The 243793-nt window shown below is 43.5% G+C and overlaps 1 protein-coding gene across 1 annotated transcript; it reads right to left on the reverse strand.

The window, feature by feature from the left end:
- Positions 1-96152: 96152 nt before the first annotated feature.
- AIPL1 (AIP like 1 HSP90 co-chaperone) lies at positions 96153-238920 on the reverse strand. Its single transcript, XM_088449457.1, has 6 exons — positions 238816-238920; positions 193726-193905; positions 123542-123730; positions 115533-115709; positions 107138-107279; positions 96153-96686 (listed from the first exon to the last, which is right to left on the reverse strand). The coding sequence occupies exons 1-6, from the start codon at positions 238909-238911 to the stop codon at positions 96484-96486; spliced, it is 987 nt and encodes a 328-aa protein (XP_088305583.1). The 5' UTR covers positions 238912-238920; the 3' UTR covers positions 96153-96483.
- Between the last annotated feature and the right edge of the window lie 4873 nt (positions 238921-243793).

Genomic DNA, 243793 nt, shown 5'->3' on the forward strand with positions numbered 1-243793 from the left:
AATTTTTATAAATAATGTCCCTAATTTCTTTATGACACGAATTGTATGTACAGATGAATGAAATATCTCTATTAGAAGGATTTGTTTGTTTTGGAACTGAATACCAAGCATTTGGATGATTTGCTCATATATCATATATTGCATGTTTTTAATCCTTTTTTATAAAATTGCAGCAATAAATAGCCATTTCCTATACAACCAAGATGCTTAGAGTCATATAATGATATGTGCATTATATTAATTGGTATTTTTATTACATTGTGTGTTAGGAGATTTGCCCTATTGTGATCCTACACCCATATTTGATCCATCGTCTGAGTTCAACATCTACCTTACTAATTCAGTTCAATATAGTTTATGGTTACTAGTTTCATTCATCTATTGTGTATTTTTCTGTATTAGGAGGCTGACACCCTCCATTTGAACCAGCTGCTCAATGACAGCGCCAAACTGATCTTTCTTTATTTTATACTGTGCCTCATGGGAAAGTACAGGAGATCTACCTATGTTAGGGTCTGGGACTATGTTAAAGTAACCCATTATTATCAACTGACCCTGTTTGATTGTATTGCCAATCCCGGAAACCACAGAATGAGAGAGACCTGATGAGAATTTGGCACATAGAGAGAGACTACAGTGACTTCCATACCATCAAGGTTGCCATCTAGGAGGAGGTAGTCATCAGTCTTGTCTTATATTTTGTGGGCTAATTTAAATGTAACAGAGGTGTGAAATAATAAAGCTACACAATGTCATTAAAAGGAGCCATTAACATAATACACTACAAGTTAATGGACACCTTTCAAAAATTGGAGAGCTAAAGATAATAAATGAGTCTCTTGGAGGGCGACAAATTTAGCTTTAAGGCGATGAAAGGTAGCTAAAGCCAATCTCCGTTTATTTGGGGAGTTGAGTCCCGTGGGTATTTAATGAAAAATAGTTAGCTATGGTATATGGTGGAGAGGGCTACAGGGAGAATAACTGCTAACAATTACAACTGTGAGAATAGTTTGGAGCATATCATGACTCGAGATGAGGATAAGGAGTAGTGAAACCTAAAACACAGGGAGGGGATGGGAAAGACTACCGAGAACAATAGGCAAAAAAAATTGGAAGAACTGAAATAATCCAAGTACTGGGGCTACAGTGTTTGTCGTTGGGGTAGGAAATTGGCAAAACAGAAAAAATGGTAAGTGCTCCACCAGGGGAAACCACCCATGCTGCAATCAAAATGTATAGGTAGCAGTAATAGTAAAATGTTAAGGTGAGGCATTTCAGCTCCAGACCCCAGGGCATGCAAGTTAGAAAAACATCCAGCTGTAGCAAAATTACAGGAATTATAAAGTCGCAGTAACTAAGTATAAAACATAGAAAAATAATAATGATAATAGACCAGAGTGACATGAAGTGCCTATGTGAAAACTATACAGTGTGCTCTGAGCAATAAAACCTATGAGACACCTAGAGCTGCAGATAAACCAAAAAGAATAACAATAGATATGTTGAGAAAAATGAAACTAGATATAAGCTCATGATACAAAATACAACATACACAATAGTAAACAAAAACAATAGAAACCAGGTACTCATGAAATAACATATGAAACGTGTAATAACATGTTTAATAGCAATTGATCTAGAGACTGCAGGAGACACACCAAAAACTATATGAGAGGAATATATATATAAAATACAAGCTCACAAGTAACATTCTCACGTAACTTGGGACCAATCCTAGGGCCAGAACTGCAGACTTGCATAGTAATGTCACATTCAACCAGGAACTTGGGGCCTGATTCAGAGCCGGACGCAAGTGGCCGTTCGTTCGTTCGGCGTACGAGCGAAAAAATGGAAATTCAAGTGCTTGCTCGTATGTTCGCTCACAGCTAATCATCCATACCATAGTCTCCCAACCCCTCCTCTAGCTAGCGATCGTTCAAAATAGCGACCGTCCGTCTCCTCTTTGGTTGCAAGGGACTCTCGCACAAGTCAAATCCGGAAGTGGGCCTGTCATTTTTCGATTGCCTGCTATTTCATTTTGTAAACATACTTGAATCGATTAATAGCAATCAGTATATTCATTAGCTTAATTGGTATTCACATCTTTGCAATCCGTTTTTTTTTACAATGTCAATAAACTTTATTATTGTTCGTGTGTGTCATTCCTTCCGCAGAATACGTATGTTTGTACCAAGGGGATGGATTTTCAAATGTTAAAGTTTGTTTGAATGCTACTATTGTTTTGCGTTAGTTTATATGCAGATTTCTCATCTTTATTAATAATATTTAAATTAGCTTACGCATGTCACTGCATCAAGCCTATCATAACTCACATTATATTTGTGAGGGTGTAGGTCACATGACTCATACAATAACCAATACAATGCTTTCTGTTAATTTTCAAAGTACATTAGCCAATCAAATTTTTTCTGGGACTTTTATTAAAACTGTTCTGTGTGGAAAAAATCATTGCCATCATGAGAGCCGCAGCATTTTGTCGCAGAGAACTCCTGGTCCTCACAGATGTGATGGACCGGAGAATAACTTCGCATCCGGCCCCCATCACTGACCGCCGCAAGCGGCAAGCCTATGCGGAGGTGCGGCGCCGGCTGCATACCTTGGGCTACCGCCGCAATATCGGCCAGCTCGAAAGGCGCTGGTCAGATCTCCACCGCAGATCCCCACGCCTTTTGGCCAATTTAAGTCAGCAAATTAGCGAAAGTAAGTGTATTTTTTTAACATTTTAAATGTATGCATACCTGCGTGTGCATGTTTTCCGTCTAGCCCTGTTTCTTTATTTATGACATAGCTGCGTGTGCATGTTTTCCGTCTAGCCCTGTTTCTTTATTTATGACATGCCTGCGTGTGCATGTTTTCCGTATTGCGCTTTTTTTTTTTTTTTTGGTTGTGTAAATTTTTAAAAAATCCCAAAATAAAATTAATATTAAAAATTTTTAACCATCATTTAGGGGCTGAGCGCAGACTACGACGTCTACTACGTCAACGACGTCGGCCTCGTCCCCTATCCCCCACTCCCATCCAAACCTCCTCTCCCCAACCTTCCCCAAATTCCCCCTCCACCCCAGACCGGCCAGACCGTGATGCCCCTCCCTCTCATAATATTCCCATCCCTCAAAATTCACCCTCCCCTCCACCCCCCCTCTCTTTTCATCACCACCCCTCCACCCCCCTCTCTTTTAATCACCCTCCCCTCCACCCACCCCTCTCTTTTCCTCACCCTCCACATCAAGCCAAATCACCCCTCCTCCATCCGACCAGCACTGGCCCACCTCTGAGGAGGATGATGTCGGGGCTCCAGGCCCAGTCATCATTATGACCGGTATGTTTCCCTTTTAAACTATGGTTGCTTTGGCATTATTTTGTTTTTGGTTGATGTTGTCCTTTTGCCTGTGCATTTCCAATTTGTTAAGTATTTCTAATGTTTTGGATATATATCTTTGCCAAACAATGTCTAGGATGTTTTCCCCTTACACATATCACACATGTCCAAACACTCATACTTGTGTCTTTCTTGTTTACGGTACCAACAAATGTAGTATTTTTGCATACTTCTCCCTTTTTTTTGTTGTATTTTTATGTGTAATTTTTTACGTTTTTATTTATACAATCTTTGCGTTTGCCATTACTTTGTTTCTGATTTTTTTTCAATTTTTTTTTAAATATAGTATGATTTTTAAGTTGTTTGGTAACATATAAATTAAGGTATCATTTTAGTAATCCACACATTTTTTTAACCCACAGAGGACCAGAGGTGGAAGCAAGAATTGCAGGATGGCTTGCACAGGTTGAGGGGCCATGTCGTAGGCATGCTCGTGGTCCTGGATCACATATTGGCGCTCCTGCGCCACTAATTTTTTTATTTTTTCGCCCTAAAACTGTTAAAAAAAATTAAATATATTTTGATTTATTAAAGTCTCATTCCTTGTCTGTAAACATTAGATTGTTTAACCTTACATAAGTCTACTATTGGAGCATGTTTTTTTAAGTAATGTAAATTAGATTGTAGAAAGCTCAAGTAAGTATGTAAGCTGGCACATTAAACACCTAACAATACCAATAGGTTTGTAGAATTACCAGCAATTTTTTTGTTTTTTTTTTGGTGGGTAATGTAAATATTAAATCAAACCTGCTTAGGCCTAGATTAGAAATCATACTGATTCACCATAATACCTTTGGTGTTTGTTTTTAGCCACAAAGCAGGGTAAAATACTTTACAATTTAACACATTACAGGATTAGCCATTAAGCAAGTTTGCCTTTTTTGGACCAGGTTACACTTGCTTGTAATTTACCAAGGAAATGTTTTTTTAACGTTAACCAAAAATGTATTCCACACAAATAATAAACACAAAGTGAATTGTCACAATCAATTCACACAGTGAAAACACACTCAAAAATACAACCAACACCAAAAATAACAAAATAAATACAACAATCAAGAACTGTTTGAAGAAGTAGCATGCCAACATGATTCCACAAATGAGGCGAAGAAATCATTGTTCCAGAAGTTATATCCAATGTGGCCACATAAAGTAAATTTTTTGGATCAGGTAGTAGGCATCGTTTTTTCGGTTCATTTTATGGAATAAAAGACAAAAAAAAAAAAGCACAAATTAAAATTGGCCATTAAAATCTTACATGTCTACATTGTGTCAATTAACTAATTTTTTAACAATAATTACCTAAAAAATCTGGCCACCACATCATCGCGTATGGCTCCCCCACATACTGACCTCCGACCAACCTCAGGGGGGCCATCCTCAGGCAAGGCATCCTCTGGCTGCATTGGGACACCACTCCTTATGGTGATGTTGTGAAATATCCCACACAGAACCACAATTTTCTAACCCATATCCGGCAAATACATGAGGTCGCCACCAGAGCGGTGGAGGCATCTGAATCGGCCTTTTAAAATGCCAATACAGCACTCCACCACCTGCCTGGTGGCTGTAAGTGTGGAATTATACTCACTTTGTGGCCCTGGTGTGGGAGCCAAATAAGGAGTGAGCAGCCAGGGCGTGCAAGGGTAACCACTGTCTCCTGTGAAAAAACAAAAACAAACATCAGGACCATTGTGTAACAAGCTTTGCATTGGTTGCAACAGAAGGTGTCAACTTACCCAGAAGCCACACATCACCAGCTTGTAGGTTGTCTAATTTGTGCCAAATCCCTGATTGCTGGATGACGAAGGAATCATGTGCACTGCTGGGGAATTTTGCATTCAGGGACAGGATCTGGAGGGAGGCATCACATACCACCATTAAATTCAGTGAATGAAAGTGCTTGTGGTTCCTAAAACTAGCCTCCAGCCTTGCTGGAGGCTGAAGTGGTATGTGAGTGCCATCCACAACCCCTATGATGTGTGGGAAGCCAGCTATTTGGCAAAAATTGGCCTTCACCACACTAAGGGAACCCATATCCAATGGCATTTTAATAAAATGATGGAGGTGTTTAAAAATGGCCTCCATCACTGCCCTCAGGACCCTTGAAAAGGAGGATTGGGAGATTCCGGCAACTATTCCCACAGTGGTTTGAAAGGATCCTGAGGCACAGAAATGTAACACCGACATTAATTACGTAAGTGGTGGTATTGCTGTAGGACTGTCAATTTGCCGTTCAAGATCACTCTCTATTAATGAGACAGTGTCTAGGATGATTTGGAGAGGAAGATGGTATCATCTTAATACCTCATCATCTGGCATTCCAAAAAGGGTGACACGTGTTCTATATATCTGGGGCCTTGCACGCCTACGAGGCCTATGCCTGGGACAAAGTTGAGGTTGGTCGGGTTCTGGAACCATGGCCAATATAATACGACCAACATCAACCTGAAATGGTAAGCCAGGTAGTTATTGTTTTAGACAAATGTGTAAAGAAAAATATACTTATCTTTTCTAAGAAATCCAAAGATGCTTATAGGCCGGGGACTTGTCATGAGTCGAACAACCTACATTTCAAAAGTAGAAAATATTTTTAGCTTTATTTTTTAAAACTTGGATTGTAAACACATTTTTGGGGGGAAAAAAATAGAGGAGGGAGCACACATTATTTCGGAAATTCGCACGCTACATTTAGTGGTAAAACATGATTTTACAATGAAAAAATCAAAACACATTAGTGCTCTAAATAGTACGCAATTTTGACAGTTAAATAAGGAGACATTAGTGCACTAAATAGTATGCAATTTTGACAGTTAAATAAGGAGACATTAGTGCGCTAAATAGTACGCAATTTTGACAGTTAAATAAGGAGACATTAGTGCGCTAAATAATACGCAATTTTGACAGTTAAATAAGGAGACATTAGTGCGCTAAATAGTATGCAATTTTTACAGTTAAATAAGGAGACATTAGTGCGCTAAATAGTATGCAATTTTTACAGTTAAATAAGGAGACATTAGTGTGCTAAATAGTACATTCATTTTAAATTAAAAACTACTCAAACATTATTTTGCAAAAGAGTACGCTCTATTTAGTGGTAAGACATGATTGGTCCAAGAAAAAAAACAAGATTACTTAGCGAAACATATGCGAAGACCAACACATCGAAATTGTAACTTCATGAAACTAAAAACACTTACCAAAAACAGACAAATATCCCAAAGTACAAAAACTTCAATGGGGCAATGCCAAAATAACTGTAAAAATAAAATATAAAAAAATAAGTACAAACATTTGTAAACTATTTACTATTATTTTTTACGGTGGTTTTTAAAAAGACTTACTCAAAAAATCCAAAAAAAAAGCTAAACAATAAAAAAAAGCGAACGGAAATTAAATAAGTAAGAAAACAAACAAAACGATCACAAGTGAAAAATCCGCCTAAAACTCCAAATAACGCCAAAAATCAACTCCTACGCCAAACCTCCAACATTCATAACACGCCACCTCGAGTCACACCAAGCCATAAATAGTCTTTATTTTCCCGCTCAAATTAAGGACGGACAATAGGAGCGCACAATCAATGATGCGGCCGAATAATGCTGACACATGTATAAAAACATCACTGAAACCCCAATCGGTCTGCTGTAGTGAGACCTGAAAGTCAAAAATGGCTACAGAGCAGCAAAGCACTGGCCAAGAGGCGCCAGGTAAGTATTTGTCTTTTTTGGACTAAAGGATTATGTTTAACAATAATTTTGGTAATGTTTGACATTATAATTTTTACAATCTTTTTTAAAAAAGGAGTGGAGGATGCCATGGAAGAGGCTGCTGGGCCTAGTAGGCCAACTAAACAAAAAAAAAAAGCCAGCCACAATTCACAATAAAGGAGATGGTGGTTTTGGTGCAAATGTGCAATGACAACCTGCCACAGGCACCAAGGAATATGGGTGCAAGCTAGAAATGGAAAATGTGGGATGACATAGCCAGTGCTGTCAATAGGGTGGGTGAGTTTGTTCGTTCAACCCGGGAGGTCAAACGCCGGTACGTAAAAACTACATTTGAAAAAAATTGTTTACAGGTCCAAATACTGCAGGAATAATGCCAACTTTATAACCCACAGAAGGAGCGACTTCAAATATCGACTTAAGCAAAAACTGGCTGATAGGGCTAGGCATGCAGGGGGGACAGGTGGGGGTCCCACCCCTGTGTCACTGGAGCTCACCGATTTGGAGGAAATGGCCCAGGGGTGTGTGCAGGATGAGGAGGTGTTTGGTGTGTCGAACATAGACACCGACATGCCAGACTTTGCGGCTCCTCATGTTGGCCAAGGTAAATGTTGTAATGTTAACAACTCAGAAATGTGTTTGGGACAATATCTAGATTCTAATGTTACTCTTTTCTCTTTTTTATCACAGAGACACAGGCGGATGAGTCTGCTCCAGAGGGGAGCTTTGGCCGCAGAATTTCTGCTGGCTCTGCAGGGGAGGAAGCAGTAGATCCGGCTGGGGACCCTGTGGCAGAGTCCAGGGCATTCCCCCTCGCAGGCAGTGGACCTCCTCACTGATCTCAATATTAAAACGGATCAGCACACCGAGATTCTGCTGAGGCTGGACACCAGTCTGCTACGGGTGGCGGACGCCCTGGAGCAAAGTGCTGCGGCCAACGTGACCATTGCTAAGGCCCTGGCAGAAAATACTGGGGCAATCGTCCGAATAGCAAATGCCCTGGAGCAGCTCGTTCGCCAGCAGATGTTGGAGCCAGCCTCCCTTCCTGCCGGAACATCAGGACCCTCCACCTCGGGCACAACAACAGCCATCCCTCCAAATGTGCCTAGCCCTATGCCTAGTCCAGAGGACACAACATCTGCCTCTGGCCAGGCCAGCAGAAGGACATCCCGGACCCGTTCAGGCTCCCTCCCTACCCCGGCCAAACGGGCCAAAAGGCGATGACAGCACTGGCTAATTTTCCCACAATCCTTCTCTGTGTTTGCCCCATATTCCTTAATGCCCAAAACCTCCCTCTCCTTTCTTGTGAATTGTTTTTAAAATTTGTTTGTTTGTGTTTTTCAAATGCCACTTTTTTTGTTTGTGTGTTTCTAAAATATTTTGTTTATTGTTTTTACGTTATCCAGATTTTATTTACGGAAAAAAAAAAAAAATGTGAGGATAAAAAAAATACTGTTTAAAATCTGCACAATGCTATTGGTAATTTTTTTAAAAACTGGTTAAAAGGTAATCCCGCAAACAAAATAACAAACAATACAACGGAAATCTAAACATTATTTTGGCAAAAAAAAGCCAAGGGTTAAAAACAATTTATGAGTTTTAATTAACACTTAGCAAAAAACAAAAGGACGATTGTTTTCTTTGCCCCTAAAATATGAAGAAAAAGAACAAACATGCGTACAATATTGTTGCCCTAAAAAATTCAAAAAACAAATGTGGCAAAAACACGCAATTTTTAAATAATTTTGTAAGCTAATTGATTGTATAACCCAGAAATGAGCAGCTGAGTAGTTCAACGGCGTACGGTTTTTTGCTACAAAAAAAATGCAATTTGCTAAACACCTTACAAGCATTTTAAAAATTCAACACTGATTGTTTTGGTGGCATCAATTGATAAATCGGAAGAGCATCGATTTGCCTCGGGAAGGACGAAGAGACCATCGTCATTGCGGTAGAGTATACCAGACCACAAGCTGAGCGAGAAGTTTTAATGGAAAGGGGAACAGTCAGTGACGTATCACTTTTTCCGTTCTCATTGACCGTTCGCATCAGATAATTTATGTACGCCCCAAAAATGCCTCGACACGCCTGCGTTTTCCCATCTCCACCCCCTTCATGGACAGTTCTGTCAATCACATTTGACATGTCACTTCCTGTTCGCTATTTGACGAACGACTGGAAAAATTATCGCAATCTGCCGTACGCACATGCGCACTGTTACACCGACGCATGCGTGGTTTAACAACATCGGATGACTACGAGCGTATGACCGCTTACAAGCGGCTCTGAATGAGGGCCTTAAATCCATCATAGACATACGATATCACATACGATGAGGAGTCATAAGTAATGAAAAGTTTAACAGGAAAGCCCCATCGTTATGGAATGTTGTTATCACATAAAGCAGTAGTGATAGGATGGTAAGATCTCCTCTTGGATAACATAGCAACAGACAGGTCCAGGTAGATCTGTAAGCCTCCCAAGGTATTAGTGACCTCCACCTGTCACACAGCTCTCAGAATGTTCTCTTTAATGAGGAAAAAGTGAACACACATCAGAGTGTCGCAAGGATAATTAGTGGGACCAATTCTAGATTTGGGTAGACGATGAATACAATCAATTAACAGGTCATGATCATATGCAGATGGTAACAGTTTACAGTATATAGTAGAGTAGAAACACAATCCGATAGTTTGGCATTGGAGACCATCTAGACCTATATTCTAAATCGCCCAATTTATCCTTCATCACCACCATTGCTGTATGTATATCTGGATGCTCCATCAGAAGTAGAGGAGATTAGTTCCTTCATTTATTTTTTCAAGTGGTCCATATGACCACCCAGGCCTGTGATTTGGTATGGAGTAACTGCATAGAAGACTCCACACCTGCCAGTATAAAAGCTCTAAAGGCTGTAAACATCTGGAACATGGAGTGAACCAGGTAAATGGCACTCTGGTCAATCAGAGATAGAGTGACTTAGCAAAGTTGGATCACTACATGGGGGAAGGAAGGATTTTCAGAAGAAACACAACGTACTGTAGATTGGAAAACAGTGGCCAGCGGCAGCAATGATGTTTGGTAACAGATTTCTAGACCATAATGGAGGCAGGCTGCGGTAATAGTAACAGGAAGCCCAAAAACAGTAATTCCAACTAGAGCAGGACACCATAGCAGGTTTCAATCAGGCAGCCAGTCACCAGCCAGATAATCCCAGATATGATCCAGTCCTGACATCTATGAAAAAACTGAAGCAGGAGTTAATTAAGAGTGCTGAGAAATACTCATCCATTCAACAATTTGAATGATTAATCAAAAACCAATTAAAACCAATTAGCAATCTCGATACAATTGTAATATCATCCCTGAATGGGAGTTAGTAAACTAGGCAAAGTATTGTTTAACCTTTTTGTCTAATAATCCAGTTTAGGCCATTTTAACCTCAGTCTATTTGCTTATTTTTATATGTAGATAATATGATAATCAGTTTGTATTTAGCAAACTTATTATGCCACTCATTCAGTGGTAAAGGTGCCTCTAAAACTTCGACACACTAGGCCACTGCCTAGGTTCAACTAGTGGTAGCGCCAGACCTGGTTACAAGTTGTCCTGTAGTCTGTACCCACCCTTATAAACATAAAAATGAGCAGTCAATAAAAACTAATGTAAGGTGTTCTGACCCAAGATATCAAAGCATTGGTATCATCAGAAATGTAGAAATGCTTTGCTTGAGAAGAAAAACAAAATTGTCCTAAGAATGATAATACTGTAATAACAACAGAAACATTTTGTACCTTTAATTTCTCCAGAGAGGAAAAAGACAAAAAAGAAAGAAAGAAAAAAAAGAAAACATTATTGACAATTAAGTGTGTGAGAAGCACAGGGGACTCGGACATCATTCCGTCTGCATCAGACGTTGTTAAGACATTATTCTTCAAATCAATATGACTGGCAAGCGCATCGCAGAGTTTCCTTGCAGAGAAAAATCACTCATTTGAAATGTCAGTGCGCACCACTTGCAGGTTTTAATTTGTTTAGATTTCAGAGCTTGTTTGGAAGTTGTATACAATGATAATTGCAATCAGCCCTTCGTTCCCATAGAGATAGTAACACAATTAAAATGGCAGGCGACGCAAGCCGCACAGCGCACAAATGAACCTGTTTGTTGCTGTTTCCAATTACCTGCTGATGCAAACGATGAAGAGCTTGGGCTTCAATAGAAGTTAAATAGTAAATTAACTTTAAAGAATGCTCTGGAACCATCCAATGCAGTCTCAGAGATTATGCATCAAGTTCTGATTTTCTGAAATAACAGCAATCAACCCAATGTACTAAATGAGAAGACATTGTACTTTCTAGCTTCGCTATATTTATCCTTAATCTTTTTTTTTATACTTTGACTACATATTTTACATATTAAAAGTTCCAATTAAATCTGATGAATAGGAAGATTTCAGACAGCAATGATCAGTGTTTTGTACTCCGTGCGCGCACATACTGTAGTGTTCCTTCCACATCCATCCCAATGTAGATTCAGACGCAATGAGGCTGATGCTCAGTCACACACACAGTGGCTGAAGTTGCGGGCAGTTATGGAAGCCATACTTACTACAGTATCTTATTTTAATGCGAGAATTCCTAAGTCTCATGTGGGGGTTTGTGCATCTGCAAGCGGAAACCAGGGCCGCCCACTGATTTTACTACGCCAGGTGCCGCAATCATCATCATTAGTATTGGCACATACACCAGCCCCATGCTACGTGCAGGATATCCATCAGAAACCAGCTTCCCTTCCCCGAACGTACAACTCAGAATGGCACGAGCTTTATACACACTCCCATGACACTCACACAAGACACAGGTTCCACGCTAGTTGCTCACATTGTTGCTGCCCAAAACTGCCAATTTCACAGAAAGACAGATGCGGCCGAGGACGGACATATGCAAAACTGCATAAACATGCATATGCACATGCGCTGTGCTGTTTGAACCTATGTACAGAGATCCGACTCAGAATCAGCCTCAATGTGTACTTACACCTCCTTACGCAGAGAGAGGCTGGAAGGGCATGTAATCTAAGTACATGTTTATGCAAATGCATCCCAAGCCTCATAAACCATTTGGCTGATTTACAGGACTTAAAGGTGGGGGGGTCATCAAACAGTTGAGAGCTGGGTAATAAAATAAAGACCTAATTCATACATGTTGGCGGCTGCAGTCCTTAACGTGTTAGTTATCCAGCCATCCCGAGGTGATGTAGAGGGGAATGTTTTAAAACTGACTACAAGATGGCTGTGCCTATGTGTCTATGTCACTTACAGCCAAAATTGTTACTATATGTACATTGTGCTACAGTGCCATCTGGGTATCCTGAAGAGCTGCGTGTGATTATCTATAGGTCTTCCTTGCATTCCTCAACAGTCAAAGTCTTCTTTTAACTCCACAAACATCATTAGATGCTAAGATCAAACATGTTGGTTGTATAATGTTTGTTATCTGCCCCTGTACAGTATGGTTATATCCTGAGTACACATACACACCATGCTCCCTGTTTATCAGTATTACTGGGGATGCTACAGCCTAGTGTGTTTTCGACACCCTGTCCCTGCAGATGACAGCTCAGGCACATTGGTTCCTTTCAAGAGGATACGCACTGTTGAGGATGACGGAAAGTGACTGGCAGCTGTTTCTGATTGACTCAGTGCGTATTAATCCCTCCCACCGATGCTATCACTATATTAGTGGGGCTGTAGTGATCTATTCATATTATTATTTGATATTTGCAATTGGCGAAAAGGACATTCCCTATTGTTTTATAATGCAGGGAACAAATTTATATGCTTAATTGAACTTCATCAGCATATTTATTTCCTGTTTACATCTGTATTTAATTGTATTTTATATAGTAAATATGACTTGAGGTAAATAATTTACTAAGTGGCAGGTTTGCTGTTCCAGCAAAATTGCAGGATTTTCCTGGCGGGATTGAATCCTGCCAATTTACAAAGGTAAGATTGAGGAAATCCCACAGAAACAAGACTTTAGAACTGGAAACACCATTAAAAGTTCTCCCACTAAATAAATAGAAAACACAAAATTACTAAGCAAAGGGTTTTCAAACCCACCCTTATCTAACTGCAATACTGTCTAAAAAAAATTACCTACCTGCAAGTTGTTGGAAAGCGTTGTGCTGATCCCTATAATCTCTGTAGTCTTCTATTTAAATGCAAAATTTGCAAAAACAATGAAAAGTATGGCACAGGGTCCCCTCACCAAATGATAACCAGCCTTGGGCCTTCAATCTTAGGCTGGTAGTGAAAGAATTGTAGGACAAACAGAAATTTCCACTACCAGCATTAAGTTTTACAAGCCAGAATTTAGCAGGAAGGGGCACTCAGCATGGGGCTCCCCCTCCCCCCCTCCCTGCTATGAATGAGAGTGGAGTCCTCTGATTAATCAGTTCATGGGAGCAGTGTTTACTAGTGATCGGTCCTTTGCAATGGGCTCCCTGTGAGATATGTTCTGTGTTATGTGTTACATGTTTTTTTATTGCTAAGTTCGAGGATGCTTATTCTTGAACAAAGAGGATTTAGCAATTTAGGGCCTTATTTATTTGATAAAACTCTTTGTGTATGATAATGGTGCTGCAGCCAGCCAGCTCCCAACTGTCATCTGTTTGAAATATGACAGTTGGGAGCTGATTGGCTGGAGCACCATTATTCATACGCAATGAGTTTTATCACTTGTTGTAAGTGATAAAACTCATTGATAAAATCAGACAACTTAGTGTGTGCCCTTAGTGTGTCTATCAGCCCTTAAAATTGGTCATGACAGGGCTAGCTGAGACCTGTAGAGTACCAGTAAGAATATTAAATGTATTATTTAATATACTTTATTAACTCCACACCCATCTCCAAAGATGTGTGTTGAATAGTCGTAGTGGTATCAGCCAAGGGCCAGGTGTCTCTAAGGGGGGCATGCATTTGTTTTGCAGATTTCACTTTATAATGTACACTGTGTGTCCACCTTACTTTAGTGCCATCAGCCCTGGCTGGTATGAGGGTATTCCTATATGATTCTGTGATTAAAAAGTAAAAACATTTCTATACGGTTTATTAATTCATCTGTTTCTTCTGCTTTAAGTAAACAAATCTTATTTTTGGTTCTATTCCGTAAGAAATGATGCATTAGATTCTTGCACAAGGTCTCAGAAACCTCGGAACATGTTATCAGGAGAAATGCCTGTACTCAAGGCCTGTACTTCGATGTTCCCAAAACAATCAGCGTTCATGATGTGAAACCACAGCAGAATTTGTGAATACACCGTCTGGGACATTATTTTGTTTTTGCTCTTAATTTACCAAGTATTGTTTAGTTCCTAAATCACAACCCTTGAAGAAAGGAATGTTAAACAATTCTATGAGAATGTACTTATGAAATTTGTTTATCTGAAAAGTAATGTGATTGGCTAAAATGTGTACCATACCCCTTTTATGTTTTCAATAAATATAGCTGGTTTCTGAAGGAGCCCTTAGAAGCAGTTCAGCGCAACAAAACTCACAATCGTGTTAAGTGCCTTATCTGCTCTCCAGTCGACTGTCTTACTGTTGTCTTTGTTTTCAGATCCTCAAGAACATTGAAGGTGGTTGATAAAGGTGCTGGGACACCCCAGTACCCCGTCATTTTCTGGGTGTTTGTCCGGGATAGCCAACAATTTCTACAACTGGCAGAACAGACCTCAAAGTGCCCAGAAATAAGATGAATAAACTCTGTACAGTGGGTTAGTTACAGTGTGCATTTGCACCTTCTTACCCTTTTCAGCTCTTCCAAGAGGTGTCCAGTTGTTGAGATTAAGCAGGTATCCTAAGAACCCACTGTTTTTGAGGACATAAAAGTGTTATTTTGTTATAAACTGTTCTAAATGTACATGTAGTATTGTGTTGCAACAACCTAGTGGTATAAAGGCATGTCACATAATTGCAGTAACTAATGTCTGTAGGACTACATACGTATTTGATCCATTGCATAGACAATGTATAACTAAGTAGTCATTTGAATAAGGATATTTTACTGCAAAAGGTGGGGCAAGAGTGGTCTAATTGTCTGGCTATCTGGCAAGCTAATCATTACAAACCATTTTATGATTTTATATGTCCATATGTTAAATTCTGTTTGCCTAAACCAAAACAGTTTGATTGAATTCTTGTATTATGGTTTTCAAGATAGCAAAAAAGAAAGATATGTTCTGATGAATTTATAACTATGTGCATAGGCATTGTTATTGTTATCATCTATGTACTGGTGTTATTTTATTTTTTAAGAACAGGCATACAAGGTATAAAACACTTTGCGTAATATAAGCCATCAGGAATAACTACATATATTATAATTGCAGATTCAGATTATTGTAAATCACATTATATATATATATATATATATATGTCCATATACATAATACTGTTTTCCAGAATGTACTAAGAAACCATTGATGAATATTCTGTATAATGGGTGTTAAATGCATAAGATCAACTGACAGTATATGAGGCAATTGTGATTTGTCTGGGAAGTGTATTTATAACTATACTTTTTGTTAGATTATTGTGGTGTTTAAAAACTGGGCTGAAGGGATAAAAAGATGTTGTATAAATGAGTCTGTATGATTTCTTAGATTTGACTGATACACCATTTTCATGTACAAGTTGTTTGGGACGTTTATTGATAACAACTGATAATTCAGAGATACTGATTTTTCAAGGTAGTTTGCCCATAATGGCAAAACCAGGTGTGTATTCATCCTCATTGACAAATCCTAGAAATAATGCTCATATTATCTTAGGGACACATTTTCCTGATCCAAATTATCTTGATCCTTATATTGGTTGTCCATGGGCAGTGTTATATTATTGCCAGGGATTGGTGACATTGCCTTTTAATACTATTAATGTTATAACCTGTCCTAACAGTGAACAAGGGCTTCTGCTACACTTGAGGGTTTTACAGTCGTTAGATGTTTTACAGGTGATACATCATTATTAATATCATGGTTTCATCCACTACTTAAGGGATGAGGGTAGAAGGGGTCTGCCCATATTGTTCTATAGGAGGGCTGCTTAGAAACAGTTTGCAAGGCAAAGCATCACAGGGCAACCCAATGAGTCTCCCCTTCCATAAAGGTATCATAATCTCTAGTCAGAATTGTGACCAGTAACTCAGAAATGGGGGCACATTACAGTAAGGATCCCCCTCTCCTGGCATCACCCCTAGAGATTATGAAGGAAATGAAAGGTAGGGAAGCCACTTAAGGAATACATAGAGTATTCAAGAACTCAGGAATTCCACTTAGAGGATGCTTAGATGTGAAGGAATGGAAATTGTCTTGAAGCACACATAAAGCATGGATAAAGAAACATAATAAGGAACAACAAGATGAAGGTTTTGAAGGTAAAAATCCACAGCATCAGAGGTTGTTCAAGACAACATTTCTGAATGGTTTGTCTAAAATCTACAGGCAACAATTATATCAGACCTGGCCTGAAGCAGGAACTATGATGGTACAAGCCCTTATAACGGTTTTGGAAGGTATTGAAGATAGAAAAACAGAAAAACAATGTACAGCTAAAGAACAGAAAGCTATTCCAAAGGTAACAGTGTATATAGCGCAAGAAGCCCTGAACAATCCATTAGGGGCTATACCAAAAATAAATAACAGACAATACAGCCAGAGAGTACAACTTACTTCTGAACAAATGAGATCACAGGGCAAGCAAAAAGGACACATGAAAAGGGACTGCCCTAAACACAAGACTTGGCAGGAAAACAGAGACAAGGAGGAAGATACTGAATAGGAAGCAGGCAATCCAGTGTGCCTCCCACTCTCTACTCCAGAAGAAACTGATATCACCAAAGGTATTGTTACTCTGATCCTACATTCTGGAGAAGAGTACAATTTTTACATTGATACACAGTTTTAAGAGAAAAGGAGGTACCTGCTAACCTATTAACCCCTTCAACCCTTACAGCCACAGGTTTAACAGGATCCCCAACCCCTTTAAAGGAAAGTACTCTAACAAAGGTAAAGATTGGAAATGAGCATATTGAAGTCCCAATAAGGTTTCTTACTTCACCCACTTGTCCATATAATCTGTTGGGAGCAGATGTCCTGTTCAAATTGCAAGCTAACATCAAGTATACACCAAATGGAGTCATCATGACAGCCGGAGGAGACCAAAGACATAAAACACAAATTGAGACTGCAGTATGTTTCCTCGAAGCAGAAGAACAAAGAGAAGAGCCTGCTTTAGCATGGCTTCAGCAAGTCCCAACACAGATCTGGTCTAAAAGGAAGAATGATGTGGGACTATTGACTGTCAGCCCAGTAGTGCTGAGGCTTAAACCAGGTACTCAACCTATCAGCATCAAACAATACCCACTGGATACAAGACAGGCAGCTGCAATTGACTTACAGATTCAACAATATAAAGATTGGGAGTATTAAAAGAATGCAGATTCCCATGGAGTACCTCAAAGATTTCCGATTAAGATAAGGGCCATCCTCGGAGATACACAGGAACATTTTAGGATGGTTCATGACCTCAGAGAAGTCAACAAAAGGTTGGTGATCAACACACCTATTGTTCCAAACCCACACAGCCTACTCAATATTATACCATCAACAGCTGAGTGGGTTACTGTAATTGATTTGGCAAATGCACTTTTCTCCCTACCTATTACTGAAAAAAGTCAACAGATATTGGCGTTCACACATAATGGACGTCAGTATTGCTGGACAAGTCCATCAGAATTCTCAGAAGCCATGAGCTTGATATTGTAAGGATGGAGACCTAAGTGGACAACCACACAGTTGATTCAATATGTTGATGACCTTTTGCTGGCCACAGAAACTGAAGATCAGTGTAAAGAAGAAACATTATATTTATTATCCTTTCTGGCTCTACAGAATTGCAGAGTATCCAGAGACAAATTGCAAGCAATACAAAAGAGAGTTTTGGGACACTGTTTTGCTCAAGGTACAAGACATCTTACAACCAGCAGAACTGAGGCCATACAAAAAGCACCTATTCCAAAGACTATAAATCAGATAAGAGCTTTCTTGGGACTTATAGGATATTGCAGAGAATGGCTCTGTTCTGCCTCTCTACTTATGCAACCTTTGTATGATGCCCTCAAGAAGAAACAATAGAATGAACCTATCAATCCACAGGAAGTTCAAGAGACTGTCCGGGTACTTAAACATGCTATTACAAACACACCAGCATTGGGACTACCAGACTACAGTAAGCCTTTTAATCTCTTCTGCCATGAAATGAAAGGACATGCCTTAGGAGTTCTCACTCAGAAACATGGAACAAAGCAAAGACCAGTGGCATATTACTCTGCCCAGCTTGATCCCATTGTTCAGGAAACTCCATTCTGTATCAAAGCAGTAGCAGCAGCAGCAATTTTAAAGGATAGTCTTGGATATAGTCCTCGATCATCCACTTGTTAATCAAATACCACATTCAGTAACAGAAATTCTCAATCAAGCCAAAACAAAACACTTGTCAGCAGCAAGATTGACTAAATATGAAGTGGCAATACTCAGCTCTTCACATGTGACCATCAAGATATCTACTGTTCTCAATCCAGCCATTCTCCTCCCTATTGATTAAAAAAAGAGGGGAGTGCACAGGAAAATTTTAATGAATCATCAGACAAGGATATCACATACCGAAGTATATCTCCTAAAAGAGTAACCCAACAGGATGAGGCTGAAGATGTAGATACTGAATATTTATCTGAGGATGAAGAAAATGTACACACAAATTTTTTTCCTCATAATTGTCTGGAACTTATGGAGACTGAGATGAGTGCACTATTTAACATCACAGAAGACTGTCTGCCCAATGCTGACCTTACCTTGTTAGTGGATGGGTCAAGATACTATGTGGATGGTTCACCCAGAAAAGGATATGCTGTTACCTCTCACCATGAAATACTACTTCAGGAAGCCCTACCAGCACAAGAAGCTGAACTAAAAACCGTAACAACGGCCTGTGTTATGGCTAAAGGACAAACAGCAAACATCTATACAGACTCAAGATACGCGTGGGGAGTTTCTTATGACTACGGACCAATCTGGAAGAGTAGGAACTTCTTGGGTTCCAATGGAAAACCCATCAAACATGCAACTCTAATTAGACATTTGGTTTCTGCTTTACAGTTACCTACTAAAGTGGCCATAAACAAAATTCAAGCCCATACCAAGGAGTCAAAGGTAACACTTTTACAGATGCAGCAGCAAAGGAGGCAGCCCTGAGGGAGTTACCTGTCTGTCTGGCTAGTTGGAAATACTACAGAACAATCCCCACAAGAAGAACAAAAAGAGCATCAGGATACTTTCCAGACTCTACGCAAGTTCCAAGAACAAGCTACACAAGCAGAATATAAGACTTGGATTAAAATGGTGGTGTGTAGGGAGCAAATTGTGTTTACCAACAGCCCTATACCCAGCTATGTTGTCACTTATGCATGGTCCCACTCATCTAGTCAAAGAACCTATGACCAATACAGTACACAAGCATTGGATAACACCAGGATTTAACATGGCAGCTACAACATACACTGCAGCTTGCTGGATATGTGGACTTTATAATCCAGGACAAAAGGTCAAGGTACCTGAAAAACACACTCCAAAAGCATACTACCCATTTCAAAGACTACAAATAGACTATATCCAGTTACCGAAATGTGGAACATATGAGTATCTGTTAGTGGTTACGGACATATTTAGCCAGAAGCTTGGCCAGTAGCCAAAGCAACAGCTAAAACAACAGCAAGGAAATTGATCTCAGAAGTGATATGCAGATCTGGAGTACAAGAAGTCATAGAGTCAGAAAGGGGTGCTCATTTTACAGGTGCAATTATGCAACCTGTCATGAAAGAAACAGGGAAAACCTGGTTAGAATGTCTACCATTAGCGTTATTTTCTGTTAGAGTTACACCAATTACCCCTCATAAGCAATTACAGTATAATCATGGTAATTTAACTAATTACATGTGTGTTTTATCACATATTCTAACTAAAATGCATGTTCAGGTTTTTTCTTCACTTACAGATCCAGAGTCTCTTGCAGGAGCTCATATTTTACATCCTGGAGACTTTGTATATTTGAAAAGACATGTAAGAAAAACTTTGGAACCCAGATATGATGGTCCTTATCAAATACTGTTGACCACGCCTACTGCTGTGAAGTTGGAAGGAAGAGACACCTGGGTACACGCATCACATTGCAAAAAATTTACTGTGTCCATTGAAGAAGTAAAATGAAGTCATATATTCTTTTCATGTTGTGTGATGTCCAGATATCTATTAAATATGCCTGGACACCTGGGGAGCTTTTCCAGCGATTAGAACAAAAAGATGCAAAAAGTGAGAATGAAGGAGTATTAACGTTTAAAGGGAGTGAAAAGATTTGTTTGTATAGAACCTTATCAGCCTGTATTTAAGGAATGTATTACTAAATATTCGATCTATCCCTTTGCATATCTACATCTCAAGGGATGGTATGTAATCAGCATCCTACATTTTATGAACCTTGTAAGTTGGATCATCCAACAAGTGCCTGTAATTGGGCCTTGCATAATACTGAAAAATATTTGTTCATCGAACTAGGGGCCTGATTCAGACCCGCTCGCAAATTGCGGCCGCTCGCTGGCAAAAAGGGGCCGGATATTTAAATTAAGTGCTCGCACTGCATCTCATAAGGACGCCCTCTATGTTTTAGCGAGCCCTGACAATAAGTGTATAAAGATGCCCCTTTGCCACTCACAACACTCATCATCTCCAGTATTTGAAGGATTAATCGGTAACATCGAGAGCACTTACGGAACATAAGAAATGGTTTAGATACGCATGCACTCTCCTCACATTTTACTAAAGTACATAACTGTTCAACAAACAACATTAAAAAATGTTATGGCCTGAAACAAGTTAAAAATAAGATGAGATCGAGAGATATGTAATTTGGCAAAAACTGAGATGAAACTTGTACACTCATGTCAAACATTGTTACCGAAGGGATTAAACAGCGATTTTGAATTGAAGTGGTTTATGTGATTTGTACTTTACCTCTCATTTTATATCATGTATCCTTTATCAACATTGTTTTTAATTCAGTTTTTTATTGTTATTTGTGTTTTTGTAGCTTGATATATATTCATACCATGTAATTTATAAGAACTCTTCCGGTTGGGACTCATGTTTACATCACCATGGTTACAATAACAGGAACTGAACCATCTCCCAGGTTACATTACCAAATAGGAAACAGCAGAGCGACGTCTAGCTTTAGTATCCTTGATGATGGGAGTAACAGGAAGTGACCTAGACGGGAACACACACACCCCCGGATCTATTGGTTAAGTGCGGTATTTAAACGATACACCGGCAACACCACAGCACACCTTGAAAAAGATCCTGGACCGGGATCAAAATGCGTTGGTGAACTGGAGGTCGGTTCATGACACTGGAGCGCTTTTGAACTATAGGAGGCAACATACCTGTAAGTGCTATTGTCCGGACCCTTTTCATTTTGGCACCAGGTTTTTACTTCTTATCCATCAGACGCTCTCTGGAACTTTGGCCCTCATTCAGAGCCGTACGCTCTGAGCAGAGCGCACGCTCTGCATGAGGGCCGGGCTCCATTTTCATGGAGCGTCCTCCTGGACGCTCGTATAGCTGTGGGTCACCACCCACAGGCTATACGAGCGTGCATTTTGATGGCCGCGATGGTCGTGACCATCGCGACCATCGAAATTGCGAGCCGGAGCCTGCGGTTGAGGTTTTCAACCACAAGCTCCGGAGTGATTTTGGCTCTATCAGAGCCAAAATCACTCCCACTGACATCACTAGTGATGTCAGTGGGCCGGCTTCTGACGGGAGGCGTTCCCGTGGGAACGCCCCCGTCAGGGAGGCACGCCCCCGGCACGCCCACCAAAGGGGGCGTGCTGTCAATCAACATTGACAGCACGCCCCCTTCGATCAGACACAACGAGCGAAGGAAAGTCCTTCGCTCGTCGTGTCTGGCGCATGCGCACGACGGAGCTCCCTCCGTCGTGCGCATGCTCAGTGCAGACCATCGACCCACTTGCGAGCGGACAGCCGCTCGCGAGTGGGTCTGAATCAGGCCCTTTGTTTGCTGCTATGTTTTATATGCCTTGTTTTGTATGGTATTAAATTCACTTTTTATACTGGAACTCACTGATTGGAGCCTTTCCTTGTTTATATATACCTACTCTGGGAGTACCTTGACATATATAAGTGACGGGATATCCCATAAAGAAACCTTTATGAGAGTGCCTACACTTTAGTCCTTGTAAGGGTACGCCCTATATTGCATTTCCCTTGCGATGAAAACGCCTGTGTGCACCTACATGTAAAAGATACCATTATATACGGAGACCTTATGCCAATATTGTGAGTGGGGTACTATACCTTCCTACAGTGCATGCATATATGTTGGTGAAATATACCTTTATGGACAATTGATAACTTCTGGCTGTGTAAGTGAGGTGTGTCCTCCTGCATGTTGTGGTGGGTACAGATATTATTCACACTGTTGTGTGAATAATAGGGTGTAAATTGAGGGTGTAAATTGAGTATTAGACATACTACACTATCAACATTTTCTGTTTCCTTTCTATACATACGGAGAATAACTGAAAGAAGAAACAGAGAAAGAAAGGAAAATCTCATTTACTACATCCAAATTTAAGTATTTTTTGTATGAAGCGCCTTTATCCACTTTCTATTATTCATGTTTATCACTGTCAAGACCCAACTACTGGCATAAACCTTGCAAACATACCACTGGCCTCTCCTGGCATACAAGGAGTACATACAGTATGTTACCCTTCCATAGCTGGTTGCTTCTGGAGATTGTCCAGCTCTGTAACCTGTTGAAAATATGCCTTTTGAGGAAAAAAGGGGGGAATCTGATGCACACTCTAAGTACTAAGAATAATAAATATAAAAAATATATAATAAACTATCAATTAACATGTTGTAATATAGAGGTTCTTGATACATGTTTGGCTAAAGATGTTTGCTCACCTACCACTTCACAGTGACCTCATCAGGTGGGTCCCTAACATCCCTAATACTGACACATTGTATAAATGTATCTAGGACTTACCTATAATAGTGCCCATTACATGTATGTACTGCAATGCAAGGACCATTACTAATTAAAACCACCTGGGGCAGGTAGGAGCAGTGGCATAACTATGGAGGGTGCAGGGGGTGCGGTTGCTATGGGGCCCGGCAGCTTAAGGGGCCCGCCGGCCCAGCGATCGCACCCCCTGTACCCTCCATATGCCGGGCGCCCGCTGAGATTGTGTTACCAGCGAACGCCCAGCTCCTATTCAAACCCCTGATGGCAGCCGGAGGACGGAGCTCCCTCCATCTTCCGGGTCCCGCAGTGCACTATGGGAATGATGTCATGATGTCACTCCCATAGTGCCGAGGAGCAGACGCCGGGGACGGAGCTCAGGAGTGAGCTCCGTCTTCCGAGTCCCACAGAGCACTATGGGAGTGGTGTAATGACGTCACTCCTATAGTGCCGAGGAGCGGACGCCAGGGATGGATGGCAGCAGCACTGGAGCAGGGATAAGGTAAGTGGTTTTTGTGTGTGTGTGCGCGCGTGCGGGGGTAGGGGGGCAGGCAGCTACTGGGATCTCACTACTGGGGGCAGCTACAGGGGGCTCACTACTGGGGGCAGCTACTGGGATCTCGCTACTGGGGGCAGCTACAGGGGGCTCACTACTGGAGGCAGCTACAGGGGGGGTCACTACTGGGGGCAGCTACAGGGGGTCACTACTGTGGGCATTACAGGGGGCTCACTACTGGGGCAGCTACAGGGGGGGTCACTACTGGGGGCAGCTACAGGAGCTCACTACTGGGGGCAGCTACAGGGGGCAGACTACTGGGGGCATTATAGGGGCTCACTACTGGGGCATTACAGGGGGTCACTACTGGGGGCATTACAGGGGGCTCACTACTGGGGGCAGCTACAAGGGGCCCACTACTGGGGGCATTGCAGGGGGCTCACTACTGGGGGCAACTACAAGGGGCTCACTACTGGGGGCATTACAGGGGGCTCATTACTGGGGGCAACTACAGGGAGCTTACTACTGGGGGCACTGTGTAAGGGGCACCATTACAGTGGGCATTGCATAAGGGGTACCATTACAGTGGGCATTTAATGTTTTAGGGGAACTACTGTGGTTATTGTGTAAGACCTAAGTTAGGGGGGCCCCTTAAAAATGTTGCTATGGGGCCCAAAAAGTTCTAGTTACGCCCCTGGGTAGGAGGCATGCTAGCCCAGGAGAAGGGGTCTCACACCTTCAAGTGTACCTTAAATACACATATATGGGAAAAATTAATAAGGTTGTGCAGCCCACCCACCCCCCTTTTTTTGGAAAATATGCCTTTTCTCAAATGCATTTTAAGCCGTTGTTTGAAGGTGGTTGGAATCATTCTATCTCTAAATTAGCCCCTGTAAAGCTATCATCTATTTCATAAATGTAAGGTTTATTGTTACAAAAACATCATCGTATATTTAAAACATTTTAATGTTTTTTAAAATAAAATATTTTTTATTATTGTTACATTTACTTTTCAGCTCCTTACAAAACAATATCTATGTACTGAGGGTTTTTTTTAGATGTATTTACATGGACAGATACCCCCATAGACACACATGTCTACAATGATGTACAACCAATAGAAAAGACAAGCTTGCACAAAAATACACAAGAACTTACACAGTTTTTATTTTTACAGTCTAAAATCTGATATTTACATAAATATCTGATGTCTGATGATTTGCACAGGTGCAGATCTGGTCCTGTGATAATGGTCTCAGTGCCCCAGAAGCCGCAGCATTATTGACATGCTGCTGGTATTTGGGTGCGAGGATGAGGCAGTGATGTGTTGGGCTTGTTTTCTGGGTGTGCCGAAGCCGGGAAGCAGTCGGGAAGCCGATGGACGTAATCCCGACACCTGTCTAATGACAGGTGTCGGCTTCCTGACTGTCTAATCCGGACAAGGCACTAATGACAGGTGTCAAAATCCTGACGCCTGTCATTAGACCTACGCCGGGAGCCCGACACCCGGCTTACTGATCAAAGGTAAGCCGGGCTCGGACAGCCGCGGGGGGGGGAGGGTTAGGTTAAGGGAAGGTTAGGTTAGGCACTCCACCCTGGAGGTTAGGGTTAGGCTAGGGGAAGGGGGTTAGGGTTAGGCACCCCCGGGGGAGGTTAGGGTTAGGCACCCCTCGGAGGACTTAGGTTTAGGCTGCAGGGAAGGGGGGTAGTTTTAGGCACATAGGGGGGATTAGGGTTAGGCCCTTGGGGGGGAGGTAAGGGTTAGGCACCCCTAAGGGAGGGTTAGGGTTAGGGGTAGAATAAGGTTAGTGAATACTTACCTTTTGGCGATCTGGATTTTCACCCGTCGGGCTGCCGCTGTCGGGATTTGAACCGCCGGCCATGTGGTTCATAGTGAATCCCTGAAGCCAGTAGCTGTTTCTTTGGACGCAGCTTCACTGGCCCCTGCAGTATGATTTCGCCAGACATACCGAGTAATCTGAGGGTTACTCAGATATTCGATGTTCACGTAGTTGATCCGATGCTGCATTTTCTGATGCAGCAGTGGATCAAAGAAGACGGCAAGTGGAGCCTTTTTACTTAAGAGGCCACCTGTGACTTTTACATAGTTTTGCACAGCCGCTGCATACAAAGACGCAGCAGCGCAAAATTAGCATACATCTCTGAACCAGGTCCTAAATCACGTCTGCTATGTTGTAAATCTCTGACAGTAAGCTGAAAACATTTAACTACGTTTAGGATGCTCAGAATAAGTACATACATTTATATGATTGATACCCTTTTAACAGAACACATTCGGTTACAATATTAAAAGAAGTTAAATGATGTCAGATGTTCATTTTCTTCTGTTTATGAGTAATAGTTACAGGCTGAATGTAGTTGTTGCTGCAATTTAAACTTACATTTTCCACAGAGCAATTTAAATACATTAAGAAAAAAAAACTATTCATAGTAATTGTTTGGGGATTTGCTAAAACACTAATGTAGCAATTATCAAAAGACAAACTTTTTTGTAACAAACATTAACTTTTTAGCTTTCTACCAGTAAATATATTATGTGATATATTTTTTAAGAATCACATTAATAAGGCTGAAAATAACTGTAGAGTGTTCACTGCTCTCTGTTAACTTCATATTCATTTGATTTAATTGGAACTATTAATAAGTAAATGTGTATGCAAAGTATAAAAAGATTACTGATGTAAATAATCAAACTAGCAAGTCTTCTCACTTGGTATTGTATATTGAAGGGGGTTTTTTGCAGTTATTTCAGAAAATTAGAGTATGATGCATAATCTCTGAGATTGCCTTGAATGGATCTAAAGTAGTCATTAAAATGTATTTTCTATTTATCTTCAATTCAAACACAAGCTCCTCATCACTTGCAACAGATGGTAATTGGAAACACTGACCAACAGATTCATTTGTGTTGCCTGGCATTTTATACCGCTATAGGAGATTCTGATTGAGATGAGCTGTGTACAGTATACAACTTCCACATCAGTGTGGTCTAGCAGCAATGGGTATGCTGGCACTTGTAGTTCTACAAGTGGCAGCATACCCAATCAGTTTATGGGCGTTTTGGGGCCTGTAATGCAACATATAAAATGCTACTTATTTTTACATGACATCATCACCTAACAAGGGTGCTGGGGGAGCCCTATCACTACATGCCCACAACACACCCTCACTGTACTTAGCCTATGTGTGAAAACCTAGATGCTGCCCAATTATAACCACTCAGACAGCTGAAAAACTCATAACTACTCAAAGTTATATATATACTATACTAGCTGGAGTACCCGGCATTGCCCTGGATTTTAAGAATGTTTGTTTACACATCATCCTCCAACAAACCTCTCCTTAGGCAGGCCTCACGAAAAGTGTGACAAACTTCCCCATCCACGGTCCTAAGGTCTTCGAAGGAAGTAGGACCTGTAACGGTGTAAAGCAAACTTCGGAGATAGAAGCATTAAAAATTTGTCGGATGTACAGTGTAAACACGGCCAAGAGCTTCTGTTGCTCTGATACCAGGATGACTATGTACTTCCTGGTTGCTGGATCGCACTATGAAATGCACAGCAACTACTTCCAGTTCCTTGTGCAGCTGTTTCTGGCATTCAGGCTCTCCACGGTGTATAAAATTCATCCAATCGGTTTTACCCTTCAAGGGCTGACAAAGGAATGAACCGGAAGTAGCCCCTGTGCGTTTCATACTGCGGTCCAGCAACCAAGGAGGTAGACAAAAAAGTTTGGTCGCCACTGTTGACACCATCTAGTTGTGTAAGCTCATGCATGGGCAAGTATAAATAAAAATTAGTGCTACAGAGCTGCGTTTTTGCATCCCAGTAAAGTTGGCATTTTTATGGGTCTGATTCTAAATCAGATGGATCTCTCCTCATGGATGCAGATAGCAATTTTTACCATATTCAGACTCATAATAAGTCTGGCTTAATATCAATAGTGGTTATAAATTCATACAGCATTTAAAATGTACTGTAAACTCCACGCGAGAGCCATAGTAAATGATGTACAGAGACTTAGATTATATGCTACAGAATAAAGGCCCTCATTCAGAGCCGTACACTCTGAGCAGAGCGCACGTTCTGCATGAGGGCCGGGCTCCATTTTCATGGAGCGTCCTCCTGGACGCTCGTATAGCTGAGGGTCACCACCCACAGGCTATACGAGCGTGCATTTTGATGGCCGCGATGGTCGTGACCATCGCGACCATCGAAATTGCGAGCCGGAGCCTGCGGTTGAGGTTTTCAACCGCAAGCTCCGGAGTGATTTTGGCTCTATCAGAGCCAAAATCACTCCCACTGTGCTGGCTTCTGACGGGAGGCGTTCCCGTGGGAACGCCCCCGTCAGGGAGGCACGCCCCCAGCACGCCCACCAAAGGGGGCGTGCTGTCAATCAACATTGACAGCACGCCCCCTTTGATCGGACACAACGAGCGAAGGAAAGTCCTTCGCTCGTCGTGTCTGGCGCATGCGCACGACGGAGCTCCCTCCGTCGTGCGCATGCTCAGTGCAGACCATCGACCCACTTGCGAGCGGACAGCCGCTCGCGAGTGGGTCTGAATCAGGCCCAAAATTCCATAATTCCTTAGTATGTAGCAAAATGCATGTTATAAAATCAAATTCTGAAATTAAATAAAAATAACATTTTAATATTTTTATTATTGACCTTGCAGATGGCCCAAGAAGAATGGTGTCCAAATCTGCATCTAACTATAAACCAAACAGGACAATGCTTTTATTCTTCTTTGGTGTTTTAGGTGTAGAACCATGAGAGATCTTGGCTTGTAAGCTGTGGCTTGTAAACTGTGGATTTGTATAGAAAGACAGAAGGAAACATTTTTGCTTTTATATAGTAGATAGTAGAGATAGAAAAGAAAAAATAGTAGATAAGCTAAATCTTTTTCTAATTCCGTACCTGACCTGTAGAGGGTGAATGCTATGCAAAAATTTAGTTTTTTAATGAATTAAAAAAGAACAGTAATTAATTTCGATTTCAAATTTTTTAGTTGCCTCCGCCATGTTTTAATACGCTCGTATGTAAAATTTCACGATCTTGGCTTGTAAACTGTGGATTTGTATAGAAAAGCAGAAGGACAGAAGGACAAATTTTCACTTTTATATAGTAGATACTTGCATCTGATGCATATGCAGCCGGCAAAACGGACTTGTTTCAATCCTGCATCATGACCTAAAACTCCAGGCACCTTCACCAATTTGCCATGATGACTAGCATTTCTAGTATGTGGCACCATCATGATATGTTTTAAACATATTTTCTTGCAGATGCATTTAACAAACTGAAAACAGGAGTGATACTAGTGTTCTAATTCCATCATGTGTTCGTGCTGTGAGCTGCTATTGTAAGGATGTTCCATAATCATCCCTACAGAGGTTGCCAAAAAGGAAAATAATTAACACCCCTGCTTAGCAGGAATAGATTACCTGAAGAAGTCGCAACTTGGAGTGGTGAAATGCGTTCCTTTTTCAAAATACTGTACAGACATTCACAAAAGACACTTTCTAGCAGAGACTGACTAATACCCCAACACCCTTGCGGGTAGTGCATAAGGCACTTAGATTCAAAGATATCTCTGTGAACTACTGAACATTCAGCTGCACACTGAAATGACAAAGACTAAGGAATAGATGTACTAAGCCTTGGGGAGAGATAAAGTGGAGAGAGAAAAAGTACCAACCAATCAGTTCCTAGCTGCCACTTTACAGACTGGGTGTGAAAAATGACAGTTAGGAGCTAATTGGTTGGTACTTTATCTACATCCTCTTTATCTTTCCAGAAATTTGTTAAAGGATGTCCAGCATATACAGCCATTTACAAAATGAGTATTGTTTTTATGAGCACAGTTTATTTTTATTGCTTGCCATGACCAATACTGTAGTTGATTGACTCTGTTGCAGTACGGCACCATCTGTACTTCAGATTTATAATGGAGGCACACATACTGTACTCATATGAACTTTAGATAACGAATACAGGTTCAGTCTATCAGAAAGAAGTGCTTATCATTGAATGATGCTAGAAGTTTCTGTTTACAGTGTATGGGCCCGAGGGCCTCATTCAGAGATTGGCGCAGTGTGATATTTACGCAGTTGAGCGATGTTTACTACTGCATGATAGGTCCAGGAATCTGGCTTTGAGGAGAGTAGCTAGAGTAGACCCTATGTTACAGTACGACCAATGTTGCTTTGTTGTTGGAGCATTTACAATCTCCACCACAAATGCACAGACCACAGAGCCTAGAAGTGGGCATCTCACCGCTCGTACACTTCACTGTATAGTAGAGCACAAAGGGAAGGCTGATATTAGCATTGGCATATTCCCACAACTGCTATTGCAAGAATGGCTGTGATCGCGGCTGCATTACCAGACATCTCTGAATCAGGCCCTGAGTTGGGAGAACAGCAGGAAAAAAAAACAAGTAACTTGCACCTGGACAAACCATGTTACACTGCAGAGGGTGAGAATAATGTTAATTTATGTATTTATCTTTGCATGCAGGGTAAATGATAACTACATTTGCATGTAGCCCACAAATGCTGGAGAGCTTTTTTTTCATACTGCCCCTCTTATATCTAAATATCATTTTACGTCTGTCTCACCGGTAGTTCAATATGGTTATACTAGGGTGCAAAGGTACTTTAATTTTTTGCTTTGCTCCCTACTGAGAATCAGCCACAATGTGTTTCTGAACATTCTGCAGAAACAAATAAACTTTTTATTTCAGCTTATATATTGTGTATATTCATGTCAATGCATAATATGTCTATCTAAGATACTGCTTATTTAGTGAACCATTGACAACATTAGATTACTCATTTAGATTAAACACACTACAGAATTACATTCACTAGATTACAATTAATTATTTTTTTCACTAAACTCAGCAAAAATATTAACACAAAATGTAATACCTCTCCCGAGCGCAACCTGATATGGCAGCCTTTAGTGAGTACACAGGGGCACCTTATACCCCAAATGGAAAATCCTTGACACAATATAATACGTGTGACCACCAAGTGGCGCTATACCAATAAAGAGAAGTTTTTAGTTACTTTTTCTCTGTTGATCCCCCGTAGAGTCATATGCCCAACGGTACCTCAATATATAAAAATAGAAGGTACGCAATAGTATAATATCGTTTGAAATACAATACATTTATTCATATAAAACACAAAAACACACACTGTATAGGCTCTATGTGGCCATCCACGGTAATAGTATACAAAGGTCAATACTGTGGGTGTGGAGTAGCTGTCCACAATTTTATAATAATAAAAAAAGGGGAAAAAAAAGGCTCCTTTGCCCTGCGTACCAGATAGTAGATGAAAGTATGCGTTGAGTTTGCACTGCCGACAATCCGGATATAGTCTGACAGTGTCTCACCAGCGGCTACCGGTACTGAGGTTCTCGAATCCTTCCCTGGAATAGATGTGCTCTGCTGTCCTTAACGCATTTCAAGCCCACCTGGCTCTTCCTCAGAAGGATGCAGAGTCCCACTCATAGGGGCCTTATATACCCCTGTAATTGTCAATTAATTCCCTCCTAAAAAACGGAAGTAGTCAAAACCGGAAGTGACGCGGCTTGCCACTTATGGTTTTGCGGCTCCCGCATTAGACATGGACGCATGAAAGTCAGAGATATCACAATGAAGAGTGAAGACCAGATCATGTTGGTGATTGCATGCATTAAAAGGTGAGGAGGTGCACTAAACAAGCCCAAAAGATTTTGTGATGAATAGAAGTGTAGAGGCATAGGGGTCAGTGGAAACATCTATCGGAATATTGAAGTCACCTAAGATAAGGGAGGGAAGGTCAGAAGAGAGGAAGTGTAGGAGAAGACCTTGGGATGATACATTACGGGTACATGAGGGTTAATGGGGTGAAAGGAGTGGATTGACTGGGAGATTTCTATGGGTATAGATTGGAAGAAACAGCAAGAGGAGAGAGACCCCACACCACCACCTTGACAACTCCTGGGATGAGGGGTATAAGAGATACAGTATAGAGGCCTCCTGAGGGGTGAGCAGATGGAGAAGTGGTGTCAAATTGAGAGATTTACTATTCAGTGATAGCTATGAGGCTCAAGGAGTGTGAGGTAAAAAAGTCATGGGGGGGACAGGCTTGAAACAGACAGTCTAGGCATTCCAGGGGGCACAGGAGAGAGTGGCAGTTTGGAGGGGGAGAAGTGAATACATTTTCAGGGTTGCAGGAGTATGGCAGTGAGATGGAATTGAAGCGGGTAGATTGGGAGAGCATTGGGATGGGCAGGAGGCTGAGCAAAGAGGGTAAACTGCCAGTGGAGGGTTAGGAGGAGGTTCAGCGAGAGGAGTTATGAGGTGTTAAGAGGTGTCAAGAAGAGAAAGGAGGTTGTCAAGCCTAGTGTGGGAGAGGGCACATGGTGGGGGGTAAGGAGATGTGATTAAAAGTTAATGAATAAGTGGGGTAGAGTAGGAGAACCAAAGGAAAGAAAGGGAGACAAAGGCAGAAGGAGGAATAGCAGACTAGGGGAGAAGGTAGAGGCAGAATCCGTGAATCGAGTTGTCCAACATGTTGGATTTTGCCATCTAATCAGAGCTATAGATTGCTAGTGTAAGGTACTGATCAGCCTAATTTGCAGACCGTTTCACCAATAGAACAACTTTCTTTACAGGTGACTAGTAAATTACGACCCTTTGAGATGATGTATGGACACTTTCATGATTTGCAGATCCGATTTTTGGATGAAAAATATCTGCAAATCCCTAAAACATATCATCAATGTATGGACACATATTGGTGGATTAGAGAATCATTAAATCGGGGAAAAAACACAGAATCGGTTAATCTTTTTTGTGATTGCTGATGTAAGGGCCCTTTAAGACAGCAAGGTTCTGTATGGATGATTGGGAAAGGTAACAAATGTTAAATAGTATAGAGAAGTAAAGTAGTAAAATTGGAGTATATTACAAAATAATAATAATAATACAATTATGTACATGCGCTTATCTAGATTACTGTGAATGTAATCTCTTCTCTTCATCTCTTTCTTGTCTTCTCTCTTCTTGTCTCCAGTGCAGCTATGAAAGTGTTGCAGGGAAACCAGCCTAGAATCTGGCAGGGGAGAATGGTCGAAGATGTGGTGCATCCACTGGTGGCATCTACCAAAGGAAAATGTGCGGGCATGGGTAGTGGCAGATGGGGCGACTGACAACAGGTACCAGTGTGCCAGCAGGTTGTGAGACAGTGGCAGATGGGTACATGGAAGGGGAGTGTGTCAGCAATTAGGGGTACTGTGGCACATGAGTTATGTGGCAGCAGGGAGTTGGGTATCTGACTGCAGGTAGTCAGTGCATGGCAGATGCATTGAGGAGGGAGTGTAGCTAATAGGATATATATGGAAGTAAAGAAAGGGTCATATTAGACCCACAGTTTATTAATGCAATACATACCAGTATCCCATAATATATTAACCCTTTACACACACATACCATTCACTACAGTATAATATTCCTTTACACAAGTGCATACTAATATCCATATATTAACTAACACGCACACTGTATAATGATTTGTAGTATGCTGTGAGGAACTCTTCTGTCTGCTTCCTAGATGTGAAATAGTGGTAAAATCTTGGGAGAAAGACTAGCCACAAGAAAGAGCAACACTGCCAGGGCCATGTAGCCTGTCCTTCAGGTTGAAACACCAGTAGCAGAAGCAATGCATGGTTTAATTTAGACTTGCTCAGCCAGTTGGTTATAGCAACAGCATGAGAAGTCAAATACAAACCAGGTGCAGAATCTATACACTACTCCCTAGGGAAAGGGGCAAAGCCCTCAGGCAGTGGGGCCTACTAGGGATTTTCCAGATATCTCAATGACCCAGTTGGACCTTGGATGTATGTATACTGACATAAAATACTGCTCTTTGTAGTAAAACGTCTCTTGATACATGTGACTCAACTCACACACTTAAGTAAACAAAATCTTCATATTTACAGTCAGAGGGTTACATTGAAATGAGGCCTATTATTTATGTGTTCACATGTTGAGTTGCTTAAAAAATCCTACATATATTGTTTGTAATGGTTTTTATGCAACTGGCAATTATAAACACCATGACTGATCACAGTACTAGTCATTAGAATGGAAAAAACAGTCAAATACCATAACAAGCCATTTAAGCATTGTCAAGCAACATTTTAGAGTTTATTTTGAACATCTTTTGTTTTAACTGCAAGCTGCAAAATAAAACCTTGAACCATGCATTCTAGGTTCACCATGCAAGGGCACGTGTATTCAACAGTAAATCAAATTAAAGCAGCCCTCTAATATCCCCATCATGCCGTGAACAAGTTCAAGACCCTTCCACCAGTGATCGATGGAATTTCGAACTGGTGTCAATAATTCAAGAGTACATGCCCAGCTAAAAAAGTGGAATTAAACAATAAAGTTTATGAAAGCATGGATTGCATCAAAACTATTACAATTGTTGGTTTGGAGCATACAGTACCCTGTACTATTTTTATAATTTGTATACTGCAAAACTACAACAAGCTGTAGTTCATTAGCAAGAATTCCATTTCAAATAATCTAAAAACAGAATAGTGTTTCCTGTTATATAACATCTTAGCCTTTTTATTGCATAATAATATAGAAGTATAATATCTTTTATCTGTGGGATACCGGTCAGATAGAGCAAACTCACTCAAAATATTTCCCTTTCGTTTTCACGTATATCAGCTGAAAATCTAAAATCTTTTTTCGTTTTCAACGTATATCAGCTGAAGTTCTAAAATCTTTATGGAAGAAAAAAAGTGCTGCTCTTTCTGAATAATTGACCTTATATCCAAAGCAGTTATTCAACTGTTAGAAGTCCTAGCACAGACAGGCTATAGAAGAATAGATGATGTACAGTCGACAGAGACCTTTTATGGGATTTCTATCCCAAGAGGTCAAAATTAATGGTATTATTCTCCAAATACCTCAACTTCAGTCTTTCAGCGGTTAATCACTGGGTTACAGCAGGTCTTGTGAAACATGCTGTGGCGGATGGTTTAACAATAGGTTGTGCAGAAAAATAACTTAGCTTTCATTTCCTGCCACAAGTTGTAATGAGACATCCTTCTCATTAGAACATGCTCAAACTTAGTGGGCATTCCGGTGATACATTTTCAAATGTGTCAGCAAGAGATTCTCATCCTAGATGATAAAGTGAAACCTTTTCAAAAGTAACTGTTCCATATTTAACATAATGATATAAAGGGAGTCACTGTATATTGTAGCAATTCTATGTATTTAACAGTGTGGTTGTCGATCTGGGCTTTTAGTGGTTAGTGCCGAATTAAGTATTGGGTAAAGCTTAGATGATTCATAATCACGCTTGTCCGTGTCTCTTGTGGTGCTGATACGATTCACTGAGAGTCCTGTAGGGGAACTAGGAATGTGTCATAGATTGGCATTATGACCATTCATTCCATTAAAATTTTACGAAATATATATATTTAGACGCTGAGCGTCTTTTCATGCAACTTTTCCCCTTAAAATGCATCTTACTCACAAAGCAGTGCAAATAGAACGCACACACATTCTGTGTGTGACTGCGGTTATATCTGATTGCAAAATGCTATGTTACATTGTCAGTGGGCATGATACTATAACATAGCATTTTGCACACAGAATATAGGCATGCACATATTATTTTAATCATCATAACCTGCTTGTATATGCTATTCGAACATGGCTTAAGGGAAAAAGTTGCATGAAAAGACGCTAAGCACCACTGAGTCACGCCGCTGCATAGTACTGGACTGTTTAACGTGCAAGGAGGCTAGATACATGTGGAAACATCTGTACACACACACACACAAACATATATATATATATATATATATACATATATAACTGCTCTAATATATGGAAATGTTGTAAAGTCTTTCTGCTGCCTGTGATTATGTAAATGCCGAAAGTGATGTGCTTGGCTGAACACCGACTAGACTGCTCATGGAATGCATTACCACCCACCGTGGACAGCAAACTGACCGACCATGGGTGCTTAATGATTGTGACCAGTGGCATCTGGCCAGAACTGTCCGTGGTAACAGACAGGAAAAATGTTTACCAGACATCAATCCAATCAAGCATTTATGGGATGTGGTGAAGAGGTCCAATCGCACCCAAGATCCTGCACCTACATATATCAGGGGGCTGTGGGACGCTATCCAGACATCATGGTTCAATATCTTTCTGCCCTTTTCTGATCTAGAGGTGGTCCAACATGATGCTAGGCATCTATACCATGACTTTTGCCGCTTGTATACATTGTTTTATATATATAAAACATAAGCCACTTCCCTATACAATGCCTCCCTTACTTCTGCTCTGGACTCTGTTGCTCCGGTGTTCACTACTCACACTCGCAGATCTACTCCTCAACCCTAGCATTCCAAATGCACCAGATACCTGCAAAAGTATTCTCAAACTGCCGAGCGACAGTGCAGAAGATCACGCTCTAAGGCAGATTTTCTCCATTTCAAATTTATGCTCTCATTGAATAGTGCTGCGCTCTCACACTCTAAACAGTCATACTTCAAGAACCTCATCTCCTCTCAGCACTCTAATCCCCAGCATCTCTTCACCACTTTCAACTCCCTCCTTCGCCCACCCCCTCCTCGTCTCCCCTCCTTGCTCACTGCCCTTGACTTTGCTACCTACTTTACATCTAAAATTGATTCCACACGTCAGGACATCATATCCAACCAGTCCCCCAGCTCTCCACCTCCTCCTTTCCCAGATCACCCCTCCCCATCAACTTTTCCAACTCTTACATCCTTCTCCCCTGTATCTGGAGAGGAAGTCATAGCCCTCATCCGGTCCTCCCCCCCTTCCACCTCCCCCCTTGATTCTATCCCCTTCCGCCTCCTCCGCTTCCTCTCTCTCTCTGCCTGCTCCCATCTTGCCCACCTCATTAACCTCTCCCTCTCATCAGGCACTGTTCCTTCTGCATTCAAGCATGCCCTTGTCTCCCCCATTCTTAAAAAATCTACCCTTGATCCTAACCTTCTTTCTAACTACCGACCCATCTCTCTCCTCCCCTTTGCCTCCAAACTCCTTGAGCGGATTGTCTACAACCGCCTTACCGCTTTTCTTTCCTCCCACTCCCTCCTTGACCCTTTTCAGTCTGGCTTCCGTTCTCTCCACTCCACTAAAACTGCCCTCACGAAAGTCAGCAATGACCTCCTTGCTGCCAAATCCCAAGGCCACTACTCTCTTCTCATTCTCCTTGATATCTCTGCTGCTTTTGACACTGTGGACCATCCTCTCCTGCTGCAAATCCTTCACTCTCTTGGTCTACAGGAAACTGCCCTCTCCTGGCTGTCATACTACCTCTCTGACCGATCTTTCTCAGTTTCCTCTCATGACTCCTCTTCCCCCCCACAACCTCTTACAGTAGGTGTTCCCCAAGGTTCTGTTCTGGGTCCTCTCCTATTCTCCCTCTATACTTCCTCTCTACGTGAACTCATCAGCTCTTTTGACCTCCATTATCATCTCTATGCTGATGATACTCAAATCTATCTTTCCTCCCCTGATCTCTCCCCCTCTCTTCTGACTAGTATCTCCAACTGTCTCTCTGCTATCTCTTCCTGGATGTCCCAGCGATTTCTTAAACTTAGTATGTCTAAGACAGAGCTGATCATCTTCCCACCCTCCCACATCACCTCACTTCCCACTATTTATTTATCAATTGATGGAATGACTATCTCATCTAGTCCCAAGGTGCGCTGTCTTGGAGTTATCCTGGACTCATCCCTCTCCTTCAAACCACATATCCAGAACCTTTCACAGTCCTGTCATTTCCATCTCAAAATTATTTCTAATATCCGACCCTATCTCACCCAGGATGCTACTAAAACACTCATACACTCACTGGTCATCTCCAGTTTGGACAACTGTAACCTCCTCCTATCTGGCCTCCCCAAATCCCATCTCTCTCCTCTCCAGTCTATCCTTAATGCTGCTGCATGGCTTATCTTCCTCTCCAAATGCTCTATATCTGCCTCCCCTCTCCTACAAGCCCTCCACTGGCTCCCCTTCCCTTTTAGAACCCAATTTAAGGTTCTCACGCTCACTCACAAAGCCCTCACCTAATCATCTCCCATGTACATCTCTGATCTCATCTCCCTTCACGCTCCTCTCCGCTCTCTTCGTTCAACTAATGCACGCCGCCTTTCATGCCAGCTGAATACTTCCTCCCACTCCCGCCTCCAAGATTTTGCCCGCACTGCTTCCCACCTCTGGAACTCTCTCCCACTCGCCATCAGACTCTCCACCTCTTTGCAATCCTTCAAACGGGCTCTCAAGACCCACTACTTCATCAAAGCCTTCAAGCTATCAATCTAACTACCTGCTACATGCTCCTTCCTCCCCATCTACCCCATCTGTGTCAAACCAGTTTGTCTTCCTCCACCTTTTTAGAATGTAAGCTCTCACGAGCAGGGCCATCTACCCTCTTGTGCTTCTCCTTACTTTGGTGTCATTTACTTCTTACTCACCACTAGGGCACCTAACACTTGGTTGCTTATGCTCTCTTGCTTATCTGGGTGATATGGTCGCTAATGTAGCAATATATATTATCCATGTCCTGTATTGTATTGTTCTGTAAGTCACTTGTTTACAATTTGTTTATGCATTTTGTAAGGAACTGCAGAACACTTGTGGCACCATATAAATAAATGATAATGATAATAATAATAATAATAATAATAATATATAATTTATATATATGATAAAGAATGAAAAAACGTCACTCAGGTTTGGATGCAATAAACAAATGATGTTATTGTGCAAATAGCAACGTTTCAAGTCAGTGTGATTCTTTTTCAAGCTCAACTTGAGCTTGACAAAGAATCAGACTGATTCAAAATGTTGCTGTTTGCACATTAAACACATTGGGGTAGATGTATGAAAGCGGCACGTTAAGTGCCGCTATAATGCTTCCTGCTTCGCCTCTTTACCGAGGCGCAGCAGGAAGCACTACCGATGATATGTAAGAACATCTCATCGGCCGGAGAAGGGGAGCGTTAACTCCTCCCTCCAGCGCTACCCGCTAGAGACAGCAGCGCATCAGCCTTGTGCTGATGTGCTGTGTCTCTGTCCCGGCCGGCTCCACTGAGCATGCGCGGGATCTCGCAAGTATCGCGAGATCCCCGCGTGCAGCCCTGGAGCCGGTAGCAGCCCCAGCAGGGACAGTGCTGTCCCTGCTGTGGGGACAGGCTAGCGCCAGGCTGTAGCTTTCGATGACGACAGCTTGAGCCAGCCAAATGGTCATGCGGTATGGCCGTTGGTACATGGCCCTGCCGCTCAGCGCTGCTATCTTGTAGATAGCAGCGCCGATAATGACAGGGGCGCATAGCGCCCCTGTCATTTACCGCCCAGACCCCCAATCATACATCGGGGAGAAGCGGTATCAGCGCACATACCGCTTCTGGGCTTCATACATCTACCCCACTGGTTTATAACTTCCAATCCTGAGCGCCATAATTTGGTCTCCTAGACTTTAATTATTTATTTTGGGTGAGTGACTGTATTTTTCTGGGAATTTATATATCTCAAAAACATGGAGGCCAGCAAAGACACAATCCCAGATAGTGCTGGTCCAGTGCATTTAAGGGTGTCAGTTGGTTTTCTTCGCAATGTGTACAGAAATTTAGAACAACATCTAGCATAAAGAAATGAAGACCATGCATGGTTCAATAACAGCTAGGATAAAGCTAGGATAAAAATCATTAAAACCTTGAATGGCCCTGAAAATCAGTAGTCAGAGACAAAATGACAAAATAATTAGTAGCACTTTTAGAAGACAAAATGTAATTAATGTGTACAGATTCCTGGAATGTGTATGATCACAGAGTTGAAGTTTTATTTATTTTAGGTGCAGCTTTGTTAATGCTCCTCACCATGCCCCAGTGAGTAAAGAAAAAAAAGTCAAAGGTGGCATTTGTTATGTGGTTAGGTTGCCCAACTAAGCCAATGAAGCATAATAGTTCAGACTAAGATATAACTTTACAAATGTTTACGTGTAACCATAAATGAAAACACAAATGATAAAAGTTACTGCATTCATACAACAATCAATGTCTATTTTATTGTTATACTGATTACTTAAACTGGAAACAGGAGGCATAGTAACAAATGCTGTTTTATAAATGCAGCAATTCCCTCATCATGTGGAAAACATGTAAAATTGTAAAATATGTTACAGATGGAGCAGCGTTTTTATGCAGTGAATTTCACTTCAATGCACAGAAGGCTTCATTAACAGCAGAGGCGTCACACCAGGTGGTGACACCTGCTGCGGCACCTCATAACACCCTGCGCAAGGAGACATGGCCTCGTGTCTCCAAGGCCACATCACTGGGGGCTTGTCCAGCGTTCTGGGAGCTGCTGGGAAGCCTCCAGCCTCTCCGGCCACAGGTAATGGATGACGTGTGAATGCTACGCAGGTGTCACCCCCTCGGATGGTATCACCTAGTGCGGCATGCACCCCCCCTTCACCACCCTAGTGACACCAATGATTAACAATATGCCATTGTAGTACAATATTAGCATACAATAGTAACAGGGGTATTTTATGGGATTTTCTAACGGGGGGACTGTCCATGGCGGATTTGGCATCTGGATTTAAAGAGGCAATAATACTAAATACCAAGTGTATTTTGTATTAAATATTTTGACCCTTAAAATCTAGTGGCCTAAACCACCGGAGACATGTTGGCTTTAAAAAGCTCCACTTAGAAAATTTACTAACAAGTAGTTGAACTTGAAGTTATGTTTTATACGTTCATACGCTTTTCTGTGCACATTTACAGGTCGAGCCACAAAAATGCAGAGCTAAGGTTAGATTGGTTTTATGGGACAGGTCCAAGGACCATTAGGTGGGCATGTATTGTGAAATGCACTAGGCAGACAAGTAGGTACAATTGTGTAAATAAGAAATATCATGCTTGCTATTGTATTGTTAATAAATTACACTTAATGGTAGAAATTCAATAATTAACAATGAGCTGTGGAGTACCTCTGGAATGGTCGTGGGAATGCACATCGCAACCAATGCTTTGCTCATTTTCTTCACATCCCTTCAAGGTGCACAGGAAAATGATCAAAGGTTCCTTACCATAGTAAATGTGGTATTGTGAGACATTGCAGCATCTGGTGGAACACTGCTATTCGATTACATTCCCCTTAATGAGTGTAACAGAAGTTAGTTAACTTTTTTTTTGGGGGGGGGGGAGATTTGGGTAAGGGGAGGGGGGTTGATAAAGCATTTTAAGATTTAGCTATCCTGAATAAATAACTGAGAATGTGACATTGATAAAGGTATGTAATCAGATTAATGTGTATACTTTCCCCATGTATCATTGTAAGATTTAAGCGCTTCTGGTAAAATAATAGATTTATCAATGTTTCAGATTTTTTCCAAGTCAACAAGACCCCGGTTCATTAAGCTTATGTAAAACAATACCTTCTTGTTCCTTCAAACAGATGCAAGAGAAATAGCAATAAACAAAACAATAAAACCCTCTGCAGGAGAATGGACATAGGGCTAAGAAAGGAAAGCTTAAATGTGGGATTCTCATTTAATCATTGTAGACCATGGTCTAAATGTAATAGTCTGCAATTTGTGGTCACCGCCATGATTCCTGCACAATAGCTGGCAGATTTAAAGTGGCAATTGGTTTAAGCGGCTATTTTGCAGGAATTGCGATGGTGCCCGCAAATTGAGGGCTATTACATTTAGGCCCATGTGTGTACAATACAGTCTTAGTAACGAAACATAATTTGCACAAACTCACGGAACTAAAGGTAGGGCGAATACAATATGTTGTATATTAAATGGTGGGAGCTTGTAAAATGGCAAGAAGTTGTCCACAAAGCAGACTTCCCCTTTAAATGAATAATTCAATTATAATAACATATTCTAAGTCTAACTATGACATGACAAAAATCCTGGACTTATTGAGAAACATATAAAATTCTTCCATCTACATTATGAAGACATGGATTAAAGGATAAATGATCCACATTACTGAAAATGCATAATTGTCACTGAGAGTTGTGTTTTCCAGTAACAAAGTAATAGCTTCCAATCATTGTGCACATTTAATTATTCTTGAAATATTTACAGCTGTTTTATTTATCTTTTATTGTGTTACAATTCACTTTAATCCTCATGAAGTCACAGTATTACTGGAAAATACAGTAGAGTTACAGTCAGGAAGAGATATAGACAGTGGGGACTGTAATGTTATACTGATTCCCAGGGGTTGATATTCAGAGACCAAATGGAGTTACAAAACCTACACTATACTGTAATTAGAGAAAAGAGCTAAATACATACAGACAAAGCAAAAATATAAAATGACAGCTCAGCAATACAAGACTCAATGTTCATGACTAAGCAGTTTATTGAACAAAACCAGCTTTTATTGCTTTTATTGCTTTTTTGTTTACTTTCTTGATTTGGGAATCCTTAGAATAAAGTTTGTATTCAGTGAAACTAGTGTCTTCTCATTTTTACCTAAAGTTAATTTGAATATTTTGACTTGAATATACATTTAATCAGATAAAATGTTTAAATATATCTGGAATGCATTCTTATGGAAGATGAAATTGTAACGTATTGTCCTTATGGGGAGATACATTATAATCTACAACACAATGAGGCGCCCATTTACTAACGAGTTTTATGACCAAAACGAGTGATAAATTTCACTGTGAATGATAAATAGTGCTCCAGCCAATCATCTCCCAACTGTCATTTTTCTTACAGTTGACAGTTGGGAGCTGATTGGCTGGAGCACCATTTATCATTCACAGTGACATTTATCACTCGTTTTGGTCATAAAACTCGTGTTGTACCCCCAAGTTTGTTCCCAAATAGGGGTCCCCCAATTTTTTTTTTTATTAAATAGATAGGACTGTCCCCACAGCTTAGGGACACAATGTTATATACAGCCCCATTCACATAGACAGGGGTACTGAACTCTGAGTGACCCCACTGTCCCTGAACCCCAACTGGGCATGTGCAGCCTAAGGGAAGTATTTGTCCTCTGTCCAGTAACCCCTTTTGTGCGGAAAAATGCAAAATTGATTGGCCCCCCAGGTTGTAAGGCAGAGGGACCTGTGGGTGGGTTGCCACTGGGTCCCCTGGGCCAATGATTCATGCCGGACCGACAGGGAGGAGAGAAATGGAGAGTTTATAAAATAACAATCCCCTGGAGGGAGGAGGAGTTGTCCTGATGGGAAGTAGCTGGGCAATAGGAGCTGCCATGTAGCATGTAATAAAAAAATAGACCAGCAGGAGGGTGTGGCTAGGGGCACAGGGAGCTGGCCCAGTGTAGTGTACCGGTTGCGTAAAGCCGGCACAAGTAGCCCTGCTAGTGCCTGTCCCACCTGTTGCTGCTGGGCACCTGGAGAGTGCTGCTGGTGTTGGCTGGATCCCTGGAGCTGTGGAGCTGCCCCGTCAGTGCCCGCTGCCGGCCATGGAGGGTTGTCCCCACTGATTACCTCATCGCCGGAGGGAAGACCCTGGCCAGTGGAGCCTGCCTGCTGTGTTGCCTGCAGGGACAGATGTTTGCCAGACCAGGATGGGGCAATGTGCAGGAGGGGCTGGAGGTCCACGGCTGTGGCACAGTGAGGAACTGCTGCAGTGTATTGAATCCCGGCTGTGGTGGCTGTCGCGAGGACCCGGTGCTGGATGCCTGCTGTGATGAGGAGGGACCCTGGAAAAGAATGCCCAGTGACCGCGGAGGATGGCCAGGAAAGATGCACCGGGACCAGTGGAGCCCTGAGAGAATACTATGCTGCCGCGATTTATGGCCTGTAGGCCACATGCAACTAGAGGGCAGCTGACGCGAGGACCCAAGAATCCCCCTGTGAGGACCAGGGGCTGCTAAGTCTGTACTGACAGACCTGTGGATCAGGGTGCCTAGGAGTGGGAGCTGATCCCCCGCGCTGCATCTCTATGGAGGAATTGGCTGTTGTTTGTTAAAAGGGGTGATGCTGGCACACCTGTTGCCACCAGACCCCTGGAGAGTGCTGCCATTGGACCCAGGGGAAGGGCTGCTGCCCGGAGGCCACTGAAGCAGCCGCAATGGTGCCCGGCTGCATCTGACTGCCGTCAGAAGGAGGCCTGTAGCCGCCGCTGCTGGAAACCTGCCAGGAGAGCTGTTGCCGACCGGACCACGAGGACCCCAAGAGGACCGCTGAGCAGCTGACATTCGCGCTGCTGAGGAGTGCCTGCCAGGGACCTGCAGCAGGGGAGGATTGACCTGCGGATTGACCTTTCTCCTTCCTGGAAGTCTCACCAGTGGGCCTGGGTTGCTCTCCTGGACTTACCATATAACCACCTGATGTGTCATTGGAGAAAACTAGGGTGCCGCCCGGTGCGGTGCATAGCATCCCGGGCTGTACTGGAGATCGGAGGAGGCACAAGCACCACTGCTAGGGGTGAGAACCTATGGGGTTAGGTAGTTAGGCCCCTCTGCCAGGTGCCACTCTTTTACCCCCTTCATATGTAGTTTGGGGAGGGGTAGTAAAAGTTTCCCCTGGGGCCAGTGGTGCACTTAGTTAGTAAAAACATGCTCTTAGGGGTAAGGTTTAATTTGTATTGCCCCACTGTAGCTTATAGTCACTTTAACAAGGGTTTTGTACATTAAATGAGTGGGTAAAGGAAGGATGTCCAGAGAGTCCCCTACTATGTGTAGTTAAACTTGCTAGGGGTTAAACTTTGAATCTCTACAACTTGATGCCTGTGCTATGCTTGGTTTAGATTTATATGCAATTGTTTTTCCTTAGACATTCATAAATGCAGTTCAGGCCCAACTCTTAGCAATGTTGTTCTTGTGTGGACGTCCTGCCTGCTAGTTTAAATTAATGTGATAGAAATGTGTGCCATGTTAAATGCTGATGTCTTGCAAATATACTATCTGCTCACATGCTTAGCTGATGTATGGTTTTGTGTTATGCTGATCACTTACTGTTCACATTATCAATAACGCATTGAAATGGTAGTTTGCAGCCTGCCGTTGCATACACTGTGGGGGGTCATTCAGACCCGCTCGCGAGCGCTGGACGCTCGCAAGCGGGTCGATGGTGCCGAATTGCGAGGGAGCTCCGTCGTGCGCATGCGCGAGACCCGAATAACGGTGGCCAAGCCGTCATTATGGGTCTCGCACCAAAGGGGGCGTGCTGTCGATGGTGAGTGACAGCACGCCCCCTTTGGTGGGCGTGCCGGGGGTGTGGCTGCCAGACGGAGGCGTTCCCATGGGAACGTCTACCATCTGAGTCCGGCCCCACTGACATCACTAGTGATGTCAGTGGGAGTGATTTTGGCTCTGATAGAGCCAAAATCACTCCAGGGCTTGCGGTCACCGAGACACTACCGCAGGGTCTCATCGCAAGCCCGATGGTCGCGATGGTCTTGACCATCGCGACCATCATCATGGACGCTCGCTATAGCTGTGGGTAGTAACCCACAGCTATGCGAGTGTCCATGAGGCCACTCCAAGTTGAGGGAGGAGGGCCCTGATTCAGAGCGAGCGCTCTGGTCAGAGCGTCCGGCTCTGAATCAGGCCCTGTGTTCCCTTGACCTTAGGCAAAAACAATTAGATATTTGCAAACTAGTTTGTTTCTTGTATGTTGTATGAAGACTTATAGTTTGTTACGGGGTAATTCATGTGACAACCTCAGCTGGCGGAAAGCTATTTAGGGCACTGTTAGTAGGTTTACAGAGAGACTGCTACTACGCTATTTGCTACAGAGACTCTAGATCTATATGCCGCTTTATTATTGCTACTGCCCGTATATTTTTCAGAACTGTTTCTACACAGAGAATACAATATAATTCCTCGTCACTATGTTGTGCCTCTCTCAGCTTGTCGCACCAGACTGTACCTAGCTTTATATTGCAGTAGCATCAGGTACGATTGGTTTGTTTGCTTCTTGCCAGCTGGGGTTGCACACGCGTGCTTGAAGGGGGCTTAACCTGTTTATGGTTTATTGACTGCTTTTGTAACTAACTGGTGTTGTTTGAAAGGTATGTTGCAAATCCCTGATATGGTTGAAATAGTGACATCTGAATTTATATTCTAAATGTATGTGATTTAACTTGGTTACAATAAAATTGAGTTGTACCCTCCTCGTTGTACCTTCATCATTGTGTCTGTTTAAAACAGGGAAACACATTGCTTGCCCCTCTGATCAAATCCGAACCTGGTCCCTTGTCTAATAAACGGGACATTACAAAAAGTGGCGTCACGAACAGAACAGCTTTTTTTACATCAAGACACATTTGCCACATTGTCGTATATCCACACTGGCAATTTTGTAACAAGCGGATTGCTAGAACTGTTATTCTAGGAGTTTATTACATTTTTTACTCATTTTACCATTTTTTTAAATAAAACATTTTTATTTTATTGTGCTCTCACACCCATTTTTATATATTTTTTTATTTTTATGTTTATATTTATTTTTATTCTTGTCCCCTTCCCCCACACTTTCCCACCTCTCCCTTTTCCCATTTTTCCTATCATTTGCCTCTCCCATGTTGTCTATGTCGGTACGTCTGTCCTGCTGTATTCATAAGAGTTAATAAACTCATTTAAAGGTCAAAAAATTAAATTTAATTAAAAATGATGAATTCTGTTCATTGAACTATTTTTATCAATATCGTATTGAATTCTTAATTAGTGGAAAATTATACATACCTCGTAGGGGGCATGAAAGATAGTCACATCATCGTATTTTGTGTGCATAAATAATATATATAATATAACCATACCACATCGCAGGGTATTTGTAAGATAGTCACATCACTGTATTTTATTTGCACAAAATATATACTATAACTATATCACATCATATACAAAAAGGTGAGCGCTAGATTGTTTTATCTTTGCACTATAAATCTGAAAATGGGGGTGGTGATCCCTTAAATTTAGCAGCTCCTGGACAAATGCCCCAGTAAATGAACCAAAGCGCAACGCATCTCAACTATAACACAATGACACATGCATAGCTCTGTGGGCGGGACTGTCTCTGTCCCACCGCCTTTGTTTCTGTCTAACAGGATGCCTGGAACGGCACCCTGCAGCAGGTATTGCTTTGGCAGTGCAGCCCGCAGAGTCATTTTGATGCTACAGGCAGCCATGCCATGTGTCCTTTTGACGCTCAAGTAACCCTGCCATATATACAGCTGCCCAAAGCATCTGGAAGACACTCCAGGCACTGCTGCAATTCCAGCTGCTGGTGGCCCTGCTCCCTATGCGCGACATCAAGACATCATGTGCAAGGAGGCAAGGCGCTGATAAGCCCTGTTACAGACATTGTGCCCTTATACACTGTGGCTTCAGTCACGCCAAATCGGCCTTCTTTGCATGGCAGGTCCCGTATGACTCATCCATGCCGAGTGTCTTTCTTGCACAAAATGTGCATCTTATTCACATAACTAAAACTACTGGGAGCAACAAAACTACTAATTTTCATTGTCCTTCATCTGCAACTTTGTACGTGTTTAAAAGGGGGAGATGTTATAAACCTTGGAGAGAAATAAAGTGGAGAGAGGTAAAGTACCAACTTATCACTGGAGCAATTCAGCATTGTTCCGGTGCTGGGACAGCTGTTCCGAAAAGCACCACTTCTGCAGCAGCGTTATGTACCTGTCCACATCGCTGGCTTCTGCGTATGTGTGACCTGGTTTCACGCATGCACAAAGCCACTGGGGAAGCAATGAGGAGGACTCCGGAGGGATCCCCAAAGCTCCTTCCAATAGGGCTCCGACAACTAGCACCATCTGAAGATGGCGTTTGTTCTCTTAGGCAAACTCCGAAAGCTTTAAGATGCACTAGGCTGGATACATCGCCCCTTAATTCCTGTGCAGATAAAGTTGCAGCCCAGCATCCCTAGTCCACTTTGAGTGGTGTTTCACTGCACTTGCGATGCAAATAAGATGCAAAACGTAAAGAAAAAGACAGTAGGGCCACTCCTCTCAGAGCGGCACAGTCACGCAGGGCATCTCGCCCCGTATGGCGTATAGATGCTAGGTATAAGAACACATCTGTACAGTATATTAATTATAGTCATAATATCATGTACATAAATACTGTAATAGATGTAATAGATGTTTTTCTCAGTCTGAAGAACACTAGAAACTCGTACATTTAAAAAGAAAGAAATGAGACATCTCACAAAATGTTCAGTAATTTGGTCATGCCGAGCAAGGATAAATGCATCATATCAGTCACGTAAATGAGCTTTTAGAGATAATTTACCATTCATTCCTTTGTGCTGTTAACTTTGTGTGTTTATAGTAAAGGACACAAAAGATAAATGTAGAACATGAGGGCACATTGTACATTTCAAATGACAGCGATACTTACTACCCATTTCAAAACGAATGCATCTTATTCTGCTTTTAAATGGTACTAGATCCCCTGCTGAACTTTGCAAATAGCAAGAAATAAATGAAAAAGCATCACAAGCTTTGACAAAAAATATAAAAAATAAAAAACAAAACTAAACAGATTATATATATATATATATATATATATATATATATATATATGTCAGCATCTTGAGTAGGTGACCCCCCTATGGTCACTCACCTGCAACTTCCCCCATCCTCATGGCACCCCAGTACTCTCAACACCCTGCGCCACCCCAGGAGGGTCAGAGATGAGAGAGTGGGAGACATGAGGAGAGATGTGAGAGAGATGGAGGGTGGAGAGATGAGAGAGAGAGAGCGAGAAGTGAAGAGGGGGAAGTAGAGTCAGTAATGAGAAAGAGATGGGAAGGGCAGAAATTATATTATATATATTATATTTATTATATGTAAACAGTGATTCTGGCATTCACTATGTTTAAAGGATTTACAATCTGCTCCGGTGCCTAACGTTTAGGGTACAAGGAGTCCCAAGTAAATAGCAGCATACAAAAGGTGGCACTCCGCTAAATAAGTCTCTGAGTGCCGCCTTATGTATGCTGCTATTATTTTTATTATAATTTCTTTCTCTGTTTACCTCACAAGTGGCCCTTGGTCCCACAAAGGAGCTGATCATTACCTTTGTGGTGCAGCATTAGATAACATTATCAGTGTACTTGTATGAAGTGTTCAGGCAGCAGGAAGTTAAGCTATGACTGACCTAAGCCGACCGGTGAGAAGGCATCAGCATCCAATCATTATATAGAGGCTACTGGTGTACCCCCCTATATCACATCAGAATCACTAAGAAGAGGACCAAAATGGAGACAATTTATGGCTACAGTATGTGGGCACTGTGGGAACCTTGTGAAGGCTGAATAAGACCGCCATGTCTTTTGTATGTTTATGGTGAAAGTATGAATAAACTCAGAGAGGCCACATAATCATGACACATTTGTGTAATCCGAGAATTTAAATGCACAAAAAATATGAAACTACAGTGGGCAGGTGAGGATGACAGGACCAAGGGGCCTATTTGTGAAGTAGAAAAAAGCCCTGTTTAACTGAACATTCTGTCGGGCTTTTTACTGCTTCATTCTACTCAGGGTTACCATGGAGGTTGATTATTTCCCTAGCGGCGGCCCAGCTCCCTGTCAGGATCACTTCCCCATACAGTAGTATGGGAAGAGCAATTCATTTAAGAACAGAAAGCTCAGCTAGCTGTTCCACTGCTGTGTACAGATTTGCCATCTCAGGATAAAGTAATATGTACTTCAAAATGAAAATAGCTGTGAAGTTGAATACTTCCCTGCTTTCTGCCCATCACCTGGCACTTACTCCGTCCCCTTTCTTCACCCGTGTCCTTTGCAGCAGGTCTGACGTGACCTACAGTACCAGTCTCAGACGCTGGGGCATGTGCACGTCAGATGCCGACGATGGGGGGAAAGGACCTGCTCACAGATGACGGCGCATGCACAGACAAGAACTTCTTTTTGGCTCCACGGTAAATCAGAGGACCGCAGCAGAAGACACAAAGCCCTTTTTTAGATTGCTTTGCTCCAAAGGTCAGTTATCATGGATTGCTACTTCACACAGCTATATATCACATCAAACTGATGCGTAATATATATAGTGAAAAGTAACAAACAAGTGTAACACCATACGGTGTTGTTTAGGGATCTCTCACCATATAGTTGATCTTGCTACTTCTTCTTTTGTAGGCCACAGCAGAGAGACAGATGGTCCCCAATTAATCCTTAAACTTTACACAACTTAGTCAGGAATTTTGAATACAATTTTATGAAACACCATAAGCAGGGGCGTTTCAAGAGAGGAGGGTACCCTTGTGCAGCTTCCGTCTGGGGCCCCCTCCTCTCTCAGTCTCCGGCGGCCGGCAGCGCTGCAGCGATAGACTAGTCTGTGCCCAGAGTCTACAGCGCATGTGCAGGTCACCAGGAAAACTGCACGACAGCCATTTTCCCGGTGTTATCCCTACTGCACATGCACAAAACGCCGGGAAAATGGCAGCAGCATCCATTTTCCAGGCATTTTTACAGCGGTGACACCGGTGCCGACGTAGGGCTCCGGAGTGGTAAGTATTAAAAATATGGGTGCAGGGTGTGCAGTGTGGGGACCGCACACCCTGCACCCATTATAAATACGACCCATACCATAAACTTTATTTAGCAGGAACGTTTCCACAATCGACTCCACTGGGCCACACTCTCCACAAATAAAAATATATTTTTATACAATGCACATATTTCTATTTAGTTACATTTGCAACATTGCAATTCAACTCTCTATATATGTAAATATAGTTTACCTTTTTCTCAATTTGTGAGAGCGATGAGAATATGCAGTGACCCTATAGTAGCTGAGCAGGAGATAGATTTGATGATAAACAAGTTTGAGGAGAGAGGATACGTGAAGGGACCTATGCTTAAAGCTAAAGAACGGGCTATGCGGATCTCCCGTCAGCAGTTGTTGAAGCAGACAGATAGGGTTAATGGTAAAAGAAGAATACCATGGGTTAATCATTTTAGTCCTATGAGTGGTGTAGTCAGACAGACGGTGAAGCAACTATGGATTGTACAGTCCAATGCTAGTTTAAATTTACATGGTATGGATATTATTCCATGTTATTTCTGCCCGCCAAGCATAATCTGTCGACATTCAAATACATAATTCTCTATCATATCCCTGCTGTCTTATGTAGAGGGGACTGGTCGTTAAAGCTGTTGAGCTGTGAGGTTCACTGGATTCTGAGCTTAGGGACCCTGGAGCTTATTCAGACCCAGTCGTTAGCTCTACGAGCTCGCAACCGGGTCGATGTTGCTCCAGTGTGCATGCGCACGATGGAGCTGGCTCCATCGTGCGCATGCGCGAGACCTGGCAAACGATGGGTGATCCTTCGTTAAGGGTCTCGTAGCAAACGGGGCGAGATGTCGATGTTGAGTGACAGCTCGCTCCATTTGCTTGATCGGGCCGGGATCGTGCCCGGCCAAATGGAGGCGTTCCTGTCGGAATGCTTGCCGTTTGGTGGCGGTCCCACTGACATCTTCAGTGATGTCAGTGGGGAGCTTCCTGCTGAAACAGAGCAGGAAGCTCCCTGGGGCTTAAGGTTGACGAGACCCTACCTTAGGGTCTTGTCGTAAGCCCCGATAGTCGTGATGGTCAAGACCATCGCGACCATCACCCTTAGCGGTCGTTAGAGCTGTGGGTGTTAACCCACAGCCTAACGACCGACATGGAGTGGCCATTCAGGATGCAAGCGGCCGCCCTGTTTCAGAACGACCGCTTGCATCCTACGACCGCCTCTGAATGAGGCCCCCCATCCATTAGAGGGTTAAATGAACATGCTGGGTTACACTGTTTCTTATGATGTTTTTTCACGGCAGTGCCATTTTATATAAATGTGATAGCTGCTATGCAAAGCATTTAGGTTGTTTGTAGATGTTTAATGGTAATTGTAATATTGTATTTCTCTCTCTCTGTTATGTAAATTGTGATTCTTAGTATCCATGACAATGCAATACAGCCTGACTGTCAAGAGCAGTACGATGACGTCATTTGTAGGCGTCCTCGTCGGGACCGGGAGTCTGGCTGTCCACGTGGGTGATGGTGATGGTTTATAAGGTCAGAGTTTTTTATATGTTTTATGTACTGATGACGAGACAATAAAGTCTCGAAACGTTGATACATTACTGCCTGTGTCGGTGTATGTTTGTCCGAATGCCTCCTTCTGTGCATTGTATATATATATATATATATATATATATATATATATATATATAAATATATACAAGCACCAGTCAAAAGTTTGGACACACCTTCTCATTCAATGGTTTTTGTTTATTTAAATTATTTTCTACATAGTAGATTAATACTGAAGACATCAAAGCTATGAAAGAACACATATGGAATTATGTTGTAAATAAAAAAGTGTTAAACAAATCAAAACATGCTTTATATTTTAGATTCCTCAAAGTAGCCCCTTATTGCTTGGATGACAGCTTTGCACACTCTTGGCATTCTCTGAATCAGCTTCATGAGGTAGTCTCCTGGAATGGTTTTCCAACAATCTTGAAGGAGTTCACAGAGGTGCTGAGCACTTGTTGGCTGCTTTTCCTTCACTCTGCTGTCCAACTCATCCCAAACCAGCTCAATTGGGTTTAGGTCTGGTGATTGTGGAGGCCAGGTCATCTGACGCAGCACTCCATCACTTTCCTTCTTGGACAAGTAGCCCTTACATAGCCTGGAGGTGTGTTTGGGGTCATTGTCTTGTTGAAAAACAAATGATGGTCCCAGTAAGCGTAAACCAGATGGGATGGCATGGCGCTGCAGAATGCTGTGGTAGCCATGCTGGTTAAGTGTGCCTTGAATTTTGAATAAATCACCAACAGTGTCACCAGCAAAGCACCCCCACAACATTACACCTCCTCCTCCATGCTTCACAGTGGGAACCACACATGCAGAAACCATCCGCTCACCTTCTCTGCGTCTCACAAAGCCACAGCGGTTGGAACCAAAAATCTAAAATTTGGACTCAACAGACCAAAGTACAGATTTCCACTGGTCTAATGTCCATTCCTTGTGTTTCTTGGCCCAAACAATTCTCTTCTTCTTGTTGTTCATACTCAGAGGTGGCTTCTTCGCAGCAATACGACCATGAAGGCCTGATTCACGCAGTCTCCTCTGAACAGTTGATTTTGAGATTTGTCTGCTACTTGAACTCTGTGAAGACTTTGTGGTCTCTAATCTGAGGTGCTGTTAAGTAGCGGTATCTGAGACTGGTAACTCTAATGAACTTATTCTCAGCAGCAGAGGTAACTCTTGGTCTTCCTTTCCTGGGGTGGTCCTCATGAGAGCCAGTTTCATCATAGCGTTTGATGGACTGTCATTTCTCTTTACTGAGTTGAGTGTTTGGTGCCATAATATGGATTACAACAGTAGTCAAATAGTGGTGTCCACTGTGTACTAACCCTACCTCTACACAACACAATGGATGGTCTCAAACACATTAAGAAGGGAAGTAATTCCACAGATTGACTCTTGACAAGGCACACCTGTTAATTCAAAACCATTCCAGGAGACTACCTCATGAAGCTGATTGAGAGAATGCCAAGAGTGTGCAAAGCTGTCTTCAAAGCAAAAGGGGGCTACTTTGAGGAATCTAAAATATAAAACATTTTGATTTAACACTTTTTTGTTTACAACATAATTCCATATATGTTCTTTCATAGTTTTGATGTCTTCAGTATTAATCTACTATGTTGAAAATAATTTAAATAAACAAAAACCATTGAATGAGAAGGTGTGTCCAAACTTTGACTGGTACTATATATATATATATATATATATATATATATATATATATATATATATATATGTATATTCCATAGACAAAAAAACCTTACGGTTTCACGTCTCATTAAGGCTTTTTAGACATGATCTGAATTTTCACAAAACCTACTGAATTTCTGCCACTCAAACTCAAAAAAGCAATGAAATTCCGATCATTAAGGCTGAGGCCTTAATGAACATGTTCCTTGCGCAATACAGATATGGAATGCCATCACATCCTGTGGTTAACTGCAGATTCAGCACTCTCACAGAGTGAGATTGCTGTCACTCACAAAATGGTGAAGCTGCTAATTCACAGAATTGTGTGCTCATTCAGTACTAAGGAGCTTATTCAGAGCCGCTCGCACGATGTGCATGCAAATTGCGTACGCAGTGCAATCGCACAGCAATGCATTAGCACGCCCAGAGCAATCACATAGTATATGCAGACACCCACCAGGCTGTCTTAAGATGCCCATTTGTGCACATCATGTCCAGGAAGTGTATGCAACCATCGGTACATCGGGTAACATCGGATGTGATCGCAACGTTTAAGGTTGACCATACCCTGCCGCAAGCACTGTGAGCACTTGAGTGTAAAAACAAGCCAGGTGACGTGTACAATGATGCTGTCTCATAATTATGCACACCTCTAAAATGCCGTTGAGATGCTCAGGCATGCCTGCGTTTGCACCTCCACTCCCCTTTAATGGCCAGCCCGTTACCAGCTACAAACGGCTTCCCCTGTCACTCACTCTGCTGGGCTGACTATGCACAGCGAGTGAATGCATTGTGATCTTCCACTTAGGTGTGCAAATGCACACTGCGATGCATACACATGCGCACAATGCATACCATCGGCAGCAGCGAGCGTTTGCATCTTAGCGAGCGGGTCTGAATGAGCTCCTAAGTTCCCCTCCTTTCCTCAGTAGTGTACGCAGGAATTATTGATGAACTGAAGACTGCAGCAAGGGCTGATACCAGTTCCAATAACATTCGAAAGAGTTTTTAATTGCAATTTTGCATCAGAATACTCCTGAGGTGTTTTGATCGAGAATCCCTTTTTGATTCCTTGAGACTGTAACAAAATGTTTGTTATGAAGAATTAGTTACAATTTGCCTACAAGTTCAAGTAATGCAATGTGGGCACTGACTGCAAAGTCTACGGAGTACACTAAGCCAAACAGGGAGATTATGGGCCTGATTCACTACGAATTGCAACTGCGATCACGGCTGTGATCATGCACACAGTCTCACTGCGATGATTGTGATCACTATGCCATCACAGCACTACATTGGGATGCCCACCTTACCTTACACACACCCGTAATGTTTAGCAAGACTGCGAAACCATCGGTAGCAGTGGATAATTTATGCATGCCCCTGTAACATCATTTCGAATGCTCTGGCATGCCTGCGTTTCGCCGACCACCTCCCACAAATAGCACTTCCTGTCAATCACTCTGCAATGGGTCTGCGTTGTCACTACAATCGCAGTCCCGATTGTAGTGGCCGGTTCGCGCACGTGCACTGCAATGCATATGAATGCACAGAAGGCAACAATCGACCGATTGCGTAATTGCAGTTGTGATCATAGTGAATCAGGCCCTATGTCCTCAAATCTACTCTCAATCTCTCTCTCTCTCTCAGTGAGCGCTGACTGTTATCTGCTGTCAAGATAAAATGATCCCACAGCTTCTTTCTTAAACTTCTTTTTAGAGAGACTTCTGCAGCTAAAGTGTCTATGGTTCATTTGGCCTCTCAGCAGTATATAACAGTGTATGACCATGCACCTTATATTATTAGCAGATAAGAGATTGCATTATTAACTCACTGATCGCCCAGTTGGGCTATGGCAGACATTAGTACTGGGTGTAGCTTGGGCTGTCTTTGAGGGGCCGTTTAGTCAGTTACAACAAGTAACAGTAAATCTGGCAGCTCTATCTCCTCTGCTAATGTCACTGATATCCCTGCTGAGGGGTAACAGGTAGCCAGCTTTACCTCAGCAATAATCAGCAGATAGAAGATGTGATGCTGTGCTCACCTCATTACCTCCGGTGTTGCCTCATGAGGAGGAGCACTGCCTCTGATCTCCTCCTTAGGTCCGTATTCAATTTGAGGCGAAAAGTCCGTATCCGTGATACTTTTTCGCCGATGACGTCACTATCACCTGTTTTGACTTTACCCCGTATTCAATTTGAAAGACTTTCCGCCTAGGCAGAAAGTCAATGCAATGTAATAGGCGAAAAATTTTCACCTATGAATAGCAGGCGGAAAAGAGTGCATAATTGGGGTTTTGGGGTGCAACATTTCGGGAACCCCCCTGCAGCCTTCAGACAGTCCCCCAAAGGTAAACTGTGTCAAAAAAAAATTAAAAAACACTTAAGGAAACCCCAAAATTTGACTTTGAAAAAGGGGGCAAAAAAATAAATTGGGGGGGACAATGTTAAAAACTAACAAAATAGCCTCCAGAGTGTCCCCCAAGTATGCCCCAGGAGTTTTTAAAATTGTAGGTGCATGCGGCAGGTGGATCTTTCACGATATATTTAACTTGAAATTAGCAACTTTTAAATATGCTACCCCCCATTTTCAAAGTACCCCAAATTTGATGGGAATACTTATTTTGTCCAAAAAAATTAGCTAAATACTATTCTCCACCACTTAACCAAAAACACAAAATGGCACCTATTGGCCCCGTTTAAAAAGCCCAAATACCTTCAGCAGGGCTATTCGGGGGTACCCATAGTGATCCCCCATGTCTGTGCATCTTTTGGGGGGTGTCAGGCTGATTTCCCAAAATATGACAGCACTTTCCACCTGTTTCAGTTTCGTCGGGTGCCGTTTTCGCCTACTTTCAAATTGAATACGGGGATACGCGGGGACGCGCGCGATTCTTTTCCGCCTACAAAACAGGTGAAGTAGGCAGAAAGTCCGGGAAGCGAAAAAGTATACCCGGGCGAATCTAATTGAACACGGCTCTTAGTAAGCTATTCCATAGAGGGCAAGCAGCAAAAACAAGGTAAGCAGCAGTGCTCTCCTAGCTACAGAATTCAGGCTGACACCTGCAATGCGACTCTCCCCTTCACCGCTGCTGCCTGTCAGCTGAATCACCCACAGCACCTCCATTTCCATGGAGCCCGTCTTCACAGTGCCTGCCTCCTGCGCTCTTTCAAATGACACTTGCCTTACACTGGTCATGTGACCTGCTCCTGACTCCTTTGGCAGTTACAGAGGTTGCTGGGACTTGTGGTCTGCCTGTGTAATGACATGCTGTGTAGCGCAATGCACAGTGTCAGCCAAAATACTTTGCATAGTGGGGTATTACTCAAGAAACGCATACCTACAGGAATGGACCCCCAAGAAGGGCTGACAAACTGTCACAAGGACAAGGATAGCAGATAAAGCAACTAAAGCATGACTTATATACAACAGGACAGGATAATAGGATACACAAGACAGACTTAACAGGCTTGGCCAATACCGAAGACAAGCAATACTGGGCCTGATGTGGGCACAAATGCCATCGCAGCTACAATATCTCACGGATCGCAATTTTGAAAATATGCTAAAGACCCACTCACCAACCAGTGCTTGGAGACGGCCATTAAAAGCATCTCACATCTGCCGCTCATGCACAAAACTGGAAAACATCAAACGCAGATCAGGCGGCCATCAGTCTTCTGAGTAGTTCTAAGCTGTTGCAGACATAGCGGGTCCTCAGACACGCATAGGGCGCTCCTGCTATGAGCAAGAGTACAGTGGCAAATTTATGGACGTCCAGAAAACAGTGATTAAAAGGTCCAACACGCCTGCGTTTTTCTTACCACCCCAAGTTACCTATGCCAAACGCTGACTCTACTTGTCACTCACTTTGCGAATGAATCCTCTGTCTGAGCATAATTGCAATGGCTAACAGTCGCTCAGTCTGCGTAAATAATGGCATTGCATCCACATCTGAATCCAGCCCATGGTCCCATGACTAATGAGACTAGATTAGACTAAGAAGGTACAAAGGGCCCGATTCAGACCTGCTCGCTAGGTTGCGTTCGCACGCAGCCAGCCGATGTTTGCAATCTGCGCATGTCGCAGTGCGTGTGCGCAAACTAGTCCATGCATTCGGGAAGCGATCGCTCGCTGTGGTTAGACAGCTCGCTAGAATGAGTGACAGGAAATGCCGTTTGTGGGTGGTGACAGGGGTTGGTCGATGGAAATGGGGGTGTGGCGGTGCGAACGCAGGCTTGCCTGAACGTCTTAACGCTGTTTAAGAGGTGTAGCGTCATAGTACACGTCAGTGCTTGCAGTAGGGTATGGTCAGCCGCGCGTGTTTTGTGATCGCTTCCGATGGTACTCGATGTTACCGATGGTTGCATACACATCCTGGAGATGATATGCATAAGTGGGCGTCTTAAGACAGGTTGGTAGGCGTTTGCATACACAGAGCGATTGCACGCTAAGACATAACGGGCATACTATTGTCTTGCAGTGCAATCGCGGATTTGCATACTTTTGCTGCGTGTGAATGCATCTAGCGAGCGGGTCTGAATCGAGCCCAAAGGCCACAGACAGGGTTAGCTGCTGGCACTTTGATAGAAAATCTGGACAGACTGCTGACGTTGATCAGCATACATTTTTTTCAAGTGCAGAGTAGAGAATATTATGGTGGCTGGAGAAACTGTCAACTATGGGAACTGCTGTTACTTTGAAGTCACTACTGTAAGTAAACATTAGGATTGCTTTTTAGTTTGGTATAAATGTGTTGGCATTTCTCAATTTCTCACAGAGAAATAACTGCCCTTTTTTTCCACAAGAACTTGTAAATTGAAGGTTGTGGGTTATCATCTTCAACTTGGTTAGCCAATCCATAAGCATTTTCAAACATGTCTGCAAAAGATTAGGGGGTATATTTACTAAAGTGCGGAGTTTTAGAAATGGAGATGTTGCCCATAACAACCAAATTCTACTTATCATTATCCAGCACCTAGATAATAGCTAGAATCTGATTGGTTGCTATGGGTATTAACTCTTCTAAAATCCTGCACTTAATTATACCTCTAGGAATCTAATTAATTAATTAACTGTTCTGAATTCAGTGATAAAATATTTCAACTTAATGGAAGAAAAGAAAAACTTTAAGCATTCCCTGGAATTCTCTCAACAATCTCTTCACCTCCTTCTGACACAGAGCTTTTTATTTTATGCCCAAGCACAGGTAGTAATCACCAGAGGCGTCACTAGGGTTGGTGTCACCAAGTGCTGTAATGCACGGTGACACCCCCACCAATAAAAAAAATTTGGGACCAAGGTGCGCAGCTCCGTGAACTCTTCCCCCTTACCAGTCCAGCAGTGACACTGTGCTCCTCCCAGAATGCCAGGCGCACCAGGCGAGCATGATGATGCCACGCCCAATATTCTGGGTAGCACTGCTTAAAGTGGTCCTAGAGACGGGGTGGAACGACCCCCCCTCCCCTTCCTCAGCAATTTATTATTTATTATTTATTTATTACCAGTTATTTATATAGCACATACATATTCCGCAGCACTTTACAGGGAATATTTGGCCATTCACATCAGTCCCTGCCCCAGTGGAGTTTACACTCTATATTCCCTATCACATGCGCACACACACACACTAGGGTTAATTTGTGTTGGGAGCCAATTAACCTATCAGTATATTTTTGGAGTGTGGGAGGAAACCGGAGTACCAACGCAAGCACAGGGAGAATATACAAACTCCGCACAGGTAGGGCTGTGGTGGGAATCGAACGCATGACCTCAGTGTTGTGAGGCAGTAACGCTAACCATTACACCGTCTGTGCTGCCCAATTTATCAATGAAAGGACAGCATGCGACTAAGGCGTGTGGCGCAAAAAAGGGGCGTGATCTCGAAAGAAAGGGAAATGGTCATACAATACTATCCCAACTTCAAATTACACCACACAGTAGCACAATCTTATCCACATTACACCACACATAGTGCCCCTGAATCACACTACACCGTAAAGTAGAGTCCCTTATTTATGTTCTGACACACAGTAGTGCCCATTTTACACAATGACTACATTATTGACCCTTATACACAATGCACACAGTAGTGCCCCTTATACAATGCCCACAGTAGTAGTGCCCCTTATTCAATGCCACCTATAGCAGTGCCCCTTATGCAATTCCCCCAGTAGTAGTGGCCATTATGCAATGCCCCCTGTAGCTGTGCCCATTATGCAGTTCCCCCTTTAGTAGTGCCCCTTTATGCAATGCCCCCTGTATTATAGTCCTTTATGCTATGCCTCCTGTATTAAAGCCCATTTGGGGTCGGCAGGGGTGCGGTAGTGCCGGGGAAGGTGGTGCGGATGGGGTGCAGCCCGCAGGTGTGTGTGCTGCTCTCTTTGGTGTCACCACCTTGAAGGATGACACCCGGTGCGGCCGCACCCCCCTTGTGACGGCACTGGTAATCACTTATGGGGGGCTAACAAGATTTGACTTTTCTCCAAGATACAGTTAGATTTAAAAGAGGGTGTACTTTCTTTTTCACGTGTCCACAAATTGAGAAATGTAATTTTCTGTGTCACTCATAAGACATAACAGATTATTACAAAAAGAGATCAAGTTACTTTATCATTAATTATTCAAAAACACATACTGTAGGTCAGTATGAAGAAGCCATGTGCGATAAAGTAAGTACACCCCACAATTCAGTATCTTGTGGAACCAGCTTTTGCAAGAACCGCTTAATGTAATCAATTTCTGTATGAGCTGATCAGTCTGCATTGTATATGGGGAATTTAATTCCACTCCATCATACTGCATTGCTCCAGTTCATTGATATTGGAGGGCATTCATTTATTCATGCTCATCGCAGCATCTCATTGTGGTTGAGGCTCTGATTATGACTTAACAGCTCCAAAATGTTGATTCTTTTAATTTACCACTGAAGATTTGCTGATGGACTATTGACTTGTTGATTCAGGTCCTGCGTATGCGCAGTTTCCCGATAATCGGAAAACTGCACGGGATCCCTCATCATTGTCCTAACATGAATCAGGCCCAGCACCATCGTTTAACAAAGTTTATATCACCTTTTCAGTAAGTTTACTAGTTTGCTTCAAGTTTTCACATTAACTTTTGTGAATGCCAGAAAGGGGCTGATTTGATAATGCACACAAGTGGCTGTAGTTGTGTGCAGCCACGGAAGCCAGATTTGCTACCTTATGCTAATGGTAGATTCTGTTCAACTAATGTGGGGAATCATGCATGTGCAAGCTGGAAGCCATGCCGCTCATTAATTATACACCAACAGCCGCACCCGTCATAATTAGTATCTGCACTTGCCCCAGTCCCATGCTAGGTGCAAGAGAACCATCAGAAACGGGCTTAACTTACCCTTATGCACAACTCAGAATAGCACAGAGCTTTGGATTTACACCCATTACACACAAAAGTCAGTGTGGTTCCATGTGATAGCTTTGCTATAGCCCAGTCTCCACCATGAAACACCCTATTTCACGGAAAGACAGATCCGGCCAAGTTGCGTCCGAATCAGAATAGGATGGGCATATTCAGAAATACGTAGGAATGCATATGTGCATGCAAAAACTCTCCATTTGCGCCCATGAAAAGACATCTGTGCAACCCAAAAATGTGCGCATATATGACACACAGTGTGGTACTTAGGGACTTCTCGCGTACACTAAAGGGGGTGTGGCCTCATGCCCACCCTAATGTGTGACTGTGTGACATTTTTGGGGAAAGAACGTGTGTCACACCACTATTCCGATCACACTGGGCGCTTGCTCAGCACTCTGGGAGCTGCTGGACATCCCCCAACCTCTCACAGTAAAACAGAAGTGTGTATGTGCACGTCACTCATCAACGCTGATGAGTGACACAATCAAGAAAGTGACACCAAAATAGCCAAGCAGCTCTGCTATTTTGGTGTCACCTCATCAAATGGTGTCACTCAGTATGGCCCGCACCCCCTGCCCCCCCCCCCTAGTGATGCCACTGGTGGGAGCAAAGAAAAAAAGTGTAAGTAAAGGCCCCCATACAGTACATCGGCAATGTATTGGGTCAATTCACCGATCCCCAGATTCCAGGGTTTGAGGCATCGGTGAAATCCAACATGTTGGATTTCCCGATTTGCCGATCCCAACCCAAATACAATCAGGATCAATAAATTGGGGATTTTTAACATGAAGAAATTCACTGAGATGGATTGGTTCCAGTCCGATCATGGGATCGGTGAAACGGCCGCCTGATGTTTGGGGCCCTTAACACCTTGGCAATACCATGGTGCACTGCAGGTGGGGCAGGGTGCGCAGTTACTTGTTCTGTTTTGCTTTACTCCCACCTCAGAATCAGGCCCATTATCTCTGGCTATTAACAGTTTCATTAAAGTCTCTGGGCTAAATGTAATAGGGTGAGAGTTTAGAAAATGTGAGAGTTTTCTCTCACTTTTTAAACTCAGGAAATGTAATAGAGTCTGAGAAAAAAGCAACAGAGCAAACTTGCATGTATATCAAACTAAAAAACTCTCACGGTTTAAACTCTCATCCAGATTTGTTTCCAATTTGAAGATAAAACTCAACCAATGTGAGAGAGTACAGCCAAACTCTCACATTTTCTAATCTCTTACCCTATTACATTTGGTCCTTGTTTTTTAATTTGTGAATTCCAAAACTTTAAGAAGATTGAACTCTAGGAATATCAAACTGATGTTTAGTTTGGTCACAATGGCCTCTGACCCAGTGACGCAAGCAGGCCACAGCCTCGAACAGAGCTGCTGCGCATGCGTGACATCTGCTTAAACTGTCATACAGAGAGCTCTGCTCGTCACAGTTCTCTGTGCTTTGCAAAGTTCAGGAGATGGCCAAAGGGGAGCTGTTCCTGCCCCAGAGCGGTGGGCACCCGGATGCACTGTTATCAGTCAGTGGAGGCCTCTAGCCCTAGGTGCAGCTACTTTAGTATGTGTGTGCACATTTACATATTTGTATATGTACGTACATATATAGAGAGATTTTATATATACTATATATATATATATATATATAGAGAGAGAGAGAGAGAGAGAGAGAGAGAGAGCACGTCTGTAACCTCCCCCCCCCCCCCACCACTGTCTTTGCCCTTGCCAGCCACCTTTATACCTATTATATTTTAAACATGCTGTAACCTGGATTTTATCTTTTTATCTAGTAGCTTTGACCCATATTCAAAGTTTCTCAACTAGTGTAATATATTGGTCCTGCCCTTATGTTTGAATTCATCTCTTGCCATCTGTAACCTGTGATGAATCCCTCTTCTTGTCTCACTCTACGTTGCTTTTATGAAAGATTTTCTTCTTCAATAATGTCACCTAAGTCTCACAAATCCCTTTGTTCCTTGCACTCACCCTGTTTTAAGAACATGGGTGGCAGAAAAATAGATGAAAAGCACAACTGACACACTTAGCCCATGTAGAACATTATACCTTTCATAAAGTGATTGATTCTTACTTTTATTCCAGTATATGTCACATAAAAATATAGATTTCCCCCTGTTTAGATTTGTAGATTCCGGCAACCTATTAAAAAATTATTATAGCTCACCTACAGAAAGGAATCATATCCTAATCCTCTAACAAAATTGTAATAAATGAAGTTTTTGTTCTGCCAAAGCAACACCTCAGAAGTGCTGAATTGGTGAATGAGAATACTGCTTCCTTTAGGTGTCATTTCCAGATACTGTATGTGCAAAACAGATTTTATAAAAATGCAGATTTAGAGCCTGGACAAACCAAGTGGCAATTCAAGGGGTGCAAAGTAAAATGTTATTTTTGCAAGCAGGGAAATTTAATATTTTAAATGTTATTTTCACACAAGAAAACATTAGATCTGTTAACTCAACCACTAATTTTGATTGGTAGAGGGCTGAGTCTTGGTATAGTTTCTATAGAAACAAACCAAGCAGCTATGTTCAACAATGTTCCTGCTCTACCAGGTACAGTAACTGAACCTCTACTAGCATAGCAATGTATAACTCATTGACATTGGGACCCACTGGGGATTTCCGATGTACCCCTGTGGGCCAGTCTGACCATACTCCTACCCCTAGTCATAAGTAGGCACTCGCCCTTACATCATGAGTGCATCTTTACCTCCTCTTCCCATAACATGTCTCCCTCTGACCTCTACTGTGGCAACCAGAACTCCCCCTTTTTTTCTGCAGGGGTCTCATACTTGCTTCAAGGTCTTTCTACTAATGCAGTATGGGAATGACTCTCCCTTCTAACAGATATTTCCAATAATGTTGCTGCCTTAGCTGCAGAGAACAGCTCTTCCCCTCTCTTAAAGTGATATGGGAATACTCCTAGGGGCCCTTGCTCATTCAGGTTTTTGCCTCCATAGGGGACTTCTTGGTAGACATGGGGCTTCCCCACTACTCTCCTCATTATGAGGTGGCAGTGCCCATTCCAAATAAATACTCCTGGTGGATTAGCCGCTGCCCGGTGCCCCTCCTTCTCTCCATGGATTCTGGGCCATAGCATCCCCATGCGTGTACCCAATCTCTGGTCCTGGCACTTTTGGATGATGCCTATAGACAACACATGTCCGCAATGATGACGAACCCACATGCATTATCTGGTGAGTGTCGCCTCTCTGCTTAGGCGGCTGCTCACATCGCTCACTCCTCCTGAATAAGGCCTGTAGTTACATTCCAGCGCTAGCCCTTGTTGTGACTGCCTACATCTCTAGGGGAAATGGAGCTTAATAGGGAGTGCCTCTGGGTATTACTTGGCCTTCTTAATACAGGTACATGGCCTTCTTATTATAAGCTAATTATTATTAGGTACACTTGGACCACTCTAAAGCAAAGTTTCAGAAACACAAAAGTGTCATATGTAGTAAAAATAATTCCAATGTCTTCACATTCATGCATAATTTAAGTCCTAATTGAGGGTAAACCGAGGCGTATAATAGGCTAAAAACAGATTCTATTATAATTGAAGACATGGTTCAAAAGTGATAGGAGGTTGGACTTGTTGGATGGTATTATTACACTTTTGCACAGTGCACCTATTCAAATATTTCATCTTCACCCGACACCAAGGAGCACATAGCATTTACTAATGTGCGGGTGTTGCCCACAGCAATCAATCAGCATTACATTGCAATAAATACTCCTGTTTCTGGTTTATATAATTCTGCACAACTTTGAATGATTTTATATGTAATGGTTTAAATAAATTGTATCTTTTTTTAAAATGCTGGTTTCAGATAAATATTGGTGCATTAGTGATAGTTTATCCTGCTAGGCAGCATCTGTACTGTAAAAGAAGTAATTGTTACCTTCAGAAGTGTTTCACTTGCTGTGGTCCAGATATTTATTATAGATATAACATTACCTAAAATGTAAAATGTAAAAGGAATAGCTACAGTAACCATACCATGCAAAGCAGTACAGACTTAAGGAGGAACTCGATACATTATACCAACAGCAGTTTCATGACACTATCCAGAGGCGTATCTATAACGGGTGCAGTGTGCGCGGGGCACACGAGCCTCCAGGTCCAGGGGGCCCCGCACCACACACCCTGCACCCATATTATTTTAAACTTACCTGTCCGTGGTCCCGCTTCGGGTGTCAGCGTTGCTCAGAACACCGGAAAATGGCCGCCGCAGCCATTTTCCCGGCATTCTGCGCATGTGCAGTAGTGCCCGGAGTCTACTAATGCTCCGGTGGCTGGTCAGCTGCGTCAGTCAGCTGCCGGCCATTGGGGAGAGAGGAGGGGGCCCGGCACAGGGAGTGCACACGGGCCCCCTCCTCTCTTAAGACGCCGCTGACAGTATCTAAACCTTACCCTGGAAAACTTGGAACTGTTAATAGCATCAATTACTGTCAGTGGAGCGAAAATAAATAAACTTCATATGTAAGGGACAATCATATCTGTATATGTGGCTTAACTCTTGTAAACAATATATGAAATCCAACAGGAGCAACCACTTGCAGAACAATACCGTATATATCACCATGTGTTACAGGACCATGTGGATCAAAGGTAATTCCTGCCCTTTTCCTACTCATTTTCCCCACTATACACTTGAAAACGTATTTTCTGATGACAATCAAAAAAGAATCAATCTATTGCAAGAAAAGTAATATAAAGACTTGTGGGGTTTTCAATTTTCATAGAAGACTGAAAATATTGAAAGCGCATAAATAAGTTTTTTTTTTTCTCATATTGGAAAATATCTCTTGAAATGTGTTTTCACACAATTTGTGTCTTTCAAATGTTTATCCTGCACTTACCACTGTGTCATTGGTGTGATAGCAAAGATGCACATCCTTAAAACCAATGACTAATACATTTTCATGTTACTATATTCAACAGTAGCAATACAAGTGGTACAGTAAGTGAATGTGGAAAATGCTCTGTACCTGCTAAAGTTTTGCCCTAAAATGTGACCTGATCATCATAAACAGTGAATACATCAAATAAAAATAAAAACATATTGGCTTGTCCTTTTTAAATCTGTAGATTCAAATTTCACTGATTTGTTAGAATTTATAAGATTATCAGATCTATTATGACAAATTCAGGTAGATTCTCCAGTCAGAGATAAAAATCTGTTTGATGCTAAGGTCCTTCTCTAAATTTTGGTTGTCACCATCAGAATTTGGTCTTCACAAGACAGTTATAATAATCATGTCTTGTCTTGTTCAAAACAGATCTATGAAGACTTCAGAAAAAGATTTGATGATGCCTACTGTATGTAACTGGATAAAGCTGCAAAACCATTAGACTAATTGTTAGTCTATCTAATCCAGGGTAGACAAATGGGAATGATTTTAAAACATTTGGAATTTTGCTGTTCGATCTTAAAGATATACTTTTGGCCACAACATTGCACCTAGCAAGTATGTGTGTCTTAAGGTGCATACAACTCAAAACACTGTGTAAGTACACAGCCACATCAAGATACTCTATAAGCATATCTTGAGGCAGCTACAGTGACAATACTCCAGTCATCACTATTTATTGTTGACGAGTAAGGCTGATTTTAATTAAAAAGGATAAATACAGTAAGCAATAAATAAATGAATAATTGAAACACCCACCTCCAACGAAAGAAACACAGTAACCACCACCAATACTGTACCTATATACTGGGCTGGTTGCTTTTTCTACTGCACAAGCGCAGTGAAATAAATCTGCCTTTAATGCCTGTTAATTGGACTTATTTTTGACTGCTTTCCCAAAACATTCAATGGACTCCTCAATATTGGGGACTCCCGAAAAATCCTGAGAAAGTAGGCCACCTTCCTGCATCCTGTATACTTCCTAGTGAAATTGGTGGGATGGAAGGCACAACATGATTCTCAATGTCAGCATAATCTTGGGGTGGGGGATTAATGAAGCGAAGTGCCCTGCCACACCCCTTACAATATCATCCTGCATCATCCTTCTGGAAGATATCCCAAACTTTTGCCTATAATCCAGTTCAAGAAAAAGTTGCCTGAGCTTTTCTACAGATACTCCTTTATCCTTAGGTGAAGCTAGAAGCCCTGGCAGGGCTAGTGAAATGAGCGCCATAAGAGAGGAATGCAGAAGTGGGGTGGTGCCAAAAGCTAGTAGCCAAGTGATGTTGGAAGAGTGATGTTAAAAGTATCCCTTTGCTCAGTGGAATTGTCTGTGTTCACTTTCTGAGGAGGTTAGATGGAGCCATAGAGGCAGCAGCTGAGAAGCCTGACACAACTAAAGATAAGTTTTTAAGGGGGCAATATGAGAGCTATGGAAGGACAGTGAGAGAGCTAAGTAGTGGGCAGTGAGAGAGCTACAGTGTAGATGGGAAGTGACAGAGCTATGGACAGGGCAATGAGAGAGCTATGGAGGTGGGTGGCAATGAGATAGACATGGAGGCGGCAGTGAGAGAGATATGGAAGAGGCTGTGAGAGATATATGGAGGAGCATGGGAGGGGGGCAGTGAGAGAGCTATTTACAGGGCAATGAGAGAGCTATGTGGGTGACAATGAGATAGTCATGGAGGGATCAGTGACAAAGACATGGTGGGGGCAGTGAGAGAGATATGGAAGAGGCTGTGAAAGATATATGGAGGAGCAGTGGGAGGAGGCAGTGACAGAGCTATGGAGAGGGCAATGAGAGAGCCATGGAGGGATCAGTGAGAAGATGTGGAGGGGCAGTGAGATAGATGTGGACAAGGCTGTGAGAGAGATATGTAGGAGCAGTGAGCGAGCTATGGAGGGAGCAATGAGAGAGCTACTGTATGAAAGGGGCAGTGAGTAAGCTATAGAAGTGCTGTGAGAGACATATGGAGGGGGCAGTAAGAAAGATATGTAGAGGCAGCAAAAGAGCTGTGGAGGGACAATCAAAGAGCTATGGAGGGGGCAGTGAGGGAGTTAAGACGGCAGCAATAAAAGATACGGAGGGGGCAATGGTTGGGATATGGATGGAGCATTGAAAGAGATGTTGAAGGGAAAATGAGAGTGAGAGGTAACGGGTTCTGAGCTGACTCTTTACCCCTGGTGAAAGAAAGCCTAGCTATGCCCCTGCTTTAATTGTGCTAATATTCACCCTAACTTAGACACCCCAAGATGATGAACATCAGTAAAAGATGTAGACTTAGGATTTGACAGTAAACACAGCAAAATGAAGATACACTTGATGCTGTAAGTGAAGAATTATTATATGCAAACTCCACCCAAAGAACTGACTCAGCCTATTCATACATATATGAAATGTAATACCTGCGATATTGCTCTAAATAAATGACTGATTGACCCTTAGTGTCTGTCCATAGGTCTGCATTTAATATGCAGAAGAAAACTCAATACCAAACATGTTCCAAAAATAATTCCAACTTGTGCAATAAACTAGGATTCCCTGACCATATCTATATTGCGTAGGATCCCATGCAGCCTGGAAATATATTAAACAAACAGAGAAGCCAATTCCTAAACCTGCCCACAATCACTTATATGGTATAGAGCCATTTAGATAGTGTCAATTCTATAATGAAATCCATTGAAATGTGGAACCAGTGTTTATTAATTATAGGCAATGACAAAAAGGTCCAACTGACATGCCTTAACAAATTCTTAAACATCTGCCCACCAGATAGTATGGGACAAGATCTAAATAGATCATCTAAACTATAAATTACCCATCACCAAGCACCGGCTGGTACAGAAGGACCCGCTGTCATTTCTAACACCAACGTGATATAAAGCTGACAATAAAATTACAAAATGTGATCAAAATGTAAATTTTTGTTGGCTCAATGCACTTTGCTTCATATAACACAAGTAACACACTACAGTTTAGTATGTAGACTGGTTTTGCATTGTGTAATAGATTGCAGTTAGACATGTGCTAGTCCCCAGTGGGTTGATTGGCTAATGATTTGCTATATTGAAACAAAAACTAAAATACATTTTAAGGGCATAAAAACAGGTTATAATGTAAATATTCTGAGGCATTTAGCGTTTTTCTGTAAAGGTTTTTTTGTAGAATTTTATTCAAAAAATTACACTTTAATAGACAATTTTGTTCAATTGCCAGGGAATGTACATCTGTGATACACTAACATTCCTTGCACTATGCCAAATTGTATAGCACATCTACAGTATAATTGCTACAGTGGCAATGGTCACAGCACTGTATCTCAATTCTTTTAAAAAAGACATCTAAGGTTTTAACAAAATTGCAAGTAATGGAAAGTAATCATAACTTTATACATATTTGTGGTTACTCATTATACTGCATGAAAACACTAGTTTATATTCTAAATGTCACAGTAAATGATTGCGTGGTACAGTTTTCTATATATCTGACCGCTTTGGTCATGACATCGTATACATTTTGGTCATGACTCCCGAGTGTACTAAGTGAAGTGGAATTGCCAGTTTTATCTACAGCTGACAAGTGTAGATGTCTTTCGCAATTCAGGGCTGCTAGCCCAAGCAACACTAAATGCGGATTCATATCTCTCCCTGTCTTAATCGCATGACCATAATCTTCCAGGAGACCGACCTTCTATGTCAACTCAATTTCAAGATTTAGCCATGATCAACAGCCTCGGTTTAATGACCCACTTCAACATCACACATTGTTTTTTTCCACACATACAGAAACATGGTAATGCTGTAAAAAAAATGTATACCTGTCAAAAAATATTTTACAGCAGGTGAAAATATCTCCCTTGGGTGGTTGTTATCTCTCTGATAGTCCTCATTCATCCTAGAAGACAGCTAACCTTTCGGATGAAATCTATCATGTACAAATAATTTATTGTCTGTGACTTCCCACGGTATCTCTCACCATTTGAGGCAATGACCTGGTTACTTATAAATCTGTACTGTACTAGGCAAGCTGCTATAACTTATAGGCAATGTAAAGCAGGTTTTCATGCTATCTTCAATAAAAGTAAATAAAGAAATGACAATGAATATCAGAATAATTACCAAAGGTCACCTCTCTTTGCAGTGTACACAATAAATGTTACCACAAGCAGCAGCCATTTTTAAGTTAACTTAATTTTCTTGGGATTCTCTTAACCATTTTAAATATACAGTTCAGTGTATATTTTTCCACAGCCACTATAGATGAGGGAAAACAAAGTATGTGCTTTTGTCCGATTCCAATAGTAAATAAATTAGTACCACCACTAGAATTTGATATAAGTATACTAGTGCAGCAAACATGATTTATGTTGTGTATCTTGACCATTATGGTAGAATATAAAAAAATATACATGAAATCCATAGGGGCAATGGAAAAAGATGTGTACTACTATTGAAATGTAAAACGAAATATATAGCATGCGCACCATAGTAAAAAAAATAATAGGTGTAATGGGGAAAATGTAAATATTTAAACTGCATGATATGGCTAATCTCTGAGTATATTGGGCTGCTGTCCAACACATACAGGACATCCTGTCGTCTAAGTCCACCATGTCAAAGTACTCACCAATCAGGTCACCAAGATCTGTTGCAGCTGTCACTTTGCACTGACAGGTGCTGCTTTGAGAAGTCACTGTACACATATTTAGCACTGTGGTTGGTATTTCAGTTGTAATTAATGTACTTCCCTGAGAACAGTAATTGTTATCTCTGTGCAATAGATCAACATGGCAAAGGCTTGCTCAGACACGAGTTGGAAGAATTAATTAAAATAATGTGCTTTTCATGCATTTATTAACATGTAAAAAGAGCAAAAACCAGAGAATACGTGTTAACAAGCCCTAATAGATACTGTGTGGCATCTGTTACTAAATGTGTTACTGATAAGTTGAACACACTGTACAATGAGCTTTGTTAACCACAGCAAAGCACCTTAGTGCTGTCATTGGTCACAATATTATGTTCAACCTACCTATAGAGATCTCCATCAAATTAAATTTTACTGTAGCACTGTAACCAATCAGAGCACTAAACTCAGTGAGTGACAGGCTCTACTGTGTAACATATATTTCATAGTACGAGTGTATATCACTCTTTGAGTTACCAAACAGTGAGTTGTGATGACAGGAGGAAGGAGAGTCTTTGGTCCATATGGTCTACTCCATGTACAATAGTTTCCTGGGAACAGTTTCTAGAAACTGGTACTGCTGCCTGGAAACAAGGACATCTGGTAACCCCATCATACTTCATACATTAGAGATAAGCGCAGGTCCCCGTGCTTTGGTTTTAGTTTTGGATTTGTATAAAAATCGATAACAATCTAATAAAAAACAATAAAAATCTATAAAAACAGCTAAAATGTTCGATTCCAAAACCCAAGTTTGGTTTTTAAATCCAAGTTATGAAATGGCAACAGATCTGAACCTGGACTCGGTTTGAACCAGGTCACAAAAGTGAATCCGAACCTTGACCCGGTTTTATTCGGAACCCATAAATTGGGGTGTGTTCTGATTTCAGAAATCCGAACCCGCACATCTATACTATACATATGTTCCATAGGGTTCCATGTACAATTGCCACTGTTTCATTTATGATTACAAGACAAGTCTACTTTTGGAGAAGTCATAAATTTTAACTATTGCCAAATCTAATAAATAGATGAATTCTGCCTCTCTGGAGACCTAGGAAAAGCCATGGATATATTCCCGCTCCATGTACTAAAATGCTCACAACATGGATCACATCTTGGGGTGCTGCAGATTTAGGCAACAGGAGGACTCACAGGAAAGGGACACACTCTACTTGCTAGATGTAGGGGGTAGGTACATTTAGCAAAACCTTGTCCAAAATTCAACTTGTCTTTTAATGGGTTCATCCTGGTAATTATAGATGCTTGAATTTGTTTCAAATTGATTTTCAGACCAGTGCATCAAATTGGCTCAAAAGTTGGAAAATGTGTTTAGACAGACTGGAAAGGTTGAGCAAAAATCCAGGAGGTTGAACATGTTCAGACATCTTCAAGCTTAATGGCTACATTGTGTTGTATTTCCTATGGAAGCAGCGATTTCAAACACAGCAATGTTTTCTGTCTGAATTAAAAAAAATACAAAAATAATGTAAATTACAATTGTACCATGAAATAGATCAACGTCCCCAAACTGACCAAATGTATTAAAATTCAAGCTAGCACAATAAATTGGGAACATCTAGTAATTAATCATCCTTTCAGACTAGTTAAAAGAAAGCAGCTGGAAGTCTGCAGGAGCTCTGCATTAGAAAAAGCAAACATGTATTATGTGTTGAATTCCAGTCCGTGTAAATACAAACAGAAATCTTCCAGAGAATTGGCCCCACTTTCTATTTGGTTAATCCACATTCTATCTGCGATCTAAGGCCCTGATTCAGAGCCGCTCGTAAGCGTCCGCTCGTTCGTTCTGACCGATGTTCGCACATCTGCTCATGCGTACGGATTGTAATACGCATGCGCGAACCAGTCAGTGCGGCCGAAAATCGTTTGTTCGCTATATAGCGAATGCCTGCTATTTTGAGTGACAGAAGGAGGCGTATGTGGGTGGTAACAGGGGAAGGAGCTTGAAAACGGGGAGTGGAATTAAGAACGCAGACGTGCTTAAAGGTCAAAACGGGCGTTTTATGGGTGTGCATAATTAAAACAGCAGCGTCATTAACCACGTCACCTGGTTGTTTTATAGTCAGAACTGCTCACAATATAGTGGTAGGAAAAACCAACCACAAGAATAGCGAGCAGTTCATACGCTGTTCGATGTACTCGATTAATCTAATAAATAGCGGACATGACGTATGGTGCGTGCGGCCAGGGGGCGTATTTTTCAAAATTACAACCGCAAGTTTTGCTCGCTCGTTCAGACTTAGAGGGGTGAACAGACCGCAATGAGCGAACGGTTCATTTGAATAGCCACCCCTTGTTTTTGAATGAACGACCGCAAATAGCGAGCGGCTCTGAATCAGGCCCTAAATCTCAAGCTGCATCCCATAATAGTTGAAATGTGTTTGGGGCTCATGGACCACTGGGTTTAGAGGGGCCCCCACTACACACTCTGAACCCATATAGTATATTCACATCTCCAGAGTCCGGCATCAGTGCAGCAGAAATCACAGTGCTGCTGCAGCCATTTTATCAGAGATTTGCGCATGCGCAGTAGATAAATCCCTGGGAACATGACTTGGAAGGCTGCACACAGGTCCTCTCCCCTCTATTAAAATGCCCCTGATGCATCCAGTTTAAAAACAGTAGTATAGTATTTGCACCAGATATATGTCAGATGTACCAAGTGTGTGCTTACAACTCACAATAGATTACAGAATGCCTTCACAGTGTTAGTGGGGTCAGCAGCTAATAGGGACAAATGTTCCCTTTTGCAGCGCGCGGTGCTGAATAGTATTTATTTTTTTTACATTTTAGGGAGGGGGCATGACCACACCTCCCAGGTTTGGCCTCGCTCTCCAGTACACCAGGGACCTTGTCAGCTCTTAACGGCTCCTCCCGCAAGTGGTATTCTTCATAAAAGACATTTCTACAGTCTCAGAGTTACAATTCCATGAAAATGACCTTACTCATACCCAGGGCTTAAAGTGGTACTGGAGAGGTGGTGGAACTCATCTCCCCCGCCGCCTTCTCTCCCCCCCCCCCCCCCCGAGGAAGCATTGGGGCCTATCGCAGTGTGAAATACATTTTAGATGCTTTATTAGCACCTCTGCCATCAGCTGAGACTACAATGTTAAGTCAGTTAACAAGAAAAAATAATGTTCTATATAATCCGTGTCATTTTTCTGCCGTGAGTTTTTTTATGGGGTCCCTGAAATGAGGGATCTCTGAAGAAATTGGCAGACAGTGAGTGGCTTTCTGTCTGTGGGACTGTGAGTGGCTTTCTGTCTGTGGGACTTCTGTGCAGGGACTTGGTGGAGGTGGAACTAGTTCCACCTACCAGGAGAGGTGATGGAACTCAGGGCCTGATTCAGAGCCGGACGGTTGTTCAGAAAAAGGGGCCGGCTATATAAATTGAGCGCTCGCTCTTTGCGGTCTGTTGACGCCTCTATGTCTGAGCGAGCGAACGAAACATGCGCTCGCTATTTTGTAAAGACGCCCCCTGGCCGTTCGCATCATACGTCATCTCCGCTAATTATTAGATTAATCGAGTACATCGAAAGGCGTCTGAACTGCGCGCAGTGCTTGTGGTAGGTTTTACTTCCTGCAATCACTGCGAGCAGTTCAGGCTAAAAGACAACCAAGTGACGTGGTCGATGACGCTGCTTTGTTAATTATGCACACCCATTAAACGCCAATTTTGACCGTTTGGCACGCCTGCGTTCGGATCTCCACTCCCCGTTTTCAAGCACCTTCCCCTGTTACCACCCACAAACGCCCCATTCTGTAACTCAAATTAGCAGGCCCTCGCTGTTTTGCGAGTGCACGATTTCTGACCGCAATGACTGGTTGGTGCATGCGCATTACGACCCATACGCATGCGCAGATGTGCGAACATCGCTCGGAGCGAACGAGCAGCCGCTTACGAGCGGCTCTGAATCAGGCCCTCAGTTCCACCCCGTTCCTGCCCACTTTAACCCATACTCATACCTCCCAACCTTCTCGCTTTTTACCAGGACAGTCCCACAGACCCGCAATTAGGATGTGTGGCCCAATATAGGGGGAAGTGTTGCAGGTGTCTCCAAGACTTGCAGCAAAAATAGTTTGTTTTTTCTAAACAATTCCTCTTTTACGGTGGCCTTGATGAGATCTCCAATCGAGGAAGGGACGGGTTGACTTACTGTAATCAGATTATGCTTGCCGCCACTGCCCATTTTCACTCCATGTCTCTAGGCATAGAGCGACTCAAGACAACAATACCTACAAAACTATATATGGATATAAACATAAACATTTTGGTTGCATATATGCACTGTATGAAATTGTGCTTCTTACCCAGAGAAAATGCATGTTTGAGCCCCTTAGTTTCTGTTATAAGCATAGCTGCATGTGTACATAACAACTAAAAATATGTTGTCAGCCCACAAAAAGTACAAGATGGAATTGTCCTTGGGCCCTCCCACCAGTTAACAGGACATGCACACTTTAACAAACCAATAATTTCAGCACCAGGGTCTACCACACGACTGTGGCTGAAATGATTGCTTCGTTTGGGCCCCCACAAAACAAGCAGGCAATTAATCTGTCCCTGCACAAACTGGCTCTACGGAGGCAAGATGTCATCCTCATGCTCCTCATCCACCGATTCCTCACCCTCTTCAGTGTTGTGTACATCCTCATCCTCACAGAGTATTAATTTGTCCCCGCTGGAATCCACCACCACAGGTCCCTCTGTACGTTCTGGAGGCTGGTCTCCCTGTAAGAATTGGTAATTCATTTTGATGAACATCATCTTCTCCACATTTTGTGGAAGCAACCTCCTACGCCTTTCGCTGACAAGGTTCCCGGCTGCACTAAACACTCTTTCAGCGTACACACTGGAGGGGGGGCAACTCAGGTAAAATAGAGCCAGTTTGTACAGGGGCCTCCAAATTGCCTCTTTTTCCTGCCAGTACAGGTACGGACTGTCTGACATGCCTACTTGGATGCTGTCACCAATGTAATCCTCCACCATTCTGTCAGTGGTGACAGTATCATATGCAGTGACAGTAGACATGTCAGAAATTGTTGGCAGGTCCTTCAGTCCGGACCAGATGTCCAAACCGGCCCTTGACTTATGACACAGGTGCACGCTTGACTTATGACACAGAAAAATATATATTTTTAATTTTTTTGTGCACTTTGGGGGTTACAGCACCCTTCAACAAACCAGCAGGCAATAGAGTTATGACACAGGCGCACGCTTGCCACTGCTACTTTGTTGATGCACGTGCGGCTACAGCGCACACAAGTCACAAACACAGAAAAAAATAAATTGTATTTTTTATTCAGGCACTTTGGGGGTTACGCCACCCTTCAACAGACAAGCCAGCCGGCCCTTTACTTATGACATAGGCGCACGCTTGGCTCTGCTACTTTGTTGATGCACGTGTGGCAACAGCGCACACAAGTCACAAACACAAAAAAAAAAATTTGTATTTTTTATTCAGGCACTTTGGGGGTTACACCACCCTTCAACAGATGAGCCAGCCAGCCCTTGACTTATGACATAGGCGCATGCTTGGCACTGCTACTTTGTTGATGCACGTGCGGCTACAGTGCACACAAACAGAAAAAAAAGAATAGGTTTTTTTTGCACTTGGGGGAGCACCCCTGATGGACAGAGCACCCCCTGGACAACACTACAGCACCCCTTTAGGACTGCAGCCTTTATGGGACACTGCACAACACAGCCCAGACAGCCCCTATCGACAACAGCAGCACAACACAGCCCAGCCAGTCCCTATGACAACAGCACAACACAGCCCAGCCAACCCCTATGGACTTTGGAGTGGACACAACCCCTATGGACAACAGCAGCACAACTCCCACCCTCCCTCTTCAGTGTCCACAGCCGGAGTGAAAAATGGGGCTGACGCGGGGACCTTTTATAGAATCCAAAACCCGCGAGATCCGACAGCGGGATGATGATGTTTTGCCTCGATTTCAGGTCCAAGTCAGGCGGGAAACCCCAAGCCTGACTCGGTTCCCGCCTCGGAACGGGGGGGTTCGGATTTCAGAAATCCGAACCCGCTCATCCCTAGTTAGTATACAAACAGGGGGTGCTGTGAGTCTGTAATGGACTGATCACTCAAATACTGCAATAACTTATACAAATCAGACTTGATTACCTACTATAAAAAATAGGGTTTTCTGTCACACAGCTGAGAATCTGACCCTGCACGATGATGTGTTCTGCCAGAGAAATTTGCATGCTACAACTGAGGGGGCAATTATGCCCAAACGGAGGTCTTCATTATCAGCAAACATAGGGAAGATCCTCAGAAAAGGGTTAGTGGTCATTTAATAAACCCTCAACAAGCAAAAGCATGGTAGTATAGTATTTTTGTTTACTTATGCCTTAAGGGGTAAAAAAGAAAACAACTTCTCTGCTTCAAAACCACGAAACCAGTAATGCAAAAGGTTGTTTTTTTCCTTTTGAATAATTTCACAATTCTGTTTAGACAGCAATAACATATTACAGAAATCTACCACGGCAAAACGCTACAAAACCTGAGAAAGCCGAAGTGATTATGTTGTTGTTTCCTATCACATACAACCTGTGTTTTACTGCCCTCTGCTGGCTGATTCCATGCTCAGTAGACATTGCTGTGCATGCAAAAACTGTACATAGGTTCTTGTTTATTTTTAGCAAAAAGACAGGTTACAAATATTTTTGGGAACAAGAACTAAAGCCCTCATTCTATAATCTACTAAAACCCAAAAGTTTAATAGTTGTGGTTTATCAGGGCTTTCCTTTTTAATACCAATGAGGAGTGTTTTACATTAGAATAGCAGGAATTACCCTTTTAGTTTTTGCTCATTGCAGCCAATAACCATCTGATCCATCTGTGATCATCTGTATATAGCCATCAAATTACCGACATGAATGTTATGTCAGAACGCACAACTGGTTCAGTGAAAATGAAACATACCTATATATGAGAACAGATCTTTGAGGCATATTTATGAAGCTCAAAAGGGCCTTTTCCGACATTTTTGCATATAACATTATAAACTATTTATAATGCTGCTCTTTGTTTTCTTTTGATTTTATAGGTTTTTTTTTTAGAATGACTGTCTTCTTCTGTTGCTGTTAATACACAAGAAAGATCATTTAAAATATACATTTACGTTTATTTAAAAGTCTATTTACAATTGGTGGCGATAATTAACTTTATGTATCACTGCATTTCACAGTGATGTATAATTAATTACCACCACAATTAATTATGCCACAAACTCTTCTGGTTGGTGAATGATCACTGCTATTTTAACGCCATGCAAGTGTTTTGTTACTTAACATGGTGGGAATAAAATGGAGCCCATTGTCAAATAAATCTGAAGCCATCTCAGGATGATGAGCCTGATTCGGAGTTGCATGCTAATGCCATCGCAGCTGCAAATTTGTATGCTGCTGCTACATGTAAATATGCAAATGTCTCAGTCCCCGGGAGATGTATTGAGACGCCTACCTAAGGCTTTGCAGATTCAAGCATCTGCATAAAATGTTTCAGTATCTGCTTACAGAATGGCCGTGGGAATTAAGACGTCTGAGCCATATTTCTTCTGTACGGGATCGCAGCTGCATGGAGAGAAACGTCCCCCAAATGATACCTACAAGCCTGCGCTTTTTGCCGCCACACCCCCAAATGCTCCCTGACTATAAATCATGTGAAAAAATGTTGCTGCGAGCGACTAAGGTCCATGACGCGTGCGAATTGTGACTTAGACGTATGCACAATTTACTGATAATCGCTCAGCTCCGTAAGCATGGGAATAGTGTACAACTCTGAATCAGGCCCGATATGAGCAGGCAGCAAAATTATATATTTTTGCCAATTGTGAAATTGAGTTATGTGATGGTCAGAGAGCAGATACAGGAGAGATCAGTGATTATGAGAAGCTGAGATACGTCCTTTGTCCTGCTAAATTGCAGGAGAAAGTGCTTATCTCAGCTTCATAAACTCATTTTAATTATGTAAATCAGCCATATTCACACAAAATATGATTCCAAAGAGGGGAATGTGGACCTTACATTGAAATGCCCTATTACATACTGTAACTTCTATCGTAGCTGTTAACATGGTAGCAGCTGCGATAGCTCTAATACAGTAATGCAGCAGAAGCCATCATGCCTCCTGCATGCATTACTGATCTGAGCTGCATCCTTGGCATCGGATCATCTGCTATCCCTCTACAGATGGGTAAAAGAGGCCAGGTAATCTCCGTCACCCGACGAAGATCCTGGTCTCTTCACTCCCCCCCAATATATCTCCTGACAGTCTGCTTCTGGGCTGCGTGCAACATGGCCAGAGGCGCCAAGAGCCCCACCAGGCCCGGATAAAAGGGGTGTGGCCTAATCATGGGAGGCATGGTCACACCCCCTTAGGAGGAAAAAATTATAAAGATAATAAAGATAAGATTTTTGCAGATCCCACCCCCTCTCAGCGCCCCTGAACATTGCAGACCCATACACATGCGCAGTATTGGTCTGGTGCATGAGCTGATTCCCGACCATTGGGAATCTGTGATTAGCAGTGCACTAGCATGCACTGCTGAATCACCCCCACTGTTACCTAGAGCTTTAAACATCAGCACAAATGATTCACACTGACATTTTTTCAGATGTGTATAATTATGCTCAGTGCTTAAAGTGGTCCTAGAGAAGTGGTGGAACTCACTGCCCCCCTCATGTTTTTTTACAATAAAGGAAAAAAACGTGCCGTAGTGCCCCTTATACAATGCCCACAGCAGTGGTGCCCCTTATGCAGTGCCCCCAGTAGTGGTAGTGCCCCTTATGCAGAGCCCACAGTAGTGGTAGTGCCCCTTATGCAGTGCCCCCCTAATGCAGTACCCCCAGGAGTGGTGCCCTTTATGCAGTGCACCCTATGCAATGTCCCCATTAGTAATCCCCCTGTAATAGTGCCCCCAATAGTAGTGCCCCTAATGCAGTGTCCTCAGCAGTGGTGCCCTTTATGCAGTGCCCCCAGTATTGGTAGTGCCCCTTATGCAGTGCCCACAGTGATAGTGCCCTTTATGCAGAGCCCACAGTAGTGGTAGTGCCCCTTATGCAGTGCCCCCAGGAGTGGTGCCCTTTATGCAGTGCACCCTATGCAATGCCCCCATTAGTAATCCCCCAGTAATAGTGACCCCAATAGTAGTGCCCTTTATGCAGTGTCCTCAGCAGTGGTGCCCCTTATGCAGTGCCCCCAGTAGTGGTAATGCCCCTTATGCAGTGCCCACAGTGGTGGTGCCCCTTATGCAGAGCCCACAGTAGTGGTGCCCCTTATGCAGAGCCCCCCTTATGCAGTGCCCCAGGAGTGGTGCTGCTTATGCAATGCCCCCATTAGTAATCCTCCTGTAATAGTGCCCACAATAGTAGTGCCCCTAGTAGTAATGCCCCCAGTAGTAGTGCTCCCAGTTGTAGTGAACCCTGAGTAATGCCCCCAGTAGTAATGTCCCCTAAGTAATGCCCCCAGTAGTAGTGTCCCCCCAAGTAATGCCCCAGGTAGTAGTGCCCCCTGAGTAATGCCCCCAGTAGTAGTGGCCTGAGTAATGCCTCCAGTAGTAGTGCCCCCAGTAGTAGTGGCCCCTGAGTAATGCCACCAATAGCAGTACCCCCTGAGTAATGTCCCCAATAGTAGTGCCCCCCATAGTAATGCCCCCAGTTGTAGTGCCCCAGTAGTAGTGCCCCCTCAGTAATACTCCCAGTAGTAATGCCCCCTGAGTAGTGTCCCCAGTAGTAATGCCCCTATAGTGAAGCCGCTAGCTTACACAACAAAAAAAAATCTAATACTTACCTTAAGCCTAGCTCCCGTGTCTCCTGCCGTCTCGCTGCTCCTCTGTGAACTATGGGAGAGACGTCATAACGTCTCTCCCATAGTGCACTCTGGGAGCCAGTTGTCGGAGCTCAGCAGTGAGCTCCAGCCTCCGGCACCACTGTGGTCCACCTGGCTATTCCGCTGAACTATGGGAGAGACGTAATGATGTCTCTCCCATAGTGTTTTTGGGGGTAGCCGGAAGCAGGAGCTCAGGAGTGAGCTCCAGCCTCCGGCTGCTGGAGCTGCAGGGAAGGAGCCGAGCGCCCGCTAGTAACAAAATCTCAGAGGGCGCCCGGCAAATGGAGCCTCCCTGCAGCGCCGGGGTTAGGTGGGCCGGCGGAGGCGGAACTGGTTCAGTCTCCAAATAGAAGTGACGTAACGCAGTTCTGCCTCGTTCCGGCCCATTTTATCCCCTGATTATGCTTCTAAACTAAGATTATGTGACATGCAGCACTGCAGTTATTCATAAACTACTAATTCCTAGTGTACTGTTATGCTTCAAAGGCAGTGAACATGCCATTGGATTGTCTGTCCTTTTTCTAAATTATTAGGCTCCCTGTTAGTCAATAAACACATCAAAGTTAATTTCATTTGTGTTTGTAAATAAAATTTACTGGGTTGTTGTTTTATAATAGATTTCCCTGATTAATATTTAAAAAGTGACAAGTTCACATTGATATACAAGTCAATGAGAACAAAGGTGAAGTTCATATAGATTTTAAAGTCAACATTCAGATTTGTTGGCTAAGCAGTCTGGAACCCTGAGTGCTTACAATTTTAATAGGTTAAAAAAAACAATAATCTAATAACATAAACTTGTAGCTGTACCCTGTGACTTAATAAATACTGCTGTCTAAAATTGCATTAACCTACCTGATTTAAAGGATCACTGCACTGGGAATCAATACAATAAGTTCCGTGGTATAATTATCTTTTTCAACAACCAAGAAAACAACTAAGAAAATATCCGGTGACTTCTTTTATTCTGTAGCCTAAATAAATAATGTTGTCATGTCATACATACCATGCCATCTATATGTTCTTCATAAATTGAAAATTAAATTAATATTGAAATGAGTGCTGCTGAGATTATGTCTATAATTATTATTTTTTTATTTAAATGACCCATACTAACTACAATCATAGATTAGATTCATTATCTATTACAGTATATCTAACCTAACCAATAGCATAAAAGATTCTCTTTGATTGCACCTTTTCCTTACACTGTAAGTGGATGTACCTTATGATATTCATTTATCTAAAAACTTACAGATGTGTCCTCATACATCTAGCCTCCTTGTGCGTTAAACAGCCCTTCTAGTCGTGTCATGCCGTGCACTACAAGTCACAGCCACTCACACTGTAACATAGCATTTTGCAATCAGATACACCCGCAGTCGCTTTGCGAATTAGACACATTTTAAGGGAAAAAGTCACATGAAAAAAAGCTCAGCAGGTAAATGGCTGGGGAGGCACTGGCTAGTATCAGAGCCAGATTTACAGATACATATATGAACCTGAGGGTACATGTGGGCATTATACAAAGGTGCAGCAGTATATAGTGCTGGAAATTTGGTGTGTTTTGATCAGTGATGTGCAGAAAAGGTAGACAGGGTAGGCAGTGCCTCACCTGCCATATATGTTTACTCCAGAGTTTTGACTATAAAAATGATTAGAATAATACAAAGAAGATATTTATAATAAACTCTGGAGTATATCTAAGTATCACAGGAGAGGCTCTGCCTCACCTGCCTCACCTAACCGCACATCACTGATCATCTATACTATATTTCTCTCAGGTGACATAAAATACATCATAAGCTGAACATGTGTGTGCATGGGTGACCTAATGTGCATGGTGCACACCCACCGCTGTCACTGTCAAAGTCATTAACAAAAAAAACTCCTCTACCTCCTCTTCACACCCTCACCAGAATAACTGTATTCCTCTCTCACCCCCATTTACAGCACACACAGTAATCAATTAGGTTCCACACATCAAGAAATTATGTGATAGCAGGGTTGGTGTAGGAACAGCGACTACAAGGATGACATTGAGAGAGGAGAAGATAAGAGGAGAAAGAGAAAGAGAAACTACCCAGGCACTGCAGGACACAATAGCTGGTTTCAAATCAAAATCATCTGGCAAATGAGAAATCCTTGTCCATGGTGCTGGATAACTGTTCCACAGCTCCTCCTAGCGGCCATTTGTACAGTATGTTTTACTGTACAACAAACAATTAATAATATTTTTACTTAAATAGTAAGAAGACTACCTAAGGCTGATAAATATTTAGCAGAATATTGATCATTATCCACCTTACAAGTGTACATAAAACTGGATTCTACTGTATGTACCACTTACCCATATGTTGTGTAAAAAAAATGCCATACTTCCTTATGAGTCCATTTAAAGTGTCAAACTTGCATTTATTTCTTTATGATCCATTTATTTATGGCTACGCTATGTGTTTTTTATAGGACAAAAGGTGCTGGTATTCAGTAAACAAGGTGTTCACCTAAAGTTACAAGTTGATAAAAGATTTATGGTACTGCAGCTTCCATACTCTGAACAAGTATTCAGATGTCTATTTTAGTAATTTCTCAAATTATCCCACTGATTTAGCCCTGTTTGTGGAACTAGTTATAAGGAATAAAAAATCTACACAAAAAAAAAAACAGCGCTGCCTCAGTATATCATTAAGTACCAACAGAAAAAGACACTGTCTACAGCTACAAGTATGTAACCAGCTAATGCTATGTAGAAAGTGTTGGGTCACAGTGAAAATCAATTTACCTTTTACAAAATATTGATTGACATTGTGTTGTTTACATGCTTGAGTGATCATCACCAATCATTCAAACTGTCTGTTCAACATACTGTGTAGGTAGTGACAAAATACAGAAACACCAATGTGATCAGTAAATTCAATATCATCCAATGTAGTGACCCGGCAGCAGTTATTTTCCATTAAGCTGTCCTCCCATAAGTAATGTTTAAACCCCATATTCAACCATTTAAGAATCTTTCCCATAATGAGAATGATTTTAATAAATCACGCGGATGACAGCTGTTTCTCACAGTGCTCCTCTCCCAGTGTACATCGTCATGATGGCTGCTTGAAATGGTTATAGATATATTTCTCCATGTACTGTATCTCCTATGGCTGGCTAACTGCCAAGTAGGTAGGTTTATTTAATAAAAATAATAAAATCATCCATTTTACTTGGGGCATACTTGCCTACCCTCCTGAAATGGTTGGGAGCCTCCCGAAAATTGAGTGTCGTTCCCCACCCGCCGGAAGAGGGGGCAAGTCTCCTGGCCGCGCAGCCCGCCTGCACCCCCCCACATGCGTCCGCTCCCCCCGCCGTTGTCACCACTTAACTGGTCAAAGTGGCTGGGTTGGGGGGAGCTGATGACGCGATTCGCGCTGGCCCCGCCCCCGGTTACACAACGTCAACAATATATGCGTTGTGAAGCGGGGGCAGGGCCGCGATGACATGGCCACTCCCCCTGTTCTGCCCCCAAAACGTGTCATGCCCCCTTAAGTGGATTGGACAGAAATATTACATCTATGTGGGAAAATAAAAATTATATGAGCATATTTATTGCAGTTTTACCACTAATCTGGTTGGTCATCTTTAGAATTAAAATATATCACCAGTGCTATAACAGCACTAAATACCACCCAATGCAAACCCACCCCCTTAGTTATTACATCATGCAGAGAGGGCAGGGCCACAGCACCTGTAAGTGCAGCACTGATTGGTGCGTCCTGGGGACGCTCTAATCAGTGGCACAGACTGCAAGGTGTCTGCCAGCCAGGAGCGTCTAAAGGACACTCTGGCAGCGCAGCAGCAGTGATCCCAGCTACAGGGTGACATTCCAGGCATCCTGCCAGCCAGAAGCAAGGGCTGTGGGGCCGCAGTGGTGCCGCCCACAGAGCTCTGCGCTCTGTGAGGTGACATGGGTCAAATGCCCCTAGATATGTGCTAGCGGTAATACCCTTTGGTACTATATCTTTAAATTTAACAGCAATGTGTCCATTCACTTCGAGTTTTATGAGACTTCAACTGATTGAGCTATTTCAGCGACTGAGGACCTGATTCAGAGATGTATGCTAACCCAATGATTAGCGCATATCTCCGATGTTTGGGAGTCTGCACTTGCACAGGACCCGTTCAGTGTTTGTTTAGGGGGCAGGGATGACCTACAGGGAAACAGAGGTGTGTTACTCTCGTTTTCTGGGAGTACTGAGGCCAGGGTCTGTGTCCATGGACGCAGACTTCTTGGCCTCATAAGCAGCCAGGAGCTGGCCAGCCTGTGGAAGCTGAGGCTTACTCATCTCGTTGATGTTGGGAACATTGCGACCATCGGTCGCTATGGCAATCCCATGCTGCAACCTCAGTCGCAGCGCTGGGATTGCAGATGCTGACAGGAGGCGCCGCCTGCAGCATTAGCATTTTAGATGGACGGTATTGCGGCTGCGCAATACAGGTCCTGAATTCATTAAAGCTTTTGTTCTAGCAATAACCTCAAAGTCACTGAAAGGGAGTTCACAACCGACAATAACGTGTTATAAATTGTTGTTGTTAACTTTTTTGCTGCCTTTTCATTAAAAAATAAGAAAAATATAATTGCCCCCGCCTTCCCACAAAAAAGCAAAATATCCACACAACATGTGATTTTAGATGGGCCTGTAGGTTGTTTGTTGTCATCAAATGCTATGGGGGCACTCCTTTGCATGTGTTTGGACAGTTCTGTAGAGACAGGGCTTGGTAACTCATCTTAGGGATACAGTGGAATTTTTGGCAATACTGATCACCTATTAACATTTGTTACACTTGACTTACACACTAAAGCTGGGTACACACTAGGGGTGTGCACCGGCCACTTTTCGTGTTTTGTGTTTTGGTTTTGGATCTGGATCTTTCTTCGTGTTTTGGATCTGGATTGGTTTTGCCAAAACCACCCTTCCGTGTTTTGGGTTCTGGGTTTTGTGTTTTGGATCTGGATTTTTTCTTAAAAAATAAAAAAAAATGCTAAAATCACATAAAATGGGCCTTTTTTTGTTCCTACGCTATTAATAACCCCAATAACATTAATTTCCACTCATTTCCACTCTATTCTGAACACCTCACACCTCACAATATTGTTTTTAGGCCAAAAGGTTGCACCGAGGTAGCTGGATGACTATGCTAAGCGACACAAGTGGGCGGCACAAACACGTGGCCCATCTAGGAGTGGCACTGCAGTGGCAGACAGGAAGCCAATCAGCGTTATGGTGCCCATTTGCATGTAGCACGAACCCGGGAGATCCGTGCTACATGCATCTGTGTGATTGGCACAGAGCAATGACAGGTCCGTGAGACCCGTCTGTGCTGCTGTGGTAAAAAAAAAAAAAAAAAACCTGTGTAAAAAAAGAAAAAAATGGCGTGCACCCCCCCAAAAAAGAGGAACCAGCCCCGGGCATTAGTAACCCAGTGCTGGGTGTGCTTAAATACAGGGGACAAACGACGTAGGGGTCCCCTGTACTTAAGCACAACCAGCACCGGGCTAGTCAGAACCAGCACTGGTTGCCAAAATACGGGGGACAAACGACGTAGGGGTCCCCCGTATTCTGCGCAACCAGCTCTGGGCTCTGATCCGGTCCTGGTTCTGGAAATACAGGGGAAAAAAATTAGTAGGGTTCCCCTGTATGTTCCAGAACCAGCACTGGACTTTTTCTAGCGGGGGGCTGATGCCACAGCCAGGGGAGCCCTTTCACCGGGCCCCCCAGCCGCAGCATCAGCCCTGACCGCTAGTCAGCCCAGGCCGGGGATCCCTGGAGAGCTGGGGACCCCCCCAATAAAGGGGTCACCCTCTCCAGGGCACCCCAGGCCCAGGCTGATAGCCCAGGGCTATCCCCGCCACCCCTGGTGGCGGTGGGTGGCAGGTTGATTGTGTGGTGTGGTGTAAATAAAGAATATCAAACATTGTCTTTACAAGTAGAACTGCAAGTCCCAGCTAGCCTGCCCCGAATGCTGGTACTTGGAGAACCACAAGTACCAGCATGCAGGGCATTAAGGGCCCACTAGTACCTGTAGTTCACCTGTAAAAAAAATGTTTAAAAAAACACAGGACACACACACCGTGACAGTATAAGTTTATTAAACATACATACACACACACACACACATGTACACATACTCACCTATGTAACCTGTAGCATCGGTCCACTTGTCCGGTAAAGTATCAATAGGGGACCTGTGAAAAAAAACATACTCACCATCTCCTATGCGAGGTTCTGTCCTCTTCGTTCCAAAGTAGGCATCCCCGGACTTGGCAAAAAAAAAAAACGAAAACGCGATCCACGAACTTAGTACCGTTCTATAGAATGGTACTTCCCGAATGAGAGCTTAGCGGCGGGGTATCACCATGGAAACCCCGCTGCTAAGCGTTCATTGGCTGAGAGAGGTCATCTCCCGTCTCTCAGCCAATGAACGGCTCCCTCCATTGTAGTCAATGGTGGGAACCGCAGGGTAAACTTTAATAACCTTGCGGCTCCAGGGATCCCCGGCCTGGGCTGACTAGCGGTCAGGGCTGATGCTGCGGCTGGGCTCCCCTGGCTGTGGCATCAGCCCCCCGCTAGAAAAAGTCCAGTGCTGGTTCTGGAACATACAGGGGAACCCTACTAATTTTTTTCCCCTGTATTTCCAGAACCAGGACCGGATCAGAGCCCAGAGCTGGTTGCGCAGAATACGGGGGACCCCTACGTCGTTTGTCCCCCGTATTTTGGCAACCAGCACTGGTTCTGACTAGCCCGGTGCTGGTTGTGCTTAAGTACAGGGGACCCCTACGTCGTTTGTCCCCTGTATTTAAGCACACCCAGCACTGGGTCACTAGTGCCCGGGGCTGGTTGCTCTTTTTTGGGGGGGCACGCCATTTTTTTCTTTTTTTACACAGGTTTTTTTTTTTTTTTTTTTACCACAGCAGCACAGACGGGTCTCACGGACCCGTCAGTGCTCTGTGTCAATGACACAGATGCAAGTAGCACGGATCTCCTGGTCCGTGCGTGCATCTGTGTCATTGAAATACACAGTAGCACAGACGGGTCTCACTGACCCATCTGTGCTCTGTGTCACTGTCAATCACACAGATGCATGTAGCACGGATCTCACGAGTCCGTGCTACATGCAAATGAGCACCATAATGCTGATTGGCTGAGAGCCGTGACAGACGGCTCTGTCAGCCAATCAGCACTTTGCCCATTAAAGGCAAAGGCATTTTTTTTTAAATGGTCGCTCGAGGCAAAACCTCGAGATCCGACAGCAGATCTCGAGGTTTTGCCTCGGGAGAGGGATCCAGGGCAGACAGGGAGATCCGAGCTTGGGCTCGGATCGCCCCGGATTCCCGAAGTTCGGGTGGGTTCGGTTCTCAGGGAACCGAACCCGCTCATCCCTGGTACACACTGACAGATATATTGGCCGGTCAATTGACGTAGTTCACAGACATATCGCATTGGCTGTGCTGCACAGCCAATGGACAGATATATCTGCAGACATATCTGTCCATCGGCCAATGTGTACGGGCGTTCTGCAGACCGCACATACACATTAAGCAGCGGCAAACACCGGACAAACACCCCCGACCTGCCCCCCGGCCAGCTGGACCCGCCCCCTCCTACACACTGAACACAGATGATGGTTGTTCAGTGTGTACGAAAAACCATCATCTGCAGATGTATCTGCTTAGTGTGTACCCAGCTATACTGTCCCTTTGGGACACCATCTGAACTGTAGGGAGGTTTATTTATACTGGCACACTGGCACACAGCTTGGTTCATGATTATTATCTACACAGGATGTTACCAGCCCTCAATTATTAGTAGACTTTTAAATATCCAGTACATGGAGTGCTCTCTATTGTTTTTTGGTTCTGTGGGGCTGGACTCCTCTCAATGTATTAGCAGCTAGGGTACTACATGTGATTTTGGTACTTATTGAGCGCTGTCATCACAGTATTTAGCTGTAGCCATTCTAGGCCATGGGCTACTTACCGCTAAAGTTACCAGGAGAAGGATTCATCGTATCCGTCCCCGGTACTGGCCAATCATGCATGCATGCATGGTATACTGACCATGCATGCACAGTAGCGCAGACAGCAAATGAATGAGAAAGTAAAGTGATCACACCAGCCATAACTTTGCACGTCGCAGGTACCTTTTAGAGTCCCTGTCCCCGGATATGGTTTATGATACATTCCGGTGATCTATAATTCCTTATTGCTGCGATTAGAGGCGATAAGATATTATAATTAACGGGTCTAAAATACCTGGTGATTAATAAATATGCACCAACATCTCTTACAAATAAAATGCTGTCTGGGACAGCTCATTTAAAATGTTTAAACATGTTGTCATTTTAAAATACTTTAAAATAAATTAGCAAGCAAGCAGCTTTACTATTCCGTCCTTGCAATTATGGTAATGCAGCAGGAGGTGTCATGCCTCCTGCATGCATTACTTATCCGAGCTGCGCATCGGATAATCTGCGATAACATCGGCTGGCTAAGTGACCCACGGGGTCATGCAAGCTGGCTTCCGCAGATACAAGAAAGAGGCCAGGAAATCTCCGTCAGCCGATGGAGATCCTGGCCTCTTTCTCCCCCTAATGGCGGCGACACACCTCCATTTTGGAAAGTGGAGGCCGTCGCCGCCCCCTCCTGCCCACAAACGGTAGCAAACTGTCAATCACTGACAGTCTACTACTGCTCTGCGTGTGATCAGGCAGGACCCACATGTACTGCTGAAAAAGGTCCTTAGTCAGTGAATAAAAGCTCTCTATGGGCAAAAAAATGTGAAAGCTTCATAACATTAAAGAGATTATCAGTATTAATTTAACACAGAATATAAAAAATATTAAATCTTTCTTGATGATAGTTCTTTAAAAAAAAAAAAACGTCATTCTTTTGTCTATTCCAGGAAAATAAATGTTCTACATTTTAAGTATACTGAGCCTAAGCATTGGCTCAAACTGATCCATGCTAATTTGGTTCTGCACTCTTGATTTTGTGTCTAAAAACTTTAGTCATAATAAGCAATTATTATCTGCTCATTTGCACTTAGGAGTGAGAAGGGTTTAATTTGCAGCTTGACCGATTTGCCCTTACCTGTGATTATTACACCACTTATACACTTGTCATGTACAATAATCACTCATGTCTCAGTTATTTCATTTTCAAATGTAACCAAATTTGTCTCTCATCAAATAGTTTTAATGGAACAGTTATTACTTGGAAAGAATACTCATTTGTTACAGAAGTGGAATTTTGAACTTTAATAATTTTTGAATGAATCATCTTCTATTATTAGGAAGATCATCCAATTATTCAGCAGCAAAAAAACGTGTTCAATATCATAAAAAATTCTATATAAGGAAATGTTTACCCCGATGATACTGCATTTATTATTATTATTATTATTATTATTATTATTATTATTACTACTATTATTATTACAGGCTGATTCTCCCATATCCAAATATTCCGAACTATGGAATATTCCGAAATACGGAATTATTTTAGCAAGACTGAGATAGTGAAAATTTGCTTTTTGATGGTTCAATGTACACAAACTTTGTTTATTGCACAAAATTATTAAAAATATTGTATAAAATTACCTTCAGGCTTTATGTATAAGGAGTATATGAAACATAAATGAATTTCATGTATGCAGACAAACTTTGTTTGAGCCACAAAACAATTGTAAATATTGTATAAAATGACCTGCAGGCTGTGTGTATAAGGTGTATATAACACATAAATGCATTCTGTGTTTAGATTTGGGTCCCATTCCTAAGTTATTTCATTATGGTATGCAATTATTCCAAAATACGAAATATTCCGATATCCAAAATACCCCTAATCCCAAGCATTTTGGATATGGGAGACGCAACCTGTAGTATTATTATTATTATTTATTAATATACTTTATTTATAGGCCATACGGAGGGCAAAATAAAAAGACAGTACAGGGTAAAACTGTACAGTATAATACAGGTAGCAAATAACACAAGTAACAAATAACACTACAACTCTCAACACAGCCACTGATGAAAGGGATACATTGGAAATATTCAGCATATATATATTTCCAATGTATCCCTTTCATCAGTGGCTGTGTTGAGAGTTGTGCCGAAACCTGTAGCTATTAGTGTGGGCACAGATAATGAGTCTAGATCATCCAAAGAAACAAAAACAATGTGGAGTGGAGTCCCAGAGAGCAGAGAGCCCAAGGAGGAGGTGTAGAATGTAGCTGGTGTGCAATAGAAGTAGATAATGAGAACAGGAGGGAGGAGGGCCCTGCTCATGGAGCTTACAGTCTAAAGGGCAGAGAGCAACGTTTCTAGTGTGAGCTAAGATCAAATTTGCAAACCAGAGTATACAATACAGGATTGTAATACCTTGGGACATATACAATTGGGAGCAATGTTTTCCCAGCAAAAAATCACGCTGACCCTGCACCCAATTGTGGAATACCGCGGGTATGCGCACTGCCAATATCTGCGATATTAAATTTTAAAAAATACACGCAGGGTTTTTAGCACTGAAAACCCCACAGTGTGAGAAAAAAAAAAAAACTTATCGTTCCAGTGGGCTCCACGGCTCCTGATCATCTACTCTCCATGTTTGCACTGGGGAGGGGGCTGCTGGGAGACGTAGTTCTGGGGGTGCTCAGACAAACATGGGGGTCACACTCACACACAGTCACTCACACATACTACACACACTCACACAACATACTTACACACACAGCTGCTGCAGAAGACCGGGTCCGGATGCTGGAGGGAGAAGGCACCACTTTGGAGTATTGACTGACTCATTAAGCTAATTGGAAACTTTCAATTGCTTAATTAGTCATTAGGAAGGGTGCCACTGGGGTCCCAGAGAATTTCCGGACCATTTTACATAAATATATGGATTTTAGGAAAAATTGGTCATGCTCTGGAGGTGCTCAAACAAAAACTTCCCTGCGCTCAAAAAAATTAAAAACCCTGCACCTAATTGAAGAGCAAAAATCCTGCACCTGAATAGTCATTAGATGCAGGTGGTTCCCGGGGTATAGCCCCAAATATAAGACTGTAGATTATAAAGTCCTTTCTTATAAGGAAACAGTTCAGTAAGCAGTCAATAATTGTCAGATTCTCAGGGTGAAATAGAAGTATTTTTACCAGTCCATATAGGCGCCCTCAGGTTTTAGGAAGATGTCCTCGCAAATACTGTGTATTGTCCGGGAGTCCTGGACTGGATATGATCACCAAAATTGTAAAGCTGGCAGCATAAAGTGCAGTGCAGGGGAATCGGTCCTGGTAGCCACCAATATAGTGTATCCTAGCTTAACGCGTTGCACTGAGTAGCTCTCAGCTTCTTCAGAAGCAGATATCAGATATTGGTGGCTACCAGGACCTAAAGGACTTTATAATCTGCAGTCTTATATTTGGGGCTATACCCCGGGAACCACCTGCATCTAATGACTATTCATTACTTTTGCTGCTAACTCTACAAATGGAATTATATGATATTTAATTACATATGTATGGTTTATCTATATATGTTTTAACCATTAAATCATAATATTGTTGATTCTTTTAAGCCACATGTATATTATTATTTTACTGATAGCGCTGTATTAGATTTTTTTGTATGTTTTTTCCTTTTTTATAAGAAGGTTCACACTCTTCACTTATAGCTGCTTGAACAATAGTGATAAGCGCCAACACAGGTTATCTTTAAGATATATTTTCTCATTCTGAAGGAAACCAAATCTCTTATTCATGCACTTGTCATTTTCCACCATAACTATTGCAATGCGTCTCTGGTTCTCCTCTATTTCACCTCTCCCCTCTTAAATTTATCCTCAGTGCTGCTTCTCATCTCATTTTCCTATCTATCCACTCTTTTTAATTTTCTGTTCTGGCACTGCCTTCCTGTCCTTTAATAATCCAGTTCATGCTCCTCACCCTCACTTTCAAAGCAATCAATCACTCTTCTCCTTCTACATCTCCACCCTCCTGTCAGGCCACACTCCCTTTCAACCTTTCCGCTCTTCCTCTGACTATCACCTTTCCTCAGTGGTTATTTCCACCTCTCAGTCCCACATCCAAGATTATTCCTGTGCTGCTTCCATCGTTTGGATTTCACTCGTCTGCTCTATCAAATCTCTACTAGCCTACAGAGCTTCAAACATGCTCTGAAAACACACATATTTATCAAAGCATACAGACCCCCTCAGAATTCTAAGTGACACCCCTACCTCCTTATCTCTATCAATTACCTCCAAGATTTCTCTCACTCCCCTAGACTCTAAACTCATAAGAAAGTTCCTCCACCCTCTAGTTCTCACCCAGCACTATCCATGTCTCCAGTATGCCCCCCCTCTTCCTCAAACAGCTGCACTTATCCTGTCTGTCTGCCACCACTGGGCACTGACTGCTATTATATTATCTGTCATTCAGTAGTTGAGAGAACGCAATTGTTGGGTCATGGGGGGCTGCGGGGTTGGAGCAGTCGCGGGGGGTAGCAACGGCTGAAAAATACAGTGATAAGGCTACGAAGGGGATTCACAGGGACAGAGATTTATCGCAAGCACTGTCCCTGATTTATTTTTAATAAATCCTTGTGATATTGCCTGAATTCGCAATATCACACTACAATCTGCATTTTAATGCGGATTGTAATAAATAGAGCCCTTTGTGGTACAATATAAATAAACAATAACCCTGAAGGCAGAAAGATTCATCAGCAAATACTTTCCCATGTACTAATTTCCCAAGAATTATGGTTGTACATACAATGTAAATATGTCTAGTATTACAGCTTATGCACTATGCTTTAGTGCAGGGGTCTTCAACCTTGGCCCTCCAGCTGCTGTGGAACTACACATCCCAGCATGCACTGCCATAGTTTTAGCATGCTGTTATATCAAAAAGGTGGCAGTGCATGCTGGGATGTGTAGTTCCACAGCAGCTGGAGGGCCAAGGTTGAAGACCCCTGGGTTAGTGCTATACGCCTTCCCCTAGACTAATATTTGTCAACCAGCCCCTGACCGAGGCTAGACTGAGTATATACCACTGCTGTTTCCCATCAAGCCACAGCTTCTGGCAGCCAAATTCCATGACTGCCACGAGAAAATAAGGACTGTTCGCAGAGTGTGGCCATTCCTTGTACATTAGGCTACCAATTTGTGTCATCATGCAATGGGGGTTTGGGCCACCTCCAATTATACCATACAGTCCCCCAGACCACTTACCTTATTGGGGATCTGGGAGAATGATCTACTCTCCAAGTAGTCTGAAAGTACTCCTGAAAATTCAGAGGTCTCCCAGACATTCCAGAAGAGCAGGCTAGTACCATGTACAATGTGCTCCTAAGAAACTTCCTGTGATATCATAAATCTGTAGGAAGTGTTATCTGGTAAACTCCCAGTTTATTACACATGCTCTAATCAGAATCAAATGTTCTCGATATCATCAAACTGTAGAAAGCCCCACAGTATAAACTCCCAAAATATTAGACAGGCTTATAGCTGACTTAGGGCTTGATTCAGATCCGCAAGCAATGATGATATTTACGCAGTTTGAGCGATTGTTAGCTGTTGTACATACTGTACGTGCAATTGTTTTGTGATCAACAAAGAGTAATCACTTGCAAAGTGAGTGACAGGTAGTAAGCATGTGAGGGAGGTAACAGGGGGTGGTTAGAAAAACACAGGCATGTCTGGACCATTTAAACACTGTTTTCATGGTATACATACTGTAAATTAGCTACTACATCCTTGCTCGCCGCAAGAGAGCCCTCTGTGTGTCTGGAGACCAGCTGTGTCTGTGCACCTTAGACTTACTCAGCATAGGTGAAATTAAGGGGTGGCCCGGGGGTTCACCGGACTACCCATTAGGCAGACTGCCAGAAGTTTAATCCAAATACCTTCCACGGCATTCTCTGTGGCCTGTCCGGTAAGGACTGGGAGGACTAACACTACTTGTTAGAACCTTCCGAACTCCACCTCCCATGCTGCTTCTGTCAATTCAACAAGCTTTCATGGTGTACTCATGCAACATGACATTCCTGCATGTGAAGAAGCACAGAGGAGACTCAGGAGAGGACTGGGAGTGGCACTTCACGAGGAGAAGCAGTGCAGCAAGCAGCAGCCGGAGGAAGTAAGTGTGCACTGCGCTGCACTGGGCTGGCAGCTGGGAAGACAGAGGATGATGCTGAGAGTCATGGGGAGTCATGGGGATTGGCACAAAAGGGGGAGGCTGCTGATTGACAAACAGAGGGAGGCTGACTGAATGGCACAAAAGGGGGAGGCCAGCTGATTGGCACAGGGGGAAGCCGACTGATTGACACAGGGGGAGTCAGGCTGATTGACACAGTGGAGTCCGGCTGATTGACACAGGGGGAGGCCAGCTGATTGACACATGGGAGGGAGGCCGGCTGATTGACACATGGGGGAGGCCGGCTGATTGATACACAGATGGAGGTGGCAGGTTGACATATGGGGGAAGGCGGCAGGTTGACACATGGGGGGAGGCCGGCTGATTGATACACAGATGGAGGTGGCAGGTTGACACACTGGGGAAGCCGGCAGGTTGACACATGGGGGAGGCCGGCTGGTTGACACATGGGGGCGGCTGATTTGCACAAGGGGGAGGCCAGCTGAATGGCACAGGAGGAGGCTGGTTGATTTACACATGGGGGAGGCTGAAGGTCAGAGGTTGAGAGGGAGGCTGAGGGACATTGGGGAGGGACTGAGGCTGTGAGACACAGGAGACTGGATAGACAGTGCAGGGGCAAGAAGCTGGAGAGAAGGGGCAAGAGGCTGTAAAGAAAGGAAGCTGGAGAGACACAAGGAGCAGGAGGCTGGAGGGGACATAGGGGGCAGTAGGTGACACGGGGCACAAGTCTGGTTGAACCTCTGTTGTATGATAATGACATTGGTTACATTCTTACACAAACAGGCATCTTCTGGACCATGCGATCTCCTACATGAATATTGGATACCAATTGAAGACACCTTCTGCCCAGAGAGGATCAGATTCTTCAGAGGTTCCACGTTGCAGTGAACCACCATATAGGTAAGGTGTATTTGGAACCGAATATAGAGGAATGCTCCCATAGTGATGAGAAATGGGTGGAGTGTCATGATGACAGCCCTCATGACCACTCCTATTTTTTAGGGCACGCATACAGTATCTCTAACAATTTTTTTCTACTTGCACCACTGAAGGTAACATAAGTTCTGGCAAGGGGTTGGAACTTGAACCACCCATTAATAAATGTCTAGTTTCATCTATGCTCAGAAGGCTGATGACTGCCGGATGTGCATTAGATATTTTCTATGTTTACGGTTTTGTGCGTGAGCAGCGGATGTGAGAGGCCTTTAGTGGGTGTCTCTAAGCACGGGATGGCAAGTGAGTCATTAGCATATTTTCACAATTTCACAGCTGCGATGGCTTTTGTATGCAGAGCTGAAACAGGCCCTTAAAACATCCCACACAACAACCAATAAGGATTTTTCAAAGGAAGCATAGCAGGAAGAAGGGCACAGTTTACATCACATTTTTTATATTCTTTATATTTTGGTATTTATGTTAATAACATTACATTAGATTTATATTTTATCCATGTTTAACACATGTTGGTAGATTTTTCAAGCAGTGCAAGACATTTACATACAATGGTATTTAATATGTTTATATACTGTAATAAGTATCCTGGGATATCAAGGGCTGCTTGAGTATCAAAAAATTAACAGTTCCAAAAAGAAAAACAAACTGGCCAACTGTTCTTGCATAGGTGAAATAAATGTTTTCTAGTTACTATATTCATATAATTTCAAAGTCCGGATGGCAGACTATTCTCAGTGCAGAAATTAGTTTATTTGCCAATTACATTCTTAGGAGAAAGCCGATATAGTTGATCCCCCTATGGAAAGAGATTCCTGTATTTCAGTTTATCCTCCTCTTCCTTATCTTGCATCCTTGTCTCCAGCATCCTAATTTCTTTCTTGACTTGACGTTTCATAGTTGGGTCCATTTCCATCACTTTCTCAAAATCTTTCTTTGCTTCTGTTTCATTCCAGACTTCAGCATTGGCTTTACCCCGAAGGTAATAGGCCTTCACCAAACCTGGGGTGGTGACAGTCAGCAAATTACATTACATAAAAAAACTTTAGTCAATTATTTTAAGAATACTTTCATTTATTCTTCATTAACTTAATTTCTTACATTAATTATTGAAGCACTTTTACAGTATCAAAGATATTTTGCTGATTAAAACATTTCTTAAAAAATATACATGTATACAGGGTTAACCCATACTTCCTCATTGTTTATAATGAAACTACCCTATCATGATCCAGTTAGACTATGAGTATAAAATAAAAAAAGCAACATTCAATGTGCCAACTCTTGCCACGGGATGCGGCCATAATACCGACAGTCGGGATGCCGGCGTTTAGAATCCCGGCGCCGGCATCCCGATTGTCAGCATCTCAACAGTATGTAAGGGTTAGGCACTAGGGGGAGGGTTAGGGGTTAGGGTTAGCCACTTGGGAAGGGTTAGGGGTTAGGGTTAGGCACTAGGGAGAGAGTTAGGCACTAGGGGGAGGGTTAGGGTCTAGGGTTAGGCACTTGGGGAAGGGTTAGGGTTAGGCACTAGGGGGAGGGTTAGGGGTTAGGGTTAGGCACTTGGGGAAGGGTTAGGGGTTAGGGTTAGGCACTAGCAGGAGGGTTAGAATTAGGCACTAAGGGGGAGGGTTAGGTTCAGGGTGTGGGGGGGAGGTTAGGTTTAGGCACTAGGGGGGAGGTTAGCTTTAGGCAGCAGGGAAAGAGGTTTAGGGGTAGGTAGAGGGGTAGGGGGAAGGTTAGCACACTGACCTGATGGGATGCTGGTATCGAGATTCTGGCCACTAGGATCCGAGCATCCCGTACTGAACATATCCCCTATTTCCAACTGTATGTAGAAGTACTTTGCACTTTTACATAGGAGGAGGACAAGAGACCACTGAGGACAACTCATGGCTCCCTTCAATAGAAATAGAACACATGTAGTTTCCTGCACACAGCACATATAAACACAAAGGAGGTCCTTTTAAAGCACTGGGTCTGATTCAGAGCCGGACGCTATTTGCGGTCGTTCGTTCAGAAAAAAGGGGTGGCTATTCAAATGAACCGTTCGCTCTTTGCGGTCTGTTCACGCCTCTATGTCTGAACGAGCGAACAAAACTTGCGGTCGTAATTTTGAAATAAACGCCCCCTGGCCGCTCGCATCATACGTCATGTCCGCTATTTATTAGATTAATCGAGTACATCGAACGGCGTCTGAACTGCTCGCTATTCTTGTGGTTGGTTTTTCCTACCGCAATGTTGCGAGCAGTTCTGACTTAAAAAAAAAACAAGTGACGTGGGCAATGACGCTGCTGTATTAATTATGCACACCCTTAAAATGCCCGTTTTGACCTTTAGGCACGCCTGCGTTCTGATCTCCACTCCCCGTTTTCAAGCACCTTCCCCTGTTACCAACCACATACTCCTCACTCTGTCACTCAAAATAGCAGGCATTCGCTATTTAGCGAGCACACGATTTTCGGCCGCACTGACTGGTTCGCGTATGCGTATTACAATCCGTACACATGCGCAGATGTGCAAACATTGTTCGGAATGAGCGAACGCCCGCTTACGAGCGGCTCTGAATGAGACTCACTATTCCACTTTTAGGCAATGGACAAATATATAACCGGTTTTATTTCATGCAAATATTAGTTTTGCTTCTTTATATGCTTGTAAATGTTTGCTTACTTACATTGCTACCTCTCCGCAGTAGTGGAAATAAGGTGACATGGGCCGGTATGGCATACTATTAAGAAATTAGTAGCCGGTACGCTGTACCGCCTGACCATCTTACAACCGCCGTTAGCTGCATGCCTCTATCGCTGAGTAACAGCGCTTGGCGGTGAGATGGACCCTGGCGCACGGGACGGCTCATGAGTTACCGGATGGGATGAACCCCATGGCTGGGCTGGCCCGTGAGTGACTGTGGGCAGCCCAGCAGCTCCCAGAGCACTGGGCATGCCCCACAGTGGCAAGAAACAAAGGCATGTCACGCAGACACGTGACACTTGTCCATGCCCATTTTGCATGCATGTGCATTCACTGAGCGCACAGAGTACTATTAAGAGATTTATTTTACTTGCACCACTGCCTCTCTTGCTACTTTTCTGTTATCATATTTATCATGCTACAGACAGCGTGCCTCATTTAGAGTTATACATCTCACTTGGAAGCATACATTTTGTTTGATTTAATAATTGCACATGTGCTACAAAACAATGTAGAACTGGGGGCTTTGTGTGAGTTAGGTCAGAGGCTCAATCTGTTGCAAATGAAGTACAGTAAGGGCATGGACACATATGTTTAGCATACATCCTAGAGATGCCGCCTACTATAGAAAGACCTTGCCTCCAGGTATGCCTGCTTCCAAAATATTCTTAGACTACCACTGCGGGTATCACTGTTATAAATGTGCAGTGACGTGCGGTAAGGTAAATGGCTGGGGAGGCACTAGCTAGTATCAGAGCCAGATTTACAGATACATATATGAATCCGAGGGTTCATGTGGGCATTATACAAAGGTGCAGCAGTATATAGTGCTGGAAATTTCCTGAGTTTTGATCAGGGATGTGCAGAAAAGGTAGACAGGGGAGGCAGTGCCTCACCTGCCATACACTTTATACTCCAGAGTTTTGACTATAAAAATTATTAGAATAATACAAAGAAGATATTTATAATATCTTCTTTACATTTTCATTTTCCTAATAATTTTTATAGTAAACCTGTGGAGTATACCTAAGTATGACAGGAAAGGCTCTGCCTCATCTGCCTCACCTGACCGCACGTCACTGCTGTAGTGGGACCAGCCCAAGTTGGTTCAGCCTGCTGCTGATTGCGACATTTCATCGGAACTCACTCTTGCTTCAAGTAGGTGATCAGTATGGCTAATCAACAGTTAAAATGTCGACCAGCAGAAGGTGGCCATTTATATATTGAACCCAGTATGCTGGCATGCTAGTACAGTGCTTTGCAGCATCTTGATCGCCTTGGCTTTAAACTTGTAAAGCAGCTGGCATATCGGGTTCAACATACTGCTATCCCCCTTCTGCTTGTCACCATTTTAACTGTCGATAAGATAACCACATCCTTCAAGTTGCTTATGATAACTGGAATGTCCAGAACACAGCTGCATTCTTACCTTGTATTTTGAGTTACACGTACTTTACCTTACTGTACGATGCAAACAACACACAATACAGATGCAAGAGCACAATTTTACAGCTAGAATTTGAAAATGTACATTTGGATCACAAATGTTTGCACAATTCTGAATGAGGCCTATTACATGTAAAGCAGGGAGGGGATGAAGATTCAGCAAGCACTGTAATAATTTGAAGATGACTGAGTTTCTTTTGTGAGAGAAAAATGTAGATACAGTAATTAAATGGATAACATGTTGTACATGAAGGTGTTTCCTTTAAAAGTATTTCCTTTGCTATTGTATATATAATTTAGTATGACCTACTAAATGAATTTTTTTCTGGAGCAGATTTAATATTAATCCCGCCTGAGTGACAATTATTATTTTTATCTGAAGAAAGGGAGAAAAACCTTTGAGTCATTCAGAGAACCATTTGTTTCAATATAAAGAGCTACAGTACAGTACATCAAATTAATTACACTTGGAGATTTAGAGAGTGCTTCTCATAGGCTGTTATGTACACTGCATGATTTCAAGATGTGATATATGAAATATTGGATCTGTAAATTGGGCAATTTTCTTTGAATCTGTGTCCTTCAAATCCTCTGGCTTTCAAGTAGCGTTAATCTCCCAGCTCAGGAGCTAATCTTTGGTTGTAATACACTTACAGCTTTACAATTACCAGTGGAACAAGGAACAAAAAAGCTTTGTGAAAATGTTGTTTTATTAATATATATAGAATTATATATGTATATACTGTATATATACAGAAAAATAATAATACCCAGCAAAGAAAATAGACGGCTTTTTTTAATAATCTATGCAAAGATGCCCTTATAAGTAAAACTTTATTGGCAGAAGTTCACTATAAAAAAAGTGATGCTAAACTACCTGTCCCCCAACTATCAAAATGACTAGGATTGGTTCCCAGAATACACGTATTTTCCTGGATCTGCTTTTCCTGGCTCAGTGTCCCCAAGAGAGATTTTCCCCAGTTTGAGTGGAGGAGTGGCTTGGTGAGTAGAGGCTACAGTCTTTTTACAATTCAAGTTGCTATCCTTGAAGCATCGTAACACCATGTTGTGGGTATAGCTGCACTTCCCTGTCAAGCCCCTGACATACCTGCAAATTGGTCTGGGCCCAGGTACTTTATAGCCATCAAACTCCTTCTTGATGTCCCTGCCTATGCTCACAGCCTAGAAAGTTGACAGCATAGCTAATTATCTGCATCAAAAACTATGTAAGCAGAGACTTGAAACTCCAGAGCTGTGAGCCCTGCAGTATCATGCATATGCCATGTTATGTGATGATGACAACTGAGTCACAGTCACTGGAACTCTGCCACAGAAGATTTGGTCACCTTGGATATAACAGTGTTCAAAAGCTGCAGAATGGTATGGCCACAGGAATGTCAGTGACTAGTGACTGACGCAGAGAAACCCGTATGTAAAAGTTGTATATTAGGTAAACAAATTCATAAGCCATTTTCCAAATCAGCAAGTAGAGGTACCAAAATACTTGATATAGTGGATTCAGATGTGTGTGAAATAAAGTAGCAAAGAAGATTGCAGACCACAAGAGACTTGTTGAGAATCAAACCAGTCACAGACACTGATATTTGATAATGGAGGAGAATACCTAAACAGAGAGGTGGGACAAGTCTTGAGAAATATGAAATAGAAATTCAATTGTCCATTGCCTCTTCTCCTAAGCAAAACATATACTTGTGGAGAAAGAAAGGTTTTCACAGCAGTTTATCTCAAAAACTGTTCTCATACATTTGTGCTAAAGGATATAACACTGCGTGGTCAAAGAGAAAACCAAGTGTGAAATAAATCAGCACTTATTGCTTATGTGCATGTACCAAAGAAAAGTAGAAGGAAGCTGGTTTCAAGATCAGTAAAGTGCAACATGCTTGGCTATTGCCATGAAAGCAATGGCTACATATTATGGAATTCAAGTACCAAATAGCTTGTCAGGTCTAGAGATGTCATAGTCAAAGAATCAGCACAATTTATATAAAAATTGGAGGTTGATGTGCAAAATAAGTGCGTGTCACTGGCCATGTAAGCAGCTGAAGATACAAATGAATCAGACACTATCAGTGTGGACGTTCAGTCACAGAAAATATCTTCTGCTAGATCAAATATTGGTAAGCCACCTAAAAAGGTATGATGAGGAATTAGCAAACATTGCATTCAGTAAGCCTAGGACATCCGCTGGTGTGTGCAAATCCTCAAGTCAGTACACACATATTTTCAACAGCTATTACATACACTGAGACGGTGCAGTTTTGGGGACCACCATTAGAATTGTTGGGTTGGGCATAAGGAGGGAGTTTTACCATGAAGAGGGGGTGGGGGTGGTATGAAGAAGGGGTGTGACCTATAGATGCTGCATTTGCCACACTGCTGAAGTAGGCTTTGCCACACTAGGTTGCCTTCCCAAACAGTCACCCACTGCATAGCTGAGAAGATGGCAGAGAATGCTGCATGGTCATTCTATTTGTGTTTAAAACAGGCCAGAAAGGATCCTTTGCCTGTCTCTCCGCAGCTGGGTATATCGAGGTAGTGTGTGGCTGCAGGCAAACAACCGCTCTAAAAACATTAAAGTACAACCTGCCTGGGGGTCAGATAATATTCTGATTGATGGTACAGCCCAGCTCTGCTAAGGGTTATCACCTAATTCATACCCCTCTCATATAAGACCTCTGGCTGGTGCTAGGAACACCTGCTCAAACTTTCATACAACTGCATACACAAAGTTTAATTTATGAAGAGTAAAATGGTCAAATGACAGCACATAATCCTATTTAATTGTGCTACTGTACTGTATGTGCCTCGATTTGAGCAAATGCTTCTAGAATTCAGCCTGAGCACACAGAGTATGTTGGCATATCAATGAGGTTATGGAATGTCGCACCAGGTGATGGGAGTAGTTGGGTGGATTGAATAAGTTCCATACAAAGTGAGGAGCATTTACCAATGTTTAGAGAGCAGCAAACGTAATAAAACTGCATTTTACAGAAAGAGATTATTAATAAAGGGGTGCGGATGGTACATTTTATCAAGCATTTCTCTTTTTTACCTTGCTGTGTGGTAGGCACACAGCAAGATTCCAGGTGGTGCTAGGGGAGTGGTTGCAGAAACGCAGGCGCGCCTGTCTGTTTGCCCACCGTTGCATGTGCGTGCATAAATTAGCCACTGCCTACGCAGAATGAGGACTCGCTGTGTGCAACGAGATTTGCAGTTTCTGCGACGGGTAAGAGCTGCTGTAATTGTGCGTGACGGGCTGATGTGCTTTGATGTTACCGATGTATACGCAGGACTGCGAGGTATTACTGATGTGAGAAAGCAGCAGTGGGCGTCTCTGTGCTGGCTGAGATGTGGTAGGCATTAGCTTATTTTTGCAGCTGCACTGCGTGCGATTACAGAGCTGCGATCGCAATTGTCACCCAGTTCATTTACACTTTGATGGAGAAATATTTGTGGTGAATGAGGTTCACTGTAATTCATGTAGGGAGCTAGGCCTACAGGAATATGAAGAAATATAAATGGCAATATAAAATGTTGCAATAGGAGAGAATGAAGGGAGAAATGGAGAACACAATGGAAGAAATCTGGAAAAAAGTGATCTCATTGTTACAACTTATAAACTCCTGTCGGATTCAAACATTTGATCCGAGTACCAAACAGTCAAATTGTTGTTGCTTTGACAACAAACCCATGTACGGCCAAACCTGCCAGAGATAAAGCCATGGGCCAAGCAGCCAGATCAGACTGTATATAGCCATGTTTGGACAAAATGCGTTGCATAATTACAGAAAATAGCAACATACTGCAGAAGGGGATCATAACTCCAATCAGTGATTTTATAAATAATAAAAATAGTTTACATGCCTTAAGCAGATCTATTTTTACAACACAATCTGTCAATATTAATATGCATTTTTTCCCCTTAAAATTGAATTTTGTATGTGGCTACTGTACTTCTTTGATTCAACTTCAGCCTTGTATGCTAGTAGTGAGAGCTAAGATACAAATGATATGAACTCGGACACACAGCAATATAACACATTGTTTTGCGTTCTTAAAAGAGAAACAAGAGGTCATGCAGCCGTTCGGATCAGCCACTGGCCACCATGTTCTGCTGTGTCAGGTTTTGTTTGGGTGTTTAGGATCAAATTTTCCGGAGAGATCTAATTAATTGAAATTGGCTATACAGGAAAAACTGCAGTGAGAGAGACAGAGTACCCTGGAAGGGCACATTGCTCCCGCTACAAAGGTGAAAAAAATACACAGTACAAATATGAGGCTGCAAAGAATTAGAAGTGAGAAATGCTAGCACTAAATGTGTAGAATCCTGCCCTGGATTATGGTCTGAAACCAAGCCAAGTGGAAATACAAACAGTGCCAGCCTCTGACCTTTGCAAGGAAATTAAAGAGAAAGAGCACACACACCGCTCTTCCCTCATCTACAGTCATTGTGCAGCATCTCTCTCTATAATCTTATCTTTACACTGGCTACGATCCAAGAACAGTGGCAAATAACAGACAGCATTGATGGTTAGCACACTGTTTTCTAGCTAACACATGTTATTTTCTACTGTTACATATGGCACAAAGTAATAATAATGTTTAAAGAAATGGATGTTTTCTCTATATTTATTTTTAGATGTTTACAACCCCTTAAGGTTGTTGTTGTTGTTGTTGTTGTTGTTGTTGTTGTTGTTGTTGTTGTTGTTTTTATGCTGAGAGATCTATTTGCTAAGCCCAGCTTGGATAAAGATACATGACTAACAGCTATTAATGATTCTCTTTATTTATAGTATATCACAGTGTTATATGTTTATGGTGAATTAGCCGGCTGAGCTCGGTGGTTCTATGTAGGTCATGGATCTGCAACGTACCGTACATCTTTATGGACAACAGATTTTTTTTCATGCAATATGGAGTTTATTATTTCGTGTTTTTCATCAGTTTCACATGGATCTCCTTAAACAATCAACGTGGAACCTCAGAGGCGACTGCCACAATATTAAAATAAAAACATGGGACATCTATAGGATGATCCTGAGTCAGGCATTGGCGAATAGCGCAGATTTGAGCTTACTGTTCATGCATCAAAGAGAAAAATCAGCGACTGCGCATGCGCCAATTCAGACTTGAACACGCGGACGTAATTTGCTGGTGCATATGGATTGATCTGTCGGTGGACCAAATTATCCATGTAATGTATGTTTCTGGGCAGTAACTGGGTGACCACCATGCACTCGCAAGGAACTGACCCGTCTCATGGGAGTGTCATGGTCAACTTCAGTGCTGTTTCGCAGTGTGCGAGCGGACATCTGCTTCATATGGTTGTTTTGCACCCAGGATGGGGCTGGTATAAATCCCTCCCAGTGCTCAAAGTGTACCGGTATACAATGGTATGGCACTTCCTTCGAGCACTGAGCCCTGCTGTGCCGCCAGCTGCTCGCCATCAGCAGCAAAGAGGTTTGTTCTTGCAAAATATTCCAAGCACAAACTGAAAACCATGGAGAGAACAGTGCCGCCAACATTTCTAATCTGGGGCTGACGTGAGTCAATTGGAACTCATGAACAGGCAGCCAATCAGGAGTGGCCACAGTGGCGGCTCCTGATTGGCTGCCGGTCCACAAGCACCAATTGGCTCGTGGAGAGACCCAGATTAGAAATGACGGTGGCGCTGTGCACTGTCTTTCCCTGGATACCAGTTTGTTCTTGCAATATTTTGTATCAAAATACTTACACAGTGGTTGCCCCATGTTGGCTCCCTTTTTTTGTGATGTATTTGCATTGCTGCCAATAGTCCTGTTTATTCAGAAACAGTCCAGGTCTGTGCCAGGTGAATGGGGCATGGTCTACTGAAAAATGGCCCTTGTTAGAGGTAGGTGAATCATTCCAATGCACAACTTATAATTTTTAATAGGATCTTAATGGGCCATGGAGGTCACGTATGGTCTCTACTTATCAAGCCAATTGCCCGTTATCACCACCTCATTTTGGCTCTAATTTCCAATCTAATTTCTGTCCACACTCCCTCCAGCCTCCTTCACACTTAGAGGTCTGTGTACTGAGCCTTGAAGAGAGATAATGTGGATGGAGATAAAGTACCAACCAATCAGCTCCTAACTGTCATTTTTCAAACAGCCTGTAAAGTGACATGAGCTGATGGGTTGGTACTTTATCTCCGTCCACTGTATCTCTCTCCAAGGCTTAGTACATAGACCCCTTACTCTGTTGCTGCCTCACCTTCTTACCTCCTCTCATGCCTGCCTCCAAGACATCTCCCACTCCACTCCCTGCACTGAAACTCATCAAATCTTCTACAGTGGACTATTGGAGAAATTGCAGATAGCAACCAATCAGCTTATACATATCAATTTATAGAATGTACTTGATAAATGATAGCTAGAAGCTGAGTGGTTGCTTTAGCCAAGTTCTCCACCTGTCCTTATTATTCTTCCACTTCCCTAAGTCAGACTTTCTGGCAGTCTTGCCAGCTTTTCCTAAAGTCTTCCAACCCTACTATTAAATCTTCGCTTTTCTCTCCTCCCTTGACCTGGTGCTCTGTACTGTAAGCTCTCCCCTACAGGCCCCTCCTTATTCATGATCGATCTCCAACACTACCCATGCCACCGGTGCTCTTTGTCTTTTGTCTCCTAGTAATTAAGTGACCCTGACATTGAATGCTGGTACAGGCTCAATAAATGCTGAATTGAATTCGGCTCCCTGTCACTTATATCTGCTTGCCCATAAAGATACATACAGGGGTGTATTAACAGAGGAGGGGGCCCATGTGCAGTCTTCATCTGGGCCCCCTCCTCTTTAGCCAGATTTACAGATACATAAACTGTATGTACCCGAGGGTTCATGTGGGCATTATACAAATGTGCAGCAGTATATAGTGCTGGAAATTTGGTGTGTTTTGATCAGGGATGTGTGGAAAAGGTAGACAGGGGAGGCAGTGCCTCACCTGCCATACACTTTTTACTCCATAGTTTTGACTATAGTGTAGTTTCTATAGAAGCGGACTAAGCACCCATGTTCAGCAGTGGTCCTGCTCCACCAATTAATTGCCCTAGAGGAGAGAGTGGGCCCTCAGGGAGCACGGCCCATCAGGGATTTTTCCTGTACCCCTGTGGGCCAGTCCCACCCTGATAATAGATACTACTGCCTTCCACTGATAACATTAACATACCCTAGGAATCATCCCAAGACAGTATTTTCAGTGTATACAGTACATGTGTCTTTGGGAGAGAGTGGACTGCTTTCTGCTAATTGGAGGTATACACCAGTCTCATTACCTGGGTGGTGCTGGATTAGGTCGGTTGTGTGTTCCAGAACTTCATAATACTCCTCCATGCGAAGCAGGCACTGGCAGTAGTTCAGAATCAAAGTATTGATCATCTTTTCCAGTTTCATCCAAGGCACCTCCCAGGGCTTCTCCTGAAAGTAGAAACCAGTATGTCAGGGAAGCTGTAATGATTATAAATCAGGACTTGTCAGAGCTTTCTCTGTACTACTATAAATTTCATCCTTTTGGCACCTAATGATAACTTGTGAAGTATTTTGTAAGAGTTTGTGACCTCCTGAGGCATTTTAAGATCAGCAAAGCTAAATCAATACCTTGCAACTGCTTGCCAAGCTAGTAGCTCTTATCTGTCCTCATGAATGTACAATATGTGCAGTATATAAGTTTTCTGCAAACTTAGGGCTTGATTCAGAGCTAATGCTGTGATTGCATCTTTATGTTAATGCCGCAGCCAATGGGATTTGTACAGACATACCCACCAGATGTGGCTCTAATCTGCCGCTTTGCATAAAAAGTTGTATCATTGGACGCACTATCGGACATTTCAGAAGCCCTATGGTTGCTGAATATCCGTCTGAAAATGGCAAACATGCACACCTGAGTCTGATTAGTCAACCCCCAGTTACCTCCCAGGAATGCCTTGCCTCTCTCTGTGGTGTGACTCAGATTCATGCCTAGTTCAAAAAACATTGGACAACTGCACAAACATCAGCACTGCATCCACCTCTGAAACAGTTCCTTCGTTTCTATTGTATATAGGTCTCCTATTCAATTGGGGTATCTGTTTCTTTTTAACTTAATTTCTTTTGAAACAATCATTTGGCTTACAAGCCCATGTCAGTAATCCAGGCATACATTATGTCATATTGGCCAGATCCACAGAATGTCGGTGGATCGGAATGATAATCAAGTGGTAAAGGACTCAGATGACTGAGGAGTGTTGAAATAAAAATAAATAAATAAATCAATCTAATTTTATCTTTATACATTATGGGGCTCATGCTGCATCAGACTCAAACTCAATGTAGTTTGAGTCTAATACTGCTTTTCCAACTGTAAGTCCTGGATCAGACCCGAGATTTGGAGCACTGGGCCTGATTCAGACCCGCTCGCGAGCGCTGAGTGCTCGCAAGCGGGTTAATGTTGGCCCAGTGCGCATGCACACGACGGACCCGGCTCCATCGTGCGCATGTGCGAGACCCAGATAGCGATGGCCATCCCGCCGCTATGGGTCTCGTACCAAAGGGTGTGTCCTGTCGATGGTGAGTGACAGCACGCCCCCTTCGGTGGGCGTGTCGGGGGCGTGGCTGCCCAGACGGAGGCGTTCCTATGGGAACGCCTACCATCTGGGGCCGGCCCCACTGAAATCACAAGTGATGTCAGTGGGAGTGCCTTCGGCTCTGATAGAGCCGAAAGCACTCCAGGGCTTGCGGCAATGAGACCCTACCACAAGGGTCTCGTCACAAGCCCGATGGTCGCGATGGTCTTGGTCACAGCTATGCGAGCGGCCAGGAGGCCGCTCTAAAATTAAGAAGGATGGCCCTGATTCAGAGCGAGTGCTCAGTCAGAGCGTCCGGCTCTGAATCAGGGCCACAGTTCCAAAATGGGCCAGACCCAGGACAAACCCCTCTTTTACTGTGGCACCAATCCAGATTATTACCGGATCATCACCATTCACACTGCACATGGGTGCAGTGGAACACTTCTCCCTGTGTTTGGAGATGACATCATCTCCAAGCGCTGAGAAACCCGGAAGTCCCCATGCTGTAAACTGGATACTGCGAGAAAGCAGGGTATATAAATGAGTGTTTGCAATTTGAATACCAACTACATCCCAAAATTAACTTGGGAATTTGTAGCCAATATTTTTGAACATGAGGGCACGACCACCAAATATGCAGCAGGGTTCCTCTCTGTCTGCACAGTCTCCAACAAAGGTCAGAAGGATACTGTATATTGAATGTAAGCAAGCAGGAACTAAATACCATCGATAATATAGTTTATAAGAATTTTCCTTAATTCATACTGAGATTGAACTTTTAGCAATTTTCGGTCCAAATATCCACTCCTCGGGAGTCAGAGTCTCAACTACATCACTGTCCCAGGCCACTTCATGGGCTTCCTTCTGAGGCTGGTTATAGGAAAGAAGTATCTGATATATTGTGGATATAAGACTCTAGTGGAATGGTGATGTTGGCAGAGTGACTCTATGGGCGTCTTCTCAGTAACCGTAAATTATTTTTTAAGAGTATGATAAAAGTGGCGGATTTGAAGGAATTGGTAAAATATTGTATGAGGAAGTGAGAATTGAGATTGAAGATCTGCAAATTCTGGGAAAGTATGCAGGGGAGCAACATCGAATGGAAAAAGGATATTGTATTTAGTCCAGTGATGAAATGAACAATGATTCGTACTAGGAGCAAAGTCTGGATTGTTCCACAGTGGGGTTAGGAGCGGGTGGGAGGAATGGAGATGGTATAGATGAGAGTAGAGGTCCCATGTAGAGAGTGTATAGCGTATAGTAGGTAGTATTGTGATAGTAGATTGTCGATTACGGGGAGAACACCAGAGGAGACTGTTGGGGGGGAGTATACCAAGAGAACATGAGCTTCAATAGCCGTCCATACTTTTTGATTAGGGGGAGCATGCCAAAGAACACATGGTGTTAGCTGGGTTGCTCGGTAGTATTTGATGAGGTCGGGGGCACCCAGTTGCGATGCTTTTGCAATAAGCACATTTTAACCCTGAGCCGTTTACCCGCCCAAATAAAATGTGAGATCTCTATTTGAAGATTTCTTAGAACCTTCATAGGGATATGGATCGGAAGTGTCTGCCATAAGTATAATAGTCTAGGTAATATGTTCATTTTGACCGCAGCCATACAACCTGTCCAATAAATAAATTGTTTATTCCAGGTGGAAAGGTCAAATTTAATGGAAGAGAATAATCTCGGAAAGTTATCTGCATAGAGAGTGGGGTATGATTTGGTAAGATAGACTCCCAGGTATTTGAGCCTATCATACTGCCATCTAAAGGGGAAAGTGGAGTGTAATAAGCAATGTTCAGCAGGGGGAACCTGGAGATCCAAAATTTCTGTTTTATCTGAGTTGATTTTATAATTGGAAAGCTGACTATATGTAGCAATTTCAGAAAAAAAATTCGGAAGGGAGGAATGGGGGTCGATCAAGGTCAAGAACACGTTGTACGCATACAGAGCAATTTTATGCTCTAAGTCACCAACAGAAATACCGGAGACACTATTGCTGAGTCTGATCTTGGCAGCTAGAAGTTCCATCACTAAAGCAAATAGTAGCGGGGAGAGGAGGCACCCCTTATGTGTACCATTACAGATAGGGAAGGAATCGGAAGAAAGGCCATTTACTAGGATGGAGCCTGATGGATTATGATAAAGCGAGAATAATCATTTGATAAAGTTCCTTTGAATTCCATATTGATAAGGTCTGCTGGATGAATGGCCATGCCACTCTATCAAAAGCCTTTTCCGCATAGAGAGCCACCACCAGGGTCGATATGGATCTGACCTGAGCAAGATGAATAAGATTTTATTAGTTGTCTCGTGTTGTCAGAGGCCTGCCTGTTTGGAATAAGGCCCACTTGGTCTGGGTGAAACAAGTGAGGCAATATAGGAGCTAATCTATTAGGTAATATTTTAGTAAATAGTTTTAAATTGATGTTAAAAAGTTAAATTGGCCTATAATTCTTCATCTATAGGGGGTCACGATCTGGTTTTGGGATAACTACTATGTTGGCCCTGGTGATGGCTGCATCGAGTGACTCGCACTCTAGAAGTGAATTAAAGAGTAATTTGAGTATAGGAATTAAAGGCTCTGTGATTTTTTTTATAATAGAGTGCAGAAAACCCATCCAGACCAGGAGCAGCTGATCTACGAAGTTGTTTTATAGCTGCTGTGATTTCTTCATCAGAGATGGAGGTATTAAGCTAGATCAGATGTGACGCGGTCAACTTAGGCAGATAACAGGACACTAAGTATTGACGGATCTCAGCGAGATTGGAAGTAAGATTATATAGAGATGTATAATAATCTCGGATCTGATTGGCCATCGAGATCCTAACTCTTTATGCAATGCTGTGATAAAAGAGTACATTTTGAAAGCATGATCTCAAGGGGATTTCACCCCTAGCATATCACCTTCAAATTACATATCAGTCTAGAGGTGCAAATTCTGTCCAACTAAATATAAGCCCCAATAGGCAAGGTAATATTGGTGAACTACACCATGCAGTTCAGAGACACCAGTGCAGCACTCAGAGAATTGAGAGGTTTCATTCTCATGAATATTGCTTTAGCCCACAAAATATGGTTACAACCAACTAAGCAACATAATTAGTTCTAATTACTGTAGTTCTATTAAATGCTTACACTACTTAATATTGGTTCAGCAACAAAACCGTTCCTCATATGTGTAATGTGTAAATATCAATCATTTTACTAACTTAATAAATTACTGCAATAGGTTTTAGGGGTTACCAAAATTAATATGTGTATATCATTCATTGAAAGATGGGAAAATGTGTTTTACTCAAAATTCTATGTATACCCATTATGTATGTTCTACATACTGTATATGAATCAAAAATGTGTTCTGCATATTAGATTCTGTGATGCATTCCAGTGGAAAACAGGGATAACCAGGATAAACTAAGTAGAGTGGTGAACATTGACACCACTGCATATACACACCTTATTACCAGGCCTCATAAAATAAAATTTTAGAGAGGGCCTAGTGATTTCAGTCCGCCCTCTCAAATACCCAATTTTGCTCTTCTGAGGGGTAGGTACATGTTAATACCCCTTTTATGCCAAAGTCCTGGGTGTCACCCGGGATTTGGAACACATTTCCAACCTGGATCAGACCCAGGACAGACCCCTATGCCCGGGTTGGCACCGTTCACACCGGAGTCGGGGGAGCACTGACCCGCCTCTTCCAGTGCAGGTGAGCAGCGCTTCTTCCCCTCCCTCCCTGACCCTTTTACCTCACTCTGCAGTTGTCCAGAAACAGGGAGGGCGTGTGGGTTGCACTGCTCCGTGCTTCTCAGCCCAACCCTGGTTGATGTGGACGCTTGGAGATGATGACATCTCCAAGCGCCACTGAAGCCGGCCAATCAGGTGACATGACTCGGGTCATTATGACCCGGATTGTGCCATTAACACAGCAGGAAAACAGGGGAATGACCCGTTTTCAACCATCAATGTCCTTAGATGGAAACATTGACTCCTGAGACTAGGATGCCATTTACAGCAGTCTTTTATGTGCTCACTAGTCAAATTTTTCCTCAAGATGAAGGAAAACATTGACAGAGCACAAGAAGGGTGAGGGAGGGTGCAGATTACCCAGACCTCTGTAGGGTCCCTGGAGTGTAGGGGAGGCTTGATGACACCCCCTGCAATGCTGCAATCAAGGCCCCCAATGTTTTGCGGCAGCACGGACCTTAGTAATGCATACAAGGGGGGTGTAGCCTTGACTATGCCCTCCCACAACACCTGGACCTGCCGAAAGTCTCAATGGCCAGGAAATTGATGTCAGTATAAAATATAAAGGCACAAAACATCAACCTCCCACCATCGAAAGTAAAACAGATGCGGAACATTTCCAGAACAGCATGCAGCATAGCAAAAGCCTGCTTCACCCATCATCATGAGAAAGTTTGTTTGTTCTATAGTAGCTGCCATCTTGACCCGAAAAGTCTTATGTAGTCAAACTCTAGTAGACACAAAAGTGCACAGTGGTCTCAAAATAATGTCACAAAAATATAAAGAATTCATTTTTAAATCCTCTCAATACATCCATTTGTAAAAGACCCTCATTGGTTTTAAAAGTATTGTGTCAATACCCTGAATATAGATATAGAATATGGGAAAAACTCATATTTAACTGCCTACGCAAACCATATAAGCATGGTATATCGAATCTTCAGGTATTTTTTATTACCTCCATTTCTCCTTGCTATCAGAGCAACTTATCAAATGCCGGAAGAGTACTTCTAGGCAGGAATCGGTGATCTCTGCAGTGTGATGAGTAATATACTATCTATCAGCCATGCACTGTGGTTACAGGGTAAATATCATGTAGTCATATAGTCTGGAGAAGAAATTTAGGAAAGTAAAGACTATGAGAAACCAGGCAATGCTAATTGAAAATACACTACATGATTCTGTGAATAGAAATAGGGGGGATGGGTCTGCGCTACTAGGTTCTGCAATTTCTAACATTTAATAAATCACCTGATATCAGCAAATGACACAGTTTGGTAATACTGCCACCATGTAAGCATAAACATAGAGTAAATGATGCAGGGCCTGATTCATTAAGGATCGCTATTGCTAAACTATCCGCAGACGGCAGATTGTTGCATACTGTGCATGCGTATTTATGGCAGCGCGCATGTGCACGAGGGCACCACTGCGATCGCACTGCGATCAAACAGACCACAGAGAGCCATCAGAGAGTGATTGACAGGCAGTGAGCATTTGGGGTGGTGATAGGGTAGTGGTCGGAGAAACACAGGTGTGTCTGTCCGTTTGACTGCCGTTGCCTGGGCGTGCATAAATTAGCCATTGCGATTGCATACGCAGCTTTAGAGCCCACTTCGTGCAACGAGGTTAGAAATTTGTAAGTAAGGGCAATGCTGCTGTAATTCTGCGTGAGGGGCCGATGGTACTCGATGTTACCAATGTTTATGGAGGTTTGTAAGGTGTTACGGATGTGAGATAGCAGTAGTGGGAGGCAGTAGGCGTCTCTATGCTGGCACTGCAACGGCATTGCGATTACATTTATTAGCATATTTTCGCAGCAGACCTGCGTGCGATTACGGAGCAGTGATCGCAATAGCGATCTTTAATGAATCAAGCCCACAGTGCAGTATTGAATGATTAACCCTTATAAACCAACTGATTCTGATAGTCTTCTAATGCTGGGTACAAACCTGGCCGAGCGGCTGTCCTGCCTACCCAGTGGTCAATTTGGTAAGCTATACACACTTACAAGTCAATATTTCTGGCCAGATATCACAACTGGATGGCATGTAAATTTTGCTGCCCAGTGTATGGGTAGGTTGGTCGGTGGGTCGCCTGTACACAAAGGCAGCAGGGGCGTATTTATAATGGGTGTAGGGTGTGCAGTGAACATGGGTCTCTGGGTACAGGGGGACCACACTGCACACCCTGCACCCATACATTTTTTTCATACTTACCCATGTCCCACAGAGTAGAGCTGCTGAAAATGCCTGAAAAATGGCCACCACGCCCATTTTCCTGGGGTCTTGCACATGCGCGTTAGACTCCGGGCCCATTCTAGTGCCTGAAGTCTACTGCTGCTGTCAGTTCGCTGACAGCAGCCTGAGAGAGAGGAGGGGGCCCATGTTCACTCACCGTCCAGGGCTCCTTCCTCTTAATACATGCCTGACAGGCAGATGTACAGATATATCTGCTGCATGGCCAGTATGTCTTTGAACACGGTCATTCACAGACATATCGTTTGTATACACTGGCTGATGCACTTAGCGATTTGTAATTCGACAGCTGTAGCAATGACATTTTTAACAGTGCTGTGTTCTAAGAGTGGGAGTGAGGCTGGGTTTGGAGGCAGTTTCCAGTGTATTATTTGAGTTACCGCACACCTATTCAGATTGTCTACCTTGGTCAGAATATTTTTTAGCAGGGGCGTATCTACCCCTTGGCCAGGATGGCACTCACCAGGGGCGCAGGCTGAAGGGGGGCGCCACCCAACACAAGTTGTTGCAGTCTCTGACACCGTCCACCAGGATCACAACTTTTGAGTGACACACACTAACAGTGTGACAGACAGAGACTGGGCAGCTAAGTGTGCTGTTTGTGACGACTGGGGGCAGGACTTGTGTACACCGCTCATCTCAGCAGGCAGGGGCACCCTGGGACAGGGCAGCTACTAACGTCAGTCTGTGTGCCCTTCCCCCTAGGCAGAGTGAAGATGGGTACTTTTTTTATATATATTCATCTTTATTATACGTTTTTAATTATATAAATACAGCTTATAATGGGGGGGGAGGCTGCCAGTCCCTTTCTTTGCCAGGGGTGCTCGGAAACCCGAGATACACCCATGTTTTTTAGACAGATGACTGCTTCTCTGTACTTGTTGATTGCATCTTCATAGCATCCCAGCTTGAACAGTTCCCTTCCCCATTTCGGACAGGGACAGCTTTCAGCTTTCATCAGTCCTCAGTTGTAGGAATGACATATCGCAAAGTGTGTACCCAGTTTAATTGTAAAGCATGCCACCCAGTGCTTTAATCTAAGAGTGGGAGTAAGGCTGGGGTTGGAAGCAGTTTCCAGTGTAATGTCTGAGTTACACCTACTTAGATAGTCTACCTTGGTCTGAATATTTTTTAGGCAGATGACTGCTTCTCTATACTTGTTGGTTGCATCTTCATAGCGTCCCAGCTTGAACAGCCTGTTCCCTTCCCCATGTAGGACAGGGACAGCTTTCAGCTTTTCATCATTACTCAGTGCCCAGGTCTCTCGTTTATACGTGCTGGGAGATTCCACCTGTCAGTGAGACAAAAGAGGAATGACTTCTGTGGACATTAGACAATCAAGTGGAAAGAGAATGGAGTTAAATCATAAAACCACATTATTAGATATAACAAACAGACCTGCATATCAGCAGATTGTCATACAAATCTGATTATTTATATATAATATATATTATATATTAATATATATAATATATATATATATATTAGTACCTCTAATATTTAGTCTATATAAGTATCTAAAAAAGTCTCTTTGCATTATAATTAACCTTACCATTTGGAGGAATATACAGTATGATAATAAATACATCAGTAGAAAAATCTGATTGTAACCAGGTGCAACATGATTCATGCATTGCAAAATTGTGTGCTCAGGATCAAAGCAGTTTCACATACCTTCATATCATCATTATTTGCCTATTATTAATAGTGTATTTTTATTTTATTTATAAAGATTTCTCAGGCTTACCGCTGTTTATCAAAATCAAAGTTTGTTCTTCAGATAAACTTTATCCATTTCAACCATTTTAAAATGCATTGATTTGTTGTTAATGCCACTTTACTAAGCAATGTATTTCCTGGAAAAATGTTTATCTACTCAAACCCATTACTTTCCATGAGGATAGTATCATCAATGAAAACAACAATGCATCCATTACTTTCTATCAGGAAACTACTGTCATTGAAGTCAATGAAGCCATTACTTTTTATTGAGACACTAATACTGCATTCATTGGGAAACGACTTGAAACCAATGCACATAGCAATTATCAGCATTGCAAAAACTGTAAATTGTGCAGACCCAGGTGTTTTGGTTTTGGTTCTAAATCATCTTCGTGATTTGGTTTTGGAAAAACCACCCTCAACTGTTTTGGTTCAGTTCTGGATTTTTTAAAAAATTTATAAAAACAGCTAAAATCATGTAACTTGGACCTGTTCTTGTTCCTTTAGCATTATTAACATCAATAACAGTCATGTCTAGTAATTCCCATAATTTCTGACCACTTCACAGCACCTGTATACATATATATATATATATATATAATATATATACATATATAGTAGTGGACAATGCCCCGGCACTCGTCAGAGTGAAAGAATAATAAATGCGAAGGTGCCCTCCAGGGGATAAGCAGCCCAAATTACAAGTAATAAATGGCGGCACTCAACATTTTGAAAAAAAGCAAACTCCGTTTAATCCAATATGGATTAAACGGAGTTTGAATTTTTTCAAGACGTTGAATGCCGCCATTTATCACTTGTATATATATATTATATATATATATATATATATATATATATATATATATAGCAAATTGCTGAGCAATATCAGTGCTTTGATGTGTTATACTATTTCTGAACCTTTATTAAGATGGCATTAGAGTTAAATAGTAAGAGAGGTATATTTGCTTAGTGATTGTTTATATTATAGTGGCATGAGACATATATATTAGCAGTGAGCGGGTTCGGATTTCTGAAATCCGAACCCCCCCGAGCCCCCCCGATCCGAGTCCAATCCGAGTCAGGCTTGACTTTTCCCGCCTGACTCAGATCTGAAATCGAGGCAAAACGTCATCATCCCGCCTTCCGTGTCTCGCGGGTTTTGGATTCTATATAAGGTACCCGCGTCGGCGCCATTTTCTCACTCAGCTGTGGACAGTGCAGAGGGAGGGTGGGAGTTAGGACTGGCTGGGCTGTGTAGTGTAGTGTAGTGTAGTGTAGTGCAGTGTAGTGTTGTGCTGTGCTGTGTTGTGCTGTCCTGCTGTTGTCCAAAGGGGCTGTGTCCACTCCTCCAAAGTCCATAGGGGCTGGCTGGACTGTGTTGTGCAGTCAGTTGTCCATAAGGACTGTGTCCACTCCAAAGTCCTGTGCAGTGTCCCAGTCCTAAAGGGGTGCTGTAAAGTTGTCCAGGGGGTGCTCTGTCCATCAGGGGTGCTCCCCCCAAGTGCAAAAAAAATAAATATTTTTTCTGTGCTTGTGAATTGTGTGCGCAGTAGCCGCACGTGCATCAACAAAGTAGCGCCAAGCGTGCGCCTGTGTCATAAGTAAAGGCCCGGCTGGCTTGACCGTTAAAAGGTGCTGTAACCCCCAAAGTGCACTCCAAACAAAATAAAAAAATATTTTCTGTGTTTGAGAATTGTGTGCACTGTGGCTTCACGTGCATCAACAAAGGAGCAGTGCCAAGCGTGCGCCTGTGTCCCATAAGTAAAGGGCCGGCTGGCTTGTCCGTTAAAGGGTGCTGTAACCCCCAAAGGGCACTCCAAACAAAATAAAAAAATATATATTTTTGTGTTTGTGAATTGTGTGCGCAGTAGCCGCACGTGCATCAACAAAGTAGTGCCAAGCGTGCGCCTGTGTCATAAGTAAAGGGCCGGCTGGCTTGACCGTTAAAGGATGGTGTAACCCTCAAATTGCGCTCAACAAAAAATAAAAATGTATCCTTTTTTTTCTGTCTTTGTGAATTGTGTGGGCTGTAGCTGCACCTGCATCCTTAAAGCAGCAGCAACAAGCGTGTGTCTGTCTGTTAAAGGGTGGTGCAACCCCCAAGTGGGCTCCAACCAAAATAAAATAATCTTCTTTTTTTCTGTGTTTGTGTGTGAAATGTATGCGCAGTAGCTGCACCTGCATCCTCAAAGCAGCAGCGACAACCGTGCATCTGTCTGTTAAAGGGTGGTGTAACCCTCAAAGTGCGCTCCACAAAGAATAAAAAATTCTTCTTTTTTTTCTGTCTTTGTGAATTGTGTGGGCTATAGCCGCACCTGCATCCTCAAAGCAGCAGCGCCAAGCGTGCGCCTATGTCCCATAAGTAAAGAGCCGGCTGGCTCATTTCTTAAAGGGTGGTGTAACCCACAAAGTGCACTAGTCTCCAACAAAAATAAAAAATTATTTTCTGTGTTTGTGTGCGCCTTAGCCGCACGTATATATCAATATAACATAAATGGAGGACCAAACTTTCTCCGATAAAAATAAAATAGGGAAAGATCAAGAACCACTTCCTCCTAGTGCTGAAGCTGCTGCCACTAGTCATGACATAGACGATAACATGCCGAACAACGTCGTCTGCCAAGGCCGATGCCCAATGTCATAGTAGAGGGCACATACAATCCCAAATGACAAAGTTCTGGAAAATGACTTAAAAAAAAACATTTAAATCATCTGAGGAGAAACTTAAACTTGCCAATATGCCATTTACGACACGGAGTGGCAAAGAACAGCTAAGGTCTTTCCCTAAGTTCACGACTAGTGGTTCAGCTTCACATGATGATGGAAGCCCTCCTCCCGCTAAAAAAATCAAATGAGTTAAGCTGGCAAAAGCACAGCGAAGAACTGTGCGTTCTAAGAAGATATCACAAATCCCCAAGGAGAGTACAAGTGTGGTGGCGGTTGCGATGCCTGACCTTCACAGTACTGGACGGGAAGAGGTGGCTCTTTCCACCATTTGCACGTCCCCTGCAAGTGCTGAAAGGAGCACCCACAGTCCACTTGCTGATATGCAAATTGAAGATGTCACTGTTGAAGTACAACAGGATGAGGATACTGGTGTAACTGGCGCTGAGGAGGAAGTTGGCGAGGAGGATTCTGATGGTGATGTGGTTTGTTTAAATCAGGCTCCAGGTGAGACATTTGTTGTGCGTGGGATGAAAAAGCCCATCACGGTCATGCCTGGGCAGAAGACCAAACATTCCACCTCTTTGGTCTGGCAATATTTCTATCCAAATCCGGACAACTGTCTTGCCATATGTACCATATGTAAAGGTGAAATAAGTAGGGGTAGGGACGTTAACCACCAAGGAACATCCTCCCTTATACGGCACCTGCAGCGCATTCATAAAAAGTTACTGTCAAGTTCAGAAACTTTGGCTAAGACCATAAGCAGTCCAGGGACACCTAAATCCCGTTGTCCTGTTGTATCCAAGCTCCTGCAAACTACACCGTCAACTCCCTCCTTGTCAATTTCCTCCTTAGTCAGGATCGGAAGTAGTCCTGCAGGCCATGTCACTGGCATGACTGACTCTCCTATCCGGGATTCCTCCGGAGGATCCTGCATTGCTTCGCCTACTGCTGCCGCTGCTGCTGTTGCTGCTGCTGGGAGTCATTCATCATCCCAGAGAGGAAGTAGGAACACCACTACTTTTACTAAACAATTGACCCTCCAACAGTCCTTAGCGAGGAGGATGAAGTACGACAGCAGAAACGTATAACTGAGGCCTTGACTGCTATGTTGGTGTTAGATGTGAATCCGGTATCCGCCATTAGTGCAGTGGGATTTAGAAAATTAATGGAGGTAGTGTGTCCCCGGTTCCAAATCCCGTCTAGATTCCACTTCACTAGGCAGGCGCTACCGAGACTGTACAGAAACGTCAGAAAAAGTGTCCTCAGTGTCCTGAAAAATGCGGTTGTACCCAATGGCCACTTAACCACGGACATGTGGACAAGTGGAACAGGGCAGACTAAGGACTATATGACTGTGACAGCCCACTGGGTAGATGTATCACCTGCCGCAACAACAGCAGCGTCACCAGTAGCAGCATCTCAGAAATGCCAGCTCGTTCCAAGGCAGGCTACGCTGTGTATCACCGGTTTCAGTAAAAGTCACACCGCCGAAAACCTCTTAGAGAAACTGAGGGAAATCATCACCCAGTGGCTTACCCCACTTAGACTCTCCTGGGGATTTGTGATATCTGACAACGCCACCAATATTGTGCGGGCATTACATCTGGGCAAATTCCAGCACGTCCCATGTTTTGCTCACACAATAAACTTGGTGGTGCAGAATTTTCTGAAAAACGACAGGGGTATGCAGGAGACGCTTTGGGTGGCCTGAAAAATTTCTGCCCACTTTCGCCATTCAGTGACTGCATGCCGAAGACTGGAGTGCCAGCAAACACTCTTGAACCTGCCCCACCATCACCTGAAGCAAGAGGTTGTGACGCGGTGGAACTCAACCCTCTATATGCTTCAGAGGATGGAGGAGCAGCAAAAGGCCATTCAAGCCTATACATCCACCTATGACATAGGCAAAGGAGAGGGTATGCACCTGACTCAAGCGCAGTGGAGAATGATTTCCGTGTTGTGCAAGGTACGTGAAGTCAGTTCAGACACTGCCAGCTTGAGTCAGGTCATTCCCCTCATCAGGCTTTTGCAGAAGCAGCTGGAGAAAGTGAAGGAGGAGCTAAGACAGAGGAATTCTGCTCGGCATGTGGGACTTGTGGATAAAGCCCTTCATTCGCTTTGCCAGGATTCAAGGGTGGTCAATCTGTTGAAATCAGACCACTACATTTTGGCCACCATGCGTGCTCAATCCTAGGTTTAAAGCCTATGTGGTGTCTCTCTTTCCGGCCGACAAAAGCCTGCAGAGGTGCAAAGACCTGCTGGTGAAAACACTGTCAGCTGAAGCGGAATGTGACACATCAACAGCTCCTTCTTCATTTTCTTCCGCAACTGGGGCTGCCAGGAAACAACGTAGGTATCCTAAGCAACCCGCTGGCGATGATGCAGGGCAGGCAGGACCAAGTTTGGACATCTGGTCCGGACTGAAAGACCTGGCAACAATTTCTGACATGTCTACTGTCACTGCATATGATACTGTCACCATTGACAGAATGGTGGAGGATTACATCGGTGACAGCATCCAAGTAGGCATGTCAGACAGTCCGTACCTGTACTGGCAGGAAAAAGAGGCAATTTGGAGGCCCCTGTACAAACTGGCTCTATTTTACCTGAGTTGTTTCCCCTCCAGTGTGTACTCCGAAAGAGTGTTTAGTGCAGCCGGGAACCTTGTCAGCGAAAGGCGTAGGAGGTTGCTTCCACAAAATGTGGAGAAGATGATGTTCATAAAAATGAATTATCAACTCTTCCAGGGAGACCAGCCTCCAGAACGTACAGAGGGACCTGTGGTGGTGGATTCCAGCGGGGACGAATTAATACTCTGTGAGGATGAGGATGTACACAACACTGAAGAGGGTGAGGAATCGGTGGATGAGGAGGATGAAGACGACATCTTGCCTCTGTAGAGCCAGTTTGTGCAGGGACAGATTAATTGCCAGCTTGTTTTGTGGGGGCCCAAACGAACCAATCATTTCAGCCACAGTCGTGTGGCAGACCCTGGCGCTGAAATGATTGGTTTGTTAAGGTGTGCATGTCCTGTTTATACAACATAAGGGTGGGTGGGAGGGCCCAAGGACAATTCCATCTTGCACCTCATTTTTTTCTTTGCATTATGTACTGTTTGGGGTCTAGTTTTTCAAACTGCCATCCTGTCTGCCACTGCAGTGTCACTCCTAGATGGGCCACGTGTTTGTGCCGCCCACTCGTATCTCTTAGCATAGTCATCCAGCGACCTCGGTGCAACCTTTTGGACATGAAAACACTATTGTGTGGTGTGAGGTGTTCAGAATAGACTGGAAATGAGTGGAAATTAAGTTTATTGAGGTTAGTAATAGCATAGGAGCAGAAAAACCCACAAATTCTGTGATTTTAGCTGTTTTTATGCTTTTTAAAAAAAAAATACAGATCCAAAACACAAAACCCAGAACCCAAAACACGGAAGGGTGGTTTTGGCAAAACCAATCCAGATCCAAAGCACGAAGAAAGATCCAGATCCAAAACCAAAACACAAAACACGAAAAGTGGCCGGTGCACACCCCTAATATATATGTGTTTATATGCTTTTTGAAATACTGTATGCACTGTACAAATAAATTGGCATATTATTTTTTATATAATATATTGGCTGGAAAGTCTTTTATTCACCCTATTAGTGCTGTGGATAATACTTCCTTCCCAGCGCCTGGTAATATATCTCTTTGTAATAATGATCACCAGACATTAACTTTTATGTGGGTAGACCATTTGAAAGAGGAAACTTACTTCTTTCAAATGAGGGTGCCCCCATCTTTAAAAGTCTCTCAACCCCCACACCACCACCACAATTTTCATTTATTTATTTATTTTTTTCAAAAGTTACGTCAGCATATGTGTGACTGTGTGTATGCCAACATCACTTCCCTTTTTTGCCCGGTGGTTATGACTGGTGGGGGATAGGTAAGTTACTTTTTTTTTTTATGCCCCTCGCTGCAGAGGACGAGTGGAGCTCGTCCTTCGCAGTCTTATTGTATATACGATGGACTGCAACCAAGGGGTAATATAATTCCACTGAGCTGTGACAGGACTGTCCAAACTATATAATGATTTGTATATCCTATATATAATGATTAATGTTATAATCTGCAGGGCAATACAGAATCTCTGTTAATGAGAGTCTATCGGCAGAGGTGTAATCTGCACACAGAGCCATAACATAGCAGCAGCACACCCTGTGCTGGCCCGGCCCCAAAAACTGTGATATCATGACATCATACTTAAGGGGCGAGGCCACTGGCTCTGAGGAGTAGAGTACAGACTGCAGCGGCACAGACTGCAGGGTTCCTCCATGGAGCATCCCTTGGACGTTCCAGGGCGGCTTTGCAGTAGAGCTACTGGATGCAGGATGTCATTCCAGGCACCGTGTGGGGCAATGACAGTGATGTCCCCAGGGCTCTGGGTCCTGTGAGAAGGCACCACTCGTACACTCCTATTTACAGCATTGTTTGCGCATATAAAGTGAAGTCCATTCCAGCGAAAACATTCAGATTCTGAACAAAATTAATGTATTGGCTATTTACATGGGAAGAATAAAGACATAAGGCTTATACACAGAATACACATAAATCAGCAAAGAGAAAACAGCCAATGGTCATTGAAACCCATAGCATGCAAATTTCAACCTCCAAACTGCATAACCTTAGTATAAATAATACATTAAATCAGGTGTTATTTTGGGTACAGAGATTACATTAATTTTACCTTTAATAGTTCAATGACAAATATAAGAGGCTGAGGCTCTTTCTGTAGCTCATCCAGGTCTTCGTAACCCAAAGTATGGTAGGCAAACATGTTTGCCAGCCCACAAGTGTGCATATGCCAGTCTGTGGGGTCCTTTCCTTCTGCAATAAGTCGCAGGCTTTTGGAGACCAGTGGGTATAAACCAGTGTGCTGCAGGGAAATACACAGTGTGATAAAGTTTAAGAAAAATTAGACAGCAAAATTAAAAAATGTATACCTAGAAAAAAAATACATGCAGTGTTATATTTACAGACGGATGGTGGGTATAACAAATCATTATATCATGTGCCCATGCACATGAAATCCCATTGACAGTAATTTGGAGATGGTATGTTCCCTACATACAGGTAGTTTAGTTGGCTTCTGACTAAAAATTAACCGTAGTGTATAGGTGTGTCCATGTGGTAGGGAATATATATTGTTAGTTCCCCTGGGGCAGGGACTGATGTGAATGACTAATTATTCTTTGTGAAGTGCTGCGCAATATGTGTGACAGACTTAGGAAAGGACTGGCCGCTGGGATAAGTCAAGATGGAGTGAAAAGGGAGGGGGGAGCCGCGGGACATAGCGGGTGGGCGGAGGGTGAAAACAGCAGAGAGGGGTGGGACCAGCCAGGTGGTGCGGAGACTGAGGTAACCCGGCATATGCTGAGTTCGTTATATTAGCAGCAACATAACTGAATAAGCACTGAGTTTTTTCAAATAACTTTCTGTGTTTCATTGCTGCTAAAAAGCAATGAGCATTGTCTTCAGATATATGCAATATCCACCCCCTTTTTGCTTATGTTATTATGTTATTATTACAGTATGTCATTGGCTAAATTCAATACCAGACTTAAGTGCGATCAATTTATATATATATATATATATATATATATATACACATACACACACACATACATATTTATACACACACATATGTATATATATATATATATATATATATATGTATATATATTACACACATACACACACATTTGGATAGATATATAATTATACCTATCTATAATATATATATATAGTATCGAATACACTTTGGGATGGATGGAATTATTATATTTATAAATTGAAAATATAGAAACTGCAGCGTGAAATTCACTCTCAGAGTCACAGCAGTTTTTGGTGCGCTCGGCTCTTCCTTTAGTCACACTCACATCACCCCAAGCCCAGGGTCACGCAGCCTGCTTTTCTGTTGTCACACCCAGTACACGCCTACCTTCCGGAGCCTGGTAAAGAGAGAGAGATTCTCACTAGACTATTAGCTCTGCAGCGGCGCGGCGTAGTGATGGAAAATCTAGTTCATTTTGGTGATTAGGTCATTATGATCTAGTTCACTTAAAAGATTAGTTCAAAAGATCAGTTAATTTAGGTCATTACATCACTGGCTCTGATACACTGCTGATAGAAGTGATTGGAAACAGATGTAATCTATTTATACATACGTTCCGCATTTCTACTAGATAAGTCTTGATCCAATGATCAGATATGTTTAATGTCTGATCTTTTAATATTTAAAAAAAACAATCACTTATACAGCAAACTAGTAGTGACATGTTTAGCTCTGCGATGTTAATTATTTTTGAGAAAGACCCAAATTAAGAATATTGTGACGTGTCATTTTTTCTTGCTTTTAAAACAGTAATTGGAAAGAAAAAACAGTAATTGGAAAAAACCTATACCTTAACCCCATATTATTTTTTAATTGCACCCATTAATGTCACTGAATGCACACCTGGGCTAGATTAAAAATGGGGTGGATGGGACTACAGCTCCAGGCCTCTACAAAAACATAGGCCCATCATTACAGCATTACGATACCCAGCTTCCTCGCTGACACACAGTTTGCTATAAATCATAAGTATTCTAATAACATTTCTGTTTTCCTCTCAAAAATATAAATGTTTTCTATTTTTCAGTATTTATGGAGATAATGGGTCTGATAGTGTAGGGCTTGTGCATGCCTGCTTCTGTCATTTATCTAGCACTGTCTATAAAATGACAGAAGCTGATTGGTTGCTACTTTTCCATTTGATCTCTCTTGAAGGTTTGATACATCTTCCCCTATGTCTTGTGGAATAAACAAAATGACAGTATATAGCATGCAGCACTCAGCACTGTGCCTTGAGCTGATGGGCAGTGTATCATGTGACTTGTGAGCTACATGATCCACTCACTGGCCTAAACGAACTACTGACCTATATGCCAGAAGAATAATGACTCATGAGCTCTACAGAATCCTCACAATGTCTGAGCACAGCAGTGCCACCTGTGGTTGTTTAGTAGTACTGACTCATGATGAATGTCTGATAGAGCTGATGTGGAGTGTATCATGTGACTGACCTAATCAAACTAGTGAACTAGATGCCAGGAGAATGACTCATAAGTCATCATGACAATCAGCTAGTTCAATCAGCTGCACATAGCCCTCACAATGTCTGAGTACAGCAGTGCCACCTGTGGTCATTTAGCAGTACTGACTCATGCCTAATGGAGCTGCTGAGCTCTCTCTGTCACTGTGTATAAGTCTTCCCACTTGTTTTAGCTCCTGATGAACTGATCTTTGTCAGAGCTGTGAACTGAGTGAACTAGTTCATTTTGAAGATCAGTTAATTTTTAACTGATCATTCGTGAACAACCCATCACTAGTGCGGTGGCTAAGTGATCTCACACAGAGACAAGCTGACAACACAACAACACTTAGTCATGACTGAGACCGCCCCCCTCCCCAAGCGAACTGCAGCCCGTCTCCCGCAGAGGGGTAATAAAGGTGATTATTTTTTTATTAATAAAAGGGTGGAAAAAAAACAGCAAAATGACTACTGGAGTACTGTAGGCTCCCCACTCGGCGACCCTGATCAGGATATATGCATGGGCCAAACTTGTACACAAAATGTAATTTAATGTAAACACTTTGCTACATCCGATGTCTAATGATACAGCACATTCATTTTTAAAAATGAATTAGCTTTTCTATTCTACTCACTCATCTGTGCTGCAAAGTTCTCCTAAATGTCAATAACAATTAAATATTACAGTAGCTTTTAAATGGAATGTAGTCACCATCCCATTGCAGACAGCAGTAAGAATCCCGGCTCCAAAATTCTGACGGTAAGTATTAGGTTTAGGGTTAGGCACTAAGGGGGAGGGCTAGAGTTAGGCTGTGGGAGGGGAGGGTTAGGGTTAGACTGGGGGGTAGTGTTAGGCTGCAAGAGGGAAGGCATAGGGTTAGACTGTGGTAAAGGTGGGTTAGGGGAAGGGTCAGAATACTTACATGCGTCAGGATTTTCACCCTCGGGATTGTGCTGTTGGGATTTTGAACGCCAGCAGTATCAGCTCCAGGATCGCGTACACGGTATGTAGTCAGAATTTTGGCACCATCATTCTGACCGCTGGCATCCTGATGGTAAGTATTGGGGTTACGGGGAGTGTTAGGGGTTAGGTACTAGGGGAAGGGTTAGGGTTAGGCAGTGTGGGGGGTTTATGGTTAGGCTGTGGAGGGGGAGGTTAGGTTCAGGCTGCGGGGGGGGTTAGGTTTCGGCTGTGGGGAGGGAGGGTTAGGTCTAGGGGTAGGTGTGGGGTTAGCCTACTTACCGACAGGTGTCGGCATCCTAAACCTGTCTGGATGTTGGCGTTGGGATTCTGACCGACGGGATCCTGAGCGCCAAACATCCTGTACCCAACCTGCATACACAAACCTTTTAAACATGCCTGTCCTTTTCCACTATATCTTTCAAGAGAGCAAATAAAATGCAATTATGAATGTTTCTGTCTATTTCTTACATAGTTAATGATAAAAGTATTTATATTGATGCATAATCATTTAATTTTGGCCATATTTAAACATTTAAACCATGTTTCTTTCTCCCAGCAATAACTTCAATTAAATAAGATTCAGATATTCACACCATTAAATGTCACTGTGTCTCTGAAGGCAGAAATATTGCAAGCGCTCACTGATAGAAGGCATAATTACATCTCCTGTCAAAGTGAAGGGAAGATAATATTGCAGATTCTCTAGCAAGCACAAAGGAAATTATTATAAGGTGTCTGCCATATGCAAACTTCAATCAGTGAAGACTAACAAAAGAGAAATTATCTTAAAGCCTGTACATGTGAATGAGATATCATTGCAGTTGGACTTAATTGACTTGGGGAGTATTTATAAATTATTAGTGAATTTCAAATATGGCTTTTAATTAATTTCACTGCATACTACCACCTGCCTACAGGTTCATCCCTACAGTGATTTATAAAGTCTAAAACTGGCCATCCACTATACAATTTTCTGTCAGATATCTGTCCAATCTGACTGGTTGGAATGAAAACCTGGTAATGTATGGGAGCAAATGACAATTGTCCATTTGCTCACAAACACTGGAAAATAGCCAAAAATGGTTGTTCAGACAAATTGGTTAAAACACACAAATTTAACCGATTTGAACAATATTTTATTGTCCTTATTTTAGTGTTTAAAACCATATGATCGACTCATTTGCTTCCATACATTACCAGGTTTTCATTCCAACCTGCCAGATTGGACAGATATCAGACAGAAAATTGTATAGTGGATAGGCTGCCTTAAAGTGCTAAGAATCATGCATAAAATAAAACATATAAAGTCAGTTTTGGACAATCAATTATGAATACAATAATTAGGGGTGTGCACCGGCCACTTTTTCGTGTTTTGTGTTTTGGTTTTGGATCTGGATCTTTCTTCGTGTTTTGTATCTGGATTGGTTTTGCCAAAACCACCCTTCCGTGTTTTGGGTTCTGGGTTTTGTGTTTTGGATCTGTATTTTTTTGAAAAAAAGCATAAAAACAGCTAAAATCACAGAATTTGTAGGTTTTTCTGCTCCTATGCTATTATTAACCTCAATAACCTTAATTTCCACTCATTTCCAGTCTATTCTGAACACCTCACACCTCACAATAGTGTTTTTATGTCCAAAAGGTTGCACCGAGGTAGCTGGATGACTATGCTAAGCGACACGAGTGGGCGGCACAAACACGTGACCCATCTAGGCGTGAAACTGCAGTGGCAGACAGGATGGCAGTTTGAAAAACTAGGCCCCAAACTGTACATAATGCAAAGAAAAAAAAAGAGGTGCAAGATGGAATTGTCCTTGGGCCCTCCCACCCACCCTTATGTTGTATAAACAGGACATGCACACTTTAACAAACCAATCATTTCAGCGCCAGGGTCTGCCACACAACTGTGGCTGAAATGATTGGTTCGTTTGGGCCCCCACAAAACAAGCTGGCAATTAATCTGTCCCTGCACAAACTGGCTCTACGGAGGCAAGATGTCATCCTCATCCTCCTCATCCACCAATTCCTCACCCTCTTCAGTGTGTACATCCTCATCCTCACAGAGTATTAACTCATCCCTGCTGGAACCACAGGTCCCTCTGTACGTTCTGGAGGCTGGTCTTCCTGGAAGAGTTGATAATTCATTTTATGAACATCATCTTCTCCACATTTTGTGGAAGCAACCTCCTACGCCTTTCGCTGACAAGGTTCCCGGCTGCACTAAACACTCTTTCGGAGTACACACTGGAGGGGGGGCAACTCAGGTAAAATAGAGCCAGTTTGTACAGGGACCTCCAAATTGCTTCTTTTTCCTGCCAGTACAGGTACGGACTGTCTGACATGCCTACTTGGATGCTGTCACCGATGTAATCCTTTAACAGACAGACGCACGCTTGTCGCTGCTGCTTTAAGGATGCAGGTGTGGCTACAGCCCACACATTTCACAAAGACAGAAAAAAGAAGAAGAATATTTTTATTGTTTGTGTAGCACACTTTGAGGGTGTCACCACCCTTTAACAGACAGACGCACGCTTGTCGCTGCTGCTTTGAGGATGCAGGTGGAATCTAGATGGGATTTGGAACCGGGGACACACTACCTCCATCAATTGTCTAAATCCCACTGCACTAAAGGCGGATACCGGACGCACGTCTAACACCAACATAGCAGTCAAGGCCTCAGTTATACATTTTGCTTCAGGATGACTGCTGTTGTACTTCATCCTCATCGCTAGGGACTGTTGGAGGGTCAATTGTTTAGTAAAAGTAGTGGTGTTCCTACTTCCTCTCTGGGATGATGAACAACTCCCAGCAGCAGCAACAGCACTCGGAGAAAGTTTGGTCCTCCATTTATGTTATATTGATATATACGTGCGGCTAAAGCGCACACAAACACAGAAAATATTTTTTTATTTTTGCTGGAGAGTAGTGCACTTTGTGGGTTACACCACCCTTTAAGAAATGAGCCAGCCGGCTCTTTACTTATGGGACACAGGCGCACGCTTGGCGCTGCTCTTTTGTTGATGCACGTGCAGCCACAGTGCACACAAGTCACAAATACAGAAAATATTATTTTTTTTGGTTTGGACTGGAGTGTACTTTGGGGGTTACAGCACCCTTTAACGGTCAAGCCAGCCGGCCCTTTACTTATGACACAGGCGCACGCTTGGCACTACTTTGTTGATGCACGTGCGGCTACTGCGCACACAATTCACAAACACAGAAAATAATTTTTTTTTTGGTTTGGACTGGAGTGTACTTTGGGGGTTACAGCACCCTTTAACGGTCAAGCCAGCCGGCCCTTTACTTATGACACAGGCGCACGCTTGGCACTACTTTGTTGATGCACGTGCGGCTACTGCGTACACAATTCACAAACACAGAAAATAATTTTTTTTTGGTTTGGATTGGAGTGTACTTTCGGGGGTTACAGCACCCTTTAACGGTCAAGCCAGCCGGCCCTTTACTTATGACACAGGCGCACGCTTGGCACTACTTTGTTGATGCACGTGCGGCTACTGCGCACACAATTCACAAACACAGAAAATATATTATTTTTTTAGCACTTGGGGGGAGCACCCTGGATGGACAGAGCACCCCCTGGACAACACTACAGCACCCCTTTAGGACTGGGACACTGCACAGGACTTTGGAGTGGACACAGCCCCTATGGAGAACTGACTGCACAACACAGTCCAGCCAGCCCCTATGGACTTTGAAGTAGTGGACACAGCCCCTATTAACAACAGCAGCACAGCACAACACAGCCAGCCCCTATGGACTTTGAAGTAGTGGACAACAGCAGCACTACACTACACTACACAGCCCAGCCAGCCCTAACTCCCACCCTCCCTCTTCACTGTCCACAGCCGAGTGAGAAAATGGCGCCAACGCGGGTACCTTATATAGGATCCAAAACCCGCGAGACTCGGAAGGCGGGATGATGACGTTTTGCCTCGATTTCAGATCCGAGTCAGGCGGGAAAAGTCGAGCCTGACTCGGATCGGACTCGGATCGGGGGGGCTCGGGGGGGTTCGGATTTCAGAAATCCGAACCCGCTCACCCCTAGAATACATATACAAAAAAATGTAAAGAATAAAGGCCCTCATTCAGAGCCGCTCGCTATTTGCGGTCGTTCGTTCTAAAACAAGGGGTGGCTATTCAAATGAACCGTTCGCTAATTGCGGTCTGTTCACGCCTCTAAGTCTGAACGAGCGAGCAAAACTTGCGGTTGTAATTTTGAAAAATACGCCCCCTGCCGCTCGCACCATACGTCATGTCCGCTATTTATTAGATTAATCGAGTACATCGAACAGCATATGAACTGCTCGCTATTCTTGTGGCTGGTTCTTTCAACCGCTATTTTGCGAGCAGTTCTGAGTAAAAAAAAAACAAGTGACGTGGTCAATGACGCTGCTGTATTAATTATGCACTCCCTTAAAACGCCCGTTTTGAGCTTTAAGCACGCCTGCGTTCGAATTCCACACCCCCGTTTTCAAGCACCTTCCCCTGTTACCACCCACATATGCCTCCTTCTGTCACTCAAAATAGCAGGCATTCGCTATCTAGTGAACAAACGATTTTCGGCCGCACTGACTGGTTTGCGCATACGTATTAAAATCCGTACACATGCGCAGATGTGCGAACATCGCTCAGAACGAACGAGTGGCCGCTTACGAGCGGCTCTGAATCAGGGCCAAAGTATCCTTTGAATGGAAATTATTGTCATTCTCCAATGAAAATTGCTCCATTGACTTACTGAATTATTCTTTCTCCATTGATCTTACTTGTAGCGTTCTCCCCATGGAAAGTAATGTGAAACACAATGTCTGTGCTTGTGAAAATGTTAGGAATTACAAGGGTTGTCCAAAAAGTAATGCCTAAATGCTCAGAACTCTGAAATAATATGCAAATTTATTTGAAACTTTGTCAGTTTGTAGTTTAAAATGTCTGCGAACTATATATGTATTTTTGTTTAGGTAGTCCAAAAAATACCATGGAATCCAAGATGAAACAAAGAGCCATCTGGAAAAAGAAGGCTGCAGTGCTACAGAAAACCACAGAAGACTGAAAAAAGTGTATGGTGAGCGTACAATTGACTATAGTAATGTCAGAAGGTGGATGAAGTTTTTCCAATGGGGAGAATCGTCCATGTGCAACAAACCTCGTGGTGGCAGACCATCAACTGCAGTGACAGCAGAGAACCGACACAAAGTCGATGCCATGATTCAGAAAGACCGTTGTGTGACCATCAGACCATCAGAGATATCAGTGATGAACTTGAATGCAGCCATGGCACTGTAGAAACACTAATCAATGATTTGGGATATCGTAAAGTGTCTGCTAAATGGGTTTCAAAGCAATTAACCAGGGATCATAAAGCCCAGAGGGCAGTGGCGGGCTGGGCCGGGGGGCAGGGTGCCATGTGCCCTCCGGGCCGCAGACTGCACCCCGTGTGTTGCGCTGACCGGACGGAGTTCGGTCAGCGCTACACAGCACAAACACACAGCCACCGGCGCCGGCAGCTGTGTGCTTGCTTTAGCAGCTGACGAGAGTCAGACAGACTCTCATCGGCTGCTGCTCCCACTGCCAGAGCCGGACATCTTCTGGCTCCCACAGTGGGTAAAATGGGAGTGACGCGTCACTCCCATGACGCGTCACTCCCATAATGCAAAGCGGCGGATGGAGGAGCTGATCTCTGCGGCGGGACCAGGAGCAGGAGCGGTTGTCAATTAAGTGTGTTTTTTTTTTAATTATTATTATGTCTCTACTGCGGGGGGGGGACTACTGGGAGCACTACAAGAGGGGGACTACTGGGAGCACTACAGGGGGGGACTACTACTGGGAGCACTACAAGAGGGGGACTACTGGGAGCACTACAGGGGGGGACTCCTGGGACCACTACATGGGGGGGACTACTGGGAGCACTACAGGGGGGGAATACTACTGGGGCACTACAAGAGGGGGACAACTGGGAGCACTACAGGGGGGGAATACTACTGGGGCACTACAAGGGGGGGACTCCTGGGACCACTACATGGGGGGGACTACTGGGAGCACTACAGGGGGCGAATACTACTGGGGCACTACAAGGGCAGGACTACTACTACTGGGGGCACTACAAGGGGGGGACTACTACTGGGGGCACTACAAGGGGAGTACTACTACTGGGGGGACTACTACTAGGGGCACTACAAGGGGAGGGGACTACTACTAGGGGTATTGCATAGGGGGAAGGGGACTACTACTAGGGGCACTACATAAGGGGGAGGGGACTACCACTGGGGGCACTGCATCGAGGGACCACTGCTGGGGGCTCTATATTATATTATTATTATTATTATCATTTATTTATATGGCGCCACAAGTGTTCCGCAGCGCCTTACAAAGTACATAGACAAAAAAGTAACCATTGACTTACAATACAATACAATACAGGACAGGACATGGATAAACATTGCTATTTTAGTGACATTAACGCCCGCATAAGCAGCCAAGTGTTAGTTGCCCTAGTGGCTAGTAAGAGATAAATTAAATTACAGTAGGGAGAAGCACAAGAGGGTAGAGGGCCCTGCTCGAAAGAGCTTACATTCTTTAAGGGAGGGGATATATAAAGGGCAATAGTGGGGGTACTGCATAGGGGGAAGACTACAACTGGGGCCACTATTTAAGGGGCACTGCATAAGGGTTACCACTACTGGGGGCACTATATAAGGGGCTTACTACTGGGGGCACAAGGGGCACTGCATAGGGGGGATCACTACTGGGGGCACTACTCGAGGCCTGCATAAGGGTGTCCTCCTGTGGCACAGGGTGGCACTGCATATGGGCACTACGACAGGGGGCTGCCCCTAATCTTTATTTTTACCTTAAATTAATCCCATATGGACCCGCCTCCTCCCTAGAACACTTGAGGGGGGGGAGGCGCCGTAGCATGCACATTCTTTTGGGCACCCTGGCTACACACTACTCCTCTGCCAGGGCCGCATGCATGCATTTGCCCCCCAGGCTAAAAGTTGCCAGCCAGCCCCTGCCAGAGGGTGGAAGTGTGCAATGACCTTTTGACCAACTTTGAAGCCAACCCTGAAATGTTTTTGGAAAATGTCATTACAGGAGATGAGACCTGGGTATTCCTTTATGACCCAGAAACAAAGGCCCAATCAATGCAATGGAAACACTCAAATTCACCTAGGCCAAAAAAGTTTAAATCACAGCAATCCACAACGATCCGTAAACAAAGTCATGGACACATTCTTCTGGGATTGCCGAGGTGTTTTTCTCATCAATTACTTGGAACCAAACCAATCAATCAACAGTGATCGATACATTATTACACGTAAGAAGGCATCTGCAAAAAAGGTCAACAATTCCACTGTCAAATGTCATCTTACACCTCGACAATGCCAGACATCACACTATGATGGCAACATCTGCGGCCATTGCCAAAATGGGGTGGGCAATAATTCCACAACCACCACACAGTCCTGATTTGGCCCCTTCTGACTTTCATCTGTTTGGCCCTCTCAAATACTGTCTCCGTGGTCAACATTTTGAAGACATAGAGGGAGTTAAAAATGCCATACTGTCCTGGGTCAAACACCAAACCACTGGAATTTTTCCAAAGTGACTTCACAGCTTGGGTTAAGAGGTCGAGAAAATGTTTGAGGGCAGATGGTGAATTTTTTGAGTAGAGTCATTCTGTTACTAAGACTTCAAAGTATTTTACTGCAAATATTCAAATCTGTATCTATAATAAAATTTGAGTTGTGAGCATTTAGGCATTACTTTTTGAACAACCCTATTCCGAGTTGATCCAGTAATAATAACCTGCACTTTCATAAGCAGGGAAAATTTAGCCCCACATCCGATTTTCCAAATTCACTGCGGCAAAATTTCATAAAACTACCAAAGATTCATATATATATATATATATATATATATATATATATATATATATATATATGAGATGGGTGCAGGATGCTGGCGCTCAGGATCCCAGCAGTAGAGATCCCAACACCAGCATCCCGTCAGTGCCTGGACCTAACCTCCCCCCTAGTGCCTAACCCTAACCTTCCCCTTCCCGTACCCTAAACCTAACCCTCCCCCTTAGTCCCTAACTCTCTCCCTAGTGTCTAACCCTAACCTTAACCCTACCCTTCTCCTTTGGCCAAGATTAGATTTAGGAGGAATGCTTTTCCTGTTCCCCCTGGCACATCTAGAAAGACAATACCTCAAGTTTTTCTATTTACCATAGAACTAATTTTGTTATTCAAATTTTTGATCTGACACCAGCCTGGGATCATATTCTGTGACAAATATCTATAACTGTGCAACATTATAGCTAGTTTCATATAACATGTCTTTACTAAGACTGGAAGTGTTACTTCTGTCAGGAGTTGGAAGCCCTAGCTGATGCAGACTTTTGCCTACCATCTGTTGACTTTTGTTGTCCAAGCACATGATAGCTTGCTTGAACATTGCATCAGTGTATATTGTAACCTTAGTTCAGGATTGAATCGTCTTGCTTCATAATGAATGTCTTTACTCAGATATTCTCTAAAGTCTAGCCCGGGTTGACTTAGTAACTGTCAATGTACAGTAGGTGCAGTGTGACAGTTGATCCTCCGACTCACAGCTCTTCCATTGGAGCTCTGCCTGTCCCCCACTGGTACATATCAGCCTGTGCCTGCAGATCAGTGCATTTGTAGGCACTGGAAGACAACCTGAGTGAACTTGCAATTTCAAAGAGACTCTAAGGCCTACTTGGTGGGCACCATGTAGACCTATATGGCCCTGATGAACTTCAAACTGTTAGGATTTGTGGTTGGCAAATCATCTTGGTGGCAGTTCCCAGTCATAGTTGTTACTGGGATACTGCATCATGTCCTATCCTTGTTCTGGCTTTTTGCAGGAAGCTGGAAATCCTGTCTTGTCTGTGTCAATTCATAGCCTGTCATTCATGTTTGTCTGTGTGTGTTGTTTCATGTGTTCACTAATTAACTAGCTGTCTCTCTGCAGAGCAGGTACACACACACATGCCTTTGATTAGGAATTACTCTCCAGGAATTGTCTCTGATGGTTATACTGTGTCATTACCATGTTTGCTGTGTTCAGTTCCTAAGTGCTTGCCGGTCTACTGAGTACTTTGGTTTTTGAATCTGGATCCTGTCTCCATTGAAACCTGAAGTATTATACCATAGTACTGTCTGTCGGCTATAGAGTTTTCAGGTGGAACTTTTAGTTATGCAACTTGCTTTCTGTGCATCCAGACTTCCAGTTATAATCTGTACATGCTGCATGTACTCTGCTCACCGGCTTCTAAGTGACCCAAGTACCCCGGGTTCAAGCATCGCTGTCTACAGGGCTCTCCAGGCCATACAGCAATCCTGCTTCTATTCCATGTTTCAAGCAACGCTGTCTACTAGGCCCTCCAGGCCATCCAGCAATCCTGCTTCTACTCCACGTTTCAAGCACCGCTGTCTACTAGGCCCAGAGCCGTAACTAGACTTTTTGGTGCCCTGTGCCAGAAAGAGCATTGGTACCCCCCTAATTTTTCAAACAGACATAATGCACCCAAAAAAGGGCCACGGCTTCATGGGGAAGGGCCAGGGAAGAGATAGGAGAAGCCAGGAGATGATGGGATGAAATAAGAGGAAGCTACAAGCAAGAATGATAATAAACAGAAATTTGACAGGCCCAAACAGTGCCCCTTGACCTGTGGTGCCTTGTGCAATGGCACCGGCCGCACTACCCTAGCTACGGCCCTGACTAGGCCCACCAGGCCATCCAGCAATCCTGCTTCTACACCACGTTTCAAACATCGCTGTCTACTAGGCCCTCCAGGCCATCCAGCACTCCTGCTTCTAAGTCACGTTTCTAGCATCACTGTCTACTAGGCCCTCCAGGCAATCCAGCAATCCTGCTTCTACGTCACGTTTCAAGCATCGCTGTCTACTAGGCCCTCCAAGCCATTCAGCACTCCTGCTTCAACACCACATTTCAAGCATCGCTACAACATCGGCACACTTGCCGCACCATTGGCTCTCAAAGCCATTTCTAAATTCTAGACTATTAATCTTCGGCAATTGCCGCAACATCAGAACCATCACCGCAACATCGGCACACTTGCCGCTCCAACGGCTCTCAAAGCCGTTTCCAAACCCTAGACTATCTATCTACTGCTATTGCTGCAACATCGGCACCATCGCCGCAACATCGGCACCATAGCCGCACCACGGCCGCAAGGCCACACCTTTAACTTTGTTGCTTCAGCCACTGGTCCTGCCACTTCTTTGTTCATTGTCTGTCAAGTCTTAGCTGGTGCTTTGTCTGTCTGGTCCTTGTCTGTATCTTGCTTGTCCAGTCCTTTTCTGATATCCTGCAGTATCACAGTCCTAGTCATTCCTGCGCTAGTCCCAAGACATACCCAAACCTTTATTTGCTTTATTTGTTGCTGCTAGTGTAATTTACTGCAACCACACTCCAGCTAGCCCTAGTAGTGTAAGGACTGTCATTCCTCCATCGTACCTTGCTCTGATCAGCAGTCCTGCGATCTCTCCTGTGTGAGAGAATCGTAACACAAACACAGCCAAAAACATAATCACGGTCAAACTAAATCCACCATGCCAAATTTGGTGGAGCTAGGTACACAACGCTGGCTGTAAAGGACAAACAGACAAACACGCACACACTTTCTCACTTATTATTTATATAATAAGCGAGAGTTCAAACATTCTACTTTAATTAATAATGTCCCTACTGTTAGGGTATGATTTAATGAATAAAAGTTATTTGCTGGGGGGAAATTAATGTTACAGTTTCGGCTTTAAGGGACATTACAAAATGTCTGGAATCTCACTTGTTATTGATGGAACACCGGTGGGGTGTGAGAAAACAATATACTATATATTTTGTATACCTCTTCTACTGAGTAAGAGATTTTATGGTGGTTTGGATACTGCTGCTGTATTATTGCAGCATTAGAGTCCACAGGTTACGTATTAACATACTGTGACAAAAAATGGAACATTGTAGATGACACTGCCATTACGGAATTAAATATAACAGAGAGGGAAAGCAAATTAATTTGGAGGAAAAAATATGGATAGAAACATTTAATAAAATTTCAAAAAACATCAGTTAAACAATTCAACTTTTTCCTTACTACCTTGCACATTTTGCTGGTTGCATTTGGTTCAAGTGTCCTCAGTACTACAAAAACACACCATACTACATAATGAATTGACCGTCACCGTCCCAGCTGTCTTCATGGCAGTGGTGGATCCAGAGAAGGGGGGGGGGCACAATCAGGGCCCATAACAGGTACACACCAAATAGTTGTCTCTGGAGGCTAATATGCAGACAGTGCCCAGGGATCATGCATGGCCACTCTGATAGTGTTTTAATCACAGAAACCATGCAGCATCCTCTGCCAGCAATTCAGGCACAGTCATGCAGCAGGCAGCCACAGCAGTACACTCATTGATGGATGGCACAGGTCATCCACCAATCAGAAAGCAGTAGGTGGTGGACCTATGCTAAATTGTCTGCCTACTGTCCCCTCAGGCTCCGCCACTGCTTCATAGCATCTCGTCACTGCTTGCTCTACTAAGTAGACCAAGGAGTGAAAGGGGGCTTCCTTACCTCTTACCAGGTGGGACACTGCCGGAAAAGCGGGTGGGACTCCTTACCAGGACTCCTTACCACTCCTTACCGGGTAGGACTCCTTACCAGGTGGGACTCCTTACCGCTTACCAGGTGGGACACTGCTGAAAAAGCGGGACTGTCCCGTCAAAATCAGGACAGCACAATTAGCACAGCACACCACAACCATAATATAGATTGTGAGAGTTCGGCAGGCACATAATTTAGGCAATGTAGCTGCTTGTTTTAAAGTGTCAAGTTATATCAGGACAAAACTATGTTAGTTTTGTCTTAAGTCATATATTGGTTTAAATCTAGGGACTACCGGGTCTATATACTAAGCCTTGGATGAAGACAAAGTGAATGGAGATAATGTACCAGCCAACCAGCTCCTAACTGTAATTTTTCAAACACAGCCTGTGACATGGCAGTTAGGAGCTGATTGGCTGGTACCTTATCACCATTCACTTTATCTCCATCCAAGGCTTAGTAAATAGACCCCTACATCACTGAAATCTTGCCGCTACTGGGAATATACAGTAACAGCCTATTACAGTTGGGCTGTTGCCACTGAACATTATAAGTAATTTTTTGCATTTACAAATACTGTACACATCACTAGTAAAACTTAGGGCCTGATTCAGAGGCACTCGCTCTGAATCAGGGAAGATTTTTTTTTTTTTTTTTTTTTTAAATCCGCCTCCAGGCCGTTCGCATAACTGTGGGTGACCATCGTTCTTGCGACGAGACTCTTGTGGTAGGGTCTCGGTTCCCGCAAGCCCGAGTGAACTTCCTGCTCTAATAGAGCAGGAAGTTCACTACTGACATCATGAATTATGTCAGTAGGGCCGCTCACAAACGGCAGGCGTTTCTTCGGGAACGCCTCTGTTTGTCCAGCCACCCCCCCTCCCCGCCTACAAAACGGGGCGAGCTATCGATCAGCATCGACAGCCGCCCTGTTTTGTAGCGAGACCCGGAGTGAGTGAAGTTCTCACTCGCTCTGGGGCTTGCACGCGCGTATTGCGCAACACCGCGCATCGACTCGCTTGCGAGCGCTGTGCGCTCGCGAGCGGGTCTGAATCAGGCCCTTAGTCCACAGAAAATTAATAGCTAAATGAGAACAGCATCATTTGTACAGAACACAAAAACATACAGTAGTTCTGTACCACTTGTCAATACTGAGAAAATATTGATATTTCTGAGACACATCTTTAAAACCTTTTACCGTCTCTGAAATTAGGACCAGCATGTACCATGTATTTTCCTGCCAAAAAGATGTTAGCCATACACTAAACCCTGCTTATCGCATGAATCATTTGGGAAGGAACAACATTTTCTGTGAGTTATTGCTGCCCAGCTAACATTAAGAATACAAGTGTTTATTCTCCGCAGAACAACAGCTGTCATATGCTGGCTACATAAGACAAAAGTGGATATTTATTGTGTTTTACTGGAAGTTGTGAATGAATTTAGAAATACACAGACCATACAGGTTATATTCACTCCAGCTTAATATCCATCACCAAGATCTACTGTATCATCCAAAAATAAAATGATGCAAGAAAAATATTTCATGAAATGCATTCATTTTTGCTGTGTTATAAAACAACAAACAAAACAAACGTCCTTAATTAATATTTTGCTTTTATAGCAAGACTGCAAAAGTAGATTATGATAACATTTATCGATTTGTTTAATTTCCTAATTTAGGTCATTTACTTTTATTATCCCCTTTCCCTCAGTAGTCTGCTATAATTATAATAGTCTAAATATCTCAGTGTGCATACAATTAATATTCTGTTAAATTCAAAGACAAGTACTATTTCCTGGTACAATATGGTGGAATAGAGCCTGAAATAAATTAAGCAAAACCAACTTCCTGAATTGAGAAAAAACAGGACATTTATGCACAAATAGACAGCTGCAGTGACTTAAAAATGTTTCATTTCATGGAGGCAGTTTAAGATTAAGGCCCATATTCAATTGACGGCGAAAAGCCGCAATCGGCGGAAAAGTTTCACTGATGATGTCATTTCGCCTGGTGGAAACTTTCTGCCCGATTCAATTGCAAAGACTTTTCACCCCCAAAAAGTACTTTCATTTTGGGGGCGAAAAAACCAAAGTGTTTTTTAGATTGCAGTTGATTGCTGAAATTAATTTTTTTCCGTTTTTTTAAAAAACGTACTTTAGCGAATTCTAACCATGCATGCCACCATTTTCATGTACCCCAAATTTGCTTGGACGACTTTTTTTTTTTTTAAAAACCTGCTAAAAGCTATTCTTCACCACTTGTGCAAAGACGCTAAGTAGCACCAATTGAGAGCATTCAAGTACCCCAAATACCTTCAGCAGGGCTATTCGGGGGTATCCATAGTGATCCCCCATGTCAGTGCATCTTTTGGGGGGTGTCAAGCTGATTTCCCCATTTTTGACAGGACTTTCTGCCTCTCCAAGTTTCGCCGGGACGTGTTTTCGCGTCCTTTGCAAATGAATAGGGCGAACAGCGGGGACAAGCGCGATACTTTTCCGGAGCACAAACAAGCGATGTAGGTGGAAAGTACACCAGGCAATTGAATTAATGTCAAAGAAGCAAAAAATATTTTGTCTCTAATCAGGGGCATCTCTTCCCAGCCTCCTCTCCTTCCCTCCACAGCCCCTGACCGCCCGCTGCCATACATTACAAGATTTTACATCCCACCAGACAGATCGGACAGATATACAGTATCTATAAGTGTGTATGCAAGGCGGGTACACACCTAACAGATATATCTGCAGATGATGGTTGTTCATACACACTGAACAACCATCACTGCCAATGCCAACTGGCAGCGGGCCCCGCTCACTGGTGGTCATGTTGCGCCCCCCCTCCCCGGCGGCCTCTGCAGCAAGTCAGCCAACCACCCGTACACACAGCACGATGAGCAGATATCCTGTATACTGCAGATATATGAGATTCTATGAGATTCTGGACTGCACACTAGCTCATGGGGGGATATTTATCAAAGCTTGAAGAGAAAGAAAGATAAAGTACCACCCAATCAGCTCCTAACTGTACTTTTGCAAATACAGCCTGTAAAGTGACAGAGGCTGATTGGTTGATACTTTAGCCTTCTCCACTCTAATCTCTCTCCAAGCTTTGCCAAACCTCCCCCTTTAAGTGGTACTCAGCAATCAGTAACAATTTGTATTGCCACTTATTGCAACAATCTAGATATAGTACAATAGACAAAAGAAACAAAAGAAAAAACCTATTATCGAATACAAATACATGCATGTAAAAGGACAGTGACCACCTAGCAAGTGAGTACTCCAACAAAAGAACTGTGTTTACCTACAAGTAAATGATTTATCGGTTATGGGTATTTATGGTCTGTTGTGTGATAATATATTTTGCATTTCATTACATATCCTTATGTGAGGATTACCACATATACTCAGAGTATAATGTGCTGATGTAATTGAACAATTGCATTTTCTATTTAGTAATAGCTAAAGAGGTGCTGCAGCAGCTAAAGTTAACAATGTGTTTAATTGCCAGGAGAAACGTATTTTGTTGGTTATTCATTACAATATGGATAGGGAATTAATGCATATTATTATCATCCCATTTGTGCCATATTAAATGTCATTTGTTTGCTGATTCTTATTTTCAGGCATACCTTTTCCCAGGACCCATGTCCTCTTGTAATCTTAAAAAAAAATTAGCAGATGAGGGGGCGTGGCTTGGCTCTCAGCCTGGACGGACGTGTCTTAAGGGAGCTCCTGCTTTGGCCCCTCATTAAAGCGTCCCAGCAGCTGTTGGCGGACTCCCTCTAGTAATGAAAATGTTCACAAGGTTAACTACATTCCCTTATTAACCCATTTGCCATGTTTAGCCTCAGTTTGGATGTGTCACGAGATCTCCTGCCTGGGCCGTCTAGCGGCATTTAAAATGATGTTGTTACCAAAACTGTACCTATTTCAAGCTATTCCCTATGCAATCCCCTGTACATTACTACAACAGATGAGACATTTGATGCTGTCTTATTTGTGGAAACGTAAGCCCTCCCAGAATGGCTTATATGCGTATGACTCGCTCAAAGCCACAGGAGGGTCTTGCCCTTCCTGACCTCACTAGATATCATGAGGCTGCACTACACTTCCAATTATGTGACTGGATTGGGCCCCCTCACTTTAAGCCCTGGGTGGACTTGCAACATGCTATCGTTAAAGGTTTTCCTCTCCCTGACCTCCTTTGGTTGCCCCGTCAGCTCCGTCCACAACCTCCATTGTTTCCTGCAGCTGTCCTCAATGTCCTAAGAGTTTGAGATCTTAAGCACAAAACCCATTTTGAGTTTACCCTTCTCGTAAGGAGAGTTTCCCTCCAGGCGTTAGATAGATCTCTGCCCTATTTGCATTTCTCTTATTGGATGCGCCTAGGTGTCGGGTCTCTACCAGATAACTTTTTTCCTGTCTTCCATTTCACCATTCCCTGACCTTTGTGTTCAATTTAATTTAAGTCCCTCAGGTTGGCTCTATTATCTTCAATTTAAACACTGGGTTGATAGTATGTACTGTACACTGATTCTAATGTGTTTCAATCACCTCTGGATCTAATTTTAGACAGATTAATTATACCTTTCTCTCGTGGCGCCATATCTTATTGACGGATAAGTCCCTAATTCAGCTTAAATGGGAGACTGATCTCCAATGTACTTTTACCCTTAAACAGTGGGAATCTATCCACCTCTCTAAATGCACCAACCATACTGAAATGCATGTCAAGCTTTTAAATAGATTATACTTAACTCCCTCTAAACTCCATAAGACATGGCCTGCGACCTCAAAATTTTGTTGGCGTCTCTGTCATTCTCATGGCCCCAGACCTCTCCTTAGCCCTTCTACATTGGTATCCTTCCACTGTTCCTAAATCTGCCCATTATGTCCTTGGTCACGTTCTAGTATTGGCTAGGCCACCATAGCCAAACATTGGAAATCCCCTTGTCTTCCCCATTTACGAAAGTTATCTCCAAGACTCAATTCCATTTTGAAATGGAGACTGAGGAGGCTCCTTATTTTACAGTCTCTTCTCCTATTATGAAGTGGCTTCCATGGCATATATATGTTACAGAGGGTAAGGGTGCCCCCCTGCACCTGCTACTCCTCAGATCCTCTCCTCGCCTTTCAATTTAAAAAAAACTCTGATGGTAGATTCGGACAATTGATTATTATATTTTGTTATTCTTAGATTATTTGTTTACTGATGCCTGTGGATTACCTGTCTCCCTTATTCCCCCATTTTATGTTTTTGTTTTCCCCTATTCTTTTTTCTGTATCCCTATAATATGTTTTTCTATATATTCAATGCAAATTTAATGATGGAAAAAAAAAATTGGCAGATTATTCTTCACTCTACACAGTGGTGCAAGTGGGGTTCGTGCATTTTCACAAGCCCATCGGTGATGTAATTCCACCGGCACATCATTACAGAGAGGACACTCACCCCTAACAAAGACAAATTCAGCCCTTACTTTGTTAATAGCTGCAGTGCAATATGGTTCCTGGCTACAGATAACTGGACTTCTGGTCAATGGAGATACATATGTTGTATCACTGTTCAAAATTTCATCATATAGTATGTCATCTACATTTTGTCGACATGTTCTTTATGTATGGTACATGTGGACAAGTTCATCATGTTGACATTCATTATGTCAACTTGTAACAAGTCGACACTGCCACAATGTTGAAACGTAAACCTAGCGCTAACCCTAATCCTAATTCTAACACTAACTCTAATGTCAACATCAAAACATTCAAAATTCTGATGTCGACATTATGAATTTTGACATAGTGAATGGCGACAATCTGACTGCATATCGACCTGTGCACTCCTGATCTAACTTTGAATAGGGAATCGGTTGTAAGATTTGTTGTTTTAATTACTAAGAATTATTGAGACACAGGTAGGAATGCAGAAGAATTATACTCTACTGTGTAATTCTGTACTTTTCATAATTACAATGTGAGCCATACAGGGCCGTTGGGGCACTGATTATATACACTTTTATAAGTATATACACTTTTATAAGTACAGTATCATAAGATCTAGAGCAGATAATTGTTTAATTGGCCTGAGATGAAAAGCATTTAATGTTCCTTTCATGAAGCCTCTTATCCCCTACATGCCAATGTACCTTAATTACAATTTAAATTACACCAATCATTCATTATACGCTAACGTAAACAATAATTGAATTACCATGCATGGTTACCTGCAGATTCAGTATAAAATCAAGTTACAGTACATGTTAGTGTTCTATGAAAATGAACAGTTTAAATCTTCTCAGTATGTTTCAAGTTTCTATAAATAATAGTGTTTTACAGCTAACAAAAAAATGTTCTCAGAATCTGCTATCCCTAAGCAGAGAACTAGTATGCCAGGACATGGTTATCCTTAGCATCTACAGGACCTGTATCTCCTCACTCCCTGACCCAACAGTTCTTCAACTCCCTGGCTGAACCTGCATAGTAGTTGTCTTGATCAATGATAACATTGTTCTACTGTTTATCCTTAATATATTAGGCCAAATGCTGTATATATCGCTAAAAGATAGGAAAAACTAAATGGGTAAAGGGGAGAGAGAGAGAGGGTTAGGCACCAATGGGGGGAGGTTCGGGTTAGGCACTAGGGGGGAGGTCAGGGTTAGGCACCACTAAGGGAGGGTTAGGGTAGGGAGAGGGGAGAGTTAGGGCGCTTAGGGATAGGGTTCGGGCTTTTGATCCGTTGGTCTGTCACTGTCTGTATTTGATCCGGCGGTTATTCAGCCACTGGGATTACATACCGATTCCGCCAGGCTAGTACAGCCCACTTCCATTCCTGTCTGCAAATAACATCTGTAGATAGATGATAATCCATGCTGCAATTTAATGTTATTGCTATGTTAACACCTTCATAAAAAAAATCAAAAGTACCAGAGATAAAAACAAAATGTACTCGTTAAAGAATGAAGTAACCTTCAATATGCAATTCAAGTAGATATTGAGGACAACATAAGTGCACTGTTGTCTGTATACAGTGTAGCACAGAGCAACGTTCTAACATCATCAGATGAGTGACCTGACCAGTAATGCAGGGGTGTTTAAGTCCACCAATACAATAATAGATGCCTACAATCTATTACATATAAGTGGATATGTATGTGTACATCAACCAAAATGAGCACCGGACTATCGATAAAATATAATTAAAAACATACTAATAAATATTCTTACATGCTAATAAAGCAGTGGTGTCACAAGGTGGGTGTGGGCCACACCGGGGTGTCATCCGCCGAGGGGTGACACCAAGGTGCAGACTTCCCCTCAGTGACAGGAGCCTGGTGCTGCACTGTAGTATTAAGTGCAGCACTCACCTCCTGACACAGTGAGGGTGCCGGCACTGCAGACAGGGCAGTCCGCACCTCCTGCATTTCCCACCCCCCTCTAAAAAGCACAAGAGTCGGGACTACGGGGTTCGGGCCACACCCCTGTCCATGAGGACACTACTCCTTCCCAGGAGGCCACTCCCCTTTTCGGCAGTGCACGGCTACGCCATGAGCACAGCATCCCTCCAAGCACCAGGTGACACTGCGAGGAGGGACGCCACTGTAATAAAGTCTATAATAGCTTAATTAAAATAAAGAGTGCTTCTTGACTCGAGTTATTCCACATATAGCCCATACAACAGCAGCTATTATATATCAAGCTATTGTACTCTGCCCCAGCCATTGTCATACTTAGGCCCACTACCTGCACTCTTCTGCGTACTTAAAAACAGAAGAGCTCACTTACTAATGGTAAACCCCATGGGTAGCAAATTTTAAGCACTGAATAGGCTATGGGGCAAATGTATCAAGTCTAGAGAGCTAAAGTGGAGAAGTTGCCTAAAGCAACCAATCAGCTTCTGTCATTTTATAGACTGTGCTAGATAAATGACAGTTAGAACCTGACTGTTTACTATGGGCAACTGTAATATCCCGCTATCACCTGACACTGTGCATCTCGCCAGCACGCATGTCTGTCATTACAGAGGAAGACAATTCCCAGCAATTTCTGCAGCTGCACATGACCAGTGTTAGTCAGCTGCCAATAGGGAGCGAGCAGCAGTTGGTCGGGGAGTGCGCTGCATTACCTGAGGGTGGAGCAGGGGTGCTGCTAACCTTATGGCCAAAAAAAAGACCTGCATCACAACAGGAGAGGTGGTGCTGACTGAGGGGAGATCCTCCTCCTACCGTCAATGATGAACTCAGTGACTGATAACAGAGACAGGCTGAGGAGCCAGGATTAAGCCGGCACGATAGATAAGAAAGTGACAGAGGGGCCTATTTATCATCAAAGGCCATATGGCCTCCAATGATGAAGTATTGAACTCACTGAGAGGGATACTTAAGCAACCAACTCGCAGCGGGGGAAACGTGACAGTGGAGCAATTCATCATTGCTCCGGTGAAATGACAGCTGCTCCGAAAAGTAGTTGTCCCCGTGGTTAGTATTGCAGCTACTTCTGTAGCTGCGTTACTTACCTGCTTCCCGTCATCCCGGCTACGCATACGTGACCTCGTAAAGTTGCCGGGGAGATAGTGAGGAGGCAGCGGAGGGATCTGCTCAGATCCCTCTTCACATCCCCGGAACTGCTGTCCATAGGAAGGAGCAGGGAACAGAGAACAAGCGCCGTCTGAAGAGAGCGCTTGTTCTCAGTAGCAAACTTTGAAAACTTTAGTTACCGGGCCATTTGCAGACTCTAGAGCACAGGTTCTCAAACTCGGTCCTCAGGACCCCAAACCGTGCATGTTTTCCATTTTTTTTGTAAGAAGCTTTTGGAAGTTCAACTCATCTTAACCTGCCATGAGTCTGATCTATGAATAATTTTGAATGAGCAAATATACAAAACGGTCAGGACTGCGAATAGGGGTTGGGGTAGAAGCAATGGTGCATTGAGGAATTCCACTACACCTCAGCCCATGTCCACTGTTTAGCTGGGTTGCATAGACTTCAATTATCTTCCCAACTCTCACATGACTGTTCGGCAGTGTGAGGGATTGGTTAAAGATGACTAAACTGTTGCAGCCCTCTCACATTGCCAGTTATAGGACTAGCTTGCTTAGGCCCTGTGCTCTGCATTTGTTTTGTTGTTTAATGCTGTATTTTTGATCATGTTACCTTGTAACCATCCTTGTCTGCCACCTGCTCTGACCCTTGCTTCAGACCCTTACTAATCTATTCTTCCACGTACTACTTTTCTGATTGACGCATGCTACTATTTTGGATTACTACATCTGGCTATTCCACCTTTTATGTTCAGTCACCATTTGTCATCTGGGTTTTGCTCTGTGTGACACAGTCCTCAATATATCCTTTGTGTGTACCAGCTTAGAAATATAAACCTGAACTACTGAGGAAGACTGATTACTGGTGAACATATGTGACTGGAGCTCTAGTTATATTAACTTTATTAACTAACTATTGGCATACATTACAACTATACTGGAGAATAAATTGATGGTCTTCTAAGTTGTAATTCATAAACTACACTATAAATGCCATGGAAAAGATTGTATCATTGGAACATTGCACGTCTGGAAAATGGACTGTTCCACCACACTATTCATGTTATGTAAAGTTGGCCATAACTTGTCATAAGTTGGCCATAAAGCATTCAGTGGCAGGCTGGGCCGGGGGGCAGGGTGCCATGTGCCCCCCGGGCCGCAGCGTCATGCAGGCCGCGGGCCGGTGCAGTTTGTGTCACTGTGACACAGACTGCACTGCGTGTGTAGCGCTGACTGGACGGAGTTCGGTCAGCGCTACACTGACAAACACACAGCCGCCGGCTCCGGCAGCTGTGTGTTTGTTTAGATCAGCAGCCAATGAGAGTCTGTCAGACTCTCATTAGCTGCTGCTGCGCCCACTGCAGGAGCCGCTCAATCTTCCGGCTCCCGCAGTGGGCAATGGGAGAGGCGTCATGACGTCATATGACGTCTCTCCCATAATGCAGAGCGGCCCGGCCCAGGAGGACAGACAGAGGAGCAGAAGGCGGCGGCGGGAGCGAGGATTCAGGTAAGTGGTTTTTTTTATTTCATTTTTTATATTACGTGTGTCTACTGGAGGGGGTGTCTGGCACTACTGGGGGCACTATAAAGGGGAGGACTACTACTACTGGGGGCACTACAAGGGGGGTGGGGGACTACAACTACTGGGGGCACTACAAGGGGGGGGACTACTACTACTGGGGGTACTACAAGGGGAGGGGACTACCACTACTGGGGACTACTACTACTGGGGGCACTATAAGGGGACTACTAATACTACTACTTGGGGCACTACAAGGGGGTGGGGGACTACTAATACTGGGGACTACTACTACTGGGGACACTACAAGGGGGGGACTACTACTATTGGGGACACAACAAGGGGGGGACTACTACTACTGGGGACACTACAAGGGGGGGACTACTACTACTGGGGACACTACAAGGGGAGACTACTACTACTGGGGGCACTACAAGGGGGGGACTACTACTACTGGGGGCACTACAAAGGGGGGACTACTACTACTGGGGGCACTACAAGGGGGGACTACTACTGGGGGTCTACTACTGGGGGCACTACAAGGGGGGGACTACTACCACTGGGGGTACTACAAGGGGGGCTACTACTACTGGGGGCACTACAAGGGGGGTATTACTACTACTGGGGGCACTACAAAGGGGGGGACTACTACTACTGGGGGCACTACAAGGGGAGGGGACTACTACTAGGGGCACTGCATAGGGGGGAGGGGACTACTACTAGGGGAACTACATAGGGGGAGGGGACTACCACTGGGGGCACTGCATCGAGGGACCACTGCTAGGGGCTCTATGTAAAGGGCAATACTGGGGGTACTGCATAGGGGGGAGACTACAACTGGGGCCACTATTTAAGGGGCATTGCATAAGGGTTACCACTATTGGGGGCACTGCATGGGGGATGGACTGTTACTGGGGGCACTATATAAGGGGCACTGCATAGGGGGTACCACTATTAGGGGCACTATATAAGGGGCTTTCTACTGGGGGCACAAGGGACACTGCACAGGGGGGACCACTACTGGGGGCTTACTACTGGGGCACAAGGGGCACTGCATAGGGGGGATCACTACTGGGGGCACTACTGGAGGCTTGCATAAGGATGTTCTCTCCTGTGGCACACGGGGGCACTGCATATGGACACTACGACAGGGGGCTGCCCTAATCTTTATTTTTACCTTACATTAATCCCATATGGACCCACCTCCTCCATGGAACACTTGAGGGGGGGAGAGGCGCCGTAGCACGCATATTCTTCGGGTACCATGGCTACACGCTACTTCTCTGCCAGGGCCGCATGCATGCATTTGCCCCCCAGGCTAAAAGTTTCCAGCCAGCCCCTGGTTTCACATTCACTGTGCTGTAAAGTGATTTTAAGTTTTGATCTATTTCTCATGTGTTATGTCTATAGGGGCCAGTTTCTTCACTTGTAATCCTATTTGAAATGATACATTATAAGAGCTAAAATAAGATTATAATGCATGATGTGAATATGTAAGAAATGAAATACCATTAAATGCATAGCTTTTTGAAAAGCTCCAGGGAAAGATAAACTCATTACAGTATGTACAGATGCAAATGCATTATTCATTGTGGCTTGTAAGGTTATAGGTGTTGCTGCTCCTGGTAACTCTGTATGTGCTAAGAGCTCCATGCACCTGCACACTTTGCAGCCTGCAGCTTGCCAGCAGAGGGTAGAGGAATCAATGCCATATGTTATGCATCTGATTTTCACAACCACTCAAGGACTGCTGTAATCTTCTTAGGAAATGATGAGCCTGCATTTAAAAGGATTTTGAAAAAGGTTCCAAAATAAACCATTGATGAAATCTTCTAATAAACAAGATGCAGCCACATTATAAATGAGTTCAGTAACAATTCTCATTTCATCTTTTTTTTTTTTACTCCTGGCTCCTTCCCAGTATACAATATATAAATAAATATTAACTTTAAATCATATTTGCCTACTTTTGAAAAAGCATTTCATGGAGATTGTGAAAGCAACACCTATAAGTGCTGCGTTAAAGTGGATGTGTACTGTTAACAACTAAGAGGCGTGCCATAAAACTGATTTACATCCAAATGTAAATTAGCCCCAAAGCAGTTAGTAAGATCTATTTGTTGATGATAACACACAGATACTTTTCAAAAAATGCTTGTAGCCAAAGGGATCATTGTGCCTAATAACTAGAGATGAGCCGGTCCGGTTGTCCGAAAACTGGACCCACAGGAACATTGCAATTCCAAGTCAGATCCAAGACCGGCTCAGGTTTTCCCACCTGACTCGGATTCGAAAACGAGGCAAAACGTCATCCTCCCGCTGTCGGATTCTCGCAAGTTTTGGATTCTATAAAGGTCCCGGTGATCAACAACATTTTCACTCCGGCTGTAGATAGTGTGCAGAACAGACAGTGTTCTCTCTCTGTGAAGCTGTTGTTCACGCGTGCAGGGTTGTTGGGATGGGGGTCTGTGCTGCTGTTGTTCAAGGGTGCAGTGTTGTTGGGCTGGGGATCTGTGCTTCTGATGTTCAAGGGTGCAGTGTTGTCGGGCTGGGGGTCTGTGCTGCTGTTGTTCAAGGGTGCAGTGTTGTCGGCCTGGGGATGCAGTACATAAAGGGGTGCTGCTGTGTTATCCTGTCCATCAAGGGGCTAGAGCTGCAGTACATAAAGGGGTGCTGTGTCGTCCAGAGGTGCTCAGTCAATCCAGTGGTGCTCTTCCCCATTGTTAAAAAAAAATAAAAAATAAAATAAAGTCATCATTCCACATAAAAAAAAATAGATCTGATTTGATTTTTTTTTCTGTGTGCTACCGTATCTAGTAGCTACACTTATTATTGTTCGGTGACACTGGCCTGACCGCACTTTATCATCCATGTATTTGTGGTCCGTCCGCTGCTTCGCAGGGGTGCCTTGTTGTCCATAAAGGGGTGCTGTGTTGTTCATCAAGGGGCTGCTGCCTCGTCCAGGGGTGCTCTTCCCCAGTGTTAAAAAGATAAAAGGTAAATAAAATTATCATTCCATAAAAAAAAAAAGATCTGTTTTGATTTTTTTCTGTGTCTATGTTAGCAACTTAGCTGCGCTGTTATTGTCCAGTGGCACTGCCGGCCAGACTGCAGTTTATCATCCATGTATTTGTGACTCTGGAGGTGGTCCATCCGCACTCTGCAGGGGTACTTTGTTGTCCATAAAGGGATGCTGTGTTGTTCATTAAGGGGCTGCTGCCAGGTTGGGAATTGCTTTTCTAGTGAAATGGAATCTAGATGGGATTTGGTAGCGGGAACACAGGACCTTAATTAACTGTCTAAAACCCACTGCATTATTGGCGGGTATTGGATGCACATGTAATACCAGTATAGATGTTAAGGCGTCAGTGAACCGCTATGCAACTGGGTGACTGCTGTCATAGTTGCTCCCCTTTGCAAAGGATTGTTTAACAGTCAACTGTTTTTTAAAGTACTACTAGTAGTCTTCCTGGTCTCCATCCTGGATAAAAATCCACTCCCAGCAGCAGCAGCATAGTGGTCAAGGATTCTTCTGGGGCAAGGACTGATGTGAATGATTTAAATATTTTTTGTAAATGCCTCCCCTCCTCCCTCATAAATTTGCTTCAGAATCAAAAAATTAAATTAAATTTACTACTAATCAAATCTTCCTTTCTCCACCTTCAACTACATACATACTCCAACTCCCTCAGGCATCTTGAATAATAAAAACTTATTTGTTTCCTGATGTGCCATGTTGGAAGTTGAACTGCCACAACTGCTGCAATCTTTGACATGCGGTTGCTGAATGTCAAAAATGCCCAGAAATGTTTATGGCCACAGACAGCATCACCTGCATCCCTTTTAATTTAAAAAAATATTCTGAACCACCAAGTTGATTTTGTGGGCAAAACATGGGACATGTTGTTCACCCATGCTATCCCCTCCTCCCTCAATTTGCTTAGGAATCAAAAAATGTATTTAAATTTACTACCAATCAACCCTTCATTTCCCTGCCTTCAACTACATACATACTCCATCTTCCTCAGGCCTCTTGATTAATGAAAACATATGTTTCCTTATGTTCCATGTTGGAAATTGAACTGCCACGTGTTTGTGCCGCTCACTGCTGCTGCTTAGCTTAGTCAGCCAGCTAGCTTTGTGCCTAACCTAGATGAAAACAATATTGTGAGCTGTGAGGTGGTCAAAATTGACTGGAAACAAGTGGAAATTAATGTTATTGAGGTTAATAATACTGTAAGAACAAAATAAAAAGCCCAAATTATGTGATTTTAGCAGTTTTTATAAAAAAAAAATTTTAAATACAGATCCAAAACCAAAACACGCAAGGGCGGTTTTGTCAAAACCAAATCCAGATCCAAAACACAAAAGGAGATACAGATCCAAAACCAAAACACAGGGATCGTTGCACATCCCTACTTAGAAGCAATGCAGGGAAATACTAATGAAACTATTTTATTGTATATATATCTGTTTTTTATATACAGTATATATAACATCTTCATAATGGGGGTAAGGAGCAATCAGGGAGATTGCTAGACTCTTCAGGGAGTCAGGGAGATAGCTACTATTTCAGTGAGTCTCCCTGACAATCAGGGAGAGTTAGCAAGTATGTCACTTAAAATTTACAAAAATGTATTTTATTTATGTTTTAACCCAAAAAAATTATTCCCACAATTTTGCTTCGTTAACTAACCTATTTGTTTTATCACTGCACTGCTTGATTCACTATGGATCGCAACCACAACAGCTTATGCACATCGACTGATGGTGCATACTGTGCATGTGTATCTGACAGGAATCTCCAGTGTATCTTTGATCTGGCTTAGCTGATATCTCCAGCCCCTCTAATCATTCGATTTTAGGTTGCATTTATTTTAGAAAAATATTTTGGATGACTCTCAGGGGAAGATGTATCAAGCCTTGGAGAATTGAAAAGTAGAGAAGCTGTGCAAAGCAACCAGTCAGCTTCTAAAGGTGCATACACACTAGACGATATGCTCCCTGAGCGATATCGTCTAGTGTGTCCCCGGCAGGCTGTGCTCAATGTCGTTTATGACATTGAGCACAGCCGCTGAACGATATCATTAACGATATCGTTCAGCGCCGGGCTCTCTCCCCCATTCCCTGACATGCAGCAACCTGACGAGATCGTCAGGTTGGCCTGCATGTCAGCCCGATGAACGATGATGACGAACGACCCGCGGGAACGGGTTATCGTTATCGTTCAGTCGTCCACTTTATCGCCCAGTGTGTACGCACCTTAACTGTCATTTTATCTAGCACATTATTTGAAATGGCAGTTAGATGCTGATCGGTTACTTTGGGCAACTATTCCACTTTGTCTCTCTCCAAGGCTTGATACATCTCCCCTTCATTCTGTTAGCACATTTATTCAAACATTATACCTTCATGCTTATGTCTAAGTTACATTACTTGCAAAAATACATCCATTTATACGGTTAACATTTTTTCATGACTTACTTTTCCTTCAGATTTCTCTTCTTTATAACCATCTTTTGTCTTCCGTAAAATCAGCATTTTATTAGATTCTATTTGAAGATGTTTTTTTTGTGTATTATTTTTTATTATGCTTGTATCATTTCTGAACACAAAAACTGTTAGCTCCAGCAAAAAGCTTTCAAATTCTTTGTGATAGCACTTACTGTGCACTTCTGCCACTTCTGTCTGAAAGGAAGCAATTGTCTTTGTATTTACGTACGACAGACCATAAATGCCCAGAAATATTATTGGATTGATGACCTTTAAAAACTGTCCCTTCAACATAATGGTATATGCACTTTATATTTACTGCTGGTTGGCACTGAACTTTCATACACTTAGGAAGCACAACAGGAGTGAACTTAATGATAAAAATAATTATTTCACGCTCGCAGGAAATGAACGAAATAAAGATCTGACATACTGTATCACACGCTGCTCACATATGTAAGACAGTAAATAATATAATAATAATGTATATTTACTAAGCTAAATTGAAAACTGAATTTATCCATACTAACCAAAAAGCAATTTGTTTTAACAACAGGCAAGTTAGACTAATGAATGAAAATATTGAGTTGGCTGCTGTGTATTGCTATTATTTGCATCTGCATTAGTAAATGATTCAGGGGTGTCGAAACTGGATTATTGGCTGAGACAAGATCAGTTTAAAATTGAATCGCAGCGACACCATCTTGCGACTGGCCGCAAGACGCCATTTTGCGAAATGGCCGCCTAAGCGCCATTTTAGATAAACTCACACTTTAGTACATGTGGCGATAATACTATTAGCATCATGTGAAATGCATCTGTGACCATCGCCATAGGTTACGGCGATTCACCAAAAGCCCATTTCATTACTTTTCGTATTATAAAGGATATATATATTTCAGAAATGGCTTTACAGTATGCCAAAATTGATTGCATTAGATGAATAGAGCAAATGGCTACGTGACAACTAGCTTGTGTAGATAAGCTTCCTGGACAGTGTCTGTCCTCACTACAGGCGGTCTGGCTCGAATACACACCTACATTAGCAGGCTTCCTGCAATGACATGATTTCAAAGACTAGAGTTTCATCTTAGGTCTGTCTCTTGTAGCTGGGCTATTTGCATTTCACACAAGAGACTGGGAGAATAAAGAGTTTTTCTTTTGAAGCCTGGGACAGGTGGGGGGGACTGCTGACAGAGTGGACATGTGGAACTATCTGGCTCAGCATGTCACACTGCTAAGATGTTCACTTAGTGAGAGTTAAGTGCACCCTCATACACACATTAATATGTCTTTATATCAAACCCTGAATACTCACACATTACATATTCACACATAAGGTTTAATAAGCTTTAAAGTATATGATTTAAGTTGGTTCAGTTAGTTTAAATGCTGTGAAATAAAGATATTTGATAACTAAGGTTTTATACATGTTAAGACAGCTGTGTTTGGTTTCAAACTGATGCGTACTCTTTCAACAGAATTCCGGTACTATCGGTGTGGCGATCGCATCATGCATTCCCAACTTATGGACCGCAGAGACTACAAGCAACAAAATGTATATTTTATGAACAACTGTTAGGATGCAGCATAGGGAGGTGGGAGGGAAAAGACCCTCAGTTGTTAGAGGCTGGGCGAGTCTATTTGAACCAGCCTGTTAATTGCACTGTAACATATGCTTCTCCCTTGGGAACCAATGGCATAAGCAAGAAACTTCTCTATTGTCCTGTCTATTCTGGGGGGGTATAAACATGTGTGCTCAAACACTGGGTCTTTAGTCTTCTTGCTGAATGCTGATTGATGGAGGTTTTCTTTCTGAATGTCGGGATCTGGTCCAGAGGTGCTGCGTATGTATACTGTACTTGGGTCTGTATAATTCCTTAGCGCTAAATTGTACACAGATCATAGCGTGTAACTGACTGTACTTTTACTTGAATAATACTTTGTGCTTCGGAACCATATGTTCTGAGTCTGGAGTCTCTATGTATTGTATGACTGCGTACGCAAATTTGCGTCATCCTTAGAGGTTTATAGGAAGGATTTTAAAAGGTACAGGCAGGGGTATATAGAGGTTAATTTTAATATCGTTAGGGGAATGTTAAGAGAGGAGGGGGCCCTTGTATAGTCTCCAACCGGAACCCCCTCCTTTCTAACCAGCAGCCAGCAGCGCACCGAGGGCCTGATTCAGAAATTCAGCAAAAAGCGAGCGCTCGCTCTGAATCAGGGCGGCCGCATGTTTTTTTAAAACCGGCCTCCTGGCCGCTTGCATAGCTGTGGGTGACCACCCACAGCTGTTGCAAGCGGCCAGGTGATGGTCGCGATGGTCGCGACTATCGCAACCATCGGGCTTGCGATGAGACACTTGTGGTAGGGTCTCGTTCCCGCAAGCCCCAGTGAGCTTTTGGCTCTAATAGAGCCAGAAGCTCACCACTGACATCACTCGTGATGTCAATGAGGCCGCCCCCAAATGGCAGACATTCCTTTGGGAACGCCTCCATTTGGCCAGCCATCCCCCCCTGCCCGCCTCCAAAACAGGGTGACCTGTTGATCAACATCGACAGCCACCCCTTTTGGATGCGAGCACCAGAGCAAGTGATTTCCAGCTCACTCCGGGGCTCGCTCGCGCGCGTGCGCACTGCCCGGCCATCGACCGTCTTGTGAGCGCATAGCGCTTGCGAGTGGGTCTGAATCAGGCCCTGAGTGCAGCAGTAGACTCTGCGCACTGTGCCAGAGTCTACTGCGCATGCGCAGGTCATCGGGGAAAAGGCTTGGCAGCCATTTTCCCAGTGATTTCCCTACTGTGCATGCACAAAACGCTGGCAAAATGGCCATCGTGCCATTTTACCAGTAATTTGTACTGTACTGCTACCACTGATGTGGGACTTCAGAGAGCTAAGTATTGAATAAATGGGTGCAGGGTCTGCCCCGTCTGGACCCAGGGGCCCATGTGCACTGCACGCCCTGCACCTATTATAGATAAGCCACTGACATGATCCCAAGGGCAAACGCAGGGTTTTCAGGGGTAAGGGGGGTGTCTACACATATATCTATATCAGAATGTTTACAGTTGTAAGATCGACATACAGAAATGTTGATATTGTCGTAACAGTCAACATAATGATTATGTCGACATTGTGCGTGTCTACAGTCAAAATGTAAACATAGCATTTTAGTTCTAAATTTAGTAGTAGGGTTAGGTTTAGGATTAGTGATACGTTTAGGATTAAGTTTAGGTTTGGGGTTACGCTAAAATAAAGAAAAATGCTATCAACATACACAATGTCCACAGAAAGAACATGTTGACATAACAATGTGAACATTTTTGTATGTCGACATTTTACATGTCAACATACAAAAGTCCTAAAAGTAGATAAAGAGAACCAAATCAAACAAATGAAACGAGGGGTCTATTGATAAAGAAGTTTTGATGAGTAAATTGATAAAGAAGTTTTGAGAATTCGATTGATGAGGAGTCAATTAATAAAGAAGCTTTGAGGACTGGAGTGTATTGGACTGAAGTGTGGCCTGATGGCCAGGTTGCAGCCTTGAGAACTGATATAAACTTGGCTGGTGGCAGCCTTGAAGGCTGGTGTGTACTTGGCTGGTAGCAGCCTTGAGGACTGATGTGTACTTGGCTGGTAGCAGCCTTGAGTGTTGATGTATAGCAGGGAATCAACACAGACGCTGGAAAGCTGCAGAGACTGCTGTGATGTAAATAATTGAAAGTCCATACAGACGCTGTAGTGCAGCAGAGACTGCTGTGATGTTAATAATAGGAAGTATACACAGATGCTGAAGTGCGGCAGGGACTGCTGTGGTGTACTAGCAGAAAGTCCAAATAGACATTGAAGTGCGACAGAGGCTGCTGATGTAATTAGCGATAGTCGACACAGGTGCTGAAGTGCGGTAGTGACTGCTATGATGTAACTGACGGATAGTCCACACAGACGCTGAAGAGCGACAGAGACGGCTGATGGGTACTGGCTGAAAGTCCACACCCGGCTGCTGCAGTGCAGCAGGGCCTGCTGTGGTGTTACTAGTAGAGACAGTAGAGATACACGCTGGACACGAGGATCTGGAACATACAGGAACATGAACTAACTCACAGGAACCAGAAATTACATACTGAATGCTATACCCAGCATCAGAGCAGAGAACCAGCGGGGGTAAAAAAATGAAGAAGATCCAAATGGTGCAGGGAGGAGGTGAAGGAGCAGTAAGGTAGGAGGACCTCATGGAGTAGCAGCCCGGCATCCTCATCTAGCAACAGGCATGATAGAGCCACCTAGAGTACTGATGTCAAACAAGAGGTTACGGCGGCTTGTGACAAAATGATCCAATATCCCATATCTGTGAGTGGCAAAAGTATGTGAAACTTTAGGCTTAGCAAATATTTTGAAGGTGAAATTAGAGTCAGGTATTTTACAATCTATGGGATGACAATCAGGTGTAAGTGGACAACCCGTCTTTTTAAAAGAACAGGGATCTATCAAAGTCTGATGTTCACAACACATGTTTGTGGAAGTGTGTCATGCCACAAACAAAGGAGATTTCTGAGAACCTCAGAAGAAGAGTTGTTGATGCTCATCAGGCTGGAAAAGTGAGTGTTGTGAGTGTTTTTCACCATTTATTCAGATTTTTTTATTCAGATTTTTTTTTTTTTGGACACCAGAGAAACACTTTTGTTTGCAGCAAGGTTGTTTTCATATAGAGATTCCAGAAGGAACCTTGTAAAAGATTTGTTTTGTACACCAAATGGAAATGATATAAATATTGTGGATGAGGATGAGTATATAACCTCCCTAATAGTTAAACTGGAAACGTTTATGCTCAAACCGCTTATGGTGGGAGGTAATCAATTTAGAACACTATCAATCTAATCATTTAGTACCAAAACACTTGAAAATAATCAAAAAATCTTCTATTAATAATTCCAAAGAGGGTTTTATAAAATAATGTGATAGTATTTTGGAAAAATGTTCATTAGTAGATCTGATTATTAGAGAAATAAATTCAAAATTAAATTAGATGAATAGGGAAATTGAAAACCTGAAAGAGAGTTCCAAATCAAGAAACACAAATTTTTTCAAAAGGACATTAAGATCACCCACCATAATACCAATAGGTTTGACTTGAAACCCAAGTATGAAATCACTAACCATAAGGTTCAAAGGAGATGGGGAAATAGAGATTACAATAGGAAATATATACAGAATGTACCAAGACAAAGATGGGAAAGAGAAGAAAGAAATATGGTCTGGAAAAAATAGAAAGAAAACACCATCCAACTGATTATGTTAGGAATAAAAGAGGTTTCAAAACACAGTATCAATTTGAAAGGGATGAAAGAAATACTTATAATTTACCCACAAGAAATATATTTGAACCACTAATAAGGGAAGAATAGAGAGAACAGAAAATCCCCCTCTTGTTTAGAGCAGGAGATCTGGACACCCAGAGGGGAATAAATATAAATGAAAATGTAAAGATGAAAAAAAACATTAGAGGAAAACGGGGGCAAAAATGGAAACTAAAGGAAAAGGAAAAGAAAAATAAAGTACTTACTAATAATGAACCCCCATCAGAATCTATGAAACAAAGTGAAAATCCTATTTCTGGTAAAATATTTAACTTGAGTGAACATGAGTTAACTGATGGAGAGTTAAAAATATTTTAAAAAAAGGGTTAAAGTTTGCACTTCAAATGTCAACACCTTCGAGATTTATGTGGATCATCAAAAATTTGTCGGGAAGTTAAGCATAAAGAAATTTTTCTTTGCAAAAGGAACTACAAAAGAGAACGAAGAAAATAATAAGATAAATTCATATAAATCTAAATTTAAACAGAAGTCCAAATTTTTCCCCAAAAAATATGAAGAGTGGGAGCACTGAATGTTTCAACTCAATACTAAGTAAAGAAATTAGAAAAATTCTTCAAATAAAAAAAATCACCAAAAAGAAACTAGAGGCCATTAATACCCTTCAGGAGAATAGTAATATTATCATCAAGCCAGTGGACAAGGGGGGGCGGGAGGTAGTGATTATGAATAAGATGGATTATATTGGGGAAATGGAGAGGCAGTAGGGAGACCATCTGACATACAAAAGACTTAGGGGTCTATTTACTAAGCTGTGTTAGGAGATAAAGTGAACAGTGATTAGGTACCAGCCAATCAGCTCCTCATTGCCATTTTTCAAACACAGCCTGTGACATGGCAGTTAGGTGCTGATTGGCTGGTACCTTATCACCATTCACTTTATCTCCTAAAATAGAATAGTAAATAGACCCCTTAGAGGTGATCTCACTTCAAGCATTGCAAAAAAACTGGCAGAGCTCTCTAACAAAGCCTTTGAGAAGGGAATAATATCCAAGGATGAAATTAATTTTATTAATATCGAGGACCCCATCACCCCTACCGTTATGCATTGCCAAAATACATAAACACCCAACCCAGCCACCTGGACACCCAATAATTACAGGAACATGGAGTATTCATTCCAACTTGTCTGCCATGGAAAATTTCTACCTACAAACCCTAGTAGTAAAGGCTACATCATTTTTAAAAGATACAGAGGATGTGCTAAGAAAACTACAAAATGTTAAATGGGGCAAAGATTGTATTATGGTTAGTGCAGATGTTAGCACCTTTTATACTATAATAGATTGGAAACAAGGTCAAGAAGCAGTGAAATATTTTTTGGGAACCAGTGATCTTGGGGACTTTATTTTAGAGGCTATTGATTTTATTTAAAAAAATTATTATTTTTATTTTAACGGGTCTAATTACATACAAATGAAGGGCACAACCATGGGCACCAGGTTTACCCTGAGCTATGCAAATTTATTTATGACATACTGGAGAAAGAAAAATTGAAGGATGGGGCAAACCTGGTGTCATGGTGGTGTTTTATTGATGATGTTCTTTTTATCTGGAGGGGAGATTTTAACTCTCTGGAAGTTTTTTGTGATAATTTAAATGCCAAAGGTTTTAATATTTCCTTAATTTTTTGGTATTTTTAGATTTATTTATTTACATAAAAGCTGGCAGTATTGCACAAGAACTCATAGGAAACCTACAGACTCAAATTCCTATATAAATATTAAGAGTGAACATCACACGAGATGGTTAACTAATATACCTTTAGGACAATTTAAAAGAATAAAGCAGAATTGTACAAAAGAAAATGTTCTGAAAGAACAAATAGAAGAGATGAAAATGAAATTTGAGGAGAAAGGGTATACTGAACCACTATTGGATAATGCTAAACAAAAAGTAAACACTTCATGTAATGCTTTTAGGATCCTGTCCAAAATATTAATAAATCGTCAATGAATCGACAGTACAGTAGGGAATGCTGGGAAATGGTAGGTACCAATAGGAATTTCTCCTGTTCGATCATAAGCATGTAAGCATTGGCATACGACGGGGACACATTGGACCCCATCGCACACCCTGCTTTCTGGAGGTAAAATGTATTGTCGTTCAGCCATCCGCATGGCATTGAACAATAACCACAGTGATCAGCCAGTAGCAAGGCACTTTTTAACTGCCAGGCATGGAGTAGCACACTTGAGATGTAAACTAATAGACCACATCCCGTTTAATGTAAGAGGAGGCAATTGGGGTAAAACCTTATTACAAGCAGAGTCTAAATGGATATTTAAGCTTGATAACTTGGCACCTAAAGGGTTAAATGAAACATTGGGCCTTCAGTGTTTCCTATAAAATATGTCTACTTACAATAATAAATAATAAATATAACTACTATTATATATGAATGTACAATCTAATGATCAAATGCTTGTACTTGATACAGTCAGATATTGTGTTTTTATGTGAACATATCAGTTGATTACTAACACGGACATTAAGATAAAATAGATTAAGAAAGTTTGTTTGAATAGTACTAGATTCAATTATCAAAATAAGGAGTTCTGTGTGTAAGAATACTGATTTTTATTCTTTTAAAAATTGTCGAATGTTGCATGTTAATAAAGTTTTTTGTATCTTACTATGCTACCATAGAAACCAGCTTTGTGATCATCATCGGACTCACCTGGGCGGCGTGGCTAATGAGGTCACGTTGGATATGACCACAGGATTGTGGACCGCACCAGATGAGGGTGTCGGGTGGCTGAGCCGCACAGGTGAGTAGGATCAATGATCATTACATTCATCTAGCCGGGTATGTTAGAGGGACAGTTGTCAATGTACATGTATCCTTGATAACGGGCACATTGGAATAAAGTTTCACAGATTATACTAAGACATGGAGTGCCGCCTTCTTGAGAATCTATTCTATATATATATATATATATATATATATATATAATTCCAACTTGGTCCACACTGTCATTTCCAATTGCAAATTGCTGGATGTCTGTAGCATATGTGATGTATTATCTGTGTGTTGTACCCAGCTTTGGTTGGATGCAAGTTTTAATTGGGGGAGTTGTTTTCATTTTATGTGGGAGTGTTTTGAGACAGACACTTAGTATTTAGAGGGGTTAGTGCTTGTATCTTGAGAAAGGTCCTGTATCTTGAGAAAGGTCCATGGTAGGCACTGAAACGTAGATATGTGATATTGTAACCTTGCCATGCTATGAACTGATAAAGAAGACTCTTTTTGAAGACTGGTAAGTGCACCTCATTGTTTGCATTTATATATATATATATATATATATATATATATATATATGTATATATATAAATAAATAAATATATATATGTATATATATATATATAAATATACATAAATATATATATATATATACCAAAAAAGAATAGGAGGGGCGCTCATATAAGCAAGTGAAATGTGGATATTTTGTAAGAACAAGTATAATACAGTCAATCTTAAAAGTAATCTACAGTAAGTGCTCCAAATGTAATACAATTAATGTTAACAGCAGTCACGGTGCTCCAATGATCAGTCCCAGATGGAAAGATGAATAGTGGATTTTCTTTCTTTCTCAAGGTATTTGTGAAACTGAGGGGATGATTTAGAGCCGCTTGTAAGCGGCCACTCATTCGCCCTGAGCAATGTTCGCACAACTGCTCATGCGTATGGGTCATAATGCGCATGCACAAACCAGTCATTGCGGTCGGAAATCGTGCGCTCGCAAAACAGCGAGGGGCTGCTAATTTGATTGACAGAATGTACCGTTTGTGGGTGGTAACAGAGGAAGGTGCTTGAAAACGGGGGAGTGGAGATCCGAACGCAGGCGTGCCTAACAGTCAAAAGGGCGTTTAATGGGAGTGCATAATTAGTAAAGGAGCGTCATCGACTACGTCACTTGGTTGTCTTTTAGCCTGAACTGCTCGCAGTGATAGCAGTAAGAAAAACCTACCACAAGTACTGCGAGCAGTTCAGATGCCTTTCGATGTTCCCGATTAATCTAATAAATACCGGAGATGACGTGTGATGCGAACGGCAAAGGGGCGTCTTTACAAAATAGCGAGTGCATTTTTCGTTCAATAGCCAGCCCTTTTTTTGGAACGACCATCTGCAAATAGTGTCCGGGTCTGAATCAGGCCCTGAGTTCTTGTTGATCTTTGAATCATAAAGGATAGTAGAACCACCGTTTTCAGGATATGCAAGAGTTCTATGTAGTTTTTTTCTGAAAGATACCCTTACAACCAGTGGCGTAACTAGGGTATTTGAAGCCCAGGGCAAATTTTAAAATGGTGGGCCCCCCCCATATGCGTAAAAAAAATGGGCATGGGCACAAGGGGTGGGGTCACTTGACAATGGGGCGTGTCAACAGGACACATATACCCTTTCTCATCACTCTTAACATCCCTTCCATATGCACCTTAACCCCTGTAGTGCTCCTTATACAGTCCACCCTATGCAGTGCCCCCAGTAGTGGTCCCTCTTATGCAGGCCCCTTGTAGTGCTCCTTGTACAGTACCCCCAGTAGTGGTGCCCCTTGTGCAGCTCCCCATTAGTTCCCCTTATATAGTGTCCCCAGTAGTGGTCCCCCTTATGCAGGCCCCTAGTTGTACCCCTTATACAGTGCCCCCAGTAGTAATCCCCCTTATGCAGCCCCCCAGTAGCGGTCTCCACTATCCAGTGCCCCTAGTAGTGATCCTCCCTATTTAGTGCCCCCAGTGCAGTGTCCCTTGTGCCTCCAGTAGTAAGCCCCTTATATAGTGCCCCCAGTAGTAGACCCCCTTATGCAGTGCCCATTATATAGTGCCCCCATTAGTAGACCCCCCTTATGCAGTGCCCATTATATAGTCCCTCCAGTAGCAGTCCCCCCATGCAGTGCCCCCAGTAGTAGTCTCCCCCTATGCAGTGCCCTTTATATAGTGCCCCCAGTAGTAGTCTCCCCAGTAGTGGTCCCTGATGGAGTGCCCCAGTAGTAGTCCCCTCAATTAGTGCTCCCAGTAGTGATCCCCCCAGTGGTGCCCCCAATTACTGCCCCCAGTAGTAGTCCCCCCAGTAGTAGTCCCCCCAATTACTGCCCCCAGTAGTAGTCCCCCCAATTAGTGACTCCAGTAGAAGTTCCCCCCAGTGGTGCCCCCAATTAGTGCCCCCAGTAGAGGTTCCCCCCAGTGGTGCCCCCAATTACTGCCCCCAGTAGAGGGTGCCACCAATTACTTCCCCAAGTAGTAGTCCCCCCAATTAGTGACTCCAGTAGAAGTTCCACCCAGTGCTGCCCCCAATTAGTGCCCCCAGTAGAGGTTCCCCCTGAGTGGTGCCCCCAATTACTGCCCCCAGTAGAGGGTGCCCCCAATTACTGCCCCCAGTAGAAATACCCCCCCTCCCAATACATAGCAAAAAAATAAAAAATGTATGAAAAACTTACCTGCATCCACACTCCTTGCTCTTGCAGTGGGCGCTGCAGCAGCCAATGAGAGTCTATCTGACTCTCATTGGCTGCTGTTTAACACACACATCACCGCCAGTGCTGGCGGAGATGTGTGTGCAGCAGCAGCAGCCAATGAGAGTCTGTCTGACTCTGATTGGCTGCTGAATAACGCACACATCACTGCCGTGCTGGCGGCGATGTGTGTGTTAGCACAGTCTGAGCCCGCCTGCCACCCTCCTCCTGGCGCTTTTGGGCAAACGCTCAGGGGGAGGGATGGGGCTCAGCTGTGCAGCACAGGACTGGCTCTGGAAGCCTAGCGCCGGTCCTGTGTAAATGTGTAGCGCTGACTGCACTCACTGCGGTCGGTGCTACACTGGCTAACTAGGGTGGGCCGGTATGGTGGCCAGCGGTGCCCCCTCGCGCCAGTACCCCCAGTAGTGGTGCCCCTTGTGCAGCTCCCCATTAGTTCCCCTTATACAGTACCCCCAGTAGTGGTCCCCCTTGTGCAGCTCCCCATTAGTTCCCCTTATACAGTGTCCCCAGTAGTGGTCCCCATAATGCAGGCCCCCAGTTGTACCCCTTATACAGTGCCCCCAGTAGTAATCCCACTTATGCAGCCCCCCAGTAGCGGTCCCCACTATCCAGTGCCCCTTGTAGTGATCCTCCCTATTTAGTGCCCCCAGTGCAGTGTCCCTTGTGCCTAAAGTTGTAATCCCCTTATATAGTGCCCCCAGTAGTAGACCCCCTTATGCAGTGCCCATTATATAGTGCCTCCAGTAGCAGTCTCCCCATGCAGTGTCCCCAGTAGTAGTCTCCCCCTATGCAGTGCCCTTTATATAGTGCACCCAGTAGTAGTCTCCCCAGTAGTGGTCCCTGATGGAGTGCCCCAGTAGTAGTCCCCCCAATTAGTGCCCCCAGTAGTGATCCCCCAGTGGTGCCCCCAATTACTTCCCCCAGTAGTAGTCCCCCCAATTACTGCCCACAGTAGCCCCCCCAATTAGTGCCTCCAGTAGAAGTTCCCCCCAGTGGTGCCCCAATTAGTGCCCCCAGTAGAGGATCCCCCAGTGGTGCCCCCAATTACTGCCCCCAGTAGAGGGTGCCCCCAATTACTGCCCCCAGTAGAGGTACCCCCCCTCCCAATACATAGCAAAAAATAAAAAATGTATAAAAAACTTACCTGCATCCACGCACCTTGCTCTTGCAGTGGGAGCTGCAGCAGCCAATGAGAGTCTCTCAAAGAACTCTCGCACATTCTGAAAACAGTGCTTCTACTATCCTTTAATGTTCAAAGATCAACAAGAACTCAGGGCCTGATTCAGAGCCAGACGCTATTTGCGCTCGCTTGTTTAGAAAAAGGGGCCGGCTATTTAAATTGAGTGAACGAAATATGCGCTCGCTATTTTGTAAAGACGCCCCCTGGCCACTCGCATCCTACGTCATCTCCGCTATTTAATTGATTAATCGAGTACATCGAAAGGCATCTGAACTGCTCGCAGTGCTTGTGGTTGGATTTTCCTACCGCAATCATGCGACCTGTTCAGGCTAAGAAACAACCAAGTGACGTGGTCGATGACGCTGCTTTGTTAATTATGCACACCCTTAAAACGCCCGTTTTGACAGTTTGGCATGCCTGCGTTCGGATCGCCACTCCCCGTTTTCAAGCACCTTCCCCTGTTACCACCCACAAACGCCTCATTCTGCCACTCAAATTAGCAGGCATTTGCTATTTTGCGAGCGCACAATTTCCGACCGCAATGACTGGTTCGCGCATGCGTATTACAACCCATACGCATGCGCAGTTTTGCGAACATCGCTCGGAGCGAACGAGCGGCCGCTTACGAGCGGCTCTGAATCAGGCCCTCAGTTTCACAAATTCCTTGAGAACGAAAGAAAATCCACTATTCATCTTTCCATCTGGGACTGATCATTGGAGCACCGTGACTGCTGTTAACATTGATTGTATTACATTTGGAGCACTTAGATTACTTTTAAGATTGACTGTATTATATTTGGTCTTAAAATATATCCATATTGTACTTGTTTATATGAGCGCCCCTTCTCTTCTTTTTTGGCTTTTATCTATTTTATATCTGTCTAACAGAAATATAAAGAGAAAGGTGCAACCAGTTAACGTATGTTGTGTAATTTTTTAGATTCCTACTATAATTCTAAAAAAGGAATCGCGCAAAACAAGGGCATCTGTTTGTTTATATATATATATATATATATATATATATATATATGGGTGTTTGTGTGTGTGTGTTTATATATAAAACACACACCACACATACACGCAATTATACGAGGTGTGGTTATTAAATAACGAGACTGTACTTGTAAAAAAAAGAAACCATACTGCGTGAGTTAAAAGGGATTGGGGGAATATTGACCTTGGACTATGTCAAAACGAATTTGCAAGTTTCATCCCACTAGCACGGATAGTTTACTGTCACACAGCGCTCGAGGAAGTTGTGATTTTCCCATGCGTCGTAAAAATGCTTAGTTCAATAGTAGAGCAATGTATCAACTTAAAATATTTTGTTAAATTTAACAAAATGCCCATCGAATCTTTCTGTATACGAACCAAGGCTTACTCGGCAGATTGTATGTCACGTGTATTTAGTGAAGATTTAGTGATGGTTGTGAGGATATTGAAGATGAAGAATGTCCCGGAAGGCCTTGCACATGAAAAACAAATTAAATTGAGTAAAAAATGTATAAAACAGTTCGAACTGACCGTCAACTCCGCATCTGAATGATAGCAGAAATGTTAAACATTGACAAAGAAACTCTTAGGCAAGATTTAACATGACAAAGGTTTGTGCTAAGATGGTTCCAAGGCTTCTCACTGCTGAGCAGAAAGAAATTCGAAAGTGCATTTGTACAGACATTTTGGTACAAATTCAAGTGGATTCGCATTTTTTAGATACAGTTACTACCTGTGATGAAACATGGATCCTCCAGTACAATCCTGAGACAAAACACCAGTCCATGTACAGGAAAACACCATCATCATTAAGAATGAAGAAAGCACGTCACAGCAAATCCAAATTCTAAACTATGTTAATTATTTTCTTTAATATCAAGGGTGTTATTTAGGAACACTGGGTACCAGAAGGCAACATTACTACAAAAATGTTCTAGCAACTTTGCGGGAAAGAATCAGAAGAAAGAGACCAGAGTTATAGAATAATGGTTTTATCCTCCATCAAGATAACGCACCAACCCACACAACTCTCTCTGTGAAGCAGTTTTTGGCAGAGAAACACATTGCAGTGCTAGAACACCCTTCATACTCGCCAGACCTAGCACCATGTAACTTCTTTCTTTTCCCTAAAGTCAAATCTGTACTCAAGGGAACTCATTTTGCATCAGTTACTGAGGTAAAGAAGTTTGTATATTTAAGTATAATTGAAGATCACAAAAAGATTTTAATATTTTTATGTGTGCCTTGCTAAAGACAAATAACACCTTTTCCACTTGGTGGATTCTGTAGAGAAAAGGGATGTCAAAGCTAAATTTAGCTCATATTGGGCAGGATGCATCAACACAAAAAATGCGATCAAATCTCTGAAAATTTCATATGCACCAAGCTCTGGAAAGTAAAGCTTTCTGGAGCTTGTTCTCAATAGGATCCCTCCCAGGGTCAGCGCTGGCTTGTGCATGTGCTGGCCGATGGTCATAGATGAGCAGAAGGACTCCCGGGTTATAAACCAGTAACTCCCCACATCGTACAAAACAGCTCTTATCAGGGAAGCTGTCCTTTGAATAAATGTTAATGCATATGGTGTTACTGAATGCTGTTATGCATACGATCAGTGGCGGGATGAATTGCGTCCATTGAGTTTTGTAGAGGACACAGCTGTTATGCTAAATTCCCCCTTTAATAATCAGCATATTCCACTTTTGCTGTTGTATTCCAGGATGTAAGCATTGATCCGTACATAATAGAAATGGTAGTCTATGATTTGTGCAATATTATTGGAGTAGGCATGGAAACATTTAAAGTTAAATTAAACATTCAAAATTTCATGGCCAAAATACAGGATGAGACAATTATTGACCTTCGCTATACTTTAGATACATGCCTTGCTCACTTTGAGACACATACAAAACACAAATTCATATTGAGAAGCTCCAGATGCACAAAATTTCCTAAACACAAGTCTACCCTTCTCCGGGATTAAGATTTCCCTTAAAATATCTCTTTCACTTATCCACTTATCAGTGATTTTTGTTTGGTTCATGTTCTCTCTTAGGGGGAAGGATGCATTAAAGCATATTTTTTGGTCAAACCTACGAAAATGACGTTTTTGGAGGTTTGGCCGCTTACTGCATATGCACCAAGCTCAAGAATGTGATGCATTACGGAGTTTGGATGCTCGATACAAGCCTATGTGCTTCTATTCACATTTCCCCCTGAGAGGCATCCAATCGGATCCCTTCCTGGACCACCGTGAGCATGTATCACTCAACGCATGCGCATAAGGACACTGGGTTCTAAACCCAGAAATCCTTCTATAAGGCTCTTACCAGGAGAGCTGTCCTTTGTGATCTTCTCCAAGCATATGGCATTAGTTAATGGCGTTATGCTTGTGATGAGTGGCCGGAAGCATTGCATTTAAAATGCGATGCGTCATGCATCCTGTCCAGCGGGAGATGTATCAAGCCTTCTAATGAGTGGAGAAGTGGATTAGTTGCCCATAGCAACTGATCAGCTTCAAACTAGCATTTATCAAGTACTATACATTCTATTAAATGATAGGTAGAATCTGATTGGTTGCTATGGTGCAACTTCTCCACTCAGGGGCGTATCTATAATGGGTGCATGGTGTGTGGTGCACACTAGCGTCTAGTGCCAGGTCAGGCCAACAACTGAGAGCTTGAAGTCTGCTCAATGTGGCTCCCATACAGTCAGATTTGGACTAGGCCGCCGGGGATTCTGTGAAATTCCTGGTGGGCCCCGGGCCACACCCTCTATTGTGGGAGGGCATGGCCTATGGCGCTGTTTATAATTGTATGGCAGGATACAGTGCAGCTGCTTGCCGGGCAGTCATCAAGGCTGTGACTGACCTGGCCGGCAGCTACACGCAGGGGACTGGAGCACACTGCTGTCAGATTCAGCACTGCATCCCAGTAATACATCCCAGTAGCCTCTGCAGTGTGGTCAGAGGAGCATGTGCTGAGCTCAGATTGGATGAGCCCATGACATGCTCCTCTGACCCAGCAGCAGCGCAGCCTCATGGGTGTGACTCATTCGTTGTGAGGCTGTGACTGCTGCTTTGACTGTTGCTCAGCTAGTGCTAGCTGTCTAAGCCTCGAGGCTCCTGTGGCTTCTGGTGAGTACACTATGTGGGCACTACAGTGAGGCATAATGTGGGGGGCACTACAGGTGGCATAATGTGTGGGCAATACAGGTGGCATTATGTGTTGGCTCTAAAGTGTAGCATAATGTGCGGGCACTACAGGTGGCATAATATGTGGGTGCTACAGGTGGTATAATGTGTGGGCACTACAGATGGCATAATGTGTGGGCACTACAGTCGACATAATGTGTTGGCACTATAGTCGACATTATGTGTGGGTGCTACAGGTGACATAATGTGTGAGTGCTACAGTGCAGTATAATGTGTGGGCACTACAGGTGGTATAATGTGCGGGCACTACAGTGGTATAATGTGTGGGTACTACAGTGGCATAATGTGTGTGCACTACAGTGGCATGTGGGGGCACTACAGTGTGGTATAAAGTAAATGCAATACACTGTGGCATAATATGGGGGGCAATACAGTTTGGCATAATGTTAGTACATGTGTAGTTGTCTCATTTACCCACAACTAACCAGCAATGCAAGGGTTACTGGGTGGCTCACCACTACCTCTCTGACTCCTCCATGATTACGACTACCTCCCTGACCCCTCCATACTCACCGCTACCTATTGTGTTAGTCACTGTGCTGTCTCAGTAATTTGCATGGTCCCTTCCTGACAGGCTCTTTCTAACCTAACAATAAGGGAATGATCACTGCACACAGGGTTGGGTTCTAATGGGTGGGGTGTGCTGCTCCTATGAAGAAGGGTGTCTTTCCTATAGAAAAATGGTAAAGAGTAATAAATGTGCTCAGAAACCCCTTTTTGTATGTAAATAAGCAGTAGAAAAACAAGGAAGTAATAAATAACTAATTTTACTCATCAATATCGTATAGATAAAAATTTAATTGTGTACAATATAAATTGTAAACTTCATGGAGAAATCATCGGAATCTAGAAAAGCATGATATATTGCACAATTAAATTGTCCATATATTTAATCTGATCATAAACAATAAGTATCTTATGCACGTTGTTGGGTCCGATATCACAGTAGATGCACCGAGAGTGATATTTTTGCAAACAAGAGGGCAAACTAGGTCACAGAATAAACAAGGAGAAAAGGAAATAAGGAAATATCATCCCTAAATTACAGGGGTATAAATAAATTAACAAGTCTTGATGAAATGACAAAATTAACAGCAACTAATTAGTAAAGTGTGGAAACCAAACTTGTAGGATATAGGATATAGGTGATATCCAGGATGGGGTTAATGTCACTAGAATGTGGCATCCCGCTAGGCTACTGTATATGCTTACAGTTGGGTGGTAGCGCTAGTGCCGTTGCCCGGGGTGCTTTTACGGGGCAAGGAGTACGGAACCTGAAGTATCTGGGAGGTGTTTTCTTGACTGAGTGTCCTCTGCCGGGTGAATGTGCTAGCGCACGCCTGACCTAACAGACAATCACCAGCACTCTATGCCAGAAAGGACCGCTGCTGTCTAGGGGGGGATGTAGCGGTTGTGGCTCCAGGGAACCATTCGCCGCTCTCAAGCTCCAAATAGGGACTTACCGCCCCGGGTGTCAACAGTAGTCCACTCTCACCCCTTGCTGGCTTATGTTCTTCATGCACCTCTCTCCTCCTGTTGGGCACTTCCGGGTTGCATCACGTGTCCACGGCTCGTGTACTGCCGCCAGTGTACAGATGTTGGTAAACTTCTTTTAAACCTCCTAGTGTCTTGTATATAGTTCTGTATCTTAAACGTATTTCAACCCTCTTGGGGTCTTCTTCTGGGCAATTTGGTATGAGGCATGTCATGTTAGGAAGAGGATGTAAATAAAAGCTCTTAGTCCCGCCTCTTTCCTGATTGTTTTCTTTCTGGTGATTTGATAGGTGGGGTAATCCCAGTGTGATATTGGTGGTCAGAGGTTCTGTCACTCTTAATAAACAGTCTCGATGCTCCAAAAAAAATAGTAATAATGTTCCGGTTTGGGTTTACTAATCCTCTGTCTTCTGATTAGTATAGATATACTACGTCATATATAATAAATCATTAAAAGTATTGTGCTCCATATAGTTGATTAATATTAGAGAAAATATTCAAAATAATGGTATGACGGTGGGGGACGGCTAGAGTGGATTTGTCAAAAACTAAAAACTAAAGCCGGTGGTTTGGGCCTGGTTGGGCATAGGTATTCTACATGGCTTAAAACAATTGCTCTCTAGATCACAGAAATACAGATTGCAGTGTGTGTTAGTATAACTGTGGCCTTCCTAAATGTACTAGGTTGTGCAAGTAGCTTATGACATCACAAATGTGGAAATGTAGATAACAAGCCTAAGCACTTGAAAACAGCAATGTTAGGAACAGCATGGTTCATTGTCGTGAGAACCTAAGAATGGTGTTAGGGTCAGTCACATACAATGGATCTTATCTCATTGTCTAAATTCAGGCCCTTAGGGTAGAGGGTGTCCATATTAATCATTATGCATAGCTCCTCCTTGTTGATGTGTTTAATATAATCTCCCCACCTCCATTTAGGCTTAACTGATTTGATGGCAATGAAATCAAGATTTGCCAGATTTGATTGGTGAAATTCCTTGAAATGTGCTGACTTTGGGTGTTCCTCACAACCTTTCTTTATGTTTCATAAGTGTTCATTGATCCCTACTTTGAGTGGGCAAATAGTTATCCCTATATATTGTTTCTGACAAGGACATTAGAGTAAGTATATTACACCCTTGATATTGCAAGTCAAGTTCTCTCTTATTTTGAAGACTGTATTGTTGGCGGTAGAATGTATCAGTTTCCTTGGTTTAGTACTTATTTTTTTTCCCATGGTGCAGGCTTGGCAGATGCCAGAGTAGAAGAAACCTCCCTTCTCCCCTCCTTGTTGTTGATTCCAGGTTCTAGTAAGGGTGTTCTGTGAGGAACTTGACGGAGCTATATGATTCCTTACTATTTTGGTTCTTAGGTCTGGTTCCTTATGAAAGACTACCTTGGGTTTGGATGGCAGGACTGTGCTAAGGGTCGCATCACTGAGAAGGATGGGCCAGTGTTTAGTGATTATTTATTTAATCTGTTTTGCTTGACTATTGTATTGGGTCACTAACTAGATGTCATCAGTGTTATCTGTATTTGGAGTTTGTTTATTGTATTCCAGAAGAGGACTTCTATCTGCTTCTTTTATTTTTTATTTTTGTTTGGAAAGCCATTTCTACCTTTTCAGTTTTATACTGTTTGTCTAATAGTTGTATTTTGAGTAGATTTCCTTGTGTATCATAGTAGCTAAGTCTGGAGCAATTCTATCTAATCCTCCAAAACTGTCCTATTTGGATATTATCCCTCCAACTAAGGTGGTGGCCACTTGTTGCCAGTATAAAGCTGTTTACATCTACTTTTTTACGGTATGTATTGCTGTGGATGCAGTTATTATTCTTGCTATACTTGGTGGTGAAGCATAGGTTATGGTCATTATTATTAATGTATTCAATGAAGATGTTGAGGGAATCCTTACTCCCTCGCCAGATAAAGAAAATATCATCTATATAGCCTGTCCAGAGGACTAGGTTTGGGCCAAAGCTATGCTTGGACCAGATGAATTGGTCTTCCCAATAACTCATAAATAGGTTTGCATAACTTTGTGCAAACCTCGTCCCCATGGCTGTGCCAGTCACTTGTAAAAAGAATTGGGGCCAATGTAAAGGGGGGTGAGAGTTTAGAAAATGTGAGAGTTTAGCAGTAAAACTCTCACACTAGTACATTGCTCGAGTTGCATTTTCAATACAGGAAACACCTGGATAAGAGATTAAATCATGAGGATTTTTTTAGTCTGAATAATATGCAAGTTTGCATGTGTGTGACTTTATTTATTTATTTATTACATTGGCTGAGTTTAAAAATGTGAGTTTTCTCTCACATTTTCTAAACTCTCACCCTATTACATTTGGCCCATAGCCTTCAAACCATAGGTAATTGTGTGGCAGGATGAAGGAAATGCTCTTGAGAATAAACTCACTTTGTGTTGTTATCATTTTGGGATCGTTTTCCAGGTAATGTTTGGTGCTTTCTATTCCCTGTGTATTTTATCTTTCTAACCTAACCTCTTCTAGGACCCAGCTGGCTGAATTGTTTACATTTGGGCACAAAGCATTATAATACAAAATGAACAACATAAAACAGTAAAAGTAGACTATGAGGTTCCAAATGATCAATGGGAGTACAAATGTTTATTAGCCCTGATTATTCAGATATGTAAGTTTAAACAATATGCAGTGGAGTGCTCAAACTGACACAGTTGATGAGTCTATAATGCTCTTTTATTCAAATAAATTTACATGTAGTACACATATATTAAAATATATATTCCATTAAATCCATATATATTCCATAAATAGGTTTGCATAACTTGGTGAAAACGTCATCCCCATGGCTGTGCCAGTCACTTGTAAAAAGAATTGGGGCCAAATGTAAAGGGGCGTGAGAGTTTAGAAAATGTGAGAGTTTAGCAGTAAAACTCTCATACTAATACATTGATCGAGTTGCATTTTCAATACAAGAAACACCTGGATAAGAGTTTAAATCATGAGGATTTTTTTAGTCTGAATAACATGCAAGTTTGCATGTTCTGTGACTTTATTACATTGGCTGAGTTTAAAAATGTGAGTTTTCTCTCACATTTTCTAAACTCTCACCCTATTACATTTGGCCCATAGTCTTCAAACCATAGGTAATTGTGTGACAGGATTAAGGAAATGCTCTTGAGAATAAACTCACTTTGTGTTGTTATCATTTTGGGATCATTCTCCAGGTAATGTTTGGCGTTTTCTATTCCCTGTGTATTCTATCTTTCTAACCTAACCTCTTCTGGGACCCAGCTGGCTGAATGGTTTACATTTGGGCACAAAGCATTATAATACAAAATGAACAACATAAAACAGTAAAAGTAGACTATGAGGTTCCGAATGATCAATGGGAGTACATATGTTTATTAGCCCTGATTATTCAGATATGTAAGTCTAAACAATATGCAGTGGAGTGCTCAAACTGACACAGTTGATCAGTCTATAATGCTCTTTTATTCAAATAAATTTACATGTAGTACAAATATATTAAAATATATATTCCATTAAATCCAGTCTCCGTCAATAAATATTAGGTTAGTAAACATATGGCATATTCTAAATATAACAATTATTCAAGGGACCCAGCTAATAAGTAGATACATAAATAGAACAAAATAAATGATCACAAATATATAATGATTATTGGAAGAGATGGTATTAATCTCTGGGATCCGTTGGTAATGCAGGGATACTAATATTGAATGTAAACGTTAGGGTTCAAGAAACAGTAACAATGGCTCGATATTAGTAAAGCCAATAAAGGTAAAATCATTCCTAGAGTGCTGTTCCATAGATAATACCTGTCCAAAGAGGGGATAAGATCCTTTCAAACAGCAGGTTGGTTCCAAATGAAGCACTCTTTAGGTAGCACTAGCCATGGCTATGATGAATCCTCAAGTCCTGGAACTCATAGAAGGTGCCTCTGTAGCAGGACACCACTGGTACCTGGTTGTCCTTATTGCCTCCGAAAGTCGACAGATGGAATTTTGTACTGAGCTGAGGAGCGGTAACAGCTGGCTGGTGTGTTCGGCCTGGACCCGCTGATCGGAGCTCTCAGCAGCAGGTCTCTTACACCGTCTCCTGATGTTCAGCCAAATGAGGGCAGAAGTAAAAGGTGGAAATATTCCGCGGCTGGCAGTACAGTAGTTAATGTAGCTGGTATGCTGGTAGATGGAGATAATGGATAAAAATAGCAGCAACAAGTCCTTGACATGTTTCTCCGGGTTCTATACCCCCAGTTTCCTCGATCAGTGGGTCTGGGCCGAACACACCAGCTGACTATTACCGCTCCTCAGCATTCACTGGTGTGAAGGGCTAACCGTGAGAGCGGCAGGCTGTGTGGGTTTCTCCCTGCTGCTGGATTACAAAATTCCATCTGTCGACTTTCGGAGGCAATAAGGACAACAAGGTACCAGTGGTGTCCTGCTACAAAGGCACCTTCTATGAATGCCAGGACTTGAGAATTCCTCATAGCCACGGCTAGTGCTACCTAAAGAGTGCTTCATTTGGAACCAACCTGCCGTTTGACAGGATCTTATCCCCTCTTTGGACAGGTATTATCTATGGACCCAGCACTCTTGGAGTGATTTTACCTCTATTGGCTTTACTAATATGGAGACATTGTTACTGTTACTTTTGAAGGCAAAGTGTGATACAGTGAAAACAAAAACAAGTTGTTTCTGTGTATTTTATGGCAAGAATCATGGGAAATAAAAAGAAAAATTCTAAAGCAGAATTCTTCCTACAAAGGTTCATTCTCAGTCTAGAGAAATGGAAAACCCGGGGTGGAGTTTACAGTCTGAATATGAAAAAAGTCGGTTACATGTAAGGGATTTAAAGCTGTTAGAAATCCTCTGTGATGAATCCTTTCAAATTGATGGGGTAAACAGTGTTATTCCGTTGAAAGAGACATTTACAAAGCAGAATAAAGATGTCAGTGTGTGTGGTCAGTGTATGGTGCAAGGTCCGTCCAGAAAGGACTATATCAGCCTGGAAGAATTTGACAGTATGAGTAAAGTTTTGAATGAAGTTAATACGTATTATGTTGGGAAGGTTGATGACTTAATGGAACAATTGGCTGATGAGAGAAATTTTCATGAGCAAGCTGAAAAGAAATTACGGAGTGATTTGTCCTCTTTGAAAATGGCATTTGAGCAGGAAAAATAAAAAAATGTTCTTAAAGAGACAGACTTCAAATTGGCAGCTATGTCTGAACGCCTTGAGGAAGCTGAACTTTTCAAAAGTGCGAGAATGATGTGCTGCTAGCAAAGTATAACATATTACAGCAAGATATTGTTGTATTGCAGCAAAAGTGTGTGGTACTTCAGCAGGAAGTGGAGGAATTGAAAGAAGGTGTCCAGAGATATCGGAGTGAAGCAGAGCGCACGCAAGTGAAAGTGGCGGATCTTGCTCTGCTGGTAGAGGTAAAAGACTCTTTAATTGTCTCCACTCAAGTAAAGCTTAAAGATTGTGAATTGGAGAAAAATTCTCTAGTGGGAAAGTTTTGTGAAGTAAAAGAGTAAGTGAAGTAAAAGAGAAGTATCCCCAGATACTGTACACTCGCGCTCAGTGGGAAACTGACCTTGAAGGAAAAGAGATGGAGATAGTCCATCAGCTGTAAGGAGCAAGTACAAACTTTCCACTCCAATTTAGCTGCAGCTAGAGCAGTTTCAGAAGGTCTGACAGAAAGAAATGTATTCCTGGAGGAAAGTCTGCATAAAGCTGCAGAGCAAAGTGAATCTTTGGAGAAAGAGCTTAACCTTGGTCATGGCAGGGCTTGGAAGTTGCAAGAACAGAGTGAGAACCTTGAGAAGTGTCTGCTAAGTACACAGAACCAGTTGCAAAGATTCCAAGTAGAGAGGAATACCAAAGAACTGGAGTTGCAAAGTGAAATAAACGTGGCAGAGTCTGAAAGAAATGTACAAAAGTTGAGACTTGCTGAACATGAAGTTGTGGAGCGCAATCTGCTGCAATCTGAGAGCAAGTTGAAAAGCGCTATGGTGAAAATTGCCCAGCTGGAAGAGCAGCTGTCAATGGCTCAGAAAAAGTTCCACATGGTAGTGGGAAAATCACAAGAGGAAGTGAAGTGGTCTCAAATTACAAAGCTTGAAGCAAGATGTCCAGCTAAAGTGAATTGGAAAATAAAGGCCCTGATTCAGACCCGGGCGCAAGTGGCTGTTCGTACGTTCGGCGTACGTGCCGAAATATGTTAATTTAAGCGCTCGCTCGTAATTTCGTACGCAGCTAAACTTCCTCCCCAAAGTCTCCCAACCCCTCCTCTAGCTAACGAACGAGCCAAATAGCGAGCGTACATCCCCAATGTGGCTTGCAGGGAACGCTCGCACAAGTACAAACCGGAAGTGGGCCTGTCAGATTTCGATTACCTGCTCGTTCATTCTGCCTACCTACTTCAATCGTATCATGCCAATCAATATATCAATTAGCTTAATTGCTCTTCACATGTTTTCAAAACATTTTTTTTTCTTTTTCAATAAACTTTACTCTTGTCCGTGTTTTTGTTTACCCGCAGAATACGTACGGTTTAAACAATGGTTTTCTTTATCCAAAATACATGTTTGATCCAATTATCAAATTGTTTTCCGTGTTTTTACCCACGCATATTTTACTGGTTTCATTTCTTTATTTAAATTAGCTTACGCATGTCACTGCATCAATCCTATCATAACTCACAATAGATTTTTTGGCCTGTAGAACACATGACTCATACACTAACCAACAGAATGTTTCCTGTTAATTTCCCAACTACATTAGCCAATCAAAATTTTTTTCTGGTCTTTATTAAAACTGTTTTATTAAAAATACACCATTGCCTTCATGAGAGCCTCTGCATTCACCAAGCGGGAGCTTATTGTCCTGACAGAGGTGATGGACCGGCGTATCACCAGCCAGCCTCCCCCCATCAGCAATCGGGAGAAGCGTGCCGCCTATGCGGAGGTTCGCCGCTGCCTGCGTTCCTTCGGCTCACGCCGACAGATCGGCCAGCTGGAGCAGAGGTGGGGAGAAGGGAGGTTTCTTCTACTCTGGCATCTGCCTTCAACGGCGGACGCCCCGCTTGCTGGCATGTTTTCGCCAGCGTATAGCGGAAAGTAAGTTATGTTTTGTTTGGTTTTCATGTTTATATTTGCGGCCTTATCTGCGTGTGCATGTTTTCTTGTTTGGCCTGTTTATTTTTTTCACACATATCTGCGTGTGCATGTTTTCTTGTTTGGCCTGTTTCTTTTTTTCACACATATCTGCGTGTGCATGTTTTCTTGTTTGGCCTGTTTCTTTTTTTCACACATATCTGCGTGTGCATGTTTTCCTTTGTTTGTTAACCAATTAGCGTTTAGAAAGGTGATGTTCAAAACTAACCTCAATTTGTTATCCATCATTTAGGGGCCGAGCGAAGACTACGGCGTCATCGCCTGTGCAGACGTCGCCCTCGTCCCCTCTCCCCAACCCCGAGCCAAACCTCCTCTCCCCAAAATTCCCCCTCCACCCCAGCCTGCCCAGACCCTGACGCCCCTCCCTCTTGGAGATTTCCCATCCATCCAAATTCCCCCTCCCATCAACCCACCCCTCTCTTGACCGCCCCATCACCACAGTCTGAAATCACCCCGCCAACCTCCTTAGGAAATTGGCCCACCTCCGAGGAGGACGATGGTGTGGTTCCTGGTCCAGGAGTCATTCTGAACGGTATGTTTCCCTTTTATCCTTTTTTTTTTTTTTTTATGTATTGATGTAATCCTTTGACTGTGCCTTTTCCTTTTTTTAGTATTTTAAAAGGTTGGTTATATATCTGTTTGTTTATAAATTTCTCGGCTGATTTCCCCATACACATATCACACATGTCAAAACACTCATACTTGTATCTCTTGTTTACGGTAGCAAGAATGGTTTTTTTTGGGAGGGGGGTTACGTTTTTGGTTTGAAAAATGAATTGGTGTTTTTTTGGATTTTGTAAAACAATTGTCACTTTTTGCTAAGTCGATTTTGCTTTTGAAGTTTTTTAGAATCATAAATTAAGGATTCATTTTAGTAAGCACCACAATTTTATAACCCACAGAGGACCAGAGGCGTTTGGCGGAGCTAGCCGGGTGTGTCCAAATGTTGAGGGGGCATGTGATCGGCCTGCTGGTGGTCCTGGATCGAATGTCGGGGATCCTGCGCCACTAATTTTTTTAATTATTTTTTTTTCCCAAAATATTTTAAAACAATAAACATTTAAATTTTGAATACAGTCTCATTCCTTGTCTGAAAATCTTAGATTGTTTAAACTTACATAAGTAGACTATTGCAGCAAGTATTTGAAACTAATGTAACTAAGATTGTGTAAAGCTGATTTTTTTAAGCAGGCACATGAAACACTTAACACTAACAATAGGTTTGTAGAGTTACCAGCATTTTTTATTTTTTTATTTTTTGGGGATTTGTAAATTTTTTTTGAAACCTGCTTAGGCCGAGATTGTAAAACATACTGATTCTACATAATACCTTTTGGTGTTGGTTTTAACCCACAAAGCATAGTAAAATAATGAGCAATTTGACACATTACAGGATTAGCCATTAAGCAACTTTTCCTTGGGTGAACCTGCTTACACTTGCTTGTAATGTCGAAAAGAAATGATGTTTTTATAATAACCAAAAATTTAATAAAAATAAATAATAAACACAAAGTGTTGGGTCACAATCAATACACACAGTGATAACAAACTCAAAAATCCAGCCTACACATAATAAAAAAGCAAAAAAACAATCAAGAACTGGTTGACGAATGAGCATGCCAACATGATTCCACAAATGTTGCGTTGCAAAATTGGGTCCAGAGATATATCTAATGTGGCCAAAGGAAGTCATTTTTTGGGAGCAGGAAGTAGTCATCGTTTCATTCCAAAATTTTTTGAAAAAAAAAACAGGATGGGAAAATAAAAACCGATTAATTTGATTACAAAAAAATAACCTTTCTACATTGTGTCAAATAACTTATTTTGTGTCAAAAATTACCTAAAGAATCTGGCCACCACATCATCGCGTATGGCCCCCCCACATACTGACCTCCGACCAACCTCGGGGGGGCCATCCTCAGGTAAGGCATCCTCTGGCTGCATTGGGACACCACTCCTTATGGTGATGTTGTGAAATATCCCACACAGGACCACAATTTTCGAAACCATATCCGGCAAATACATGAGCTCGCCACCAGAGCGGTGGAGGCATCTGAATCGGCCTTTTAAAAGGCCGATACAGCGCTCCACCACTTGCCTGGTGGCTGTAAGTGTGGAATTAAAATCACTTTGTGGGCCTGGTGTGGGAGCCAAATAAGGAGTGAGCAGCCAGGGCGTGCAAGGGTAGCCACTGTCTTCTGTGAAAAAGAAGTGACAACATCAGGATCACTGTGTATCAAGCTTTGCATTGGTATCTACTAAAGGTCTCCACTTACCCAGAAGCCACGCATTACCAGCTTGTAGGTTGTTTAATTTTTGCCAAATCCCTGATTGCCGGATGACGAATGAGTCATGTGCACTCCCGGGTAATTTTGCATTCAGGGACAGGATCTGGAGGGAGGCATCACATACCACCATTACATTCAGTGAGTGATAGTATTTTCGGTTCCTAAAAATGGCCTCCAGCCATGCTGGAGGCTGAAGTGGTATGTGAGTACCATCCACAACCCCTATGATGTGTGGGAAGCCAGCTATTTGGTAAAAATTGGCCTTGGCCACACTAAGGGAACCCATATCCAAAGGCATTTTAATAAAATGATGGAGGTGCTTGAAAAGGGCCTCCATCACTGCCCTCAGGATCCTTGAAAAGGAGGATTGGGAGATTCCCGCAACTATTCCCACCGTGGTTTGAAAGGATCCTGAGGCACAGAAATGTAACACCGCCATAAATTGCGTAAGTGCTGGTATTGCTGTAGGACTGTCAATTTGCCGCTCCAGATCACTCTCTATTAATGAGAGAGTGTCTATGATGATTTGGGGCGGAAGACGGTATTGCCTTAACACCTCATCATCGGGCATTCCAAAAAGGGTGACACGTGTTCTATATATCTGGGGCCTTGCACGCCTACGATGCCTACACCTGGGACGAGATTGAGGTTGGTCGGCTTCCGGTAGCATGGCCACAATAATACGACCAACATCAACCTGAAATGGTAAGAATTGAAGTTGAGGTATGTTGCCCCAAAAAAAGACTGAAAAATACTTATCTTTACGATACAATCCAAAGATGCTTACATGCCGGGGTATTGTCATGATTTCCAAAACCTACATTTCAACAGACCATAAAAAGGACAGATTTTGGGGTGTCCATTTTGTAAGCTTGATTTTTGAAAAGGCACAAAAATAAAGGGCATAAGCACACATTTCTACAAAGAGCAAACCGACATTGCGACGACTTCCACAATTTGGCCCCCAAAAAACAACCCAGATTGTGAACGCTAAATAGTTCGCAATTTAAAAAGAGAAATCAAGCCTACAAAAGTGCGCTAAATAGTTCGCAATTTAACAAGAGAAATCAATCCTACAAAAGTGTGCTAAATAGTTCGCAATTTAACAAGAGAAATCGAGCCTACAAAAGTGCGCTAAATAGTTCGCAATTTAACAAGAGAAATCAAGCCTACAAAAGTGCGCTAAATAGTTTGCAATTTAACAAGAGAAATCAAGCCTACAAAAGTGCGCTAAATAGTTCGCAGTTTTCACATCCCCAAAAACCCAGAAGAAATCAGTAATGTCCCCAAAAGATGCAAAAAACAAGTCATGAACATTTAACAAACAAGTTAAAATCCAAACTTACCAATACACGATATAGAAGTCACAGAACAAAAAGGTCATTGGGGCAGAGCCAAAATAAACCTACAAAAGAAAAAAAAAAAAAATTATTTATGGACCAAAACCAAACAAAAAGGAGAGCCATATTTTACAAAAGGATGACGGCAAAAAACTTACCCAAAAAATACACCACAACTAAAAGAACCACACCAAAAAATGCGAACAGAAAGTTAAACCCCAAAAAAACGCCTCTAACAAATTCCAAAACACCTCCAAATACAACTCCCGCCAACAATCCACTCCGACCAACGTAACCTCCAACAAACAACACCCGCCACCTCGACTCGAGTCGCCAAAAGCCATAAATAGTGTTTCTTTTCCCGCTCAAATTAAGGACGGATCATAGGAACGCACAATGAATGATGCAGCCGAATAATAAGGACGCATGTATAAATACGTCACAACAAAAAACAAACGGTCTGGTGTATTGCTTGTTTTGGCTTGAAAAATGGCTACAGACCAGCCAAACAATGGCCATGAGGCGGCTGGTAAGTATTTCTCACATTTCAAATCAAGGCTTATTTAGAAGCAGAATATAGTGAAAGATTGACATCTAACTTAACAATAATTTAATGTAAATAGGTGTTGAGGATGACATGGAAGAGGCTGTTGGGCCCAGTATTCCGGCCAAAGCTGGCAAAAAGAAAAGGCAGCCACAATTCACAAGAAAGGAGATGGAGGTTTTGGTTCAGAAGTGTGTGGACATCCTGCCACAGGCAGACAGGAACATGGGTGTAAGCCAGAAGTGGAGAATGTGGGAGGAGATAGCCAGCGCTGTCAATAGGGTGGGTGATTATGTCCGTCTAGCCCGGGATGTCAAACGGCGGTAAGTAAAAACTTGACCAACACAAATAAAAAGGGTAAAATAATGCAGGAATAATGCCTACTTTTTCACCCACAGATGGCAAGACTTCAAATATCGCCTGAAGCAAAAAATGGCTGACAGGGCTAGGCATGCAAGGGGGACAGGTGGGGGTCCCACCCCTGTGTCATTGGAGTTTAATGATTTGGAAGAGCTGGCACAGGGGTGTGTGCAGGATGTGGAGGTGTTTGGCATGTCCAACATGGATACGGACATGCCAGACTTTGCGGCTCCTCATGTTGTCCCAGGTAAATGTTGTGATGTAACCAACTCTGAAATGTTATTGTGACAATATGTAGATTGTAATGTTCCTCTTTTCTCTTTTTTCTCACAGAGACACAGGCGGATGAGTCTGCTCCAGAGGGGAGCCTTGGCCGCAGAATTTCTGCTGGCTCTGCAGGGGAGGAACCAGTACATCCGGCTGAGGACCCTGCAGAAGCCAGTCCTGGGCAATCCCCCTCGCAGGCAGTGGCACTCCTCACAGAACTCAATTTTAAATCGGATTCCCATACGGAGATTCTGCAGAGGATGGACGCCAGTCTGCTACGGGTGGCTGAGGCTCTGGAGCAAAATGCTGCGGCCAACGTGACCATTGGTCAGGCCCTGGCTGAAAATACCAGGGCCAACATCCGAATCGCCAATGCCCTGGAGCAGCTCGTTCGCCAGCACATGGTGGAGCCGACCTCCCTTCCTGCCGGAACATCTGGATCCTCCACCTCTGGCACAACAACAGCCATTCCTCCAAATGTGCCTAGCCCTGTGCCTACTCCAGAGGCCACAACATCTGCCTCTGGACAGGCCAGCCATAGGACATCCCGGACACGGTCTGGCGCCCACCCTACCCCAGCCAAACGGGGAAAGAAACGATGACAGCACTGGCTACTTTTCCCACACTCCTTCTGTGCTTGCCCCATATTCCTTAAGGGCCAAAACTTCCCTCTCCTTTCTTGTGAATTGTTTTTTTTTGTTTTATTTTTGGTCCCAAATTGTTTTTTTTTAAAAGACAAATGTACAAAATATTAGTGGGTAACAATGACCCCAAACTTTTAAGTCCAAATGCACATGATTTGTACAAAAATGTGTGGAGAAAATAAAACAAAAAAAATGTTCTCAACTGTATTGTGACATTATTTGAAAAATGGTTTCTAGTTAATCCTGTACCACAAGGAAAAAACGAAATCTTAGCTTTAAACAAAAACCCAAAAAAAAAAGGGTTAAAAAAAAATGTTTCTTTAAGGAACACTTTGTTAAAAAAAAAAAAAAAACTCCAGCCCAATGCAAAAGGTTACAATACACACAAACATGATGACAATATTGTTACAATATCACAAAACACTAACAAAATTGAAAAAAACATTCCTTCAAAAAAACGCTAATTGATTGTGTAATCCTGAAATTAGCAGCTTAGATTTTCAGCTGCGTACGGTTTTGTGCTATCCCAAAGAAAAAAAAAAAAACACATTACAAGCTGGTTTGCAATCCAAAGTTGATTGTTTTTCTGAGAAGCCGTGATAAATCGATGAAACATCGAGGAGGCCCAGATCAGAGGACAAGGCCATCGCCATTGTGGTCGAGTAATCCAGACCCCAAGCTGTGCGAGCAGTTTGAACGGAAAGAGGATCAGCCAGTGACGTATGACTTGGTATGAACACATTTGACGTTCGCATGAGCTAATTTATGTACGCCCCAAAAACGCCTCGCCACGCCTGCGTTTTCCCATCTCCACTCCCGTCAACGCCCAAAAACGGCCTGTTCTGTCAATAACATTTGACATGTCACTTCCTGCTCGCAATTTGCCGAACGAGTGAAAAAAAGCTTGCAAACTGCCGTACGCACATGCGCAGTGTTACACCGACGCATGCGCGGTTTCTTAACATCGGAACGCAACGAGCGTACTGCTGCTAACGAGCGGCTCTGAATGAGGGCCAAAGACCTTTGTGGAGAGTGAACTTCAGCCTGTGCTGGTGGAACATGTTGAGATTGTTCATTAGATTTTGAAGGCTCAAAAATTGGGAGCACAAGAAAATCCAGTGGCAGATAGTCATCAAAGCCGTGAGATAAATTATGTGGATCAATGGAGTAAATGTTCAAGTATCCTATGTGGACATGGGAGTCTGGAATCTGTGGGTGACAGTGCCAGTAAGTTGTCTGTTGACATAAAGCCAAGGTCCAGAAGTTGTGATGCTGGTGACTCTCAGGATAATGTTAGCTCCTCTTCTTTCAAGGGGCCATTGGTGAAATATGCCAGTAGCCAATACAGGGCTTCAAGGCTGCAGGTTAAAGGTGGGTCAAGTAGAAGTTGGCAAAAAGATGTGCCTTTAATAGGTTTAAGTGGCAAGAGTAAAGATGAAGTATGTCACTTTGGGAAAAGTAACTTCAAGTTCTTGAGGCCTGATGTGGTACCCAGGGATGACCCTCAAGTACTGCATAAAGAAAGCAAGAAGTACCATTGCTACCATAAAGTGAAGGGAAGACGTTCGGAGGGAAATAAATTCTGGAATCTGGAGGATGAGACCCCCAGAGATCATAAGAGTCTGTATGACCATGGATACAGTGGATTTCCTGCATGAGGAGAGTGAAGAGGGACTACGCAATGAGAATGCATCATCCCATGTAGCTAAACCCAGGGGCTTCAAGCTGGTGAGGGGGATATGTGGCAGTATCACCAGAGGTGGCACTGGTGAGCAGCAGATTATGTGTGACGCAGGGAAGATCCGCCCACACAGACTAGAAAAACATTGTGGGAAGATGCCAATTGCTGCCTTGTGGATAGAGCTCAGGTGTGGGCTGATGAGAAGGCAGACCAGTCAGAGAGCCCAGTGAAGCTGAGAAAGCCATTGGGGGCCAGGAGGCCTGTGTCTGGACCTTGCAGAAGGCAAAAGGGGACCACAAACTCTCAGACTGTGTGACAATAAAGCAGTGAAGCTTCAGGATGAGGAAGCCAGGGCCTATATCTGTATGATATAGGCCCTGGCCACAAGGGAAGGCCACCAGGACTGACTGTATTTGTGTAGCTGTGGCAGCCAAGCCAAGCCAGGCTGGAGCCGGCGATAGACCTGCAAGAAGCAGGCAAAGACTTTGATGGCAGACTAGCTGCACCACATTAGAGAGGGCTCAAGAAGTGAGTTAGACGCCATAAACAGGGGCTAGGTTGTTTATTTTTTTCAGGTCCTTTGTGTTGTACCTGTTTTCCCTCCCGGAAATAAAGCACCATCTCATTTGTTTTACTTGAAAGCTGTGTGTGGACCCTCATTAAGCACCTAAACACTGTACCAACCCACCCTCTGCCGAGCTAATTACCCCCAAGATATCACTATATATATATATATATATATATATATATATATATATATACATATATATATTTCCATTTATAATGGAGAAGGTGCTTTTTAGACTTTGTCTTCAGCTCCAATTTATCAAAAATATTTTTTTTCAGGGGTGGATCAAAGATGGAGGTGCCCTGAATCTATAACCTGCCTAGGGCCCCATGAGATGATAATCCAGCTCTGCTGTTGTCTATCAGAGGAGCCATATAGTAAGCAGAGAGGAAATGGAGAGGGAACAGGAAGCCGTCCAGGTCCTAAAGTAAGTGAAAAGTGAAGAGGTGAGCACATTGCAGAACAGAGTTGGGGAGAATGAGGTACATTTAAGATGGGAGGAGAGAGTATATGGAGCATAATAAAGAACATGGGGAAGGGGTGTCAGTGGCGTACCTACTGTCCCTGAATGAGGGCAGCGCCGGCATCAAAGTGAGGGGAGAGAGGCAGCCGCACTGACTGCTGTGTTACTGACTGCACCCAGGCCTGCCAAGAGCCGCAGGTACAGAGCAGGGGGCATGGCCTAATAGCTGGAGGCGTGGCCACACCCCCTTCCTGAAAATAGGGGAAAAAAGTTAGGGAAGGGGGGCACCCTGAGCCCCCATGCCCGGCTCAAGGCCAGGGGGGGCACGATCAGGGTGATCGCTCCCCCCCACAGGCATAGGAGTCTGCTGTGGCTGCTGTTCAGCAGCCACGAGCAGTCTCCCACTGCAGCTCAGCACACACCTACTCCTAAATGATTAAGCAGGGTGTCCATAGGACTCTCCTTTAGTGCTATAGCCAACGCATGTGACTTTCACAGACAGTCAGACTGGTTGCTGTTGATTAGTCATAACTTCCCAGTACTTTCTTTACCACCAGCTAATTTAGCTGGTGGTAAAGAAAGTACTGGAAACTTATGACTTCATGTGGGAAGAAAATCAATTAACAACCATTCAATTAGCAGTACATAAAATCTACTGTAGTTCTTAATTTACAGGAACATGATACTTGTGTGAGCCCTGCCAACAGTACCATATACCACTGGGCCCTAGACTGAAGCCTATAAGGAGTGATGCATGTGACCGCTCTAAGGGTGGCATATTTCCCCAGTGCTGTTTATTACCCAACACTGATATAGTAATGTTAATGTGAAAAAATTAGCAAAGGTAGCTGTAAAATACATATTAAATAGTAAACTGTAAGAAAATGTTTTCCCCTGTCCTCCATAATAAACAACATAGTACAGTTTCATGCTGTAGCTTGTCAACCAACAGCTTGCTTTTATGCGTCAAAAAGCTCAAATAACAAATCAAAGCATTTTATGTTCGAAGTAACATTACTAGTAATGACCCTGTGTCTGATACTGAGAATCTGTATATAGTATCCCTGTTACCATGCTGCCGCAAACCAACCTTTCAGATGTAAAACTTAAGGCTACTATGCTCTGAACACATAGAAAGTCACAGAAACTCAGGGCCTGATTCAGATCCGGTCGCAAACGCTGTGCGCTCGCAACCGGCGTGCGTGAGCCCCGGAGCGAGGGCAAAAAGTGCTCGCTCCGGGACTCACTACAAAAGGGGCGGCTGTCGATGTTGATCAACAGCTCAACCCCTTTTGTAGGCGTGGCCGGTGGGTGGCTTCACAAATGGAGGCGTTCCCAAGCGAACGCCTGCCGTTTGTGGGTGACCTCACTGATATCACCAGTGATGTCAGTGAGAGAGCTTTCGGCTCTGTTAGAGCCGAAAGCTCTCTGGGGCTTGCGGCCTCGAGACCCTACCACAAGGGTCTCGTCGCAAGCCCGATGGTCGCGATGGTCTTGACCATTGGGACCATCATCATGGCCGCTCATAAGCTGTGGGTGGTAACCCACAGCTATGCGAGCAGCCAAGAGGCCACAACTTAAAAACCAAGCGCCCGCCCTGATTCAGAGCGAGTGCTCGCTTTTTGCGAGCGCCTCTGAATCAGGCCCTCAGTCAGTGGGCTGTATAGTACTGCTGGCTATATATATTATGTTAAATTAAAAATAACAAAAGGGGGTACAAATCCCAAATCAACATGTCATCTGGATAATAACAAAACCAGGATATAGGCCCTGATTCAGAGCCACTCGCTAGCGGCAGTACGCTCGTTCCGAGCGATGTTCACACATCTGCGCATGCGTACGGTTTTTAGTACGCATGCGCGAACCAGTCAGTGCGGCCGAAAATTGTTTGTACGCAATATAGCGAGTGCCTGCTATTTTGAGTGACAGAATAAGGCGTATGTGGGTGGTAACAGGGGAAGGTGCTTGAAAACGGGGAGTGGAGATCAGAACGCAGGCGTGCTTAAAGGTCAAAACGGGCGTTTTATGGGTGTGCATAATTAATATAGCAGCGTCAATGACCACGTCATTTGGGTTTTTTTAACTCAGAACTGCTCGCAAAATAGCGGTTGAAAAAACCAACCACAAGAATAGTGAGCAGTTCATATCCTGTTCGATGTACTCGATTAATCTAATAAATAGCGGACATGACGTAGGATGCGAGCGGCCAGGGGGCGTATTTTTCAAAAAAACGAACGCAAGTTTTGCTCGCTCGTTCAGACATAGAGGTGTGAACAGAACGCAAACAGCCAACGGTTCATTTGAATAGCCACCCCTTGTTTTAGAACGAACGACCGCAAATAGCGAGTGGCTCTGAATGAGGGCCATAGTTTGAATTTATCTTCACAATAGTTTCTCTCTTCACTAAAGAAAAACTATAGTGAAGAGAGAATCTATTCCCTGGTTTTGTAATCATTACTTACCTAAGAGCATGCCAGGTGACATTGTGATTTGTATTACAAATGTGTGTGTTAAGCAGATATATCTGCAGATGGTATGCAGTCGGGAAGCTGGCGGACGTAATCCCGACGGACGGCTTCCCGACTGCTTTATCCCGGCGAGGGTTAAATGACAGGCATCCACATCTAGACGCCTGTCATTTTACAGACGCCGGGAGACTGGCGTCCGGCATCCCAATCGAAGGGATGCCGGGCGCAGAGCGCGGACAGCCGCGGGGGGGAGAGTTAGGTTTAGGGCTCCCGGGGGGACTTAGGGTTAGGCTAGGGTAAGGGAGGGTTAGGGTTAGGCACCCCCCCGGGGGACTTAGGTTTAGGTGGCGGGAAAGGGGGGTTAGGTTTAGGCACTTAGAGGGGGGATTTGGGTTAGGCACTGTGGGGAAGGTTAGGGTTAGGCACCCCTAAGGAGGGTTAGGGTTAGGGGGGAGGTTAGGTTAGTAAATACTTACCTGGGGATGATTGGGATTTTCACCCATGTCAGGCAGCCGCTGTCGGGAATTACGTCCGGCGGTAATTCATACCGATTCCCTGCAGATGAGGGTCATTCATACACTGAAAGACCATTATCTGGTTCTGGACAGGGGGGATGTGTCCCGTCCCCCTCCCCGCAGCCTCTACTCCATCTGTATGGGTGGTCAGGAGATAAATATATAGATAAAGATGTGCAAACATACAGTATCTCCCATCGGCTGTGCAGCAGAAGCGATATGTCTGTGAGTGACGTTTTTCACAGACATATTTCTGGTACACACTGGCCGTTGAAGGGGGGGGGGGGCGCCCAAAACTTTTTTGAGAGGGGAGAGCAAAATTTATAGTTAAGCCACTGAGTGTGTTTATACAATACAGGGGGAGAGTTGGGATGAGGAGCCCAACAAATAAAATACAGAAATGGTGCACAGAGGAGCGCACGTAGAAGAGGGTGAGCAAAACACAGAACATATGAGGGGTAGGAGCACAATAAAGAATCTATGGGGACTGCTTTTACAAGCAAAAACGGGGCACTGCAGCAGATTCCTGCTGGACAATATTTCGATCATTTACACATTTAGACAAAGCAAATTCCACCAGCAATAGAAGTGAAACATTTCCTGCTTCCCGCTTATTGCCCACCCAACTGTAATATGTGCAGGGAGGAAATAACAGCAAACTCAGCTACAGTACAATACCCTGAATGAGAGTTACCCAGAAATGTAATATACTGTATTTCTGAAAAAAATGGAAAAGTAAGGGTATTTGCATTTAAGAAACTTTTTAAAAAGATGTATAGACTTTTTTAATAAATTATACTCAAAAAATGGTGATTGCTCAAATGAATATATAAGCCCATTACAGGTGCATGTAAGGGAAGGGTTAGTCTATTCCCCCAGCACTCTGCACATAGGCAAGTAAAGATATTTGTGTCCCATATAATAATAACACTTTCAGAGATCTCAGTGCCTGATACAGACCCGCTCTCGAGCGCTATGCGCTCGCGAGCGGGTCGATGTTTGGCCACTGTGCATGCGCACACCGGAGCCGGCTCCGGCATGTGCATGCGCGAGACCCGGCTAGCGACAGCTAGTTTCGCTCCAAAAGGGGGCGGCTGTAGATTTTGATCGACAGCGCGTACCGTTTTGGAGGCGGGCAGGGGTGGTGGCTGGCCAAATGGAGGCCTTCCCGACGGAATGCCTGCCATTTGGGGGCGGCCCCACTGACATCACGAGTGATGTCAGTGGTGAGCTTCCGGCTCTATTAAGAGCCAGAAGCTCACTGGGGCTTGCGGGAACGAGACCCTACCACAAGGGTCTCGTCACAAGTCCCGATGGTCGCGATGGTCGAGACCATCACGACCATCACCTGGCTGCTAGCAATAGCTGTGGGTGGTCACCCACAGCTATGCGAGCGGCCCACAGGCCGCACCAAAAAAAAAACGCCCTGATTCGGAGCAAACGCTCTTTCAGAGCATCTGGCTCTGAATCAGGCCCTGAGTACATAAATTTGCAAACATATGGTTAAGCCACCAGCGCCGCCAAGTAGTCCCAGCTTTTGGTGGTGCTAACACTACATGATAATACATTTATGCATTTCTTATTCTACAAGATAATAGCACATACATTGATATATTTCTAAATTGAGAGCGAACTCACCTGGGTGTTATTATTTTGTAGCATTAGGACATTACTTTTTCTGTCGCAGTTTGCTGGTGGAAAAATTGAGGCCACATGGTTGTGTTTGCCCCCTTTTGGCTGAAAGTTGCCAGCCAGCCCCTGGGCGAATGAGATATTGGCATATTTTCACAGTTGTGATCCATGAGAAATTGCGGCTGCGATGACATTAGCATCCACATCTGAATCGGACCCTTAGTCAGGCCCAAGGGTGGGAAACTTGTTCAATATTTGTACTGCCACACTGGAAGAAGCACAAAGTTGCCCACTTTTCTTTTGGGAACATTGGCTACCCTGGCAAGGATTGGGTACAGGATCCCGATGATCAGGAAGCCAATGGCCAGAATATTGACAGGGGCATCCCGACAATCAGAATCCTGACAGATTTCTCTAAGTATTAACCCTTACCCTAACACTCGCCCTAACCCTAACCCACCCCTCCTGCAGCCTAACCCTAAACCTACCATCCCGTAGAATAACCCTAACCCTCCCCATAGTGCCTAACCCTCCCCATAGTGCCTAAACCTCCCCCTAACCCTAATACTTACCTCCGCAATCTGTCAGTATTCTGACAGTCGGGAATGCAGCTGTCGGTATTGTGACAGCCGGCATCCTGTCGGGATGCTGATTACATCTCCCTGGCAAATACAAGGATTCCTATATTGCCATTTTGTAAGACTATATAGTTTTATCCTTAAATAAGGTTTTACACAGCTTTGTAATACAGAAAATATGAAAAGTAATTTTGTAACAGCCTATTCCCCTACCCTCAGATAGAAATATAATGAGAAGTTCAAAATTGCCAGTGAATTTCGTGCAAATGGAGTTTTGCAGTACAGCATGCCATTCCGCAGTGGTGCATAAGAGGCTTTGAGTTTTGGTTTGACTTTGCCCTGCCACACTGTACTTGTAAACTTGCATTTTGCAGTATGGCTAAAACAGGGAAGGCAAGAGTCAATTTATTCTGCTGTGCACTATGGGCCTGATTCAGAGCCGCTCGTAAGCGGCCGCTCGTTCGCTCCGAGCGATGTTCGCACAACTGCGCATGCGTACGGCTCGTAATACGCATGTGCAAACCAGTCAGTGCGGTCAAAATTCATGTGCTCGCAAAATAGCGCATGCCTGCTAATTTGAGTGACAGAATGAGGCGTTTGTGGGTGGTAACAGGGGAAGGTGCTTGAAAACGGGGAGCGGAGATCCGAACACAGGCGTGTCAAAACGGGCGTTTTAAGGGTGTGCATGATTAACAAAGCAGCGTCATCGACCACGTCACTTGGTTGTTTCTTAGCCTGAACTGTTCGCATGATTGCGGTAGGAAAATCCAACCACAAGCACTGCGAGCAGTTCAGACGCCTTTCGATGTACTCAATTAATCTAATAAATAGCAGAGATGACGTAGGATGCGAGCGGCTAGGGGGCGTTTTTATCAAAATAGCGGCCGCAGGTTTTGTTCGCTCGTTCAGGCTTAGAGGCGTCAACAGACCGCAAAGAGCGAGCACTTCATTTAAAAAGCCAGCCCTTTTTTCAGAACGACCGTTCGCAAATAACGTCCGGCTCTGAATCAGGCCCTATGATTGGCCAAATTCTGTTGGCGAAACGTGTGACATTTTGTGACCAAATGTGGAAAGTGAATAATTTGTGGCTAAATGTGGAAAGCGGGCCGGCTATACTGATGGCAAAGAAATAGCATGCAGTGTTTATAGCAGTCACTACTGTATTGAAAAGCACATGAAAGCAGCATACAGTACCTAACAATGATTATTAGTCACAACAAATGGTATACAAGTTTTCAAATATGTTTGTTTATACTGTGCAAACCTATAAGAATTAAACTATGCATATAATAACTACAGTACAATCACCAACAAATACTAAAAACAATGATCAGTATAGAATGCACCAGAAATACTCACTGTGACATCACACCAAAATTCGGCCACCTCACCAATCCTCATTGACGCGAGCAGCATCTCCCACACTTCCAGCTTAAACATGTTTCCAATAATGATTTCCATGGGGGTACCCACTTTTTTGCTGTCATCGATAACTGTTTGCTCACTGTCGCATTTTAACGTTCGAAAATGGAATGTCACCTAACGAAATGAGAATGTAACATGTTTATTATCATTGGCTATTTCTGTCCCAGTGTAACAGAAAAGTATTAGAACACACAGGAAGCCTAACTGCTTTTGAGGTAGGGGTGTGCACCGGCCACTTTTCGTGTTTTGTGTTTTGGTTTTGGATCTGGATCTTTCTTCGTGTTTTGGATCTGGATTGGTTTTGCCAAAACCACCCTTCCGTGTTTTGGGTTCTGGGTTTTGTGTTTTGGATCTGTATTTTTTTGAAAAAAAGCATAAAAACAGCTAAAATCACAGAATTTGTAGGTTTTTCTGCTCCTATGCTATTATTAACCTCAATAACCTTAATTTCCACTCATTTCCAGTCTATTCTGAACACCTCACAATAGTGTTTTTATGTCCAAAAGGTTGCACCGAGGTAGCTGGATGACTATGCTAAGCGACACGAGTGGGCGGCACAAACACGTGACCCATCTAGGCGTGATACTGCAGTGGCAGACAGGATGGCAGTTTGAAAAACTAGGCCCCAAACTGTACATAATGCAAAGAAAAAAAAGAGGTGCAAGATGGAATTGTCCTTGGGCCCTCCCACCCACCCTTATGTTGTATAAACAGGACATGCACACTTTAACAAACCAATCATTTCAGCGCCAGGGTCTGCCACACAACTGTGGCTGAAATGATTGGTTCGTTTGGGCCCCCACAAAACAAGCTGGCAATTAATCTGTCCCTGCACAAACTGGCTCTACGGAGGCAAGATGTCATCCTCATCCTCCTCATCCACTGATTCCTCACCCTCTTCAGTGTGTACATCCTCATCCTCACAAAGTATTAACTCGTCCCCACTTGAATCCACCACCACAGGTCCCTCTGTACGTTCTGGAGGCTGGTCTCCCTGGAAGAGCTGATAATTCATTTTGATGAACATCATCTTCTCCACATTCTGTGGAAGCAACCTCCTACGCCTTTCGCTGACAAGGTTCCCGGCTGCACTAAACACTCTTTCGGAGTACACACTGGAGGGGGGGCAACTCAGGTAAAATAGAGCCAGTTTGTACAGGGGCCTCCAAATTGCCTCTTTTTCCTGCCAGTACAGGTATGGACTGTCTGACATGCCTACTTGGATGCTGTCACCGATGTAATCCTCCACCATTCTGTCAATGGTGACAGTATCATATGCAGTGACAGTAGACATGTCAGAAATTGTTGCCAGGTCCTTCAGTCCGGACCAGATGTCCAAACTTGGTCCTGCCTGCCCTGCATCACCGCCAGCGGGTTGCTTAGGATACCTAAGTTTTTTCCTGGCAGCCCCAGTTGCGGGAGAAAATGAAGAAGGAGCTGTTGACGTGTCACGTTCCGCTTCAGCTGACAGTGTGTTCACCAGCAGGTCTTTGCACCTCTGCAGGCTTGTGTCGGCCGGAAAGAGAGACACCACATAGGCTTTAAACCTAGGATCGAGCACAGTGGCCAAAATGTAGTGGTCTGATTTCAACAGATTGACCACCCTGGAATCCTGGCAAAACGAATCAAGGGCTTCATCCACAAGTCCCACATGCCGAGCGGAATCGCTCTGTCTTAGCTCCTCCTTCACTTTCTCCAGCTGCTTCTGCAAAAGCCTGATGAGGGGAATGACCTGACTCAAGCTGGCAGTGTCTGAACTGACTTCACGTGTGGCAAGTTCGAAGGGCTGGAGAACCTTGCACAACACGGAAATCATTCTCCACTGCGCTTGAGTCAGGTGCATACCCCCTCCTTTGCCTATGTCATAGGTGGATGTATAGGCTTGTATGGCCTTTTGCTGCTCCTCCGTCCTCTGAAGCATATAGAGGGTTGAGTTCCACCGCGTCACAACCTCTTGCTTCAGGTGATGGCGGGGCAGGTTCAAGAGTGTTTGCTGGCGCTCCAGTCTTCGGCACGCAGTCGCTGAATGGCAAAAGTGGCCAGAAATTTTTCGGGCCACCCAAAGCGTCTCCTGCACGCCCCTGTCGCTTTTCAGAAAATTCTGCACCACCAAGTTTATTGTGTAAGCAAAACATGGGACGTGCTGGAATTTGCCCAGATGTAATGCCCGCACAATATTGGTGGCGTTGTCAGATATCACAAATCCCCAGGAGAGTCTAAGTGGGGTAAGCCACTGGGCGATGATTTCCCTCAGTTTCTCTAAGAGGTTGTCGGTGGTGTGCCTCTTACTGAAACCGGTGATACACAGCGTAGCCTGCCTTGGAACGAGCTGGCGTTTCTGAGATGCTGCTACTGGTGACGCAGCTGCTGTTGCTGCGTAAGGTGATACATCTACCCAGTGGGCTGTCACAGTCATATAGTCCTTAGTCTGCTCGGTTCCACTTGTCCACATGTCCGTGGTTAAGTGGACATTGGGTACAACGGCATTTTTCAGGACACTGAGGACACTTTTTCTGACGTTTCTGTACAGTCTCGGTATCGCCTGCCTAGTGAAGTGGAATCTAGACGGGATTTGGAACCGGGGACACACTACCTCCATCAATTGTCTAAATCCCACTGCACTAATGGCGGATACCGGACGCACGTCTAACACCAACATAGCAGTCAAGGCCTCAGTTATACGTTTTGCTTCAGGATGACTGCTGTCGTACTTCATCCTCCTCGCTAAGGACTGTTGGAGGGTCAATTGTTTAGTAAAAGTAGTGGTGTTCCTACTTCCTCTCTGGGATGATGAACGACTCCCAGCAGCAGCAACAGCAGCAGCGGCAGCAGTAGGCGTAGCAATGCCGGATCCTCCGGAGGAATCCCGGATAGGAGAGTCAGTCATGCCAGTGACATGGCCTGCAGGACTACTTCCGATCCTGACTAAGGAGGAAATTGACGAGGAGGGAGTTGACGGTGTGGTTTGCAGGCGCTTGGATACAACAGGACAACGGGATTTAGGTGTCCCTGGACTGCTTACGATCTTAGCCAAAGTTTCTGAACTTGACAGTAACTTTTTATGAACACGCTGCAGGTGCCGTATAAGGGAGGATGTTCCTAGGTGGTTGACGTCCCTACCCCTACTTATTTCACCTTTACATATGGTACATATGGCAAGACAGTTGTTGTCCGGATTTGGATAGAAATATTGCCAGACCAAAGAGGTGGAATGGTTGGTCTTCTGCCCAGGCATGACCGTGATGGGCTTTTCATCCCACGGACAACAACTGTCTCCCCCGGAGCCTGATTTAAACAAACCACATCACCATCAGAATCCTCCTCGCCAACTTCCTCCTCAGCGCCAGCTACACCAGTATCCTCATCCTGTTGTACTTCAACAGTGACATCTTCAATTTGCATATCAGCAAGTGGACTGTGGGTGCTCCTTTCAGCACTTGCAGGGGGCGTGCAAATGGTGGAAAGAGCCACCTCTTCCCGTCCAGTGCTGGGAAGGTCAGGCATCGCAACCACCACCACACTTGGACTCTCCTTGGGGATTTGTGATATCTTCTTAGAAAGCACAGTTCTTCGCTGTGTTTTTGCCAGCTTAACTCTTTTGATTTTTTTAGTGGGAGGAGGGCTTCCATCGTCATGTGAAGCTGAACCACTAGTCATGAACATACTAGGGATCGACCTTAGCCGTTCCTTGCCACTCCGTGTCGTAAATGGCATATTGGCAAGTTTACGTTTCTCTTCAGCTGATTTAAATGTTTTTTTCAAGGTCATTTTCCTGAACTTTGTCATTTGGGATTGTATGTGCCCTCTATTATGACATTGGGCATCGGCATTGGCAGACAACGTTGATGGCATGTTATCATCTATGTCAGGTCTAGTGGCAGCAGCTTCAGCACTAGGAGGAAGTGGTTCTTGATCTTTCTCTATTTTATTTTTATCGGAGAAAGTTTGGTCCTCCATTTATGTTATATCGATTTGATATATACGTGCGGCTAAACACAGAAAATATTTTTTTATTTTTGCTGGAGAGTAGTGCACTTTGTGGATTACACCAGCCTTTAAGAAATGAGCCAGCCGGCTCTTTACTTATGGGACACAGGCGCACGCTTGGCGCTGCTCCTTTGTTGATGCACGTGCGGCTACTGCGCACACAATTCACAAACACAGAAAATATTTTTTTTTTTGGTTTGGAGTGTACTTTGGGGGTTACAGCACCCTTTAACGGTCAAGCCAGCCGGCCCTTTACTTATGACACAGGCGCACGCTTGGCACTACTTTGTTGATGCACGTGCGGCTACTGCGCACACAATTCACAAACACAGAAAATAATTTTTTTTTTGGTTTGGAGTGTACTTTGGGGGTTACAGCACCCTTTAACGGACAAGCCAGCCGGCCCTTTACTTATGACACAGGCGCACGCTTGGCACTACTTTGTTGATGCACGTGCGGATACTGCGCACACAATTCACAAACACAGAAAATATTTTTTTTTTTGGTTTGGACTGGAGTGTACTTTGGGGGTTACAGCACCCTTTAACGGTCAAGCCAGCCGGCCCTTTACTTATGACACAGGCGCACGCTTGGCACTACTTTGTTGATGCACGTGCGGCTACTGCGCACACAATTCACAAACACAGAAAATATATATTTTTTTGGTTTGGACTGGAGTGTACTTTGGGGGTTACAGCACCCTTTAATGGTCAAGCCAGCCGGCCCTTTACTTATGACACAGGCGCACGCTTGGCACTACTTTGTTGATGCACGTGCGGCTACTGCGCACACAATTCACAAACACAGAAAATCATTTTTTTTTTGGTTTGGACTGGAGTGTACTTTGGGGGTTACAGCACCCTTTAACAGTCAAGCCAGCCGGCCCTTTACTTATGACACAGGCGCACGCTTGGCACTACTTTGTTGATGCACGTGCGGCTACTGCGCACACAATTCACAAACACAGAAAATATTTTTTTTTGGGGTTTGGACTGGAGTGTACTTTGGGGGTTACAGCACCCTTTAACGGTCAAGCCAGCTGGCCCTTTACTTATGACACAGGCGCACGCTTGGCACTACTTTGTTGATGCACGTGCGGCTACTGCGCACACAATTCACAAACACAGAAAATATATATTTTTTTGGTTTGGACTGGAGTGTACTTTGGGGGTTACAGCACCCTTTAATGGTCAAGCCAGCCGGCCCTTTACTTATGACACAGGCGCACGCTTGGCACTACTTTGTTGATGCACGTGCGGCTACTGCGCACACAATTCACAAACACAGAAAATATATATTTTATTGGTTTGGACTGGAGTGTACTTTGGGGGTTACAGCACCCTTTAACGGTCAAGCCAGCCAGCCCTTTACTTATGACACAGGCGCACGCTTGGCACTACTTTGTTGATGCACGTGCGGCTACTGCGCACACAATTCACAAACACAGAAAATAATTTTTTTTTTGGTTTGGACTGGAGTGTACTTTGGGGGTTACAGCACCCTTTAACGGTCAAGCTAGCCGGCCCTTTACTTATGACACAGGCGCACGCTTGGCACTACTTTGTTGATGCACGTGCGGCTACTGCGCACACAATTCACAAACACAGAAAATATATATTTTTTTGGTTTGGACTGGAGTGTACTTTGGGGGTTACAGCACCCTTTAACGGTCAAGCCAGCCAGCCCTTTACTTATGACACAGGCGCACGCTTGGCACTACTTTGTTGATGCACGTGCGGCTACTGCGCACACAATTCACAAACACAGAAAATAATTTTTTTTTTGGTTTGGACTGGAGTGTACTTTGGGGGTTACAGCACGCTTTAACGGTCAAGCCAGCCGGCCCTTTACTTATGACACAGGCGCACGCTTGGCACTACTTTGTTGATGCACGTGCGGCTACTGCGCACACAATTCACAAACACAGAAAATAATTATTTTTTTGTTTGGACTGGAGTGTACTTTGGGGGTTACAGCACCCTTTAACGGTCAAGCCAGCTGGCCCTTTACTTATGACACAGGCGCACGCTTGGCACTACTTTGTTGATGCACGTGCGGCTACTGCGCACACAGGCCCTCATTCAGACCCACTCGCAAGCGGGCGCACGTACGTTAGGCGTACGTACAAAATTATTTAAATTCAATGGCTCGCTCGTATTTTCTTTCGCATCTAAAATTCCTCCCTAAACTCAGGCGACTCCTCCTCTAACTAACGAGCGTGCGAAATAGCGAGCGTACATCCCCGAAATGGCTTGAAGGGAACGCACGCACAAGTGAAACCGGAAGTGGCCTTGTCAGATGTCGATTACCTGCTCCTTTATTCTGCCTACCTCCCTCAATCGTATCATGCCAATCAATGTATCAATTAGCTTAATTGTTGTTTTTTTTTCAACACAATGCAAGAAACTTTACTCTTGTCCGTGTTTGTGTTTACCCGCAGAATACGTACGGATGGAACATTCGCTTTTATTGTTCAAAAAACATGTGAACCACAATTAAACAATTGTTCTATTGCTGTGGATCCTCGCATATTTTCCGGGGTTCATTTCTTTATTTAAATTTGCAAACGCATGTCACTGCATCAAGCCTATCATAACTCTCCAGAGATTTCTGGCCCTGTTGAACACATGACTCATACACTAACCAATAAAATTGCTCCTGTTAATTTCCAAAATACATTAGCCAATCAGAAATTTATTGCACACTTTATCAAAAATGTTTTGTATGAAAAACACCATTGCCATCATGAGAGCCTCCGCATTCACCAGGCGCGAGCTGCTGGTGCTTACGGAGGTGATGGATCGCCGTATCACCAGCCAGCCTCCACCCATCACCAACCGGCAGAAGCGCTCCGCGTATGCGGAGGCACGGTCCCGCCTGCGGTCCTTAGGTTCACGCCGCAACATCGGGCAGCTGGAGCGCAGGTGGTCAGACCTGCAATGGCGAACGCCCCGCTTGCTGGCATGCTTTCGCATGCAGATCCTGGAAAGTAAGTGTTATGTATTGTGGTTTTCATGTTTGTGTTTGTGGGGCAAACTGCGTGTGCATGTTTTCCTGTCTGTCCTATTTATTATTTGTCCTCATATCTGCGTGTGCATGTTTTCCTGTCTGTCCTATTTATTATTTGTCCTCATATCTGCGTGTGCATGTTTTCCTGTCTGTCCTATTTATTATTTGTCCTCATATCTGCGTGTGCATGTTTTCCTGTCTGTCCTATTTATTATTTGTCCTCATATCTGCGTGTGCATGTTTTCCTGTCTGTCCTATTTATTATTTGTCCTCATATCTGCGTGTGCATGTTTTCCCTCTATTTCTGTTTTTTTCATTCTACTCCTATTTGCATGTTTTTTGTTGGTGGTTTTTTTTTTTTTATTTGGGCCCCGGATTTGCCCAGAAACTAACCTCAATTTGTTTGACATATTTTAGGAGGACAGCCAAGACTACGCCGTCACCGTCCGGCCAGACGGCGTTCCCGGCCACTATCCCCAACCCCCAGCCAACACTCCACCCCAAATATTTCCCCTATACCCCACTCCTCCCCAGCCTTCCAAGACCCTCTCCCGGAACTGTCGGGCCTCCTTCCCCTCCGTCCCACTTCCCCCTCTCCTCCACCCACCCCTCTTCCAATTACCCCCTCCCCGGAGTCCGTCATTACCCCTCCCCGTTCTTTGGGGAATGAAGGCTCCTCCGAGGAAGAACATGGAGGGACTTCCGGAGCTCCCGTTTTGGCTCCCGGTATGTTTTTCTTTCACATTTTTTTTAACCACAAACTGTTTGTATGTAATCATGTGTCGTGCCTTTATTCGTGCTTGTTTGGTTTACTTTTGGTGATTTAGCAGCTTGCCTTTACCTCTTCCTGCTGATTTCAACATACACATATCACACCTGTGGGAATTTGTACATAGGCCTTGTATTTTTGGCAGCACCCCCTTTTTGTTTTGGTTTTTTTTGTTTTAGGTTTAGGAGTGATTTCGTTGTGTTTTTGTTTTTTTAATGTGGATTCCCTATTGTTTTATTAATCCACACACTTTTCTCACCAACAGAGGAACAGAGGCGTCGACAAGAGGTGGACGAATGTGTTGGCCAGATGCGCCAACATGTCATTGGCATTCTTGTGGGCCTTGACCGGCTGTCTGGCATCCTTCGCCAGTAGTTTTTTTTGTTTATTTTCGTTTTCTAAATAAATTTTTTTGTTCTAATATACGTTCTGGCTCATTCTTTTTTTCCAAAACAAAAATAGTTTTCCCTGACATAAGTAGACTGTTCCTGCAAGGATTTCCCTTTTTTAAAAGTTCGATTGTGTTTTGTATTTGTATGTTAAACAGCCACAAGAAACACATAACAGTAACAATGTCATTTCCCTTTTTGGGTGTAGTGTCAATTAGATATTTCGACATTTTACAGGTTCCTAGTTGGTGTGCAAGCTGCTTAGGCCAATCTTCAAAATCCAAAGGTTTGGACAGGCTTCCTTTTGGTGTGGGTTGGGAACCTGAAAACATATTTCAGTTTACATCAACTGGTGTCAGTACTGGATTACCCCTTAGTCAAATGTAAGGTGTGTTAACCTGGTTACACTTGCTGTTAACGTCCAAAAAAAGGAAGACCATTTCACTCTCCAAACATTTATTCACAACATAAATAAGAAATCAAAGTGGTCACTCCCAAAAAAAAAAAACAGTGATAATCTCAAATACAACACATACAAATAAAATATTTAAATAAAAAAAACAATCAAGAACTGGTTGACGAAGGACCATGCCAACATGATTCCACAAACATGGCGTTGCGATATGGGTTCCAGAATATATGCCCAAAATCACCAGATCCAGGTTTGGTAAGGGTAGCAGGACGTAGTGAGCGTTGGAGTGGCAAAGATTATGTGAACAAACAGAAGATGGTGAAAAAAATAAAAATAAATTAGATGTTCGCAAACAAACACAAACACATTAGGTATAAACACTGTAGTTTTGGTCAAACTTACCTAAAAAATCTGGCCACCACATCATCGCGTATGGCCCCCCCACATACTGACCTCCGACCAACCTCGGGGGGGCCATCCTCAGGTAAGGCATCCTCTGGCTGCATTGGGACACCACTCCTTATGGCGATGTTGTGAAATATCCCACACAGGACCACAATTTTCGACACCATATCCGGCAAATACATGAGCTCGCCACCAGAGCGGTGGAGGCATCTGAATCGGCCTTTTAAAAGGCCGATACAGCGCTCCACCACTTGCCTGGTGGCTGTAAGTGCGGAATTATACTCACTTTGTGGGCCTGGTGTGGGAGCCAAATAAGGAGTGAGCAGCCAGGACATGCAAGGGTATCCACTGTCTCCTGTGAAAAATAAGAGACAACATCAGGAACACTGTGTATCAAGATTAACATTGTTATGTACTAAAGGTCTCCACTTACCCAGAAGCCACGCATCACCAGCTTGTAGGTTGGTTAATTTCTGCCATATCCCTGATTGCCGGATGACGAAGGAGTCATGTGCACTTCCTGGTAATTTAGCATTCAGGGACAGGATCTGGAGGGAGGCATCACATACCACCATTACATTCAGGGAGTGATAGTGTTTCCTGTTTCTAAATATTGGCTCCAGCCGTGCTGGAGGCTGAAGTGGTATGTGAGTACCATCCACAACCCCTATGATGTGTGGGAAGCCAGCTATTTGGTAAAAATTGGCCTTGGCCACACTAAGGGCACCCATATCCAAAGGCATTTGAATAAAATGATGGAGGTGCTTGAAAAGTGCCTCCATCACTGCCCTCAGGATCTGGGAAAAGGAGGATTGGGAGATGCCCGCCACTATTCCCACCGTTGTTTGAAACGATCCTGAGGCACAGAAATGTAACACCGCCATAAATTGCGTCAGTGGTGGTATTGCTGTTGGACTGTCAATTTGCCGCTCAAGATCACTTTCTATTAATGAGAGAGTGTCTATGATGATTTTGGGAGGTAGACGGTAGCATCTTAAAACCTCATCATCGGGCATTCCAAAAAGGGTGACACGTGTTCGAAATATCTGGGCCCTTGCATGCCTACGATGCCTACGCCTGGGATGAGATTGAGGTTGGTCGGCTTCCGGGAGCATGGCCAGAACAATCCGCCCCAGATCAACCTGAAATTCAAAGATTTCAAAGTAAGGCTTTTGACCCACCCCAAAACTATATTAAAACAACTTAGCTTGATGATACCATCCATTGCTGCTTACATGCTGGGGTATTGTCATGATATGTCCAAACTGAAAATAAACACCAAAATTACTTGACACATTTCACTCTGTGCATATTTGTTCAAAAATTTTGTGCTAGACCAAAGTTAAAATATGCCAAACACCCATTTAGCAAAACCGCAAAGCGACATTTAACACAGTACATCAAAACGGGTCGAAATGTTGGCTCAAAAAGCGAAAGATAAACCACCAAAAAGTTAGAATGATTATTAAGCTGTTTAAAATGCGCTAATTAGTTCGCTAATACAAGTCACAAGAGTAACTACTAAAAATGCGCTAATTAGTTCGCTAATACAAGATAAAAAATAGACTTACCAAGAGCAAATATCTAAGATGCAAAATCAAAAGGTCTTTGGGGTCGAAAATAAACAAAATCTAAAAGAGAAAAAATTAGGGATCCAAAAATTACAAAATATACGAAACACAATGAAACAACAACTGAACAAAAGTTAGACTTCACAAAACTTACCAAATCAAGAAACGAGGTCCCAAAAATATAAACCAACAAAGATAATGGAAAAAAAACGCAAATCTAACCAACAAACGAATCTCCAACCGCCAACTCCTTTCTACGCAATCAATAAACTCCAGCCAAGATAACCTCCAACAATCCAAAAACGCCACCTCGACTTGAGACACACCAAGCCATAAATAGTGTTTCGTTTCCCGCACAAATTAAGGAGGGATCATAGGGCCGCACAATCAATGATGCGGCCGCAAAATAAGGACGCATGTATAAATACGTCACGAAAACACATTCAAATTCTGGTGTATTTCTTGTTTGGACCTCAGACATGGCGACAGACCAGGGAAAAAATGGCCAAGAGTCAGGCGGTAAGTCTTTCATGCATTTTCTATCAACGATTAATTTGAAACATAAGATTAGGCAAGTTGTGATTTTGTGAAGTCTGTAAATTTACACAAATAGGTGAGGAGGATGACATGGAAGAGGCTGCTGGGCCCAGTATTCCGGCCAAAGCGGGCAAAAAAAAAAGGCAGCCACATTTCACAAGAAAGGAGATGGAGGTTTTGATCCAGAAGTGTGTGGACATCCTGCCACAGGCAGACAGGAATATGAGTCTAAGCCAGAAGTGGAGAATGTGGGAAGAGGTAGCCGTTGCTGTCAATAGAGTGGGTGATTATGTCCGTCTAGCCCGGGATGTCAAACGGCGGTAAGTAAACCCTTGCCCCCCCTAAAAACAAACCCCATTTTAAACCAAAGGATAATGGCTTCCATTTTTCCCCACAGATGGGGCGACTTCAAATATCGCCTAAAGCAAAAACTCGCGGACAGGGCTAGGCATGCAAGGGGGACAGGTGGGGGTCCCACCCCTGTGTCATTGGAGTTGACGGATTTAGAAGAGCTGGCACAGGGGTGTGTGCAGCCTGTGGAGGTGTTTGGCGTGTCCAACATGGATACGGACATGCCAGACTTTGCGGCTCCTCATGTTGGCCCAGGTAAGTATTGTGATGTCACCAACTCTGAAATGCTATTGTGCCAATATGTAGATTCTAATGTGACTCTTTTCTCATTTTTCCAACAGAGACACAGGCGGATGAGTCTGCTCCAGAGGGAAGCCTTGGCCGCAGAATTTCTGCTGGCTCTGCAGGGGAGGAACCAGTACATCCGGCTGAGGACCCTGCAGAAGCCAGTCCAGGGCGTGCCCCCTCGCAGGCAGAGGGCCTCCTCACAGAACTCAATTTAAAATCGGATTTCCATACGGAGATTCTGCAGAGGATGGACGCCAGTCTGATACGGGTGGCTGAGGCCCTGGAGCAGAATGCTGCGGCCAACGTGACCATTGGTCAGGCCCTGGCGGAAAATACCAGGGCCAACATCCGCATTGCCGATGCCCTGGAGCAGCTCGTTCGCCAGCACATGGTGGAGCCGACCTCCCTTCCTGCCGGAACATCAGGATCCTCCACCTCTGGCACAACATCAGCCAATCCTCCAAATGTGCCTAGCCCTGTGCCTAGTCCAGAGGCCACAACATCTGCCTCTGGACAGGCCAGCCCGATGGCATCCCGGACCCGGTCTGGCGCCCACCCTCCCCCATCCAAACGGGCGAAAAAACGGTGACAGCAATGGCGACTTTTCCCACACTCCTTCTGTGCTTGGCTCATATTCCTTTCTGGTCAAAACTTCCCTCTCCTTTCTTGTGAAATGTTTTTAATTTATTTTTGTACGTTTATGTTAGCAGTTAGTGATTATTTATTTTTGATAAAAAGTATCTTTGCCAGAAAAAAACAAAACAAAATATTATGCCAATTGGTTTGTGTTTAAACAATAAATTTATGTTAAAAATCTGACATTGTATTGTGACATTATTGTACAAATGGGTTACATTTAATCCTGGCCCTAAAGGCAAAAAAGGACACCAAAAACCATTTCATTTTTTAAAAAAAAAGGCCTCTTGAAGGAACGTTTAAAAAATCACATAACGATGCAAATTCCACATTAATAAAAAAAAGGGGAGCTAATTAAAACATGATGACATTATTGTCACAATAGGCCATAAACAACAAATTGAGGCCAAAAAAAACCCCCAAAAATGTACGCCAATTGATTGTGTAATCCTGACATTAGCAGGTATGATTTCCACCTGCGTACGGTTTTGTGCTATCCCAATAAACTGCTTTCCAAACACATACCAAGCCGGTTTTCAATACAACACTAATTGCTTTTGTGACCACCCGCGATTAATCGCTGCAACATCATGGAGTCCCGGGACGGAGGAGAAGGCCATCGCCAATGTGGTCGAGTAATCCAGACCCTAAACTGTGCGAGCATTTTGAAGGGAAAGAGGATGTTCCAGTGACGTATGTGACGGTCCGAACACATTTGACGTTCGCATCTGCTAATGTATGTACGCCCCAAAAATGCCTCGCCACGTCTGCGTTTTTCCATCTCCACCCCCGTCAACACCCAAAAACGCCCTGTTCTGTCAATCACATTTGACATGTCACTTCCTGTACGCTATTTTAGGAACGAGAGAAAAAAAGCTCACAATCTGCCGTACGCACATGCGCAGTGTAACACCGACGCATGCGCGGTTAGTCAACATCGGAACGCAACGAGAGTACTGTTGGTAACGTGCGGCTCTGAATGAGGGCCACAATTCACAAACACAGAAAATATATATTTTTTTGGTTTGGACTGGAGTGTACTTTGGGGGTTACAGCACCCTTTAACGGTCAAGCCAGCCGGCCCTTTACTTATGACACAGGCGCACGCTTGGCACTACTTTGTTGATGCACGTGCAGCTACTGCGCACACAATTCACAAACACAGAAAATATTTTTTTTTTGGTTTGGACTGGAGTGTACTTTGGGGGTTACAGCACCCTTTAACGGTCATGCCAGCCGGCCCTTTACTTATGACACAGGCGCACGCTTGGCACTACTTTGTTGATGCACGTGCGGCTACTGCGCACACAATTCACAAACACAGAAAATAATTTTTTTTTTGGTTTGGACTGGAGTGTACTTTGGGGGTTACAGCACCCTTTAACGGTCAAGCCAGCCGGCCCTTTACTTATGACACAGGCGCACGCTTGTCACTACTTTGTTGATGCACGTGCGGCTACTGCGCACACAATTCACAAACACAGAAAATAATTTTTTTTTTGGTTTGGACTGGAGTGTACTTTGGGGGTTACAGCACCCTTTAACGGTCAAGCCAGCCGGCCCTTTACTTCTGACACAGGCGCACGCTTGGCACTACTTTGTTGATGCACGTGCGGCTACTGCGCACACAATTCACAAACACAGAAAATATATTTTTTTTTGGTTTGGACTGGAGTGTACTTTCGGGGGTTACAGCACCCTTTAACGGTCAAGCCAGCCAGCCCTTTACTTATGACACAGGCGCACGCTTGGCACTACTTTGTTGATGCACGTGCGGCTACTGCGCACACAATTCACAAACACAGAAAATAATTTTTTTTTTGGTTTGGACTGGAGTGTACTTTGGGGGTTACAGCACCCTTTAACGGTCAAGCCAGCCGGCCCTTTACTTATGACACAGGCGCACGCTTGGCACTACTTTGTTGATGCACGTGCGGCTACTGCGCACACAATTCACAAACACAGAAAATATATTATTTTTTTAGCACTTGGGGGGGAGCACCCCTGATGGACAGAGCACCCCCTGGACAACACTACAGCACCCCTTTAGGACTGGGACACTGCACAGGACTTTGGAGTGGACACAGCCCCTATGGAGAACTGACTGCACAACACAGTCCAGCCAGCCCCTATGGACTTTGAAGTAGTGGACACAGCCCCTATTAACAACAGCAGCACAGCACAACACAGCCAGCCCCTATGGACTTTGAAGTAGTGGACAACAGCAACACTACACTACACTACACAGCCCAGCCAGCCCTAACTCCCACCCTCCCTCTTCACTGTCCACAGCCGAGTGAGAAAATCCAAAACCCGCGAGACTCGGAAGGCGGGATGATGACGTTTTGCCTCGATTTCAGATCCGAGTCAGGCGGGAAAAGTCGAGCCTGACTCGGATCGGACTCGGATCGGGGGGGCTCGAGGGGGTTCGGATTTCAGAAATCCGAACCCGCTCACCCCTATTTTGAGGTGCACAGATTTCTGGTAGTCTGATAAACTTGTGCCTTTCTGCATTGAAAATCAGGGATTCATGAGGCTTACCTCACTCAGATTAATATCGGTTATCTGTCTCTTGTCTACTCTTTGCATTTTTAGGCAGAAGAAGGCTATAAATTCAGAAAATCTTCTGGTAGTACAAAAAGAACATGAAACATAAAACTTCCTAATGTTCAAATTTTTATTTATTTGTAATATTGCACTTATAATTTTGTCTATGGAGAACAAGTAGTGCCACCACACCTAGGTTTGGAGAGTGCTAATTACTGTGCCCTCAAAACTGTGTGCTCCAACAACTCCAGGAAGAATGGTTAAACTGGTAATAGTCCTCTCAGTTCTAGGGAAACAGTGTTAGGTGAATGGTACTGAGGTGTGGGTCAGTTCATTACCAAATGCCTGTCACAACAGAATGGCTGCCAGGGGGAAGCACTAGGCTAGAGGCCAGGGGAGTATCTTCATATTGGCCAGGATTGAACTTCCTGAGGAGGGGGGAGGCGCCGGCCTCTTACTTTGCCAGGGGTGCTCGGACCCCTAGAAACACCCCTGCTAGGATTGAACTGGCTGAGGAGGGGGGAGGCACCGGTCTCTTACTTTGCCAGGGGTGCTCGGACCCCTAGGTACACCCCTGTACCACTCCCCACCCCCGACCCTCAAGTCATTAGGTTTTTAAACGCCAGACGAGCAGGAGCAGTGGAGTAAGTTCATCCCAGACGCCCGGAGGCATGTTATAATTTGGTGCCCCCTCCCTATATATGGAAAATATACATGGTTCATATCTATCTATCTATCTATCTATCTATCTATCTATCTATCTATCTATCTAATATGCACAAACACACATATGAAATAGCCTTAAGTGGGGTGAATATATTGTGGGCAATGGAGGAGATGCCCCTTCAGTACTGGCGCCCGGCGGCAGGCGCCTCCATTGTCTCCCATAGTTCTGCCCCTGCACTCTGTAATGTTAGGGGGGGATGATGTATTTGAAGAGCATATGTTTTATCATTCTGTCTTTTTAAATAATTTAACATGGCAGAGCGATAAAATGTATGATCTTTAAATATACCCTCCCTAACATGACTGAGCGATAAAATATGTGCTTTTTAAACATATCATTCCCCCCACCCTCAGCACATGAATTTGGGGGTAGGGGGGGCAATGGGAGTGGGGTAGGTGCTGGGGGGGTGATATATTTAAATTTTAAAGAGTATACATATATATATATATATTATCACTCTGTCATGTTAGGGGTGAGGGTGATATATTTAAAGAGCATATGTTTTATCACTGTAATGTTAGGGGGGGGGGTGATATTTTTAAAGAGCATGTTTTGTCACCCTGTAATGTTAGGGGGGGGGGTGTGATGTATTTAAAGAGCATGTGTTTTATCATTCTGTCATGTTAAATGATTTAACATGGCACTGGCAGAGTAATAAAATACAAGATCTTTAAATATACCCCCCCTAACATGACTGATAAAATATGTGCTTTTTAAATATATAATCCCCCCCAACACCACCGAGTCCTACACCCAGCGACGGCCCCACCCCACCCTCATAGGGCTTGCCTGGCTTGCACTTGACTGACAGGCACTGAGACAGACACAGACTTACTGTAATATTTTATATTGCCTGTCTGCAGTGCCACAGCCAGCCCACAGAGCCTCTCTCCCGGGTCCCGGCCACTCTCTCTCCCTGCAGCCAGCCGCTGGTGCCAAGTAAGTTGTTGCAGCAGTGGCAGTGTCGGAGTCTCAGCTTTTCAAAAGGGACAGGCACAGGGTCGCGGGCGGTCATATGATATGCGACATCCGCTACCAGAGAGACCACAGAGAGTGCAGACGTGATGGAGCTGGAGGAGGAGCGCCGCTGATGCTGATCGGCGCTCGGCTCAGCGGCTCCGCTCCTCTACTACTAGTTAGAACTGGCTGAAGCCGGTAGGTGGAACGGCTGGGACCTGGATTGACAATGGAGCCAGGTGCCCCCTTTAGGACTGGCGCCCAGCGGCAACTGACTCCATTGTCTCCGGGAGTTCCACCATTGAGCAGGAGATATACTAATTGGGGTACAGCAAATCAACGTATTTGAATGATAACATATTTAAGGGGGTGATTCAGCTGAGGATGGAATTGCAAAGTTGCACGCAAGCAGCTTTGCAATTTCATCCTTGCTAATATGCAAAAGCAGCAGGAGGTGTATGACACCCCCTGCTGCATTTGTGATCCCAGCACTGCGACCTAGGTCACAGGCTGGGATCACCATTGCGTCCCTCGGTTGTTACACAGACTGGCCGACTTGCGGGGCCAGGAAACTGTGTCCGAGGACACAGCCCCTGGCCTTACCACTCCCAGAAAATGAGGCCGACACGCCTTGTTTCCAAGATCTACAGCACAGGTTCTCAAACTCGGTCCTCAGGACCCCAAACAGTGCATGTTTTCCTGGTCTCCCCACAGAATCACAAGTGAAATGATTAGCTCCACCTTTGGATCTTTTAAAATGTGTCAGTGAGTAATGAATACACCTGTGTGCCTGCTGGGTGACCTGGAAAATATGAACTGTGTGGCGTCCTGAGGACCGAGTAGATAGACAACAGATGTTAGACATGCAATAGGTTGACAGGGACAAAAGGTTGACAGGGACAAAAGGTTGACACACTAAAGGTCGACATGTAAGAAGGTCGACAGGTACAGATGGACGACGGGTACAAATGGTCTACATGGTCAAAAGGTCGACATGCATATGGTCGACATGAAAATGGTCGACACATGTTTTTCTTTTGTTTTCTAACCCTAATATTCACCCTACCCCTCCTCTTGGTGCCTAACCCTAACCCTCCCTCCTTGTGCCTAACCCTAACTGTCGGTGTAGGTGCCTGACCCTAACCGTCCCTTCTGGTGCCTAACCCTAACCATCCGGTAAGTGCCTAACTCTAACCCTCCCTCCTGGTGCCTAACCCTAACTGTCGGTGTAGGTGCCTAACCCTAACCATCCGGTAAGTGCCTAACCCTAACCATTGGGGTAAGTGCCTAACCCTTACAAACAAAAAACTCATGTGTCGACCATTTTCATGTCGACCATTTGCATGTTGACCTTTTGTCCCTGTCGACCATTTGTACCTGTCGGCCTTCTTACATGTCGACTTTTAGTGTGTTGACCTTTTGTCCCTGTTGACCTATTGCCTGTCTAACATCTGGTGTTTATCTAGAAATTGTCTATGTTTTTACTGTAGATCATTAGGCCGGATCCCGGCCATCCCGCCCCCGCACCGCCCTTAAAATGCCTCTGCTTGTCAGTCAGGCAAAGGCATAGCAGGAGCTGTGTGCGACCACGCAGGACCTGTTCTGCACATTCGCAGATTCCCAATAATTAGGGAAGTGCATTCAGCATTGCAGGTACATGCAATGCTGAATCAGCCCATAAGTTCAGAGTAGTAAAGTGATACTCCTGTCATACTGTTGCAGGAAGACTGCAGTGTCAAATACACCACTATATGAAACAAAGTTCAAACACACAACTTGTTATTACTATGTACAACTTAATTTGTGCAGTAAAAATACAACAATTATAATATGATGACATACTGTATACATGTTATATACTGTATTAAAAGCTACTTGTATGTATGTATATATATATATATATATAGATTTATTTATATACAGTATATATATGAGAAGCTGGGCAGCTCTACCATTTCATGCATTTTATCCCAAGCACAGCTAGCATAAGTTGAATACTGGGACAGGAAAGGCTGCTGGCGGTATCTCACTTTGCTGTATGGTAATGATTCAGGTCTTACAGTGATTTACTGCACTCCTAAGTGCTTGTGGCATTTGTGCGATTACACTATTTTGGAACTGTAATCTCAGTATCTGGTATACAGTGCACCTAGCTATTCCTCTTGTACCACCGTTAAATCATTTTTCTTATCTCTGTTTTGTAAGGAACAATCTCCCTGATTATTTTAGATGTTCCTCTGTGATAATGTTAGGGGTTCATGTTAGAAGGCCTCAAGAAACAATTAGACTAAAACAACAAACCCATGACGTTCTGTTATATGCTGTATGAATGGCATTGTTAGGGTTAGACTGTAGATCAGTGATTCCCAATCTCTGTCTTCTAGGCACACTAACAGTCCTGTATTTAGTGATATCCATGCTAAAGCAAAGATGGTTAAATCAAAATAACTGAGGTACTAATAAAGTCACCTGTGCTCAAGTATAGCTATCCTTAAAACCTGGACTGTTAGTGTGCCTTGAGGACTGCGGTTGGGAACCCCTGCTGTAGATAATTTCAGTATCATCCAAACAGTCTACTCTTATTAGCAATCATCAGAACTTAAAAGTCAGTCTTCAGTCTAAGGGGTCTATTTACTAAGCCTTAGATGGAGATAAAGTGAACGGAGATAAAGTCACAACCAATCAGCTCCTAACTGCCATGTCATAGGCTGTATTTGAAAATGACAGTTAGGAGCTGATTGGTTGGGACTTTATCTCCGTTCACTTTATCTCCATCCAAGGCTTAGTAAATAGACCCCTAAGTCATTAAGTGAAGGAAAAAATCAATTGAAAATATAGAAATTCACATACTAAATCCACTCCTTCAATAATACAGCAAAACCACAGGAAATGTATCTGTAATAATACGTAATAGTCTAGAAAATTGTACATACAAAAGTTTTTTGATTAAAGCAAGTAGAAATAAATACAGCAATGGAAAAAAAACTAATGCAACTGATATGGTCTACATGATGATAATAAATGTGTGTATCTATGATGTTTTCTTACTAAGATGTGATACAGTGGATCAAAAATCAATATACCCTTTTACTAAACAACAGCAACCCTAAGGGCCCAGTGGCGTAAATCCATCCCAGACACCCGAAGGCAAGTTATAATATAATGCCCCCCCCCCCCCCCATCACAGCCACTGACACTGCAATGTAGCAATTCGCATGCAAACAGGCTATAGACAGACGAAGCCAGCAGCTGATGGTCTGACTTGGAGCTCTCCACTAGTGTATGGTGCCGGGAAGAGTTGCCATGTATTGAGCGGCCGTGATGGTACACTCCTGGTACATAGTGGGGTGGGGTGAATATGTTGTGGACAATGGGGGAGGTACCCCTTCAGAGCTGGAGCCCGGCGGCAGGCGCCTCCATTGCCTCCCATTGCCTGGCCCTTTCTAGTGGTACCACTCATGTTTAACATTCGGTGGTTAACTAGCACTTGTATTTCTTGTCAGATGGAATCAATGGGGGATACTGGTGGGAATTCAATTTTCCGAATTTTCCTCAAAAACATTTTCATTGGTTGAACAACTTTTAAGGGCTTAGAGAGACAGACTATGAAATAGTATGTACTGAAATCTGCCAGGGGCTCATTAGTGTTAGAAGTACATCTGTTTTCATGCCTTTCTGTACAGAGCATGAGTGTGCCAAAAACTCTTATTTGTTGTTTAGTGGGTAAGAAGCTGATGTACAGAATCTGCACCGAAATAAAGTAGACAACTAAGCTGTTATTATACTGTGTTCCTTCAGCCCAATTCTCATGCACAAGTCTTATGTGTTTCAGGGTGACCTGCGGTTTATAATGCCTCTCCTATACACAGCAGAGGTATGCAGGTGCTGCGTCCAAGGGAAATACAACATGAACAAATTCTGCCAAGATGCAATCTGAATAATCCACAAAACACTAATTCTGTAACTGATGACATAACATGAATCTCTATAGCTTTATGCTCTGGTTTTGCTGAAATGTAGAGAACAGCTCTTACCATTGGCATAAATAAGTGATCTGCTTCTCAACAATTTGATTCACTTTATTTATACTGTATGCTTCAAGGCTAATTTAGTTTTTAGTTTAATACCAAAAGTTAAGTATCATATGCGGTTCCGGCAAATCACCAGATCTGGCAGGAGCTAGGAGAAGATCCATGATAGGTGACTACTAGCACTCTTTCTTCTTCATTCCGGCAACATGCTGTCCATCAACAATGCTAGAGTCAGATTAGGACCCTGTGGGGCACTAAACAAGATACTGGTTAGGGCCCCCCTTGCTCACACTCCAAACCACAGAATCATTGGGCCTGATTCAGACCCGGACAGTATCTGGAATGCGTTCGCTATTGCTGATGTTTGCTAATCTGCGCATGCATATGCATCGCAGTGCGCGTGCGCAAACTACACAATGCGTTCATTGACCGCTCACTCACCCAGCACAGCCAGCCCAGCAGAGTGAGTGACAGGAGAGGCCGTTTTGTGGGTGGTGACAGGGGCAGTCCAGTAAAAACGGTGGGTTGGATTTGCGAACGCAGGCGTGCCTCAGAGTTCTAACGCCATTTTTGAGGCGTGCATAATTAACAGGCAGCGTCATAGTACACGTCACTTGCCCTTTTTTTTTACACTGATTTACTCACAATGCTTGTGGTAAGGTAAAGCAACCGCAAGCACTGTGTTAGCATCCGATGGTGCTCGATGTACCAATGTTTTAATACACTTCCTGGAGATGACGTGTTGCTGGTGGGCGGCTCTGCCTGTGCGATTGGGCGTACGCTCAAAGTGGCCGCTTGCTAAGACATGGTGGGCGTACTTATGCCTTGGCGAGCATTCGCTTCCCGTGGCGTCACTTTGACAAATTTGCATACTCATCGTGCGAGCGTACGCTCATACCGTCCGGGTCTGAATCAGGCCCAGTGTCCCTTGCATACAGAACAGAAAATCATTCCCTGCTGCCTTCTTGCCCCATTCATTATATTCCCATACTGTATTCCCAAAGAGAACTTCCCTCCTAACCACGCTGGATTCCTGGGGCACTTGTGCAAATGTTGCATGTTACCTGATCACTATGTTGAGGACCCACTTGTGTTGATAATCTAATGTTTCAGTCATGTGATGCTAAGCACCAGAAGTCAGGAGTGTGTGCTGTCCTCATCGGAGGATCTCTGCTCATGTAGTAACAAAACTGCAGTCTGATTAGTAAAATACAGGGGCTGCCAGAGGAGTTATAAGGTTCTTAATAGAACCAGGATCTGTGACCACAATAAAGTTCAGAATAATTTTAGTCATCCCCATCTGGCAACATCAGCTGGAGTGGGAGGAGGCTATTCATCACACAGAGGCGCTAGCATTATTGGGAGTACACCGCTGGTGACCAAAATGAGGAAGAACTGGGTTCCGCTACTGTAATGAGCAGATCTTGTTCCTTCCTGGCCTGCCAATCAGTGGGACTATTCTTACTATTCTTAGAGGAGTCACAGTGCCAGGCAAGATGGGTGCAGCCGAGCACAATAGTTGATGCCCTCCAATCTGTTGTCCTGGGTTCACCCAAAATTCAATGCAGGTGGAGTTTGGAGTTATTCTTTAATATCCAGTACTCTTGATCGCTCTCTGTTCTTTCCACTACCTAAATGTTTAAAACTTTTACATTTTGAAGTTAACCATTTAACTGGCACGTGATGCGACCACAGCCAGATAAAAACTAAGGCCCTGATTCAGACCTGCTCACTAAGCCGCGATTGCTCGCTGCCAAAAGGGGCCGGGTATGCAAATTCCACGATCGCACTGTGTGGCTTAAGGATGCCCTCTATGTCTTAGAGAGCGATGGCAGTTAGCGTATGCAGGTGTATAAAGCCGCCCACCTTTCTCTCTTAGCACACGTCATCTCCAGGAAGTGTCTGATTAATCGGTAACATCGAAAGCCATCGGAGCTGCTCGCAGCCCTTGAGGCAGTCCCTACCCCACCACCGCAAGCACTGCAATCAGTTCAGGGTCAAATACAACCAAGTGATGTGTTCAATGACATTACTTTGCTAATTATGCACACCCATTAAACTCTGTTTTGATGCTCAGACACGCCTGTGTTCGCACAGCCACTCCCCCGTTCACAAGAACCTTCCCCTGTCACCACCCACAAACTGCGCTGTCACTTGTCGAAGCTGGAAAATTGGCTGAGACAATATCAGTTTAAAATTGAATCGCGGCGACGCCATCTTGCGACTGGCCGCAAGACACCATCTTGGAAATGAGATCGCAAGACGCCATTTTGAGAATGGCCGCCCAAGTGCCATTTTAGATAAACTCACATTTAAGTACATATGGCGATATTACTATTAAGCACCCTGCGATTGCATCCTTCCTCATTTCCCATACATAGTAATACGCACAATTGCGCTGTTAACTAGTCGCATATTAGCGAATGCATAAATTCCTATATGAAAACACCGTTTAGTAGCTAAATGCGCATGCACCCGCACCAAGTTAACTAGCATCCTTATATCAAACCCTGCATACTCACACATTACATATTCACATACAAGGTTTCATAAGCTTTAAAGTATAAGATTTAAGTTAGTTCAGTTAGTATAAATGCTGTGAAATAAAGATATTTGATAACAAGGGTTTTATACATGCTAAGAAAGCCGTGTTTGGTTTCATACTGATGCGTACTCTTTCAACAGAATTCCGGTACTATCAGTGTGGAGATCGCATCATGCATTCTCAACTTATGGACCGCAGAGACTTCAAGCAACAAAATGTATAACTGTTAGGATTTTGCATGGGGGTGGGAGGGCAGAGACCCCCAGTTGTTAGAGGCTGTGTGAGTCTATTTGAACCAGCCTATTAAACTCTCTGTAACAGATGCTTCCTCCCTGGGAACCAATGACATCAGCAACAAACTTCTCTATTGTCCAGTCTATTCTGGGGGGGTATAAATATGTGTGCTCCAACACTGGGTCTTTAGTCTTCTTGCTGAATGCTGTTAGACGAGAGGTTTCTTGCTGATGCCTAACATCTGGTCCGGATGCGCTGCATATGTGTACTGTACTTGGGTCTGTATAATTCCTTTGCGCCGAATTGTGTCTGGATCAATAGCGTGTAACTGACTGTACTTTTACTTGAATAATATTTTTGATTTGGAACCACAGATTCCAGGTCTTAAGTCTTTATTTACTGTATGACTGCGTACGCAAATTAGTGTAATCATTAGAAGGTATAGGCAGGATATTAGAAGGTATAGGCAGGATATTAGAAGGTATAGGAAGGAGTGTATAGAGGTTCTGATCCAGTATCGTTAGTTGGGGGCTCGTAGTGAAGTCACTTACCTGCTCACATGGTACATACGTCTATCGATATTTCAGCAAAGGGTGGAGTGGCCACAAGCAGGGTTTACCTGCAACTGCTTTGTGCTGAAAGATCGCTATCCATCTCCGTGTGAATCAAGGAAGCTGACTAGAATCCAGGGACAAGAGAGGAAAAAGTTTGTTTTCCTCTGTTGATAGAACCTTACGTTTAAAGGGGTGCCGCAGTACTGAGTACGCGGCTGAGTCGCAGGTTTGTGCACAGCAAAGATGCACTTTTGTGTACACAGCTAGAGGTTGTCATATGGTTGTGCGGTAGTCGCATTATTGTGTATGCAACTGGTCGCAAAATAGCGTATACGTACTTCCAGTTGTGCTGCCACGTGTTTTAGATAAAGCCGTTGAGGTTTACATTTTTCAATTATTATCAATATCTGGGTTAACATGTATTTTTCTGCGCAGGAAAAAAGTGTGTAACAGTGAGTGTTTGTTGGTAGGGGTAATTTGTTCCCTACAGTTAAAGGTACCATATGACCTTTAAGGGCTAAGTGCTAGTCGCTCGGTAAGCAGCTTACCATTCTATACACAGTAGCAGGTGTACATGTTGTCTTTGTTGTAGAGAGGTGCGTGGAAGTAGCCGAAATACAAACTTCCATAGGTGTGGAAGTTGCCTTACTAAATCTTATCCGGGTGTGGAAGTTGCCTTTTTCAAATCTTATCCAGGTGTGTGGGCGCCACCGACATAAATCGTCCACAGGTAAGTGAAAATATCTTGATTGTCTTTCACCAGTTTAAATCTTCATTGAAAAGCGTAGGATTTTGTCTCAGAATGGGAGCCGCGCAAATAGTAGAGATGTTAGACAATGATGTGCTGCTAATGGAGGCGCCGATCGGATCGGCTCATCGTATTATGCATACTAAGTACGGTACTTATGCGATAAGGTATTGTGATGTATGGTTTAAAATGACGATGAAGAGTGTTAGACCATTTCCCAGAATTGGTAGTTTTGATAAAAATGTATTAGATAATGTCCGGGATCACATCAGTCTGATGCGCTCCCGAGAGAAAAAGGTTAAATATTATGAATGTTTAAAACTGTGGCAGCATGAAGGGGATGTGTGGCTTAAAAATGTGCAAACGACGCAAACTAGCGTTCGCGAGCACATTGCCAGAGAATACATCCGCGACGCTAAATTGCGAGCCGCAAATGGCGCGCGCGTGCAGCAAGGTAGCGTTGTGGAGAGTATTGCCAGCAGTTCACGCTCACCTCCCTCACCTTATGTGGATGGAGGTGCAAGTACAGTTACCAAAAATTCTCATAAAAATGTAACAAGCAATTTGTACCCTCTCTTAAGCAACCATAAAGAAAATGTTTATGATGTGGATGATGAGCCTAATGTAATGTCTGCCATTTCCCATGCTGTGCAGATGATAGATGCTGCATCACCACAATCACGAGTGGTGCCGCCATCTCCATCGGTAACAGCAAGGGAAGTGTTAACACCCTCTGCACCCGTAGAGAAAGTTGTTCATACCATACGTAGCAGCAGCAGACTAAACCCCAGCCAGGTAACCAGGTCAAAGGTAGCAGCGCTACCAGTCCGCATCCCATTCGGACAATAACCGTTCCAAACGGAAATGCCGATGCAAACGGTATAGTGCCCACGAGGGAAGTAGTAATGCATTGTCCTCGGACAAGAGCAGAACTCAATTCCATCATAAATGATTTCCCTGATCCCAAAAAGGAACTAGCCAAATGTCAAAGATTTTTGAGAAATTTGGGTAGTTCACATGAGCCCACTAATAAAGATTGGCGTGTGGTGTTAAGGGCCTGCCTACCACGCAATACCGACGTGACAAAATTTATCACGGATTGTGTATTGGATGGTGACGTTCCCTTAACCGACCAAGTAAACCAAGGTAACATTTCCCGCATTGTAACTCAATTGGGTATATATTTTCCAGTAGTAGTTAACTGGAACAAAATTTTCACCATTAAGCAAAAGGAGAGTGAATCTGCAGAAGATTATTGCGACCGGGCACTGCAGGCTATCACCCAGTACACTGGGACAGAGGATATTAAAGATAGCACTCACCACAGGGGAATGATAGTCACGGTACTCGTGGACGGTCTGAAAGAGAGTTTAAAAACCCGGGTTCAGACCTCACAGCCTGGCTGGTGGGGACTCACAATAGATACCCTCATAGAAACCACCATCGAACATTATAAAAACATCTCAAAGAAGAGAGAAGCCCAGAGCGAAAAACTAATGGCTGTTAGTATCCAAGCTCTGGAGGGAATGACGGTAACATCACAGCCAACCGACACACTTGCACTTGCACACACACTTACATCTGAACAAGTATGTGCCCTCACTAAAACCACGCATCAACAAACACAACTCTATCCCATTAACCCGATACAACCACAGGTCCCATACTACTCACAACTTCTTATCTCCCACAATAACCTTACCCTCCCTATCCTTACCCATATCCACCACCTTTACCCTCTGCTCATACCTCACAACAACACATGTCTTCACCCGATCCACGAACATGTTTTAACTGTAAACAAACAGGACACCTAAGTAGAAACTGTACAGTAAAAAGAGTAGGAACCCCAAGTCAGGAAAGACCTGGATATCCCCATAAGGGATATGCACAGAGACCAGCAAATGTCCAACAGGCACCAGCTCTAATTGTGGCCGTAAATGCTTTATTGGAGAATGGTAACCAACACTAGGGGTCAGGTCATACCTGTAGTCTACAGAAAGTCAGGTTAACGGGAAGTACTAGGGAAGAACCGGTCATGATGGTTGATGTAGCTGGTACTGAAAATCCTTTTCTTGTAGACACAGGGGCGACCAGGTCAGTGATAAAATCTCCTGTTAATTTACAGGTGACCAACGAGACAGTACCAACAATGGGAGTAACAGGTAAAGTGGAACAATATCCTATAACAAAGTCCACAGAGGTTACTATTGGGCCTTTGCATACCAGGCATTCTTTCCTCCTGGCTGCTGCGGCTCCTACTAACTTGCTGAGAAGAGACTTGTTATGTAAGATGGGATGTGTTATATACTGCACCCCTGATGGTGTATTTTTAGATATCCCAGAGAGAGTTGCACACGAGGTGCGGGGTATGTTGGACACTCCCCAAAGGATAATGTATCACTCTACAAGTTTAAATGAAAATCCATCTCAGGTAGATGAAATGTTGTCCCAGATTCCAGATTCCCTTTGGACTAAGGATGGACAGGACACTGGATTAATGGCAAACTTAAGCCCTGTAATGGTAAATTTAAAAGGCGGTAGGCAAGCTCCAAAAATTCCCCAGTACCCACTAAAACAGAAGGTAGAATTAGGGGTTTTTCCAATAATTGAGCTAGTATAGCCAACAGTCCCATTTTTCCAATGAAAAAGAGTGGTGGGAGGGGTTATAGGCTGGTACAAGACCTTAGAGGTGTTAATAAGGTGGTAGAGAGCCAATTCCCTGTAGTGCCAAATCCAGCTGTCATTCTGATGCAGATCCCACCAAACGCAACCCATTTCACTGTCATTGACCTCTGTTCTGCTTTCTTCTCTGTGCCTCTCCACCCTGACTGTCAGTATCTATTCGCATTTACATACAGAGGTTTACAATACACATGGACACGGTATCCCCAAGGTTTCATAGACAGCCCCAGTATCTTCTCCCAGGCATTGCACGACTGTTTTCAATCTTTCAAACCTGCCAATGGATCTGTTTTAATTCAATATGTGGACGATTTATTGTTATGTTCTGACTCGTTTATGTCATGTTTAAATGATACTAAACTTTGTTACTTCATCTCTCGCATACAGGACACAAGGTGGCTAAGGACAAACTACAGCCGTGCCTATCCAGAGTAAAATATTTGGGACACTGCCTAACCCAGGGTTTACAACATCTTACAATGGATAGAATCCAGGCCATACAAAAGATGACACTGCCGCAGAATCAACAGCAAATTCGTATCTTCTTGGGAATGTGTGGATACTGTAGAATGTGGATCCCAGGTTTTTCTATTTTGGCCTTACCTTTACAGGAATTAGTCTCTTACTCAAAGCCCGATCGTGTCATACACACAGAGGAATCAGAGCAGGCTTTCCTTAATCTTAAGGATAGTCTGACAAAAGCTCCTGCATTGAGAATACCTGATTATGAAAAACCTTTGATTTGTATTGTACGGAAGCCGATGGTTGTGCTGCAGGTGTCCTTACACAAAAACATGGTGATGCCAGTAGGCCCGTAGCATACTACAGTGCCCAATTGGACACTGTGGCAAGATCACTCCCCACCTGTTTGAGAAGTGTAGCAGCTACCGCTCTATTGGTGAGTAAAAGTGAGGACGTAGTATTGGGTCATGATATGATTGTCTACACTCCCCATGCTGTATCTGCTCTGTTGAACTCAGCTCAAACCAGACACATCTCTTCAGCCAAGTTTACTAAATGGGAACTAGCTCTAATCGCACCCGCAAACATTACTGTTAAACGTTGCAGCACGCTGAATCCAGCAATGTACTTACCATATGTACAACATGATGTACAAAGGGTGGAAGGAGAGGAGTTCCTGTCAGGAGTTGAGTTCAGCAGACATAATGATACGCACGATTGCATGACATCTCTGAATCAGACCTTTACTGCTAGACCTGACATACATGACACACCTTTAGAGAATGTGGAAGTGACCTTTTATACGGATGGGAGTTGTCATAGACAAACAGACACAGATGAATTATGTACAGGTTATGCTGTTGTAAATGACATCATAGAAGCTAAGCCTCTTGGTCCTCCTCACTCAACCCAGGTGGCAGAGTTAGTAGCACTAACTAGAGCGTGTGAACTGGCAGCAGGCAAATCTGCTAACATTTACACTGACTCGAGGTATGCATTCGGGGTGGTGCACAATTTTGGGGCTCTATGGCATCTGAGAAATTTTATGACAGTAGCAGGCACACCAGTTGCACATTCCCGACACATAAAACATCTTTTAGAAGCAATCCAACTGCCCAAAGTGGTGGCAGTAATTAAATGTAAAGCCCATACATGTGAGGATGATCCGGTGTCACTGGGCAACAACAGAGCTGAAGCTGCAAAATGGGCAGCAGGGTTAAAAATGTTTTCTCCCACTGAAAAAATTATGTCTTTCCAAACAATTGATATGCTGAAATTAATTGAGATGCAAAATTTGTGTTCAATTCAGGAAAAATCCATTTGGAAGTCCAAGGGAAGTGGGCAAGAGTCCTCCGGGCTCTGGAGGGACGGTCAAGGTAAGCCAGTAGCCCCCAAGGCATATTACCCCAGCCTGGCTGAGGCAGCACACGGTCTGACTCATCTGGGTAAACAAGGTATGTGCAAGTTGGTGAGGGCATACTGGTGCGCACCAGGTTTTTCTTCACAAGCAGAAAAGATACCAATGTCCTGTCTGACCTGCTTGAGGAAGAACATAGGGAAAGCGATCCCTACCGAACCGTCCCACATTCCACCGACTGAAGTACCTTTCCAGGTGATACAAATTGATTTCATCCAATTACCACCCTGCAGGAACCTTAAGTATGTATTAGTGTGCACAGACGTATTTTCTAACTGGGTTGAGGCCTACCCAGCGGCCACTAATACTGCTGCGTTTACTGCCAAGAAAATGTTCAGGAATTTGTATGCAGGTACGGTATCCCTAAAATCATCGACAGTGATGGGGTACTCATTTCACAAGTGATGTTTTTCAAAATATGTGTAAGCTGATGGGTATTAATAGCCGACTTCATACCCCTTACCGACCGCAAGACAGTGCCAAGGTAGAGAGGATGAACGGGACTATTAAAAATAAGTTAAGTAAAATCATGGCAGAGACTGGACTAGGATGGCCAGAAGCCTTACCTTTGGTCCTACATAGCATAAGGACCACTCCTAGACCTCCTCTGAATCTGTCCCCATTTGAAATATTGTTCGGTAGACAACCTCATTTGATCATAAGTCCACAGGATGACCTGAAGGGTAACAACGAGGTAACTGTAAAGTATCTTATATCAATGAGTAAGCAGTTAAAGCAACATCAGCAGAAACTGAAATTGTTATCTAATGATATGCCTGAAACTAACTGTCATGATGTTGAACCAGGAGAATATGTAATGATCTGAAATTTCTTGCGTTCAGGTTGTTTGACTGATCAGTGGGAAGGTCCGTACCAGGTGCTGCTGACGAGTACTACACCTTTGAAGGTGGCCGAGAGAGATACCTGGGTCCATTCCACTCACTGCAAAAAGGTCAATCAACCGGTGGAGAATCAGTCAGAGACAAGGCTGATAGTGTGGACCTGTCGCTCACGAGCTTGTTCCGGGAGGATTGAAAAGGTTGTAGTGAGATACCTGAACTAAAAGAAACTTGCAGGTTTTGTTGTGACAATGGACGGGCCTGCTGTGTTCATTTTCATATTCTCTTTTAGAGTGTTCACCATCTTGGTCGGTTCGGGGATATCCAGTTTCTGTGATGGGAGACCGATCGAGGAAATGGGAGCTGAAGATTCCTGTATTTGTGAGCTTTGTGGGTCCCTAGTTGATGAGAACTGTATCCAACGGTGCCAACCTAAATATAACCCGTACTGGGGTGGGTATCCTTTAGAGGATTATCATAGCATGGTAGGCAAAGTGTTAAATCAAACAGATTGCTGGGTGTGTTCACACGTGCCACAGGGACAGCATAACGTAGGGTTGGTGCCATTTCCGCTGAATACCACGGAAATTTTAGAATTACAGAAAGGGAAAACATTGGATGGAAAATTCCTCTCATCCAAACCACCTCATTTTAAACTCTATCAATTCCAAGTAGATAGATCACTTTTGTATTTAAACATAACCAACCCCAATAAACCCGGGAGTTGGGAGGTGATGGGGATTAATCAGACGATGACCTTCTCACACAGAGCTGATAATGAGTCCATAAACCATGATCTGTTACGCTCAATTAAATCAGTTGTGAAACATTTTAGGTATAGGTATACATTGAGGGGCTGATTCAGACCCGTTCGCGAGCGCCGAGCGCTCGCAAGCGGGTCGATGGTGCTCTAGTGCGCATGCACACGATGGAGGGAGCTCCGTCGTGCGCATGCGCGAGACCTGGGGAGTGACGGGGAAGCGGTCGCTCCAGGTCTAGCACCAAAGGGGGCGTGCTGTCGATGTTGATTGACAGCACGCCCCCTTTGGTGGGCATGCGGGGGGCGTGGCAGCCAGACGGAGGCGTTCCCATGGGAATGCCTACTGTCTGGGTCCGGCCCCACTGACATCACTAGTGATGTCAGTGGGAGTGCTTTTGGCTCTGATAGAGCCAAAAGCACTCCTGGACTTGCGGCAGCGAGACCCTACCACAGGGTCTCGTCGCAAGCCCGATGGTCGCGATGGTCTTGACCATCGCGACCATCTTCATGGATGCTCGCATAAGCTGTGGGTGGTAACCCACAGCTATGCGAGCATCCAAGAGGCAGCTCCAAGTTTAGGTAGGAGGGTCCTGATTCAGAGTGAGCGCTCTGGTCAAAGCGTCCGGCTCTGAATCAGGCCCTGAGTTCCATCAAAGAAATTATTGGTAAGGAGCCAAATGGTTATTGTGCTAAAATAATACAGACAGAAACTTGCATGTACCAGATGGAAGACCCAGAAATAGGATTGTTTGCAAGGGAAATGTGCTTAATGATAATGATGCATAGTGCATACCATTCCTTATGTTCTCCCTGACAATGTATATTTCATATGTGGAAGAAAAGCCTATAAATGGCTCTCCCCGAGTTCCGAAGGTTTGTGTTACCTGGGAAGAGTAGTCCCAGAAGTTATGACCCTCACACATGTTGAAATGCTTGGTATACATAAAAAAACACCATCACCATATCTTCACACACAATTATGAACATAGAGGCTAATGAAATATGATACCTGGTGACGTGCATAAAGCCACTCAGTTAATCAGTGAGACAACTGGCGTTCAAGTTTTAGTTGCACTGGATCCCACCAGGATTGCTCGGGGTACATTAAATTTTAGGTATATTCAGGAACTTGCTAAATTGATAGATAATATCTCCGAGATGTACAATGACACATTCAGGTATACAGGGAGAGAATTGCAAGCATACAAGAAAGAACTGGTGCAACACAGGCTAGTGTTGAATTATTTAACTGCTGTTACTGGAGGGTATTGCGTAACGTTAGCCACCCAGTTCGGAGTAAAATGTTGCACCTATGTCACCAATGATACCAGCGACCCCAAGGAGGTGATAGACCGAAAGATGGATGAAATTCTGCAGCTAAAATGGGAGTTTCGTAAGTAGGGGAAGAGATAGAAGGATGGGTTTCATGGCTGAACCCAGTAAAATGGTTCTCAGGTCTAGGGGAATGGGTCCAGGAAGTGATCGATAGCATAGGCAAATTATTGATCCTTATACTAATTGTCATAATAATAATTGGCATATGTGTCCGGTGTGTTCCTATTGTATTGAAATGTGGAAAATGTAAAAATAGAATAAATCGCAAGAACGAAACTATGATGGTGGTCAGTAATGACAATATGAATACCGAGGTAAATATAGAACTGCATTACAACCCTGAACTAGGAAATACCATCATTTGATGTATTATATTTAGACGTGCATAGAATGTATTATTGAAATGTTATTTTTAAAACACCGCAGATAATGTAAAGTCTCAATTCCCCTTCAAGACTGCTTTTATAAGACTGGTGCATTCCCACACCTTTCACATAATCTTCCAAGATCCGCGGTGTGCGTATAATAGTAGTTTTATATCCTCACCCAGAGACACATTATTGATGGATTAAGAACCACCTTGTGCCATCCCATAATAACACGAAATAATATGTAAATGTAAGCCTAAATTAAAACTCAGAGAATAGATTGTGATAGCATGTTGTTTGCTATCAAAGGGTGGACTGTCAAAGCTGGAAAATTGGCTGAGACAATATCAGTTTAAAATTGAATCGCGGTGACACCATCTTGCGACTGGCCGCAATACGCCATCTTGGAAATTAGATCGCAAGACGCCATTTTCAGAATGGCTGCCCAAGCGCCATTTTAGATAAACTCACATTTAAGTACATATGGCGATATTACTATTAAGCACCCTTCGATTGCATCCTTCCTCATTTCCCATACACACAGTAATAAGCACAATTGCGCTAACTAGTCGCATATTAGCGAATGCATAAATCCCTATATGAAAACACCGTTTAGTAGCTAAATGCGCATGCACCCGCACCAAGTTAACTAGCGTCCTTATATCAAACCCTGCATACTCACACATTACATATTCACATACAAGGTTTCATAAGCTTTAAAGTATAAGATTTAAGTTAGTTCAGTTAGTATAAATGCTGTGAAATAAAGATATTTGATAACTAGGGTTTTATACATGCTAAGAAAGCCGTGTTTGGTTTCGTACTGATGCGTCCTCTTTCAACAGAATTCCGGTACTATCGGTGTGGAGATCGCATCATGCATTCTCAACTTATGGACCACAGAGACTTCAAGCAACAAAATGTATAACTGTTAGGATTTTGCATGGGGGTGGGAGGGCAGAGACCCCCAGTTGTTAGAGGCTGTGTGAGTCTATTTGAACCAGCCTGTTAAACTCTCTGTAACAGATGCTTCCTCCCTGGGAACCAATGACATCAGCAACAAACTTCTCTATTGTGCGGTCTATTCTGGGGGGATATAAATATGTGTGCTCCAACAGTGGGTCTTCAGTCTTCCTGCTGAATGCTGATAGATGAGGGGTTTCTTGCTGATGCCTAACATCTGGTCCGGAAGCGCTGCGTATGTATACTGTACTTGGGTCTGTATAATTCCTTTGCACCGATCAATAGCGTGTAACTGATACCTCTTTTCCACCAAAAACCCAGGTCCGACCTGGGTTTTTGGACATGGTTTCAACCCTGGTCAGACCCAGGTCAGACCCATTTACACTGCACCTTTGATCTGGGTTACTCCCAGGTCAGCCCTGTTCACACTGAACTCAGGTCTGCCCTGCTAAACCTGTGAGGTCATAAAAAGTGGGAGGTGAATGCTCGACAACCACCAATCCGCTCATTTTAGGCATGATGCAGGTCAGATAACCTGGGTTGCACCGTTTACACTGCACCATTACCTGGGTCCATCCTGGGTCCAACCCTGGTAGCTACCTGGGTTGGATTGCAGGGTCACTTGACCCAGGTTATTTTTCAGGGACCCTTTTACACTGAGCTGCGACCCGGGTAGACCCAGCAAAAACCCAGGTTTTTGCTCTGGTGTGAAAGGGGTATGACTGTACTTTTACCTGAATAATATTTGTGCTTTGGAACCACAGATTGCAGGTCTTAAGTCTTTATTTACTGTATGACTGCATACCCAAATTAGTGTCATCTTTAGAAGGTATAGGCAGGATATTAGAAGGTATAGGAAGGAGTGTATAGAGGTTCTGATCCAGTATCGTTACACTCAAAGTAGCGTCAAGTCTGTGTACTACGAGCGCACAATTCCCGGCCACAGTGACTGGTTCGCACATGCATACTTTGAAGCATACGCATGCGCAGATGTGCGATAATCAACCCTAGCGAGTGAGCGTAGCTTAGCGACCAGGTCTGAATCAGGCCCTAAATGCGATGAGGAGAACTTTATTTCCGCCACCCTCTGCTCCGATCACTATTTGAGAACAGCTGCAGCAGGGTGGACTGATTATCAGTCCTCCGGGACCCACGCTCTGCTGCTCTTTGCAGGATGGGGAAAGGGTAAGTGTTGGGGGGAAGGGGTAATGCCAGGGTAATTGGTACAAGGGAAGGTGTGGGGGGTAAAGCCTCACAAAATAACTAGTGGTCCTGGGGGGAGGGTGGTGGATTATTATATTTACATTGACACATTAGTGGTGGTGGGGGGGATGTGCCACAGTGGGGGTCTATGGACACTGGTGGCTGTGGGGATCATGCCACTGGGATCTGTTACAACCACTGGGGGTTCTACTGCCATTCATTGTTGGGAGGTTCTATTACAATTGGTACTTATGGAGACGGGGTTTGTGACCCCCTAGATATATTTTTTTCAATATAATATTTTAATCCATTTTAAAAAATACAGTCTAAACTTAATTAAATGAAGGACAAAAACAACATTTTATGAGCATTTTGGGGGAAATAAATAGGCAGTTAAGTGGTTAAATCTTTCTATGTTTTCAAATTGGTTTTTTTACATATATACACTGTGAGGCTGATGCAGGGATGGCAGCAAGATGGATGCAAATTATAAAAAAAACAATCCATGCAAAAACATGAGCCCTGATTTTTTTTTCTTTTTAGAAATCTATTTTGCAGTTACTGCAAGGCAGTGGTATTAAAATCCATTGGCTATACTGTCCAACTACTATTGGTGTTATATGGTTGGAGTGAGGAAAGACAATGGAATATGGAAACATGGAAGATTAATAACTGGATAAATCTTACAGCCAAGACCAACATGATTGGTTCTCCACTTCTAAAACCCTGCACTTTAGTAGATATACTTCTAAATCTTTCATGGCTCATAGGGCAAGATTTAATTAGCCTCGTTAATGGTGATAGCCTCGGAGTTTTACGTCGCAGGCTATTCAATTAAAAGCCCTTTTCCTCACGCAGTAAATCAGATGCTAATGCATGTTAACCCATAGATTCCGGGATAAGTACCCAGAGCTATGGGTTAATGTGTTCGCAGCTGCTGCGATAAAGGCAGAAATCCCTATTTAACACAGATTTCCAGTCGAGCCTTAGAATGAGGTGAACAGAAATCCGCGTTAAGTGGCTGCCGCGGGCAGTAATTGAATAGCCCCAGCCATTCGTGTCTAATTGAATATTACCAAGGGCTATATGGTCATTTAATCATAGGCTCCAGGCACCATCCAACACCCAACAATCCTCACCCCGGCCAGTGTAGTTAAATTGAAAATATATAGATTCTGTATTTTCATGTACAGGTGTGTTTTCATGCGTCCGTGCTGCAATCTCGCCAAACAGCCCCTCTTGGCGCGCCTGGTCTCATGAGATTCTGCTAGCACCAGTCATCTTTTTTTTGCCTAAAATGCATCGAAGTCGCAATCTGAGGACGCACCAGATGACTGTGCTGATTAATTTTATATGCAACACTTGTATATCTGTGTGCAACTGAGTCTCTCAATCAGCATGCAAAGTGCTACAATGCAGCGGCTGTAGCTTTTTTCCACGACAAGATCCATTTACAGACTCGGGCCTAATTCACTACGAAACGCAACTGCGAATGCAATAGCGATTACGCATGCAGTACAACTGCGATAGTATGCTAATCCACTGCGATCGCAATGCAATCTCAGCACTACATAAGGACGCTCACTTTACCTTACACACATCTGTAATGTTTAGCAAGACTGCCAAACCATTGGTACAATCGAGTACCATCGTAGCTTCACGCACCCTTGCACAAGCCCTGACCTTATTCAGAAATTGCTAACTTCCATGCACGCTGTCAGGCCTCATGTTGCGTATGGCTTCACAGTGTATAATTTATGCACGCCCCTGCAATGGCGTTCAAACGCACTGACAGGCCTGCGTTTGGCTGACCACCCCTCCATCACCACCCAAAAACAGCACTTCCTGTCAGTCACTCTGTAATGGGTCTGTGCAGTCACTGCAATCACAGTCCCGATTGCAACAGCTAGTTCGCGCACGCACACTGTGATGCATACGTATGTGCAGAACGCAACAATCGTCTGAGTGCGTATTGGCAACTGCATTCCTTGCTGAATGAGGCTCTCAGTCGCAAACAGATATACAAGTGTTGCATATCAAATGAATGAGCACAGGGCCTGATTCAGACCCGCTCGCGAGTGCAGGACGCTCGCAAGCGGGTCGATGGTGCCCTACTGCAAATGCGCACGACGGAGGGAGCTCCGTCGTGCGCATGCTCGAGACCCGGCTAGCAACGGGGCAGCCGTCGCTCCGGGTCTCGCACCAAAGGGGGCATGTTGTCGATGTTGATTGAGAGCACGCCCCCTTTGGTGGGCGTGCCGGGGGCATGGCTTGCAGACGGAGGCGTTCCCATGGGAACGCCTACCGTCTGAAGCCGGCCCCACTGACATCAGTAGTGATTTCAGTGGGAGTGATTTTGGCTCTGATAGAGCCAAAATCACTCCAGGGCTTGCGGCAGCGAGACCCTACCGCAGGGTCTCGTCGCAAGCCCGATGGTCGCGATGGTTTTGACCATCGCGACCATCATCATTAACGCTCGCTATAGCTGTGGGTGGCCACCCACTGCTATGTGAGCGTCCAAGAGGCCGCTCCATTTTCATGAAGGAGGGCCCTGATTCAGAGCGAGCGCTCTGGTCAGAGTGTCCGGCTCTGAATCAGGCCCACAGTCTCCTGGTGCGTATTAGACGCATCACACGACACTGGCAGAGTTGCACGGGACCTGGTGGCTCACTCCTGCCAGGCATATCTCGCTGCATGCTATATTAAGGCTAGATGTGCAGGGACACATTCGTATTTACTTTACATAAATGGTGTTTGTGCCAATTGACAAATATAGAGGCTGGGAACATGGGACAGCACAGAGAAGGTGGAAAATGAAAGGAAATAATGTAAATCCAGCCAGAATACATTCCCCTTTAATACTTTTAAGTAAAAGTAATACGTTCTCATAAACACAACAAGATTAATTACACCGTGTAGAAGACACTGCCACCATGGGCCTATATAACACTGGCAATAAAACACAATTAAAAATGCAATTGATCAAGGGAGTTATTTAATTTCTGTTTTAACCTAATTAACTTAAGAAATACGCTGATTTAGCTCTTCTAAAAGTTATTCAAAACAAGGAAAACATATTTGAGTATAAATCCATGGAGAGTTTTAATATCAGATTTGTCACAACATGAGTGACATTTAACTGACTGAATCCCTCAGTTATTACTGAGGCACCGCTTACTGCTACAGATGCTGTCTTGTTTGTCTCATTCAGTGGTTGTCTGCACTGTACACAGAAATAGGTGGGCATTGGGTAGATTTAATTCTGGATCCCAGGTGCATAATACATTCCTCCTGCAATGTTCATGGTCATTCCACTGTACATTATACAAGGAGCTTGCAATGACTATTTTTACTGAGGTAGAACTGACATATCCTTCTTCCAAACCATCTTGGAGGTGACCAGTCAGGGAATCCAATGCTGACTGTGTTACATACATGCTTTATGCTGGTAGGATATAAATAGCAGATGCAGCAGTATGACTCTACTGTGTTCTGCATCTCTGAATTTGTATCATACTTGCCTACAATTCCGGAAGTGGCAGGAGGCTCCCGATTTCTTGGGTAGCCCCCCCACAGCCCCGGAGGAGTAGGCTGATCTCCTGCATCCTGCCCACTTCCTAGTGAAGCAGGCCGGATGGGGATATTTAATGGGGAATTTGCGGGCCCGAGAGGAGAGGTCGGGGCTAAATGGAGTGATTCGCGTAATTTATCCCGGCCCCCTCCTCACGGACCAGCGAATCATGGACTTTTCCAAGGAAAGGGGTGGGGTCTATTTACACCCCCCTCAAAGGATTTCCCCTGAAAATCATAATTTTCACGGGGCAGTCACAAATATTAAGGATCTCCTGTATTTAACATGGATAGACTGCAGAATATGTGGCTTATGTAATAGGTTGTGACTGGCAGCCACTGTGGGAACTCCTGCAGGTCTTACCTTATTCTTAAACGGCAATAATTTTAAAGGCAAAACCAGCTTGGTTTTGCCTTTAATATGATTGTTGCTTTAAAAATACAGGAAGACTCGCAGGCGTTCCAGCAGCAGCTGCAAGTCGCAACCTATTTCATAAGCCCCTTTATCTCTCCATTTCCAATCACAAAGCAACCCCTATAGGATACTTTGGGGGCAGCAGCTAATGCCATCTTCAGATGGCATTTACAGTTGAGGCCTTGTTGCTACATCTCACAAAAATACTGAGAGACCACTTTCCATATTGGAGGGATGGGCTCTTTTTAGAAACCCTGTGCCTGAATGTGATTTTTTGTACATCTCAGAGAACTTTATTTTCTTATTGCTGCAATAAGTGGTGATAAGAGATTATATTTATAAAACTTTATAATTGATAAATATAGCACCATGTCTTCTATTATAGTCTACTGCTTACTAGAGATGTGCACGGACCTTTGTGTTTTTGTTTTGGATCTGGATTCATCTTCGCGTTTTGGTTTTGCAAAACCACCCTCAAGTGTTTTGGTTTTGGATTCAGATAAAAATTTATAAGAATCAATTAGAAATTTATAAAAATCAATAAAAATTGATAAAAACAGCTAAAATGTCCGAATCCAAAACACGGGTTCGGTTTTTAAATCCATTCCGAACTGGCAACAGATCCAATCCAGGACTCGGTTCGAACCGGGTCACAAAATTGAATCCGAACCTTGACTCGGTTCTACTTAGAACCCCTAAATCCGGACCCGCACATCTCTACTGCTTAATGTATCTAATACTATAGTATATTTTCTTTCTTTTTAAGAAAGAATGATAATAGGCAGTCAGGACCGCCATCAGGGGGGGACTGCCAGGCTTAAAGTCCCGGGCCCGGGCAGAAAGGGGGCCCGAAAGGCAGCGGTGCTGATAAGCGCCTGGGGAAATTGTAAGAGGTACCGCAAGCCATTCAATAGCCGCCGCTGCGGCGGCCGGCTTCAAATTAGAAATACTGCTGTTACCCAGGCCCCTCTCTCTATCCGGGAGAGTGTTAGTGGCAGCAGCGTGCTTGAAGCAGGAGCCGCAGTCTGGCAACCGCCAGACAGCTGGAAGAGGGCAGCCTTCCGGGAAGAGAACAGCCAGGGGAGAGGGAGGAACAGCAGCAGCAGTGGCAGGGGAGAGAGCAGAAATGACAGGGGGAGAATCAGTCTGCATCCGCTACCGCGTGATGGTGAAGAGCTCAGATGGGCAGGAGAGGCTGCGGGGGATCCCACTTCATATCCAGCTATTCCTGTGGTATAGACAGACCAGGTACATAGCCTCCTGGTCTCCCACCCTCACCCTGCTCTCCCACCTGCACCCTGCTCTACCACCCTCACCCTGCTCTCCCACCTTCACCCTACTCTCCCACCCTCACCCTGCTCTCCCACTTGCTTTCTCACCCTGCTTTACCACCTTCACCCTACTCTCCCACCCTCACCCTGCTCTCCCACTTGCTTTCTCACCCTGCTTTACCACCTTCACCCTACTCTCCCACCCTCACCCTGCTCTCCAACTTGCTTTCTCACCCTGCTTTACCACTTTCACCCTACTCTGCCACCCTCACCCTGCTTTCCCACCCTCACCCTGCTCTCCCACCCGCTCTCCCACATTCACCCTGCTCTTCCACCCTCACCCTGCTTTCCCACCATGCTCTCCCAACCTCTCTCCCACCTGCTCTCCCACCTTCACCCTGCTCTCCCACCTTCACCCTGCTTTCCCACCCTCACCCTGCTTTCCCACCCTCACCCTACTATCATACCCTCACCCTGCTCTATCACCATCACTTCTACTGAGTATTATAGATTGACATGTTAACACCCACCCCCACAGCTCAAACGTTGATATTTGTTTTAAACTGGTTTATGCACATTGTCCACAGCAACGCCCATCTCTGACAAACTGCCCTGTTTATTTTGTGAGTCCCGGGCCCAACAATCTCTGATGGCAGCCCTGTAGGCAGTACTCTTTTACTATGAAATGTTCTGATACTCTGAAAATCTAGGAAAATATAAAATTATGGAACAGTCTAATCCTTCCCCTCCAAAACTTCAAGTAAAATAAAAAAAGCCCACAATGCAATCAGAAATAACCAGAGAACATTCACCTAATGTTTCTACAGTATAATTTGTTTCACATGGGATTTCCCCTCTGATATTTGTTTTATACACAGATCTTACTTATTGCTTCCACATCATGATTTATCATGCTTCCCTGGCGCAAAATGAGGAAAACATTAGAAATGGCTGCTGTTACTAGGTGGCAAGCATGGGCACCACGAGGGGGCGGGCTGGTACAGATTACCCAGGCCCGGGTCTGATGCCCCCCCCTGCCCTCCTCCCTGTCAGCAGCCCAGCACATGCAGCAGTCTCCTCTGCCTGTGGAGGGGAGCGATCACACTGATTGCACACCCTCCCTGGCGCGCAAATAGGATTCTTTCATTTTTTTTCTAAGGTGGCGTGACAACGCCTCCCGTGATTAGGCCACATCCCCTCAATAGTACTGGGGCCCCATCATCACTTAATTTTTACAAAAGCAGGTGAAAATGAAGATTTTCACCTGGAATTGTAGAAAATAAGTTTTCGGGCCATTCATCAAAAGAGTAAAGCACCAGAATGACCCGCTTGATTGCGAGAGCATTTTCCATCTTCGAGAGCATTTTCCCGCTCCTTCCCTATGGGAAGTAGTCCAGAGTAGCGAGAAGGGATCCTTTTGGATCCTTCCACCCCTGCCCGGCTCCGTCCACCGGACGTCTGGGCTCTTGTGCGCATACAACACCCCTGGGCCAAAAGTTTCTTACAGAGAAATTCAGAAAAAATTAAATGAAGTAAATTGTACTTATATGTCACCCCCTAGGTTCAGTTATGTGTTGGTTCACAGGGCTGTGCTTTTTTGTCCACATATTTTTTGATTGGCAGCCATTGGCATTGGTTTTGCCTATCACACTGACTAAAAATTATGTTATTTGCTACTGGACCACCAACCCGAGGCACCCCATGGTGCCACTGCACCCAGTTTGGGAACCACTGGCTTAGCGTATAAAACTTTGATAATCTAGTAATGGTGCAGAAATGACCATGTAAATAACTATTTTTTTAAAAAGTTACTTGCTATTTACCAAATCTGGAAAAGACTAGTAACCTTTAATTCCTTACTTTTTGAATATTCCAAAGACAAAAATAGCCAGACATATAAAAATCACAAATGTTAAGAGGGGGAGCATTTAAGAAGTCACTAAAAGGAGAGTTAACAGGTGTGAAACATTTGAGAAGCAGGTAGACTAGCTATTAAAAAGGTGATACTGTAGAGAAAGAAAGTGATAAAAATAGAGCTAACCCCCCCCAAACAAACAGAGAAGTAAAGGTTTTAAAAAAAAAAACGTTCTTTAAAATTTTTAAATGGACAGTCACCTAACCTCTCTCCTCCACATTAGAAGAATAGTGACCAAACACTGAGAGCCCACTGGCAATTTTATTTACTACTCATCAGTGCGTACAGAATTTTAAAACAGAGAGGGGAGTCTCGCTGTGACTGCAGTCATCTAATTAGTTGCCACTGTCTCAAAGGCTTAAAACAGACACCATTGAAATTTGAACAGAATCTTCAGTAGGCTTTATCTCTGTCAGCCGAGATCTCAAAGGATTATGGCCCTGATTCAGAGCCGGACGCTCTGAAAGAGCGCTCGCTCTGAATCAGGGCGTTTTTTTTTTTGAGCGGCCTACTGGCCACTCGCATAGCTATGGGTGACCACCCACAGCTATTGCGCGCAGCCAGGATGATGGTCGCGATGGTCAAGACCATCGTGACCATCGAGCTTGCGACGAGACCCTTGTGGTAGGGTCTCGTGGCTGCAAGCCCCACTGACATCACCAGTGATGTCAGTGGAGCCGCCCACAAACAGCAGGCGTTCGCATGGGAACGCCTCTGTTTGTGAAGCCACCCCCATGCCACGCCTCCAAAACAGTATGAGCTGTCGATCAAAATCGACAGCCGCCCCCTTTTGGTGCAAGACCCGGAGCGACGGAGCACCCGTCGCTAGCCGGGTCTCGTGCATGCGCACGTCAGAGCCGGCTCCAGGGTGCGCATGCGCAGTGGCCTAACATCGACCGGGTCTGAATCAGGCCCAATAGGCATACCTATGACTTTCCTGTCTGCTGACAGGGAAAGCAGAGCCCAGAATAGGCTTCTGTGATCACAGGCTGATCACAGTAAAAAAAAACCCACACTTATGCAGGCCATACACGGTGAGATAAAGCAGCCGATCCAACGGATTGGTATGATTCGGCTGCTATATCGCACCGTGTATGGCCATGATATCGGACAAAGCATGCTCCCGTGGGGTCTACATCGCACTCCCTGATCTTACTGCAGGAACAGTTGATCAGGGGATGCGATGTGCGATCCCAGGCAGCGCTATGCGGGAGGAGGGGGGAGCCGGCATATCGGGCGGTCGGCCACCGTTTGTGGGGATCGCCTGATCCCCCATCGCCTCGCACGGTGCCATCGGTAGTGATGTTGTTGTGCTGCTTTATGTTCTTCCTTAGCGCTGGTATTGTTTGTAATTGCAGTGGTTTTGCTACAGAGTAACATTTTAATATTATTGTGCTTCTACTGTTCAGATGGTCTGATGGTTTTGTTTGTAAGTCAGTTTTTAGGCCAGTGATAGGCAACTTGATACACTTTGGGAGTTGCATTGGGCAGCCCTGTGACCTCCAAAAGGGCCACACATTACTCATAATCTCAGTAGTAAATTAAATCATTACAATTTAAACAATGAGATAACTATTTGTAATAACTTGCCAGCAAACGTTTACTTTTAAACAAGCATTACAAGCTACGTATATCAAACAAATATGGCAGCCAAGCAGAAAGGAACTGAGAGCTAGAAGTGACAGCTTGAAGACTGCATGAGGCCCTAATGCAGTTTGTTGCCCATTACTGCTTAAGGCAATTATAAGAAAAAAGTATTTTCTAATGTAATTTGAAATAAATGCCTGCAAACATCGCAGTTAGAAAGTTTTGGATACACCTGGCCATACCCATATTCTGTTCTGCCCAAGTCCAATATACCACTCCCCCAAATTGTATGTTTCAAAGGCCAGACCTCTTTTTACTGCAGTTAAAAAAATACTGCATTACAGATTGCAATTATCAGGTTTTCACATAGCAATAGATAAACTGTATTGGTAAATTGTACAATGCATAAAAAGAGGCTCTGGCAGTACGAACCCACATTCTTGCAGCATCAGCTTAAATACAGATGTGTCCTCCGTCGTTGTTGCTGCAGTGCATGAAAAACAGCCCTTCTAGTCACGCCTAGTGACAGTCCCATGCGAGTTTACTCATGTCGAGTGTCTTTGTGTGTGTCTTTTTCGCCATTTGCTGATTAAAATGAAATACAGCATTTGTCCAGTATATTCCATGTATGACTGCAGCTGTATCTGCATAAAAAAATTCTATGTTACAGTGCCAGCGGCTGTTTCTCCCCACCATGTTCCGTTATGATGATGTTACAGACTCAACTGCACACAGAACATACACATGCCGCATATCATTTTAGTCAGCAAAGTCTGCTTGTACGTATTCGCATTGCAAATAATACGCATTTGTCGTGAATAAGATGCCCGACGCTGGGCGAGTTGAACGGGAGTCGGTAGCTCTCATGCGCCATGTGTAACATACGACTCATAACGCACAGAGGGTAGATGAGAAAGGCTTTATCTGTTTGTTATGTTTGCATAATTAGTTCAGCTTCTACCGTGCTGTGATGCTTTTTGTGCAGTGTCATTGCTGTGGATTTCTGATAATAACTCTACTACTATAGTAATTGATAATTAATGAATCAGTTAAAATACAATAAAAATAAATAACTATTGTCATTAAGTATGAGTACCACAATCTATTGGCATGTTTACCACTGAATTTACAAAGATTATGCAGCAACAGATAGTGTTTCTCAACATATAAATAATTAGCAATTTCACAGCTATGTTTTTAAGAATGAAGATTCTTTGTAAATAATATGTTTACAAAACCTGCCCGAAGTCTGCTATACAAACTACATAGAACAGATATAGAACAAATAATGAATTCTAAATATAAGTTATAGTAATAGAAAATTAACAATGAAGAAACCAAATAACATGTAATAATATAATTGATGAATCATTACACTAAGGGTGGTAAAAAGAGGGTCACAGGCAAAGAACAGAGACATATCGTAGTTATATATTGTTCAGTGGCATTCTCTTGCACTGCCCCTATCAATGAACAGTAATTTATCAGAGAAACAAGGACTTGTGTACTTGCAAAGTTAAGGCACAGGGAAACAAACCTTTGATCCAGTGATATATTTAGGTAGGTCTCCTGTTCCTCCATGATAAATTTTCTTTTTCACACCTTCCAAGTTCAAACCTATTGCTTCCTCCATTGTACCTGCTATCTGAGGATAAAAATGGATTCAGGCTGGGAGATTAACCTTTATATAGAGATAAGGAAGGATCTACAAAGCTGCCTTGAAAGCATAAGACCAGGGGATTTAGCAGTCTTAGGACAGATTGCCTGCCTTAGTCAGAAATCCTAGTATTCTTATATAACACATATTCCAACTCTGTCTTTATGCGGCATAGGGAAATAATATATGTGCAGACAGATATGTATTTTTCTGTTTTGTTGGGTCATATTCCAGAATTGATAACAGTATGATTCGCGTAGCGTTGCTGCTCATTTTTCTACTATTTCGGCCAGGTAATGTAGATACAGGATTTAATTCTATGCATTTTACGGTGGAGTTTAATGAGAACAATCATTAACGGCATAGAACATTGTGCTGCAAGGAAGCTTTGAGAACATATTTTTGATACTCTTTTAAGAGCAACAAAGAAGTACAACATTTAATCTATGCTTTACATAGCACTGTTTTCCATTACTCGTGTGCAAGCTTTTGTAGCGAAAAGCAGAATAATCATAATCTTAAATTAGGTACACACTATACAATTATTGGGCCGATTTGCCAATAATCGGGTGATCAGCCTGATTTATTGTATAGTGTGTTTGAACAATTGTTTTGATGTTTGCCAATAAACGGCTAAAAAATGCCCACAAACGCATTCCATTGATTATCCAATCTGTCGGCAAATACAGAAAATCTCAGCCTCAATATCCCGCTGTCGACCAGTGTGTGTGCATTCTCACTAATCTGCCCATATTTCCTACGTTTTCCTGTGACTACGTTATCCTCCAGACATGTGCAAAATCAGTGTGGTGTGGCCAAAAATCGGTAACTTTTATTCAAATATTGCATAATGTGTAGCATAGATATTGTGGCTTTCGATTTGCAGATCAAAAAAATCGGACAGTGTGTACCTAGCTTGATAGGGAAAAGCACAATAATTATAACACATTTTCTGTAGCATTGTGCCTATAACTGTTTCTTAACTTACAGTAACTCTCAAATTAATTTGATATATTTATCGTAGAACCAGGGGCAAAGTATGGAGGGACCATGCTTCGGGCTACAGTCATGCCTTCTGGTGACAATCTGTTTTGATAAAATGTTTATCAGAAAAAAAAAAAAGATTATTTTTTTTTTTTTTTAGAGATGTGTGGGTTCGGATTAGTTCGGATTTTCCTGCCAAGTTCACATTTTTCCCGCCAAACATCGGGTCTCAGAAAGAGGCAAAATGTCATCTTTCATGGACAAACATCATCACTCCTGGACTTTTGCCCAGGAATGATGATGTTTGTCCATGAAAGATGACGTTTTGCCTCTTTCTGAGACCCGATTTTTGGCGAGAAAAATCGGAACTTGGCGGGAAAACTGAACTAATCTGAATCCGCGCATCTCTATTTTTTGGAGGCGGCACTCTTATTTTTTACACTTTTAATAAAGGTAAAAATAAAACATAGCTTTTGGTATTAATTAGGGGTGTGCACCGGCCACTTTTCGTGTTTTGTGTTTTGGTTTTGGATCTGGATCTTTCTTCGTGTTTTGGATCTGGATTGGTTTTGCCAAAACCACCCTTTCGTGTTTTGGGTTCTGGGTTTTGTGTTTTGGATCTGTATTTTTTTGAAAAAAAGCATAAAAACAGCTAAAATCACAGAATTTGTAGGTTTTTCTGCTCCTATGCTATTATTAACCTCAATAACCTTAATTTCCACTCATTTCCAGTCTATTCTGAACACCTCACACCTCACAATAGTGTTTTTATGTCCAAAAGGTTGCACCGAGGTAGCTGGATGACTATGCTAAGCGACACGAGTGGGCGGCACAAACACGTGACCCATCTAGGCGTGAAACTGCAGTGGCAGACAGGATGGCAGTTTGAAAAACTAGGCCCCAAACTGTACATAATGCAAAGAAAAAAAAGAGGTGCAAGATGGAATTGTCCTTGGGCCCTCCCACCCACCCTTATGTTGTATAAACAGGACATGCACACTTTAACAAACCAATCATTTCAGCGCCAGGGTCTGCCACACAACTGTGGCTGAAATGATTGGTTCGTTTGGGCCCCCACAAAACAAGCTGGCAATTAATGTGTCCCTGCACAAACTGGCTCTATGGAGGCAAGATGTCATCCTCATCCTCCTCATCCACCGATTCCTCACCCTCTTCAGTGTGTACATCCTCATCCTCACAAAGTATTAACTCGTCCCCACTTGAATCCACCACCACAGGTCCCTCTGTACCTTCTGGAGGCTGGTCTCCCTGGAAGAGCTGATAATTCATTTTGATGAACATCATCTTCTCCACATTCTGTGGAAGCAACCTCCTACGCCTTTCGCTGACAAGGTTCCAGGCTGCACTAAACACTCTTTCGGAGTACACACTGGAGGGGGGGCAACTCAGGTAAAATAGAGCCAGTTTGTACAGGGGCCTCCAAATTGCCTCTTTTTCCTGCCAGTACAGGTATGGACTGTCTGCCATGCCTACTTGGATGCTGTCACCGATGTAATCCTCCACCATTCTGTCAATGGTGACAGTATCATATGCAGTGACAGTAGACATGTCAGAAATTGTTGCCAGGTCCTTCAGTCCGGACCAGATGTCCAAACTTGGTCCTGCCTGCCCTGCATCACCGCCAGCGGGTTGCTTAGGATACCTAAGTTTTTTCCTGGCAGCCCCAGTTGCAGGAGAAAATGAAGAAGGAGCCGTTGACGTGTCACGTTCCGCTTCAGCTGACAGTGTGTTCACCAGCAGGTCTTTGCACCTCTGCAGGCTTGTGTCGGCCGGAAAGAGAGACACCACATAGGCTTTAAACCTAGGATCGAGCACGGTGGCCAAAACGTAGTGGTCTGATTTCAACAGATTGACCACCCTGGAATCCTGGCAAAGCGAATGAAGGGCTTCATCCACAAGTCCCACATGCCGAGCGGAATCGCTCCGTCTTAGCTCCTCCTTCACTTTCTCCAGCTGCTTCTGCAAAAGCCTGATGAGGGGAATGACCTGACTCAAGCTGGCAGTGTCTGAACTGACTTCACGTGTGGCAAGTTCGAAGGGCTGGAGAACCTTGCACAACACGGAAATCATTCTCCACTGCGCTTGAGTCAGGTGCATACCCCCTCCTTTGCCTATGTCATAGGTGGATGTATAGGCTTGTATGGCCTTTTGCTGCTCCTCCATCCTCTGAAGCATATAGAGGGTTGAGTTCCACCGCGTCACAACCTCTTGCTTCAGGTGATGGCGGGGCAGGTTCAAGAGTGTTTGCTGGCGCTCCAGTCTTCGGCACGCAGTCGCTGAATGGCGAAAGTGGCCAGAAATTTTTCGGGCCACCCAAAGCGTCTCCTGCACGCCCCTGTCGCTTTTCAGAAAATTCTGCACCACCAAGTTTATTGTGTGAGCAAAACATGGGACGTGCTGGAATTTGCCCAGATGTAATGCCCGCACAATATTGGTGGCGTTGTCAGATATCACAAATCCCCAGGAGAGTCTAAGTGGGGTAAGCCACTGGGCGATGATTTCCCTCAGTTTCTCTAAGAGGTTGTCGGCGGTGTGCCTCTTACTGAAACCGGTGATACACAGCGTAGCCTGCCTTGTAACGAGCTGGCATTTCTGAGATGCTGCTACTGGTGATGCTGCTGCTGTTGCTGCGTAAGGTGATACATCTACCCAGTGGGCTGTCACAGTCATATAGTCCTTAGTCTGCCCTGTTCCACTTGTCCACATGTCCGTGGTTAAGTGGACATTGGGTACAACGGCATTTTTCAGGACACTGAGGACACTTTTTCTGACGTTTCTGTACAGTCTCGGTATCGCCTGCCTAGTGAAGTGGAATCTAGACGGGATTTGGAACCGGGGACACACTACCTCCATCAATTGTCTAAATCCCACTGCACTAATGGCGGATACCGGACGCACGTCTAACACCAACATAGCAGTCAAGGCCTCAGTTATACGTTTTGCTTCAGGATGACTGCTGTCGTACTTCATCCTCCTCGCTAAGGACTGTTGGAGGGTCAATTGTTTAGTAAAAGTAGTGGTGTTCCTACTTCCTCTCTGGGATGATGAACGACTCCCAGCAGCAGCAACAGCAGCAGCGGCAGCAGTAGGCGTAGCAATGCAGGATCCTCCAGAGGAATCCCGGATAGGAGAGTCAGTCATGCCAGTGACATGGCCTGCAGGACTACTTCCGATCCTGACTAAGGAGGAAATTGACGAGGAGGGAGTTGACGGTGTGGTTTGCAGGTGCTTGGATACAACAGGACAACGGGATTTAGGTGTCCCTGGACTGCTTACGGTCTTAGCCAAAGTTTCTGAACTTGACAGTAACTTTTTATGAACGCGCTGCAGGTGCCGTATAAGGGAGGATGTTCCTAGGTGGTTGACGTCCCTACCCCTACTTATTTCACCTTTACATATGGTACATATGGCAAGACAGTTGTTGTCCGGATTTGGATAGAAATATTGCCAGACCAAAGAGGTGGAATGTTTGGTCTTCTGCCCAGGCATGACCGTGATGGGCTTTTTCATCCCACGGACAACAACTGTCTCCCCCGGAGCCTGATTTAAACAAACCACATCACCATCAGAATCCTCCTCGCCAACTTCCTCCTCAGCGCCAGCTACACCAGTATCCTCATCCTGTTGTACTTCAACAGTGACATCTTCAATTTGCATATCAGCAAGTGGACTGTGGGTGCTCCTTTCAGCACTTGCAGGGGGCGTGCAAATGGTGGAAAGAGCCACCTCTTCCCGTCCAGTGCTGGGAAGGTCAGGCATCGCAACCACCACCACACTTGGACTCTCCTTGGGGATTTGTGATATCTTCTTAGAAAGCACAGTTCTTCGCTGTGCTTTTGCCAGCTTAACTCTT

Source organism: Taudactylus pleione, unplaced genomic scaffold (genome assembly GCF_031769625.1).
Source record: "Taudactylus pleione unplaced genomic scaffold, aTauple2 ptg000485l, whole genome shotgun sequence".
Classification (NCBI taxonomy): Eukaryota; Metazoa; Chordata; class Amphibia; order Anura; family Myobatrachidae; genus Taudactylus; species Taudactylus pleione.

What these genes read in the sequence shown, in the direction of transcription:
- AIPL1 (XM_088449457.1), bottom strand. Translation starts at nt 238,911, where the DNA reads ATGGAGGAAGCAATAGGTTTGAACTTGGAAGGTGTGAAAAAGAAAATT. An exon ending in TTGTCATTGAACTATTAAAG is followed by an intron (nt 115,710 to 123,541) that starts GTAAAATTAATG and finishes TCTCACTGACAG; the next exon opens with GTGGAATCTCCCAGCACGTA. An exon ending in TAAAAAATATTCAGACCAAG is followed by an intron (nt 107,280 to 115,532) that starts GTAGACTATCTA and finishes TTCTACTTTCAG; the next exon opens with GAGAAGCCCTGGGAGGTGCC.